The sequence below is a fragment of the Peromyscus maniculatus genome, chromosome 15, assembly GCF_049852395.1.
Source record: "Peromyscus maniculatus bairdii isolate BWxNUB_F1_BW_parent chromosome 15, HU_Pman_BW_mat_3.1, whole genome shotgun sequence".
NCBI lineage: Eukaryota > Metazoa > Chordata > Mammalia > Rodentia > Cricetidae > Peromyscus > Peromyscus maniculatus.
This window is the reverse complement of record NC_134866.1, coordinates 34,481,212-34,769,569: the sequence shown is the minus strand read 5'-3', so window position 1 is coordinate 34,769,569 and position 288,358 is coordinate 34,481,212. Positions and strand designations below refer to the sequence as shown.

Here is a 288,358-nt window from a genome sequence, read left to right as displayed (position 1 = left end):
AAGACAGGGGAGTAAAGTGAGTTTTTGTTTGTTTGGTTTGAATTTAAAAATAATTTTTTGGGGGGAAGGATGCTGCAACATTAAGAGCAGATATGGAGGGGTTGGGAAATGGGCAAAAATGAGGTGCATGATGTAAAATTCCCAAAGAATCAATAAAGAAATTATGTAAAAATAAAAAATAAGAAGTAATTGTTCTAAATAAGTTTGTATTACCTACTATCAGTGAATGTGTGAATTATATACCCCCTTATCTAAGATAGCATAAAAATGTCTTGAACAAAAAGACATTATGAGTATAAAAAGTTTAAAAGGTTCTGATTTGCCTGTTTTAGCCATCTTTCTCATCACTATGACAAAATATCTAAAGAAGCAACTAAACAGAGAAGGGATTTACTCTGGTTCATAGTTCAAAAGGATAAAGTCCATTTCTACGGAGTAACTATACTTTTTAGAGAAGGCATGGCCTGTAGTTGGAGTTTTCTCCAGTCCCACTCAGACCTGCAGCCACTCAGACACAAATAAACACACAAACGCTTATATTATTTAAACTGTTTGGCCTAATGGCTCAGGCTTCTTGTTATCTAGTTCTTATATCTTAAGTTAATCCATTTCTATTAATCTATGAGTTGCCACGTGGATTATAGCTTACTGGTACCTTACATCTTGCTTCTCATGGTGGCAGCTGGCAGTGTCTCCTCACTCAGCCTTCCTGTTCCCAGAATTCTTTTCTCTGTTTGTCCCGCCTATACTTTCTGCCTTGCTACTGGCCAATCAGCATTTTATTTATACAGAGCGATATCCACAGCAATGGCCTATGGCTGGGCCATAGGAGATGGCTTAGCTAACTTAGGTTCAAACTTCTAGAGTCATGTTTGAGTCTATTATTTTCCTCTGATCATTGCAAAGGGGACGTGATGAGGGAGAGGACAACGGAAGATGTGTAGATGGAGGAAGAACCATTCTCATTACAGCAAGCACGTCACAGGAAGTCTTAGAAGGTTATGTTCAGAGGAGACACTTGGGACAGTAGCTGTCTCCCTCCCTGTGCTTTAGGGCACAGCTCCTGAAATTCTGAATGCCTGCTGCTCTTGCAATAAGTGTGGTAGGGGTAGAAAAGCTGGATGAAAGGTACACTCTAAAACAGGTAGCCTCTGTCAGCAAAAGTTAGTGCGAGGCACTTGAGAGAAATTGACTTTGAGAACATGTAAGTATTGGCCACTGTGAGGGACAATGATACCTGGGTCTAAAAAAAAAAAACCTCCAAGAACAAAGCTTTTGATGAAAGGTCCATCCACAGTTTGAAAAACTCAACACCTGGGATTGTTAATCACACTGTTCAGGGAACACAGTGATACGTAATATTTTCCAGAGGAAAAAGAACAAATTATACCCCTCTTAGTTCAATTTGTGGATCAAAATTCAACATCTTTAATGCTGTGCAGGGAAAATAAAACCCAAAGCAAAAGCACAGTCAACTAAGATGAGCAGAGGACGACTGCAATTCTCACTGAATATTTTACTTTAATCCTCCCCTCTCATCTGTCTTTTGTATAGATGCAGTACATTTTGAAAGCTGGTATTTAGCCTACTATGCTCACTCATTGTTTGAGGCATAAAACGATTATTCATTTCCCCTCTCCTGCCAGTGTCCTTATGTAGACATACTATAATCAATAGAACAAAATTGGGATTTTCATTTGTCCTAAGAGTTAGAATTTAAGAATACAAGACATTCCAGAATTGTAGTCAGTCCGAATATCAATATACCTATGGATAAATATCAAGCAAAAGAAGCCAGTACTCAATCTTATGTGGCATTATATTAAGAAGATTAAGTACTTTTTGTATTGTTTCATCATAGTAGACGTGTGACCAAGGTCAGAATTTAAATCCAAGTCTTTTCATTTTGTTTCAAAGCCCTTAGTTATTACTTTCTGTTTCATATGAAGGAAAGAATAAAATCAAGGAGTTTCACAATGAACCATGAAGAAGACAGTTTCTTTCTCTTCCAGAAGGCCTGGTAAGCATCCAGGGTTAGAGCAGATGGATTGAAATGGGCTGAGATGACAAAATGCTGATACACTCTTCACCTCTAACTTAAATGTTTTGTAGGCGTTAGCCATGGCCTTGATTAAAATGATAAAGAGGAAATAGTAAGTAATAGCCCTTAAAAGAAAATCATGCCTATTCTACTGCCCAGGAGAAAAATTTTTGTCATGGCCTTCATGAACAAGGCTGTTTAGTTTCTACCATGCCTACAGACCAGTCGTTAGGACTCCAAGAAGCCATCATGACAAGGATCAGAGAGCATAGTTCGTGGATTTGTAGCTGAGAGGATGTGGACTTTGAGGTCCAGTTAATCTTGCAACAGTCTCAATATTCTGAGTGGAATCCATTTTTGTTCTGTAGTAATTGAGGATCTGACTTCAGGCATTAACTCTCTGTTTTCTGAAGTTTGGTTAGACTGAAAAGGAAGAACATTACCCAAGTTTTGCCATTAATTAACACGACAAAGTACTCTGGGGACTTGTTTCTCTGTTTTTTAAGGTCAAAATTCATTTTGCCTTATTATTGCCCAAAGGATCTATTTGATAAGGAAGAATAACAAAGCTAACAAAAGGTCACTGACATATTACTCATGATTCTCTAGTAATTCATTAAAAATGAAATATAAGTGAATGGTAAAGTAAAAAATGTGTCTCTCTGTCTGTGTGAATAATACATTGTATTGTCTTTGAGCACTCTGAATAAAGAAATAGATAAATGCATTTTCAGTATTAATGCTCAAGGAATTACATAAGAGCCTGGTGCCAGGCTGTAAAAGCTTGGGCCAAAAAGCCCATGTTTAAATTTTATAATGATTAGGAATCATTCATTCAGAACCAGGAGATAGGTAGGCGTTAATATTAGTTTCACTGTCATTTCTCTGGAAATGAAAATTGTTTCTTAAACAAAGAGGCTTATTTCCAGAGACAATGCTGAAGCCATGCACATAAAAGTAAGAAATAAATACTTTAATGGATTTTCTAAAATGGAGATTGTATAAGCTTTCTAGGGCTGTTTTATTATATTACTATAAACTTCGTAGCTTAAATTGCAAATTTATTCTCTGATAGTTTTGAAGACTAAAGGTCTGAAATCAAGAAGTTGACAGAGCCAGGCTTTCTATAGAGATTGTAAAGGAGGATAGTCATTGTCCATGTCTTAGCTAACACCTAACATCGTTGATGTTTCTTGGCTTTTAGGTGTAACACCCATATACTTATTAGCCTTTGTTGTCATGTGGTCATCTCTTCTCTATGTATCTCTGTCTTTATTTCAAAAAATGTCTTTTTCATTTAATGATATTGGTCATTACATCAGAGCCAGCTCTGTCCCAATATGAACTGCAAACACCACATTCCTAAATAGTTTAATAGTCACAGGTATCAAGTGTTTGGGTCAGAACAAATTGGGGAGGGGGATGCTCAATTCATGGTAGAATAGAAATTAGACAGAAATGTTGTACAATTAGTGGCATGAGCAATACTGTGGTCTAGGTCTCAAACTGAGTCTGCTTCTTTATGTATTTCCTTCTCGTCAGTTTCCCTGAGGTACCCTGAAGGTATTATTCATTCAGTTTTTACAAAGAAAAAAAGAAGGAATTAAAAACAAACAAACAAACAAACAAACAAACAAACAAAACCAACAAAGGTATGTTAGCATCCAGAGCCTGGCATCTACTTAGGAAAACAGAAACATGACAAGCTTTCCAATGAGAAACTGGAAACTGAAAAGGCAAGAAAGAACCGAGGTGATACAGATACAGCCAGGAACCCGGTCAAGTGGTTATAGGAACTGCTAACAAATGGCTTCCCAGGCTTTGAACCCAGGCTCTCCTGAGGGTGACACTAAGCATCTAGTGCTGGTATCTCTGGAGGATCCAGTGACAGAGTTCTGTGACTGTGAGAAAAACTAGAAACCAGAACAAGGGTCTCAGCCCAGGAAAAGAGCTGCTGTTGAAATGATGCTGAGAATGTCAAACAGGACATAGCATCTGCCTCTCCCCCCTCCATCTGCCACGAGCACCTTATCAGTGTGCCTCAGCGGAGGACCATGTCCAGCAGCCATCTAGTCCAGCAGGGCGCGTAGTTGAAGAATCCCAACCGTAGGCTCATGAAACAGAGTGTGGGGAAGTGGGGTTGGAACAGAGGGGTGGCTTAATCGGCAGACACAGATTGACAGAGCCAGATTTTCAGGTTTGAAAGATGAATTAACCCTGGAGAGAGGAAGAAGGTAGGGGTGGTGGAGAAGGACATATTGTGAATACTGGGGAGAAATGTATGGAAGAAATGATAGAGGAAGACGACTCCCCCAAACCAGGAAGTGACAGGAGAGGATTAAGTTGGCTGATTACCACTCCCCAACATCAAATATTTTGAGCCTCTGAATTGGAAGCTTTCACCTCCAGGTGAAGACTTGGAAGCAAACAACACCTTCTAATTAAGGAGGAACTAAATGTCTCAGGTGGAAATTTTCATCATAAACTGGAGCTGCCACTGACCTTGTATCACTGTGTAAATTCCAAAATTAGTGTATAACTACTATTATATGCAGTCATGTTATGCAGCGATGAGCACTAAAGGCAAGTATGAACACATGTATATTTAGATGATGCAGCCATCAAAAAATGCATTAGTGACTTCAGAGAGTAAATAAATAGACATTTTGTACTATAGTGTTTAATCACTTTCTTTCTTCAGAAATACATTTTCCTCTGAGTATTTCTTCCTCCCATGAAATACCAACAGCATAGGAATACTGTACATGTTTGTATACTACAACCTTCTGAAAGCCACAGTATAATGTCTAAGGTTTTACCTCCCTTGGCTTTCAAGACCATTTTATTAAGCTTAAGAAACCAGTGAATTTACTAGAGTCACAGGAAGATAGCAGAAAGATTACTTATAGGAACATGGGTGACTCAATAGCACTTGTATAACTGAGAATCCCACTTCTGCATGCGTGACAATTCCCAAAAACTATTCCTGGAGCTTCCTAAGACCAAATGTTTATACTTATTCACAACCCATGCTTTATTGTTGCCTCTGTGGCCTCCTCATTATTAGTGATACAACTCTGGTTCTGAGAATTTCTCTAAGGTAAATCTCTGGAAGATGAGCACAGGTGAGAAGAATCTATCCATAAAGGAGGTTTTATTCCATAATTTCCAACAAAGTCAGTGGCTGACTGATGACTTATTGACAGCCAATTTAAAAGGCTTATCTTCAATCCCTCTCAAGGGACACCAACTTTGTGAGGGAATTCACGCTGTAGAGCGCTCCCCTACACCCCAGACAATGAAGACACTAATCTCTAGCCTAGCTTATGTCTTTACTTACCTTTCCTCTCTGCTTCCCTAACTCCTCTTATTTAGCGAGCACATCCTCAACAGATATTTTAGAGGGCATTCGTGGATGTAGGGTGCTGGTGGTAGTGTTCAAACAAGACTAATGATATATAAAAAAGCATAAGGGAATCTGATCATTGGTAAGCTAATAAAAATGAAATCAAATTAAATTAAAAGAGTTAGAACCAGAGGTACCCTGCATAGAAGAATAAAACTCATCCAATAAACCATGGATTATTAAAAGAATCCTAGTTCCAGGAGTGGGCAGAGGAAAGGGATTAGCTGATGTGAGAGATGGATAAAAGGGTAATGCAGCACTAATATGGTTGAAATCCATTATGTATATGTATGAAAAGGTAAAAATGAAGTCCATTAATATACATAATTAATGTGTACTAATAAAAAAGTTTTAAAGGGGGTTCTTTATCTTAGCTCTTGCTTTTGGAAACCAGACTGCCCTAGACAATCTTGTCATGGCTTGTTGATGATGTTTCTGAACAAGCTCCATTTTGAAAGAGGGACAGAGACTATGGAGGAACAAATGAAGTACATTTGTAGCTATCACACTAGGGAGTGTTGGAGAACGCAAAAAGGCTGGATTGGCTGCAGCAGAAGATTCAAGATAAGAAGTGAATTTCAAATAGGTTAGAGTATCCCTAGGGCTGTTTTGGAGAATGGCTACCCGGCCCACTATAGGAAAAGTTGGGTAATTGGGGAGTTTTCTGAAGAAAACAAAACAATTAAATTTAACTTTATAGGCTAACTATGTACCTTCTTGCTCACTTCAGGGTGGTAATTCAGATAGACATATACATGAAATAGACCAAGGGTGATGGAGGCCAGTGCTGAAGATTGGTTCACCTGTGCTCGTCATGGGACTGTAGTGAGTGGGATGCTTGATGTAGTTGGTGAACTTCATGTAGATCCCACACAATGAAGCAGAGTCAAACTAGTGATATGTTTTGGAATTTTATGTTTTCATTAATTGTAATTGGCCTTATTCCATTAAGGCTGCCACACTGTCCTGGATTACAAGCAGTTGAGGAGGTAGCTTCAGAGGCTAACTTTTTCAAGACTTCTTTCTCTTTAGAGAAATGACATCCCCAGAAAGGCAAGGCCCCGAGTTGGTCACGGGTTCTGTTTTTGGGCAAAGGAGCTTCCTGCTGAGTTTCACTCTCTTTTTCTGCAGAAAAATCAATCTGTAGCCTGCAGATTCAGAAAGGCTGCTACATACTTCTCACTAAGGATCCCTGTGGCTAATAGCCTTAAGCACTTGAGGAATGCATCCATTAAAGTGGAAATAAGAATGACTAAAAAACTGTGAATCAAAGACAATGAACCGTTGGAATGTTGAAGGAACAGAAAGATGGGAATGCAACTATTTAAGAGGCAGAAAATGGCACATAGTCAAGTATTTTAAATTATGCCTAGATGCTGATGCAACCATTGTTGCTGGATTCATTTTTTTAAAAAACTGATTCTAACAGTTGTGCTCACCTCATCAAACTAATTTCCCTTTCCCTTCCTTGGATCAGAGTCATAGCTCATCTGGAATGTGGTAACTCTCTCCAAATGACTCTCAGCTTCATGTCTTACTATTCTAACACTGTCCCAGTTTCTTTTCCATTCCACTGCCAGTGAATTTTCTAACATAGTCACCCACTCATTATATAGATATTTGCAACACCGCCCTTGTGGTGGAACTCTAAAACAGTCACTGGACAAATAATAGCATGGTCTCTATCCTTTGAGAGCTCAGAACCTATGATGAGCAGCTATGATGGATATAAGGAGAGTGAGGAAAGGGTGATGTCATTGCCCTGAGGAGGAGGTGTCAGAAGTCTAATGGAGTAAGGGAAGGACACCACTTTCTCTTAGTCCCGAACCTCTTCTCTATCCACCTAGCTTCTATGGAGTCTATAGGCCTCTTCTAAGAGCCTCGCACTTATCATTTAAATTCTGGAATACTTCATAGCATAAACTTAGCCCAATATCTTGAGAAATGCTTGAGCATAGAGTCTGTATGTGCTTGTGGAAACAAGAATAAAGAGACCTACTTAGTTGAATCAAGCATAGGTAGATATTGATAATCACATGATTATTTTTGTATAGTGTACTTGAGAATTTGAAATTACACAAAACTACACTCTAGAGAATTAAATTATCAGATTAATTGATCTTTGCTAATAAGGCCAGTGCCACATCTCCAATTCCTTTATGGCTCAGATAACTTTACAATACTTGAGGAACAATGTTTGTGGCTAAGAAGAACATTGGAGCTAGAGTGCATAAATTAAAATACTGGCTATGTCACTTGCTACCTTTATGACTTTGAGGAAGTTAAGTTACTTTATATTTTATATACTCAATCTCTCCATCTACAAAATGAGTTACTTTATTCTCAGTGTTGTTATAATGGAATAATACTTCTAAAGGGTCCAAAGGGCTTAGGACTATGCCTGAGACACATTAAAGAATTGACTTCTTTGTTGATTCAAAAAACCACAACTTTGATCGTAAAGGGAATAAAGTAATCTAATTAAAGTGTAACCCAGCACGTGTGAAATATTTATAGAGTAGAGTTAAAGTATAGAGGAGAGCTACTCCAAAGGTATCAAATAAACTTGAATCTTCATGTAGTTAGAATTATTTTTAAACTTTAAAATTGGCAATAAAGTTTGTGCTTTTGACTTGAATTTACTTTTTAAGAAACTCAAAATAGTCTCTTTGGTTCTACAGACTTGAGCTTGCTTATCACTGACTAAATATCTAATATGCACATAAAAGTGAATACACACAATATTTGTTTTCCTGGATCTGGGACACCTCACTCAGGAGGATGGTTTTTGTCTAGTTCCATCCATTTACCTGGAAATTTCATGACTTCATTTTTTTTTAAACAGCTGATTTTGTAAATGTTCCACATTTTCTTTACCCATTCTTCTGTTCAGGGACATCTAGCTTGTTTCTAATTTCTGGCTATCATGAATAGAGCAGCAATAAACATGATTGAGCAAGTGTCTCTGTGGTAGGATGAAGCATCCTTTGGATATATGCCCAAGAACGATATATCTGGATCTTGAGGTAAATCGATCCATTGCTTATGGGACTGCAAACTTGTACATCCACTATGGAAATAAGTGTGGTGGTTCTTCAGGAAGATGGCAATTGATCTACCTCAAGGCAAGCTTAAAATACATCAGAGAAGTGGTTTTAACAAGATTCAGGAAGTTTTTCTATAGACCCAAGATGCCATCTGGTGATATTTTTAGCTTTTGGGCTGGTGGAAGCTAGTGGTCTGCTAAGGTAATAGGTTCCATAAGATGTTAGTTCAGACATAGAGGTGGGCACGAATGGCTGTTTCAGAGGACCAAAACTAGCTCAAGATGAAGTAAATTAGCCTCTAGAAAGGCAACATTCTATTCTCTTCACAGTACTGAAATTCTAATCAGCAAACACTTTCTTTTCAGGAGTTTTTATTCACAACTTATTATATTAAAAAATTAAAAGCAAATTCAGATTTCTTTCATTGTCCTCAGTTAGTGATTTTATATTAGCCAATTGGTGAATGAGGAGAAAAATAACTAACGATATACATCAGTATTTATGTTTCCCATGTCTTCTGGGGCCCATTCAGGATAAAGAAGTGGGGTATGGAGCTGGAGAGATGACTCCATGGGTAGCGACATTTGCTGTATGAGCACGAAGACTTGAGTTGAGATCCAAGCTCAAGTAAAAAAAGCCACATGCAGTTGTACACAGTGCAGCCCTAGTGCTGTGTGGGCCAGAAACAAGATTACGGGACTTATTGGTCACTAGTCTAGCTCTGGATTCAATGACTTAAGTCGTTATCGAATGAAATACATAGTGACATTTCAAAGTTCCCCTGCTATGTTTTTGGGGTTTTGTTTGTCTGTTTGTTTTTTCAGCACTCATTTGGTTGGCTTCTAAAATAGAAGAGAATCTCTGAGGTCTTCTTGAAGTCAAGAGGGAAAGGTAGATATTTAGGAGTATAAGGTAAGGGATCAGCAAACTGGACCCGAAAGATAAAAACAACAACAACACCAAAACAAAACAAAACAAAACAAAACAAAACAAAACAAAACAAAACAAAACAAAACAAAACAAAACAAAACAAAACAAAACAAAACAAAACAGACCCTCTTCAGGCTTTGAAGAAATCATGTTCTCAATGTTGATGTGTTCCCTCCCCCAATTCATATCTTGAATGCTAAGTCCCCAGTCATGGTGCTAAGGGTTGAAGCTTTTGGAAGGCAATTAGATCATGAACCTTCTGATAACTCTGGGATTAGTGATCCTATAGCTGATGTCTGAAAGAGCTTGGCTGTCTGCTTATCTCGTGACAGCACATAGATTGATTGAAAGGGGCATCTATTGGGGCAAGTCCTTACCATATACAGAATCAACTGCTTTTCTGATCTTGGACTTCTTGGCCTTCATAACTATGGACAAATAAAACCTTACTGTTTATGAATCAACCAGTTTATAGTATTTTTGGAACAGTATCCCAGGTCACAAAGCCAATCTTAGTCATAATTCTTCATCTCTTACATTGTAGTATATTATCACTTAGAGACAATATGAACTAATTTCTTTCTATAAGACTATGTACTAATAAGACAGTAGATAGGATTGTCCCATGGCCTTAATTTGCTGATAGATGCCAGATCACAGTTCTCACCTCAAAAAAGATGGAACCAGTCTATCCTTGAACCAAATATGATTTACCCCAAATTCTACTTCCCAATGTGGCAACAGTTTCATGAAGTATTCATAGTGATACAACAAGAAAACCATAAAGGAAGACATGTTTCAAATACATTGTTGAAAATGTCAGGTAGATAGGTTACTAAAAAGCAGGGGATCCCATTATAGGTCTCAGATGCTATCTGATGACATTCTTTTTGTTGTTGTTGTTGTTGTTGTTGTTAGTGTGGGTGTTCAGGGGGAGGTAATGATTTGTTAAGTTAATACAATGCAAAAGGCTTCATCTATTTGCCACAACTATTTTAGAATGGACACAGAGGTAGGCAAGGGATGACTATTAAGGGGGCTAAAGATAGCCCAAGGGACTGGGGAGATGACTCAGAGATTAAGAGTACTTTCAGAGGACCTGGGTTTAGTGTCCAGAACCCACATTGCAGCTTACAATGGTCTTTAACTCTAGTTCCAGGGGATTCAACACCTTTTTCTAGCCTCTGTGGATACTAGGCATGTACACATTCAGACATGCAGGGAAAACACACACACGCACACACACACACACACACACACACACACACACACACACACGCACAAAATAAATAAATGAAAATGCATAACAATGTTAAGAGATAGCCTTATGTAAATTGTAATTTGGCTACAGCCTGAGGTAAATTGTACTTAGGCTATGGACCTGCAACATCCTAATTTCTCAAAAATCATTGGCATTTTCACCAGTTAATTATCATTGTAGAAGTTTCCAGAAAATTTTCATTCAGATGCCTTCGATGCCAACTACATACAAGGGATAACATAAGTATGTATTTAATAGATGAATGAAATAGGCGTGGATTTGGAGGGTTTACACAGTTCCTTTTGGATGATCTCTATTTTCTTTTAACTGTGTGGAGCAGGTGTTGATTTGACTTAGTGCTTGAGATTGTTGATGATGGTTTAATGCCCCTGAGGATTGGGGACAATATCTGAACTCAAGACACAATCCCTATACTTCCTAAGGAATAGTTTACTTGAAAGGGAAATGGAATTCATTAAAAGGAGTAAGTGATTTTTAAGCACATTAACATTTAAGAACCACTGTCTTGTTGGCATGAGAATCTTATATTAAGTACATGAAACAGATATTGATCCCACTTTACTGATGAAGCTATTGGATCTTGAAGAGGTAAGAAGAATTACCCCAAGTCAGTAAGTCATTGAAAGTATGAGATTTCTTAGACAATTTTGTCTGCATTGAAATTCACCTCATCAGTATTCTGTTCCCTTGAACTCAAGAAACAACAGGTGTAAAAGCCATAAATGTTTTAAGTTTTATTAGGTTAATAATTGACACTGTCTGCAAAAAGCTAGAACACCCTTGAAGTACAATGTGAAAATGACAGGTCTGAGGATGGGCTGTTTTGAACCAAGACTTAAGATGTAATATGAACGTTAAGTGGAAGCAGGTCAATATATCTCAACCTGTGAGTGACAGCCCCTTTGGGGGGGGGTGTCGAATGACCCTTTCACAGGGGTCTCATATCAAATATTCTCCATATCAGATTTCTATATTACAATTTGTAATGGTAGTAAAATTGTGGTTATGAAGTAACAACACAATAGGTTTTTTTTATATTTTTATTTTATAATTAACTTAATTTTACATATCAGCCACAGATTCCCCTGTCCTCCCTCCTCTTCTCCCTCCCCCCATTCCCACCAACTGAATCTACCAGGCTGAGCTGAATCCCAGGGGAGATCTTGCCTTGGAACAAAATAGTTTTATGGCTGGGGGTCACTGCAACTTGAAGAACTGTATTAAAGGATTGCAGCATTAAGAAGGTTGAGAATCAATGAGTTAGATGCTATTGAAAGTCACAATACTGGTGGAGGGTTTGGCATAAGAAAGAGCTTCTCTGAAATGTGTTATAGTTTTCTTCTCAGCAGCATACAAAGAAAATAAACCAGCAATACTTTTGGGAGGTCTTTAGTATATTTCACACAATTTCATTCTGATTTATGAATTCAAAATTTAAGTTAGCTTGTATGATGAAAGAGATCCTGATTTTCCTTTTCTTTCTTTTTCCTTTGATTCTTTCTTTGTTTCTTTGTTTGTTTATTTGTTTCTTTCTTTCTTCCCTTCCCTCCTTTCTTCTTTTTGCAGCTGTATTTTATCATATTGTACTTAGCGTATTTAGCTCCATTTTGTATGAAGCTCTATTATTTCACAACATTATGCATTATACCTACCATACTGTAGACCATGTTCCAGGCCAAATGAAGGTCATTTAATTCTGTTTGATTCCAAGTCAGTCATCATCATCAATTTGTACAGGATGGTTGAAGCCATACAAACAAAGCCATGATAACAATCTCCATTTTAAATTCAAGTAATGAGGGCTTAAAGAATGACCCTGGGCTCCTTCTGGAAACTAGACATTTTAGGGATCCTCATCGTCTCCTATTGAGTTGCAAACTTGCTGGCAAACTGGGTCACTTCATGGGCAATGCACAGAAACATAAGGCAACTGTGAGGACTCAAGAGCGGGGGCATGCTAGGGATCATTAGCAGAGTAGTGACCTAGAATAACTTTTCAACACAATGACTCTTTCGAGCTTCTCAAAAAGTAAATAAGTCAAAACCACAAACTTCATTGCCATTTTTTCAAGTTTAAAAATAATTCTAACTACATGCAGATTCAAGTTGATGTGATACCTTTGAAGCAGCCCTCTTCTAGGCTGTTACTCATTCTTTAGAAATATTTGACACATGCTGAATTACACTTTAATTAGATTACTTTATGTGTTCCTGTATCCAAAGCACAATCAGCACTTTATAAGCTATATATGAATTTTTACCACCTAGTTTAAAAATCATGCCCTGGTGTTCTTGCTAGTTTTATGTCAACTTGACCTAGGGTAACATCATTTCGGAAGAGAGGAAGTCAATTTAAAAAATGCCTCTGCCAAATTGGTTTGTGGGCAAGTCTCTGGTACCTTCTTTTAAAATGATGATCTGTGGTGGGAGGGTCCAGCTCACTGTGAGTTTTACCACACCTATGCAGGTGGTCCTGGTTTCTATAAGAAAGCAGGCCAAGGAAGCCACAAGGAGCAAGCCAGTAAGCAGCACCCCTCCATGGCATCTGTATCAGTTCCTGCCTCCCAGTTCCTCCTTTGAGTTTCTGTCCTGACTTCTCTGCATGATGGATTACAAGCTGTAAGAGGAAATAAACTCTTCCCTCACAAATTGATTTGGTCATGGTGTTTTAATCACAGCAATAGAAACCCAACTAAGACACCTGAATTTTGCTCATTGCCTTCTTGTTCTCCATAAAATGGCTTGCAGTGGTTAGGTGTTCATTTAAAACTAGTCAAGAAAACACACAGATGGAAAAATAAACTTATCTATTTAATTTTTTCCTATTGTAATAGATAGGTGCTGTGGGATGTTCTGTATGGCAAATGTGTTGCTCTGATTGGTTAATAAATAAAACACTGATTGGCCAATAGCCAGACAGGAAGTATAGGTGGGACTAAGAGAGAACTGAGGGAACAGGAAGGCAGAAAGAGAGAGACCTGCCAGCCGCCGCCATGACAAGCAAGGTGTAAGATACTGGTAAGCCATGTGGCAACTTATAGATTAATAGAAATGGGTTAATTTAAGATAGAAGAACTAGATAACCAGAACCTGAGCCATTAGGCCAAACAGTTTAAATAATATAGGAGTCTGTGTGTTTATTTTATAAGTGGGCTCCGGGACTGGCGGGATTGGCGGGAGCTGGAGGGAAAACTCTCCAGCTATAGATAGGTTTCCATATTATCTTGCAGATAGTATGCTGAGTACAATGTACACTGAGGTTAATTTCCCTTTTGCATGGAAAATTAAGAATGGACCAGAAACCAAAATTACAGTGTTTATAAAAGGACAACTTTGTGAACCAGAAAGATAATGCCCTCTTTCCTGCCAAGTGCAAGAAAGAATGCTTTCCTCTCAAGTCGTCAGGTTCCATCTGCCAGATGCTACTGCATTACAAGGCACAGATGATTCTACTGTCTTCTCTGCTTCTACTCTACAGGGAATCAAATGTCTGGGATATAACAGGGGGAAAAGCAGAGAGCTCAAATCCTGAGCAAGATCTACCTGTCTGAACACACTGCTTGGCCAATACCCAGCTGATAGGTAAGGGTTAATTACTCTTCTACAAGAGGTAAAAAAAAAAAAAATCTAAAAGCTCCTTAAAGGAACACCTGAAAGTACTACCAGTGTTAGGAGGAAGAGAAAAGCCAGTGGCTGAAAAGTCTCAAGATTCTTTTTGGACTCTGAGGCTGAAGAACATGGATTCTCCCATTCTATAAATATCCAACTTAACATCGGTCTACATACAAGAACAGGCAGCCCATGCTAATGGAGCTGTGAAAATGAGAGGGACTTTTTTGTATGTATATATATATATATACATACATATATATATATTAAGTTAGAAACAAAATGAGACAGATCATAATAAGGGCTTGAAAAGAACAGACCCCACTAAGTTGAAGAAAGGAATGTAGAAGATTTTAACTATGAGAATCGAGCATCTCATCACCTGTGTCTGGAATGGGGCTGCTCTCTAGGGTAACTGCTTCTGGGGTGGGATGCCTGGACTCCTGGTCTCTGGTATGTGCTTCTCTTATTCTCTTTTGCTATAAATTGGTGAGGAAACACAGTAGCACAGACCAAGGCTAGCCCCATTTTATGTGCTCTAATGGAAGTCATTACTGTAGCATAAACCATGAAGGCTGCTCCAGCCTCAAGGTCAATTAATTAGATATGGCTGTGTCTGCTACCAAGCTACCTGCACATGAACACTTTTTTTTGCACCTGCAGTTTTGCCTGTTATCTGTGTCAAAGGGGCTGAACCCTCTGGGAGTGTTAGGAAGAAGTAGCAATGCTAGGAGATGAAACAGTGCTAGGCAGAGCACCATAGAAGAGGAGGATGCCTCTGAGCAAGTGGCTGAGCCTAGAGCACAGGAAGCAAAGGTGAAGAGTAGTGTGGACTGTGCTAAAGAGGATAAAGTCTTACACACTGCTATCTTTTGAATTGGCAACCCTCATCCTGAAAATGATGGCGTTATAAGGTAGAGACTTGGAAGAGTAATGAGGCTCCAACCTTAGTCTTTTATATGGTGGGACCTAAGGAGCACATGCCTCTCTCGCCATGTGAAGTCACAGTGAGATGATACAGTCTATGAATGAAACAGTGGGACTTTCCCAGACATGAGCTCTCAAAATCATGATCTCTGACTTCTTGCCCACTAAAACTATGAGAAGCAAAATTCTATTGTTTATAAGGCAAATAGTCTATGAAATTTTGTAATACCAACTCAAACAAATGAATTAACATAGCCCTATGTCCATTAATAGAGCAGCTCGTTGAAACAGAAACATAAAAATTAAGCATTTAAAATTGGAATGTGGAGGTGAGCTGAGGCGGCTGGTACTACAACTATGTCCTCAATTTGTTCTATGAATTTTAATAACAATATTTTACTGGTAGTGTACCCCAAAGGTAATAGTTATACTTCATCTGAGCTGTTTGTGGACTCAGAAAGGAGAGATCTGTTCTGAAATAAAATATCTGTACATAGAGCTGAATGAATTTTTTCCTGCCAAAAATAGCTAAAGAGGTGATGTTTTTTTGTTTGTTTTGTTTTTTATATTGTGACATAAAGAAGAAACACAATTTGAAATTTCTCCTCCTCTTGGAAGAAATCAATGAAATATTTTGAATCAGTGGTAATAATTTAAAATTATTTTTAAACTTATAAAATAAAATGAACACATTTGGTTTAATTAGGAGTTGGCAAGTTTTAAAATACGGTCATAACAAATAAGGAAAAGATACTGCCATTTTAATAACTTGTAAGACTATATACTTTACTAGATAATTTGCATATTGCATTACTAAATTAATTATCTTGTATGTCCTAGCTTCTCTACTGGTTAAAATATAAGAGTCTTTAATGATTAGAGAATTGATTTTAGGAATCACTCATTAAACTTTAGAATTTATTAGACTGAACTTCAATTTGCAGCAAGTATTTCTTAACTGGTTTACCTTATCTGTTCTTTTCTTTGATTTTGATTCTAAATTGTATAAAAATGGTTGAGATTTGAAATTAAAATAATTTTATTTTAGTGTAGGTATTTTTTTTAATCTTAATAGAAATCAGAAGTTAGAATGGTTAGAAGCTGCCCACAAGAACATGGTGGTGTTGACTGGTGTTGACTGAGTATCCCCATATTTATGAAAAATTGCATTTTCAAAGAAGTTTTGTTCCCTTAAGTGTGCTAGGTTAGAGCATATGTCTGGGCTTAACGTTCAGAAAACACAGGCATTACACAGATAACAAGGGCTATATAGATTTTACCAATTTTCCAATTTTCACTTGGAAAGCTTAGGGCAAATTGACTGAGATGAAAAAACAGTCACACTGTGAAAAGTAACTTAAAGAACACGAGGCACGTGTTTAAAATGGACACAGCAGTGAGTTCCTGGGCCACATCTAGAATTCAGCTTATTAGGATGCAGATTGGACCAAAGAAAAATCATTGCAAAAGGCAGTTCTCAATGTGTGTATGGGGGACTCACAAATCAGTAACCCTGAAGGAGACACAGTTTGAAAAGTAATTTACGACATCCCTGAGTGTGCTGGAGATGCACAACTCTTAAGACAGACTCAGAAATGGCTGTGAAAAAGCAATAAGAAGGCCATTTGTTTGAGCTGCCTCTGAGAGGGCAGCTCTCCCTGGGCTGACAAAGGACAGCAGCTGGTGAGATCTACCTGCTGTGATACAAAGCTGTCTCAGGGGAAAAGCAGACAGGGTAACCAGATCAACCCTTCAGCAAGGTACAAACCGCTTCCATCCTCCTTGGATGTCTTCATCCCTGGTTTCACGATTTAAAGAGCACGGGGATAATGTCTGCCATCACTAGGTTTCATGTCCAACCAGAATCTAAGAATGTCGTTTTACTTAAGAGATAACATCTTGACAGATGTAATCAAAGACTTTGAAACAAAACAAAACAAAACAAAAAAATCCTAAATTACCTGTGGGCTTCAAATGAAATGCTTAGTATCCTGGCTAACAAAACAATAACACACAGATACAGGAAGGATGCCTATATGAAATTCCAGGCAGAGATGGAAGTTAGACTGTCAGAAATCAGTCCTAGGAGTCACTAGAAGAGGCAAGGATGCCCTCTTCCCTAGAGTCTTCAAAACAAGTGTGGTCCTTTTGATACCTTGGGTTCAGACTTCTAGCCTCCAGACTGGAAGACAATGAATTTATGTACTGTTAAGCCATTAAAGTTTTTAGTAATCTGCTACTGCAGATCTAGAAAACTGATATGAGCAACTCCTTGAACTTGCCCATGACAGTGGCAAGTTCCTACTAGCCACAGCACCTGACTGTATGTAGAAAGACTTCCTTGGATTCATTGACAACACCTCATTTGTCAGGGGAGCAAGATCCAGAAGCAGATAGTCACTGCATGAGAGGCATAAACTTAGTCAAGTGAAAAACTCATTATACACTGTCTCATTTTTAGAAATTGTATGTATGTGGAGAATAGCAGATGGGAAAACATTCAAACATGAGTTGAGTGTCAATTTACCAGCAGATAACTGGCTCCCACAGGGATCTGGCATATATTTTTAAAAAATGCAAGTTATCCTTGATTTTCCAAGTACTAAATAAGAGGGAAAACATAATAATATATGTGCTGCTTTTGTAGCCTAACGTGGTATGTCAGAAAGAATTCATGGCACTAGAGGCTCTCAAGAGATGGCCTTTTGAAAGTAAGGTGCAAAAATTCCAACTGGGTTTTTGTAATTAAGTATGTCAGACAAATGGATGAAATATGCTATGATGGATATTTAATGATGTAAATTCACAAGCTGGTTCCGTTCCCCTGTTGCTAAGGATGAGTTGAGTCTGTAGATTTAAGTACTTTATGTACTAAATACTTTCAGAGCAGTGCCATATCTAAATACGTCAAGTTCAAATTCTGATCTTTACCTACTTAAAGAAGATTCAAATATATATTTCATGGCAACTCTTTGAAAATCTCCCAATTCTATTCTTCTGCTCTCCAGGTTGAGAGTCTATCATTCACTCCCTTCAAGGAACCTTGCCATTCATGCAATTGAGTCACCACTGCCTTAGTTCTAAGGCCAACTCTTTGGTCACTGCTATCTAGCTTCATGCACACTTCCAGTATTTCAAGGTCCCCGGTATGGTCATACTCCTGGGCACTGTCCCATTTCCTTTTGTACTCTTTTCTCAAGGAACATGGAGTGTCATCCTTTTAATACTTTCAGAAAAGGAAATAAGATAGAAAGCTCGGGTAAAAAAGGATCAGAGAAAGATACAGATACAAATGTCTCCACATTAAATATTTTTATTCAACTGCATGCCATCTAATAAATCCATACATCATTTAAAGGAAGTGAACCTTCATGTATAATCAATTAGCTCAATTACTTCAGAGTAAATATTAGCTGTTATATGCTACGGATGTGCGAAGAGAACTAAGATAAAAATCACAGAAAGGATATGGAAACATTGTTAGATTTCCCTATGCCCTGAAAATATGGCGTTCTAGTCAAGTCCATGAATTTTCAAACCTCCTCCTTCATCATATCCTTTCTTTCTACCTCCTTTGGGGATAATGCTTTGCCACCATATCCCCAGATTACTTACTACATAATCAATTCTTTACTGACACTTGTAAATTGTATGTGTCTGTGTGTTGGTCTTTTGCTAGTGAGGACTTCTATCATTACGAACTAGAACATGACTAGATATTATTCTCTGAATGTTGAATGCACCTTGACTACTTGTACATTTCAACTAAAATGATCTATCTACACTTTCCATGCATTTCCAGCTGCTTATAACCAAACAATTGGGCAGATGTGGTTCCAATAAGGAAGGGTACTGACCTAATCCAATGATCCATAACTTTTGACTTCAGTGAGTATTGACATGTGCCCTTTGAGTAAAGAAATGATTGAGGAAATGTCCTTTGTGTGGCTATTGGCCATCCTTATTTACTAGGCTGTCCTACCAATTGAGTGGCTCCCTATAAACGAGTTGCTACTTTTTAGAAGGTGGGCTCAGACAAGAGCAGAATGGAAACAGTGCATTCAGCAAGACCAGAAGAATAAACCTGAATGTAGCTCTTAGGGAAAGACACCCACCCCAGTCCCTATCTAGGAAGCATTTACTTTGTTGTTTTCTTAAGGACTCTGCTTGTCTAGGCTTAAAACAGTCTTCTGTGGACCAAGAATTTCTTTTGTTTGGCTTCCAGCGGTTTCTTTCATACATATGTTTTCCTTTTGAAAAGACTATGACAAAATTGGCTGTGTTTTTTTTTCCCTAGAAACTGAGGCACAGGGAAGCTCTGAAACAGAGAGGTAATGGGAATTGAAAAGCTCCTTTTTGTGAATGTGACAAAATGGAAAGTTAAATTAACTTTGAGACTGGAAAATAATCTTTGGGGCACATTAGAAACTGAAAATTTAAACACAAGTACAAGAAGGTTCTGTCTGATTGCTGACCAAATGGCTTCCTGACATTTACACTATGGGTGTGACTAAATGTCTTATTGGAAACTTGTAAGTTTGACTTAAATTCGATTATCTTCTTTAGCAATGCTTCCTAAGTCGCCCGTCACTCTGTTACTGACTTAAATGGTGGTTACCCAGCCAATAGCACAAACTATTGCTTCTGAAGCACAGATTCTGTGAGTCCCCATGACAGCCGAATCTCCAACTGTGTTCTTTCACCTGAAAAAATAGACACTAATAGGTTGCAAAAGTTTTAGTGTTCTCTGGATGACAGCAAAAAATACAGCTGACACATAATGATAATAGAAATTATTGTTTCTGTTTATAGGGACTACAAAAGTCTAGGAGACTGAGGCTGATTTTATTTATAAAAAATAATAATTAGTAACAGCTAAAGTTGCTGGAAGGAAAATTGAGCACACTTATTTGTTTCCTTTTTAGAAGCTAAGGAGCAGAAACTTCAGGGAAAACTTTTTTTTTTTTTTTTTTTTTTTAAATCGGGACCAGTTAAATGACTTCCCTCCTTTTTCTATGAGCCAGAAATCAAGGTGAAGCTATTTTGGATATTTTATCCTTTCAAAGAAGCAGGCATTCCATTCCCGACTAAGAGCCTTCAGACTCCACAGCTTTGCAGAAAGGATTAGCTTAAAAGAAAACACTATTATCTAGCCTTGCAGAGACTTTCTGCTTTGCTTCAAGTTATGTTTTTTTTTTTTAATTTTTTTTCCGTCCCAAAAGTAAACACAAAAGGCATAAAGGCAGATAGTTAGAAGGTCAAATGAATTATTAAAAGTAGAATAGATCAACCTTTTCCATTTGTAGTATAGTTAAGTGATTCGACATTGAATGGGAGTTTTGGCAGAGATGAGTTATCAGGAAGATGGGATGCAATGGGACATGTTATGGAGGAAGCTGTTCTGGTTCAGACAAAACTTCCCTGATGAGACAGAATAAAAGAAGAGAAGAAGGAAGGCGGAAGGAGGAGGAAGAGAAATACACGATGAGCATGAACCAAGGTCTCTAAGAGAGAGAGATCTGTCACTATGCACGCAGACAAACTAATACAGAAAACCTACTTAGGGAGTAAGGGTGAGAGAAATGAGTAAAAGGTTGAGAGGTAAGTTGACTTTGAAGGGACTTTGAAAACATTCTAAGCATCTTAAACCTTGCTTCATTGTAATGGAAAATGGCTGAAGGATTTTGCATGTGAAAATTTTGATCAAATTTGCCTATTGAAAAGATCATTCTAATTTAATAATTGGTACCATCAGTGATCAAAAGTGGATGCTGTGATGGTTTTATTTTTTAATTCAGCTAGATTATGGTCAAACATAAGTGCAGAAATTGAAGAAAATTGAAGATATAATACTTGAAATAGTACAAGTTTACAAGTCCAGGTTGCTTTTTGAATTTGTTAGCACGTTGGCAACTTGATACAAGCCAGGGTCATCTGAAAAGAAGAAACCTAGGCTGAGAAAATGCTCTCTTCTGTAGACTGGCCTATAGGCAAGTCTATGGGACATTCTCTTGATTGACAACTGGTGTAGACCCAGCCCACTGTGTATGGTATCACCTCTGGGCAGGTGTTTTTTGAATTATATAAGAAATTAGGTTGAGCAAGTCACAGAGAGCAAGACAATAAACAGTGTCTCTCTCTACAGTCTTTGTTCCAGTTCCTGGCCTGGCTGAGTTCCTGTCTTGGTTTCCTTCATGAAGAACTATAAGCTGAAAGATAAACTCTTTCTTCCACTTCCCTCCCACAAATAAATAATACAGTTCAGGTAAATTATCTTCCACAATATTAATGAATCTCATTCAGTGCGTTAAAGGGTTTAGGAGCAATGATTGATGTTTCTCAAAGAGGGAATTTTTAAGATTGCAACAGAAAAATGCTTTCGTTCTCAGCATACTGTCTTTCAGAAACTGGAGTCAAGATCACAATATCACCTAAATTTTAAACTGCTGGATAGTCCTACAGCTTTCAAACTTGCTATCATCCATGGACTTGTCAACTATTTCCTTAAAAATTTGTGCACCCACACCCCATCATTTCCTTCAGATACCCAAATCTGCAGAAGCTCAAGTCCCTTATATAAAATAGTTTCTTATTTGCATATATGCCACACACATTCTTCTGTATATTTTTAATTGCTTCTAGATAATTGCTTATAAGTGCTATGTAAATAGTTGCTATATTGTTTAAAGAACAAGAAAAATCTAGACATATTCAGTGCAGATTAAACTTTTCTAAACATTTGTTACCTGAGATAGTTTCAGAATCCATAAATAGAGATGACTGACTGTATACAAACAATTTACTTTCAAATAGAAAAAAATAGAAATATCAGAATATAGAGTATACAAACATTTATGTGTGATGTAGTAAAGCAAATGCCATTCTTATAGGACCTGAGTACAAAGTAAATGCATATACATCATAAAACAATTTTGAAGATTTTCATAATTAAAAGTAATAGAGAAGATGAATACTGTAGAATAAAGAGAAATTATGAAAGCAAGAGTGAAAATGGGTAAGCTGATCACATATTATTGCACGTGTTGCTGGAGAGCTTCTCTCCAGGTTCCACCAAGTTCTGCAGTCCCACAATCCACATATAAAATAATCACTCAGATGCTTATATTACTTATAAAGTGTATGGCCATGGCAGGCTTCTTGCTAACTGTTCTTATATCTTTAATTAACCCATTTCTATAAATCTATACCTTGCCATGTCACTTGTGGCTTACCGGCGTCTTTACATGCTTCTTATCCTGGTGGTGGCTGACAGTGTCTCCCCCTCCTTCTTCCTGTTTCCTCAATTCTCCTCTCTCCTTGTCCCGCCTATACTTCCTGCCTGGTCACTGGCCAGTGTTTTATTTATATAGAGCGATATCCACAGCACACATGATCAGGGAAGACCTAATGATGTACAAACTCTGAGTGTATAGTTAGTGAGTTCAACATTGGACAGGAGTTCTGAGGGTGCTCAGTTATCTTGAGGAATAAAAGTGTGAGCGGATAACCCAATATTAAAGAAGAAAGAAGAGCAAAGATACAGTCAAGATTCTTACTTTAGCATTTAGAATTGTGGTCAGACCATTAATTAAAGCAAAGTAGAACGATCATATTTTAGAAGAAAATGTATATGAATAGGCTGAGGTAGGAGTGTCTTATGAATCATCAAGTCAGAGGCATCAGGTTGGCAGTTACGTAGAGAGCTCAGGTAGAAATGATTTCAGAGCTGGCCAATAAAGTAATTAAAGCTTTCAGAGCATAAAAATGTCAAGAAAGAATTTAATAAGGATAAAGCCCTGCAACACTAATACTTTTGATGCATGGGCAGAACAGGGGAGTTATGTAAGAAGACTTAGCAGAGAGTTGGAGAAGAATGGAGAGAATAGCAATAAGGAAGTCGAAGGGAGGGCATTTTAGAAAATGCAATAGTGAAGAGTTTCATGTGCACTTGAAATACCAAGCATGGTAGAAGTGAAGAAAAGGAAATACAGACCTATAACAACCCCCTTTGGGTGTATTGTGAGATCATCTCCACATATGACTGGGTGATGAGGTTCTGGTATAATGAGTGACTTAATCCTACAATGGAATCAATATTATGGCAGTACTAGGAGGTGGGCTGAATTGGAGCAAGGGAGTTACTGGGAATTAGTTTCTAGGGACTATATCTTGTCCTGGCCTCTTCCTATAGCCTTGTGGTCTGCTTTGTCTTCACTAAGAAGTGAATATGCTTCTCTGTCACTTGTCCCTCCCACCATGATGCTCTATTGGAGCTCATGGGAACAGGTGGCCATGGATGGGACCCTCTGAAATCACAAGTCAAAATAAAGCTTCCCTTCTTAAATTGTTCCTGTCAGGAATGTGACTACAGCAATATAAAAGTAACTGTGTGGATTGGAGAGGCTAAGTGCCTATGTGTAGACACAGAAGGCTGAGAGCAAGTCAGGAACAGGGAACAATGGGTAACTCCTTTAAGGGATAGCACTGTGAGAAAAGAGACACAGGCTGGGACTGGGAAGAAATTATAGACAGGAAGAGATTCATTCTTTAATGTGATAGATATTTGAAATACACACACACACACACACACACACACACACACACACACACACACACACATATATTCATATTATAGGGAGACACAGTTCCAGAGGAGGATAGTATAAGATTTCTAGGCACACTAGTGGTCTTGAGATGTGAAGTAGAGACATGGAAAAGAGACCATTCTCTGTGGCACAGAAGAAGTAGAAAGCAATTACAGAATCATGTTTGTTATGTGAGTCTTAGAGCAGAAAAAGGCTTTTTTTGTTTGTTTGTTCTTTGTTTTTTGAGACAGGGCTTCTCCGTGTAGTTTTGGTTCCTGTCCTGGATCTTGCTCTGCAGACCAGGTTGGCCTCGAACTCACAGAGATTCTCCTAGTTCTGCCTCCCGAGTGCTGGGATTAAAGGCATGCACCACCACCCGGTGAGAAAGGCTTTTGACTGATGATGTGTTGCTCACTTTTCTTGTTGCTGTGATGAATACCTGACAAAATAACTCAGGGAAGAAAAAAATTAGTTTTGCCTCACACTTTTGGGTACAGCCCATAAGCAAAAGGAGGCATGGTGAAAAGTGACTCCAGCTTTGATGGCAGGAGCATGAAGCAGATGGTCATGTTGCATCTGCATTCAGGAATGAGAGACACGGGGAGGGAGATTGGGGATCAGTTCACTTTCTTCCTTTTATTTAGTCCAGGACCCCAGCCCAAGAGACTGCACTGCCTACAGCCATGGTAGGTCTTCCCACCTCAGATAAACCTCTCTGGAAAGGCCCTCACAGACATGCTCAGGTGTATGTCTCTTTGGTGACTCCAAATCCCATCTACTTGGCAATCAACCATCACAAATGGCTTTACTGTCTCTAGCCCACTATAGGAGGCAAGGAAATTTCCTAAGACGAATGGAGAAATTCGAAGAAGTCAGGGTTTATGCTGAGCATGAAAAGTGTGACATAATCAGTGAGTGCAGAAGGGAGAATGAGCTGATTAGAAGAATAGGAGGATTTTTGAACCGTGATAAAAATCTAATGAGATGGGAGACCACAAGTCCCATCACCATTTTGCTCTTGAATGGCTTGATTCCACTTGTGTGGGTGAGGTGCAGAGACAGCAGATGGTAGGGTTCAACCTAGCGTGAGGTTCTTCACAGCAGGGGACATGGTACAGAGTTGAGGGCCTTGGAAAAGGTGGGGAGGTCCAGGATTCTAAGCCTGAAAGGGAAGGGTTTGGGGACAGAAGGAGGCTATTAAATAGTGAGAAAATAGAAGCAGATGGGAAAGTGAGATGCTGAATAATTGTAAAAAGAGAAAATCGGAGCCAAAGAGAGTGACTATGGATAATTAACTATGTTATGCTTCATGTTTTTATTGGTGAAATGGGGTTATGGACTGAAGGATTTCCAAGGTTCCTTCTGGTTCTAGACATTTATATTGCTTAGTGCCTAGAGGCAGTGAACGGGGCTGGAAGAAGGATCCAGGTAGGTGTCAAGAGTATACAAAGACCACAGAGAACAGTAAGTACAAGGTCAGGAATGGTGTCTTTGAGCAGACAGTGCTCCTGGGTCATCACCTACACAGAGCTGAAATGAATGACAGGAACCCAGTGAAAGCTAGCCTAAGCCCCGAGGTGCTGCTAGGTACCAATTGCATCTGAGCATGACAAGAAAATAGAGAAATCACACTTCTTTTGAATTTTTACCAACGGCTGGTCTTTTCAACTGGTCAAAGATTTAGTGACTTTGTAGATTTGTTTCTACTGTTGGTTAAATTAAAAAGTCTTTCCTTTTAGCACTGTACCTATATGAAACTTTAGGAAAAGGCTTTGACACGCTTAGATTTTCATTTCTTATTTCTTTGATGACTTTGCCTAATATAAAGATATTAGAAAGAATACATACATACAAAAAACAGTGAAAACAGATACTAGGGGCTAAGACATGAAAGGAAGCCAATGCAGAGGAAAGGATAAAGAGACTGGGAGAAGATGATTCATATATATATATATATATATATATATATATATATATATATATATATATAATGCATATGTATGTGTATATGCTTAATGTATATGTATATATATCTTGGAATTTTAATCATTTTATGTGCCACCAAGTACTTTGTTATGGTTATCTTTGTAAACTTGACACAACCTAGAACCATCTCCGAGTCTCACAGAGAAATTGTATAGATCATGTTGGTCTGTTAACATGCCTGTGGTGAATTGTCTTGGTTGTTGATTGATGTAGGGAGACCCAGCCCATTGTGGACAGCCCCCTTCCTTAGGCAGGGGTTCCTGAACAGTTTAAGGGAGGAGAAAGCTAGCTGAGAACAATTAATCAGGCAATGAATGATAAACTTATTATGGATTTGATATGACTATTTGCTTGAGATATCACCTTTACCTCCCCCAAACGAAGGGCTCTAACTCTGAATTGTAGCCCAAATGAACCCTTTTCTCTCCCGTTGCTTTCTGTCAGGATATTTTATCACAACGGAAGTAGAACTGGAGAACATATTAACATCATGGTGCAGACATCACCATCACCTTTATAGAACACTTTTATCTTCTTGAAGTGAAAATTTACCTAATAAACAATGATTCCTTTTGTCTCTAATTTAAAGATAAGGCTGATAAGGCTTAAAGAAAGTAGAAGCGTATTTTCCAGGGACAAAGGGAAGTGTTTAACTTGAACTCAATACAGATCTTCAGGCAGGAATTCTACTCTATGCCTTAAGTTACTGGACCCACTGAAGAAGGATTTTACTGGGATTATAAAACAGTCTGTAATGTGGCATCCCTTCTAGAAAGCTGATGTATTATGTTTGCAGGCATGACTAGTGAATTCTCTGTTCTACCGTCTTCCTCACACTGGATCAGTGCTTTGGCATTTATGATTTCTCTTTCATTTGTCAAAGAGTAATCATTGACACTTGAAAACCACTGGAAACTTTGCTAAATTATCTTTGGCCTAGAACTTCTACAGGGCAATCTAATAAAGTGTATCAATAGTATAGTATAGTTAATCCTAACTATAACTACTCCAATTAATTATCATAACATGACTTCAGCATCTTTATCATAATCCTCAACATGATCTTCAGGGCTTAACTACCCTTTTATTTCTGATTGAACAGAGGAAACTTGTGGAAAATTGTCCTTCTCTCCTGTGATTTTATTTTACTTTTGCCTTTTCAGCCTTTCTACGTTCCTTCTCTTAATGCCTTTCTGTAAAGTCAAACTTACCTGCAGACTAAACATTCATCACTTGACACTTTAATATGTTGCTTGGATACAGATGTTAGGAAATATAGGAGCACAATTTATACCTCATTCTGTTGCTAAGGAAACTGGGGAAGCTTTAGGAATTTTCCTTTGGGAATCAGAACCAATAACTGGAAAAAAATGTATTAAGAGTTTTTAGAAGAAGAAAAACTTAAAAGACATGGACTAATTATATTTCTGCAGTGAGATGTTAATATTTATAAGCATCTGTAGTCTCCTGCTTGTGGGATAAATATTGCTTTAGGCGTCTTTTTCAGTAAGTTGATCACATTACAGGGCGCGTGGGGGTGGCCAGCATATTGAAATATAAACACAGGCTACACTTGTAACGCATTTCTTATGGCACGCTATAAATAAATTCTTTAGTGCTTTAAGGGAGAGCACGTAAAAGGATTTAATTCTACAAACCTTCCTTCATTTCATCATCAGAGCATGGGACTTGCGGGGGGGGGGGCGCGGGATCTTTGTTCGTGTGAACTCTACTGGAAAAATCATCTCCGGAAAAACACGGGAAGTGAACTTGCACAATCTATTTTGTTTCTCCAACTACAAGAAAACATTATACCTGTCTGAGATTTCCTTAAAACTACACCCTGACAGGCATATTAACATTATGGAGGCTAACAGGGTGAGTGGCAAGTTTAATTCAGCAAGAAGAACTCTGCCTGCCTAGACTAGCTGACTGAACTTTGTAACAGGAATATATCATTGTGTGCTGAAACATAGGAGTGCAAATGTTCTCTTCAGACGTTGTCTTTAACAAAGCTCAGTGTTCTTGTTATAGCTCATCGTCTTCTAAAAACTGCTGCAGCCTAGCTGTAGGAAGTACCTTGTCTCTTACCTCTGTACACAGAGCCCAAACAGTGCTAAAAAGGGAAATGGAACATATGGTAATAGATTCTCTGAAGCTTTGATGCTGGGTTGTAATCAGCAACCAGAGTGAGAGCGGCAATGGCAACCATGAACTCTCCCCCAAGGGCCTCATTAACTTGGCCAATTGTGCTACTGTAAAGGAAAACAGTACCGCCTACTTGAGAGAGGAAATCAGGGTGAACCCTAGGTTTCCTTAGCTGGAAGAATTTTAAACTGGAAAGAAAAACTGTACAAAAAAAAGCTGGAATGAAAAGAATTGAACAGGGACCCCCATTCCCAAAAGTATCTTTTATAAAAATATATTTTTAAAAAAATTTTATTTGTGGATCTTTGCCTGCATGTATGCCTGTGCACCCTGTGCATGCAGTATCCTTGGAGGCCCTAAGAAGGTGTGAGATCCTCTGGAACTGGAGTTACAGAAGTTTGACACAGTGTGGGTGATGGGAACCAAACCCTGGTCCACTACAAATAGCAATAAGTGGTCTGGAAAGCTGAGCCACCTCTCTAGGGCCACAAAACATCTTTGTTTGTTTGGAAATAATACTGTAGGGTTTTTGAATGTTGATTTAGATTGAATGTTGCAAGTAGAGTATTGGCCATATAGGACCTGAAGATTCTTTGTCTAGTCCTCCCCATGGACAATGAGGTGGTGGGAGGCCATTCTTTGCTCAAGTTTTCCATGATGGGAATGAGGATTACACTTGAATTTTGAAAGTTTGTCTGGATTTCATGTTCTGAAGGATCACCTACAATCCTCCTATTCCTTCATGAAAAGGCAATGGTTTGCAGATATTTTTTTAAATTTATTTCATTTTGTGAGATTATAATATAATTACATCATTTCTCCTTCCCTTTTCTTATTCCTAATTCTCTCATATACTCATCCTTGCTTTCTTTCAAATTCATGGCCTCTTTGGTTTTTTTATTTTTTTATTTTTCCGGTTATTGCTTTACACAGACAGACAGATGGACATACCTACACACACACAAATTATAACCTGCTCAGTTTATATAATGTTAATTGTATGTCTGTTTTCAGTGCTGGTTATTTGCTATTGGACAGCCAATTAGTGTGCTCCTCCCTGAGGAAGACTGTTTCTCCTGCTCTCAGCATTCTTTAGTTGCCTGTAGTTCTTTGTGTTTAAGGACTGAAGCCTTTTGGGCTCCTCCGCTGACATCACATCAATATTATCATGTCTGTTGTCCTTTTTCAACTCAAGTTGAGGTAGTTGTGTTGGTGAGACTTCATGGGTGTAGCTTCTGACGTACTAGGAGACACAGTCTTACAGCAAGCACCTTGTTCCTCTGACTCTCACAATCTCTCTACCTCTGATGAAGCAGCCTGCTTCCATCTTATAGTAAAGACAAACTAGACTCAATCTGTTTCTCAAAGATTGGGCTATGCTCCACCTGTGACCTTAACTTCAAATGGTTTTGTACTTCCTGTTCCAGGAGTCAGCAACCATGTCTTTGTTTCAAAGGGTTGTTATGACTACCTGTTGTTATGATTGTCTTGTTATGACCACTTGCAATCATGTCTTTGTTTCAGGATGTCATTATCACTAACGTGTTATGATTATATTCTGCTCCTATAACCCCACCTATTTTGCCTGTCAAATGCCTCATTTGGAAACTCCTCACCCTTGAGCTATAAAAACATTGTCTTCCTCATATTCAATGCTGACCTCTTGAACTCTGCCTTGGGGCAGTCAGCCTGCACTCACGAATAAAAGAGCCTGCTTTAATTAATTGCTTCCTTTAATTTATTTGGCCATGATGATTTGGGTTGCTGGTCTTCTCAAATCTTTGGGATTAACACTCCCTCTTCCTTCTTAAAGGTCTCTGAACTTTAGGTACAAGAGTTGTATTGTAGATGTATCCTTTGAGACTGGGCTCCACAACTTTACATTTTTATTGGTTGTGGTAATGTAGACTATTCTTTTTTCAAATCCAAGAGTGATTTTATGAACACTACCGAGACAGTGTTCTTCTGTGATACCCTAACTGAAATAAGTTATGAAAATACTGAATATTGTATAGTATTCTCATTTTTGCCAGTTATTTTATACACAAGAGCCTCTATCTACCTGTATTCATTATTATTTATTTATTTGTATTTTCAGCTTAAAAAATCATTTTTATAACTACATCTAATCTCTCTGCCATCTTGAAAGCTGCTTCATTTTACAGTTTTCCTTTGATAATATCAGTTATTATTAATAGGCAGTTGCTATTTATTCTGAACGCACTTTACACTTTAAATATTTCATTGCAATTAGTTACCCAAAGTATTTGACTTGTTCTGACCTTTCCATCCTTTTCCATTGCTCAATATGTTTGTCTTAATGCCACTAATTCATTGCTTTCATTAAAATATCTTTATGGTGTTTTACATTACTGTTTTTGCTATATAAACTTGGGGTATTTGTAGTTTTGGGTCAATTAAAGGGCTGTGTTTTCAATTTCCATTAAAAATAACATTGAAATTTTTAGAGATATACTAAATCTATAGATTGCTTTGGGAATTTTCACAAGATTAAATCTTCTAATCTGTGAACATCAGATATCTATTTGTATTTTAATCTTTTTGTCTATAAGTTTTTAAAAAATCATTTTCAGAGTATGGCTTTTTTAGTCCTTCATATAATTCAATTTTATTTTTGTTGTAACTTGATGACTTTCTTAATTTTCTTTCTGGATAGTTCATTATTAATATAAATGCTATTGAACTTTGTATGTTGATACAGTATCTTGCAACTTTACTGAGTCAACTTATTCATCTTATCATCTTTACAGTGGAATGTTTAAGGTTTTTTGTATATAAGATAATTAATGGTTAACTAGCTTTGACCAAGATATTAAGAGCACATAACAGGGAAAAGAAAGTCTCTTCAACAAATGATGTAGGGAAAATAGGATTTCAACATGCAACAGAATAAAATTCAATTATTATCTCATACCACAGGTAAAAAGAAACTAAAAGTAAATTAAAGATTTACATGTAAACCTTTAAACTGCAACACATCTAAAAGAAGAAAATTGTATACTATTGGTATATAATTGTGCAATGATTTTAAAAAATACAACCCTACCCCTAAAAAGAAGCAAAAATAGACACAGAGGACTTCATCAAACTAACACAAACAAACAAATCCCAAATTAAAATAAGAAATAATTGACAGAGTGAAAAGACAATTCCTAGAATATGAGGAAATGTTTACATACTATGGTAGTTTGAATGTGAAATGTCTCCCATTAGCTCCTGTATTTCAACACTAGGTCCCTAACTGGTGACACTGTTTGGGAAGGCTATAAAACCTTTAGGAGGTGGAGCCTTGATGGAGGAAGTACATCACTGGAGGTGGACCTTGAGGTTTTATAGTCCAGCCCCATGTCCTATTCCTGTTCCCTTTGCTGTGTCTTTACTACTACAACAGACTGTATTCTCCCTAGGAATTGTAACCCAAATAAATATTTTCATCCTTAAGTCACTTTCATTGGGCTATTTTATCAAGCAATAGAAAAGTAACTAAGACACATCTATACATTTCATAAGGAGTTAAAAATCCAAATATGTAAAGAAAACAAATGCATTGATGAAAAAAAAACAAATAAAAATAAAGTAAGTTAATTTAAAAATAAGAAAAGGAACTGTGGTGATATTGTGTTCCTCAAAATATTGTGCACCCTAATAAACTTATCTGAGGTCAGAGAACAGAATAGCTACTAGATATAGAAGCCAGAAAATGGTGGCACACATGCCTTTAATCCTAGCATTACAGAGGCAGAGATCCCTCTGGATCTCTATGAGTTCAGAGCCACACTGGAAGCAGCTAGGCCTGGTAACAAAAGCCTTTAATCCCAAGAAGTGATGGCTGGAAGCAGAAATGTGTTTAAGGCATGATGATGAGGAACTAGATCCTGGTTAAGCTTTTAGGCTTTTGAGCAGCAGTTCAGCTGAGATTCATTCTGGATGAGGATTCAGAGGCTTCCAGTCTGAGGAAACAGGATCAGCTGAGGAACTGGCAAGGTGAGGTGGCTGTGGCTTGTTCTGCTTCTCTGATCTTCCAGCATTCACCCTAATACCTGGCTCCCAGGTTTGATTTTATTAATAAGACCTTTTAAGATTCGTGCTACAAGGAGCCGAACAGATATTTCTTAAATGAAGACATACAAACAGTTAACAATTACTTGAAAATGCTACATGAAAAAAATGCTAAGCTTCCTTAGTCTTTGGGGAAATGAGGATTAAATTCATAATTAGATATCATGTCACACCTATTAGAACAGCTTTCATTAGAAAGGCAAAAGATAAAAGAATATTTACTGACAAATACTCAGAAGGAAAGAAATGCTTGTTTCCTGTTGATGACACTGTAAATCAGCACAACCATTATGAAAACAGTATAGAGGGTTATCAAAAATTATATAGCAAAGCCGGGCAGTGGTGGCACACACCTTTAATCCCAGCACTTGGGAGGCAGAGCCAGGTGGATCTCTGTGAGTTCAAGGCCAGCCTGGAAAACCAAGTGAGTTCCAGGGAAGGCACAAAGCTACACGGAGAAACCCTGTCTCAAAAAACCAAATATATATATATATATATATATATATATATATATATATATATATACCAGTACCATATACTCTAATAATTATATTTCTAATATGCATCTAAAAGTTGTAGTCAATATGTTGAGAGTATGTCTGTGACATGTATATTCATTCCAATATCTTTATAATAGTTAATCAGCATGTGTCCATCATTGAAAGACTATATAAAACAGAATGTAACATGCATCAATAATGTTTTGAACCTAAACAGACAAGAAAATCCTGATATCTACTTGAACAAGAGGATACTGTGTTAAATAATGTAAGCCAGGCACAGAAATCTATATGTGGATTCTAAGAACAATTGGATTCATAGAACTTAGTAGTTCTACTCATGGTTGGCCTCAGTAGAAAACCAGGTACAGTTGTGCTCATCTCTAATAGTATTACCGTGGAGGTTAAAGTGGGAAGAAGGGAGTTCCAGGCCACTTGATTATTACTCAGTGATACTTTCTCAAAAGGATAATGATAAGAAGAAGAAGGAGAAGGAGGAGGAGGAGGAGGGGAAAAGGAAATTGAAGGGGAAGAGGAAGAAGAAGAAGAAGAGGAAGAAGAAGAAGAGGAAGAAGAAGAAGAAGAAGGAGGAGGAGGAGGAGGAGGAGGAGGAGGAGGAGGAGGAGGAGGAGGAGGAGGAGGAGGACAAGGACAAGAAGAACAAGAACAAGAACAAAAAGAAGCAGCCACATCAGCAGCATCACCATCACCTCCACCAGCACCAGCACCATCAGCACCAGAACCACCTGGGAGTGAAAAGTTGGGAGTGTAAAATTTTGGGTTGTATTGTGTGACTCTAGGCAACTGTACCTGCCATTGAAGCTAGCCACCAAACTTTAACATACTCTGGCCTAGAACTGTGGCCTTTGACTTCCCATTGGCCATGTCAGGTTGAAAGAGCCCTGGGTTGGATGAACAATCTCCACCCACAGGGATTATATTTTCATTTAGGATAAATATGTAGAGATTCCGAGACTCCAAATGTCTGAGGACACAGTATTTTTTTTTTCACCTGCACGGTTTCATCATTTATGTCTTCTGTGAACTATGACTCAAACTTCAAAGCAGAAATGCACTAGCACAGTGTCCAGATTTCTATCATTCCACCTCGCCCCCAGTAGGAACTTCAGTTTAGCATAAACCTTGTGTCATTTGCCATTGAATGAGTCCAGATGGACTCCTTTGTCTGTCCTTCCCTACTCCCATTGTCTTTTAGTCACTTTTGTACTTCATGACTTACATGCTGGGTTCAGCCTCTTCTACTTCATAAAAATCGCATCCTTATATCAGGTTCAGCAAAGCCACTAGAGGCCCCATGCCAGTTCAGAGGTCCCTGCTGAATCATGCTTTTTAAAAAATTTCTTGTAAACACATCTGATGAGCGATATCATTCTGTATGCTGTGAATGTGTTGCTCTGATTGGTTGATAAATAAAGCTGTTTGGCCAATGATGAGGCAGGAAAAGGTTAGGTGGAACATTCCAACAAGAGAGAGAAAGGAGAAAGGCAGAACAGAGGAGATGCTGCTAGCCACTGCCATAAGAAGCAAGATGTAAAGTACCAGTAAGCCACAAGCCACATGGCAAAGTATAGATTTATAAGAGTGGTTAATTTAATATATAAGAACTAGCTAGCAAGAAGCCTGCCATGGCCATAGTTTAAATATAATATAACCCTCCGTGTGTTTATTTGGGACCAAGCTGCTGCGGGCTGCAGGTGGGAGAGATCCCGCCGGACTGGAGAAAACTTCTGGCTACACACATCCCTATCTGGACAAGTGACATGGACATCAAACATCACCACTCATCCCCAATTCCTCACACACATAGTCAGGTTCCTACCTCTTTTGTCTTGCAGTTTCTGATATTCATAAGAACCTCAGTCAGTGATGACCAAGGGTCACTAGTGGTTCATATGAGCCAGTCTATCAGAAACTAATTTCCCTCATACTGTCTATGTGGCCTTTGTTTCAAGGAGAGATAGGTAACTATTTAACTTTATCTGTTTCTAGAGCACACAGATTGGTTCTGTTGACTACCATGTTCCACAGTCTCTTGAGCCAGGCTCTTATTTCCTTGTCATAAGGTGAAAGGTTGCTTACAGAAGCATGGGTGACTCAAACATAGGTACACCACTAAAAAGCCCCCCAGAATAAGGAGGTACTAATGAAATTTGCATCAAAGAATATCCTTGTATAACGTGCATGCAACGCAGTGAATGGGAGAGTTCCTTCTCCTAGTATTTATTTATTTATTTATTCCTATGTAGCTTACTGGAGGGACCCTGTGAATCTTTTAAGTTTCAGGAGCTTCCTGAGTTTTGTAAGATTTATTTATTTTCTAAGTTTTATGAACATTGTTCCTACCTTCAAGGGGAAATGTGGATGCTTTAGTTTGGAAAATATAGCCCCACAACAAATAGTCAGTCAGGAATAACTTATTTTTAAAACTTATATACAGTAGAGTAACTATATTGCTATAGTTAATAGCAATGCATTATATATACCCAAATGCATAACAGTGCAACTTTAAAATATTTCAAGGCAAAAATGGTAGGCAAGCAAAGTCATGATGAATTAACTAGTCTAACTCATTCATTCTATATCATATATGTACACATTAAACATGACATTGTTTCCTATAATTGTATTGAACCACTTGCCAACTTAAAATGGCATGAACTGAAATCTAAGTCTTTGGTGCATTGCTATTCACATTTTATAAATGAGGAAACTGGAACTACTTGAAGCTCCAAGTCACAGAACACCCTAGAATAGATTCTTAAGTATCTTTCTAACTTTGAAATTTGTGGTCCCTATATCATATCATGATTATCTGTGTTTGCCTGGCTACCAGACTACTCCAAGATCTTAGAAAACTGTATCATAAATCACCCAGTGATGTTCCTTTCAAAGCTATAAAGCGATAGAGAAAGTATGGCAAATATTGAAAATATTGGCAAGCATAATACTGGCAGCTGATTGGTTAGGACGTACAAAACAGTGGTTGGGAAGCCAAGGGATGTGCATTCTACCCTTATTTCAGTGATTGAAAAGTGTAACATTGTGAGAAAATCATGAACCAGTGTGTTCCCCTAACCCCTGCAAAAATCCATTGAATTTTTTTTTTTTTACAATTTTTCTGACTACTTTTGAGGAGGAGTAAACAGTATATATTTAATTTTATCATGGAAAAGGTGAGGTTTGCATTAGATGCTTGATTTTGCGATGCTACTTGAAGCTTCTTGGCATTCCCTAACCACCCAGGTGTGTGTAATGGATATCCATCTCTAAATGACAATGGAGTTTCTCTGGTAGATTGCAGGCTGAATAGAGGGAGGGCCACAGGAATCAATGATGGAGGCAGATTCGGTACCCTAACCAAGATCCCAAGAACTTTCTATGGCAGTATCATAGAATTAACAGATTGTATGAATCCATAAAAACATATGAAGGGAAATCTGTAAACTAACTAAAATCTTTTTTCCCTTGCAGTTCGTGCTTGAATTCAGCTGCACAACAAAGTCCCATACACATATTCTGCTTTATTCTCTTCCCCACGAGGAGGTGATTATTACTGCTGATTATAGGAACAACCACTCTTGCTGATATAGAGAACTGATGAGCACAGGCCTTCATGTTGATGGCTGCCATTCCTTGAGCTCTGGTCAAACTCAACATAATACACTTTGTCCCAAACTAGTTTCCTCTCCCACATCAGGACTGCTGTGTTCTGTAAAATGCTAAACTATACAATAGATACCCACTTACTGAATAAATAGGCGAATCCTCAGATTGCATCAGGAGCAAGCGTTGTAATGCTGACACTTTTTCTCTGGGATATTTTCCCAAGCTAACCACTTAAACTTATATGCAGGGTTCTGGGGACGGTACAACACAAGCCAGTTTTACAGCAGTACCTGCCAAGGTGAGATGCAGAGCAAGGCTGTTTTTTCTTGTTCAGGCATCTCCAGTAGATGTCTTGATGAAAACCACCTAAAGCTTCACACTTAATGATGTCTGTACCATCTGTCTAGCACATCTAATTCCATATTCTGCACGTCTTGGCTACTGGATATTTATTTTCAATTGCTCTCATCAAAACCTTCTCTCACCCCTGATACTTCCTGCTGCTTTCACATCTCAACACCAACCTGTCAACAAATCAAGGAACTTTACCTTCAAAAACTAACTAGAAATAGCTTGTTATCCTCATTGTCTCTCACCTGGATGATTCCAGTAGGTTTTTAAGATGGACCACTAATTCCCTGGTACTTTACAGTCTGTTTACAGCAGTTTGCAAAAAGGTCTTGTTAAAAATACAAGTCAACTTCTTTGTCAAAAATCAGGTGTTCATAGGTGTTTGGATTAATGTCAGAGTCTTCAATTTGATTTCATTGATTTTTGTGTCTGTTTTTATGCCAATACCAAGCTGTTTTTGTTACTATAGCTCTGTAGTAGAGCTTGGGGTCAGTGATGGTGATGCCTCTGCAATACTCACTCATAAGTGGATACTAGATGTAAAGCAAAGGATAACCAGACCGAAACCCACAGCTCTGGAGAAGCTTGGTAACAAAGAGGACCCTAAGAGGGACCCATGGATTGCCTTGGGAAGGGGAAATAGGTGAGATCTTCGTGAGTAAACTGGGGATAAGAGGGGCAATAGAGGGGAAGAGATGTGGGTTGAGAAAATAAGGGAATGGGATGGTAGAGCTAGGAAAGGGACAGAGTGGGAGAGCAATGAAAGAGGTATCTTGATAGAGGGAGACATTATGGGGTTAGGGAGAAGCCTGGTGCTAGGGAAATTCCCAGGAATCCACAAAGATGACCCCAGATTATACTACTATCAACAGTGGAGAGAGTGCCTGAACTGGCCTACCCCAGTAATCAGATTGGTGAATATCTTGTTATCATAGGACCTTCATCCAGTAACTGATGGAACAGATGCAGAGATCCACAGCCAGGCACCAGGCCAAAGTACCAGACTCCAGTTGAAGAGAGGGAAGAGGGGTTGTTTGATCAGGGTGATCAAGATCATGAAGGGGAAATCTGCAGAGACAACTGAACATAGTTTTCAGGAACTCACGAACTTTAGACCGACAGCTGTGGAACCTGCATGGGATTCGAGTAGACCCTCTGCATATGGGAAGCAGTTCTGTAGCTTGATCTGTTTGAGGGGCCTCTGGCAATGTGATCAGGATTTATTCCTGGTGTATGAGCTGGCTTTCTGAAGCCCATTACCTATGGTGGGACACCTTGCTCACCCTTGATGTGGGGGAGATGGGCTTGGTTCTGCCTCAACTGAATGTGCCAGGCTTTGCTGACTTCCCATGGGAGGCCTTACCCTTTTGGAGGAGGGGATGGTGGGATAGGTCAGGCAGGGGAAGTAGAGGAGGAGTGGGAGGAGGGCTGAGAGAGGGATCTGTGGTTGGTATGTAAAATGAATAAAGATATTTCTTAAATTAAAATAAAATACAAATCAGGTTATGACATCCTCTGAGCAGCACTTCCAAAAGCTTTCCATTTCATATGGAGTAGAAGGCAAACTCTTCATAATCTTGTCCTTCTTTAACTTCTTAGAATTTGTCTCCTGCTACCTCACTCCTTGTTTGCTCTGCCTCTGTCATTGGAATATCTTTGAAGTTCTCTGAATATCTATGGTATGTTCCACAGAGCCTTTGAACCCGCTCTTGTCCTGCATCCACAAGTGGTTTGCTTATATTCAGATCCTAACATGCATGTCTCCTTTTCAATCAGGATTACATGGCTACTTTTATGCCAAATATGACCTCTCCACTTTCTATCTGCATCCATTCTCTGCTTCATTTTCTTGTGGAGTTTGTTATGGGTTGGGTTACTTCCTCATAAAGGGTTGTTGACATCTTAAGCCTGTAGTACCTATAAATGTGATATTATTTGAAAATAGGGGATTTTTTTCTTAGATCTAATCAAGTTGACTTGAGGTTATTATGGTGGGCTCTAATCCAAAATTGCATTTTGAAATAAGAGAAAAATATAAGGTGGAAGCAAAACACATAAAGAGATTATTATATGAAAGCAGAAATCAGGGTTGGAGTATTCTAGTTGCAAAACTATTGCCACTGAGGATTTCATAAACCACTGGAAGCTTTGAGAACAAGAGGTGGATTCCCATTAAGACTTCAAGAGGAAGCAGGAGCCTTTGAAGCTTTATCTTGGACTTCCAGCCTACACATGAAGAAAGAATAACTCTTTGTTATTTTAACCTACCGAGTGTGTAGTGTTTGTTATGGAGACTTATGAGACTAATCTTACTACCTGCTATCCCACGGTATTTTTATTTATTACCTTTATCTATTGTTTGTCTCCCCAACATTGTAATGAAAACCCAAGAGGGTACTCAGTAGTTCTGTTTCTTCATGCCACACTGTTTTGAACTCCACTGTGTTCTATGTATTCTGACTTGTGTCTGCAGGTTAATTGGTCTTAAGTCCTGCAGACTAGTCTCTGGAATATCAGGACTGAACAAAACCAGAAGTGTGAATTTTGCTCTGTTTGTAAATTTATTTTTTATTCTTCTCGCATGCAATACATCCTGACTGCAGTTCCTCCCTCTGCTCCTCCTAGTCCCCCCCCCCACCTTACTGCTCTCCCAGATCAACTCTGTCTCTGCTTCCCTTCAGAGAAGTGCAGCTCTCCCAGGGATATCAACCGAGCATGACATAACAAGTTACAATAAGACCAGGCACAAACCTTCATATCAGAGCTGGGGGAGGCAATCCAATTAGCTCTTTTCCAAAGATAATTGATGAGTATATTGGGATTAGGTCAATCAACAATCCCTGGGGACTGTGTGGACTGTAGTACTATTGAACAAGGCATAGTCACTTGGGCACCATGTAATTCTGATGATACACCATAGCCATGTGGTGAAAATATTAAGAACGAACCTGAATATTATATGAAGAAAATACTGCTGGACCAGTTAGAAAAAGAAGAAATATACTCAGTATAGAGAAATCAGGACTATTATAAAGATATTTCTGTCAAAATTTACTTACTTTTATTTCTTTCCCATACTGTCAACTTAAATAGCTTTTAATTACTTCCCAGCTCTCAAACTGTCTCAATAACACCATGCCCCAAAGATAAAAATGTATTATCTTCGAAACACAATATTCTATGTATTATTGAATTCTGAAGCTAACCATGTTAGAAAAAGCAATGCACATTGCACAAAATGTTCCCTAGAATGCTTTAGAGCATTTGAAATGACACAGAAGGAAATGTCCATCACCCTGGAGATGCTTTCTATCTTGTTTCTAGCCTATAAATGTAAGTGCAAAATGTTGGAGGGATAAAAATGTAGGGAACCAAAACAGTAAGAAAATAAGGACTCCTCAGGCAACATACCGTGTTGGCTGGGGATAGTACATAGTTCCAAGACTCTGCAGGTGTGAATGGTCACTGACCAGAAATCCTGAAGTTTCTAGCAAAATGAATCATCTCTAGCAGAGATTTGCAAATGATTGCCATTATTGATATGTCTCCAGAAGCAATTGTTACCTGTAAGAGAGATGTACTTTGACCTGGTATCAAGAACATCCAGTAAGAGGAAGACTAAGCTCAGGGCTGCTCAGCTGCTCAGTCTCTTTCCCAAAAACATGTGAGTATGCCTGTTGACAGGAGCTATTACTGTGGGAAAGGATTCATTCACAGCCTTCCTGATTAATGGCTGTATCTCTTCTCATTATTATCCTTTCATCTTACACAACTGTATATAATCTAATGATCCTTTCACTGAAATAGCATCTTTGATGATGGGATTTTCAAAGCGCTTCTTAGTCATTCAATAATTAGGCAGATTCACCCATTTTTCTAGAGCCTATCACTGAGATCTTGAAGAGTTGGGGTAAATAAAAAAACCTTCTACTGAAACAGTAATTTTCTAGAGAAGACAGAAGGGTAGCCTCAAAGTTTTGATGGATTTTATGGAGGATGGTAAATGATTTTCTTGGCATTAAACTTATTACTGTTGTTTTATTTAATCTGTTTCTTTGAAAGTTCCCTTTAAAATACTTTCAAGGAATGCTTGAATGGCTAAGTCTCTGGCATGGCAATTGAACCCTCTTAGAAGGTTAATTATCTTCCTCTCTAATGTATCACAAATTCTTTCTCCACAACTATTTTCATTTCATCCTGTCATACCATGGTGCAGCTATCCAGCTGAGCATTTAGTTTTCTTTTTAAGTCTGCAGGGCTGGCTATTAAAACTACCTGTTTAAAGGAAAACACCAACTTGTCAATGAAATAGAAACTTGATTAGATCTAAGAGTTAGTCTCCAGGCTGAACAGGAAGATTGGCTGTTAGCAAACACTAAGGAACTTTTGTGAAGGCATGACAGAGTGTATGACAACATAGCTTTGGAGACTGGGCTAGTAGATGCTGGTGTGAGGCTTAAACCGGATCTTCCTTTGTCATTACAGAAGATGATGAGAAGGAAAATGTACTACTTTGACATGCACAGTAGCTAGCAAAATGAATTCTTTGAAGCTGTGAAAAGTGTGTGTGTGTGTGTGTGTGTGTGTGTGTGTGTGTGTGTGTGTGTGTGTGTTTATTTTCTTCAGAATGTCCATTTCCCTCTGCAGGAAATCTACACCCTATGACAATGTAACATGTCACAAATACATATGTTGCTTTAAATGTCCGTCTTTGTGGTACACACCATAACCTTCTTACCGCATTTTTGTAGCTAGAGTTTTCCTGCCTTGCCCACAGTCAGGACAAATCTTTGTCACCTGCCAGTCCCACAGCCGCTCGGACCCAACCAAGTAAACACAGAGACTTATATTGCTTACAAACTGTATGGCCGTGGCAGGCTTCTTGCTAACTGTTCTTATAGCTTAAATTAATCCATTTCCATAAATCTATACCTTGACATATGGCTGGTGGCTTACCAGTGTCTTCACATGCTGCTGGTCATGGCGGTAGCTGGCAGTGTCTCTCTAAAGCGTCTGAGTGATTATTTTATACGTGGATTGTGGGACTTCGGGGTTTGGTGGAACCTGGAGAGAAGCCCTCCAGCAACACATTTCATATAATTTTAGAGTATTTGTTGTCTGCGTATCTCATTGGGACATGAATTCTATGAGAGGAGACACTTGAAATGGTGACTGCACTATCCCTAGTCCATGGTTATTGAGTAAAAGTTGAATACCTTTGAAGGAGATACTAAGAAGGCGGGATGAATAGCAGATGGTATAAAATAATAAAAAAGTCTAGTCTACTGAGTCTTGGAATGACTGAGCCTAGTTTCAAAGAATTTCAGAAAACTCTGATTCTTAAAAAATTCAGTTTCTTCCATTGTGGTAATGCAAAGCAGGAATAGTTGGTCCTGAGATCTTGAACTTGGCCAACAGTTTAACGTCTCTCCCACAGCAGAGCTACATCCTATTGTCTGCAATGTTTCTGTCTCATGAAGGCATGACAGAGAAGATCCAAGACAGGTGATCATGAGGGAGGAAAGGAATGATGGAGACTGAATATGTTGGGATGCCAGGGGCTTGTGATGAATGGTAAGTGTGGGGACTTTTCTTCCCTTTGGCTACAGCTGGCAACAGCTGCCTGATACATTGGCAAGTGGATTTTCCTCTTGAGTTTTACAATATCTACCCTTCATTCTCACTTCTAAACCTTAATGGAGCATCCTTTTTTCACTGCCACTATTTCTACGCTGCATTCATGAATGAGACAGCAGATATTTCACACTCCTTCTGGCAGAATAGCATTAGGTTAGGAGCCATGGGACAAGGAAGCGAAGATATGATGTTCTTGCAGATATTGACTGAGATGCCCAAGATCATTCACTAAGGGTTTGGCATTTTTGTTTGGTTTTGGGAATAATAGTTAAAGACAGAAGGAGATTTGAATGCATTTTAAAGGTACGTTTTGCTGTCTCTGCTTGCTTTTTCAAAAACAATTGTTTATTATAAGTTCCTGCTTTAAAGTATCACTCTATTCTGATATTTTCATGGTAGCTGCCAGTTTTGATCCTGAATGCTCAAGGCTCAGCTATACATGCTATATATACAATTTATTTAACATTATCAACAGTGAAGGTAAATATTAGTATTAGATCCATTTTACAGGTAAGAAAACTGAAATTAAATGCAAGAAAATTGCCTAACATGAAAATTACCATCACAATATATGCTTTTAGTGGTATAAAGAACAGAAGTATATGATTATCTCAATTGATGCAGAAAAGCATTTGAAAAACTCAGCACTATCCTATGGTTAAAATAAAATTCAACAATCTGGAAACAGGAAGAAACCTCCTCGAAATAAAAAATGCAATTTATTAAAACCCCCAATTATATCACACTCAATAAGAAAGTGTTGAAAGTTTTTCATCCTTTAAGATGAAGACTAAAGTGATAGTCACAGCAACTAGACAATTAAAATATGACAACTGAAAGTGAAACAACAGACCAACCAAGCCGGGAGAGAAGAAACAAAGCGACCTTTGTTCACATATTACATGATCTTCTATGTAAAAAATCCTAAAACACACACAGAGAAACACGCGTGCACAGACACACACACTCTGTCTCTTTTTCTCTCTCATAGACACATACTATGTTATGACCAATGACAAAGTAATTCACTAAAGTTGCAGGTTGCAAACTTAGTTGCATTACCCATATAACTAACAATGGCCAATTAAATATCAATTAAGAGAACTCTTCCATGTATAATTTCAAGTAGAACAAAACATTTAGGACTAGGTTTTGCCAAAGTGACAAAGACTTACATATTGAAAATTATGAAACGTTTCTGGAGTATAATTATATTGAGTATAAATAAAGGAAACCCTATATTTTTGTATTAGGTTAATATTGTTAAAATGTCTACGCAACCCAAAGTGGTACACAGAGTCAGTTCAATCCATATCAAGATCACAATGATGTGTTAGGACTAGGAAAACCAACCTAAACCGTGTATGGAATCTTGAAAGTCTAAATAATCCTAAGAATCTTTTTAAAAGGAGTGTGAAACTTGCTGCGCTCTTCCTGGTTTCAACTGGGACCACAAGAAAATGAAAAATAACAAACACATGGGCACACAGAAAAGCTGGTTTAGGTGGACTGGGCTCTGATGGAGATATTCATATGTAAAAGAATGAAGTTAGACCTTTAATTCATACTACATACAAAAAAATAACACTGGATCTAATAAGATCTAAGTGAAGAGGTAAATGACAAAACTCTTAGTGGAAATAATAGTATTGGGTTTGGTGATGATTTCTTGGTGTCTTAGTCAGTGTCCTGTAGCTGTGAAGAGACACCATGATTACTTAGGGTTTCTATTGCTGTGATGAAACATCATGATCAAAAGCAAGTTGGACAGGAAAGGGTTTGTTCAGCTTACACTTCTACATCACTGCTCATCATTGAAGGAAGTCAGGACAGTAACTCAAGCAGGGTGGGAATCTAGAGACAGGAGCTCATGCAGAGGCCATGGAGGAGTACTGCTTACTACGTTTGCTTATCATGGCTTGCTCACCTTGCTTTCTTATATAGCTCAGGACCACCATCCCAAGGATGGCACACCCACAATGGGCACTTCTGGGCCCTTCCCCATTGATCACTAATTAAGAAAATGCCCTATAGATGGATCTTAGGAAGATATTTTCCTCAATTGAGGTTCTGTTCTTTCATATATTCCTAGCTTGTGTCAAGTTGACACGAAACTATCTAGGACACTTGGATATGATATAAAAAGCATCAGGGTGGCTCTCCATTTCTCTGAAAACAAAAGTCAAAGTCCATAAAGTGGCTTCTGTGATTTTCCTGCTCCTTTGTCACCATCCTCTCTTAGTGTTCTCACTCCCTTCCTTCCCATGGGCAGCACTGTCTTCAGTGTGCCAGAAATTCCCTCCCTGGGACAGTTTTTTACCACAGATCTGCATAGCTCATCCTTTATCACCTTCAAAACTTCAAAGCTTCGAAATCTTATATGCTCCCTAGTGAGGCTTACTCTAAATACCCTTACTGAAATAGAACATGACCTTCTCAGGGCTTAGCATAGTTATTAGTGAATAGTAACTTCTTGAAAGTTAGTAGCAATAGATATTTAATGATACTTACAGAACTAAAGTGATAAAAACGGTAGTGTACTAGCACAAACGCAAACATGTAGACACAAAAACAAACGTGAGTACATGTCGCTGTAGCCATCTTACACTGGACAAAGATGCCCAAAACAAACACTGGAGATCAAATAGCATCTTTAAGAAAGAGTTCTGGGAAAGCAGGATGTCCACATGTAGAAGAATGAAATCAAGCCCACATCTGTCACTTCACACAAAAATGAACTCCAAATGGATCAGAGGCTTCAATGTGAAACCTGAAACATTGAAACTTCTAGGAGAAAGCATACACAGTTCTCTACAAGATACAGGTGTAGGAAAGGATGTTCTGAACAGGACTCCATTTTCCCAGGAATTAAGGCCAATCATTGACAAGTGGGACATCATAATATTAAAATGCTTTTGTACAACTAAGGGAACAACTAAGAAAGGGAGGGAATCTTTGCCAGCCATACATCTGACAGAGCATTAATATCCAGAATATATAAAGAAGTCAAAAAACAAAGAGTCAGGAAGACAAATGACCTAGTTTAAAAATGGGCTATGTGTTAAGAAGCTGTGAGATGCTAATTGGGTTACTTTCTAAACGATTATCAAAGAATGGACGATGGATATGAAAAAAGCATTCTCAAATTAAAAAATAAAAGTAATAAATAAATGAACCATTATCAGTATCAATTATGGAAATGTAAATGAAAACAACTTGGAGATTTCATCTTTCACCAGTTAGAATGGTTAGTAGGCATTTTAAGGACTGTGGAATAGTGTGAATTTGAAGTCAATTTTTGTGCTTGAACTTTTGTCATAATAAATACAAGGAGAGACAATTGCTCAGGCACAACTATAGGCAGAGTCCTCTGATACATAGATGGCAAAAATATTTTGAACTGTTCACATTAGTAGAGTTAAGGGCTAGAGATAAATTTTAAATGCTATTTAAAACAAACAAGGGTCATCATGTGATCAGATTCTTGGAAGGGAAAGTGTATTTTTAGATTAATCTTTTTAAAAGCCATTCTTTGCTAACTCTATGATGTTGAGAAAGTTATTAATGTAAGTGGACATCAGTTTGATTTTATGTAACATGAGCATGTACAAGAGAACTTGGGATTTAGTCCCACCCGAGATACAATTCTGGATGTAGTCTATCCAGGACTAGAAGATATAATATTCCAAATTTTAATGGGCTAAGAGCATGGATTGTTTTCATGTAGAACCATTCTAAATAGGTCCAAATGTGGACCTATGTATCCATGATACGACGAGTATCAGGGAACCTGTGTTTATCAAGTCAACATTTGTTTCAGTAAATGTTTGTTGACCTTCTGTAAAGTTACTACATTCCTTTTCGTGGTTTGCTTTCTGTTAGCTTTTTCTTCCTCTGTGCTGATCATTTTCCTTTGCTGTGGCAAATACCTGAGAAAATAACTTAAGTCAAGAAATATTTGTTTTGGTTCAATTTTTAGTCCACAGTCCCTCTGCTCCATTGCTTCTGGGTTTGTGCACCTAGAGGCAGAGCTGAACTGTGCAGACCCACTCAACTCACAGAGGACAGGAGGCAGAAGGGGAGAGACAAGGGATGTAGAGCCTCCAGGTCAACTCCCATGCAAACCCCCACTCAGGTGAGCCATTTCTTCCAGCTAAGCCCTCTCTCAGGGTTTCCACTACTTCATAAAAGCATCAAATTATGCTGCTACTAAACTTTGCAACCAACTTTATGGTCTATTCACCTCAGGTGGAGACCAAGATTTCAACATACAAACACTGAAGAAGAACATGTAAAAACCAAATCTCAGCACCATCCATCTCTTGTACCATTTTTAGGGAGTTTGACTTGCTTTGAACAACTGGTCTTGTGTAAAGGCTATACCCCCAAAGCAAGGCAAAACCATATTCATATCTAGGCCTGTAGATTTTTTCCTACATACAGAAAGTGATAACAACAATATAATTGTATACAAATAAGAAAACTTAGATAAAAGAGAAAAAAAATAAAACTTACCCAAACTGATACAAAGTAAAGATTGGAATAGGCTTTTTTTTTTTGCCAAAGAAATTGAATCTGTAATAAAACTTCCCATAAAGAAAACTTCAGTTAAACAGCTGTAATGGCTAATTTTTCCAATTTATTTTGTTTCTATGGAGGAAATTTCCTAGCCAAAAAACCAACCAACCAAACAAAAATCCAAATGCTTTGCACTTCACTTTGTGGAATCAGCAGAATTATGATGATAAAAATTATATTATAGCAAAAATACCATTTCTTTATCTTTCATCAATATAGATTCAAAATTCCTAAATATAGTATCATTAGTGTCAGTCAATCTCCCATTGAGTTGTGGATCAAGGGTGTCCAAAAGACTGTAAAACAACATAAGCTATTGTGTTGCCCTTGGTTTCCTTCCAGAACTTGAAAGGACGATCCTACTACTGAAGACATCGCACCTTTTCACACAGGAATTGGAGAAATCAGGTTCAAACTAGTAAGGATACCTCTTCCCTGGAGACTAGCTTTCACAGTATCTGAAGGTACTATGTAAGCTCCCAAAGGAGAAAAGCAAATATAGCCCTATCTAGCTGTAAAGCCTATGGCTCACAAAAAATGGCAGGTCCTGAAAGTTATCCCCAATGGTGTAATAGTGAGAGTTTTCAGTCAGGGATAAGCCAAAGATCTCTAGTTGGACTTAAGGCCTCCTCAATAGGAGGGAATTCATGTCTGGTACTGTAGACCTAGTCAAGTATCCTTGGCTGGAGAGGTAATAGACCCTGACAGAGAAAGAGAACCTAATATTTCCATCTTCCTAAACCAATAAAATTCCTAACTGCATTTCAAAGACTCATCCTTATACTCACAGTTAAGTGAAGCTCTCATCCTTCATCCAACAAGCTTATCTCTGTCATGGATGGAGACTATTACAGAAACCTGTAAGTAGCTAACCTGCAGAGAATAAGTGAATTGGGGTGTTCAAGCCCAGTTTGCACAGGTATGATGTCATTTCCTCCGGCTTTCAATTATGAACGAAAGGGTGTTGGGGGACACAGGAGACGTTGGAGGGGGTGGAGAAGCGAAAATGATGGTAGTACACTGTTGTGTCTGAAATTATCAGGACAGTAAAAAAGTTTAAATCAAAACAGGAAAAAGGAATACAGCAATACAAAAGGAACAATACCTCTTGAGTATCTTTTTTTTCAGAAATGCTTTGACAGCTTAATACTCAAAAAGCAAGTCATCATTATTTATTTAATAATAAAATGTACAGAAGGCATATCATCACATTCGTAGATATAAAAAGGCATTTCACAGAAGTCATGATTTTATAACACACACATACATACACATGTGAGGGAATTAGGAATAGAAGATGGGTTTCATATTGTAATAGATAGCATGTACAAAAGCCTCAATTTGGCATATTCTTAAGAGTATATTATTACCTTAAATATGGGAGCATAAATGTTCACTATTAGTGTTTCTATTCAATATAGTTTCAAAGATTCCACTCAGTAAAAGAAAAAAAAGTATGAAAATGAACAAGACATCAAAGAATGAAGGAAACAAAGCTGATTTTATTTAGAAATGATGTGATTCTGTGCATAAGAACTCTAAAAAGGTTATAAATTATTACAATTAATAAATCAACAGATTTTATGTATTAATATCAGCCCAGAAAAGTACTTTATATGTGTCAACCAAAGTAAAAATGAAACACAGTAAAAAAAATTTTAAAATAAAACATTACCTACACTGAAATCCATGTTCTCATACACTAAACTTAATAAAAGCTGTTTAAGATGTCTGCAATAAAAGTTACAAGGTGTTTCGGTAAGAAGTTAAAATAAAGTAAAGAGGTAGACAGTGGTGCTATATTTGTGATTTGTAAGATACAGTTGATTTGATGCTGTGTCTCATTATTGTAGCCCAATAGGGCCTTATGATCTTCCTTGCTCAATCTCTTGAACACTGAGATTACAGGAATGAGCCACCATGCCTGGATTTGAGGCTTTTGTAAGATATTATTTTACCCAAAATGAGCAATAAACTTAATAAACATCAATCACACTTCTAGCCAGAATTGTTATTAAAATCTATGGAAATGAAAAAATCTAAAATAGCTTATACATTTTGAGGAATAAAGGTATAAGTTCATACTACCAAATATCAAATTAAGCCCCAGTAATTAAGGCAATATGGTATTATGTGTGAAAAGACAGATGGACCAATGGCATAGAATTAAGAGTTCAGGGGTAGACTCATATATATGTGTGTATATATATGTATGTATGTATGTATGTATGTATGTATCTGTGTATGTGTGTGTGTGTGTGTGTGTGTGTGTGTGTGTGTGTATGTACACAGGATGCCACTGCAGATAAGGAGATGAATTGGCAAAGCCGTCATTAAATTGTCATTCAGCCCTATATGTTTACATTGAAGAAATTATCTCTGTCTTATAGAATACATTCATTTGAGACCAACAAGTGAAATACAGTTTTACTGAGAAAAGAGAAAGATATCATCTCAGGGAAGAATCAGAAGTATATCTTATGATCTTAGGGAACAGGGTGTAAATACTGGCATAAAAAACAAAGTCCAGATAAACTAGATAGTGAAATAAGTACTTTTGAGTAACAACAACAGCCAGTCATAAGGAGAACCAAGTGGCATGCACACACCGGAAGGATATTTGTCATTTACATATGTGGTAATAGACTGGGGACTCCAATACATAAGAGCACACATGATGTAATAACAATTCATGAAAAGAGAGGACATGAATTTGAAAGAGAGAAAGAAGGGGTAGATGTAAGGGTTTGCAGGGAGTAATGGGAAAGGGGAAATAATATGTCTATTATAATTTCAAAAATAAAAGAAATAATTTTAATGCTGAATAACAAAGGACAACGTTTTGTGGGTAGGGAAGACAGCAGAGCAAGTCTCAGGGGAGCTGAGTAGGGATGACTGATCAAAAGACAGGGTACAAAATTCTCAAAGAAGAAATAAAGAAGGAAGAAAGAAAAAATTAATATGACCGAAATAAGCCACATGAATTAAACATTTAAATGTTTCATAAATACACCCGAATAACCAATAAGCAAATAAAAAGATAATATTATCAGCCATCAAGAAAATATAAATTAGCACCACAATAAGATAATACACTAACTAAATTGGCAAGAAATGAAAGGATTTGCTGCATCAAAACTTATTTTGATACACTGTTGGTGGGAGTGTAAGCTGTTACAAGCACTTTAGAAAATCCAAAGTATCTGAAAAACTTACATTCCCTGTCATTCAGAACTTTTATTCATGGGCAAGAAGAGTAAAAGAGAAATGTGCAAAGACACATGTCATGTATTCTGTGCCCTAAATCAGATGGTGTCTGCAAAGGAATATACATTTCTAAAACACACCAGCTGCACAGTGAAGACTCAGACATTCTGTGCAGCTTAGTGGATGTGCGTTTCACTTCAGCTAAGGCAGTAAGCCCAATTAACTTTTAAAATGATTGATTTGTTAATTACTTGTGTTACATGCATGTGCAGGTGCCCACAGAGTCCAGAAGAGTCGGGACGGCTGGTTCTGGAGTTTCAGGCCACTGTGAGTCATTCAGTGTGGGGGATGGGAACTAAACTTGGATCCTCTGGATGAACAGCAAGTGCTCATGACTGCTGAGCCATCTTTCTCCTTCATTTTGTGAGCAAGCAAAGTGTGTGTGTGTGTGTGTGTGTGTGTGTGTGTGTGTGTGTGTGTGTGTGTGTGTGTATTTTCAATGAAATCAAATAGTATCAGTTAATAAAATTCCATTATCAGTCAGGGAGAAAGATGATAATGAAGGGATGCAGAGTCTCAGTCCTCACACCCCGTGCAGTAACGGGGTTGCAGAGGTGTGCAGAAGTGACAGGTTATGTGAATATGTACATGGAGGATTTAGGTTCAGCTAAACAGCCTGAGCAGTTGGCACTAGAAGCAATAGCCCTTCAGCTCCCACAGAAGGCTCAGCCGATACCAAAGGGGCATTAATACTTCAAAGGCTAGAGGGGAGAGCAGCCTTGGGCAGTCTATCTGAACTCTGAAGTCCGGTAGCCTCCAGCAAACAGAAACCAGTTCTTGGCACTCAGCTTTCCTTTTGCTCTGCCAGCAGACATCTGGAGGATGATGCCCTTGGCATAGACTGGCACAGGAGGCTAGCATTTTGTCTGTTGTTCACAGAGAAGCATTTCTAGTCAGTGTAGGTTTTCAGGGCATGGCCCACAAACTAACACTAGGTAAAATTCTTTGAAGGACATTGGAAAACTACTTGAAATCTCTTCTGCGGGAAAATCGCATCCTCAATCAATGCTATCTAAAATAGATGAAATTAACAATAAATAAGCCCAGCTCAACTAATTGTTGCTGTTTTCCCTAAGCTGGCTCAGTGTGCGTGCGAGTCCGAAAGTTGAGCTGAATCAAGAACATCATGGTAAACATCTAGTCCTTGGTGTTGTAAACATGGAGGAAGCTCTAGAATGTCGTTATAGAAGGAGGGATGTCAGTGTTTGTGGTCACACATAGACTTGTTAAAATCTCACAGACCGCTTTCAACAGCAGGGCAGAAAGTGATGTTTAGAGTTGACACACTGCAAAAAGCGGCAGGAAGCTCTCACTACACATTCTTTTCTTGGCACACATCCATACTTCGGTGGCAGCATGCTTCTGATGATTTGGTCTCATTTGATATTCAGAAATGTCCAGATAGTGGTTGAAATCCATTCAAGGTCATCCAGAGAATGAAGGAGTGGGGACTAACATTCGGATGTTTTGGTTAGGACACTTTGGTTGCTCTGGCAGTTGGGGCAGGGATTACCCAAGGAAAATCTGCTGTGGCTGAGTTGGCAGATCTGGGACACTGGAACAAGCAAGTGTCCTTTTCCTCTTCTGTCTCATCGAGGTTGGGACTCCTTGCATTTTACAAGAGTGTTTACATATGGCTCCAGGAGGCATGCCATTCAAGGACTGTGGTGCCCTTGGAGCTCTTGCGAGATGGTGATCAAAATCAGGAGCCGGGAGAAAGCAAGGCAAGATGGTTCACATTTCACTTGAGGTTGAGGAAGTGCCAGGAAACCTCATGAAATCATAGCGACCATCTCAAATGCCCAAGGAGTGATGGTAATTTTCTATATAAAATATAAAACACAAGAGCTAATTTTGAGAAAGAAATGATTCAAAACAAATCTTTCTTAAACTATTCAGCATCTGATATGATTCACAATAGATACAATTAATAAACTTTACTGTTTTCTGTACTCATTATTTTTCTCCACTGCCCTATGAAGACACTATTTACATTCAGGGATGGTCCTCTTTCTTTCGGTTCAGTTATGCACATTTTAGACAATACGAACAGTTAAATAACTACCAAAAATAATCAAGAAACAGAATAGTCTTGTCACTGCCCCTATTCTATACCATGTTCATGACTTTACTTTTTACAGATATGTAGTATGTTTACAAATTGCAGCAGCATCAAATACAAGAGACCAGTAATATATATTAACTGTGTGTATTTGTGCATTATTTGCCCTAAAATATCAATTGGAAATTACAGACAGAGAGAGGTTGGTATATTCTGAATGGTGGTGTTCTCTCCAAGCTCACATCTCTAATTCTATGTCATTTGGGAATGGGGCTTTGTGGAATTAAGACACAAGAACAGAGTCCTTATGAATAGGATTAGTGCCCACTAAAAGAGGCTTCTAAGAGTTTCTCCTTTCCTTTTGTCTTATAAGGAAATACCATCATCCTGAGTGAGGTGATAGATCCAGAAAGACAAACACTGTATGTGCCTGCTCATAAGTGGATATTAGATGCAAAGCAAAGGATAATCAGGCTACAATCCACAACCTCAGAAAAGTTAGGTAAAAAAGAAGACCCTAAGAGAGACACAAATGGAGGGTCCCAGGAAGGGGAAATAGTTAAGATCTTCTGGGTAAACTGGGAGAGAGAGTAGAAGGGAGGGGATGGGGGATGGGAACATGAGGGATCAAGATGGCCAAGTTGGGGGAGGGACAGAGAGACAGAGCAATGAAAGAGATATTTTGATAGAGAGAGCCATTATGGGGTTAGGGAGAGATAAATTGCCTACATTTTCCATCTTAGGGTAGAATGTCTGTCAGACTTCCCAGATTTTACCATTGCTTTTTTTTAAAAAAATCTAGTACACACAATGTCGAGATCTGCATATGTACATGATGCCTCATACATGTACATGGAACCAAGGAAGTCTTGTCACTCAGGGAAAAGATCTTCCTGAAAATGGGCCCTGGCTTTTTTTATTATTCAATGAAAGCATTACTCCCCCTTTCCTTTAGCAACAAAACTCTTCATTATCAATCACTTAGCTCAGTGAGAGGCTTTTCTCTCCTATATTAATGTTCCTACTTTACAGCAGAAATTTGTTAAAGAACAAATTTGCAGAACTGAATTGTGCCGTACTTGCTGAAATGATTAATTCTACTATTATATAATTCAAGGCCCAATTTGGTCATAAAGCAAAGGATGCTTAGTTTTATCAATGGGCAAGCGATACTGAATTGAAACCCCACAGAGGAAGACAGGATGTTTAATCAGACGAGGGAAAATTCACTTCTTATAGCATCATCCAGCTGTGTATACAGCAAGCATTATTATATTTTAGCATGCTAGGAAGAGTTATCTTGATTGAATGATAGTCAATAAAATTTTTCTTTTAAAGGATTGCTGCTATGGGGTCTGGTCTGATTTCCAGAAACTGAGGAGACATGCCAAGAAGTCAGAAAAATAGATGGTACAATAAAGTGCTACGAAGTACCAAAAGGTAAGCCCTTCTCCATTAAAAATGCAGAGTTCTTTGAAAATTACATTCACTATCATGTGTTTTCCCCCCACTTGATGCCATACATTATTGAGCGCTTTTCATCAAGTCTGCAGTAGATTGGCATAATAAACATAATTAAGTGAAAAATTATAGTTATACACTCTATGTCAAGAGGAAGAAGAGGTGAGAGATTCATAATAAAAATATAACTCTTAGGAATTAAAATTCATCCCATCAGCAATTAAAGTGAATATTTAAGTTACAAGGTTACCCAGCCTGGGACGACCAGCTGAGTTAATTTATAGTTATTTAATTAACTCCATAGGGTGAGATCTACTGTTGATACTCTGTGAATATCATATTTATATTACTAATTATAAAACTGATTTAAAATATTAAATGTAATATCAGTGAATGTTGTGAAGCCCATTCTTTCTTAGATCCCAAACACAGCCCTATCAGGTTGCAAAACGGACACAACACCCAGAAGTAGCTTTACTCCAGAGTTTCATGGGTGGGGGCCATGGGTGCAGAAGAAGAGGGAGATGAAGCATCTCTCTGGTTTCGTTGGTTGTTGTGGTGCTGGTGCTGGTGCTGGTGACCAGTGGACTGTAATCTAAAGAGTATACCATACCATGCTCGGTTTTCAGTTTTGGCTGAAAGCACCATAGACCTCACAGAGGAAATGCCTTATTCTTTGAAAGAAGCGAACTAGATATTTCCTTAATATATATTAAAAATTTATCTCATTCCCCCCACTAACTACACTGATGCTTTTTTTGAGTTTTTTGTTTGTTTGTTTTTGTTTTTTGAGACAGGGTTTCTCTGTGTAGCTTTGGTGCCTGTCCTGAATCTCACTCTGTAGACCAGGCTAGCTTTGAACTCACAAAGATCCGCTTGGCTCTGCCTCCCGAGTGCTGGGATTAAAGGCGTGCGCCACCATGGCCCAGCTGCTTTTTTGAGTTTTAAAATTCCATTAAGTGTATGAGTGTGTATGTGTGGGGAGGATGTGTGAGTATTCATATGCATGTTTGTGAACATGCAAGTGTCATAACACTGATGTGGTAGTCAGAGGAAGGCTTGCTGGAGTCCATGTTCCTCTTCCACTATGTGTATCATAGGAATCGAGCTCTGGCCATTAGACTTTGTGGAAAGTACCTTTATTCACTAAACCATCTCAGTGCTCCAGTTATTGTTTTTATTGTTTCTTTTAAAATTAAAAACTGTATCAGGTCTTTATCTATACTTATATATAAGAACTCACTCCACTCATGAGTTCACCCAAAAGTCAGCCTATGTTCACCATATAATTAGGGTTATTATTGGAATGCCTATGCAATCTTAACAGCAAACAAACAAACAAACAAACAAACAAACAAACAAAAACCCCACACAGTTGACTTTAAAGGACAAAATACTCTTCATAGAGAATCTAACACAATTGTTACCAAATGATGAATGGCTAAGAAAATTTGGCACACACAGTAAATAGAACACAACTCAGCCATACAAAAGGATGAAGTCATTTGTAACAACACGAATGGAACAGTTGACTAAAACTTAGGAAATAAGCCAGGTAAAGAAGGATAATTAGGTTTCACTAATATATGGAATCTAAAAATATTGACCTCATTGAAGCAGAAAATAGACTGAAGTTTATTAGAGGTCAAGATATGGAAGGAGGGAAAGAATGCTCAATGAGTTCAAAGACACTAAGCAGAGGCAGGAGGTTGTGGTATGCTGTTGCTTAGCAGGATGACTACAGATAGCAGCAATATGATGCCTGTGTTAAAAAGCTAGAACAAGTGATTCTGAATGTTTTCTCCATAGATAAATGTTAAAAATCTGATAAAGCAGGCATGTTTAACATGATATAAACATTATACAATGTGTATGGGATAGCAAAACTTCACACCCCCATTAATACATACAATTTTTCTTTGTGTATATATCACTTAAACATTTTTTTTAAAATAGTACTACCTTCTTCTAGGAATGGAGAAGGAAGTGCTTCCTAGTTGCTGATATTTATTGAGTACTTAATAACAAGAGCATAGTGTCTGTACAATTTGCTCTGCACTTCATTCTTACCTGTCTTTGAAGAACAAAGTGAAAGTGTTCATCTTGGAAATCGTCTTGCATTAAGGCTGTGATGGATAACACAGGCATTAGAGAAATTGTGAGTAGAGTATACATGCCTATAAGAGAATAAAACATTACTACTCAGAAGTGTATACTGAAAATCTAGCACTGTTGCTACCTAGTATTACACTTAATTCTTTGGATAATGTGTAAGGAGACTCTTTTGGTAATTTAAAACTGTTCTTTTAACCAAAAGGAAATTTCCTAGCCTAGGATTTAATAAAATCACAGTGAAATTTCTCAACATCATGGTTTTTTTTTCTGTAAAAATAGAATAATAAAATCCTGTTCCTTGAAAAGGAATTATGGAAACTGAAAGAATGGGATACCACTGGAGAAGAGACTCAATTATAGCTAATGAAGAACTCTGAAACAATCACTTCAAGTTTTGATTATCCAGGTGCAGAAAAGTGAGTTCCAAAGTAGTTACAATCAACGATGGAGGTTGAGCTCAGTAGCTAGATTAATAGGCCAATGTTGTCCTGAAGTGGATCACATTTTTCTATGTTTTTTTTCATAACATGTTATTTCATTGTCAGTGTTTTGTGATATTGATAGTCCAAGGGTAAGCTGCTATAAATAACACTTATATGACAAGATCCTTTGGAATTTTAGGTGCCCAATAAATTGTCTCATTATGCTAATTACTTGGAATATGTAATAAGTCTAGGCTACAATATCAAACTAAATGCAAATTGTTTTCGATCCTAAATTTTATTTAAGCTGGTCACTTACACAACTAGAAGTTTGTGGTTAATAAAGAATCAAAAAATCAAATGATCCATTTAAAAAAAAATGAGCCTAGGACCTGAACAGAGAGTCCACCTCCCCGCCCCCCAAAAAGCAACATGACTAAGAAATATCTTCAAAGACATTTGTTGTCCCTAGAAATGCAAATGGAAACAACTTGGAGATTTTATCCTACCCCAGTCAGAACTGCAGAGATCAACAATACAGCCACCAGCAAACACTGGAGAGAGTGTGGGAGAAAGGGAGCCTCCCTCCACTGTTGGTGGGATGTCAAACTGGAGAGGCTACTATGGAAATCAGTGTGGATAACTCTCAAAATGCTAAAAATGAACACACCATATGACCCAGCTATACTCTTCCTTCACATATGCCCAAAGAACTGGACCCCCTACTCTAGACACCTGGCTAAACACAAGCTGGAAAATGATGCTATCAATAGATATATTAAAGCGGCAGGGGTGGGGGAGCTCATAAGGCCTCAGCCCTACACAGCGGGGAAAAAACTACAGGCAACTAAGGGATGCTGGGATCAGGAGAAATAGTCTCTAGGGAAGAACACGCCCACACTGATGGGTTTTTCCAACACCAAATGGTCAATCCTGAAAATTTATACATACAAGTACATTATATAGACTGAACAGTATGTATTGATACATTTATAACTATGTATATACTATATACATATATATGTAACAATTAAAGAAAAGGAGGCTGTGAATTTGAAACCAAGCAAGGAGAAGTGCATTGGAGGGCTGCAAGGGAAGAAAAGGAAGGGTGGAAATGATGTAATTATAACCTAGTGCATTTTATTTTCTAAGACATTTGGGCTATAATTAGTTATTCAACTTCCGCAATATGTGTACACAAAATTGAAGTGGCAGTAGCTTCAGAAGAGATTGTTGTGAATAGGTTGAAAGAAAAGAAATTATCTCAAACTTGATTGGTAACGATTCTTCTTCAAGAGCCACCATGAGCATTAAATCTAGTATAAGTTGCCAACTTGACAGGACTTGGAACCACAAGTCAGCCTCCAGATATACATGTTAGAGTCTGGGAATGACTGAGAGGAATTGTCTTGATTAGGTTGAGATGGTAATACCCACACTAAAATTGGGTGTACCACTCTCAAGGCTAGGGTCCTGGAGTGGATAAAAAGAAGAAATCTTGCTGAGTAGAAGCATTCATTGCTCTCTGCTTCCTGGCTGTGGATGCAATGTGACAGGATGCTTCAAACTCTTGCTGCCTTTAGTTCTCTGCCATGGCAGAATGTACCCTTGAACTGTGAGCAGCAATGAGCCCTTCTTCCCTCTGAACGAATTTTGTCAGGGTACTTTATCACAGCAACAGGAAAAGAAATTAAAATGATGGAACAGAAAGAGACCTATTTTCCCAGGCAAACTATTTGAAAATATTATGAGGTCACTTTTTTCCTAGTATAGAGCATTCAAAAGGGAAAATCACTCATATTGGTTTTGCTACTCTTTTGAAACAAACAAACAAACAAAAAAACATTTAAAGAAATTACTACATTGATTTTAGAAAATCCAGATCACCTAAAATCTATAATGAAAACCGATTTTGACTGACCAAATTTAATGTTTGTGCTCTTTTAAATATTACTAGCCTATCTCAATGGAGAGCTTACTAAAATTTCATACATGGTTTTTATGTGGAAGGAGAGGGAATGTATAAAAGAAATATTTATTAATTATATAGTTTTGCTGTCAAGTCTTTAAATTTAGTGTAAAAAACCTACCCATTTGAATATCTTGGATGTTTGCTACTGCTTTGTTTTGATATCTCTTGCCAAGAACCAACACACTTGACATAAAACAATCATGCTTCAAGCATGGACGTGGAAAGTTAATTATAATTAGTTCTGTTTTCTATACTTTTGCATTTTTTGGAGGCCAGAGTCTGTGCAGAGGTTTTCATCAGGCAGAAATGATGCTTTTCTAGAGTTATGCTCCTTCCATTGACAGACTTAACAATATTATTTTAAAGTTGGTTTTCATCCTTTACTCTCTCTCAATCTGTAAAACTTCAATGCTAACTTGAGTTCCTTAAGGCCATTCAATTCTGGAAATGAAGGGATGATGCTTTGAAAACATGATACCTTAAAGGTAGAGTGAGAAGTGATTAAAGGTTGTGTGAGAGGTGAGGGCATAGACATCCTGAATTTTACCATGGGTCTAAAGATGAGAAAATAAAAAAAGGGCGATGTAAAGGAAAATACAATCCGCAATAGGAAAAAGAGAAATGTTGAACTACTTTTTTTGTACATGCACATGTATGAATGCTTGTCTAAAAGGTCATGAATGGAATTATCATGTTTCAATCTTAAGTTACTGTAGTGATACAGAACTCAAAATGACACAAGTTCAGGTATGTTGAAAGAACTGGAATGCAACCACACCTTTCCCTATGTGTTGCTTCTCTGTGCCCTGCTCTGCCCATCTGCTTTACCTCTCTCAAAGAGCAGAGACCCAGCCCTTTCATGGGGCTTTCTATACCATGGGGGAGGCTTCTTTACAGAGAATGCGATGGGGCTTATGTTTAATATGTTAACCCACCACAGAAATGGCCTTAACAACCTGCATTTACATAGTTCAAGAAATTCACAATGCTTGTCAGTTTGAAAAGAAACAGCAGGTTCTAGGGAAAAACAAGGCTTATTTGAAAATATAAAGATGAAATTTATATACCCAGGCTATATGCTGGGAATTTAATTACTATAGAAAAATTGTTATCTGAAAAGATATCAAAATTGGAATGAAGAATCAGATTTAATGAAGAGTACATCTTACTATAAGTTAATTTTAATTTTTTTTCATTATTGGGGATTGAACCTAGAATACCCTGCAGTAAACCATGCTGTAAAACTCTGAGAAAATGTCTAACTTGCAGCTTGATGCTATTTCCAGACTCCTACATATCCCTTCTCCCAACATCAAGAGTAGAGACCACAGCAAAAGTTAAATTATTAGAAAACCATGTATTAGAGGCCGCTAATGGGATCTAATTGCATAAGGAAGGGATGAGATTTAGTACAACAGAAGAAATACTTAGAACACAGCTACAGTCAAATAAATGGTAAGTGAATTTGTGTAGGTCTATATTTAATAACTGACCTTTGTATTGCTCTCTGAATTGAACTATATGTTTAAGCTCAGTACAGGTTTACCCCTCAATTGGTTAGTATATCTTAATTCCCCTGTGAAACTATAAAATAATCAATTACACAATATGTTGCATATGTTAGCTCCTGTAGTATATATTACGATCCAGTAACTGTTACACAATTATATTTGTGGGCCAGCAGTCTATGCCACTGAGTGAAATGTGGTTGATAATTTCTACTTTAATTATTATGTCAGTGAAGGTGAATTTTCTTATAATATTTTTTTCAAGCATTTAATTTTCTCAAGAAGAGAAAAGCATTCTTCCACAGTCATTATTTTCTCCATATGCCACTATTACACAGAATGATATTAGACACAGACAAATGAGGAGGATAAAGAAATAAAATGAATGTATAAAAAATAAATGATTTCGAAGAACTTTATAAATTTAAAGTAACAATATTGTAATTTTAAACCTACATATCTCTAACAAACCTTAATTTGTTCAATTATTTCTAACACAAAGATATTAAAACAAGTCCTTTGAGTTTTGAGGAAGAGTTATTTAAAAACTATTTCAGTTGTAGTCATGGGCCTGTGTTCTAGTTTAGATCACTCTATCATCAAGCTTGGATCATATATATTCCTAGCACATTTTAGAAATTTTTTTTTTTTGCTGAAAACATGAGTTGTTTGTGTGTTCTTTATTTTGTAAACTCTGGTATACATAGAATTGTAAAGATTTGTAAGGAGAAAAAAGATTAATATCATGAGGTGTATGACGCTAATAACTTACTATTTCTTTGTTAATTTTCCCAGGCAAATCCCTTAGGTCAAATCTTTAGGAAAACGATCCTTAAATGTACTTTCTGAGGAGAATGAGAGCATTAGCTCACACAAGCTTTAGATTTCACTGTTCTGAATTTCATTACAAAACCCAAAGTGCTTTCAAACCACAAGTGCCATCACCACTTTTTATGCACAGCGGTGTGCAGTTTGCAAAACAGTAGTGCTCCATAGGGCTCTAGTCACCCAGAGCTTACAGGAAGCAGGGTTGGGTCTCACCATTGAAGACAACTCTAGCATAATTTGTCAGTGTGTAGGTTCAATCCAAGCTCTGACAGTGAAATATGTGGGTATATGCCTACATAGCTCATCTTTTTTAAAAAGGTTCTTTGTTCATTTGTCTGTTTTGAGACAAGGTCTTTCTATGTAGTCCAGTCTGGCTTCTAACTTGAGTACCTCTACCTCAGCTACTTGAGTACCAAGGTTACAGGCTTGTGCATTCACACCTGACTCTTTGTACGTTTCTCATTTCCATCTTCAAAGGTCACTGTTGCTAAACGCAAGTCTTAACAACTTTTTAGCCTGATCCATGTCACCAGTGATTTCAATTGGCTTTGAACGCTGCCTGATAGAGGATTCATTTTCCCAGCCACTGCTGACAGTCTGTACAGGCTAGCCGTCATGATTGCTCCATCATGCTTTACATCTGAACTAGGAAGCTTCGAGACCTCATGTTCCCCATCCAGGTGGCTTCTTTTCCCTCAGGGTCATCTGTCACCTTGAAGGAAAAAAAAATCCCAGATTTTCTTCACAAACTGTTCCTCTCATTCTTGAAGGGGTCACCTGCAGACTGGATTGAAGGAGCCTTGCCTCCTTTGGGAACATTCTAAAACGGCAGACATTTTCAGGGGAACTCATTCATCTGGCATTACCAGCACAGCTGCTGAGAGGCCCAAGGGATGCTGGAAAGTTTGCGTCTGGAACCTGCCTCCTTCTGACTTCCCCTCCTAGCTTCTAGCTTAACATTATTTTTAAAGTATTACTCTCCACCCTTTTGTAGCCTGCCATATGGCCCAGGTGACACAAAAATTTACAACTTGTATTTGATTTGAAATGTTACATATGCTCAAAATATCTGAATGAAAGAAGAAAGACTCGGGCCTTACTAACGTGGGAAGAAACATCTGTACAACTGAATGAATCAGGCTGTTGAACTTGAGTGTTTTGTCATTGAGTAACTTTGAATAGTTTCCAAACGACAGAACACGAAGAGGAACAGGCTACTCAGTTGCGCCAAATAAAAGTCTGGACGTGCTAAATTTATCACCCCAAATTAATCAATTTTAAATAATGTTGAGTTAACTGAATAATCTCCAAATTTCTATTTTTTGTTGTTATATTGATTGGTCAAAAAGAAATTCATAATTTATTTAATAGTAATCTTTGTCATATTTCTTTTTTATTTTTAAAAATGATGTAATTATACTATAATCTTAAACAATAAAAATTAAAGTTGAAAATTTGTTTGAGAATCTCATATAATTTATTTTGATAAAAATTTGTCCCCTTTTCCCTCTGTTCCACTTCCTCCCCTGCGCACCCCCCCCCACTTCCTTCTCCCAACTTCTTGTACTCTCTCTCTCTCCTATTTTTAAACCCACTGAGTTCTCATAGTGCTGCTTGTGTTTGCATGGATGGAGAACCATCTACAAGAGCATGGGTAGCCTCTCAGGGGCTGCAATCCATCAGCAGCCATCGATATATAATAGCCCCTCTGATAGGAGTGGGATTTCATGAGATTCTCCCCCATCCAGGCTGGTATTTTGACTGACTTGGTTTTGTGCAGGTCTAGTGCATTCATTCAGTCACAGCCACTATGAATGAGCTGTGCAATGGTCTTGATGTGTCTGACAAATACAGTTTTATTGTAGATGTCTACTACTTCTGACTCTTCTCCAATGATGCCTGAACCCTGTGCAAAAGGAGTGTGATACAGATATTCCACTTGGGGCTGAACTCCATCTCTTATTTTATGAATTTTGACCAGTTTTGTATTAATCAGCATCTTTATTACATATATAGTCCTTTGGTAATATGGTAGGGTGTGGTATAGGTAGATAATATGTTAAGGGTATTTCTAACTTTTTAAAGAACTTCCACACTGATTTTCATAATGGTTGTACCAGTTTTTACTCTTACTAGCAGTGAATAAGTTCCCATTTCCCCACATCCATGCCAACATTTTTGACATAATTTTTATATTAGCTATTTTGATTGGAATATGATGAACTCTCAAAAATGTTTTCATTGGATTTTCCTGATAGCTAAGGGTGTTGAACATTCAAAAAATTCTTGGGCATTTATTTGTATTTCTTCTTTCAAAACTATTTAATTTCATGTTCCTAATTATAACTGGGTTGCTTTCTTGATATTTAGTTTTTCTGTTTGTTTATTTTTGTTTTGTTTAGTTTGGTTATCTTTTTATTCTTTGATTATTCTAGAAGCTAACCCTCTGTCTGATGTATAGCTGGTATCTTAGTTACTTTTCCATTGCTGTAATGTTACACCATGGCCAGGGCAATTCATAGAAGAGTTTATTTGGATCTTATAGTTTCTGATGACTATAGTCTATGACCATTATGGAGGGGACCATGGCGGCAGGCAGGCATAGCTCTGGAGCAGTAGCTAAGAGCTTAATCTCGATCTACAAACATAAGGCAGAGAGAGGCATATACAGAGAGAGATAAATGGAAATGAGTAATGTAGTAGTACTTTCTTATTGGGTCACCAGCCCACAAATGATGACACAGAGACTTACTATTAATTATGAAAGCTTGACCTTAGCTTAGGCCTTTTCCCACCTAGCTCTTATAACTTAAATTAACCTGTCTCTGTTAATTTATATTCTGTCATGTGGCTCAGTTATCTCTGCTCCCTAAACATATGTCCAACTTCTTCAGAGTCCCCTGGCATCCCTGCCTCTCTTCTTCCCAGAGTTCTCTCTCTCTCTCTCTCTCTCTCTCTCTCTCTCTCTCTCTCTCTCTCTCTCTCTCTCTCTCTCTCCCAGGAAGTCCCACCTATATCTCCTACCTAGATATTGGCTGTTCAGCTTTTTATTACACCAGTCACAGCAATACAATACATCTTCACACACTGTACAAATATTCTACAACAGAATGACAAGCCTCCTCCATCACAGCTATATCTTAATCCTTCCCAAACAGTTCTACCAGCTAAGGACCAAGTATTTATATGTATGAGCCTGTGGGGGTCTATTCTCATTCAATTCATTATAGATAGTATTTTTTTTAACCATTCTGTGTATTGCTTCTTCAATCAAATGATGGTGCCCTGTGCTATAAAGAAGATTTTTAGTTTTGTAGGTTCCCTTTGTCCATTGTTGATCTTAATGCCTTTGTTCTGGGGGTCCCATTTAGAAAGTCTTTTATTGTGCCTATTATGTGACCATATTCATTACTCTCTTAACTGTCAAATTCAGACAATCAGATCTTTTGTTAAGGTCCTCAATCCATTTGGAGCTGAGTTTTATTTAGGGTGAGAAACAAGGATCTGGCTTTACTTCTTTTACAAGTAGCTATCCAGTTGGATTAGCACCATTTGTTGAAGATGCTGCCTGCTGGGGTCTGGTTCTGCATGAGGGCAGGGTCTGAAGATGGGTGGATACAAGAGAGGCAACGGGAGGAATCAGATATGGGACACTTCTTAGTTTTGTTTTAGGAGAGATGGACAGAGAGGAAGCGCATCTTGGTACGGCTTGTCCTACTCTGACAGGAGCCGTCCCTGGTGGGACAGGTCCCAGCAGAGGATATAAGGAATCAGCAGGGGAAGCAAGTGAGCCAGGCCATAGTGGTCGGGAGAATCTTGCAGCCTGACTGACTAGCAGTCACAGTGCTTCTTTATTTATACAGAATTTAGTACTCGGGGATACATTCATGATGTTCCAAAACATCGATCATATCATTTTTGTTTTGGGACATGTGTTTTGGGACATGTCACTTCTTGTTGCTTATCTTTTAGTCATCATTAATAAACTATGAAAGAACAGAGCTATCATTTCCAATATTTCTTCCTCAAGTTTTGACATCATTAATAAACAGAGTTATCATTCTTACTCATTAACCCAAAACCCAGTTTTTAAGAATCTAGAGAAATATGACAGCCTGTGCTCAGGCTGGTAGCTTTGGTTGCTTCAAGGACACTAGACCAAAACAAAATCGTCAAGCCACCCTGGGCATTTTGTTGTGTCCCAAGCAGTGTATTATTAACTCTTAATGGTCAGAGTGCACAAGAAAAATCCTCAGGTCAAATTTTTATTCAAATTCTGGCATAATACAATATTTATATTTTATAGCTTTATAGAATTTGCCTATATGTCTAATCTTGGCATTCTGTTGTTCCTTGGTCATATGTCACCATATTGGCTCTACATGAGCTAACTTTTCTAAGAAAGGGAGGTCCTTATGTCTCATATATTTATCATGTTTCCACTCCATACTTTGCTCATCAATATGTCTCTATGTAGGACAGAGTTGTATGCCATGTAATTGTTTGAGTATGCAGTGGGAAGAGGCTTGTAATCTGAACTGTGGCCAACTCCTCTAGCCCACCAAATCTTGTTGATCTTTTTGAGTTTACTTTGTTTTTAATATCTTGTTCCTGTGTAAATACAGGAACAGATGTTTCAAGGATGTCCCATAGCCTCATGAAGAGACCTCTGGCTTCTTTATGTGTCACAACCTCCAAGGCGTAAGGAAGACCTCCAAGTAGATAAGGATATCTCCCTAAAAGTGGGGAATATTATGTTCAGGACTGTCCTGAACGGCAATTGGGGAAGCTTAGAAGAAATAATCCTGGGAGAAGGCATAAATGATTCATATGAAATTTTCCATCAATCCAATATCCCCAAATGTACAAATATTAAAAGTGCCCCAAGAATGTAACAGGTGGAGATGAAAACCAAAGGTGGCATGGCAGCCATCATGTGGCTCAGCTCTGCTGGATCTTTGTCAAGCAGCTGTGCTGGCTTTATGATTTCTGCCATTCCATTTAGATATGGCTTTGCTAGCTGCCTTTTCTCCAACATGTATTTTTGGATTCTTTGTCAAAAATCAGGAGGCTGCAGTGAGTTTACATGTGAACCCTCAACAATTCCATTGATCAATGGGTCTATTTTTATGCCAATATAATACTGCTTCTATTGTCATATCTTTTTCCTTTTCTAGTTCTTGGCTTGTAGTACAGGTTTTAGGACATTGTTTATAAGCTAATTAAAAGAGATTAACTATTGTTAGTGACAGATGCTTAAATTTATCCTTAGTCTCAAACCTAATATTACCTTAATGTTACCTTACAATGTTCATATAAAATCTGTATGTATAACTTTAAATTGGTTATGTATTTATTTCATTTTATAATCATTTTAATGTATCTAGCCATCGAATAATCTCATTAATAATGTTGTCTGTGGAAATGTGCATCCTTAACATCTCATTGTTTATATTTTCAACAGTTATTTAATATAATTTAATTTTAAATAGTTTTTGCCTATGTGAAGGTCAGTCTATCTCCTTTATACCCATAAAAATAAGCTTCAGTCAATTCTGACCCATTAACTTCTTCTCTGAGAGGGAGCTTAGATTTTTTTCATGCTTGTGAATAACACAGAGAGCAGTATGAATACACACAATAGCAGATGTATCTTTTTTCAGCTGCACTAATCAGTTACTAACCAGGTAACAAGAGTAATATCTCTTGGATAATGATAGCATCAGTGATAATGTTAGAAGAATTAAGTCTTGTAATTCTGCACAATTTATGACAACGGTGGGGTACAAGTTTGGGATATAAAAACTTTATGCACATATGTATGTGTTTCAGAGCTAAGGATCAAAATGAGGGCTTGGGGATTCCAGGAAAACACTATGTCATTGAACTGTGTGTGCCATCATGCTTAGCTGCTATAAATTATTTAAAATTTCCTTCTTTGTTAGTTATATACTGACATATGCTGTCTCTTAACAGATGTCTACCTTACTTAACCATAAATTTAAGTATTTCATGGTTAAATTTCTTACAAAATCATTAGTGTTGTGACTTTCATGTTTGCAAATCATCATTACTCGACTGGAGTAATGTTCCAGTCTCATATCCTTCAATATGTGTGTGTTTTCCTGACTAACTTCTTGTCTACATGCTTACTAATTTTGTATGTCAGGGAGGCAACTCCATAACTTCCTCATTTCATAAGAATATGTATGAGAGGAAACGTTTAGATCCATTTTCTCATTTTCCTATTGTCTTCCACTGTGTTTGAATGATTCTAACATCCCAGCCAGGGAAGTGAGGTACTGAGGCATTGCAGTCTGCTTTTGGGCTTTCTGTCGGTGGCTCTGTGACTTATGATAAATTTTGACATTTATCTCCTTTAGAGCTACAATTGTCTTTGCTTCAGCCAGAAAATCAGCTCCTAAGTCACCTTATATCAATAATACTTTCTTCTTTGATATGGTATAAACGTTGTAATAACTTCTCCAGTGTGTCTAAAGGCACATTTCTACACAAGCTCTTCTTTAGATGCTTTAAAAGACACTTTGTTTCCAAATACAGCCATTTAACACTCAGTAAAAATATTAAGATAATTATTCCAACACATACCTAATTTTTAGAAACATGCCATTTGTCTTTAGATATATTTATGAAGACATCTGCAAATGTACTCTTTATGTTTTTATCAGATGTGTTCTACCTGACTTTAATAATTAGATGAAATTATATTATTTCTTACATGGAATATAAAAAGAAATATTACATCATATGGATGTGCTATGTAATAAAATGATATAACAGTCATATTTCTTTGGTGTGTTATATGAAGAAAGAAGTTCACATCTTAGCTTTGCTTATTAGGAACAGGGTGTGGGTTGGGGGAAAGGGCTGGGTGGGAACGGGAGAATGTGAGTGGTATGTAAAATGAATAAAAAATTTCTTAATAAAGAAAGAAAATAGCCAGGCAGTGGTGGCACACGCCTTTAATCCCAGCACTCGGGAGGCAGAGCCAGGTGGATCTCTGTGAGTTCGAGGCCAGCCGGGTCTACAGAGCGAGATTCAGGAAAGGCACCAAAACTACACAGAGAAACCCTGTCTCAAAAATAAAAAAAAAAAAAGTTTTTATATTTAAATAACACTAAATGTGATAAGCATACAGATAATTCAATCATTTTAAAAGAGAATGGTTTTAATGATTCAGAATGCATATGATTATTAGGACTCTTAGATGCACAGAAGATAGTGTGAGTTTTAATAATTCACACCAAAGTGTAACTGAAGGGTGTAAATGTAGGGTAGTCTATATTCGTGAGCTTTAATTTACTATTTATAATTTCCTTACAATACAATTGCATGCATTTAGTCTATATTTAGCCTAAGTTAAGTAAAAATATTTGAAACTTCACACTGATTTTATTTAGGTAATTAATTTTCCATACTAGAAAAATTGGTCAGTTAATTTAATAAATTATTGCTTTATTTATTTTGAAATTCTGAATTGGATTTATTAAATGATAATTAATACAAAAACTTTAGGCATTAATGCTGTACCATATGGATCATAAATAATCTAGTTTGGAAGGCAAGTATGTGAAAATAGAAAACTTGCTCATGAGCTGCTATTTTTGAAACAGAGTGGTAAACTTGTAGTGATATTTTAACTACTATTTCCACTTTGCTGTTTAAAATTTCTGTGATGAAAATATTTAAAAATAACAGTACTAAATGGAACTATAATTTTATTAAGATTTTTTTTATTCATTTTATGTACCAACCACAGATTCCCCTCTCTTCCCTCCTCCTGTCCCCTACTATTCTCCCCCCTAAATCCACCCCCCATTCCCTCCTTTGAAAAATGTAAGGTCTCCCATGGGTAGTCAGCAGAGCCTGGTCCATTCAATTGAGGCAGGTCCAAGCCCCTCCCACTACATCAACGCTGTGCGAGGTGTCTCATCATAGGTAATGGGCTCTAAAAAGTCAGTTTATGCACCAGGGATGGATCCTGATCCTACTGCTGAGGGGCCCCTTAAGCAGATCAAGCTACACAACTGTCTTGCTTATGCAGAGGGCCTAGTCCAGTCCCATGGAGGCTCCACAGCTGTTGATCTAAAGTTCATGAGTTCCTACTAGCTTAGTTTGGTTGTCTCTGTAGGTTTCCCCATGATGATCTTGATGCCTCTTGCTCACAGAATCCTTCTTCTCTCTCTTCGACTGGGATTCCTGGAGCTCAGCCTGGTGCTTGGCTGTGGATCTCTGCATTTGCTTCTATCAGTTACTGGATGAAGGCTTATGGTGGTATTTTATTGGTACTGAAATGTGATTTTATTTGTATGTTAATAAATAAAGTTGCTTGGGGGTCAGAGCTAATAGCAAGCCATAGCAGGGCTGGGCATTCGTGGTGCATGCCTTTAATCCCAGCACTTGGTAGAAGAGCTAGGTAGATCTCTGTGTGGTCAAGGATACAGCCAGCATTAGAAACACACACCTTTAATCTCAATACCATAGAAGACCTGGAGGGCTGTACATACAGGCAGTGACGAGGCAGTCATGTATTTGGGTTTACAACCAATGAAAAGGCAGAACAGATAGACTATATAAAGACAAACACATAGGAAGTAGCTCTCTTTTGGAGAGGTAGGACCACTGCAGGAGGAAGGGTAAGGTTTTAGCTCTGAGCCCTGACCTCTTGGCTTTTTTCTTTACATTGGTTCTGTGTTTCTTATTTAATAAGACGGTTGGTTACATCTACAAAGGCTCTATGATGACAGGTAGGGAATTCACTGATCTGATTACCGGGGTAAGGCAATTCAGGTACCCGCTCCACTATTGCCAGTAGTCTAAGCTGGGGTCATCCTGTGGATTCCGGGGAATTTTCCTAGCACCAGGTTTCTTCCTATCCCCATGATGTCTCCCTCTATCAAGATATCTCTTTCATTGCTTTCCCACACGGTCCCTGTTCCAGCTTGGCATTTTACTCTATTTTATTCTCAATTTTTTGAAACTATAAATAATAGAATGAAGCATTGTTCTCTCTTCTCATTCTTAAAACCTGTTTGTCAGGTATACTATAGTCACCTATTGTAGGTGCTATAAATAGCATAATATTGACTTTCTTAAAGAGCACATAGTAAGATTTCTGTAAAGCATAGTTATGTTTAGTATTTGAGCCCAAGTGTAAGAAGGAATATCTTTAATATTTATATTGTTAATTATATTATGAAAGCAACAGGTTCAAAATCGTATTTGAGGAGTAAGTGCTATGATGGCAATCTTCATTGCCAACTTGACTGGGTTTAGAATCACCCATGAGATACATCTCTGGGAATGTCTTGGAATCAATTCCCAAGAGACTAAATATTGAATAGGGAAGATTTATCCTGAAAATAGGTGGCATCATCCATGGTCTAGGCTCATGTATTAAATCAAAAGGAAATAATGAAGAAAGTTAGCTCTACGTCAGCATATATATCTATGCTTCATAACTACAGATGTGACATTACCATGCCCTCACACTTCCGTCAGCGTGCCTCTCATACCATGTTGGATTGTATTCTTAATTCATGAGCCAAAATAAATCTTCCCTCCCTTCAGTTCCTTCCTGTAGGGTGTCTGTTCACAGCAACAAGAAAAGCAATGAAGAAAAGCGCCACACAGAGTTTTAAAGAAAGGATTATGACCAAATCAAGATGAATATCCAATGTTTAAATAAATCTTTATTAGTCAGTGCTATGGTCTTAGCCATATGGTGGATCATAGCTATAGGATCAGCGCTTGGGAGGCGAAAGTAGTAGGATCAGGAGTTCTGAACTACATGAGATGTTGTCTCCAAAAAAAAAAAATCTAAAACAAAAATAAAACTTTAAAAAAAAAGCTGTGATCATAAGTAATGGAAGAGCAGTAGCTAGAAAAATCAAAGACAAAATGTCCAAGTCTCTAATTCAGCCTTTGCCAACATTGCCCAGAGTTCCCTGAAGAGTTGGCTGCTTATTTCTTCCACATCACATCCAAATTTCTGACATCATCTTCCATGGTCTGATATGTAGTACTGGGACTAGGGCTAAACTGAAATCTATCATCAGACTCGTTTTCTCTCAGTATTTCTCTAAGGTGTGAGTAAGTGTCCCAAAACACAGACTATGTCTGCCAGGCAGCTCTAGACATAGATGACTGCTTTGGAAGTAGGGGTGCCAGAAGAGACTGGAAATGAAAACTGACTGAGTTACTCTGAAGTAGGGATTATCTCCACTTCCTTGTAGCTGTGAGACTGTTTGAGAATGTCAGGAACATACAAAAGGTTTTGCTGTCATACCCGTGCAAGAGCATCCATGACCTACAATAAAAAATTTATTGCATCAACTTCTTCTTTCCATAAAGTGTAAGTGAAAATGTCACTGATAGGAAGTACAGGTCAACCTTAACAGTGAAATTCAGCACTGTCAGTATGGAGGAACCTTGGATAAATTATACTACTCTGTGTGCTACTTATTAAGGAGAAGAGGAAACTATTCCTTGGCATCAGGAATTGTGCCAGTACTATCAGCAAGGCCTTGGAGTTCCTCTGCTGAACACAAACATTTTATGGAACGTATACAGCATGTAGGTGTACTCTGTAGCTTTGTTCTGGGTTATTGTGATGGTATACTGCCTCACTGCAGCGGGTAGTAAATGGGATTTGCTCAACTTTAAGTATGCTCTTTCTAGCTATTTCCTGGAAGATGAACCATCAAGCAATGGAGTCTCTTAGAATCAATTAAATTAGCATATTACTTTGTCCAACAGTCAACAGCATCCTAGGCATTTTAAGTGTACACTTGAATGGCTCCAAATCCATTCACCACAATGTGCTTCCACTGCACTATACATTATCTCCAGAATCTTTTAAGAGCCCTGAAGTGAGGTTCTACCCACCAAGAAATAAATCTTCATTCCTTGTTGCCCCTGCCTTCGATAGCCAATATTCTTATTTCTGTTTCTGTACATTTGACTAATCAGAAACCTCAGATTTGTGGAATCATACAATATTTATTTTTTTGGCATATTTTCTTCAAATTTCCTCTGTTTCATAGCAGATATTCAGACTTTTTAAAGATGAATAATATACCAATTCTCCACATTTGTTAATCTATTTATTGCTATGTGGTTATTTGAGTTGCTCTTGACTTGTGGAAAATACAAATATCATTGATACAGATGTTGTAAGTTTTGGTCAATGACAAGAATAGCTTTTTCTGATTCATGGTGTGCTGATTTAGTTCATTGACCTGAAGCAATTTTTCTTTTTCTTTCCAGGCTATCCCTATCTCCACCAATCTCTGTGCTTTGAGAAACCATGTATTTTGTAATAATCGTCCTTGAGATATCTAGAAGAGTACCAAATGTAATTTCCAAATGCAGCTACTAACTTATTAAGATAACAATGAGGAGAAGAAATAGGGGAAAAGAACATAGAGAGTCAAAGTAACCAAGTGTTTTTCTCTTCCAATCTTTCTTTCAAGATGTATTTTCAACAATAGGGCCTAAACCTTTGATAATATTTATCACTTTGGTGAAGGGATAAAAATAGAGATATTAAAGGAGATTTTCCTTGCAGTGTGAGAGATACATCTACATCACTTATTTATTCATCTATTGAGGTATCATTTAACACCTTTCCCCTTGAACATGTATTCAAAAACTTCAAAGAGTTCAGGGACTTCATGCTCCATTTTCTTTCTCTAGGACAGAGTACATATGAAATAGTCAATAAATATTTATGAAATAAGTGAGTAAAATTAATTATTAGAATGGACTCTTACATCTTAGTCATTGTGATAGGCATTATAGAATACTAAATAACACCATGTCTGCCCTAATCATGCTTTAAGACCAACTAGGGAGTCAGAAAGATGATACATCACAGTCATAAACACACACCAATGGCTGCGAGGAGGAAGGGGAGATTACTTCCACTTATGCATGATAAGGACATTTGCAAAGAGGAGCTGGTTTTGTAGGAAGAATCTTGACAGGTAAAAGCCTGAAGAGCATGTATACCATGAGCAGGAAGAAAAACACAAGGGTGAGAAGCATAACAAGGTACTCCAGTATTCTGAGCTCTCATTCTATTCCAGAAAATTCAAATTTCCTTCCTTAATTTCAACTTCATATAAATCATATTTTCCCATCCCTAGGGACAAATCATCTTCCCTTGTGCTTCACTACAGGAAACCAAGTGGCACACAGCAGCCACGTGTGAAAGCCTAACTAAGAATGCAGGCCTCCAGATCTCATAGCTTATCACTCCAGTCACTAAACTAATCTATGAGATTTAGTTAGATTTTCTGGATAACATATGAACTGTAGATGCAGAAAGAAAGAGAAAACTCTGTAGTATTAAAATAGTGGAGCAAAAACTGTGTTTTAGCTTCAAATATAAACAATTATTTTGTAATTCAGACACAGTAAGTTTCTTCGGATGGAATATTTAGTTAGATGTTATAGAGAATAGAAAGAAAGTCATGTTCATTATTATTAATTTTACAAAGAGTATTGCCTTTGGTGTATGTATTTCTAAAGCTTGACTCTAAAAATATTAATTTGCAAACACTGTCTTAAAAACAGTTTGATTGAATTGCCTGAAGCAGATGTTCTCTTCTGAGGCATTATCTGACCGAAATGTATTGTAGTGTTTCCTGACTTCTAAGAATTCTTATTTTTCCTAACTCAATTCAAAATTGGTTTAGCTAACAAAAAAAAAAAAAAAAACAAATTTACTTTAGCAATTAAGGAAGATTGTGAACTGAATGGACAGATAAGGCAAGTAGCTACTGTATTTTTATGGGTAAAAGGAACAGGAAGTAAGGAGATGGTTGAGAGGAGTAGTGATTTTTAGGTCCTCTGCATAATGTGAGTTTGATGGACAGCTGATTGCATGAAGAAGTTTAAGGGTGCTTTAAGGTGCTACTTCAACTCACTTTATTCTTTTCACCTATGCTTAAAAGACTTTGGTTTTTAGAGGTGGATGTCCTAGGTAGTTTTTAACTGTGAGTTTCATACAGTCCAGGGTCACTGGAGAGGTAAAACCCTGGTTGAGGAATTAGCTAGATCATATAGGCCTGTAGGCATGTCTATGGTGGATTTAAAAAAAAAAAAAAAAAAAACCACATTGATGAAGGAGAGCCCAGCCCACTGTGAGCAGGACCACCCACAGGCCGGTAGTTCTGGTTGTCTAAGAAAGGTGCCTCACCACAGGTCTATAAGGGAAGCAAGCCAGAGAACAAGAAGCAGCCCACATGGTCGTTCCTGTGCGCTCCCTGGTCGGAGGTAATAGTGCCTGCAAGAGCAAGCACTGTGACCTTCAGGTTTCTGCCCCGATTCCCTGCCTTGACTTTCCTCAAAGATAAACATGTCATGGAAGTATAAGATGACATAAACCGTCCCCACCCCAAGTTGTGTTTGGTCATCGTGTTTCATCACAACAACAGAATGGAACTAGACTAATAAATTACTATGAAACTCTACAATGAAACTTCAGTGGCATCCCCCATGTTGTGGGTATAAGAATACAGATACACATACCTTGACTTGCTTGCATGATTAAAAATCCAAGACAAGTATCTATGCTTTTTCTCCTTTTATTTCTAGGTACCATGCCTGTGATAGTTCTTAACAGCAGCAGAATTAGAGAATAATTTGGGAATAGAATCCCAAAGAGGCCTGGGGATTGATAGCAAACTCTGTATTAGTTTTCCAGTGAGTGTGATGGCTTTTTTTGTACATCACAACTTGGCTGAGATATGATGACTAGCTATTTGTTCAAATACTACAGTAGATGTTGAATGTACAGATGTCTGTAGATGAGGTAATGTTTTTAACCATTTGAATGGAGCATATTACCTGCTGTCATATGTATTGACCTCATCCAATCAGTCGAAGGCCTTAAGAGCAAACACTGAAGTTTCCTAAGGAAGAGACAATTCTACATTAGAACAATCATCTCTTTAAAACGGTTTCCTAAAGTTTTTCAGGAACACATCCTCACAACGCATTTGAATAGAGAGTATTTTTCAAATCCATCTTACACAACAATATTTCCCAGGTTGCGTAATTAATCTACCACCCTGGAAAGACTATGATAAAAGGCTAGAACAGCCTCAAAAAGACAAAGAAAAGTGAATACACAGATGCTGCTATTTCAGCCAACATCTACACTGTCTCCTGGAAGTGTCCCCACAAATCTCTCAGTTATCGTGACTGTATAATGGAGGAACCTGGGCTAACAGGGAGTGATGGACTTTTCTCAGAGACAGTGCAGCTATCCCTACGTTCTGAATGTACTTGCTGCCCTGAAGCACTGCCTTGAGAATACTAACATTAGTCAGAAAGCTGGTGCTTAGAGCTCTTTTGGCCAGCAAGTGAGATGTTTCTCATTCTAACTAAAAGGATATGAGGATCTGTTATGTGAGTGAGAACATTAAGAGTCCCCAGAGCAGAAGTTCTAGTACATCTCATTCTCATCCCTAAAGATAGACCTAGCGTGTCCTCATGACACTGGGAACCGTTTCCCTTGGGAGAAAAAGAAAATTTGATCAAAAGAATTGAGCATCATCTCTCCTCTATCTCCCAGGCAGTGATTTCGAATAGATGGGAATTTGCTTTGGTCCCAGCATCCTCGCATAAAATAAAAAGGCTCCCTGGCTTTTAAAATGCTAAATGGGTTTACTGGACTGAAATGGTTATTCTCATGTTTCATAGTATTGTCTCTCCTACCTTGATTCTTATTTCTTCAACTTAATATGGCATTTCCTCTGGGGAAAGAATTTACACACCCCTCCACAGGAAAACAAGCCCCTTTTGGCCCATCTGTAGTTTGAGTGGCAAAGGGCCCACACATGTTCAGTCCGACTCACGTGGTCCTATTCAGGCTAATGCCGGTTTCATGACATCCGTAAGGCTTGATCTCCCCTCTCTTTCTCACTTGGGAGCAGGTGGACCCAGACAGTTCTTTGGAGGCACGTGAGTGATTTCTCTCTGGAGAGACACATCTCTCTAGTCTGCCAAGGAATGAAAATCCAAACAATTACATAGATCACTTCCAATGGTGCCAAATACATTCCACCAAATGCCACTGGCAGTCGTTACAGCACGTCATTGGGAGATGTGGTTTTCTTCCAGCATTAGACTTTCATGATATCTTGAATGCCATGACGCCAAGAAACGAAGGGCATCACTCCACAGAAACAGTGGGTCCTCACAACCTGCAGCCGTGCTTCTTGACCGTGAAATGTCTGGAACCAGGAATTAAGAAGCATACTGTAGAATATGCTGCCCTGCCTGCTCACCACATGTATCAGCTTCTCCAAAAATTAGGCAAAATGTTAAATAAAGACCACCATTTTGTACAAATAGGGCTGAGGGAAGGCATGACCTGTTGTGGCTTAGGAAAAGGAACACTCTTCGGGAAGAATGGAAAGTCCTGACAGCCAAAGATGAGTCTGCTCTTCAGGAGGCAAGAACATCCCAAAGTCTACCAGTATTTTTAGATTCAACTGCAAGACTGCCTTTCATGCAAACAAGACCAGAAAGTCATACCAAAGGACAGAGAAAGACCAGGGACAAAGCAGCGTGGAAAACCAAGTTTTTTCAAAGATGAAAGACTAATAATAAGAAGCCAGCCGTGGGGAGCTGCAGGATGGCAAGGAAAGGCAGAGCCACCTAGGAGGGGTGAGACGGGAGGAGGGAGTCTGCAGGGAGGGGGAGAGAGCAGAGAGCTGAGCACGGACGTCAGGAACAAAAGCCCAGGCAGTGGAGTCTGGCGAAGGCAAGGAGAGAGCATGGGGTGTTTTTGAATAATTATTAAAATGAGCATGTGTCTGCGCCATCCTGTGGGTGTGGCGCAGAGCGGAGTGTAAACTCTAGCGGGGCCGAAGCAAACATTGGCTTAGCGGCAGCAGCTGCCAGTCTGTGCCTAGGAGTGTGGGGACCAGCGCGGCGGCAAGCAGACCGACACCATGGCCTCGTCTCAGGGGAAAAACGAGCTGAAATTCGCCGACTGGATGGCAACTCTGCCTGAGAGCATCCACAGCATCCCCCTCACCAATTTAGCCATCCCAGGTAGGTACCCGCGGCACCTGCCCCGCCCTGCTTCACCTTACACTCAGTGCTAACTTGCTTCGTACCCACAGGAGGGAAGCTCGTCCAGGGAGGTGGGTACCCGGGTTCTCCAAACCTTGGAGGACCCTGGCACCGGGCGTCAAGGTGACTGCTTCTCCTGAGCTTCAGAAGGTTGTATTCGCAGGGCTGGGGCAGGGGAGAAGGTGGTTCCAGCCCCCTTCTGTGGTTTTCCCGGAAGATTTAAGGGATTTGGGGGCCAGGCAGTTCAGGATTCTGAGTCGGTAGCTCCATGGTGCGCTACGGGAAGAAGCTGGCTGTCTTAGGAGTTCGGCTCCTGAACATCACTGAGTCCCTCCTCAGCGTGGACTTAGGAGGATTTTGTAGTTTCACTGTTAGAATCTAGCCGAATCATTAGTATTCGTCCCCAGTCTCCTTTAAAGAGACAAAGCGCTCTCTGAAGAGTGATGAAAGTTCAGGGACCAGTGGCGGCGGCGGCAGCATAATCGCTGTCCTTGACACGGAGCTGAAGGGGGCAAGAAGCAGAAAGCAAGCATTTCCTAATTGGCTTGGGCACGGAGGGAGTCTGGCCACAGAGCTGCTTAAGGTAGAGCTCCTGGGTGAGGAGAGCAAACCCTTGCAGACCACACATTTGCTGCTCCAGACAGAAGCCAGGCGGTGAAATCCACGTGAGCAGCAGCGTAGAGGTAGAGATGGGAATCATGAGCAGATTGCCCCCGAAAAGGTGACTGAGCTGGTGGCCTAGAAAGGAAGCTTCGGACCAGCCAGGTGTAGGTGTGTGGGGCGTCAAGAGGCTTTAGCATGGTATGCATGGTTTGGGCCAGAGCACTGGTCAGCTTTCTGGGTCGGAGCACACAGCAGTCCCCTAACTTAGGTATCTAAGAGGGAAGATTGTTTCTGGACAGTTTACAAGCGCGGCAGCTGGGGAAATGCCTTTATTTCTTTAGCAATTCGGTTATGCACATGAGTTGAGGGTATGCACATCCGATTCTTATAAGACTAGGCTGGAGGGCAAATTACTCATGGATAATCAACCCCCTGCCCAGAGGAGAGCTGAGTTATTAAGTTCAACCTTCTGGTCAGTCTGTTTCCTCCGATCTGCCCTCCCCCGACCCTCAACCCCCAACGGAAGCACAATGAGTTGGGAGGAACGGAGTGGAAGTGAAACCTAAGAAATAAGGAGAGGAGCAAGAAATAAAATGGGTTTCTGGAAAAATACCAAGTGCCCAGCTAACAAGCACTGGGACTCACCAGCAACTTAACTCAATTGAAGTGGATTTTGGTGGCAATGACAGACACAGGCTGAGCAGAGCACTGTCCTCAGAAAAAGGTTGTCTCTCCCTTTGTCCTTCCTCACCAAAGGACTTCCCAGGGGCCTAGGTGTCTCTTTGGGAAAGCACAGCCCAGCTTCCCCTCTGCATCAATTCCATTCTCCTGGTTGAGACAGGGGGTTGCTCTTTTGAAGGAGCAGAAAGCACACCACTTTGTCAGTGAAACTCTACTTTCGCTTCCACCGGCATCCTCATCTTCTCTTGCTTTTTATTGTTTTCTTAGGCAGTTATTTCATGTGGTTCCACCTGCTTCCGGCACTGAGCTGGTAATAAGGGCAAAGACGGAGATGCTAGGTCTCCCGGAAGAGAGTCTCTAGAGATGGAAGGAGGTTAAATGCCTGAGGTAGCACCAGCTCTGAGGGATGGTGTGATGCCACATTTGAGTCTCACCATAAATGTCTGTAACACTTCGATTTTCAAAGCCAATGTATGTCTGCTACCTCAAATTCTTCCAAAAAACTCGGCAAAGTAGGCAGTGCTGGGATTACCACCCCACTTCCTAGACTAAAAACAAGCAACCTCCCCCTCAGAACCAAACAAAACAAGACCCAGAAATTCAGTGCAGGCAAATGACCTAAAACTTGCTTAGTGATCTGATCCCTAACAGAAATGTTACGGACTATTTCTTAGCAATGCAGGGGTAAGGACTTTGCAATGTATGTGAGCATAACTGAGAAGCAACAAGTTCTCAATGAGGCGAGAAGTAAGGCATCTTAGAAACAGGGTGATTTTCCTTTTCTATGTCATGGGACTAAGGGGAACTTTGAAGTCAGAGACTGATTTTTCTGCTGGTCTCTGGTAGAGACATAAAGATGATGAAATTTGGAAGATAACTGTCTTTCTGTTGTATTCCTAAGCCCTTTTAGTATAAGATTTAAAGTAAATGACCCATAAAGCCTTGTACTTTCACACCAACACTTCTGTGAAACACACACACACACACACACACACACACACACACACACACACACACATTCCATGTCACCAAATATATATTCCCCAATACCCATATAGTTGTACAAAAATAGGTTTTTGCAAAATTCTTAACTATAAAACTGGGATTAAAATGAGTCTGGTACCTTTCTGCATCATATAACACGGAATTTCTGGAGAAAAAGAAGACATTCAAATTTTGATAGAGCAGACTAATTGGAGACTATTACACACTAATGGAATAATTGCCTTAAAATCATGCTAATAGCTTCCTGGCTGCTACATGTTTACTTGGCCAGTTGCTCCAGCTTGAATTAAGCAATTATCTCCACCATTTAAAACCACGTCTGGTGCACAACGCAAGTGTTTCTGTGGAGAGGAACTGCTGCTCAGTCGTCCTACAGCCTCAGGTTTTCTTAGGTGAAGCCTATAGAGGGTGAAGAGCCAGCTAATTATGAGGCCACCTACTTGGGGCAGCTGTCTCACTTACCTAAGACCATAGCAAAGAACAGTCTCTCTCTCTCTCTCTCTCTCTCTCTCTCTCTCTCTCTCTCTCTCTCTCTCTCTCTCTCTCTCTCTCTCTCTTTCTCTCTCTCTCGTGTGTGTGTGTGTGTGTGTGTGTGTGTGTGTGTGTGCTCTAGTCCCCACCATGTGTGCGATTCTGGTGTCCTTGAATGTTTCTCAAACAGGTGTATCTTGAGTGCTTTCAGAACCGAGTCTCTCAGTGCTGTTCTGTATTTAAAATTTTCATGACTTGGTGTGGACTGGGATAAATGATTGTTAGTAACTGGCATTAGTGAATTATTTTTAATTTATTATTCAAAGATAAAATACTGGCAGGACACACAATTGTTCAAATTTCAGTCTTCTCATTTCTTTTCTCTCTGATGAAACCAAACTTATGGCATTTGAAATGTGCATGAGGCTGGCTCTCACCACAAGCAGGTCAGAGATGATAAAAAAAAATCAAGGAAGCAGGAAGACAAAGTATAAAATTCAGGTGAAGGTGAATCTGATAATTATTTGGCATCTTTGATGCAGAGTTTTAATTCTAATCACAGTGCCTCTAGAACCATTAAAAAGAGATTTGTCATGGCAGTATGTAGTGTGTTGATAGTCAGGGTCTGTGATAGAGTGCCTTTTTGGTCCAAAGTATAAGATACTGAGAAGGATTTGGCTTATGGGACGGATCTGCTACATAAGTCCGATATATAATGAAAGTCATTTACCCATAGTCAAACTGATCACCCAATAAGGAAGAATTGATCAAAATGTAGGACTGCAGTGTCAGAAAGAATGTATGTACTCTTGAACAGGGAGTAGTTGATTATTTTAGATAAACAAAAGAATGTTTTATAAATCAGTGATTATGTGGATAAATTTTATTTCCTTTAGAAAACTGCAACACCAGCACAAATAAACAGTTTTATGAAAACTAAGCATTTGTACAATTGATTTCTTGTCCAAGAACTTTAGCTTGCATTCATGTTGTTGTTTGTTTTGTTGTGTGTGTGTGTGTGTGTGTGTGTGTGTGTGTGTGTGTGTGTGTGTTCTGAACCTGGTGTCTCACATGTGATAGAAAGTACTCTACCTCTTTAAGGCTTTGTTCAGTTTTAACTTTTTGCCTCATGGTAATCCTTTCATGTTGCCAACACTCTTAGAGTTAACTTACCTCTTCTTTACTTTTTTCAGGCTTTTATTTTGTTTTTAATCACCCATGTGTTTTTCTGGGGGGTATGTGCATGTGAGTACAGATGCCCTTGAAAGCCAGAGTGATGAATTCCCCCAGAACTGGAGTTACAGGCAGTTAGTTGTGAGACTCCTAATATAAGTGCTGGGAACTGAACTTGGGTCCTCTGTAAGAGCAGTACATACTCTTCACCTCAAAGTCCCTTCTCCAGCCCCCTTTCTCCTCCTTGCAATTTTCTACTTCTATTTTAATTGAATGAAACTACTTATAGAGTCAATCAGGCACAGAATCTACTTGAACACATCTCTAAAACCACGTGTATGTTTGGTCAGAATGGTCATATGAAGTAAATCTTTCATCAATCAAAACACAACACGACTGTTCAGAATGAATATCTCTCTGTGTTATCCTACCAATTCCCCATCAGACTTGATTTTTCTAAAAAAGAAAAAATGAAGAGAATCTAGAGGATTGGGCATTTCAAAAGTTAGTTTTGAAATTGACACATAAAAGCTGCACTAATCTGCTCTACTACAACTTTTTCATGATGATTTGAATCGAATTCTCAAATATTGTTAACCAACACAAAGTTTTGTATATTATACTTTACTGTTTACAGTGTTTTCTCATATGCACATACAATTTTAATGTGTTCTATCAATGATCTTTTAGGACCTTGTCACTCAAGGCTGTCCAGGCAGGACCACCGGCATTGTCATACATAGACTCATGGTAGAAATACAGCATCTATATTCCACTATTCCAACTTATTTAATCATAATCTACAATTTAATAAGATAGCCAGCTTATTCATATATACATTTATAGTATAAGAAACACTTTAGTACACCGCTAAAAGGGAACTTTATTCTGTGAGTAGCAGAGTCAAACCTAAGTATACATCTTTCTAGTAGGCTTTTTGTTGAACTATCCATGAGTGTTCAAGTTTTCAATCAAGCTTAAAACCAGAACTCCATATTTGATTCAAGGCTAATTGCTCAGTCTGGGAACACTTCTGATAACTGACATTATAGTTCATCATGAACCTTGAGCAATAAATGTTATTTAATTGCTATTTAAGTGTTCAGATTAGGCCACTGTGATAAATGTAAAACCTTCTCCCTCATTTCTTTAAGCCCTGCTGCTCATTGATATTGGCTATCAACAGCACTTACTATCAGCCCATCTGGGGATGCAGGGGGATGGTAGTGCCAGCTTAAGGAAAGGAACACCCCTACACTGGTTCTGCATCCATTTGTTCTCATTCCTTATTGTTCACAGAAATAAGGACTTGTGTAATATTTATGAGGTGAAGGTTTATTTACTTTATCTACGATGTAGGATTTGCAATATTTCTCTTGAGTAAAATTTACTTTATAAACATAAAATTTCCTAAATGGTCATCATCAGGAAACTATAAAAAGCATGGGTGAATAGTAAATTGATGTATGATAGAAATAAAATAGTCAATTTTGTTTATATTTACAAGGCATACCTCATTTATTTAAAGCACAGTTTCCATGGGATAGAAACATGTATGAATGTGTATATAATTCCCTTGTTTGAATATCAGCTGCTTAACAATTAAAATGTTCTAAAATAGATAACATTTATAATCCACATGCACGTGCACACGCGTGCGTGCACACACACACACACATACACACACTTCTCAAATGCTAAAACCAATATTACAATAAATAAATGTTGAAGGTCATGCACTATATGCATATGAAAATTGCATAATTTCACAACCCTTATTTGCAAAGAAACACAAACACGTGAATACACACTGACACAAAAGAGGGTGCTCTTCAAGTACTGTTAGCTCCAAAGTAAAATCAGAGACATGATAATCCACTTCCATTCATCCTAAGTGGATTTCTGACTAGTTGTAACCATCCTAGGATTGATTCCAAACATGCTGCACGGGAATCACAAAAGTTTGGCTACCATACAGTTGAGGCTTTTCTACTTTCTTCTCTTGAGGAGTAGTTAGGGTGTGGTCATTTTTTGTGTCTTTAGAGGCTGAAATTTGAGAATGTTAATGTCTAACAAGGATCAAACGTTCTGAGAGCTGAGGTCCTTATGTGGAAGCTGCTGATGCTGGCGTCTACCACTGCTGACTCCACATCACTGCTGATGCCACAGGGGCCAGCATTGCCCAAACCCATCCATATTTTGGGCTAACTCATATTTATTGATTTGTAGTTATTAGCATTTGGTCCCATGATTCAAGTATGAGTTTAGGGAGGATGGCAGAGGACGACATGTTGAATAGAATTCTTTCTTTTTCTTTAGTCTTTTTGTTAGCTCAGTTTCTTTCTGTGTGCACATATATACGTAGGCACATTTACATGTGTGTATATGTATATGAGTGTGTATCACTTTTTTTAAAAAAAAAAATACATGATTTTTCAGTAGGGACACCTCTGGATGGTGCTGTGCAATCATTCTTACATATAAGTCCAGAGTAAAGATAAAAGTGTGATCTGAATTTTTCTCACCAAGTAGTCTGAGTGAGTGTAAATAGAACCAAATAATCTGATAGACCTGAAATAATCCCTAAATGTACCACTGTATTGAAATGTAGAGTAATAATGTAGTCTTGCCCATCACAGAAATTACACACACACACACACACACACACACACACAATCAAATTATTGGTACTTAAGAGAGGAAACTGTTTCTTGAAACAAATTTCCCTGCTACTGCTAAAGAGAATGTTTCTTACCAATAAACATTCATTTTTGGAAAGCCAAGAGCTTTCTACCATGTTAGAAATACCACAAAGTCCTTGATATAATTATGCAGGATTTAATGTATTAAAATGCTATATCATCTTATCTTTTCTGGTCTATGTAGGGTTATGATTAGCCTCAGAAGGTTAATGACCAGAAAAGCATCTAAACCACATGCTCCCTAAGAAGGAGAAATAGTGAAAAAGGAAAATAAAACCTAACACATTTCAGATAGAATTCTACTGCCAAAAGCTTTCTATGGCACCATATGCTTTTATTATGCTCTATTAAGAGAGGAAGATAGGCCAGGCAGAGGGGCAGGGGAGGGTGATTAAACCTTCTCAAGAAGCTTCCAGGATTAGTCACCTCCAGAGGTTAGGTTCTGAAACAGATGGCCCATGGATTTTGTTAGATACACTCTTGTTGTTTTCTTGTACTCGTTACAGATTATGGGAGTGGACAAACCTTACAATGCTCTATATAAAATGCTAGCTCTTATTGTGTTTTGCACAGGGTAATTCTTCCTGTGAAATAACTTTTAGGAAGCAATTATGTTTAACATCCTTGGTCATCATGATGATAGTTCAGTTTCTCAATTCAATGGAAGACTTTTTATTTTGAGGAAGAGAGTGAGCTATGATGACTTACTTGTCTACTCAACTTTCCTGGTGGCCTCCATGCTTGCCGGTGAAGGAAAAGTTGTGCATGGTATATCCTTGGTGGGTTAATGGGAACTTACCTCAATGCATGATTCAAGCCATGTTGAGTTGTGTTGCCATATGGAGCGAGAAGGTGGCCAGAACTCTCTCAGTACAAAGTTAGCTTTAAACACAGTCTTTCCATGACCTAGCCTGGGCCTTTCCCAATAAAAATTTAATCAAGGTGATGTCAAGATCATGTTACATTGGAAGGCTTCAGACATTTAAAAAATCCAGTTAAAGAACTGTTTGGAGGAACAGGGAAGATGCAGAGTGGCAGGCCTAGTTCTGTTCTCAGGGATGATTCAAGCTACAGAAGTTGAGGAACATGGAAGATGAGGCACTGTGGTGATATATTGTGTCCCCCAATATATTGTGCATCCTAATAAACTTATCTGGGTCAGAGGACAGAACAGCCACTAGATAGACATAGAGGCCAGAAAATGGTTGCACACACATTCTGCAACAATTTCATTCTGAAGGTAAAGATCCATCTGGATCTCTGTGAGTTCAAAGCCACACTGGAAACAGCCAGGCATGGTGACACACGCCTTTAATCCCAGCAAGTGATGGCAGGAAGAGAAAGGTATATAAGACGTGAAGGCCAGGAACTAGAGCTGGTTAAGCTTTCAGGCTTTTAGCAGCATTTCAGCTGAGATCCATTCAGATGAGGATTCAGAGGCATTCAGTCTGAGGAAACAGGATCGGCCAAGAAGTTGGCAAGGTGAGGTAGCTGTGGTGTGTTCTGTCTCTCCTCTGATCTTTCAGCATTCACCCAATATCTAGCTGAGGGTTTGTTTTTATTAATAAGACCTTCTAACAATTCGTGCTACAAGGCCCGGCATAGGACTGATGGGGACTGAATTGAGTCATGACCAGGGGACAGTTGAACAATTTCTGCCTGCAATTCCTTTGGTGTCCACCCTGGGTGGACCCAGGTTATGGGTCAGTGGGGGAATTGCAATGGTAGTGTCAGTTTTTTCTCCTATTTACGGGGTCAACACGAAGGTTCTGCACCTTTTGTTAGTCTAGTGCATTTAATGAGTTCTCAGACTGATGCTTCTGTTATAGTTTTAGTATGTCCATCTGCTCACAGGTTCCCAGTCTGCTTTAATAAGCTTCTAAGTGGAGCGTTTTCATTTTTGGCGGTAAGTTATTTACCAGTCTGTGTCTCATGGGTGGTGCTGGAAAGGTAGTGGTGTCTATAACACAGTCATCCTTTCTCTGCATTTTCACTCAAAGTGGAGTCAAATGCTACTTTTAAAATGGAGTCCCTTAGGACGAAGCACACCCTAAAAACTGCTTTTTTACACAGTGTGGGGTAGCTGCGAGCAGGCAGGTTGTAGTTCACAATTCCCCTCCTTAGCTCAAAGCATTACATTAGTAACACACCTTTTAGAAAGTCCACTTAACACCACACCTGCCTCTATCTAGCAAATGGTACTCATAGATACACCTTCTTCATACTTAGGTTTTGAAGATTCCTCTAGCCCGTATTTATCTCACTGTCTTCCATCACCACAATAAAATTGTTCCTTTCATGATTGTTCAAAACTTATGTTTTCCCTTTCTGATTGCCCAGTCCCCATAATCTCATTGGATCTTCCGGTAGTGTTTGGTGTGGCCCATGAGATGCCACTTCTTGAAACGTATTTCTAGATGTGTAAGTCACTATTTTTTTTAAATACTGCTGCACTACATAACACAAGACTTACTTCAGCATTTTCCCACTTGTCCTTCTCTATCACCTTGGCAAATACCTTTAGATTATCTGCTTTTAGGGGTCTGGTTATGCATACATCCAATAAGTGGGATCATGTCATTTCTGTCTTTGTGTAACTGGTCAATTTTACTGAATGCAGTGACCTCAAGGTTCACTTACTGAAAACCACATCAGGACTTTCTTATTATTGAGAGTTCAATAAATAGAACACTTATATTGTGGTTCCACTTTTTCTTATGCATTTATCCACTGATGGGCTTTTCGGTTGTAAACAATACTCCAGTAAACACACCTATGTTTCAAGATTTTGATTTCAGTTACTTGGTAGAAAATTTCCAAAGGTGGGTCTTCTGGATCATATGGTGGCTTTTTTCCTCTTAGCCATTTTGTTTTTCTTAGAAAAATGTATATTCTAGCTCCCAGCCTGATTTTTAATTGGCTGCTTCTTTATCTTTGTTATCCATCTGTAGGACTTCATCACATATTCTGGATATTAACAACTCATCAGATACAATATTTATAAGTGTTTTCCTATTCCATAAGCTGCCTATTATTCTTCTGGTCATTTCCTTTGTCACACTGAAGTTTATGTATAGTGCGATTTGAGTATTTCACTTATTATTTGATAATTTAATGTACTTAGTCATCATATTCTCTCTCATCCCCAAACTTCTCCCATATCCTCCTCCCTCCCTCCCTCCCTCCCTCCCTCCCTCCCTCCCTCCCTCCCTCTCTCCCTCCCTCCCTCACTAGCTTCATGTTCTTTTTCTTTCACAACAAATAGAAAACACAAGAGAAAAAGAAAAAAAAACACTAAAAATATGAAGTCTGATTTGTGTTGTTCACAAATTTTGGGACTTCTGAGCAAAGACCCTGCCCTGGTGTATGGATGATATACCCAGTGTCACGTAATTGAAGGAAACTGATTTCCCCTCTCCCAGCAGTTATCATTTGTGAGTAGCTTTCTGGTGGAGTGGTGAGACTTTGCGCTCACTTCGCTTTCCTTCATGCTGGTATTTTTTTCTGCCTTGAGCTCAGGTAGGTCTTGTCCACGCTGTCACAGCCTCTGTCGGTCCAGATGTGCATCTATCCTGTTGTGTACGGAAAATGCTGTTTCCTTAAAATCTCCAACCACCTCTGGATCTTACAACCCTTTTCTGTGTCTTCTACATAGATCCCAGAGCCTTGAGGGGAGAGGTGTGGTAAACACTCCTCATTCAGGGCTGGGCACTCCTGAGTCTCTCTCTAAACACTGTACCATTGTGGGTCTCTGTGTCAAATACCATCTCCTGCAGTAAGAAGCTTCTTTGATGAGGACATATACCATGGGGAGTTGTTTTACTGCTGTATTCAGTTAGAATAAGAGTAGATTTTCACCTGGAACCTGAAGCTAGATATTCCATAGGCCAATTTGGATATTTTTCATTTTAATGCTTGTATTTTTTTTTTTTTGGTGTTGTATCTAAAGATTTATCACCAAGCCCACGAACATGAAAGTTTCCTTTTAGGCTTTATAGTGTTAGCTCTTGTGTTTTCTTTTTCTTTTTATAGTGTTAGCTCTTATGTTAAATCTTTAACCCATTTTGAGTTCATCTTTGTGTTCAGAGTAAAACAAAGCTTTAATTTTGTTTTTCTGCCTGTGGATATCTGTCTTTCCAAATACGATTTGTTGAAGATGCTGTCGTTTCATTGTATTACAGGTACAGTCAGATATTATATTTCTTTACCACTCCATCTTGGCAGATAACATGTTACAACTTTTGTTTATCCTTTTTGTGTTTGTTGGTGTACACATTTCCGTAGTGGTCTCTTATCATCCTTTCTAATTTTGTGGCTTCAGTTGTAATGCCTTTTCTTTCATTTCTAATTGAGTCTTTGTATTTATTCTTGGCTGAGAGAAATGTTTGGCAATTTTATCCTTAAAAAAACAGTTTTGTTGCCTTTTTTTCTACTCTCTCTTTTATTTATTTTTGCTTCATTATTTACTATTTCCTTCCTAATACTAATTTTGGTCTTGTTTTAGTTTCTTGAGGTATATAATTAAGTGACTTAAGTTTTCTTCCTTAAAAAGGTGTTTCAGGCATTACAGTATAGTTCAAATTCATTGTTTGAAAATTCATTTTCTAGTTATTTGACATATTTGCTTTGTGATGTGAAATATGAAATCACTTTTAAAATGAACATTCTTAGTCTGGGAATCTACAATTAGAAATATTATAAAAATATTTGAAACTTTTTGGATGCCAACTTGATGTTCAAAAAGCTGTAATATTTTAGATTTCAGATTATTGATATTCAGCCAGTAAAATATATGCAAATATTTCCAAAAATACTCAAAACCACACAGTTGTAGAGTCTTAGTTTCAAGTATTTTAGAGATATTTAATTGTACTGTTATTATGTATCATATATTATTATCTTAGTTAGGGTTTCTATTGCTGTGGAGAGACACCATGACCACAGCAACTCCTATAAAGGAAAAATATTTAACTCGGATGGCTAACATTTTCAGAGGTTTAATCCATTATCACCATGGTGTGACATGGTGGCGTGCAGGCAGACATGGTGCTGGAGAAGTAGCTGAGTGTCCTACATCTTGGAGTGCAGGCAATAGGAAGTGTTCTGTATTACTGAGCATGGCTTGAGCATATATAAGACCTCAAAGGCCACCTCCACAGTGACACACTTCCTCCAACAAGACCACACCTACTCCAACAAGGCCACACCTCCTAATAGTGCCACTTACTTTGAGGGGTATTTTACTTCAAACCACCACAATTATTTATTTATAACTTTTTATTCTAGACCTGTTCTTTTTTTCCATTCATGTGGACCTTTTCTAGGTACTTTACTTGTTGATAGCAGGAGAATTATGGGAAGCAGTTCACAGTTTTAGCACTCTGTTTTAAGATGATAGTAACTTGCCAGTGGTGGTGGAGCACGCCTTTAATCTTAGCACTTGGGAGGCAGAGGCAGGTGGATCTCTTCGAGTTGAAAGCCAGCCTGGTCTAAAGAAAGAGTTCCAAGACAGTCAAGGTTACATAAAGAAACCGTGTTTCAGATTTAAAACAATAACAAAAAGATGTAAATCCCATGTAAAAACAATTTTTTAATTTTTCTCACTCCACACAATCTCATATTACATCTTCTTATATTTTGTATCCACTAATGTATTTGTCCACTAATGTATTTGATAACTATAATTCTTACATTTTCCCTTTAACTCTCATTACCAACATTAGATTATTATAATCATCTGTGTTTTTTTTTTAATATTTACCACTGAGCTACATGCTTGCACAGTTAATGTTTCTGTGTGGTGGTTTTTATGTGAATTTGAAGAGTGCCTTTCAACATTTCTTGTAAGATAGTGTTGTCAAAACTAGTTTCTAGAGTTTTATTTCAGTTCCTCATGCGACTGTATTCTAGTTTCTTCATATCCCTTGTGCACTGGAGCTGATATCAATGTGTCTGAAAACAAGTATTCCTCACCATCTTCATATACCAGATTTGTACAAGGAAAAGTGCTTACCAGCAAGGTTATGGGTCCTGGGGCCTCTCAAGCCTTGTGTGTTGGTTCTTCTCTGGGCACTTATGTGTAGTGTAGATTTCTAACTAGAAGTCTAGCTGGAATTTTATCTAGAAGCTTGTAATCTCTCTTACCTTCCTCTGGTGTCTCTCTAATATGCCACAGATTCTTTGAAGTAGGATCATGCCCCCTGCATTTTATATATATATATCATGCTATATATATATTAGATAACCCTCTGAGAATATGTTAGGTTGATCGCTTCTACATGCACCTCATACTGGACTCAATAGAAACTAGTTGTTGTTTCTTGCTGGCTGGGATGGCCAATCAAAAGACTGAAACATTGGATGTGTTCTCTTCTCTTTCTGCAAAGACACTGGACATTCTGCAGAAGTTAATGTACAGCTGTAGTCTCAAGGCTGTGAAAGGGGGTTTTAAACCAGATGACTAACTCTTAAGGTTAAAAGTTTACATCAGATATTAATGTAACCATCTCTTTTTAGATACACAAAGCATCAGGATCCTGCTAAATTAAAGCATCTAAATGACAAAGGTTAAAAGAATGAAGATTTTCATAAATCAAAATTAAGAAAAGAAACTTTTATTAATGTGGTTCATAACGAGAAAAGTCATCTTCTGCAGCAGAAATAGCTACAGGGAGACTGGATGCTCACCTTTCAACTCTGAATTCCCATAAGATTTGAACTAGATCCTTTGAGGCTGTTCCTTGGCTCACACATACTGTGTAATCTATGACATGCTACTTAACCCCTTTAAACATCAATTTCTTTATCAAAATTGAGGTAAGAATCTACTTTTAAAAGATTATTTCTGTGAATGACCTGGAGTAATTAGTATGATATATTTAGCCTAGTGCTTGGCACCTAATAAGGCCTCAATGAATGAGTTATGTGTGATGTAAGTTCTTGACAGACTGGATAAATTGAATTTACCCATCACTATTTATAACTTAGGTCTTTTAATTTCTTATGAGGTCTCACTAGTATTTAACTACCTAGAATCATTTAACAATTTCTAAGCAGTCAGAGGTGAACTGAAAATTAAATACAGCAGAAACAAATTTCAGTCTAGGGCCTGAATGTTATTTCCAAAGCTATTTGATTAAGAACAACATTTTGGCATGTTAGTAGCAGGAGTTTTTTGTTCTCTATGCCAATATAATTTTTGAGATTGATCTCCTGGGATAAGAGGTATGTAGACTCCAGGCTACCATCATTCTATTACCCATTCACAGGTTGCCTTGGGCTACTTCTGAAGTTAATATGCCGATGAAGATACTCTTAATGCAAATGCCTTGAGCCAAGTTCTTGAAGGAGAAAACTGACTTTTTGAAGGAGAATTTGAAATTACATGAATAGTGTTTCTTCCCCAAGTCAACTTACCTATCACAAACTTTATGCCAATAAAAATTATGAAGAAATATTTAAACAATTGAGTGACAGGGCATAGTATTTGGCAACAGTATTTGCTTATTATATGCTGATATAATAAAAGATGGGTGAGAGACACTTAAAGGTGTAAGAACAAACATTTTCCAGAGAATTGCTCAAAAATAGAGGCATGTGACTCATGCAGACAGTCACTTAAACATAACTGATTTATTATTCTCTTAACTATTCAATAAATGTGCATGTATGTATCTCAGAACATTGGTCTCGGTGTGTGTGTCTGTGTGTGTGTGTGTGTGTGTGTGTGTGTGTGCATTGACTGTTATGTTAAACAATTTAAAACTATCAAAAATTTATAAGTCAATAAGAATAAATACTGAAAACCACACACACAGAATAAACTCTGAATCTCCTCATTATATATCTTACAATTAGCACTATTATTTTGAGGGGAGGACATGACTTACAGTCTTTTAACACCTGTGTCCTTCTGTTTTTCTTCCTGTTAGAGGATAACATCAGTAATTGTTTTCTTCAAAAGGAATCATGCACTAATGCACTTGGATATTCCAAATACATATTTTGAAATATATAAAATATGTAATGTCGAAACTAGTAAAATAATTTTGTGTGTGCTTTAGTATAGCACTTTTGCACAGGGGAGGTAAAATGGCTATTCAAATATCTGTATAATGATTTTTAATAAAGGGGGGCTGGAGACATAGTTCAGTTAGCAGTGTGCTCACCACAATCATGAATATCCAAGTTAGGGTTTCCATTATTCATGTAAAAGTAGGACACAGCTGCACATATCTGTGACTCTAGCTATAGGGGTTTGGGAGACGCTCAGAGCTCATCTGCTAGTCAGCCTAGTCAAACCAGTATACTCCAGGCTCAGTGAGAGACTGTAGTTGTTTGTTTTATTACTCTTCACTCTTTGGGGGCGCTCACCACCCAGCTCCCAAATAAACACACACAGAGGCTTGTTCTTTCTTATGAATTCCCCGGCCTTAGCTTGGCTTATTTCTGGTCAGTTTTTCTTAACTTAAATTATCCCATCTACCTTTTCCTTCCGGCTTTTTGCTTTTCTTACTCCTGTAATCTTACTTTCACTCTTTTCCATGGCTGGCTGTGTGGCTGGGTAGCTGCTCCCTTCTTTTCTTGCTTCTTGATGTCTCTTGATTTCCTCTTTTTCTCCTTGTATTTATTTTCTCTGCCTGACAGCCCCTCCTGTCATTTCTCTTGCCTTGCTATTGGCTGTTCAGCTCTTTATTAGACCAATCAGGTGTTTTAGACAGTCACAGTAATGCAGCTTCACAGAGTTAAACAAATGCAACATAAAGAAATGCAACACATCTTTGCCTCATTAAAATAAATGTTCCACAGCAAAAACAAATGTAACACATCATAAAATGATATTCCACAACAACTCTGCTTCAAAAAAATAGGAAAAGAGTTGTCAAAGCAAGGAAGATATCCAACATCAACCTATGGCATTTAGATGCACAAACACTTGTGCACATACATGTGCAAAGATATAATCACACATACAAATATAAATATATACACAGTACTATTAATATGAAAGGGAAAATAATGTGAGCTTGCACATCTAAAATCAGCAATCATTTTTCAAGACTTGAATACGGGTTTGTGAATGAATACAGTCCTCTATTTTGATAATTATGGCAAAGTAGAACTATAACCTAAAGTTCTACATTTTTAACCCACTTATTTGTGTAGCTCCATAACATTCTGTTCAGTCACATTTCTGCAAGCATCACTCCATCTATGCACAGAATGTTTTTCCATCTTGCAAAACTGAGGCTCTGTATATTTTAAATAAACCTCTGAAGTTTACCTTAAAATCATCTAGCAGCAGGTGTTTTATTTGTGGGTCAACATTCTTTTATGGAATTTAGAAGCTAAAAGTTCAGAGACGCCCACAAAGTTGTTGACTAGATGAGAGAACCAGCATCCCAAAACACATCAACTGTCACCCTCTGTAGTGACTGTGATCTTTGCTGCTTTTTTCCATAGGTAATGCCACCCTAACCCATTGTCCCTCTCATAGGATCTAAGTGACAGCTTGTTTAACTTTATAATGAACTACTTCAAGGTTTGGAGTTGCTTCATAGGTGTTCTCTTTTAAGCCTAAGTGTTTGAGCTCTGAGTGTATGTGCGGGGGAGGGGTGCAGCGGGATTCTCTGAAATCAAATCCTGTTCACTTAATTGAGATCATTAATGCTTTATATTGTATACTTAGAAACTGACCTTAAAATGAACCTGCCCAATAAATGAACTTTGAGAACATTGTGCTAAGTGACTTCATTTTATCACAAAAATATGCACACTGTCTGCTTCCATAAAAATGAAATAATTAAATTTGTGGAAACAGAAAAATGCTTGCCAAGGTCTGGAAGGTATGGGGTATGGGGAGCTATTTAATGGGTATAGTTTGAGGTGTTTTTGTAATGAAAAAGTTTTGCATTCCATTTATGATAATGTGAATATATTTGACACTTTAAATTTTGTGTCATTGTTAAACACATTTGAAAACCAAAAGAAGAAGACAAAAATGAAGAAGAAGAAGAAGAAGAAGAAGAAGAAGAAGAAGAAGAAGAAGAAGAAGAAGAAGAAGAAGAAGAAGAAGAAGAAGAAGTAAATGAAAGACCCTGCCCAGTTAGATTAAGTTAGGCATTGCTCTAACAACTTAGAGGTTTATCCTGTAGGGTTTTGTTCTGTTTTGTTTCTGGTGTCCATAATTCTTTCAGTATCTAATGCTAGAAAAGCTTTAACTTTGCTTCCAGCTATAAGGATAACAACCTTATTTGTCATCTTAGTTCACTCACAATCTTACTGACTGAACATGGCCAAATCACATTACCTTCTTAGGTGAGTTTCTTTCGTGTGATATTACACTAAAATACTTTGTCATCTTCAAGTGTCTTGCTGCAAAAGGCTGAGGGGAAAATACAGGAAAACTTTTGAACTCTTGTCAAAAACATCTTCTGGAGTCTGTGACTTTCTGAGGATTCCCACTGCATAGACTTCCGTGGGCAATTTATCTACTTGGATAGAGATGGTAACCCCATAATATCTCTTGGACTCAGGATTCATTCATACCATATATTAATAATTAAATATATCTCAGCTGGAGATAAAGGCTGAAAATGGAAGTGAATAAGATAGATTAGGCATTTCCCTTCTACTAACTGGAGGAGATAGTTTAAATATTAGAGAAGGTCAGTATTTTTTTTTCACAGTTCCAAATATCTAGATAAAGCTGGACCATTTTACCTTCGACTTGATAGTTTTATGGGGTCATTTTCTATTTTTATCCCAGAAGGGTAGGGAAAAGGCAGGAACCTGTGGCTGAGGGGTTGACCCCGAATCAGTGCTTTGCTCAGTAGGATCCCCCGCTGCCTTTCACATGTTTTACACAACTTCACTTCCGTTCATGGCTTCCTTCCAGGCCTGATGACCGTTGCTTAGAATTTTATTGTATTTTTTATGTGTCTTCATCTTTAATTTTAGGTTCCCAAGAGGGCAATATTGGAGAAGAACATCTCTGTTTTGTACTGTCCCTTTCAGAAGCTATTGGTGTAGGTGGGAGACCTTGCTAAACTATATAGAGTCACTCTATAGGAGCTGATGGCAGCTGTGAAGGGTTGACCTGGACCCAGGACATTGTTCTTCAGTCACAGGTTCCTGATAGAGCAATGGCCAGGAGACAGCAAGAAAATAGAAAAGTTTGCAGGCAGGAGGTAGACACAAGCTATGTCTATGCAAACAAGTTTATTAAGAAGTACACCATCTTATACAGTTTTTAGGGGAGAAATGGGAACAAAGTCAGCAAAAAGATAATCAAACGGTGTTGTATAAGAGGAACACAGAATATTTCAAGAATGTCAGAGACTAAGCACACGACAGCCTTGGGACCCAGTCTCTTCATGGGGGAAAGCCAAGTTACCAGGAACCAAAACCTTAACTTCTACAAAGCTCTCTCCCCAGCCTGAGACAAGTTCTTACCGAGTCTTGTCTTGGGCTAGGACACAGAACAGGTTCCTCTGGGCCTCTAAGAAAGCCTTGGATGGTTCTGGCTCTCAACAATTAGTTTTGCTCCATTGGTGTGATTACCTGCTGCCATGTCTTCATCTTTGTGTAGATAAAAGCCTTTCAGAGATATTGCTAAAGCATTATAGCACTGTGATCATAAGTCTGTGATACCATTTAACAGAGAACTGTGGTCAGCTCTGAAAACGTATATACACAAATACCTCTATACAGAATGAGCAATTTATATATATATGTGTGTGTGTGTGTGTGTGTATACATATGTGTGTGTGTATATGTATGTACATATGTGTGTGTATGTATATATGTATGTACATATGTGTGTGTGTGTGTGTGTGTGTGTGTGTGTGTGTGTGTGTAACAGTAATTAATAAAACAAGAGGCCATGATTTTGAAAGACAGCAAGGAGAGGTATATGGGAGGGTTTAGAGGGAAGGGGAAAATAATATAATTATAATATGATCTTAACAAATAAGAGAATTAAAAAACAAGGGTCTACATTCCAATAGACATATTTACTTTCATTTTAACAGATGTATTTATTGTCTAGTCTTTATCAGAACCCTGTGAGTCAGTATCATTCTCATTTTGCAGGTGTAAAAACTGAATAAGTGCACAGGCGCATAGACATGTTCTGTGGTGAAAATAGAGAGCTATCAAGTTTCCAAGACCCAATTTTAAAATTTAGGTCCTTGTTAGCTTTTTGTTTTGTTTTCAGAATCCTTTCCACTAATAAGTATAAATTACATTTTTTGCATAGTTCTCATTCAAGTGGATGAAATCTCTTTTAGAAACACTATCACTATACTTTAATGTTTTACTTCACCTTTTAAAATGGACCTAGATATTTCCTTAAATTCTTTTTACAAGGAACAAATCGAACATGACTGCTGAATTCCAGCGAGAGTGAGGTAAAAAATTTGCTTTATATTTTAGGCCAGGAACTGTGTTTTCCTTTGTGTCCCATCACTACTGCAAAGTGGCATTATACCATTTGTTATTAGATGAGAAAAAACAATGTTATAAATGAAGAACAAAACAAAACAAAACAACCCTAAAACTTGGTGTAGCTACTTTAGCCTCACAAGTCCCTCAGTAAAGCACTAAGTCCCATGTTACGATCAAAATGACTCTGCTGTGACGTGAAGCTTGGAGAATCTTCCAATGGGAGACTTATTAGTCCTTGACCCTGGAAGATAGCATTTTCATTTTGATTGCTTTTTTTTGTCTTTAATAAAACTGTGTTGATTTTAGTTTTTTTTAATGTGTTCTTCTCTCATACATTACATACCAACCACAGTTTTCCCTCCCTCTTCTCTTCCTAGTCTCTCCCTCTGCTCTCCCCTCCCCCTCCCCCAGATCTACTCTTCCCCGGTTTCACTTGAGAAAAGAGTAGGGCCTCCCAGGGATATCAACATCACATGGGATACAAAGTTACAGTAAGACTAGGCACAGACCCTCATATCAAGGCTGAATGATGCAAACCAGTAGGAGGAAAAGGGTCCCAAGAGCAGGCAAAAGAGAGGTGGTTCCCCATCCCACTGTTAGGAGTCCCACAAGAACACCGAGCTACACAACTGTAACATATATGCATATATGCAGAGGACCTAGCTCAGACCCATACAGGCTCAGTGATCATCAGTTCAGTCTCTGTGAGTCCCTATGGGCCCTGGTTACTTGATTCTGTGGACTGTTTTCTTGTGGTATCTTTACCTCTCTGGCTCCTCCAATCCTTCCTCGATCCCTTTCATGGGGTTCTCTGAGTTCTGCCTAATGCATGGTTGTGGGTCTGTGTATCTGCTCAGATAAGTTGCTGGAGGAAACCTCTCTGATGATGACTGGGTTAGGCATGGATATAAAAAATATAGCAGAGTATTATTAGGAATCATGTTTTCTTGGTCGGTAGCGTTTGGTTCTGTCATATATATATATATATATATATATATATATATATATATATATATAACAATACTCAGAACAGAGCATGACGAAGCTTCAGCTCAGGTCTCTCTAAACCAGTTTGCTTTCACGATAACACTTGCCAACAATCATAAGAAGCATGGTGTTGCACCTTGTGAGTAAATGCTTTTATAGAAAATGAAGTGCAAGAAATTTCATTAAATTGTTTCCCCCAATTAAAAAAAAGTATCAAACAGAACTAGCATTGAATTTTTATTTTCTATATTCTAGGTAGTGTGCTGTGCCCTTCGGCAAATACTGGCTGGCACTGATGTGCAAGGATCCTATGGGATAATTTTCTTTTTTTTTAAATTTTATAATTAATTTAATTTTACATATCAGCCATGGATTCCCCTGTCCTCCCGCCTCCCGCCCTCCTCCCCTATGCTCCCCCCAATCCACCCCCCATTCCCACCTTTTCCAGGGCAAAGACTCCCCTGGGGATTCAGTTCAGCCTGGTAGATTCAGTCCAGGCAGGTCCAGTCCCCTCCTCCCTTCACTCAGGCTGAGCAAAATGTCCCAGCATAGGCCCTAGGCTCCAAAAAGTCAACTCATGCACTAAGGACAGGTCCCAGTTCCACTGCCTGGGGTCCTCCCAAACAGTTGAAGCTAATCGACTGTCTCACTTATCCAGAGGGCCTGATCCAGTTCTATGGGGGCTTCTCAGCTATTGGTTCATAGTTCATGTGTTTCCACTAGTTTGGCTATTTGTTCCTGTTTTTTTTTTTTTCCAATCATGGTCTCAACATCTCTTGCTCATACAATCCCTCCTCTCTCTCTCCGATTGAACTCCTGGAATTCCACCTGGGGCCTGGCTGTGGATCTCTGCATCTGCTTCCATCAGTCATTGAATGAGAGTTCTATCACAGAATTTGCCTTCTTTAGATGACACCAATATTGATTTCTACTGTTTCACATGATTTTTAAAAGTTACCTTTCACTCTGGTTCTCCCTCTTCTACTCCCATTCTCTCTCTCTCTCTCTCTCTCTCTCTCTCTCTCTCTCTCTCTCTCTCTCTCTCTCTCTCTCTCTCCCTCTCTCTCTCTTCCAGATGGCTAGGACCATCACAACTAAATACCTTTTTGTGATATAGGACTGTTATTTAGACTATTGTATCATATATCATAATGAGGTATTTTGAAGGAGCAATTGGCAAGTGGATTGGAGTTTATGCATGCACTTACTACTGTACATATCAGCATTATTTAAGTGTTATGTGATTTTACTATGGTCAAATAAATCTTACCATTCTAGGACATTTTAAGTGTACTGTTATTTGTCACATTTTCGTGCAGCTATTATCTATCCCAAGCACTTTTTTAATCGTTGCAAATGTGATTTTGTACCCACTGAAAATCAACTGCCCATTGTTCCCTCTATCTCAACCACTATTCTTTCTTCCCGTATGAATGAGCCTGCTTTAGAATCCTCAAACTATTGGAATCGTTGCATTGGCTGTTTTGTGAGGGGCTTGTTTCTCACAACAACATGTCTGGAAGTTTTATCCACACTGAATCCTGTGTCCCAGTTTCTTTCAGCCTACTAGTCCTGCAATGGCCCACTGTAGCCTGCATCTGAGTTTCCTTCAGCACTACCAGTGCTGTGTCGTATGCCCCTGCCACATTTTGTTTATCGGTTCATCTGCCAATAAACACTTTAACCATGTCTATCTTTTGGCTTTTTAAACTAATGCTGCTGTGATCATGATGTACAAATAATATATATGGGCTGAGTCCTTGCTTGCCTTTTGAGCATATTCCTAAGGGCAAAATGACTGAATCACAGGATAATTCTTTATATTTTTTTAAAGTCACCTAATAGTTATAATTTTGGTCTTCCTTTCCTTGTCATTGTTCTTTATTGTTAATGTGTTTAGCATCAGCAATATCTCTTTGTCTAGTTATGCTTTCTTATACATTATTGGTTATATGGAGGAAAATAGGCTCTGAGGGATGTCTAAGTGAAAGATATCTAGCCCCAGTAAATACAGGTTATGATAATCTATCCTAATCAGTGAAGGTCTTCCTATTTTATATGCTTTGAATGTCTTAATTGTGTTTCAAACAGGGAGTACTGTAAGGAGTGGTGACATACAGAAAAGAAGAATACTGTAGGTATTTGTATTAAGAATACATCACCTAGGTGCCAGCTGTGTGACTTCATGTTTTAATGACAGATCAAATGCTAGGTAACATCCATAGCAGTGCTTTCTTCTTTAAAGACTTATAAATTATTTGTTAGGGGCACTTATTGTGTATTTCTGTTGGGCCTTAAGTGCAGGTTTGTATTAGTGTGTGGCAATACAGAGTGGGTCTAAATATAGGTTATTAAATTCACACAGAAGCTCTGTACACCTGACAAGAAACAAAACACAACATAACTTGCTGGTGGCACAACTGTCTTTAGTAATTGCCCAGAATTTTACTAAAAATAAGTTCAAAGCATCAGTAAAGTTATATGGATAAAGAATTTGATAATCAGTTTTCTATGATTATTAAACATTAGGTTTTATCCATAATATTTGCAAATCATCTCCATTATTTGATTTGTCAATTAAGCCGAACACTCAAGCATTGTTTATGATGGGTCATGTCACTCAGTCTTTTTAGCCTTCTAAACCTTAGGAGGATCCTATTGGTCATGGTACATGTGATATAGTATTCAAGCTATTATTTAACTCTTCTGGTACCCAATTTCTTTTCTTTAAAACTTGAGCATTCCCTGGGATATGAAAAAGACTCTGAGTGGCTATCTTGTCTCATGGCTGGGTTGTGGATTGAAATATTGGCCCAAATTATCCACAAGTACACTCACCTGCTCGGCATTGGCTCATTCATTGCACCATGTGGAGTCTAAACATTAAAGATGCCTTTTGTCACTGTTATAGTAGATTTGCTTGGACAGCCTGCCTGTTCCAAGGAGAGGAGAAGGCATGTGCAGTACAAGCCACCTTGAAAATCACCATCTGAAACTGGGTCCTCCCAGTCCCAGCCATGTCAAAACTATAAACGAGGGGACATCAAGACAGCTAATGGGTAAAAGGGCTTGCAAGAAAATCCTGATGATCTGAGTTTACTCTCTAGAACCTGAAGTGGAAGGAATGAACCAAATTCCTAACGTTAACCTCTTATGTCACCACAGACCTGTGTGTGCCCACATGAGATTGTGCGTGTACACTCACAATAACAATAATTCTAAAAGCTGTGATCAATAAGGGAACTTAATGAAGCTTTGAAGTTGGTGCAGAGCATTTTTGTGGGATTATGAAACTGATATAGTCTCTATATATGGTAGGCTTCATAAATTCTGATTAAATGATTCTATTATTGAGAATTGCTTTTATTGTATCTGTTTTTTGAATGAAATCCAGTGGTCAAATAACATATTTCCTGTTTTCAGTTATTATCCATTGGAAGACTAGTGACAGGAGGCTCCCGAAACTGTTTTCTGTGGGAAGCTGGAATAGTAGTCATTACTATATTTTGTCAGGCATTTCCTAGGCCCTTTTATTGCTGCGAGTGCTGCCAACCTCGCCCTTAGGCAGCACATGCCATTGCTTCTGCTCCTCAGCCTTTAAGTGTCTACTCTTTTCAAGCTCTCTCTTCGGAAGGTTTGTGAGTGAGCCTGTAATTTTCCCAGCTATTTGTGTGGGGCCGCACTGACCTAGGTCATGAGGAGGAAGAAAGGCAGGCTGCTAAGAGATAAAAAGGCTTTTAATTAGTGTTTCTTTTGTTGTCATCTTCATAAATTAGATCAGTTGCAGTTTGCTAAAAGCAGAGGATAGGCTACAGTGGATAAGTGAGAACCTGAAGTGAGATACAAGGTAGCCTCTGCAAAAGGACTGCTGATGTGTACATGTGGATGGCTTTACAGCAACTACAATGGGAAAAAAATAAAATAAATAAAAAAAGAAAAGCTCAGAGTACAGGTGGTACAGCAAGGCAGAATCTTGGGAATCATAAAGAGGCATCTTGATCTTTACCCTACAGATGAAGAAACTGAGAAAAACATGTTCCTGAATCTTTGCAGCATCCTGGGAAGTGAAGCCAGGAAAATGTGATTGGCCTATTAGCACAATGAGGACTCTGACTCGCAGAAATGGTTACAGGTGGACCCAAATTCTTTCACCAGGTATAGGAATTGGTTGTAGGTCTACATCCAGAGTCCTGCTTATTTTCTGTAGTACCAGGCTGATGAGTTTGATAGATCCCCTAGCAACTCATGGCATTAAAAATGGTTTGGCCTCTATGGTTGGTGTATTGTATAATGTAGCAAGAGCTGTTCGGGGGTGGAAATTTTCTTTGCTTATAATTATATCCTTTAAGTTGCTCATAAACTTTTCATCTGATAGATCAATTACAGAATGAGTTTGTAGTTATGAAATTTTTATTAAAAAAAAAGCCCTGGTGTTCAGCTGGTCATCTTTTTTGGAAGTGACTGAATCATGAAGGCTCTGACATCATCATCAGTTTATTCCACTGATAGAATAATAATCTGATGGCTTAATTGGGAAGTGGCAGAAACCAACAGGTGTGTGTGTGGGGCTAGCTGGAAGAAATAGTCACTAGGATGGGATATGTTCTGAACGCTCCCTCTTGCTAGTCCTCAAAGGAAACCTCTTGGGTCTTTTCCTCTCTTCTACCTTCTGGCCACCCTGAGTTCAACTGTCCTGTGCCATCACCACACACTTCTCATTATGATGTCCTGTTTCACCTCCGGCTCAGGGCAATAGAGCCAGCCAACCAGGGACTGAAACCTCTGAAGCTGGGGGCCAAAAGAATCCTTCCTTTCTTTAAATTGTCTTTCTCAGACATTTTGTAGCAGTGACAAAAACTGGGTTTTTTTTGTGTGTGTGTTTTTAATTCTTTATTTACTATCTAGATTAAACTCTATTTCATACAAAGAAAAAATTCCTGGATAATACCAGCAGCAACTACCATTTCTGAAATCTTTGCCTTAAACTAAATTATTTAAATCATGTTTCACTTAATTTTAATAATTACAGTATTAAGACAATGCAGGTACCTTTTTCAGATAAGGAACTCGGGTCCTTGAAAATGAAGTGACTTTATCTACAAATTCATGTCAGAAATGCATAATATTGACTCTGGCTTATTGATAACTGAAGAAGAGTGAAAGAAGGTGTTAATACCATGATTCTGCAGAATGATTTTTGATCCTTGTGGAAAGCCTTGATGAGAACTTTTGTGTGCCCTCAACCTCTCTGTACTTCACTTTCCTCCTGTGTAGAATGTGAATAATAAGAACATGTGGTCTTCAGGAACCATATCACTGATGTTCTCGGAAGGACCAGAGGGCTCAACATCAGTCACATAGCTTTGCTTTCCTATCATGAAGGGATACAGAGCAAATTAGACATCCAGGGAAAGTCTGGAGAACCACATGCAAGCCTTCAGTGGGCTGTTCCCAATGGAGTCACACAGGATGTGTTTAATTCTCTCAGCAACAAGTTATGGCAACATAAGTAAGATGTTCCACTGTGGGAAATCCCCTTGGACTCTCAACACTTGGGGAATTTTATTCGGATGTGTGTAGTTGAACTTTGCATATATATAATTCCCAGCATCTAGAAGGTAAGCAGATATTCAACATAAGCTATACCACTATACAAATCATTGGAGCAAAGCAACAATCATTCTAAAATGATGGAAACCTACCTGGATGGAATCCAAGTTCTTAGAAACTAGCCTTGGGGACATTGTGTTGATAGACCTTTCTCAGGATAATGTCCAAAGACGTTATTCAAACTTTTTACTGCACATTTTTTTTTCCTGAAGTGGTAAGAAGTAAATATGATATTTACTTCAGTAATGCTTCCCAAAGAATAACAAACCCTCCATCTCAATGAGAAAAAAATTGTACACTTCAATCTCAGTAAATGAACCAGGAGGCAAGACGAACATAAATAAATATCCGACAGCCTCTAAAATATGACATCCTCCTATGAGGATATGTTGTATTCTATGAATCATTATTCAACATGTGTCACTACATAGAAAATACCATTAATTTTACTTATCAGGCTATAGATAGGTAGATAGATAGATAGATAGATAGATAGATAGATAGATAGATAGATAGATAGATAGACAGATATAAAAGACCTACCTGGTTATCTGTTAAATACTGTGCCTTAATGGCACACACAGAGAAGTCCACACCCAAGTAACAATGTCATCTGGGCTTCACAATTCCCATAAAAGAGGAGTAAAGCTGGACACATTTGTTTAAAATTAACAAGAGAAAGAGAATACTTAAAATACTCCTCTTAAATATAGGAGAAAGACGCAACCCAACTCCTGTAATCATAACTGACAAGGCTATTTCTGTGAATTTGTCTGTAATATCTACTACATAACTTATTTGCTGAATGTTTCTAACAGCTCAGGCATCATATTGTCAGGTTTGTCACCAAGAAAGGAGGGTAAACGTGCTATCAATTTGCATGAGGGAGCTGGTTGTTACTTTATGTTGTGCTTTAAAAATCCCAGCAGTTGTAATTGATTCATTAAAGCCTAAGAAGTCAGGGTCCCTCCTTTATTCTCTTTGAGACACTGCTAATCCTCAATTATCTGGCAATGGATTTTCCTCTTCGTGGATAATTTCCATGCTAATCTTTAATGCCAGACAGGATCTTCCTAGCAATTCAGATTTGGGGTCATGTGTAGATTTCTCTAGGCAATAAAACAAAATGCTTTAGGAATTAAAACATCTAAAAGTAGCTGCATAAAATATCATATGGAATGTTAAGGAGATAGGTAGGGAAGCTCATCATCTCAATAGCCTCTTTATAATATTTACTAACTTGATGTGAATATTTGAGTAAATCCTGAAAGGTTTTCTTTTTTCTTTAAATCAAAAACTGATAGTAGAAATATTCTGTTCTATTTATAGAGAGAAACAATCATCCTTTTGTAGTAGGCATGTAAATAAGATTTATATTAGCTTCTGCAATGGTGGTTTTTCCTTTGCTGGTCAGCTAATGAATCCAAGTACTGACACATGAGACCAAGCTCAAAACAATCAGCTCTCTAGCACCAGCACACTGTCTTACTCAGGGTTTCTATTGCTGTGAAGAGACACCATGACCTTAGCAACTCTTATAAAGGAAAACATTTCATTGGCTTACAGTTTCAGAAGTTCAGTCCATGATCATGATAGCAGGACTTGGCGGCATGCAGACAGACATGGTGCTAGAGAAGGAGCTGAGAGTTCTTCATCTTGATCCATAGGCAACAAGAAGTGAATTATGTCACTGGGTGTAGCTTGAGCATGGGAGACCTCAAAGTCCACCCCCACAGCGACCATACTTCCTCCAATAAGGCCACGCATACTCAAACAAAGCCACACCTCCTGATAGTACCACTCCCTATGGTGCCATTTTCTTTCAAACTACCATACACATCTCTGGCAAATACTATATCTTCTAGAACTATCTTTGATTATTTCAAAGAACATCCTTAAACCACTCAGCATCTCCCCTGAAACAGAATGTGGATAGCTTCAAGTGATATTTCAGGTCCTTTTTTTTTTTTTTTTTTTATAGAGAAACTATTCTAAAACAGTTTTTTTTTTTTTCCAGAGCATGCTTTACTTGTTCAGGGCCTTCAAAGAAAGTTAGTTGAAATAACACAACTGTTTCCCAGTCCATCACATACAATTTAATGTATATGACTCATTATCATCTTAAATTTCCTGAAGAATTTTATTATCAAGAAACCAAACGCCATGGAAAAAACTGTAATCACAGAATGAAGAGAACAATTGTTTGCCAGCTCACAAGCCATGCTTTATGTTTCCCCCTGTGCTCTTTTACAATGCATATTTATATGATCTAGTCACTTGCCTAGGAGGAGCAAATCGATTTGTCATCTGTTCAGATTTTCATGCATTATTCATACTTCTATGGAGACAGTTATCAAACTGTATATGGTTAGGAGTTTTCCATTGACTTACCTCTCTGTTTTGCAAATTTCTTAGGTGTAGGACTATTTTTGCATTTTAACACACTTGGCATCTAACATGTTTGGCACATGATGATGGTTCGGTAATGAGTGCATTTTTATGTACCACAACTCACTTTCATAACTGTGGATTTTTTGTTTTTACTTTATTCATTATAATTAATTTATTTTAAAAAACCATAGCCAGAAACTTTATTGTTCAAAGGCTTGCTGTAGAAAACAGATGTCCCTGTTTCCATTCCTTCCTATAGGGAAACTCTTTGGATATTACTTTTAGCAACTTCTCCTGACATAAATTTCCATGTCTCTAAGTAAAAATCTCATGTTGATGCTTCCTGATTTGTCAGCTTTAGAAAGTGCCTACTGACTGCTTGGCATACAACTTGAAGTCTTAGCTCTCCTTCTTACCCTCCATCATTTCCTTAGCATAATTATATTAATAACTAAATTAAATTAGTCATTGTTTACATTCCTATGATGAGGTCATTATCTTTAATCATTGCACCAACTAATACACTATGATTATATTTATTCAGTTGTGTCTAAAGTTCTAAATCTTAAGAACTGACTCTAAAACAATTAATTTTCTTTATGCATACGGTCATGATGTTCCAAATGTTCACAATAATTTGTCACTCACCTGTTATAATTTATCCAAATGTTCATGGCTTCAAACAGAGCAGCAGGCCCATTTTCTCCGTATGCCTCATTCCTGAACTCTTCAATATACTGTTCTGGTACAGGTTGCTCTCTAGGTCTGAGGCTGTTACCCAGGCGACTTTATCAGATGATGTGTAGAGTTTCTTCCATGCCAGGTAATAAATCTGCAGCTTCTGTTAAATAGCAAAGAAAATGATGGTCTTAATGGACATATTTTGTCGACATTATTCACATGCGTGTATTCAGTGAGCCATTTGGTCCCAAGATAGATTGGTATTCCACAGAACCAATGGGGAAGTCAAGTCACCCAGGTTAAAGCACCTGCAGCAGCACAGAGTCAACTAGATGAGGAATCTGTAATCAAACCCAGTATCCCCATTCTAATATCCCCACCATCCATTCCAATCTATTACTTCTTATTCTCAAAATATGTCAAGGTGAAGATTCATTTGGGATTTAAAATTTTGAAGGTTTGCATATCGAAAAACACTTTCATGTTTAGGATGTTTGCTTTATTAGCTAGAAAAAGATTTCTAAGTTGTAAGTGACCTGACTTTCTAATTTTGAAGGCCTTGAGACATTGTGTTTTATCACTAGTGTTTACCTTTAAGAAATAAAAAAAATGTCATTTTCCCCAGCTCCCAGCATCTGGCTTATTTGTGAATGGCTTCTGTGAAATCTCAAGATCTCCTGTTTATAGCTAGTGTTTTGATCTCTGACAATTTCATTTACTTGCTTTGATGTATAATTGGTGGTTCTTTTAATCTATAAATTTATGCTTTTGACACTCAAATTGTTTTATATTGCTTCCTTGTGAATTTTCTTTGGTCTTTCTGTTTCTTTGTAAAAATTTTATTTATCTGTGTTCTTGGAGATTCTTTTTTTTGCATTCTGTGATCCCTTTCTTTCATGTTGGAGGTTTCATTTATGTGTCCTGTGATTACGGGATGATCATTCCTATTTATTTTGCAGCTTGATTATAATTATGTGTCCATTTGATAGAAATGACAAATAACTCTCTGTTTCTCCTGTATTCAACTCTGGTCAGGTAATTCTGAGGTCTCTAAGCTTTGACCACCAGTGTCCATCGTTGTCAAGCCTACATAGCACAACTTTAGTAAGAATGCCCTTAAGTCAGTTTAGGAAAGACTCTTTCCTTCAATGTCTAATCAGCCCCTCCTACCTCTGCGGTCCCACATACCGAGTCCCTTCTCCTTGACTCTTAAATCCTAACTGCCCTCATTGGAATTGAGTCCAGCTCTGTAGCGAGGTCTCTGTTCCTCAGCTGGAGTGGTTACTTATCAAAATCTGTTTGTTGTTTTAGCTACTGTTCATCTCTGCTTTACCTGAGTAAGGATCCCTTGTGGATGTAGCTTATTAACTCTTGGGGTCAGGTGGCAGATTTGTCTGTTTATACTGAGACATATGCCTCTCCTGGTAAGTAAAAGAATACTCTAGTCTTTTGGTTGTTCAAGTTTTAGAACATGGCCAGGAGAAGAGCATCTTTACTATTTAGTGATATTTATCACCTCCAATTTTCAGATTATATGTGTGCCTCCTGAATCAAGTTTTCAGACAAATCTTGGTTCTGTATTTTTGGTGCAGGAACTCCTTACTGATTATGTGGGATGGAGGGAGAGTCCACTGGGTGTGTCTGCTCCCTGTCAGGTTCAGGCTCCCTGTTCTAGGTCCTAGTTTTAGCTCCCTGTTCTGGGTCACAGTTCTAGCTCTGTGTCCTAGGTCACAGTTTTAGCTCCCTGTTCTGGGTCACAGTTCTAGCTCCCTGTTCTGGGTCATAGTTCTAGCTCCCTGTTCACTTCATTGCATCTTCATACTTCTAAAGCTGGTCTTCATGGTGGGTCCAAATTTGAGACTTTTCTAGGATTCATGAACTGATTGTCATTTTTTTCCACCTGTATATTCAACTTCAGGGTTTTGTTTTCAGTCACTACCACTCTCTTCTTAACCCCTTCCTATTTTCCAAAGCTAAGCCTCCTGGTATCCTTGCACAATTTTTAAAAAATTTTATCACTTCTCCCCCCCTCTCTCTCCTTGGGAAGGAGATAGAGAAAAGCTTGCATTTTAATCTGCCATATTTCTTAAACTTGCACAACAGTATGTGTTGTTACAGGGCACCTGAACCGGCAAAAGCATCAGGACAAAGCTGGCGGTAGTGTCACATATAAAACCAATAAACAGGACCTCACTGATTCTCTACAGTTTTTATTTATTAATTTTGTTCTTTGATAGTTTCACACATGTATGTGTATGTAACATACATTCTGATTACTTTGCCTCTCTTCTTAGGTCTCCCTTCCATTCCTGTCAATCCCACACCCATCCCTACATTTCTTTACCTCAGATTTATGACTTCTGGTTTTGTTTCATGACCCATTTTCTTTAACTAGGTATTTTAGAAAGGAAAGAACGTCCTTGGTTCTTGCTTTTTTCTTTTTATTTCTTTGGGAATTTGAGACAGAGTTTCTCTGTATAGCACTGGCTGTCCTGGAACTTGATCTGTAGACCAGGCTGGCCTCAAACTCACAGAGATCTGTCTGCTTCTGCCTCTGGAGTGCTGGGATTAAAGGCGTGTGCCACCACCATCTGGCTCCTTGGTTCTTTCCAAAGTAATTTTTAATTGGCCCATTTTCACCATTTGTTCTGTTATTCTCAGCTTCCCCTCCCCGCAAAGAAACAAGACATTTAAGCAGGGGATACTGTGAATAAGCTCCGAAGAGCCTAAGATGCCTCATTTGGATAGAAGAATACAGGAGGCAAGTTTGTGACTCATATTACTAAGACAACTAATGAGAATGTCATCAGCACAAATAAGGATGGCATGGATGAAGTCATATACTAATATTTTTTCTCACCTATTATTTCATTGATGGCATTTTAAAACCACTGTTTTATGAAGCAGTAATTATTATACATTTTTGTGTTACATGTGTTTTTTCTTCTAATAATGCTAGAGTCATTCGTTAATTTTCTGCACATTTTAAGTATTTTACCCTCACTTTTCACACATTTAAGCATATTTTATGAAATCTTCCAGAAATAATTTCAGACTTTTACCATGTTTTATGAGACATTTACATAGAATGCTAAGTTCAAAATTTTGGAAGATTTTAATTTATTTGCTGATGATAACATTGCAGGAAGTTGAAAAGGTACATAGGAAAGTCAGCAATACTTTCTTTAGTGTGTTTAATGAGATCTAGGGATAGAGATGAAAGAAGTGGGTTTCCTTTTGTGTTTGCACAAGCATAAGGTGAGAAACGAAGAAAAAAAAAAGCATAATTGGCCAATTCTTTTATTTGAGAGCCTATTGTATAAGTTCAGAATACTTAGGGCTTACGATCTCCTGGCCAATTTCATAACAGAAGTGTATTTCCAAATTGATTTGAAGGGGAAGATTAGTGAGGAGCATCAATAAGCGAGAGGAGATGGCAGCTTTTTCCTCAAGCAATTTCAAAAGTCAGAACAGGGCTAAAAATAGATGTCGGCAATGGTCAGTGCAGGGCTCTTCCCACAGGCACATGCTCCCTGTCCCCATGCCTGCCTGGAACATCATCTCAGAAAATGCAGTGGCTGGCTGTCTCTGTCACTTCCTTACTCAACCATATTATAAAAAAAAAATATTCCTCTGGTTCATCCCTCGATTGAAAACAAGGCCAAGAGAAAGGTCAGGGAGCTGTTTTTTATTCAAGAGAATGGGCTGAAAATTTAACATGTGTTGAGCCTCTGTTTCAAAATCCTGAAAACCCCATGTAATTATTTAAATGGAATCTGAAAATGATTGCCAGTAGAGATGCTAAAAATGAGAGGGGAATCTGAGAAGTGGGAACTGAGCTGTCTTCCGAAGCTGAGTTTCCTTCACAGCTGAGCACTGCACAGCTGGTGCTGAGCCTGCGTGGATTGCTTCAGGTTGGCACAGGAGATGACTCCACGATTTAGAAAAGTTAAAATGGTGAAAAACATGATCCAGATAGATCAAGCTGTGCTACCCATGTCCCACAAAATATGAATAACTGAATAATCAGAACCGCTTTAAACACTTTTAAAATTGTTTCAGAGATAAAGAATGGGACATGGGAACACTAAAACAAATATGGTGGATAATACAATGTAATATAAACATAAAGAATCAAAAGAATTTAAAAATTATCATTACAACTTGTAGGATTTAGTGACATGACTATGGTATTAAAAAGAAAACTAAAGGACACACACACATTGATTAGGAGAAAAAAAACAGCTGAGGAGAGAATGACAAATCAGAATAATGTAATACAAAGATGTGGAAATTCAAACTATGAAGAAAAGACTGGGAGACATGAAAAAAAATGGATCCAGAAAGTCCAACATTCATGTTACTGACTCACAAGGAATAGAGGAATGTAGAGAAATGACATTTAGAGGGATAATATTAGAGAACTCCCCATAGTATAAGATGAAAATCCTCGGGTTTGGAATACTTTCGGACTACTGAGTAAGAAACAATGACCAGTAGAGGCTGAAGCTTTTCAAAGTACAGACTACAAATAAAAACAACTTGTAAATGGTTTCATATTAGTTGTTTGAGAATCTCATACATTATCTTTTGATCATATTCCCTCAACTCATGCCTAATTCACATGTCTATTCCATATCCACCCAACTCCGTGTTCTCATTATTTTAAACCCATTGAATCCAGTTTGTGCTCCTCGTATACTCTTGGGTGTGCAGTCATCCATGGGAGCATGGCCCACCTTCCAGAGGTAACATCAGTAAAGAGAACTAACTCTCCCTCTCCCAGCAGCCATCAGTTACCAATAGCTCCTTAGATAGGGGTGGGATTTCAGACTACCCTCCCCTATCCATGCTTGGATCTTATCTGACTTAATCTTGCACAAGTCTTCATGCTGTTACAACTGCTGTGAGTGCGTATGTGCAACTGGTGTGTCATGTTCAGAAAACAGTATTATAAGTATAATATTCCTTATAATATTAAAAACCTCTCAAGATTATACTCTTATTAAATGAATTCAGTGAGTTCCGAACCTTTTTTAAAGCTGTACACCACTTTCAATAGAAAAACAAATTACATGCACTGCTGCCTTATATATTGTGAACATTATAATATATATACTACATTAGTAGTGATCAATGCCAATGCACAGCACAAGAAAGCATAGAGAAGATATTAGCAAATGAGTCAGACAGTTGCTAGTCAGGAATGCAAGCCTTTTGTGTTACAGTGTTTGGCACCAAGGGAAATGTAGAGTCTTGTGTGTGCAGATGCTTAAGAACACACAAACTGGATTAGAGGTGGAAAGTACAGAGATACCAGAACCTCAAACTGTTTCCAATAGTTACAATAGACTACCACATATTATTTTGACCTCAAACTGTTTCCAGTAGATACAATAGACTACAGCATATTCTTTCGATGTGGTATTATGGATAACATACTTATGTTTCCCCCCATGTAACATGCTGAAACATGAACCCTTGATGTGATGACATCAAGGGAAGAGACCTTTGGGAAAGCCTCAGATCATGAGAGTGAAATCCTTACATGAGATTTGTGTCCTTTTTAAAAGGATCCCAAGAGTTTTCTTGCCTCCTTTAGGCCACACGAACAAGGTAAACTGGTGGTCTGTAAGCAGAAGGACCTCCTAGGAACCTAACCTTGCTGGCACTCTAATCTCAGGCTTCCAGCCTCTGGACTATCAGAAATAACATTTTTGTCATTTGATGTTACTGTGTGGCACTTGGTTATAGCAGCCATAACCGACCAAGATAAGTGAGATGAATGGATGAGTGGATGGATGGTCCTTTACAGCTGGTTATAAAAGATGTTGGATAAGCATTTCTTATAAATGTTTCTCAAAGATAATTTTGCTCAGAGTTTTGATGCATTGTTTTCAATTTAGTTTCCATTAATTTTCCTACTGAAATAAATGTTGTTAGCACTTTCTCATTCTACTAAAAATATTCTTTCAAAGTCACAATAACTCTAGCTTGGCTAAACCAGCAACCACAGAACTGCCCAGCTGCTCATGTTGTGGCTTGTTGTAGCATCCTACAGGTATCACAAGTACATTTCAACTGTTCCTCTGACCATTACCTGTCTTCCTACCTACCTTACAATCTGACTTTTAATTTTTGCTCTCTTTCTGTTTCCCTTGTAACTGGAAAGAGATAAAATGTCAAAGACATCTTTAGACAGAATGGATTATAAGAATGTGATTCTGGACTTTTCGTGTGAACCAGACTGGAAGCAACTCTATCTTGTTGATGAATGTAAACATTTTATTTTGGGCTTTCTTGAGTTTGATGACTCTAGTAGTTGCTGTCTTACCAGGATGTGCCTGAATTGGATATCCTGTGGCAAAGTTAGCCTGAGTGCCTATGTGTTCTTGAGGCTCTCTCAGGCTACAGGAACAGGTTAATGGCATGCATTCCTCAAGACTTTGGATAGAACAAAGTGATCAGTGACAACTCACCTGCTTCTTGAGTAGATTTAATACCTAAATTAAAATTGACTTTGTTACTCAAAAGCATAGATGTCTAGGCTAATCACCACAGCTCAATTTCTAATGAGTCCCCACTGTGAGAGGAACTAAAATGGCTGCACAACATGATGGATTTCCACCTCAGCACTGGACTGACTCATATGATGGGGAATGGGAGAAGCTACTTCTCCTGCCAAAGTTCAAGTCACCCTACTGGCTCTTTTGTAGATGTCACCGTTTCTCTGGGTCTCTCAGGGTTGTCTTCTCACTGAACCATTTGAAAGGTGACCAGAGACCTCTGAAATGTTGCAAAGCCAGGGGAAACTTAGAAATGTCTATGTAGGTTAACAAGTGAAGGAGTTGACGGCAAATGCTTCCACAACCTTGGCTCTGGGAAAGAAAGAAAATCCTGTAGCTTTGTAGCCCACATAATAGAGGAGGAAAAAAGAAAACAAACAAATAACTCCAAATGTGCATGGAACAGCACAGAGACTCGGTGAGGGATTACTAGCTCACAAGTTATTGGTCTTCCTCCCATTTTGCATGTTATTTTGAGTGGGAGAGATAGTTTCCTGACTTTTAATAGGATGTAAGAGAGAGAGAGGAAGAGAGAGGGGAAGAAGAATTATTTCAATTATGTGTTATACTCTTCTTGGTGACTTATTTTTCATTAGCAGATAGTAATAGAACAAACTATAAATTTTGTTAAGACATTTTCATAAATGCAATAATATAATTTGTAGTTCAAGATTCTCCTTCCTCCATCCCCACTGATACTATACTAATATTCACTTTAAATTTTATCTACTAAGTCAGTGTATGAAGTCCATCCCAATATCTAGGGAAAATATTTTAAACTAATGTAATTCCAAAATGTTTTCTATAGTTTTATTATTCATTTCATTCTTGGGAGCTAGGCCAGATAAATTTTAGAAAACAACATATATTATTTATTTTTTATTTTTTTATTTTATAATTTAATTTAATTTTACATATCACCCACAGATTCCCTTGTCCTCCCCCTCCCTGCACCCACCTCCTCCCAGCTCACCCCCCATTCCCATCTCCTCCAGGGCAAAGACTCCCCTGGGGAGTGAGTTCCATCTGGTAGATTCACTTCAGGCAGGTCCAGTCCCCCCCTTCCCAGGCTGAGCCAAGTGTTCCTGTATAAGCTACAGGTTCCTAACAGCCAGCTCATGCACTGAGGACCGGTCCTGGTCCCACTGCCTTGATGCCTCCCATACAGTTCAAGCTAATCAACTGTCTCACTTATCCAGAGTCTCACTGATCCAGTTGGGGGCTCCTCAGCTATTGGTTCATAGTTCATGTGTTTCCATTCGTTTGGCTATTTGTCCCTGTGCTTTTTCCAATCTTGGTCTCAACAATTCTCGTTCATATAAACCCTCCTCTTTCTCGCCAATTGGACTCCTGAAGCTCCACCTGGAACCTGGCTGTGGATCTCTGCATCCAGTCCCCTTAGTTACTGGATGAGATTTGTAGCATGACAATTAGGGTGTTTGGCCATCCTATCACCAGAGTAGGTCAGCTCAGGCTTTCTCTCACCCATTGCCAGTAGTCTATTGTGGAGGTATCTTTGTGAATTTCTGTGGGCCTCTCTAGCACTTTGCTTCTTCCTATTCTCATGTGGTCTTCATTTATCATGGTCTCTTATTCCTCGTTCTCCCTCTCTGTTCTTGATCCAGCTGGGATCTCCCACTCCCCTAAGCTCTCTTTCCCTCGAACCTTGCCCTTCATTACCTCCACTCACGTTCCCGCTGCATGCATGTCTGTGTGCTACATGTGTGTCTACTGCCCAGATAAGCCAGAAGAGGTTGTAAAATTCCCTGAGGCTAGAGTTACAGACAGCTGTGAGCTGTCATGTGGGTGCCGAGAATTGAACCCAGATCCTTTGAAAGAAAAGTCCAAAGTGTTCCTAATCTCTGGTCCATCTCTCCAGCTCCAACAACCTATTTTATAAGACAGAGATTCAACACTACTGACAATATTAGCTTTTCTGATGAATTATACACATAAAACTTACCTTACATTGGTTTGGATAGCAGAACATGCTATAAACTCTTTGATCTGAGACAGGAAATATTTACCAATAACAGCAGCAAGAAGAAAAAGGTGATCCCCAAACAATCAAAACGTGCATGTTAAAAAGAATTAAAAATAAAACACTTAACAAAGGGCAAACTGTAACCCACTTGATAACAATACAGGAAAGCCAATCATTACTACTTCAAATAAAACTATATTTTATAAATATGTTGCAACTCTGTCACAATATGCCAGTGAGTCTCTCCATTCTTTCAGAGTACCAATAGTTTACTAGATACAATTATGTTTGTGGAAAGGCACTATTTTTCTGCTCACCAAAGTCACAATGGTACCAGTGTAGAAGTGATACATTGGTTTTCATCAGTGTCAACACTCGGGTCTAAGCACCAGTGATGGTAATAGAACCTGGGATTTTCATGTTAGCATCTCCCTTTCTCACACTAAAGTTTACTCCGATTTAAAAGCAGTAGATCTAATGATGCTCATATGCCTTCAGGTTAGGAGCACATTTGTAGTGTTACTCATCAAAACCAGCTGAACATCTGAGCACCTGTTCATTTGTGCTTTGAACAGTTTATATACAGTTAAAGCAGAAAAAAGGCTGGACACAAAACTCAGCCAACGCTTTTGAAAATTCACAATGTGGACACCAGTGTGGTAAGTGTTAGAAATTCTTTGTCTCCGGAATGTTTACAATGCAGAGCAGAAACAAGGTGTTCACAGAAGAGCAATCTCAGTGGAGACTGGGGATGATTCTTTTATGTTCTGTATTGCACGTGTTTTTGTTGAAAATGAAATAGGTTTGTTTTCAGTTTGTAATGCGCAGGTAAGCATTTTGTTGCATGTGACCTTGATCTGAGGCTGTTCCTGGTGCAATATGGTGGACTCTGTAATTGGTTCCTTACTGGATTGGTGTTTGTCATGCAGAATTCCTCTTTTTCTTTTCTTTCATGCTACTTGGGCCCAATGGCAGGCACAGAATACATGTTCAGTAAATACATACAGTTTGCTTGGGTACAAAGGAAGCTGGTGGGAAGAAGTGTGACTTTAATAGGTACCTCATCAGTGAGGCAGATAAACTGAGAAATTGTTGTATGGCAGTGTCTCTGATGGAATGGAGTAGCACTTTCTAAAGTGGTTAGAGATAAGGCTAGTTGGCAGTCTTGAAGCCAGGTCTATGAAAACTTGTTATCAGACTCACAAACAGGAAGTTTTAGGAGCATTACCTAGATATTGGTAAACAGATAGGATCTGAGCAGTGTGACACTAGTTGACAAGACCCACACATATTTTCCATATGAATTTAGCATTCTTGCACAGTTAGCAAGATTGGATGGGACTTTTACTGTGGCTTTCACTGTTGTGGCATTATTTGTGGTTCTACGTTTTGTCATTGATCTGCCATCTCTGTTTACAGCAATGGGATCTAAATCTAACCGTAGTGTGACTCCGCCACTTTTCTGTGGATGACATTTCGGTAGCATCTCTGAAATTCTAGAGACTGGTTTGTTTTCACTCTTGTCTGATCTATTGCCATTTACACTGGGAAGAATCAGGACATGAGTCCTTCTAACCTGTTCAAATACCGCAGTTGCTGAACATCCATTGGCTGCAATTTATCCTTCTCTGCCAGGTGCTCAGTGCAGCCTTGGACCTGGGTGAAGAGCCCCCTCAGCCCTCAAAAGTGAAAGGGAAATTTACAGGTTTTTATTCTTCCTCTGGTTAGCCATTTGAAAACATAGTTGCTTTTGCCTTAAGGAAATAAATTATAGGAGTATATGCTCTAAATATTAATATATCTATTAACTTAGAAATATACAGCTAAATTGTAGTGTGTATTACAAGTCTGTAGCTAACTCTATCCAATTTCTATATAAAGTATTTGTCTGATAGGGACAATTTTCTTTTAAACGTGTTTGTAGCTCCTAAAAATAAGTGCCATTTATTTAAAACAGATGCCTTTAGGCTTTCCTTCTGAAATCCTCTCCCCACTTAAAAAAATTCTAGTCTATTCTTTCTGCTTTGGCTTTCCTTCATAGTGTTAACAAAAGATTTCCAGGGGTGTTTACCATTGGTGTGAAATGATACAGCCCTCTCCCTGGCTGCTCACTATAAATCACTGTTTCATCCAGATTTTGATTTCAGCACATGATAGCATTCCTGGTATAGGACTGGCATTCAATTAACATTTGTGGAATGAAAATCATTAAGCTTCTTTATTTTTTAATCCACTTTCTTTGGTACTGACAAATGTCTGGTCATCATTGTAAATGATATATCACTTCTTTTATGCTCTGGTTTTGTTTCTTCTTGCAATTACACTAAAATGGTATTTTCACTGATTCTGATTTTTTTCAACTTTTCTGTTTTTATCTACTTGTTTATTTCTCAAGCTGTTCCTTGTGTCTTTTATTCCATCTATATTTAGTTCTTTAATTATTGAATTGTTGATTCTTCAGGTATTTGAGTCATCTTGATTTGTTTTATTGGCATTATACTGGTCACCTCCTAACTCTCTCTAACCTAACTAATCTTCATCGTTATTGACATTTTCAAGAGGAAGAGGAAAAATGATCTTCGCATGGCAGTTAAACATTACATCAGTGACAACTCCCATGTAGCTTGTTTAAATTGCTGTTGTGTCTCAAAACACATTTTGCACAGTGATAGTTGATTTCCCTGAGCTGGACACGCTGTTTTTGTTGTTGCTGTTTGTTTTTCTTCTTTCCCCACATATCTATGCAGTTTCCCTTTGCACTAACAGCAGCATTGTATTGTTATGGTTTATAACTGTTTTCTCATACCTAAAAAATTTTTTTGGTGGTGGTAGGGAGGATGAGCTGAAACATCTCAGTGTATGAAATGGAAAGACCTAGTCTTGGGTATCTTCAGTGTCCTTCCTCCAGAGCCCTGTTCTAGAATGTGAGATGCTATGTTGGGAGCTTTCCCGCACATTCCAGGCTTAAAAGGCCAGATCTTATAGGAAATTTACAAGTTAAAAACAAGTGAAAAGGAATTCATGAGGAATAATTTAAAGGGCAAAATTTTGGATATTGCTTCGTTTTTCAGAGAATGGAGTTCTAGGACGTGCAACCACCTTGAGTAGGAAGGGTCTCCCAGTAATCAATGTGAGGCACGGCTTCCCGGGAATGCATTCTCTCACAGATTGGCCGTTCCAGGGATGATATGGTTCTAATCAGACACTGGAAACTTTCTTGATCAAGACATATTATTGGTTTCTTTGAGTAACGTGCCATCTCCAAGGTACAGAAGCATCATATTGCGCGCTATACCTATTTCAATCATTGAAACGCATGTTTCCCTCTAATGCGATTAGGTTATTCCCTTGGACAGGAACAGATACCAGGCCATATAGATGTCAACAGTTTGTTCATTTGATTACCTAATACGTTGAATTATAAAGTGTTTACATTGACTTGAAGTTTTTGTTAGTTTTTAAAAATGGTTTAAAATAATCCCCAAATATATAATTTTACAGAACGCACTTATGCCGCATGGATTCATTTGGGCTAAGTAATTGTGTTTTCTCACCAGAGTTAATGTACTATCATGTACCAGCATTTCTCTGAGAAAGAAGACAGTAGGAACGTAATCTTCCTTAACTAACCTTAATCCATTCTGGTATAACAAAATACCATAAACAGAATATCTTATATATGATAAATTTTAGTTCCCTACAGTTCTGGAGGCCCCCAATTTCAAGATTATGGCACTGGTAGATTTGGTGTTTGATAAGAGTCTGCTTCCTAGCTCATGGGCACCTTTTTGCTCTGCCCAGGACAAGCTCACCTTTCCCAAGGATGCAAACCTTGCTCAAGAGGATTCTGATCTCAAACACTAAGCACCAGCCCCAGTGACTTTCCTTCAAATGCTCTCACTTCAAGGATTGGGCTTCCACATATTTTTTGAGGGCACAAGAACATTCAGTTGATAGGATCAAATAAAAAGGCAGTTCCAGAGTTGGAAAATGTGTGTGTGTGTGTGTGTGTGTGTGTGTGTGTGTGTGTGTGTGTGTGTGTGTTTACCAGTGTGTATGGTTATTTTATTATTCATTCATAAATAGTTTTCCATCCTGTTCTTGTCTCTTTTAGAACATTAGCCATTTCACATACATATTTCATAACATAGGATGTTTGGAGCAACAGGATTTAATGGAATCCAGTTAAGAATTATGTTTCCATTTGCCAAGTGGGTTGTACTAAGATTTCCAATAGCTTCCACAGAAGCAGACAGTATTTAAAATACCAGAATTCTATGAGTCTTGAATGTGATAAGCAATTACTCATTACCTATTTACGCAGGCACATGTTACATCCCTTCAGATCTTTGCTTAATGCATCTTTAATTACCATGTCTACCTTGACCATCCAATTTAAAACTGAGCCACTCCCAGTTTTAAATAGCATTTCTGACCACATTTATCCAACGCTACATAACAACAAGTTGGCCCCTGACCACTATGCATGTGCCACAGAACATGCATAATCCTCTCCAAATACATAAATAAATGTTAAATGCTAAGTCTGGGTGCTTGTGACTCCCCCTGTTCTGTTGATATGTGGAAAAATAATCTCCAAGATGACAGTATTAGAAGGTAGGGCATTTGAGAGCTAATTGGGTCACTAAAACTCAGCCCACACAAATGGTAATTGTGCTCTAATAAAGAGACTCTAGAGAGATATATTTCTTTTCATCGTGAGAAGACACAACTGGAAGGTGGAATCTGTGACCAAAAATCAGGACTTTGCTCAGGTCTGTGCTCACTCTTCATTTTTAATGGCTGTCAGAGGAAAGGAGGTCTGTTGGGACTTACAAGAGAACACAAGAAACCTTTGAAGACGATAGCTACGTTCATTATCCTGACTATCTCAATAAGTCCATAAGTATGCATATGTGCACATGTGTATAAGTAAAATTTCACTGAATTCTATACTTTTCCAAATATATGCACTGAATTATATGTTAATTATACTTTAATTAAACATTTAAAAAGCAAAAATAATCAATGTTTTTAATTGATAACATTTTCAACTTAGATTAATTTATCAGTACATAATCCCTTTGTAAAGAGAGGAACACCTACAAAGAAAATGCTTAGACAATAAACTTCAGTTGTTTTCACCATAAAGAAGTGGTAAGTGACATAATGCATGGGTGGTACTTTGCTTGATTTAGATATCCTACAATACATGCAGGCTTTGAAAGGTGCATTGTGCACCATAAATAGACTGTATATGCTTACTTAATGCTAAAGAAAAAGAACACAAAAAGGAAGAGGATTGAATTGTCCCGAGTTTTTGAGTTTGGAGATAGCTATGCATGCTTTAGAACTGTGTTTTTGTTTTACTAGCTTGGTGGTGGTGGTGGTGGTAGTGTGTGTGCTTGTGTGCATGTGTGATTTGTGCATGTGAATGTGTGCAGGCATATGCCATGGCACAATTGTGGATGCCACAGCACAACTTGTAGGCTTTGGTCCTATGCTTTCACTGCGTGTCCTGGTGATCACATTCTGTTCATGAGGGGATATAACACAGAGCTTTGGGCTTCACATGCAGTTCTACCCACTGAGCCATCTCTTCAGAATTTTGTTCCTTTAATTATAAATGCTTTTAAATTCCTGGTAATAGCTGAGATTGCCAGCAATCTTCAAGAAAATCAGTCACCATTGTTCAAATAAATATGTCTCTGCCCACACTGACCTTGAAGTAGACGGTACAGAAGTGTTCTTGAGGCTAGTGGTGGAGAAGCTTGGGTGTGCAACGTTGCCTTTGTGTATGCTTGTATGGTTTTGAAATGTATGGATCGAATCTGAATGTCCATCCCCCCACCCCCACCCCCGGAGGCTGTGGCACATCGCCTTAACAGCAGATTCATAAGCCCTTTACACTATAGCACATGCCTGTGTGTGTTGTGGGGGTTTGTGTGGGGGGTTTTGGTTTGCCTGAGATGAAAGCCCTAATAATATCTATAAAGTCTAGATCATTTCAATGTATCTTCTAAATGTGGCCAAAAGCTAAACAGCTCTCCGTGGTGTATTTTATGTAGACTGCTTGAAAATCACTTCTTTGCACTTCTGTAATATTTAGTAAGGGTTGATGCTTTTGAAATCCTGACACTACTGAACCAAAGAGAAGGAAGGGAAGTGGTACAAAGTTTGTATAAGCTACATAGCAGAAATCAAATCTACCAAAATTTAGGAAGATGGATTGGCAAGGGAAAATCAGAGCTCAGTTGTCCTCCTCTCCCCTCACCACTATCCCCAGCCCCCAGTACCTCTTCCTCCAGCCTCAGGTTTGTTTAGTGTTAATGGTCAGCTTGACAGAATTCTAGAAACATCCACCAAATGGCCTCAGCCATGCCTACAGGTTAAATGTTGGTTAATTGATTTGGGAATGCCCATACTATTTGTGAGTGGTACCATTCCCTAGGCCGGGAGTTCCAGACTATGCAAAATGGAGAACGTGATCTGAGCACTAGCAAGCAAACAACAGCTTCAAGGTCTTCTAGCCTAGACTTCCCTACCATGATGGACTGCTGTGGGATGTTCTGTATGTCCTGTGGGAACCTGTTCTCAGGTTCCTCATGGCTTTACCCAGCAGGTCCGCATAGAGGATGATTAGGACCACGGGCCTGAGTGCAGGTGTCTGAGATGGTCTGCACTTGGCTGTGCTGTGGGATGGTCTGTATGTCAAGTTGCTCTGATTGGTCAATAAATAAAACACTGATTGGCCTGTGGCTAGGCAGGAAGTATAGGCGGGACTAACAGAAAGGAGAAATAAAAGAACAGGAAGGCAGAAGGAGTCACTGCCAGCTGCCACCCTGACAAGCAGCATGAAAAGATGCCGGTAAGCCACAAGACGCGTGGCAGGGTATAGATTTGTGGAAATGGATTAATTTAAGCTATAAGAGCAGTTAGCAAGAAGCCTGCCACAGCCATACAGTTTGTAAGCAATATAAGTCTCTGTGTTTACTTGGTTGGGTCTGAGTGCCTGTGGGACTGGCAGGTGACAATGATTTGTTTTGACTGTGGGCAAGGCAGGAACACTCTAGCTACAATGGACTGCAATGTGAAGTTCAAGCAAGAACTGATAGCTTTCTCTTTTAAGGTGCTGTGTTAGGATATTTTATCATGGCAACAAGAAAATAAATTAAGATAGGGTTCTTGGTTTTGTTTCAATTAGGAAAGTGATTCCCTTGAGAAGCAATACTTGGCTGACAGTATGGCACAAAATCTCAGTGCTTCTCAACACGGTCATGAAATTGGCCTCAACTGAGAGTTGGGTAAATACACTCTGAGGGTCAGGAAAGCCTTTGAGATATATAAGTACCAACAAGAAAAATGGCATTTTATCTTACTGTTGACTGAGCCAGTAGATTATATTAAGGAAAATTGCTACTGGGATGCTCTAGAATAAAGCACCAAGAGCTGCAAGCCAAAGAAGCCCAGGAGAGCTAGTTCTCGAGAATTCCCCACTGTTATGCCCAATTAGGTGAGTTATCAGTTCATCTGCTGATCCCCAAATTAGGGGAAGATTCCCAACGTAAAATAAAAAGATTTCCTCTCTACTAGATGAAACAAGCACCTTACTTATATTTGGAAATGTTCATCAGGTGTCCCTAACAATCACAGGGCTTTTTTCTTTTTGCATAAGTCTTTGAACAGTTTAACTTTGTTATCAGAGTTGTTTGTACCCATCCTTCCTGCTTTGAATGACACTGTGGACATCAGAGACAATTTCATATTTGTTTTGCAATAATAGGAACTTAACCACCTGTCATCACAAATTATGACCTCCCTCCTCAAATAGATAGCTTTGTATCACACTGGCAGGCAATTGTCATGTGATATTTATTTTGCATATTTCTTTTTTTAAGATTTATTTTATTTTGAATTATGGTGTGTGTGTGTGTCTGGGTGTGGGCACAAGTGCCATGGAGGCCAGAAGAGAATGTAGGTCCGTTGGAGCTAGAGTTGCAAGTGCTTGAGAGATGCCTGACAAGTGTTCCAGGAATGGGACTTGGATTCTCCACAAGAGCATTACATGCTCTTAACCTCTAAGGCATCTCTCAAGCCCCTATTCTACACATATATACATTTTCAATCTTTCTATCTTTCCATCCATCCATCTATCTATCTGTCTATCTATCTATCTGTCTGTCTGTCTGTCTGTCTGTCTATGTGTTTATCTGTCTGTTTGTCTATCTGTCTATCTGTATCTATCTATCATCTGTCTGTTTATCTATCTATTCTTTTAACTGAGATGTCACTTGCTATATAATAGTGTGTGAAAGCCTTGGGGGGCCTTTAGTACCTTATGATGAATGTACTCTAGGGTAAAATCATGCATTTGCCATGTACCAAAAGAACATTTTGCTTCTAAACTCCATCTGATGTGAGCACTCTGAGTTCATCTCCAGACTAGAGCTGAAGATGCAGGCTCATACTCTTGGGTCATTAATTCATAATAGAGAGAAGCAAGAGCTCCCCACAGCCCACTTTGTTAGACAGCCTTTCGTTCCTCATGATTCTTTTTCCTGTTTCTATCCTTGTCAATGTCTGTGCCACAACCCAGATCCTCTCTGTTCTTCTCACACCCCTGTTTGTTCATCTCTGTCTGTGGAACTCCTGACTAGAGAGAGGAGAATAGCTGGGTATTTTCAATCCCTCTCTCCCTGTACCTTATGCAGAAGGATCTTCATACAATCATCAGAGACCATCCAAGGACCAGGGAAGCCTGTATCCAGATCGATCAAAATTTCTTACCAATGGCATGTTCTGGAAAACTGACAGAAAAATGGAGAAACAAGAAAATCGTTTCTCTTTTCCACTGGAGACCTGAAGTTAGGTGTGCCTTTGGGAGAAACTTCTAGCCGCTTTTTTCATGGTGGGCTTGCAAAATATATGCAAACTTTGAGCGGCTCCCCTGATAGACACTTTCTTCAGCTTCTACCCGTGGAACTTGAAGTTATTGATGGATGTAAGGTTACATTTTAATTCTCAGGTGATTGAAACTTGCTAATTAAAACTTCAAGTCCTTTGTTTTAGAGACCTTTGAAATACAGAGTGTAGACGCTTGTTTGGAGATGATATAACAGCTGCCCAGCTGGAAGCTCTAGTGTCTGGGATGCTATAAATGTTAATTTGCTACCCATTCTACCTTGTCAGAAACCCAGCAGGTTTTCTGCTCTTTATGTCAGTCTTTTAAAACAGCATCATCTAAGCTTGAACTCCATCCTTACTTTCGCCAGACTTCTCAGGATCTTGGTTCTGGAAAAACTCAAGCTGAAAGCAAGGGCAGGTTTGAAGAATGAAAGAAGTTGATGTTTCACAGTTGTACAGTCATGTTTTTCCCTTCAACATCTATATGTGGAAGTATCTGCATATTTTTGCTCTCATTTTTACTTCTCCCAAGACAATCATGGACCACTTCTTTAGAATTGAAATGATGAAAGGAGTCCATGTAAGCACCCTTCCTCTGGAAGAGGAAGAATTACTCAATGTCCTCAACACTTAACCATGCATGGCCCAGCAGACACAGTTAATGTTCTCCTTTTACTTCTTGTTACTCCAGGAACTTTTTAGTATAAGCCTCTATGATTGAATAGGGATGGGAAGTTAGCCTTAACCAATGACAAAATGAAGCTGAGGTAAATATTACAACCTCTTTAGTTCCCAAATGAGACAGCTGTGGGAATGATCTATTGCACATCCCATGTGTCCTCAGTCTGTCTGGGTCTTAAAATCTGCTCATTAAGGAACCTTGTATTGGTTTCATTTCTCTCCCAGCTTTATTTCCGTACCTCCTTCCTTGTGCTATTGGGATCATCTTTCAAATAAACTACTTGCACAAAATCTCAGTCCCCTCTGGATCTTCAATAGGACCATTGAAAAGCATCACTCAGTAAGAATTTATTTTCACATGAGAACATGAAACTATTTGATAGTACTGATAACAGTAAAAGAATTTGTGATTGGTTTACACACCTGGAAAGTCTCCTAAAACTTTACCAGTATGCCTATCCTCAAAGATTTCTGCTTCTTAATCTCAGTACCATCAGTCTTTAATCATTCATTTAAGTTTTTTCTGATATATGATATAAAAAGCACTTATGAAGATTGCTTGAAGCTATCCATGAATGTAATCTTTTTTCTATTTATAAGAACTAGATTATATTATTGATAGGAGTGAAGTTATTCATAAGGAGTTAAGTGATAATAAATAATGTAATGCATAAAACAATGAGGATACATGAAAAAATGCAGCATGAAAATGAAGACAATATACACAACAAGAGTTTAGAGGGTAAGACATGGATAGGAAAAAAATATGCCCTGAAAATTCCCTGAATGAGGAATTATGATGGTTTTAGTGGAAAGAAAACTACAGGTACAGAAAGTAGGAGTGAATTTGGGTCTAAATGTAATGAAGAATTCTTTCAGGGGAGCAGTGAATTAATAACCATGTATAACAGAATCCCTAGCTTTAGCTCCCTACCTATCATCTGCCAGTCTGTTTCCAACTTGACACAAGACTGGGTCATCCAGGAAGTAATAAACTCATTTTAGAAAACACCTACATCACCATTGACCTGTAGGTAGATCTGTGGGACATTTTTGTATTTAATGATTGAGAGGTCCCAGTACCATGATGATCAGTACATCCTTTGGCAAATAGTCCTAGGTTGTATAAGAAAGCAGGCTGAGCAAGCCATGGATAGCAAGTCAGAGAACAGAATAACTTCATGGCCTCTGCTTCATTTCCTGTCTCCAGGTTTCTGTCATTAGTTCTTGTCTTGGCTTCTCTCAATGAGGGCCAGTTATAGGGACATATAAACTAATAACACCTCCTTCCCATGTTGCTTTTGGTCATAGTCTTTATGAGAGCAATAGAAAACAAACTACTATGCTATTTTGACATATATCTACTCGTTTATTTATTTTTACAGTGCTAGGAAATAAATCCACGACTTTGAGCATGTTGGGCAAGTGCCACACCTTCAGGCATACTCCTAGTTTTTGAAGACTTTCAAACGAAAGTATTTGGAAGGCGGATGTTTTTATTTTTCTTCTTTTCTTCACTCATTGAAAGCAAGATAGAAATATTCATTCACTTTCTTATTCATCCATCCATTACTAACCAGCTCTTTTAAAAGTCATATGCTAGTTTTTGTTTCTTGGCAAATAAAAATGATAAAAACATGACTCCAGACTTGGATGATTGAGAAGTTAAGGAAATAAGGATGGGATTTGGAGAGATATTACACTTACCAACTTGTTAACTTTTCCTGGGAAGCTCAGTGCAGGCTAACCTGAGTCTATATACCAGCTCTGTATAGTTTACAACATGAGAAGTTGAACGTCTTTGTCTGACTCTCAAGCCCTATCTATTTTCTCTATTTTTGGAAGCCTATCATCATCAATTCCCAGGAAATTGTCAAAGAATAATAGCTATTTGTGTGTGTGTGTGTGTGTGTGTGTGTGTGTGTGTGTGTGTGTGTGTGTAGCTTGTTTGGGATATGGAGAATGAGAAGGCTCTACAAAGTCAGTATGCCCCGAGCTTGTCTGTATCCTCAGTCTGTCCAAGGCCAGGTTTTCTCCTTTTTAGCAGTTTCTCTGACTTGAATCTGTGAGGGAAAATGGGCTTTGTGTGCCAGTCAAGAGCACCTTGCTAGACACGTTGATCCCAGAGAATCCTTGATGTCTGTTATGGGCCTGGAACTGTCGAAAAAATGTGATCCATGAACACCATGTTCCACCCTTTATGGCCTTGGTTACAGCTGCACTGGGGCCTGAGGACAAGCATCTCTCTTTCTCCTTCTTTGTCTTCTGCAGTTTGGGTGTATGAATGATTGGTGGCATTTTCACTGGCAGTGTGCACGTCCACCTACAACAGGAAGAACACTTCTGATTCTACACTTAATTTATTCATAGCCCAGCATGTGGCCAGATGATGACTGCAAGTTAATGGGCTTTGCCTTAATGAGATAACTGTTCGCCTCCCAGGTTTGGAGGTCTATGCTAGCTGTATTTGTCAGCCTTACCTCAGCAGATACAAGAAGAAATTACAGCTTTGTGCTGACATATTTTCAGGTCCATTTGCAGAGAAAAATGTTATGGCCTCCTTCTCCTCCTGCTGTGGTCTTTGGGCCATTTAGATACGCCGTCCTCCTTTAGTGGTGGTTTGCAATAATCTCTCAAGCGGGACCACCCATGTGGTTTAGAATAAGAGGCTATTTAAATCATATGTATTCCATGGTTCTGACTCTTAATTCTAATGTGCAGTTATTAAACAAGGTCTCTAAGTGTATTGGCCCTGTTTCTCAATACCATACCTTATGCCCTTCTTTCCTTCCATCCCCTCCCTGAATCCAGCTGGTTTTAGGACCCTGAAAATGATAGAATAGAGGTGGCCAATGCTTCCCAAAGAAAACATTGCCTGGAGGCTTGCCCTTAGCTTTTAAAGACATTTTGTCCTTGTCCTTTTTGCCCAAATTATTTTTCTTCATTCACTTCAATTACCATTGAATCTTTAACACTGGCTAATGACCATCTCTTTCACAGCCTGTTTTTCTGGTAACTTGTAATGCTTAGCAAAGAGAAGAAAAGGGCAACAGCTCTATTAACACAACCAAATTGATTCATAATCAGACATGAACCAGGAACTGGGTAAGAGTTTTACAAGTACTAAAGGTTAATAGAACCATTCTCCAGCCTAATTTTCAAACCACCCTGCATGAAGTTTTCTGACCTCCACCCCCAGATATACAACCATTGCATAAGAACTTTGGGCATGGGTGGCATGTAGGTGGAAGTTACTTCTAAACATTAATGGCTTTTTCAAGTATTGAACAATTATTACAGAACCCCTACAATGTAGCCCCAACTACATTCACAATAAATAAATTATATAGTTAATTTAGCATTTTTACAGAAGATTAGCTACCAAATGAAAAAGCTTATTCAGTTGAAACTAGCGCTTAGTCATTCCACGGGGATTTTTACACAGGCTCCATTTGTCGGTAGGAAACATCCATGTGAAGGTACTTTTTTGGAGGTAAGTAGTTGAGTTACACAACCACCCAATCAATTTTCAAGTGAACATCCAGCTGGGTCAAAGCCATATCTTCCATTACCTGCTAAATACTTTGGTAGGAGTATGATGGACAACCAATCAGTCTTCCAAAGCCAAAGAGACCTTGCAATGGCCTCTAGATGTCTGTTTTCAGATGGGAAGGGACCAAGCAGAGGCACTCCCCATCCAGTCATCAAGACATTAATTCTGGGATTGGTCTGGATTTAATTTCACCTTCTCATTCCTCCTATCCACTATACCTGCCACTACCTGGCACTTTTTTGGTAATTTCACGTCACTGATCTCTCCTTCAGAGAAGACTATGATGGCCCAATTTAGACATTTTAGAATCTGTTTCCAAGTGAGGAGACTGGGTGGCAGATTGCTATATTCCCATAGAAGTCTAGAAGGCATGCATACTCCTTTACCTCTGAATGTTTTGCTTGCTGTCATACCTGTAAGGTGTTGTTGAGTTTTCTTTGTCTCGTCACGTGTGACAGTGGCATACACACATCCCCATCAGTATAATTCCTGTTGTGGGAGCCAAACTGCTCTGACTTATGTGCCTTCCATGATGAGAGAACCTCCACACTGCATACAATAAATTAGTACTTGAAAAGAGTATGTCACCAGGAATTACTCCCTGCAATGCTATAAACAGGCTTTGTTATAAATTCAGTCAGCAGGATCTTCAAAGCCACAAATCAAAATCGACCCTTGTTGACTCTGTTCAACATTTTCATCTAAAAAGCATATTCTGCTCAGGGCAGTGGATTTAGATTCTCATTAGTGAAGAGTTTTTCTGGAGATACTTCCAGAGACCATATTTACATATTTACACATTGTTTCCAGCTGTCTGTGTTGACAGGAGTTCATCAAATAAGCTCTCTCTTTCACCTCGAGAGCATGAGCCAATTATTATTCTTCCTCGGTTTTCCTTCTTTAAAACAGAGCAACACCCTAACATACTCTAAAGTTCGCCAAAATAAAAATTCACACTAAGAGCAAATCCTTCTAAGGAGCTTACTGTATGCCACCCTAATCTAAAAGCTCATAAATAACTTGGGCACAACTTCGCAAGGAGTAATTTGCTTTTACACACAGTTAATGGACCCTGGTAGTTATTTAAAATGGAACGGGCCATTTGATAATTTGCATTATTATCTATAGCTACAGCACTGCTGCCTGAGGTCTGCTTCCCTGTATTAGCGCATGACTTATTAGTTTGCAGCACATGTCATGGCCTCACTGGTATTGCATTACATGGGACAGTTGTAGAAGTAACAAGAACAAAGTAAGAAATGGACTCTCTGTCAGTTGCTTTTCTTTGCCTGTGATTAAATGTCATGACCCAAGAGTAACTTACAGGAGAAAGAGTTTCTTTGGGAATTACAACTCTGGAGGGGTAAGAGTCTACCATGGAGGGAAAGCATGGACACAGGGAACAAGAGCAGGAAGAGCAGAAAGAGTGGTCACATCTTCAAGTACAAATATGAAGTAGCGAGAGTGAACTGGTGAGAGTGAACTGGGTGAGGCTATGGACTCTCAAAGCCCACTTCCAGTGACACACTTCCCCCAGCAAGGCCACACTATCTCCTCAAACAGTGGGACCAACTGGGGACCAAGTATTTAAATACTTGAACCAATGGGGGACATTGTTGTACAATCAACATAGGCTTGCAGTTCACCAATAATTTAATTTAGCTCAGTTACAGATAAACGGGTCATTCTTGGAAGACAAAGTTGATGTACTACCAGCTAGAAAACATGAGCTGGTACTATCCAAGATGCACTAAATGAATCCCTCCAATCTAACCCAAAATTTTGACTCAGTGTCTCTTGATATTCCAAGTTAAGATAAAATTAGAAATTCTTCTTTTGACCTGACTCTTCCATTCTGAGACACAGTTGGCTATCATACCATTGTTCCATTATTCCTAAGAAAGATTAAGGAGTTGGCAATATGGCTGAAGGTGCTTGAGGCCAAGCCTTGGACTGGGCAACAGAGCCCACAGGGTGGAAGGAGAGAATCCACTCCTGCAAATAGTCCTCTGACCTCAATATGGATAGCTATGGCATGTAGGAGTGCCCCTACATGCACATGCACACACACACACACACACACACACACACACACAGAGAGAGAGAGAGAGAGAGAGAGAGAGAGAGATACACACACATATAATATATATACATATATATGTATAGTGTTAAAATTATAAGAAAAACATTTAGTACATTTGGAGACATATGTGAATAAACTCTAATCTGAGGGAGACACCCGTGCTCAGAAAGGAACCACATTTAAAATAAGAAACACTAACCTACTAAATATTATGTAAGAAATACTACACAATTATTGCCATCACTGTTCAACTCCAATTAGAGTCACCATTTATTGGGTAATACTTAAGTACAAAACATGATCTAGGCACAACTAAAATAACTCAAGAAGAAACTATGCCCCCAACCATTTTTTTTATTTTATTGATTTTTTTTTTCATTTCAAGAATATTCCAACTAACGGAATGAAAAGATAAAACGTACTCATGAGATGTCAACATAGTTTGGGAAAAGTAGCCAACCAGAATAGGGTTAAGAGTAAAGCTAAATGATGCTAAATAATAACCATGAGTTCTCAGACAAATGTGGGTTTCTTTTCTAGCACAATTGCAGATTGCCCTGGTACCTCTGTCTGGTTCTGTTCTGTCTTTGAGGAGACCTAGTTCAGATTTCCTCCTCCCTCAGATTGCTCATCCTTTCCAGCTTTCTAGTCAAGTGTCCGCATAGTAGTTCCACCTTCCATGCTGGACAGTGACTACAAATGAACGCCTACTAACTTTCATGTTCTGAGGTAACTGACTGTATACGCCAATTGTATGTTGAGCATCCCTAGTCTGAAGATATGATGCCCAATGTATTATAAAATCTGAAGTGCTTCAAACACCAAGTTGCCATCACAAGTGGGAAATTCCACACCATGAGACATTCCATGCATAAAGTCATTAAAAAATACTTCATGAAATTACTTTCAGACAAATGCATATGAAGCATGTTATCATCTCCAAGATACCTCACTGTAGTCCTGCATCACTAATGATGAGATATTGATACGTTCAGAAAGATGAGTCATTAGTAACTATCATCACTGTGCACATCATAGTGTGCTCACACACCTGCATGGATCTATCACTTGATATGGCCTTTGATGTTTTAGAGATACTCAAGAAACCTATGATGTATGAGACACAACCTATGATGTATGAATTCTTTTCTAGTTTAATAAGTAAGAGTGCTCCTAGAATAATACATTTCAGAATAGCAAATGTCTAATGCAGTAGCATGGTCAATATCATTATCAAATATTAGGTATCATCCATAGTTGTGTGTGCTATTCTGTTTTGGAACTTGCAGTATTGTGTTTGTTTAAACTAGCAACACCACAGCCACAACAGTAACAATTTGTGCTACAGTGATATTTCAAAAGCTCTGTCGTCATGCAGTAAAAGGAGGTTTTCAGTTTCACTGTAGTCTGACAAGGTCACACACTGTGTATCAACTCTATTGTTGACAGATATATTGTCACATAGCCAAAATTTGAAAAATGTCAAACTGGAAATACTTTAACCCCAATCATTTCAGATAATTGCTGAAATAATATTATGTACATTAATATAGTAGGAATATTATTTTTACCAAAATATAAACATAGTACATATACAGCAATATATAATACATGTAGTATAAACAATATGCCTGTATAACTTTAACAGAAGTGAGGCATTTTCTTGTCACAGCTTCCAAGATCATTATTTATAATTATTATATTATTAGGGCCCAATATGTTCTCTGCCCACCAAAATCACAATTATAAGTAAACATATGTTGGTGTGATTTTACTTCAATACACATTCAGTTTTCAGTGAACTGCTCAGTGTGTCAGGAACAACTATGATTTGCTTCATTCATAACATAGGTAATGTGCTCTTTGAAAACCACACATTCCTTGAATCCCTCTCTTTTGCTGGAAGTTCTTACATGGAGTTGGTCCTCTTCATTTACTTGAGTTCAAATTCTTCTTTGTAGGTTGACATAGATTTTGCCTAACTCATTATCAGGATTCATGTCCTCATGTTTTAACATTTATATATTGGAAAACGTTTTAATATCAACACTTTCCAACTTCTCTTTAACACTACAAGATGAGGTGCTTTACTGGAATTTTAAATTTGTAGACATATACTATGCATTGAGCATATCTCCTCAGACTATCCTACCCTCCTTTTCCGGTCCCTCCATTTCTTAGTCCCTTTGTTCTCCTAGACTCTTCTACTTCTACTCACACAGAACTCTGTGTGACTATTTAAAATCTAGGAACCACAAATGAAAGAAGCTGTACTACGGCTTTCTTTCCAAGGCTGGCTTAATATGCTTAGTTTGATTGTCTCCAGCTTCACCCATTTCCATGCAAACTACATGATTCATCCATCTTTATGGCTGAAAAAGCAATCCATTGTTTAAATGGACCACATTTTCTTAACCATTTTTTTCTGCTGTTGGACACCTAGGTTGGTTCCATATCTTAGCAATTGTGAAAAGTGTTCCAATAAACTTTGATTGTAAGTATCTGTTATGTGTTAAACTGGAATCATTTGGATAAATATCCAGGAGTAGTTGTATGTGTTGTGTGTGTGCACATATGTGTACATGTGTGTCTATGTGCACATATTTGCCGTGGAACATGTATGGGGGTCAGATAACAATTTGCAGGGTGTTGTCTTCTTCCAATATGTGAATCCCAGGGATCAAATTCAGGTCATCAAATATTTCTACCCACCGAGCCCTCCTGATATTCTAGTTTTTACATTTTATTTTCCAGATTTTGCCTTCCCAGTTAGCTTGAGTGAATGTATGAAAAGAAATGATCCAATGAGGCTGTTTCTGGAAAAGCTAGTATTTGACAAATAACTAGTGTAGGGGGAAAAAAAACCTAGTAGGATCTTGAGATATTGGTATGAGAGATTGTTGTTTTGGGATTAAGTTTCATAACATACTACCAGGGGCTAAAAATCTGAATTATAATAGCTTAAATAGCATATTTTATTCCTCACACCTAAAAGATGCACAAAGAATAGTCTTGAATGCTATTGCTGTGGTATCTTCAGGTGCTGAAATTCTTTCTTGATAATTTGGAATTGTTAGTGCATGGCATTCACGTCAAAGTCACTTCATCAGACATGACAGTTGCCTTCCAAACAACAAGTAAAGGGAAGGTTTTCTTCCATCAGATAACTTCCTGAGGCATTTAGATTGATGTCTCCTAAAATTCAGACAACACGTAACTTACATCTTATTGGACGGAACTTTTCACACAGAGGTCCCTACCTAAAAAGCAATGCTTTGTCCTTTATCTAGTATAATCCACCTTAAAAAATTGAGGCTCTTGTACTAATTTGAAAAGAAAATTAACATTAGATAAGAAAGTAGTAGCCTTTGCTCCAGAGAAAAATAGGAACAACCTTTGATGAGTTACTCTCTAGCAATGTTTGATTTCTTGTGGGCCAATCTTCACTCCTGATTCATGCAGTAAGAAATGATTCGAGTGTGCTTTGTAGAGCTCACAGGAGGTCCAGAACACCTGTCTCCCTTGTTCAAAAATAGAACATCAGCAAAGTTCTCTAACAACTACTTCACACCACCAACTGTGCTGCTTTCCTCTGCTGAGCTTGCTAAACACAGGCCCTCTCCTGCAATAAAACGTGAAAACTCACAACCTCCCAATTGACCTTAATAAGCAGATTTTGATAAGTGGAGGGATTAATGTCAACCTTTGATTTGAAAGGCAAACATTTGGTTGTCCATACATTCTAACTGTAAATGGTATAGATAAATTGTGATGATTCTGTCTTTATTATAGATTAAATACTAAAAGCCAACTGTGGTAGTTAAAATGAGAATGGCTTCCATAGGCTCATATATTTGAATGCTTAGTCACCATTTAGTAGAACTATTTGGGAAGAATTAGAAGGTTTGGCCTTGTTGGAGGAGGTATGCCACTGGGAGTAGGCATTGAGATTTCAAAAGTCCACGTCAGGCCCAGTCTCTCTGTCTCTCTCTGTGTCTGTCTCTGTCTCTCTGTGTCTCTATCTCTGCCTCTCTGTCTCTGTCTCTCTGTCTCTGTCTCTCTGTCTCTGTCTCTCTCTGTCTCTCTCTCTCTCCTCTCTGCCTGCTATTGTTCAGAATGTAGCTCTCAGTCCCATACCTCCCTACCACCATGCTTCCTACCATGATGATAATGGACTAACATTCTAAAATTGTAAGAAATCCCCCAGTTAAATACTTTATCTCATCAGAAGTTGCCTTGGTCATGGTGTCTCTTCACAGCAGTAGAACAGTGACTAAGACATTGCCTGCGATAACAGCTTCGGGCTTGTCTAGTAGAAATACTGTATTAATATGCTCCTTCCGTTGCATTGTCATAATTAAGATAAACTGACTACATAGCCGAAATAAGAAAATGTCAACCATTCTTAAAAGCAAGCAATTTAATTTCCCCCTAACATAAAAGTGTGATACAAATATTCTAAACTGGAGCAGCTGTGTTCCACAAAAAAACTTGATTTTAGTAACAACTTCTGTAGAGACGACCTTTCCAGCCAACTTCAGGGAAAAAGAAAAAAATCACACATCTGGGTGAGTTATTTCTTTCGAAGAAGAAGAAGAAGAAGAAGAAGAAGAAGAAGAAGAAGAAGAAGAAGAAGAAGAAGAAGAAGAAGAAGAAGAAGAAGAAGAAGAGATCACGTACATTACTTTCCTCACATTCTCATGACAAGCACTATCCATAACTATGAGTGAGGTCAGAAAGTAGACTGGACAGCCTGTGTCCAGGTGGAAGACAAATCTGGATTTGACACAAAGCAAAAGTTAGTCTTCTCATCCGTTTTGTGTACTCCATAATATACCTTCTACCAAATGTAGAAAAGGTATATTTTTGAAAAGACAAACTAGACTATGCCATTCTTTTGATCCAAGATCTCTGATAGTTATCTCCAATTCTTGAATAAACTCCCAAGTCTTGTTGCCTAACTCTCAAATAACGTCACCTTGTTTTAAAAACCAGACAGGACTTCGGTCTGCCCTATGATGACTCTCTTATCATGAGGATTTGGCTACATTGGCTTCCCTTTATTTCTTGGACTTGCTAAACTCCTTCCTATTCCAAGGCCCATGAGTTTGCTGTGTGTGCATTCATGATTTCCTCTCAACATTCCAATTGCTGCTTAAGCATCACCGCTGCATGGATGTCTTCTTCAAATGATTCCACATTACCCCTGAGACTCTATCACATTGGAATTCTCAAATATTTAATATTTTATAACTGAAATTATATCTATAGTGGACTTATTTATTTATAATATTTACTTGCTACACCCCAAACACAACTTAACAGAGATTATTGTAACCATAGCCTCTCTCTGGCTTGTCCATTGGTTTAAGCGAATCTACAACCATTTTAGCAGACCTGATGTCTCAGTATCTCACACTCTATTATTTTATTTTTTATTATTTTTTATTTTTTTATTAAGATATTTTCTATTTATTTTACATACCAACCACAGATTCCCCTCTCCTCCCTCCTCCCACACCCAGTCTTCCCTCCTCGACCCATCCCCCATTCCCACCTCCTCCAAGTCAAGGCCTCCCATGGGGAGTCAGCAGAGCCTGGTACATTCAGTTGAGGCAGGTTCAAGGCCTTTCCCCCTGCACCAAAGCTGTGCAAGGTGTCTCTCCATAGACACTGGGCTTCAATGGTCCACTCATGCACCAAGGATAGATCTTGATCCCACTGCCAGAGGGCCCCCTAAACAGTTCAACTTTTCAAATAGACAGAAACAAGTCTCACCTATCCAGAGGACCTAGTTCAGTCCTATGGTGGCTCCATGGCTATTGGTCCACAGTTCATGAGTTTCCATTAATTTGGCCTGGCCATCTCTGTATGTTTCCTCATCATGATCTTGATGTCTCTTGCTCATAGAATCCCTCCTCTCTCTCATCAACTGGACTCTTGGAGCTTGGCCTGGTGCCCGGCAGTGGATCTCTACATCTGCTTCCATCAATTACTGGATGAAGGTTCTATGATGACAGTTAGGGTATTCACCAATCTGATTATCAGAGTAGGCCAGTTCAGGCACCCTCTCGACTATTGCTAGCAGTCTAAGGTGGGGTTCTTCCTTGTGGATTCCTGGGAACTTTCCTAATATCCTGTTTCTCTCTGTTCCCCAAATGTCTCTGTTTATCATAATATTTCTTTCCTTGCTCTCCCACTCTGAGCTCAAACCGCCCATTCCCTTATGTTCTCATCCCCCATCCCTTATCCTCCATTGCCACCCCTCAGCCTCAGTTTGCTCATGTAGATCTTATCTATTTCTCCTTTGTAGGGCAATCTATGCATCCCTCTTAGGGTCCTTCTTGTTAGCTAGCTTCTCTGGAGCTGTGGGTTTCAGCAGACCTGATGTCTCAGTATCCCATACTCTATATTTTCATGTATAGTAGTCTATCACATGGTATCCAGACTATAAAATTTCTCCCTAAAGTGTGGTGCCTCCCATTTTAATTGTCTTTTAAATTTTCCACTAGTATAAGTTTATGAAGTGAAAGATAAGGGGAGAAACAGAATTTTGAAGATTGGAAAGGGTGAGGGCTAATGTTTAAGACAAGAGTTCAGATTTTGCGTTATTCCCCAGGATCCTGTGAATAGGTGAATCCATATTACACATAAGTAAATAAAATTTTGTAAGTAATTAAGGGGGCATTTTCTGTTGAATCAATACTTTCTTTAGGTTATGTGAAGTATTTGAAAATACAGAATACATGAAATTTAAGCAACAAAAATAGACCTTTAGTGGACTTTCCTTTTTAAACTAAGGCCAGAGAACAACTTTCAGGAGTCCTTTATTGTTCTCCACCCTTGTGAGTCAGGACTTCGGTTGTTTATGCTGCACTGCATACCCCTGGTTAGCTGGCCTTCACTCATCTCCCATCTCACTATCGGGGCTCTAGGATTGCAAGCATGCAACCCAGCTTTTTAAAGCTAGTTTGGGTGATTGAACTCTGGTTGTCAGGCTTGCTGAGCCATCTGCCTGCAGGATTCTTGAAAAATCAGTGCTGAAGAAGTCCGTGGACACACAGAGCTGTTTTAGGATATGTCATTTTTTTTCAAGCTTTGGATCTGGTGCTCAGTGCTCTTCTGCTTTGCACATGCCCAGTATTTAGTGAGTAGTGGTGGTGAAGGATTGCGGTTTTGCATCCTGGCTGGTTATATTGGAAGGGTATAATTGTGGGGTTTATTCTAGTGGAATATCTGCTGATGCCTTCATACAGAAGTGCTAAGAACTTTCCAGACTCTGTAAGGAGAGCAGTAGCAGTAAATGCTGTAAGGACAGCATTTGTGGTGCATATTAAGGAGTAAACCCTGCAGTAACCTTGTGGATGTACTTTATCTCAGAAGTGTCTGCTTTAAGATGAGGTAACCCAAGCATAGACATTAAGTGCCTCAGACATTAACATCACATAATAAGAGGAACAGACAGGTTCTGAACTTAACTGGATTTTATAAAAAAAAAGAATCTATTGCTTTAAACAGTATTACATTGCTTGGCATTAGTGAGTGTTTACAAGGATGGCATTCACTGACACATATCATAGGAACTGCTATGTTAATTGCCAAGGTATCTTTCAGGGTTGACATTTACGAATCTAAGCAAGTGTAGAATTCAAAATATGTGTATGTCATCTATTCAGAATCAATGTTGCCCATGCAGAACAGACATGACACGTTCTCCTCACCTGTATCCACAGGCTGGACAGGTTGTCAGGTGCAGAGACACCATCCAGCAGGGGGCACATGACACTTGAAAGTTCCATTTCACTTTGATGTTGAGTATTGGGTCTTGCTTCTTCATAGGAGAGTTTCCTTTTCTGCCTATTTCTCATCAGAACCCCAGCATCTTTAGTCTTCATGAATCTTAATTTCCAAACTGTATCCAGCATTCTAAAGATTTTCGCAATAGAGCTCATTTTGGCCAATTATTATTTCCTCCTTTCTGAGAATTAGTGCTTTTGGAAGTTCTACCTACTCTAAAATGTCTTTCCCAAATCAGAGTTATAGAGATCAGGGAAGGCTTTTGATGATTATTCAAGTCAATAACAGAGACTTGAACCCAAATCTTTATCCTCAAGCCCAGCAACATTTTCAGCACACCTGTATTTCCACACCACCCCTCTCCAGTGGCTTGAGAGTGGCATGGAATGAATGACAGCCGTCAGCTGGCAAAACCAGGAGCTCATCTTAGGTTTCAAAAGCCTGTTGACTATTTTTCCTTCATACCCTGAATCCCTTTAGAATGTTTAGCATAAGATTTCATGTAACAGCCCTTACTTGAGAAATACCATTTACCAATATATAATTACACAGGCTCATCTATCACCTTCATGGAATGATTGAAGCATTGAACAGCAATTTGGCAAAATTCCAATGGCATATAAAAATTTATGAATGCAGATTAGAAGTATAAACCATATTCTCAGCTTGATACCATTTAATCATTTAAATTAAAAATGATTAAAAATTTAAAATCATTTGCACATTTTTGTCTTCTAGTGATGTAAGTAGATGAATTCTTTGAAGAGTGACAATGAATGTAATTTCCACCCTTTTTTTAATATTTATTTTTTACCTTTTACCTGGGTGTAAAATTTATATGCTCATATGTAGGGGGAACTGTCATGAGATTCCTTTTACCTCTTGCACTGAAACATTAGATCTGTTTTCTTACTTGTAACACCCAGTCTCACCTTGTTTTTACTGCTCTCCTCCTGTTCACGCTAACAGTAGCTCCAGGCGGCAGTCCTCTGGAGCCATTCTGGGAAGCCCATATTTGCACAAGGTTTACTTCTATGCAAGTGCTTATTAACCTATGCCCTGCTTTCCAGTGCAATGCCTGCCCCTTACTTTCCATCATACTATTACCAACTATCAACATTCTCAAGTCCAGATCAAAGATTTCCCTGGAGAACCTCAGATACTTGAGAGCCTGTAAGTCACCACACTGGTCATGTTCATATTCTAAAAATTTCAAACATCAGCATTGGCTGTCTGACCTCTGTGTTTATTGTACTCCGGGCTAAGAAATGCAATTGAGGGAAGAAAATGTAGAGAGAATTCAAGCTGCTGTCTGTCACAAGTCCAGGTCCCTGCCCCTTCCTCAAGCCTTGATTTGATCCTTCTGCTGGGAACAGTTGTCCATAATCAATGCTCATCTTATTTTCCACCAAGAAGGAGCATGTCTTCCTCTGATAGCCATCCTACCACCAACACCTAGTGCAATGTCTGACACATAGGTGATTTAAATCAATATTTGATGAGTAAAGTAATAAATGAATGAGCTGTAAATGGAATTGCTCAAAATCTTATGCAGAACTCAAACCTAGGTTTGAGGTACAGTATCATGAATAAAAGCCAACAAAGGCAAAGGAAATAAGCAAGGAAAGGTCGAGAATCATGAAGTTTCACAACTTTGATCATGAAACCTCCAGGATCTTTATTATCTGCCCTCTGTACATTTCCCAGTTCCCCTGTGCATCCCACTGGTTGTGGCTGTGCTACTGAACACGACTGGGATACCTGCCCACTCCTGCTCAAATGCTCCAATACTTTTGCTCTCATAAGCGCCTATCACATCACAGCTGTACAACCAACCAACCCATTTTTTTTTACTTCCCTCCCTAAAGCATTTGAGAGACAGAGATTAGAAGATGAGGGAAAATAGGATTAGCTCAAGGGAGAAGAGTCATTACATGGTTTTGTTTCTGTGCATTTCAAGAATTGATTCATGAGGTTTTAAAATGTATAACTGGATAGGCAATGCAACAATTTGCTCCCCCAGGTGCTGATTAGATCAGCTGAGACGAGTGGGGTTGGATTCATGCCCCTGTGTTTGTTCTTGGGATTCGTACTTCCTGTCCCGATTTCTAGTGTCATCTTTGTGAGTCAGTAACAGAAGAAAGAGCAAGAGAGCTCAGGTCTTTTTTTTTCCTCCTGTGCCAGTACAAACATGGAAAAATCTATAAAGCTCTCAGAGGTTACTGAGAAACTAATCTGGACATCCTCATATTAGAGACTGGGCTAAGGGATATTTTGGCAATGACTGAGTAGGACACTGAAGGCTTTAGAGAAGCTATTGTCAGTGTTTTTCTGGCTTTTTCTTCAGCAGTATTTGGGTGCCTAATGGTTAGAAGAATGAAGATCTTTAAATTGACACTTAACATATTCCAGGGATGATCATTGGCAACTTAAAGTAAAATGATCCTTGTATAAGGGATGAGGTTCATGTGATTATTTTCACGTGAGATAGAGGCTTTGAGGTTATTAGGAATTAAGATTTGTTCAAGGTTTTCTGGATGACAAATGGTAGAGTCCAGTATGCATCCTGGTCTGATTCCAGTAGAGAAATAGCCATAAAGGCAAAGAAGACACACCTTACATGCCACCTTATAGTACAGAAAACTGGACTCTATGAAGGTTAGTTGACCCCCCAACACACACACACACACACACACACACACACACACACACACACACACACACACACATTCAGCACTAACTCACTGCCCAGGACCTTGAAAATAAGGTCAAGCTCCCTGTGACATTCCTGAATGGTCTGGGCTGAGAACCAAGACGAGTCAGAGTGACAGAGCAGGCAGCCTTGTGTGTCTTCACTGGAAGAGAAAACTCAGTGTTGGTTCAACCTGCAAACAGGTTGGCTGAATCAATTATTAAAAGCAGTAGAGCTTGGCTATTTGTTGAGGTGAAACAATTCATTCAGTATGTCTTTATTCTCATCTGTTGTTTGCATTATCTGAAAAACATTTAGATTCTTCCAGTTCCTTTTCATTTATTTCGCAAATATCTGTTACACACTGAGGGACTTTACTGGGTACCTAGGCATCACAGACTCGGAGCCTTCTCTATTGAGACATGGAGCCTTCCCTCTTAGGACATGACTCCATCCCTTTTGGGACATGGTTCCTTCACTTTTGGGATGTGGAATTTCCTTTTATGATATAGCACCTTCCTTCTTGGGACATGGTACTTTCCCTCTTGGGACATTGCCTTAGTCTAGGGTTTTTATTGCTGTGAAGAAACACCATAACCCCAGCAACTCTTATAGAGGAAACGTTTAGGTGGAGCCAGCTTACAGTTTCAGAGGTTCAGTTCATTATCATCATGACAGGGAGCACAGCGGTGTGCAGGCAGACATAGTGCTGAAGCTGAGAGTCCTCCATCTTGCAGCCAACAGGAAATGGACTGACTGTCACATTGAGGGAAGCTTGAGCAAAAGAGACCTCAAACCTATCCCCACAGTGACACACTTCCTCCAACAAGGCCACACCTCCTAATAGTGCCATTCCCTTTGGAGGCCATTTTCTTTCAAACCACCACAGACAGGGCCCTCTTGACTCGTTCTTCCCTGGGAGATTTGACTTGGGAAAGGGGGAGTTGTTTCTGGAGGATCAGTCTATAACAAAACTTTAGGACTCTATCAAATAAATAAAGAACAACCAGCCTCTACTTGATACATCGTTTCTCTTCCTTTCCTTTCTTGCCCTCTCCTGTCTATTCCCTTCTTGCTTTGTTTGATCTTTTAGAGCAAACCCATGCTGGCCATCAGAACACAGCCTCATCTAAAGAAGTCAGAGCTCCCGAGCTCTGCCCACTTAATAGAATTTCATAACTGACACATTTAGAAAGCAGTCCTCTACTTTTAGCATAAGTATAAGAATGATGATTTATGTTTTAAAACATATTTTATTTTGAATTACATTGTAGGAAGAGGATGTCTATACTATTACTTAGCCTGGAGACCTCCTAAAAAACTTAATCTGCTTTGTACTGTAAGGACAAATAATTTGCCTCAACTAGAGGCAGAGAATCACACAAATCTGGGCTCCTGATCAGTGGACACAATAGTTGAAAAAGACAATGATTTTACAAGACAAGAAGATGCTCACTTCTGTCTGTCTTCTCTCCTTACCTCTCCTCTTGCCCCTTGCCTGGCTTCTGTTGCTCCTCATGGACCAGTTGTGAGAGTATAAGATGAACCTGGATGTAATCACAGTGCTATTGCCTTCCTATATGTCTAAACACAATGCCATCTGCATTCTGAAGTTAAAGGCTTTTTACATTCAAATGTCTCTATTAGAGATTTACAGGGAACAGGACAGCAAGAGAGCATGGTCCATGAGACTTCCCTCTGTGGGTTTCAATATAAAGTAGTCCACATTTGTCCTGGAAAAAAAATGAAACAAAACAAAATGATTTTGTTCTGCTGTTATTCTGTTTGAGTGAAGAACAAAGAGGTATAATATATAGACAGAGAGGAAGCCATTTACTGTAACATCTAGGGAATATTTTTCCTCACAATGCATATTGTGTAATTTCTAGAACTCTATAAAGTGATCCACTGTGGCATGAAATTTAAGATAAATTCATCATGACAGTAACTGTCTAGTTTGAATAAATTTGTAAATTAATGACAAAGTCACAACTATGTACAATATAAGAATTTTAAAGTCTTGTATCAGGAATGTGTGTGTGTGTGTGTGTGTGTGTGTGTGTGTGTGTGTGTGTTCAAAGTATGTGTTTTATCTCTACAAACTTTGAACAGACTCTAACACATACTTAGAGAGGGGTGCATAAATAAACATCAGTTTTCCTCATTACTTTTCAAATCAGAGACCAGGCCAACATTTCTATCTATAACTATTTTACTTTCAATTAAATACAAAGTTTAACAAGCAAACCAAAACTAGTATAAAACATTACCATTAAGGGATGAAACTTCTACATGGATATAGACGGATGGCTGTAACCGAGGAAGTTGGCATTGGTTACCTCCTCTCTAATACTGGAATGCTGTGTACTGGCCACGTGTCTGTTGATCATTTTCTAATGAGCTTCTTAGCAGAGAACAGTCCGTACATGTTAGCAGGAGAAGACCATTTGATTATTTAATGGTCATCATGAAGTTGAGAGAAAAGTTGGTCCTAAAATCAGTTTGATAAGCAGGAAATAGAAGTGTTTTAATGCACTGGGGAAACATATGACTAAAGTATCAATATTTTACCTAGTATTGTAATTCATCTCTTTTTATATGGCAATAATTTCTTAAAGGATTTGTGTGTGTGTGTGTGTGTGTGTGTGTGTGTGTGTGTGTGTATGTGTGTGTGTGTGTGCATTGAATGTGCTGTTGTGTGCATGAAGGCCAAAGAAAGCATTGGATATTTCAGCACTGGGTTACAGGTGTCTGTTTGCCAGATTCCTGATTAACAGATACTAGGGGCAGAATTCCAATTCTTGTGATTGTGGAGCAAGCATTTTAAATAGCTGATCCAAGTCTCCAGACCTGGTAATACATTTGTAAAGATGATTTTATGTTAAATATTTCATTTCTTAAAAATTACTTCAGTAATTTATGTTCTCAATTTGGGAAGTTCTACTCTATTTCTCTTGAAAGTGTCCAGGAGAAAAATGAAGGAACAGCTCAGTTAGTAATCTCCCTCTTCAGTCAGCACACACTGCATCAAGGAGTTCTCTCTTCACCCCTTTTACGTTAAATCTGCACTGGGAAAGACTCAGACAAAGATGCAATTGAAAACTTAACCAGGGGCCGGAGAGATGGCTCAGCAGTTAAGAGCTCTGGCTGCTCTTCCTGAGGGCCTGGCAGTTCCCGGCACCCACATGGCAGCTCTCAACGGTCTGTGCCTTCAGTTCTAGCAGAACCAATGCCTTCTTCTGGTTTCAGGGGACACCAGACACACATGCAGACCAAAAAAAAAAAACCATATATATAAAAAAAAGAAAGAAAAGAAAAGAAAAGCAAAACTCAACCACACAGCGAAGGCTTTGGGTATTTTTTAATCTGAATCTTCTCTCCTATAAGCCAGGAATTCTCAAAATATGCAAGTATATATTTATTTGTTTGTTTATTTATTTTTGATATTTCAACAGCATCTATTTCTAAACGGAATTAGTACTGTTTATATACTTTACCCTGGAAAACTACAGACACAGTAACTATCTCTGATTCTATTTCTTTGGTTTATAATCTCATATTGTCCATGTTTGTGGGATTTTATTTGCCCATGAAAGCAAATTAAGAAGCTTTACTATGTATTTAGATTTATTTAAAAGGCATTTGTTATAAACAAAAAAATTGTGAGCAGTGTCTTAAAAATACAACTCTTTTCTATATTAAGAATTCTGGGAGGTAAGTAGTTGCATGGTCACCATGTAAAGGAAGTAGAGAACAGAGACAGTGGGCAAATTTGCTCAAGCTTGCACATCTAGCAAGTAGAAAAACAGATATTCACATCTATACAGTGTGATTCTGTAGTTTGCCTATATGTTTTAGATCATGAGCAAATGTGTTATCAACTTGACATAAAGAACATCTGTGACATTTGCCTTCCTTTCTTTCTTTCCTTTCATATATTTTTTCCTTTCATATATGTATATATATATATATATATAGATAGATAGATAGATAGATAGATAGATAGATAGATAGATATGAATGTTGTCAAGATCATAAACAATGGTGGGAAGCTAAATACTTTTTCAGTGTTTGCTATTATTTATACTGATGATTAGCTCTTTCTGGATAATAATATCTTCCTAGGTACTTATGGAGTTGAACCCAGAACTTTGCAAATGCCTGGCAAGTGCTCTACCACTGAAATATATGAGAATATGAAAAATAACTTAAAGCTTTAACATCAAAAATCTTCAAATAATTTTATAGGTTTTCGCCTGTTTGGATATGAACAGATGTTCTCTTACAGTCTCGGATATAAAGTCTGTCCATTCACTTCTATCTCATCCTACTTCCTTATATCATTTCCTTGGTCTTTGTTTTTGTTTGTTTTGTTATTGTTGTTGGTAAAAGAACATTTATTCCCCCTGCCCCCCGAATATCCATAGCATCCATTCCCAAACTGACTTATGCCTTCATTTATTACTTGAAGTCATATTAACACATAACTATTGATTTGGCGCCCAAATTATATAACATGGAAATCTAAGCCCTACAAAATACAAAGCCTCAAGGGGGTTCCTTAAGTTGCTTGGTACATACCCTGTTAACAGATCTTTCCAATTCTATCAGGCCCTGCACATTGCAAAAGCAATGTGAGAGAATTTCATTAGTTCCTTCTCTTTTCCTCTTCCCCTTTTCCTCACCCTCCTCCCTTCCCTCTGTCTCTCCTCTCCTCCTTTCCACTCTTCCCTCCCTCCATGCACTCGTCTACAATAAATTACTTCCAAATGCTCAATTAATTATCTCCCTCCTTATAGCAATGCAACTTTTGTCCTCTTCTACTAGTTTTCAGCTTCGTCTCTTTCTGACCTCCTTGAAAGTTCACTTGTCGGGGGACAAAGAGCTCCCCTGAGGGCTGTAAGTTTTTTAAATTAATTAAATTTATTTTTAAACAATTTCACATACATATGCAATGCACACTATCCGCTCTCAGCTACTGTTGTGGGATATTTGTGTACTGTGTAAGATGTACCGCTGTGATTGGTGTAAGAAGAAAAAGGTGAATGGCTATAGCTAGGCAGGAGGTATAGGCAGAGAGGGAACTCTGGGAAGAAGAAAGGTGGAGTCACCAGCCAGACATGGAGGTAGAGAAAGCAGGATGTGCAGTACAGAGATGAGGTAATGAGCCACGTGCCCGAATGTAGATTAAAAAATATGAGCAGATTAAAAATATAAGTCTGAGCATTCATAATTGATAGTAAGTCTCCATGTCCTTATCTGTGGGCCAGCGGCGCCAATAGGAAAGTACTGCCACAGCCTACCACTTTCCTATCATCCTAGTCAATATCCCCACCTTCCCATAAATCTCTCTTTCACTTTCCATGTTATTCTTTTTTAATCAACTGAGATTAAACAAGGCTATTTGTGTGTTCATGGATTTGGTGCTACCTGTTGGAGTCTGGTAGGCTCAGCAGTGGGCTTTACATATGTAAAGGGAATGATTCCCTCGTTCTCAGAGTTTATCAATATCCAATAGTTCTATGGTTAAAGATACAGAAATTTTTTTCTTCTAGAGGCAGAAAAAAATTTGAAAGCCAGAAGAGGCCTCTGCTTAAGCCAGGATATTTTGTGAAATAAGTATAGGGAGAAGGATAAAACTTATGTTTTTAATATAGTCATATTGATAATTTACTAGCTCCCTGATGCAAAGAGGTACTAAGGAAGGTGGGGAAGAAGAATTTAGAACCCCAACCCAACCTTGAATGGATGCTTCCCTAAGAAAAGAGAAGTAATATTGACAATGTAACTTGGGGAAAGGGCAAGATGTTGACGTATGTTTGTTTTGGTGGGGCTTAGGGTTGAAGCTTAACCTTAAGCTGGGCAAATGCTCTACCACTGAGTCACAGATTTAGCTCTTATGTTCTGAGTTTTAATGTACTTCTGTAGTTATTGTTAATGCTTCTCACATGCCTTAAATATACTCAATATGCCACTTCAAGTGGTATGTCAACCCTAGACTGATAAATTAGCAAAACATTTTTTTATTTTGTTTTATTTTACTTTACAATACCATTCAGTTCTACATATCAGCCACAGATTCCCTTATTCTCCCCACTCCTGACCCCCTCCACTTCCCGCCAGCCTACCCCCCATTCCCACCTCCTCCAGGGCAAAGCCTCCCCTGAGGACTGAGATCAACCTGGTAGACTCAGTCCAGGCAGGTCCAGTCCCCTCCTCCCAGGTCCAGGCAAGCAACCCTGCATAAGCCCCAGGTTTCAAACAGCTAACTCATGCAATGAGCCCAGGACCTGGTCCCACTGCCTGGATGCCTCCCAAACAGATCAAGCCAATCAACTGTCTCATCCATTCAGAGGGCCTGATCCAGTTGGGACCTCCTCAGCCATTGGTTCATAGTTCATGTGTTTCCATTCATTTGGCTATTTGTCCCTGTGCTTTATCCAACCTTGGTTTCAACAATTCTCGCTCATATAAACCCTCCTCTTTCTTGCTAATTAGACTCCTGGGGCTCCACCCAGGGCCTAGCTGTGGATCTCTGCATCCATATCCCTCAGTCGTTGGATGGGGCTTCTAGTACGACAATTAGGGTGTTTGGCCATCCTATCACCAGAGTAGGTCAGTTTGGGCTGTCTCTCAACCATTGCCAGCAGTCTATTGTGGGGGTATCTTTGTGGATTTCTGTGGGCCTCTCTAGCACTTTGTTTCTTCCTATTCTCATGTGGTCTTCATTTACTATGGTCTCCTATTCCTTGTTCTCCCTCTTTGTTCTTGATCCAGCTGGAATCTCCCGCTCCCAAAAGCTCTCTTTCTCGCCATTCATTACCCCCACTCATGTCCAGGCTGTTCATGTAGATCTCATCCATTTCTCCATCATTGGGTGATCCCCGTGTCTTTCTTGGAGTCCTGTTTTCCAAAAATATGGAACACTTCATGAATTTGCATGTCATCCTTGTGCAGGGGCCATGCTAATCTTCTCTGCATCAGTCCAATTTTAGTATATGTGCTGCCGAAGCAAGCATGCAAAACATTTTTTAATGTGTATAATGTTATTGGGATGAATGGGCAAATGAAGAAATGCTAAACTATTTCAGAATTTCTTAAAACCCTATATTAGGAAAGGTAGTCAAAGTTTTCTTAGGAAGAATAATGCTTACACAAAATGACTCCCTAATAAAAAGCTCCAAAATCCACCTAAACATCATCTCCCACAATTATGAGATGGCAGAAACAAGTCTGATTACAGAATTATCTTTCATAAATATTGAGTTAGAATACGAATCATCTGAGAGAGAAATTTGCAAAATATAAAATTACTAAATGAAAATAAAGTTTAGATGCTGAAAAGAAAGAGGAAAGTACCAGATGTCAAGGACAACATGGAAAGATATAGACAGACAGACAGACAGATAGATAGATAGATAGATAGATAGATAGATAGATAGATAGATAGATAGATGTATATATATATCAATACTTAGAAGAGTGGTCTTCACAGAACTTAAAATCCAATGACTGGGTAAATAGCAGGTTAGAAACAGCTGAGGAAGTGTTATGGACTAGAAGACAGAGCTGGGAAAAATTAACCAGTTCATAACACAAAGGGAAAGGGACTGATATAGGAAATAAGAGGCCAAACAGCATAGAGATCAGATGAAGAAAGCCCACATTAAAGCTAGTGGAGTTCTAGAAAAAAGTTATACAAGACAGAAAATAAGTGACATACAACAAAATCATCACTGATATTTTACAGATTTGATTAAGGTGAGTCCCCATTTTGAAGAGCTTCTATGAGTCCTAAAAGAAGGAATAAAAATAAATAAATCAACATGGAAATTTATTATAAAAAATTTAGGAAAAAAAGACAATGGTATTAATAACAACACAAAGGAAATGTTGATGTGTTTTACAAAGAATAATATTATTTATCAGAATGCTTAGAGTCGCTAATGACAAGAGTGAAATGTATCTTCAAAATGTGGATGCTAGAAATAGTCATCCTAAAATTCTTCACAAGATGAATTATTATTCAGTGAGGATAAAGCAAGACATTTTTTAGAACAACCACTCAAATACCTTCATCAAATAAACTACCTCTAAAATAGTGAGCAAAGAAGTTAATAAGAATATACATGCATCTAATTGAATATGAACTGTTCACCCTAACAGAAACAATGATTTGGGAAGAGAAGAAAAACTTTAAATAGAGGGCTAAAAACTTCTAGACAAGAATACCCTGTGAGGTAGAAGGAGACATTCTGTGTGTATGTGTGTGTGTGTGTGTGTGTGTGTGTGTGAGAGAGAGAGAGAGAGAGAGAGAGAGAGAGAGAGAGAGAAGAGGAGAGAAGAGACACACAGAGACACACAGAGAAAGAATGATGCCAGGCCTGTATGCAGAACCTAAAGGAAGATGTGATGTCTTTTCCTCCATACTTGTTGACTTTATTTTGTAAGATGCATTGGCTACACTGGTTAGGTGACTGACCAGTGAACTCGCTGAGTAAGCCAGCATAGGACTCAGCCACCCACTTCCCCTCAACACTGTGATTATAAGCACTTGTTGCTCTGACTGAATTCTGGGGATTTGAACTGAGGTCCTCCTTCAACCTTAACATATCTATTGATATCATCAATGTTCTAGTGTTGTTTTTTCAGCCATTTCCAGGAAAGACCATTTCCTAGCATAGTTCCTGTTATTCTCGCTCTTATTATCTTTCCTCACCCTCTTCTGTGATGTTCCTTGAGTCATAGATGTAGGAACTGTGATGCAGAGATATTCCTTAGGGCTCCCCATGATCCATGACCTCTGCATTGTGTCCAGTTGTGGTTTTCTGTGGTGATCTCTGTTTGCTACAAAGAGAAGTTTCTTTGATGATGGTAGACACCTTTATCTATGAGTATAAGAATAAGATTTAGAATGTAGTAAGGAATTATGCTGGTCTATCAAAGTGGTAGTAGTAGATTCTTTTCTAAGGTCCAAGACCCAAGGATCTGGACAGTTTTCTACTACAAGGCATGATTTCTCTTGTGTTGAGAGGATCTTAGATGCAATTAGACAACTATGATTGGCCACTGACATGTGAGTGCTACTTCTTACAACTTTATGCATACCCTACCATGCTGGGAGTTGTGGGTGTATAATAATGTCCCAATGTGGGTTCTTAATTGAGACAATTACTACTCAAGTAAGGAATGTTGATTGGTGTGCCCTGTGTTTGTGTTGTAGCCAGTGATACATGGGAAAACTCTCTACCTTCTTTTGAATGTTTCTATGATCCTAAGAGTTTTATAAAAGTTAAGAAAAAAGGATCAGTAAAAATAAATGTACTTTTGTAACCTTAATGAACTCACCTAAGATATGACAACATATTAAAATTGAAAAGAAAAGATTAAAAACATACTAAGTAAATTCTCACCAAAGAAAGTCATGATGGCTACATTAGCATCACATACTAAACTGCAACATCAGTGGCATTGTTATTAAAAGTTGATGTCATTTAGTGGGTAAATGAACAATTCATCACAAAATTCTTATTACCCCAAAGCTACATGTACCTATCAAAATTGCCCCAAAATATAGAAAATAATGGCTTATTGCATTTTAATATCAGAATTCAAAATTTTAGTTATGATGTATTTCATATTGGTTATCATAATTCTCATGTGTTAGATCATGCAGTTAGGAAATTATAAAACTATAAGAATTTATGACAACAAAAATTTCTGATAGGTATGTCTTTTCCACAACAAAAGGATACCCATTCTTCTCATGCTTACTTGGGATACATTTAAGTATTAATTATTAATATCTATTAATTATATATATTTAGTTTGTATAACTCTTTTGTGAAACTTATTCTCAGTTCCATACTGTTAAATCTTTAATTTCTTTTATAATGTGTTCTGGATTATATTTCTCTGTGTGTCATACATTAAAAAAATCCTATTTACAGCACCAAAAATGGGAATATGGAAATACAGAAAATTAACTAGTAGATTAAGAAATTAAACATCTACAATATTTTCTCAAGAAAACAAAAAGTAATGGTCTGTAAGAGTACACAGATATCAAAACTGATAATATTAAGCAAAATTTATCTTTAAGAATGAAACTCGGTCCCTTATGCACATAATAAACAGGGAAAATAAGAATTTATAGGAAAACCGGTTAACCCACAAAGTTAGAAATATAAAAAGAAAGTAAAGTATGTCTTGGCTATTATGAATTCACTGCTAGAGGACAGGGGAGGAGAAATGGAGGAGGTAGGTAAAGAGAACAAAAATTCTGAGTTTTGCAAGGTGAGTTCTTAGGACCAAATGAAGGGCAAAGTTAGTGTTGTATGAAGGATGTTTGCTAACAGTGTAGATCCCAAGTATTCTCAGCCACATACACAGAGAGAGAGAGAGAGAGAGAGAGAGAGAGAGAGAGAGAGAGAGAAAGAGAGAAGAAAGAAAGAGACAAAGGAAGAGAGGGAGGGAGGGAGGGAGGGAGAGAGGGAGGGAGGGAGGGAGGGAGGGAGGGAGGGAAGGAAGGATAACAAAGAGTGGGAGGGTCTGTGGTGTAAGGTATATGCTAATTACCTTATTATGGTATCATTTCACAATACAGTACATGCATGCCAAAGTATCTGATTGTATATTTGAAATATATGCAATTTTATTTGTTAATAACGCCTTAATAAGTATGGAGAAAAGTAAAATCCAAACAAAGAAGAGCAAAGGAAAATTGGTGAACTATCAACAGAATACAGAAAGCTAAATATTGAAAATCAATTTATTACTAAGCATACTAATATGTAGAGAAATGGAATGAAAAGAGAAATGGTCAAGATAATTCCAGGAATGAAGAATCATAACTACTGATGCAGTAGATTTTTAGAATTCCAAGAACTGCTTTATATCAATATGTTTGAAAAACAGAAATTACTGAAAATGACTCAATTAGAAATAGAAAATCCCAGAAACCTTAATGATTAAACACAAAACCCAAGTCTTTGAAAATCAGCACTAACTGAAAAATCCATTTAAACCAGACTACTTCTAATCATAATCTACCAATCTATCAAGAAACACATAACCCATACTTAATATAAATGTTCTGAGAGAATGTGGAGAAATTAATATGATAAATCAGAATCAGATAGGACTCACCACAAAAATGTGAGAATAATTTAAAATTAGAAATTGTGTTAGTGCCATTCACCACACTAAGATATACAGCAGTAAAAGATGAATTTAATCATTTCCCAGATACAGGAAAACAACTAATAAAATTCAACTCTCATTCATAATTAAAGAAAAACCAATATCTTTTAGCAAACTAAGAAAAGCAGGTAGATTCCTTGAGCAGATAAGATGTATCTATAGCATGCCTAATCCTTGCACCGTATTTAGCAATCAAAAAGGCTTCTATCTAAGCTTAGAAGTAAGACAAAGACATTGCTGTCAGCCGATGTAACAGGATCAGCTAGCACAGTTGGAAAAAGGAGCACACACATTAGAGAGACAGAAATAAAAATGCCATATTTCATAGCAAACAAAGCTAGAAAATATCTGGAAGTATATCCATGAAAAGACCTTTATGAATGAAAGTGTAAACTTTAAAGGACAAAAAAAGGAGGCCTGAAATGAACAAAGAGAACTGAGACATTGGGAGGCAGAAGAGTCAGTGCAGAGAAGTGTAGTTTGCCCCAAATTATTGTATCAGTCAATAAAATCCCTCAAAGAAAACCCTCAACAATATATTGGAAAAATGTATTCTAAGACATACCCTATGGAAGAGAGAATCTCCAGGATTAACCAAGGGCATTTTAACAGAAGGGGAAAGAAGAAAAAGGATCTATCATATAGAGGTATGTAAATGAACTTCCCAAGGCTGAAGAGTGTGGTACACAGGAAAGCTAGGAGTCAGCTGGTTCCTACTGCTGCCAAGTCTACCTCTTCACTACCACGTTCATCATGGAGACGTAAGTCATACTTCAGAGATGTTTCCAGGACTGAGAAAAAGGAGAAGGCACATGGGCAGGAATGGATGGGGAGAAGGAAGTTGTGATAAAGGGGCAGGCTGATCAAATAGCTGTTGATGTTTATTTAGAACTGAAATCCTAAATGCAGCTATGTATATTTTTCTGTTAGCAATAATAGATTAAAAACTACAATATGTATATATCAGCAAGCACATACAGAAGCAACACTAAAATCAAGATTGAAATAGTACCCTTTTATTTATTAGAAATATATCTATATCTGGGAGAAGCTAGATTGTTTATCCTTTTGTAATCAACATCAGAAATAATAGCAAATACTTGAAGAAACAGTATGCTGATATATCAAAGTTGTTTTATTAATGAGTAAATAGAGCACGTGATCGCAATGGTTTACCTCCTAAAAACATTTTTAAAGGCACCTGATTCATTGGAGCTTGAATATTTTATTTGCAGTCAACTGGAACCAGATTGTGAATACATTTAAAATTTCTACTCATCTGTTTCCTATGAAGTAGCTTTTTTTGTTGTTTGTTTTTTTGAGACAGGGTTTCTCTGTGTAGCTTTGCACCTTTCCTGGAACTTGCTTTGTAGACCAGGCTGGTCTCGAACTCACAGAGATCCACCTGCCTCTGCCTCCTGAGTGCTGGGATTAAAGGCATGCGCCACCACCGCCCGGCTATGAAGTAGCATTTTAAAGCAGCTACTAAATATACTACAATATTCTACAGACTACTCAGATTATTGTAACAAATGTAATTAATCGGCCCTATCTATCCTCAAATTCCTTACTTTTTAATTAGTCAGACATGGTCCAGAACACAATTTTTAAAAAGCAATTAAGAACTGAGCAAGATGGGACTGAGAATAAATTGCATAAAAAGAATAAACAAATAACAGTATAAGTGGGAAAGGATTTGACACATTCTGAATAGCATTTGGAGACCTTCAATTAAGCATATTTTTCCATTTATGTGTACCAGGGGGGAAAAATCTTACATATTCAGAGATCAGACACTGTTGCTGGCAGTGTGTTCTGCTCATAGTTGGAGAGCAGACGGGTACCAAAGGTCTGCTGATGGGCTAGATTTGGTAGAAAGAACAGAGGGATCACAGTGGGGTAGAGTCCCAATCTGCCAGCATCATGAACTGTAGGATTCTGTTGCCTTTGGCTTCGTACAATGGAGTGTTCTGGCCATATCTGGTTGCAAAGATAAGCTCCCTGAAAGACATTCTCATGAGGACAATGTAGAAACACTTGGAAGAAAATAAGGAGTGGAAAAAGACTAAAAATGAAGAAATCTTGTCATTTTATATCTGGGTCTGTAGATGTAACCAATCGTATTATTAAAATAAGAAACACAGAGCCAAGGTAAAAGAGAAAAGCCGAGAGGTCAGAGCTCAGAGATAAAATCTTACCTCCTACAGTGCTCCTAGCTTCCCCGAGAGAGGGAGGTACTTCCTGTGTCCCTGTTTAAATAATCTTTCTGTTCTGCCCTCTCATTGGTTGCAAACCCAACCACATGACTGCCTCATCACTGCCTGCAAGTACCGCCCTCCAGGTCTTAAAGGCGTATGTCTCCAATACTAGCTGTATCCCTGAACACACAGAAATCTACCTAGCTCTTCTAACCACCACGCTCTTACTATGGCTCTAATAGCTCTGACCCCAGGGCAACTTTATTTATTAACATAAAATTAAAATAACATTTCAGTACAAATAAAATATCACCACATGGGTCCTATGTCCCTGCTTATTGTTTGCTAATATTATGCTGTCCTAATGATAATTTCTTCTAAGAATTTGAAGTGTGGCCAGTTGCTGATAAGCAGAGGGGTTCATGTACTCATAAGGGCAGATGGGCAGAAGTCTAACATAGAAGGTATACCCTGACTGCTTGCTGCCAGGGCAAGGAGCAGGGAAGGGAACTTAGTTCCTTGGAACCTCCTTTTTACCCTATGCTTTCCTTATTGTTATAATCTTGCGTCCTGTGACATCTGATGGTGGCTGCTTCAGAAGGGTGAGGAACACTGGATTTTCACTGAGGGATCATTTGAATCACTGTCTACATCACACACTAGGATTTTATAATAGATAAGTGACTCTAAAAGATGGGATATGATATTTGGGGATAAGAAAGAGTTAACTAAACCTAATAGATCCAACCTAATAGAATTTTGGGGACATGGACAAGTTCTCTATTCCTTCAGTTCTAGGTCTTGTAATCAATAAACATGAAGATGTTAATTCTTGTAGCATGGCTATAGAAAATAATCCATTTAAAATTCATATTGAAGCCAGGGAGATGCCCTAGCCAATAAAGAGATCAGCCATCAAGCCTGAGTGAGTAAATTTCTTGGGACTCACATAAAGGAAGGAGAAAACGGACTCTCATATGTTGTACATGCACACACACACACACACACACACACACACACACACATAAATAAATGAATATACAAATGTATGTTTTTAAAACGCTCATGTAATACAAGTACAGTTGCAGTCCTTTAAAAATTTATACCTCATATATTTTTAAAGGTTTGAGACATATTGTAGCAATAAAACATATGTGACAGAATAATTAAAATTAAAAAATCAAAGAGTTTATTGTGGAAAAGAAAAAAATGAAACTATCACATAACTGTGACACGTTTATTTGGGAATCTTGGAGCAACAATACAGAGAAAAAAAAACATCCAAGCAGTCATAATCATGACAGTTAATTATTTGGTACTTAAGCACTGTGCTAAGAAACTTCCACGCATTACCTCATCTGATCCTCCTTTAACCCTACTAAGTAGGTAGGGTATACCATTTCCCCTAAAGGAACTAAGGCACTAAGGTTAAGTAATCTACCTTGTCACCCATATTCAGAGTAATGGGAGGAGACAATTAGTTTCTAAATCCCGTGTTATTTTTCCCATATGGTTGTTCTTGCAGAATTATTGATGGATGATAAGATTATGCTATTCTAGGAAATAGGATTTTCACTGCTATATTTGACAGTTTCAGTATTTCTTAAAAATGATTTCATGATAGGCCTGGGAAGATGACAGATCAATGGGTGATGGGCTTGCTGCCCGAGCATGAAGACCTAATTTTGGTTCTCTGGTATCCATGTTAAAGCTGGGGGTGGCAGTACATAGTTGCGACTTCAGCACTGGTGGGGGAGGGGAGTACAGAGGCACATACTAGGACTTGATGGCTAGGAGACCTATCTGAAATGATAAAAGGACGAGCTTTGGGTTGAGCGATTGACCGTCTCAAAAAGTAAGGTGGATAACATAAGAGAAAGATATCTCAACTCAACCTCTAGCCTTCATTTGTGTGTGCACAGGCAAGCATACACACACAAATAAGTAAATAAATATAATTTAAAACTTTTAAAATAAATTTATAATAAACATGGATCAGAAATTCTTTCTTTGTTTTCCTAAAACCTCAACTCTCCTGACATTGTGGAGATTTGCCTGAGAGCATAGCTTGATATGCTATTTCCCAGGAAAGAAAATACTATGCTCTATGAAACCTCTCAAATTATCTATTCAGTTCTTGATTCTGGTATTTCAAGTACTTATGGTTTTAAACCACAATAAATTGTGATTTAAAACCCCATCATTTGAAAGGCATTCTTCTTTAAAAAATGGTTAATTCTTTCTATCCACTGACTCTACAAAAACATCTCAAATTCCATACGTCTAATCTACACCGAATGAAAAGAGAGAATTAAATAACAACAAAAAAAATCCACAGACACCAATCAATAGCTCTGTCCTCCACGACGATCTCTTTATTGGCTGTTACATAGCTGTAGTCTTTCTTTGGCCTCCTACTTCTCACTACATACAAAATACATTGGGCCACCTTGGAGGCGTACTTGATCACAATTTGGTTGTGAGTCATAGGACATGACACAATATTTTGGGTTGCGTGCTTCCAAGACATAATAAACAATTCAGTGTCCCCAATGGGACAGCAAATGATTAGGACAATTCATGAGCAAGTTGAGTTATGAGCCAGGGTGTGGTGTGGAATGCAGTGTGGAAGTCTAAACAGAGAAATCATAGGCCAGATACGACTTCTACTTTATCAACTTTAAACCTAGTTTAATTAGTAATCTGAGAACTTGCAGGGAGATAGGACGCTCTTCGGCTTTATATTGAGCTCAGTACTTACTATGTGGCTGGAAAATTATTCAATATTGAGTAAAGTCTGTCCCCCAAATTAATTTGAGTCTTATATGTTTTCATTTATTTTTGTGTGTGTGATTTCTAAGTTTTTAAAGCACTTTACAGGCTCATTCTACTAACTTTATTTCTGCTAATTGATAAGGTTGATTTCGCCATAATTTCTTAGATTTCTCAACTCAAGTAATTCTAGTGGCTACAATATGAAGATCAGAGCCCAGTGGGTGGGCATGTCATCCATAGCATCTTGTTCTGTTTCATGTTACAAAGAAAAGAAAAAGCAAAATGTGTCCTATTTTCCTCAACGTAACTGCGTTTGTATATGAAAGTACAGTTTCACTATGTCAGACCAAAATGCTGTGCTTTGCTAAATCGTTGTTTTACCAATAAAAACTCCGGAGTCACATATTGGGATGAAAACCTTATAAATCCAAGAGGCAGAGGAGGAGCGACCAGCTGACCTTTCTTTTCTTACCAGAGACTCAGCCAGTGCCTAAGAGAGGATGTGAATTCCAAGTCCCTCCCTTCTTCTTCCTCTTCATCTTCCCTATCCATATTCCAGGCTTCCATGTGCCTAATTCCAGTCAGCTACTAGCTGGCCCTACCCCCAGATCAAAGTTAACTTTATTAGCACTGTCTGGGAGTGTCACAGTACAATCAAATATCCTCCAACAGAAACGAAGGGTTTTAGATAAAAAATAGATTTCCTTCTTTCAAATACTCAATAAAATTAGGATTCCCTAAGGGTATATGCTATGCAACTTGCATTAAATTCTAGAACGTAATGCTGCTACTTTTGGTATTGTGGTTTGAAAGGAATAGATATCCATTACCTTGAACAATTTTTCTCCCTGCTAATAAAGTTACATTTTGCAGAATTTGTTGCTGGATATTGATTTCAAATGCTTCAATATGCCAGCTGAATTATCAGAACAAATACATAGATAATTCTATTCTGTGGGCAGTGAGTGAAATAATACCTGATGTTTCTTTTCCTCTAGCCCACGTTTCTAAGCCGAAGAAATCAAACTTAGTATACTAAGCCAATCCTAAACACATACCACACTGGCCCCCACTGTTGACAATCTTCTTCTCTGAAGACATCCATGGTTTCCTTATTAATGTGGGATGGTTTGAATGGGAATGTCTTCTGTAGGCTCAGGAGTCTGACTAGTTGATCCCCTATTGCTAGTGCTGTTTGGAAGATTTAGGAGGAGCAACCTTCTTGTAGGAATGAGAATTTAAAGATGGGCAGCATTTACAGTTCACTCTCTCTGCTTGTTGCTTGTGGTTCAAGATGTAAATTCTTAGACCCTGACTCCAGCTGTTGTACCTCTGCTCTGCCATCATGGATACAACCCTCTGGAATTATAAGCCTGAATAAACTTTCTTCCATAGGATGCCTAGGTCACGGTGTTTATTACAGGAATAGAAAAGTCACTAATACATCTTGTATCTCAGTTTCCTTGCAAAAGTCCCATACTCACAGGATTGTGCAGGATAGGCCTGTGCCATGGCTTAGCTTTGTCACAGCAATGGCATCTTGACTGTCAAGGAAAAGGTCAACAGACTTATTTGTAACATTGAAGTGTGATCCTAATTAATCTTACCAATAAAAACCAGGAGTCAGATATCTGAGTGAAAGCCGAAAGATCAGAGAAGCAGAAGAGCAGCCACAGTCACTTCCTACCTCTCAGAATCCTCCCACACAAAGGGCGGCGATCCTGTCTCTGCTCTGCCTTGTCACTTCCTGTCTCCTCTCTATACAGACTTCCAGACCTCTATGGTTAACTAGTGGCTCCACCTTCCGATCTCCTGGCAAACTTTATCTGTCAGAACACAAACAAAATATCACACAACACAACAATTACCTGCTAATCAAAGAGCAGTTGATATGAAGGTGTTCTATTCCATGAGTTTATTTTCCTCCTTTGAAAATTCTCCCGTGACTTCTCAGAGGAAGGGTTACCTGACTATTCTTCAGTCACTAATTCTATCTTCCTGCTCAGCTGAGTGGGAAAAAAAAGTCAAGGGAGTTCTTTTCCATTGTCTGATCATATAGAACCCTCTCTGCTCTCTTGGTATGAGTCAATGCTGTTAGCTGTGTCCAGCGTCTAATTCCTGAAGTGGGGAAGAGAAAGCTGATCCAGAAACTATGCAGGGACTTCTCTGAAGTCACAGCTCTTTGCCTTTTCCACCAAGCTACAGTGGAGAAACTGTAATCCTGGCTTCAGTAGGGGACTCCCAGAGAATCACTTTCTTAAGGGCAGACATAGGTGTGCACTCTTGGAACTCTTAGTCCAGAATGGATAAAATAGTACTTGTCACATACAGAAGACATATATTTTTTTAAGGTTAAGTATTTATTTATTCATTAAATTTATTCACTGATTTTACATTACGACCAGCTTCCCCTCCCTCCTCTCCTCTTATTTTCTCCCCCACCTTCCCCACCTACTCCTTCCCTAATCCATTCCTCCTCTGTTTCTTTTCAGAAAGACGCAGGCCTCCCATGGGTGTCAATAAAGTATGGCATATCAAGTTGAGGTAGGACTAAGTTCCTCCCCTTGTATTAAGGCTAGGCAAGGCAACTCAGTATGAGAAATAGGTTCCTGGAAGCCAATTACAGCTCCCATTAGTAGGAGTCCCACAAGTAGATCAAGTTACACAACTATCACAGATATGTAGAGAGCCTAGGTAGGTCTGATGCAGGATCCCTGGCTGTCTGTCAGTCCAGAGTCTGTAAGCTCCTATGAGCCCAGGTTAGTTGTTTCTGTGGATTTCCTTGTGATGACCTTGATCCTCCTGGCTCATATCATCCTTCTTCCCTCTCTTCCACAGGATTCCCTGAGCTCGGCCCAGTGCTTGGCTGTGGATCTCTGTATTTGTTTCCATCATTCACTGAATGAAGGCTCTCTGTTGACAACTGGGGTAGTTATGAATCTGATTACAGGAGATGGCCAGTTCAGGCATCCTCTCCACCATTGCTAGGAGTCTTAGCTGGAGTCATCCTTGTAGATTCATGGGAGTTTTCCTTGCACCCAGGTTCTACCTGACCCCAAAATGCACCCCCATCAAGATGTCTTTCATTACCCTCCCCCTCCACTCACCCACTTCCAACCCAATCCCTCATGTTCCCCATGTCTACCCAGGAAATCTTTTCTATTTCCCCTTCCCAAGGAAATCTATGTGTCCGTTTCCCTCAGGCCATCCCGGCACTGTGGATTGTAGCTTGGTTATCCTTTACTTTACAGCTAATATCTACTTATAAATGAGTACACACCATGTTTGTCTTTCTGGGTCTAGGTTACATCACTTGGGATGATTTCTTTCTAGTTCAGTCTGTTAACCTTCAAATTTCCTGAAGGCATTGTTTTTAAGAGCTGAGTTAAATACTCTATTGTATAAATGTACCACATTTTCTTTTTCCATTCTTCAGGTGAGGGGCATCTAAGTTGTTTCCAGGTTCTGGCTATTATGAATAGCACTGCTATGAACATAGTTGAGCAAGTGTCCTTGTGGAATGATTGAGCATCCTTTGGGTATATGCCAAAGAGTGGAATAGCTGGGTCTTGAGGCAAAATGATTCCCAATTTTCTAAGAAACCTCCATATTGATTTCCAAAGTGGCTGTACAAGTTTGCACTGGAGGAGTATTTCCCAGGAGCTATACATTATTAAAGTGCGATTTTCACTTGATTATCACATCCCACTGAGATACGTTCACCAGAGGAAAAATAATTACATTAGTACTGGCCACAGATTTGGGGTGGGGGAAGCAGATAACATCTGGCAGGTTACAGTGGAATCTACCCACCACTGTTCTTGTCATGTCCATGACTGGTCCTGGGAAGTAAGTATCTTTGTTTATGCTAGATTAATTGATATGGTGTCTCCTCTTTTGTCATGAGATATTCATCCCCACAATAGGAAAACTCCTCACTTTATATATCTTGGGGCTCATAGCAGTGGAGATGTAGGGGATTTACCTCAAGCACAGAAAGTGTTGTGGATCTGCCTCTGCCTTTCAGAGCTCCATTGCACACCTGACAAGACCAGGGATCTTATCCTTTAGGGAAAGGGTAGCTAGGACTCTGTAGCTCTTTCAACCTGCTGAATATCTTCCATGGAAAGATACTTCACAAAGCTACCTCCTAAATTCTTAAAACTAGCCCATTTCTTTTAAACCAGACCAAATCTGTCTTTGGCTATGGTCCTCGACTTCACACAGTGTCCAGCATACCATATGCCGAGTTATGTCACTGTTTAACAAGAGGATACTGAGTGGGTCTGGGTGTTTGGAACATTTCACTTACTTGGCCCTGGGAACGGCGCTGGCTTCCATCTGCTCCTGAGTACAGCTTTTGGACCTGATTCCAATTCTGCAAGTAGAAGGTGGTCCGAGATCCACCCTCACTGGGCTCTGACTCAACAGTAGATGCTGCCCGTGCCTTTATTCTTATTGGGAAGTTTTCATTCAGTCAAGCTTAAGTCATCAGATATCTTTTCTGAGCAGTAGAGGGATTACCTTTGGGTTTAAAGTGGTTGTTGAGTTAGGAAATCCAAATTCCAGCACAAGCTCTTTGTTCTAGCTGTCACCTGCTTTCTGCTCTCCCAACTCTTTTGCTTTCACTTGTCCATTGCTCCCATCAAAGTGTTCTGGAGTTTCCAATGGGCTTCTATTGTTCTAGGTCCGTCAATGGGTTTTTAGTAGTGGAGAGTCCCCAGATGGATACAGTAAAGAGAGGTTGGGTATTAATTCTTTCTGAGCTTTCTCTCTAATATCTCAGTCTCTTCACTGAGTCCTCATTGCCCTCATAGCCCCTCCATGGCAATGTGCTCCTTCCAGTTTCTGGTGATATTCCTTACTTATTCTCATGCTTTGTGATTGGGGAGTGGTTAATGTTTCAACTGTAAGTAGCTTTGAGGTATCCCCACAATCTGGGTTGCTTATACTCCATGCACATGTTTATGTTATAAATATCCTTATTTCATTTACCCTAACTGGGTCAAACAGTCTGCTTTTTGCTGATACTTTGGATACACTTCATAGGACTGGATACTTAAAATTTGAGAAGTGAGATTTCGAGAAGATAACAACATCCTTCCTGGTTCTAAATTTGCTTGGCAGTGACTGAAGATGAATTTCTTCTTTGGGAATGTTGAATATCATTGAGTAAGTAATTTCTGTGACCATGAAATGGAACATGGAACTAAGTATATAATTGATTAAGTTGCTTGATGAGTGCTCTAAGAATCCAGACGTGATCAAAGTCAGTGTAATTAGAATGGTCGAATGAAACTTATCAACAGGCTAGGAAGTCCCATCAACACCAAAAAACCATGTGTGAATTATCTAACCTGGAGCTGTGATAGATGTTATATTAGAAGTTGTACCAAAGCACATGCCCCTACGGTGGTATTCAAAAGAGTTGTCATGGTATTGGTCAATCTCAGTCAAGGTCTTCTGGAAACATACAACGTCTGCAGTCCATGACTGGATTTAACGCATCTCTCCATGAAATATAGAACTTCTTAGATTTCTTAGATTGAAACATTCTTTTTGAAAATCATAGAAAATGCTTGGGGTTGGGGACTTGCATTTTAGTCATGTGTCACCTCTTACCAATATTCCAAATATTTTAAATTTAAAAAGAAATGACCACTTTTGCTTTTGCTTGTTGTAGACTACCTCTCTTCCCTTTGACATGAAGATATTAGAAACATATACAATAATTAAGAATCATGTAATAATCATACTCATCATCACCATTCAAGTTAAGAAATAAAACATCCCCAGTGCAATGCCAGTGAATAGCACACCCTCTGGAGTCAGATCACTTTCCTGTTTTGTTTTGTTTTTTTCACTCTCTTCCTGGCTCACATGAATGCAAAGCCATGACCAAAATAGACAAACAGCTTTTAAAACTCCCTTTGCGATAGGCAAACCACACTGTCACTGAGCTGTAATGAAGCATGGGGCTATTGTCTGGACCTCAGAGGGTCATGACTCCATGTGAATACTGTACTCCATTCAAGGCCTTGCTCCTCTGTGCCTAGAAAAATACAAAGCCCATTGTTCTTAAATCAATAAATGTCCTTAAGACATTCAGCATCAAGAACAGTTACCCTAGCAAATTCTGGATTTGGTTTAACCAAACAAAACATGAGATTTTTCTTTATTTCTTGAGTAGCCCAGCTGTGTATTTCTAAAATAAATACTTTAAAATGTTTTCATGCATTTCTCTTGAAGCAAGAGACTTTTAAAAAATAAATATGACTTCTCATGTTGTAAAGTACAAAAAAATCAATACTTTTCAGCATATGGAGAATTGAAAATTGTACTAGGAGTTTGAAAGCCCTTTCAACACATAGTCATGACAACTATTGCCTGAATTAATTATAGAAATGGGAAAAAAAAATCAGCAAGAAGCTAATCCAGTTAGCTTAAACCTTCAACAGCTGAAATCCATTGACTGTTAGAAAGGAATAATAGAAAAATGAAGTGATTGTCTCCCACCAGAATTTATCATAACTTTTTTTTCTTTTTTCTTTTCTTTTATTTTACAATATAATTTAATTCTACATATCAGCCACGGATTCCCTTATTCTCCCCCCTCCCACCCCACCCCCACCTTCCCCCCAGCCCACCCCCCATTCTCACCTCCTCCAGAGCAAAGACTCCCTCGAGGATCGAGATCAACCTGATATACTCAGTCCAGGCAGGTCCAGTCCCCTCCTCCCAGGCTGAGCCAAGCGTCCCTGCATAAGCCCCAGGTTTCAAACGCCAGCTCATGCACTGAGGACAGGACCCGGTCCCACTGCCTGGATGCCTCCCAAACAGATTCAGAGGGCCTGATCCAGTTGGGGGCTCCTCAGCTATTGGTTCATAGTTCATGTGCTTCCATTCATTTGGCTATTTGTCCCTGTGCTTTATCCAACCTTGGTCTCAACAATTCTCGCTCATATAAACCCTCCTCTTTCTCACCAATTGGACTCCTGGAGCTCCACCCAGGGCCTGGCCATGGATCTCTGCATCTGGTTCCCTCAGTCATTAGATGGGGTTTCTAGCACGACAATTAGGGTGTTTGGCCATCCTATCACCAGAGTAGGTCAGTCCCGGCTGTCTCTCGACCATTGTCAGCAGTCTATTGTGGGGGCATCTTTGTGGATTTCTGTGGGCCTCTCTAGCACTTTGCTTCTTCCTATTCTCACGTGGTCTTCGTTTACCATGGTCTCCTATTCCTTGTTCTCCCTCTCTGTTCTTGATCCAGCTGGGATCTCCCGCTCCCCTAAGCTCTCTTTCCCTCGACCCTTACCTTTCATTACCCCCACTCACGTCCAGGCTGTTCATGTAGATCTTATGCATTTCTCCGTCATTGGGCGATTCCCATGTCTTTCTTGGGGTCCTGTTTTCCAGGTAGCCTCCCTGGTGTTGTGAGTAGCAATCCAGTCATCCTTGTTCCACATCTAGTATCCTCCTATGAGTGAGTACATACCATTTTTGTCTTTCTGAGTCTGGGTTACCTCGCTCAGGATGATTTTTTTCTAGATCCATCCATTTGCCTGCAAACCTCATGATGTCATTGTTTTTCTCTGCTGAGTAGTATTCCATTGTGTATATGTACCACATTTTATTTATCCATTCTTCAGTTGAAGGGCATCTAGGTTGTTTCCAGGTTCTGGCTATTACAAATAGTTATCATAACTTCTTATTTCAAGTTCCTTATAAAGACACATCTATGATTTCAAAAATATTCCAAAGTTTATTGGGCATGAGTTTACTGGGGCCAGAGACTTTCAGTATATCCTTTTAGTGTATCTTTTTTCACACTGAAAGTATTAAATATATATGTAATCACTTTATTTGAACTGATTTGTTGAAGTTCAGTATAAAAACAAAAACATTTGCTGCTATTATTTCCTGGACCAGGCCTGGTGATGAACAGCTGTAATCCAAAAACTCAGTAGGCAGAGGCAGGAGGATGTCTGTGAATTTAAGGTTTAGTCTACATAGTGAGCTCCAGGGCATCCAGGACTACATAGCAGGAATCTGACTCAAGATTTTAAAAAAATGAAAAAAAAAAAAGGAAAGCAAAACAAAACCCCACAAATGTTTCCTGTTACTTTGCTCGCCCTGTGCCTGAAAATGAGCCCACTCACAGCAATGCCTTCCTTATGTCCCACAGGATTTGTGACTTCTGACCTATTCTCAGGCTCATTCACTTGCTATCTGTATTGTGTAAGTATAAAATAAATAACTCATAACCAGGAAACAGGCTTTAATTATTTGCAATATTGTATGACTGAGTGCTAACTCCCAAATTAACCATAAACTCTAACCACTGTGGTCTGACATATTGGCATGGTTCTCTCTTATTATATTTTTATTTTGCTTTGCTTCCATCTGAACCTTGTATCATTAGAAAAAAATACATTTCGTGGGAGATTAATTCAGCACGCATTGTTTCCTTTTTCCTTTTTTTCCTAAATATTCCACAAAAGAGTTAGAACATGCTACATATATTTGACCACATTTTAAAAATCCAGTCTGGATAAACTCTACCAGAGGACAGTATAGAATAGATATTCTTGTAAAATAAAAAGTCTTAGAGAGAGGGAAAAAGAGAACTAAAGAGACAGAAAGACAGAGAGACAGAGGAAGAAAGAGATAACGAGAAAGGGAGGGAGGGGGCACAGGAGAGAGAGACATGGGTGCGCAGACCAGAGAGACACCCCAGTGGGTAAGGTGCTTGGTGCCAAGCTTGAACACTGGAGTTTGAGCGCCAGAACCCTCATGGGACAAGAGGAAAACTGACTCTAGCAAAATCTTCTTTGACCTCCACATGTACATGAAAGTGAATGAATGAGTGTTGAAAGAGAAAGAGAGAGAGGAGAGAGAGAGAGAGAGAGAGAGAGAGAGAGAGAGAGAGAGAGAGAGAGAGAGAAGGAAGGAAGGAGAGAGGGAGGGAGGGAGGAAAGAAGGGAGAGAAGGAGGGAGGAAGGAAGGAAGGAAAAAATTTCCATTATCAGTGTGTGTTACAGAGGGCAGTCATTTAGACTGTTTGAAGATGATGCAACACTATGACAAAGCGTTGAAGAGGTTATCTAATTCATTTGCTGTCTTCCCGTCCATTTACATCCATGATTAATGCTGTACATGAGCAATCCCAGTGCAGTAATCACCCAACGATTTATAACATATATGTTTGAGAGTATTTTGAGAATATATGCATGTTCTATCAGATTGATGAGTCAAAGCATCCTCTAGCATCAAGGCAATGCTGTGCAGAATCAACTTGTGATAGAGCCAGGTGTGGTTCCCATGTTTCGGGATTTAGAAAGCATTCTATATGTGTGCAGTCATCTGACAAATGTAGGTCATTATCCTGCTGCAAAGTTGGAAAGTGAGAGGGGTGTAGGAGAAAAAGACAGTCAAAGACATGATGTTCCCTGCACAGCTACATCTCAAATCTCAAGGACGGGAAGAAAATGGAAGACAGGAAGGAAAGCAAAGGAAAAATCCCCAAACCCCAAACACTTCTTCCATAAGGAAAAAGGCCCAGCTGTTGGCAGGAAGTGGCGTTTTGTGAGCTCATGAGAGAATCAAAGGCTTGTATTTCAAGGAGACTTTCTTCTTTTCTGTAGCACAAACATGATTAAGGGTAATGTATGTTGTTTTAGGGTTTCATTATTCCTAAAAGAAAAGTAAATAGTGCTGTACATGCAAGACAAAAATAAATAAATAGTTGGACTTCAGAGGCCTTCTGGCTCTCAAATCTAAGAATTTAATAACTGGACGTGTTTCCAGGGTTGTTTTCATCTTATGGGGGAAAAGACTCAATAGGATGCTTTGTTTTGCTTCATTTCAGAACAGGTGGTTTTAGTGATATGGGTTTAGCTTTAGTGAACATTTCCCCCTCCTTCCTCTAGAGCATTCATTCTATGCCTAGGCAATCAGAGCTGCTCTTTTAGCCATAGATACCAAGGTTACCCCAAACTCTGTACTAACAGTGAAAGACATGCCTTCTTCTTCTTCTTCTTTTTAATCAGCATCTTATAAAATCAACTACTAAGGAAGAAGGAAGAAGCCTGGGCTGACTGCCTGGCAAGCACACAGCCCTACACCTCTTTCTCTTAGCGTGTGTGTTCACACACACACACACCTTCTGAACCTTCTCTGCTTCTCCTTCAATGGCTGCCGAATGGTGTGCGGTTGGTGCTCCCTGTCACAAGAACGCAGTGATTGGGGAAGAGGTGTTCTGCATTGGGCTGCCCTGTACTTGAGGACCCTTCAGAGTCTTGAGTGGAGGAGAAGCTGTGGGTGACAGCTCTGGACATTAGAGGAGCCAGCACTCCCAGTGAGAACCTGGAGTGCCTGAGCACAGGGAGAGCCTTTCCCAGATAGAGAGGTTTGGCCCTGTGACACCTAGCACAGAAAAAAGCAGCTTGTGCGCTAAGGAATGAAAAGGGAGAAGAGCGTGCAACAAATTATCTGTCCATACTACCCTGGAACCAGCACCAATGTTTTCTTTGCATAATTCTAAAATTTTATCGCAGCCATGGGCATTTACAGCCTTTCAGTGCACTGTGGATGCATTCTTTCCTCCATTTAGCTAATATTTGGTGAATGCCACTTATGTGCCGAGATCTCAGGGCTCCATGGTAAAGGTAGAAACACTGACCCAGAGTGATAGTAAAGCTAATGCTTCTCAATTGTTTTCTTGGGGAATCATCTTTTGTATTTACCAGTTGATTTATTTTATAATCATCGTAAATAGTTTTATCAGTCCCATTGATAGATGATGAAATTGAGATGAACAGAGGTGATACTATTACAGATGATACTATTACAGAGAAAGATACTATTTCATGTAACAGTTATTATGTATCTATTAATAAATAGTCATTAAATGTCTCTCACATGCCAATCACTGGGCTTTGTTGGGAAATACAATAGTAAGTAAGACGGATCCATTCTTATTCTCATGGAATTCAGTATCTATGTGGGTGAGAGAAAACAAGCAATCAAAAATAAACTCCACTTATAGCTTGGAGTTAGCTATAAATGCTGGGAAGAAAACATGACTCAGTCATGTCTTACAGACAAAGAGCAAAGGGTTGGATAAGTTAGACGCTTTGGAGACAGTGGTTTATTTAAAGACACAGGGTCTAAGTTGAGACTTGAATACGAAGGTTAAGAGGCAATGGGGATCCCAAGGGCAAGACTAAGTGGGAATGAACTTAGTGTGTTCAAGATGGAGAAAGAAGTCAAGTGTGGCTGGTGCTGCGGAGAGAGGTCCACCCTGGATAATCACTACCAAAAAGCGACAGAAAATACCCTTTCTTTTAATTTTATCAAACAGTTCTGGGGCAGAACCAGACACCTTCTGTGACAAACAGATTTCTATGGGTTTTATTATAAATAAATCAGGCATTTCTTTTAGGTCCAGACATTCCACCCTTCTTAAGCTGCCCAGGACCTTGGAAGTTGAGGTAGAGCAGAATGCCACAAGGAACCAGGTGGTTCTCTTCCAAATCATTCCCTTGGAGTCAGGTCCTTTTTGAATTCCCCTTTGAGCTATGCCAAAATTGTCAAGACCAATTATTGATAAAATGTGCCATTTCCCTCTCTGTTTGTTACATTTCTTTTGCAGACAAATCTTCACCCTGCACTTTATTATTTAGTCATCATTGATTCATCCTTCTCCCTGACTCACTGCATCTGGAAGGGGGATCATTCTGAATCTGGAAATAAAAATACCTGAAAGATAATGCAGTTTGATGGTCTCAAGAGTGAGAGGGATACACACTATACCTTGTTCTGAGGTTTATGGCCCTGAGTTTAGATGCTCCATTAGGAAATATACAATCCACTATCAGAACTCTTGTGAGTATCAAGAAATGGTTCCATAAAGTTTACCAAAATAAAAGTTGATTATAGAAACATACTAATGTTTCATTAATTGAAAATAATCAGCCCAGTTCTCTGTAGATGTAACCAACCGTCTTATTAAATAAGAAACACAGAACCAATGTAAAAGAGAAAGCCGAGAGGTCAGAGCTCAGAGCTAAAATCTCACCCTTCCTCCTGTGGTGGTCCTAGCTCTCTGAAAGAGAGCTACTTCCTGTGTGTATGTCTTTTCATAGTCTTTTTGTTCTACCTTCTCATTGGTTGTAAACCCAAACATGTAATTACCTCATCACTGCCTGTATGTACAGCCCCCGAGGTCTTAAAGGCGTATGTCTCCAATGCTGGCTGTATCCCTGAACACACAGAGATCTACCTAGCTCTTCTAACAAGTGCTGGGATTAAAGGCGTGTGCCACCACTGCCGCACTCTTGCTATGGCTCTAATAGCTCTGACCCCTGGGCAACTATATTTATTAACATACAATCAAAATCACATTTCAGTACAATTAGAATACCACCACAGTTCTCATTTTTGATACAATATTTAATAAATAACACAAATCATGAACATTATAATACCATCCAAACTTGGAAGTCTCTCATATAGACATAACTCAGGTTACATATGCAAAAATATGTACTTCAACATGTACGCATGTTTGTGTATGCATGCTGGTATCTCTATTCATGTGTGTGTGCGCAAGTATCTGTATACATGTAATTATCTGAATTGATGTGTGTCCATGTATGCTTGCATATATCTGTCCCTGACACTATAGATACTGAAAATTAGAATGCACAAGAGACAGGATTCAGGAGAAAAGACCATTTCACAGGCAGCTAATTTGCAAAGAAATATCTTGATAGCTCACTATTCCAAGAGTGGTGGCTGGGGCATGGTATTCACAATATATGGGAGCTTTTAGAAGTGTAGAATCTCATGCCTCACCCAAGACCAATTAGTCAGATTTTAACAAGCTCCCACGTGAATCAGATGTGCATTAACATTGGTGAAGCATTGTCTAAATGGTTGCACGTATTTGAGGTTTTGTTCTCACCCTTTGCATTTGCTAGTAATTTCCTCTAGAAGGTGACATTCCACTCAGGACTGAACTACTGTTTTATCTGAAGGTGTCATGGGCAGTTTATCATAGTATTTATCATATTTTGTGATAATAATGCTTTCCCTGCCTGTTTCTCCTCACTGTAATATAAACACCATAAGGAAAGATCCAGATAATGCTTGTATACTGTTTTACTTCCTAATGCATGATATATAACAGATGTTCAGTAATTATCTATCAGATGCTCAGTTCTTCAGAGGAGGGAGCAAGTGAGTCATTGGAAACAATTGATAGGATTAACAACCCTTCCCCTCTCTCTTTCTTTCTCTCTCTTTCTTTCTTCCTTTCTTCCTTTCTTCCTTTCTTCCTTTCTTCCTTTCTTCCTTTCTTCCTTCCTTCCTTCCTTCCTTCCTTCCTTCCTTCCTTCCTTCCTTCCTTCCTTCCTTTCTTTCTTTCTTTCTTTCTTTCTTTCTTTCTTTCTTTCTTTCTTTCTTTCTTTTTTTTCAAGACAGGGTTTCTCCATGTAGTTTTGGTGCCTGCCCTGGATCTTGCTCTGCAGACCAGGCTGGCCTGAACTCACAGAGATCCATCTGCCTCTGCCTCCTGAGTGCTGGGATTAAAGGCGTGTGCCACTGCCCCTTCCCCTTCCTACCTTTGTTTTGTTAATCTTTCTCCCAATCCCTGCCTATTCATAGCCACATACACGATCCCACTACAGTATCATGTGTCCACTAGGTGATGAGATTATTTAATGATTTTTAAAAGAGTTAGATAAATATTCTCCAGCAAAACGTGTGCGACACAGGGCTTCTGGAGTAGAAATAGAGATCAATGACTTTATTTTAGCCTGGAAGACTTATTCACTTGGAAATCAGCCAGGCCAATCAAAAGACATTCAGCAGCAGCAACAACAACAAAAACACAAGTAGTTATATGCACTAAGTCCCAAAACTATGGATTCTATTGATTTTCAATCCCAGTCAAAAACGATCCCTCATATGTCAGAGTCCTGTTGTTGTGTGCACATAGAACAGCTTCAGTGTAGAACAGCATGGTGGAAAAGCACGTGTGAGATAGAAAGCTGTGTGGAGGGGAAGGTGGGCATTGCAGGCAGAGAGGACTAATTCAGAGTACTGGTGGACTCTGGAAATTATCCACCTATAAGGTTTTCACTAAGGCAAGCTGTCTCTCCTTGGTTACTACTGATGTCTTAAACCGTATAATTCTTTATTGTAGAGGCTCCTTAGGTATTATGTGATGTCTATTGGCCTCCTTTACTCATCATTTGCTAACAGCAGCCCCTTTGTGTTGTAACAACTAGAATGTCTCCTTAGGTGTTCAAATACCCCTGAATCAAAATCACCCTTGGCTAAATACCACTGCCGCAGGGGGCTCAAGTGTGGAGGTCTGTTCCTACTTCGCACTATCTGGCAAAAGGTGCTATTAGGTCTTTGTAATTCAATATAGATTTTCTCCAAGTCCCAGTATCTTCCCTTTGTAAAAGGTCTTTGTCCCAGTGTTGCGATTCTGGGTTAGAGGGTTGTGATGTGTTATTATTAGGTTAGCAGTGCACTGCAGAGCAAAGCTTCAGGGCGTGAGTCCATTTGAGTTAACGCTGAGCAGCACCAGCAGTGAGCGTGTTGCACTGGAAAGGGAGAGGTCCACGATGGCTGCTTTGCAGGAAGTTGGAAGTAACTTAGCAATGTTCTATTTCTTGGAGTCTTTCTATGGCTTTTCTTATAGATCTGTTGATAATTTTGAGAGAGAAATTCAAATGCATGGGAGAGTTGATAGGTGGCAGCAAGGATGGCAGTTTTCTGCCCCTTGACTGAGAGCCATTGCTCTTAAATGATTCGCCATGAGCTCATCTCTATTGGCTTAGTAAAAGGATCCAGGAAGTGTATCTCCTTCTCGATGAATATTGAGCATCCTTACTCCTGGAAGGCATCAGTGTAAGAGGACTTCCAAATTTAGCATCTGGAACCCTGGACCAAAATACCAAAGTAAGATAATCTACCTCTTTCACTTATGGTCTCTGGGGTGGGCTAAAGAAAGAGGATTCAAACAAATGAACTTACAGACTTGCCCAAAGAAACATTAAAGTTGAAGCATGCTAATGTTGACTTTGCAAAAGGATTCACCTCAGTGCTTTACCAGATATGTCAGGTTTAATATTTAAAAATTCATTTTCCATGCACCTATTCTTTCGGGTGATGTGTGCACATTAAATTACAACTCTGTCATTTAATTATTTGTTTGATTCTACAAGTATTTGATATGTGATACATGTTCATTATCTTTGTTGACAAAAAATATATCTTTTTTTTTAATCCAAGACCCAGTCATAGACTGGAAGATTAAGTCAAGAGCATGTGTCAGAAACGAGAAATAATCCTTCCCATTTAAGGTCTTAGTCACAGTCTTCCAAAAACACAAACAACTGATTGGTTTAATAAGTGCGATAAACAAAAATTAATGAGATTAATTATAGACTGTCAGGTGAGAAAAAAGTGATTACTTTTGAAAGATTTTAATTTTTTTCTTGTGGGGTTGAATACACATAGTCACAAATAGAGAGTCTCAATTACCTTCTACACTGAAGAAAAGTAATTTGAGTATGAATATTATTTTGTAATATGTTTACTTTCTCCCCATCGTTACATTGATAAAAGAAGTAGATTATATAGTGTTTTCAGGCATGTTACCTGTTGAGAGGGCAGTGCATTGAGGTCAGAGTCCTCTGTGATCTCAGTCAGGTGGGCAGCATCAGAGAGGGTGGTTTTTAGGGAATTAGGAGAAGGAATCAGGGACTGAAGCAGCTGTTTAGCACTCCACAGACAGGTATTGAAGGAGCACCAAGGAACAGTAGCTCAACAGACTAGGGTCCAGTGATCAGTCTAGCCTTCAGTGATGGCATATCCGAATCCTCAGGGAGTAGGGCATTATAAAAGCAAACAGTTTCTTTAGGGGAGCTGGATACAAGGTAAATTACTGGGTCACAAAGTCTATTAGTGGAAAGATGGAAAGCAGGGGGAACTTGCTGATGAATGAAGGGCTGGAAGCATATACCTTTTTCTCTCAGATTAAATCCAGTCTGGAGACTGAGGCAGGCTAACATTTGAGGAGGAAGTCTGGACTGTGACAGCAGAGATGATTGGGAACCTGCCAATCTTGGTCAAAGTGGTGCTTGAGAGCTGTTTTACTGATCTACACAAAACACCAGGCTGCTTGTATTGGGATGAAAAGAAAGAAACAGCTCTGAGAGAGGATATTTATTTTAAAACAGTAATTACTTCAACACAACACAACTTGAAGACTGTGTGGCTTGAGAGACAGTAAACAAAAGTTGAAGACAAACTCAAGGAAAAACCAGAAATTGGTGTGATAATTACATATTGCTGGTAGAAACAGGGAAGGACAGGTCTAGAAGTACACTGAGCTCTGTTTGGGACACTTAAATTCAAGATATAAATAAAGCAGTAAAAATTTACTTTCCTTAAAGATGGGGGCTCTGGAATTCAGTCCAAAGCAGATGGTGTTGATTTTTAACTCATCCATAGAAAGACAAAGAAACTAGAAATTGGATGAGATCAACAAAAGGAATTGAGAAACTTAAGGTCATAGCTTAAATACACTTTTAAATTGCATCTGAAAGAACAAGAGAAAATGAGGGAGATTGAGAGGGGACAATGGCAAGGAAAGAAGAAGAAACTAGTTGTTTCTGTGTCCTAACAGCTCTCTCAAGGGAGGGGGTGAGAAGGTGGTGCAGCATCAATGGCACAGACACCAGGAGTCAGGTGAAAGGCAAACAGCAGACTCATTTATTCAGTAATGAGGAAAGCCTTATATACCCTCCTCCCAGCACCCAGGCTATGGCAGATTTGGTGACATTGTGTGGTCATCCCACAGTGGCTGGGCCTGATCAGGACCTCTGACAGCACCTGTTGCTAGGCCCTCAGGCAGACTCCAGGTTGGCCCATAAAGAAGTATGTTATGTGCATGCCTTGGCAACTGGTCTGAACCAATTTCCTCCACCCTATGGGCCTGTATTACTACATATACTAGGGAAAATTCAAATATTCTAAAATGTATACCAGCATCAAGTGCCTCAGAATGGCTGAACAGAATATCCTGATTTTTTAAAAAAAATTTTTGTGACATTAGCCATGTGCCTACCAGGCTTTGTGGCCAGAGGTATGTGACACACACCTCTGTGTGTCACAGAGGTGACAGGCAGGTTGTCCTTCACAGTCATCTGCATGTTCTTAAGGTTCACATAGGCTGCAGCACTCATTAGCCTTATCTCAGTAAGAGAAGGGACCAGAGTTGATGAAGAGAAAGCCACACTAGTCTTCACCAACTGATCACCTGAGATGCTCCAGTCAAATTCAGTAAGAGGAAGAAGGCCTGATGATGCTGTGCAAAGTGGCCCAGCCTGGCCTAACATGTAAAAATGATTATTAATAGATGTAGTCATTTCCCTTCTGTAGTGTTTCCTTTGCAAACCATTTTGACCAATTGATACAGATAAAATACTTTTGTGCTTATATCGCTGGATGCTGGAACGAGCCCAGAGATTTAAAAGGTACCTTTTAAATATGTTTTGTTTTATTTTTGCAAAGCTTTCAGCCTGGTTTAAAATCAAATGTGGAAAGTTTAAGGTGGAGAGTAAGGTACAATGTAGAGGAAAAGGTGATAATCAAGTTCTGGTAGTGACATCCAATACCCAGTGACAATTAGAAACTGTTGTAGACAGATGAGCTGTGAAGCTGAGGGAAGGAAAGTCCACCATGATTGCTAAAAGGGCTTCCTCACACAGGAAGAAATGAAGTTAGGATTTGGACTTACATTTTGGAAAGACAAAAGGGAAAACTTCATTCCAGATTGCCTTTCTCATGGAGCATGGAAGCAATCACCTTTGTTCTGTCCCAGAAAATGATCACAAAAGTCCACCTTTTGATGTCTTCACCCAGGAGTCATGTTTGGATCATAAAGAAAGATGACACTCATGCTTCCCTATCACTGTGATTATATAACAATCAGGTTATCAAGTACCCAGGAAAATTGCTGCCAGAAGCAGGATTCTTGGAAGTGAAGATGGAGTCTTATGTCCTGGGCAGTTGCAAGCAAGCTCAGTGCTCTGCAAGGGTAAAGATGGATGGGATTTTTACTGTGACACTGTCAGAGCCTGGATTTAATGGTAAAGCTGTGGCTGTTGGAACTGAATAGTTACACACCTTTCAGACTTTGACTTGCTGAAGTTGACTTGATACATCTCCAATGCATACTGAACTCATAATTTTGTTTGAAATGAAGCTATGGTCAAATACAGATAGCAACCAAAAGTTCATCTGGAAGATTTTCCATAAATAATACTGGATGTATATTGAAGGAAGAGCACCAGAAATTAGTCTATATCATACACCAATTTTATTAATATAGTGGATGTGAGTCATCAAATGTTCAAAACAACAATAAATGGAGTAATTTTTTCTTTTGTTTTACACTTGTGAATCTTGGACACATGTTGTCTAGGACTCTAATTCCCAATAAATATTTCCAAACTTGAATTCTGAAAATTCAGTATTTCCCATCTTTCCATCCCTATGAGCTTGTACAGCCACCCTGTGTATACTTGTGCAGACAGCATGTGCTTAGTCTTAAGTGGTGGATGTTTCCCTAGTTATAACAATATAAAAACAAGCAGCAATTTAAACTTCAATTACTGTTATCTTTATGGTACAATATAGTATTTATTTATAGTCCTATTATGGTAGTCACCCACTCCTTATAATAATCTTGTGAAGCCAAGTATTGTAATTAATACAGAAAATAAAAGCCATATCAATGACCAATGACCTGATAACTCTCCAGTGTTAAGCCATGAATCTTGGCCCTACTCTTCCAACATCTCCTTCAATGTTGCCTATGGTGCATTACATTGCCTAGTGTATTTTAATCAAAGACTTATGTAAATGAATGAATTTCTTAGAGTATCCAGCTTAGAAACTAGTATATTTTGATGCCAGATTTTACACATCACTTTTATTTGTCAAACAACCACATATAACCCTTGATAATCATCCAGTACAGTTAAACTACAGAAAGCTATTTTACTTAGGCTTATATAATAGTTACTTAGTTTTTTCTTATAATGTTTGTTTCAAATATGAAAAGAACTTTTTTTTTGGCTTTTCAAGATAGGATTTCTTTTTGTAGTTTTGGTCCTCAGGAAGCAGAGCCAGGTGGATCTCTGTGAAAAGAACTTTTTTAGTGATATTTTTAATCATCATATGGATTTGTTGCTTATCATACCAGAAATTAAAAACTTTAATAAATATGAATAGTAAAGTTCAGTAAGCCAGGAGATAAGATGGAATATTAGGAAACTTAATTAATCCAAAGGAAGAAAGGAACAGATTAAAAACAGGGATGAGGAACAGATGGGTCAATAGTAAAATTGTAGAAAAACAGCTCATTTGTCTCACTGAGGCAATCCCATTCAAGAGCAGACATTGTTTGAGTAGATACAGAGCCAACTCCAAGGAATGTGTTATATGCAAGAACCCCCCCTTCCATATAAAGACAGGAGGATGCTAAAAGGAAAAAGCAAAAATGTGATGCGGACCTAACAACTAGCACTAAGGATATAATCAAGGGAGAGGAGGCATGTTGGAAAGATTAATGCATCCAGAAGGAACAATATTTATAAATGCCTATTAACAAAGGTTCAGAACCTAGAAAGAAAAAAAAAAGACTGTCTTAGTCAATATTCTATTGCTGTGAAGAGACACCATGACCATGGCAATTCTTATCAAAGAAAGCATTTAATTGGGGCTGGCTTGCAGTTTCAGAGGTTTAGTCCATTATTGTTATGGTGGGGAACATGGCAACATACAGGCAGACATGCTGCTGGAGGAGCTGAGAGTTCCACATCAGCATCTACAGGCAACAGGAAGGAGAGTGAGCTGCTGTGACTGGCTTGGGCTTCTGAAACTGCAAAGCCCATCCCTAGTGGCACACTACCTCCAACAAGGCCATACCTACTCCAACAAAGTCACACCTCCTAATCCTTCTCAAGTTATGCCACTCCCTGATGTCTAAGTATTCAAATATATGATCCTATGAGGACCATTCTTCTTATTATTATTATTATTAATAATAATAATAATAATAATAAATTGTGATTAATTTTAAAACTCCTTTGTAATTAACAAAATAAAAAATTAATAGGAATATGAAAGATTTGAGCAAAATTATCCACCAAATCTACCTGATGAACATTTTGAGTACACTCAGTAGCAACAGAATAAACATTCTTCCCAACTGTACATGGAAAGTCACCAAATAAAATAAAGGTGACTACATATTAAAAGATGGAGCCAGACAGTGGTGGCGCATGCTTTTAATCCCAGCACTTGGTAGGCAGGGGCAGGCAGATCTCTGTGAGTTCAAGGCCAGCCTGGTCTACAAAACAAGTTTCAGGACAGGCTCTAAAGCTACACAGAGAAACCTTGTCTCAGAAAACCAAATAATAATAATAATAATAATAATAATAATAATAATAATAATAGATGGAAATTATAATATGGGTATAATGGTGAACTCCTGTAATCCCAGAACTCAGGAAGTTGAGTTCAATGTCAGCATGAGAGACATACAGAGCTCCAGGATATCCTGGGTTACATGATCCTGTCTCAAATAAAATAATTATACATGGTATGAATGTTCTCTGATTTAAATTAAGATAAAATAAAAATAAGAATGAACATCTACTTGATGATATATAAGTATTATATATAAGAAAATAAAACATAAAATAAATTACCCAGAATATAGCAAAGAATATACCACAAAGCAAAATTTGGAGGATGTTGCTAAAGCAACACTTCAAGAAAAAGATAGGACATGAAATGGCTACATTCAAAGGTAACAAAGCCTGAAAATTAGGGCATATGCCTTAAGGGCTACCTAAGAAGTGTTACGACCATGCTGCCCGACTGAGGAAAGTAGTTGTCAAATGGAGGAGAAATTAATCAAAGTGTCGATTTTGAAAGATGTGAGAGAATAGCCTCTTAGAGTTGAATTACTAAGGGCCAGAGCAAACCCAGATATGTGGAGAAGTCTGCATTTGTAGAGGGGGTGTCAGCCCTATGCTGAGAAGACAGGACAAAGCCAGCCCCAAACAGCAAGGGTTGCTTTAGGTTCAGGTTGTTAGTCTGAGGTTGAGTATGACAGATGTCAAGAGTCCAGGAACACAAAGACAGCACAGAACAAAAGATTAGATCACAGACTCCAGATGATCAACAAAGGAGGAGAGCTTTTCCTGTTTTAAAGAGACAAGGGTAGGACACCTTTTTTCTGTCTCTTTTTCAGTGGTCATAAAGTATGGCTTCTATTTTTAAGGTCAAACCAATAGAAAAGAGCTCAGTGAAAACATTGTCATTGGGAAAGATCTTTCTAAATAGAATTTAAAGTCATTAAGCTATTGCCTTTGGAGAAAGCCCAGTTTAGGTTATTTACCCCACACCAATGCATGGACTGTCCTTTGTATAAACTGATTTAACTCCCAAATAATACCTACAGAATGAAGCAGTCCAAGTCCACCACCCCCAACAGTTGCTTTTTATATGCCATGGAGCCACCTAGCTTAAAAGGAACATTGGCAAGGACATCAATTGTTTCTTTCAGTGTAATTTGAACTTTTTTTTTAATTGTTAACGTTCTCTTTTTTTGACCTCAATGACATACTTTCCTTGAAGGTCAACAAACAACATACTCTTAAAACCATTTTTTTAAATTTTCACATGATTTTCAAAATTGATTGTTTTCATATTAAAATATATTTACTATGTAGTCCATGATAGAAAGGTGTACCTAAAGTAGTAATGAATGGATGAGATCTACATGAACAACATGGACGTGTGTGGGGGTAATGAAGGGCAAGGTTCGAGGGAAAGAGAGCTTAGGGGAGCAGGAGATCCCAGCTGGATCAAGAACAGAGAGGGAGAACAAGGAATAAAAGACCATGATAAAGGAAGACCACATGAGAATAGGAAGAAGCAAAGTGCTAGAGAGGTCCACAGAAATCCACAAAGATACCCCCAACAATAGACTACTGGCAATGGTTGAGAGACAGCCAGAACTGACCTACTCTGGTGATAGGATGGCCAAAAACCCTAATAGTCATGCCAGAAACCCCATCCAATGACTGAGAAAACCGGATGCAGAGATCCGTGGTCAGGCCCCAGGTGGAGCTCCAGGAGTCCAGTTGGCGAGAAAGAGGAGGGTTTATATGAGCAAGAATTGTTGAGACCAAGGTTGGAAAAAGCACAGGGACAAATAGCCAAATGAAAGGAAACACGTGAACTATGAACCAATAGCTGAGGAGCCCCCAACTGGATCAGGCCCTCTAGATAAGTGAGACAGTTGATTGGCTTGATCTGTCTGGGAGGCATCCAGGCAATGGGAACAGGTCCTGTCCTCAGAGCGTGAGCTGTCTGTTGGCTACCTGGGGCTTATATGGGGGACACTTGGCTCAGCCTGGGAGGAGGGGACTGGACCTGCCTGGACTGAATCTACCAGGTTGAACTCAATCATCAGGGGAGTCTTTGCCCTGGAGGAGATGGGAATGGGGGGTGGGCTAGGGGGAAGAACAAGGGAATCCGTGGCTGATATGTAAAATTAAATTAAATTATAAAAAAAAGAAAAGTCATGAAGAAGAATGAGATAATGGGGCTACCCTTCCCTGAGGATAGAAATGCAGTTAATGGTTGTTGGGGGATATAGAGGCATTTTTTCCATACTGTAGCCTCTAGTTAGGTGTGAATGATATTTATTTATGATGCTATAAGCAGCTGTAATAAATGCAATGGGACACATGTATATTAAAATATATAAAAGAAAGGAAAGAAGGAGGTTATGACATTTGAAGGCTAGTAAGGAAGGAGACATATGCAAGAGTGGGGGGGGCAAGAAGGGAAAATGGATATGATCAAAATACACTATATACATGTACAAAAATGTCAAAATAAAATGAAACTCATTATTATGTATAACTAATATATACTAATGAAAATTTAAAAATAGCAGAAAAAAGAAAAAGAAAAAAAAAACACCCAAAAAGCTCATTTATAGAATAAGAAATCTAGCTATATTGGCTTTTCATTCTTTCTGATTCTAATTAATATCTTTCCTAGTCTTGGAGAAGTATCCATTATTTCCACCTTGTTTCTTGGGGAACCTTTTCTGACTTTTCTAGGATGGACATGATTATTTAACTATTTTGATCTTGCATCATTCAATTATAATTCTTCTTACATTTCTCTGTGTAGATTGATCTATAGTACAGTTTGTTCAGCTTCTTCACTTAGATCAGGAATCAGATAAACAACTACTAATAAATCAATATTCAGAAATTTAAATACCTATTAAAATATGCTAGTGACAGATCCAAACTTCCAATATTATTTACTCAGAAATGGCTGACATTTTCTTCCCATACCATCAACTAAAGATAAATAGATCACACAGCTTGAGATTAAATTCAACATGGCATTTCAGTTTGTTTGGATTACCTTTTATTGTTGAAAAAGTCTAAAAACTCTGAAATGTTCTCTGTTCTAAACCTTAAAGGTCACAATTTTCTGAATATTAAAGTAAATTTACAAATTATTTTATCACAGAATGTTCTACAGTATCCAAAGTTGATACTCTCTGACGTCTGTCTATGTGCAGTTTCAGCTCTGCAAAGATTAATGGTTATACACATGCACGGAGACAGGACACACACAGGTACAGATATAGAATTCAGACAGGATTAATATTGCATCCCTGGAAAAATGTGCCAAGTATATTATTTGACAAATGCCCTGAGATGTTGCCTCCATAAAATTAGATGTGTGTGTGTGTGTGTGTGTGTGTGTGTGTGTGAGAGAGAGAGAGAGAGAGAGAGAGAGAGAGAGAGAGAGAGAGAATGCATACATGCATGCGTGCCTGTGTGTGAGTGTTTAAGTTTTAGGTTGGAGAATTCAAAGATCTACAAAAACAATCAGTACTTTGTGAGGCCTACATCAGACTCAAGGCAACAAAGTGAACTCAAGAGAAAGCTAAGTGACAGATGGGGAACAATGGCTCAGGGACAAGGTGAAAGAAAGCGTGTCACAGTTGGAAGCCCATCTGCCTTTTCTGGTGTGTGAAGTATTCAGGATGCATGAATTCCATTTCAATGATTCAATAACCATGACCAAAATCTACAAGGAAGATGAGAAGGTAAAACCCAACCTTGAGATCATTTTCTTTATAGGTCCTGATCACATGTCAATAGTACTTTGTACTTATAAGCAAATAATAAACACATCATTGCATATGATTGCTTGACACTTATGACTTCCCCAGATAAATAACTAAACAAATACCTCTTGTTTTCTGATGGAAGGAATTCTTAAAAAATTGAAAATCACTTCCATGGAGAGGCTTTTCTGTTGAGAGAAAAGATCTTTGAAGAATGGGTCTATGGGTTAAATTTTAAGCACAGTAAGTTGTATTAATTTACAAGAAGTCCTATTGTTTAGTCAGTATGAAAAAAAAAAAAAACAAAAAAAAAAACAGCCGGGCGGTGGTGGCGTACACCTTTAATCCTAGCATTCAGGAGGCAGAGCCAGGAGGATATCTGTGAGTTCGAGGCCAGCCTGGTCTCCAAAGCGAGTTCCAGGAAAGGCGCAAAGCTACACAGAGAAACCCTGACTCGAAAAACCAAAAAAGAAAGAAAAGAAAAGAAAAAAGCATTTTCTCTCATCTTAGTCCACAACTGGCCAAGTACAAGACCGGGAGTGAAGTTAATGGTACTATCTCCTTACTTCTCCTTCCTTCATCTCCTCACCTCTCCTCTGCTTTCCCAAATGTGTGGGGTGAGAATTCACACTCGGGTTGTCCACCTGTCCACAGGACTCTGTTCAGTGAGACAATCCCTATGGGCTTAGAACAAAAGGAACTGGTGCATTGCTTCTCTTGCTGCAATGACAAAACACTGTATAAAAGCACCTTAAAGAATGGGGAACTTAGCCGGGCGGTGGTGGCGCACGCCTTTAATCCCAGCACTCGGGAGGCAGAGCCAGGCGGATCTCTGTGAGTTCGAAGCCATCCTGGGCTACCAAGTGAGTTCCAGGAAAGGTGAAACCCTGTCTCAGAAAACAAACAAACAAACAAAAGAATGGGGAACTTATTTTGACTCACAGTTTGAGTGACAGTGAAGGACAGCAATGAGCTCTGCCCCTGGTCACAGAGCGTCCAGAGTCAGGAAGCAGAGAGATGAACGGGATAGTCCAATCCCCCCGCCTCTCTCTTTCATTTTTTATTTAGCCTAGAGGCCCCAGACCACAACGTGCTACTGCCCACATTCTGGGCTGATCCTCCCATATCAGTCAACTGTCTTTGCAAACATTCTGGGTGATTCTCAAATCCTGTCCCATTGACAAGATTAACCATCACAGATGGTAAAACTGAAGACAAAGTATTTAGTTCTTGCGAGTACATCACACTTCATGAATCGTTACTTACACTGTTGGTGTAGAAAGCGCATCCTTGTGAGTGTGGCAAGTTTAGTTTGTAGGAGATGATTATATGAATTTTGAAGTAGTGACTTGAAGAATATCATTTACTATTTTATCACCCATTTCATCAACTCAAATGTTCTCTCACCTACACCAGACCATTCAAAGGAGCCCACAAGATATGGGCGTTAAATAAATATTTCACTGTGGTTCTTTTGACTCATTTGAGGAGAAAGCAAGTGCTTTTTAGGAGAGAAAGAAGTGAGTTGTATGAAAGGCTGGAAATTAACCACATTATGTCTTCTTGTTCTCCCAGGGTCCCATGATTCCTTCAGCTTCTACATTGATGAAGCTTCTCCAGTAGGCCCTGAGCAGCCAGAAACTGTCCAGAACTTTGTTTCCGTGTTTGGAACTGTGGCCAAGAAGCTGATGAGGAAATGGTTAGCCACTCAAACAATGAACTTCACTGGTCAGCTAGGAGCTGGAATCCGCTACTTTGACCTGCGAATTTCCACCAAGCCCAGAGACCCAGACAATGAACTGTACTTTGCTCATGGCTTATTCAGTGCCAAAGTCAATGAGGGTCTTGAAGAGATCAACGCATTTCTCACAGATCACCAGAAAGAGGTAATATTCTTGGACTTCAACCATTTTTATGGGATGCAGAAATATCACCATGAAAAACTGGTCCAAATGCTGAAAGACATCTACGGAAACAAAATGTGCCCAGCTATTTTTGCCCAGGAAGTGAGTCTAAAGTACCTATGGGAGAAGGACTATCAAGTATTGGTCTTCTACCACAGTCCAGTGGCATTGGAAGTGCCCTTTCTCTGGCCTGGGCAGATGATGCCAGCACCCTGGGCAAACACGACAGACCCCGAGAAATTGATCCAATTTCTTCAGGCATCCATCACAGAGAGAAGAAAGAAGGGCTCGTTTTTTATATCTCAGGTGGTGCTGACACCCAAAGCAAGCACTGTGGTCAAGGGTGTGGCAAGTGGCCTCAGAGAAACCATCACAGAAAGGTAAGTGCCCTTCAGAAAGTAAGAATTGTCTAGTAGTCTAAACTCAACTTCTGAAAAAACCAAAGTGATGGAGCTAAAATTTTAGCAATGTGTATTAGTTTGCTAGGGTAACACAGTGCTATAACTGAGTGACTTAAGATATAAAGTTCCCAAGGTTCTGGTGATGGCTGACAGTTCTTATCCCACGGTTTATAGATACATCACCAACTGCACCTTCTTCTTTACATGGTCTTTCCCTGTGTGCCTCTTTTTTTATATGGATAAAATGGTACTGAATTAGGGTCTGCCTTGATTAATTCATCTTAACTTGGTAAGTTCAACAAGTACATCTTTCCCAAAGAAGGTCATATCCATAGAACTTTAACATATTATCTGTACTACATATCTATGTATAACAATATATATTCTGAATCCAGCGACAAGTCTAGTCCCTGGTTATAACACTTCTTTATCTGTGTAGCATTCCATTCATTAGAAGGCTCTTGCTTTGCTGTTTGCACTCTTTTTGTATAATGAATGCCATTTGATATATGACAAGTATAAGAAATAGATATTATCTTACAGATTAGGAAAAATAGGTCTAGGAAAATATAACACTTTCCCTTGGGCTTCACCAGTGAATGATGAAACACATACTCAGACCCCATTCCCAAGCCACATCTTGTACCCTATACATTACATATTCTGCCTTTTTAAGAAGGATTGTTCTCCCATGAGAGAACACGCCATTGGTCAAGACTGGCTAACAATGTACACTCATGATCACCGGTAAGGTATAATTTAAGACATCGCCAAAGATCTCTGTAACTTCCTCCAATGAGACTAACATCATCCAGAACCATGCATGTTTTTTTTTTTATTTCAGTTAAAATATTGAATAATGTTAACATAAGAAGAGAGTACCCACATCCTTTTTATACAATGTATTTTAATCTTTTAATTAATAGTTCAAATTGTGCTAATGAGACAGGGGATGGATGATTTGGTTAGAGTCAAAGTCTTGTGTGGGAAAGAAAATGAGGAGAAAAATCTTTCTAGCAATGATAGTGTAGGTGACCCTGTGGAATATCATGCCGTGTGGACAACGACAGTGGGAGAATCTTTAGAAGACACGGAGATAGTTGAAACAGATTTTGTACCTAAGCTGCAGAGAACTGTATCAAGTCAATGGGAGAGAGCTAGCTGTTGGCATCTGACAGTTAAGTGATCAGAAGTGTCATTTAGATAATAATTGATGCAGACTGCAAGATAAGGTAAGTGGTTTAGACCAGTTTTAGTAAGCTAGTCCACACTAAGTGAGGAAGTAAAGAAAATTTGCATGAGGATGATGTGCAATAAAGGATAGAATCATAGAGTGACTGGTTAGCTCTGTGCTAAGAATGAGAGAAGAAAGGATGAGGGTTTTGATTGACAAGCAGAATGGAGGATCATTCACCAAAGCAGAAACTAAAAAGTCTTGGGTAGGAGAAGGAGATTATGCAGTTAGAGTTTAAAAGCCATTTAAAGCATGCAAATAGATGCAGCAATTGAACATTAAAAGTACAAGCCAACTGATTTGGAGCTGTTGGCCCTTACAGATAGTGAGAGCCACAGGTCACCAGAGTGGAAGTAGTCTTCCTTACAGAACCATAACTTTCTTCTGTTGTTCATGTACTAGCTGGGATCTCCACGTACTTTGAGATTTAAATGCAATTGCAAAACTTCCATTTCATACCTACAGCACTGCATGCCCTTTCACGTTGTTTCCTGTATTGTTCTTCTTAAGACTTGAGACCTCACTACTGCTGCATTATTTGATACGTCAGTGATCCCACATGATCTGTCCATGTGTCCCATTGCTCCAGGCTCAGTTTCTACAGAATTTTTGGATATTACTGAAGATCTATGGATATAAGAGAAATCGCATAATCACTGTGATATACATAATTGAAAAAGTGATATTTTGTCATTAATTTTAAGTCTTCCTCTGAGATACCTCCCCTGATGACATGTACATGACTCTGTATCTCAGTCAAACACCCTCTGGTGGGATCTACTCTTCCTCCCCTCCCTCTTGTTCTCACCACTTTCCTTCCCTTATACTCTAACTGGTCGTGAAAGTCTACATTCCTCTCTAGAAGACTAAAGCAAAACTCACTGAGTTCCATCAAAATATCACCAAATCAAGAAAGATTTTTATCTAATAGCCCTACTTTCCACCAACACTAACTGATCTGATAAATGACTACTTGACCTCTCACCAAATTAGCAAGCAAGGGGCTTATATACATATAAGAATGTGCTGTTTTAGTAATTGTATCCTATAAAGTCTCCATGTTTTGAAGAAACCCAAGGGTCCTACTGGAAATGGTGAAGAAACATAGGAATCTCCAGCATGAACTGATCCCATTGATCCCATTTCTTGCCATTCTGCCTCCATCTTGAAAGGAAGAAACTGTATCTTTAACTTTTATATTCTAGGCATGGCACAAGTCTTCCTATGATTTCTTCAAGTTCACAAGAGCATACACATTTCAATATACAACGCTCTATTTACATAAACATTTGCCTATATTACAAGAGTGTTTTGTCTTCTGGCCAGGAGGCATTCCATGGTTTTCCATGTTGAAAAACCTATGAAGAAGAACACACTCACAGAGTGAATGGCTTTCATTTACCTTTTTATAGCATTTTATGTACTTTGGATGCTTCTCAGTCATATTTAAACCGCTTTCTAGCTATTTCTCCTCTAGTATGACACTATAAAAGAGGGCTTAGGGAGGTTAATAAAAAGTTAGGAAAGTACCGAAAATTATATTTTACATAGCTCTCCCCAGAGTCACAATGTATATTACCATATAAAAGACATTTGCAAATGTCTTGAAGAATCCTATTTAAATTTAACCAATAGTGTTTTCTATATACTTTTTTTTGAGATAATACTTGCTAAAAGCTCATGAAATTGATTGTGAAGAACTGTCTTCAGCCATCTGTTCTAACTCAGTCCCTCTCACTTGCTTGAGACATATATCTGGAATAGTAGAGTGATATCCCCCCCCCCTCCTAAAGAGAAAGATAAGCATGGGAAAAGGCAGGAAGCAAGTTTTAAAACTAGATAGGAAGACCCTAGAGTTGTGACTCATTCTTTTTGAGCTCTTTACCCAGCCTTGAGTATCATTTGCTGAAGCCCTTCCCCACCTCTAACACCCTTACTTAAATCGAAATTGTAACCATAGTGAATTCTAATTTCACTTCAAAAAAAAAAGAATGAAATGAAAAAAAAAAGGATTTAAAAAGAGAGGATCCTATAGTAGGACCAAATTTTGGCCCCTAAGATCATTCTAATGACTTGACAATAGTTTGCACATCTATCTACCTTGTAACCTGGCCACCATACTAGCGTTATGAGCAATCTCCAGCAGGGCTTCATCTTCCACACACGAGTCACCTGCATTTTACATTTGCATTGCTGGATTGAATATGGTGTTAATGTGAAATCTGGGTTTCTGCTTTGTTACCTTTGGGCTAGGAGGGCAACATTCTAGCTTTCTGGACAGAGACTGAGAGGAAAAAGTGACTTTCTGGCCTTGACTACTGGCTACCAAAGGCAATTTGCCTCCCTCTAAAAGAGGTAGTGAAGGGACAGCTTTGTTGCCTTTTTTTCAGATCAAGTGAAGAAGCATAAAAATAGACTGATTTTTTTTTCAACTATTCTATTGTGCCAACACTAGTCATCCCAAAAGTTCTACATTAGAACCAAAAGACTCAATGAACATTTACGTGGTCACAGAAAAAGTCACCAGGCAATCATCAGCAGTGGGACTTAAGAATCCACATCTGAAAATTCTGAAGTTTGAACTGAATCCTGCATTTGACTAACTTTTTTTCCCTCTACAGTAATCCTTTCTAATATTTTTGGTTAATGAAACCCCAAGCACCTGAACAGAGAAGCCAGTGGTTGAAATTGTGGTTGGTATTCAGGGAAACTAAACCCAACCTGGACCTAAGGACCTCAACTTTCAATCTAGCCATCAATTCTAAAAACTACAGATGTGTTTTCTGCCACTTCAGCAATGCCAAAAGACACAGGTTTTCATTTCTTAAAGACCTATTTTTAATTTATTTCCCAAACACCAGTTTTTACACCTCACCCCCACGGAATTCACACGTTCTTAAAAAGAAGGTGTGCATCTTGAGTCAATTCCTTTCCTAATATATGGAAGTTTATTAAACTCCTGCTTTTTAAAAAAAAAAAAAAAAGCAAATATCACTTGTCAGATTTTTAGGAGACAATATATCTTTGTAAGTAAATTCATATTGTCCAACACACTGTATGATTATAATAATCATACCATGTTATTGTCAGTTGTCTTAAGGAGGCCTCTATAGGGTGTTATACTAAGCTGTTTCACGTGTATTATTTGATTTGACATTCATAAAATCTCTCAGATGGAGGCACTATTGCTATTCCATCTTTAAAATGCAAGAACTGAGTATTAGAAGTGTTAGACAACTTCCCTTCATAGCACAACTAAGAAAGTGTGGATCCAAGACTTAAGCCCAAGCTGCTGTGTTTACTGATTCCTGTTTGCATTCTTTTTCTGCTCTGCACACTGTAGTTCAAGTATGTGGCAGTAGAGTCTTAAAGTCACCACACTGCATTATCTCCCTGCTATTGTAAAGCTCTAAAACGTGACTGCAATTCTGATCAGATTTCATTAACTGGTAATATCCAAACCAAATTAGGCAGTATATTCAAGTGACCAAGTACAATTTAGTGTTTATTTATTGAAGGCTCTGAGGAATGAAATATATTAAGTAGTGTGAGGTGTATTAAAATCAGTAAGACGCCATTGTTACCATCACATATCAAATAAATTTGAAATAGAAGAATATGCATGACCTAAATACAAATTGCATAATAGTAAGAGAATTAGAGTCAAAACTTATAGATTTATAGGAATAATGCCTAGTGCCTATAAATATTTTGATTGGCTTTAAAGACAGAATGTCATTGTGACAGGCAAAGACATTTAGGGGGTGGTTACCCAGGCTGAGGAAATAGAAAGCACAGAGCACAGACATAGACCATCTTGGGGAAAATAGAGTTGATCACTATAGAGTGATTTCAATGGACCATGAAACATAAGGGAATTAGGTTACCTACTATTATGGGACCATCTAAGTTTGCTAATTGGTGCTTAGAGGAGCTAGATTCTTATACCTACACACAGATGGAGGAGGTAAGGGTGCTTGAGTATTGCATTTCAAGAAGATAGCTCAGGTCCTTGAGAAATGAAGTTTGGGATTATACAACTGATAAGAGACTAAGAGAAAATTACATCTTAAGAATGGAGAGATTTTTTTTCAAATTGCAAATTTTCTACTTCTCTAGGAATTAGGAAGTCAAAGATAAATTGTCAAAAAAACTCTCTAAAATTTAGTCACACTGAGAAGAGCACTAAGGTTGTCTTGGAATAACTTTACAGATAAAATGAAATGTGTTAATTATGGTTTATACATCAATAAAATTTATGAGAAAAATATACCCATAATAAGGTGGAAAACAAAGAACATGAAAGATGGGTCTCAGGAAACTGAAGGGAAGATTTTTTAATTAAGTTTAATCAATGTTGTATTAAAAGGAAATTGAAAGGTCAGATCAGAACTGAACCTTGGGGATGAAAATAACTCAGATATGTAGGTTGTCTGAAAAAGGGAAAAATTGACGCTACACTCATCTCCACTTATTCAAAGGTGGAAACAGCAAGTGCTGGGAAGAGAAATCTGAGTAGGAGATGTTAGCCTAGAGTGACTTCAGTTCTACTGGCCTTGCTGCCCACTGGAATCCTGGGAAACCCTCTAGCATCATTCTAGATGAACAGTATGCCTTAGAAGCATAAAATGGGCATCTCTGTTCACCAAATCCCAGTCGACAGTCATTTCCCTGACTGTGATGTAGAAGATCCAGGTTGCTGTTGTATGTACCACATTACCCAACTGGGCAACATGGGGAAGGCACTCGAAGTTACTGAGCTCTTGTAATGTGCCAGGGACTGTGGATGCTCTGCATCAACTGTGTCCATTCACTCATTGCAGCCTACCAACCCAGGTACTAGTAGCTGGATACCATGATACATATTCATAACCATTTGGAAGGCAGAGGAAGGATGTCATTAATCTGTGACCAACATGGGCTAAATATTGAGAACTCAATCTACCAAAAAACAAAACAAAAAAAAAAAAGAACACAAAGAAAATAAAAGGCAAAAGAAAGAAGAAGGGAGATAAAGGAAATAGAAAGTAGGTAATAGTGGATCTATTAGCGATGAAAAATTTGAGACTAGGTTTCTAGTACTTAACTCAAAAATTTTCATAACAAATTTCCCATAATTAAGGCATGAGAGGGGACTCAGCTGTGAAAAGCACTGGCTGCTCTTTCAGAGCACTTGAGTTTGATACTCAGCACCCACAGCAACTCACAATCATCTGCAACTTCAGTTCCAGAGGATCCTGTTATCATGTCCTGACTTCGAGCACTGCATGCATGTGGTGGTACACATATATACACGCAGGCAGACCACCCCCATAAATACAAAGCAAAAATAAGCAAGTCTTCAGAAAGCCCATAATTAATGAATGAGGATTATTATGTGGGTCTACTTTTTACCCTCATCTCCATCCTTATTCTTGTAAATTTTTACAGCTGAGCACTAGATGTGTGTTAATTCAGTATGTGTTTAGACTGCGAAACAAATGCTGGGGAGGAAAGGGCATTCAAAAGATGGGGTGGGCAAAGCCATGAGGAAAGGAGGTCTGAGGTGAGTGACATAGAACTATGGCACAGGGCCACTGGAAATGACTGATGAAGAACCAAACAGAAAGGGAACTCAGAGATGACTAGTTCAGTCCTCCTTGCCTTGTATCCATTTCCCATTTGGCCTCTTCTGATTTAGTAAGAAAGTTGAGACTGAAATGAATCCTAAAGTGGTTGCTTAAGGTCGTAGAACCACCAGGCAGCAACGGTGAGATTAAAACCCAAGTGTCTAGGTTCTAGAAGAGAGTCTAGAACCCCATGGAAGTACGATGGGCAGAGGAGGAATAAGAAGTCCAGGGAAGGCCAGAAAGCATCATGGTGCAAAACCCACCAGGGATGGATAAGCTGGCCGTCAATCTGCACATAATATAGTGTTCTGGACCAGTGATGCCTGTGCTATTAGACCCAACATGGAGCCTGATGACTCGGACATCAATGTTTGATGAGCTTTTCTTCTCTGAGCTCTCTGGTTCTGTGCTAGGAAGCCAGTCAACTCATCTTTCTTGTCCAGTGGGAATACAAACAAGCTTGTGAGCCTCCTGCTGTTCTATTTACAGTTTATTGTCTGGAAGCTATTCAGCTCCAGTATCAGACATCGTAGCAGCATTCGGGAGCCAAGAAAAGCCTTACCAAGAGGCTGAGTCTGAGAATGTTTCCAAGCTAGCTGCAAAGTAACATGAGGCAGCGTTAACTACATGAAAAGCAGCTTATTGTCTTCCCTTCCCCCAGGACTTGCCATCAGAGAGGTCAGCAGACTAGTAGAGCAACTAGTAATAGATTTTCTATTTAGCAGAAAGACAATGGTGTCTCCTCGGTTACTTATGTCTGAGGAACAAGAACATTAGTGGCATTGTAGAAAGGCATCAAAGATTCATTTCATATATGAAATATGGTTAGTATCACATTATTAGTCCCAAATATATGTTAAGAAATTGAAGGTCAGAAAAATGAGATAATGTACATTGGTACTGAAGCCAGTGCTGTGTTCAGTTCAGATGTTAGCTTTTCTGAACCAGTGAAAGGAGTCTAGTGTAGAAATCAAAAGGAAGTTCCAGAAAGCAATCCTTCCCCAGCTCAGAGCTTGGCAGTCTGGAACATGTTTATAGTGACATTGTTAAAATGCAAATTTCTGGATGCCTCCCTCAGAGACTGATTCAACAGTCTGTGACTCAAAGATTGTCATTTTTAAGACTCCGGTGAGCCCACAAAATGTATTCACTTTGAGTAGTGTTGCTCATGGCTGTACTTTAGCAAGCCACTAATCTGGAAAGAGCCAATCTCTAGATCCACGAGGGCCTTCCTCTGTAGACTCAGGTATTTCTCCCATAAACTGATCATAATCCCTTTACTCAGAAGATCCGAATTTAAGTTCCTGTCTGTTGGGTCTGTCACTCAGATGAAACACCTCTGATTTCCAAAATTTGGCCATTCCTATTGGCACTAGCTCTTTTATGCCACTGAAAAGTGGGACCTTTATACATAAATCCCAGAGTTGTTATGAAGATATAAGCACAAGAAAATTATTCCTCTGAGCTATCCTTGTTCAGCTCTGCTAAAAATCACATTTACGCTCATTCCAGGAGCTTAGTAATTTTCAAGCTCAGTATTTCCACTACATCAATTAATATTATGATTCTTTGCATCCCACTTGTCCCCTAAGATGATTTCAAGCAATATGAAGAGGAGGAAGTGGGAAGAGAAGGAAAAAAGGGAGGAAGAAATTGTTGTTGCTGCTGCTGTTGTTGTTGGAAAACATCTCATCTTAAGACTGTGACATAGAGTGACTTCAGCATGGATCTTGCTGTGGTTTGGAAGGAAGGAAGAGTTATCTCCAAATCTCTTCAATATAACAACTTTAACTGAAGAAATTCTGAAAGCAGAGTATGCATAAAATCTCTTTCTCTTCCATTCAGCCAATGATATGCAAGCAGACATAGAGAACTTTCATTGTCCGTGTCAGCAAAACCAAAGACTGGAAGGGATTCCAAGCTGTTGGGAAGTTGGATCCATTCAATTTATATTAAGTGTATTTGTGGATATGAGAGAAGGAGGTGGAAAGAGAGAGTATGGCATGTGATAGAGAGTTGCTGCATGCTTTAGTAATCCTTGCCAGATCCCATTTTTCTTATGTGGAATTTCTGGAGGGCATTTGAGTTCAACACAGAAAAAGAACTAGCCTAGTATATAACTATAATTCTCTCTGTATATAGATATAGATAGGTTGGCTATAGAGATATATAGATATCACAAAAGACTGAGAGGAAGTAGGTCTATGGGGGTACAGAGAGAATAAAGACGATAAGTGTCCAGGGAGCACAAATATTTCATCAAGTAAGTTTTAATACAGCTGGTATGTACTTCACTCTGAAAGTATGGTATTAAGGAGATTTATTTGGGCTCTTATTTTATTTATTTGTGATTTATTTCTGGTAGAAAAGCAAGATATGTCTGATTCAAGAGAACGAGATCTCTGGCCCTCTCAGGTCATATTCTGAGCCATGAAAAAGAGGCCTTCAGATCTCCAGAACATCTCTTCCTTTCTACTTTATGTAGACAGCGCTCCTAAAGTGGGTCACAAGCCCATTCAATTGAAAATTCATCCAAGGTGTGACAAATTCATTCTAGCAAGAAGTAAAATTTAAGCTGTAGTGTGAAAGGGCCAAAGAGTTCTGTAATTACCCTTTAGAGGAGATTTCTCTGTTTCAATGTATAGTTGGGCACGCTGGCGTTATTACCTGTTGCAGTGAGGGGGAGCATACCACAAGAGGGACCACGAAACATCCACTAAGAGGATGCTGCAAAGCACTTACAGGAGGGGGTGGGCAATGCTGGGGAAAGCTCTGTCTAGATCACTGTTGTTAGAAAGCAAGGTCAGTTCCATAACTGGCCATCTCAATACGCCTTATCTGTAAACCAGAATAACATGAAACTGATTGGTAACAAAAATCAGTCACTCATTTTTGGTCAAGAGAGCTGAATATTTAGTTATTTGCTTATGGCACACAGGCCTTGTTTTTTTCTTACGTGAAATAGGCTTGAAAAGTCTTTCTTTATCATGACCCCAGAGTGACCTTGTCTGAGGATGGTGTTCCGAGAGATTGTTTGTGTACAAGAAGAGAGTAAAGGGACCTATGCGAGCCACCGTCCAGCTGCCAGGGCTGCTGCTTTGTTACTTCTGCCGTTTTCATTTGGCCTGGAAGTTCTATTGGGAGGGAGGTTTCCTGCGAACCTTTGTCTTTGCTACACTTTTTCTTCTTGAAGCAACTGGGGCTATGTCTATCCCAAAGGCCTTGACCACTCTGATAACGAGAGAAATCGGAGTTAATTGTACTGTAGACTGCAGATGACCTACTGAAAATGAAAGCTCTTCCATTTGAGCCACACTGAGGATAATTTCACCTCCTCTGTGATCTAAAGTCTATCCCTACTCATTGGACAACTGTGGGAATTGATTTTGAAGAAGTGTAAAGATTCTTGGCTAGTGGAGATTGGAAGCTGAATATGGGGGAGAAATGTGCAAGCATGACTCTTTGTAAGATGCCTCTCCGACCTTTTGGAGCTCAGAAGTGTTCCAACTTTTTCTTCAAGATTTTCCAACTCTCTCAGGGCACAAAGAGGCAGAAGGTGGAAGGGAAATGTATCAAGTGTTATGAGACTGGGGTGATTTATGCTAATGAGGCACCTACACACTGTCATCATCTAACCCCAATTATTTAGCCACCCTTTGTACCAGAGAGGAGTAAATGTTAGGAGTAAATGGATGCCCTGCTCTACTCAGATACACTGAGTGTTATCACACACAACTCCCAGTGACTGATCTACTTTTGAACGTCTAAGTGTTCAGTTGTGTGAGGTGAAGTGAGCCAAATCCTTGCTGCCAAAAGACGAGACAATTAGGAGTTGCTCCCAGCATCCCCACATGGCGAAGCATCACAGAAGCTTGGAACTTGCTAATAGCACTCCAGGCAAGGACAGCTCAGCTTTTAAGGCACCCATGCAGCTAAGAACATGTTATCTTCTGCAATAACTTCAATATAACACCAGCAATCAAAAGCTGGGAATAGGAACAATTTTCCAACATATCCAAGCTGGGAGGATTTTTAGATGAAAATACCACAGGAGTTGTCTACAGGCTTTAATATTTGGCTTTATTGATCAAAACACAGATTCTCCAGCTTTTGTTCTGTCTGTGACTATATCCTCTTATTGATTAACTTACTTTAAAGTACAAAAAATAATTAGAGAAGAATAGCTGGGGAGTTACTTGTTGTAATTGATTTTTTCTAAAAAAAAAAAATCATAAGCAGAGCTTGAATTTCTGCCTTAAAATTTTTTTTTCCTCCTGCCCCCTCATCACTTACTTCCCTGTGGTCTCAGCTGTTAAAAGCAGAACAGCTTACAGGTTGTCACAGAGGCTGTGACATCCTGTCTGAGAGGAGAGGTGGGTGGCGACAAGACTGTAATGTGTGATTTCATTAGCAAATGCTAAAAGCACGAGCTGCCCTTTGGAAATGAGTGTGAGATCCAGACAGTATGCTTCTGGGTCCACTGTGTGGACTTGTCCAAATGCCAAACAGGAAAGACAATGCCTATATTATTTAACATAGGCTTGACTATAACCCAGGCAAGAAAATAAATGACATATAATACTATCAAGTGCTATTTATGAACACAGATCTTTCCATTTTGTGGTTTGTTTTCTCAGTATTTTCTTCAGGTTGCCTTTTTTATTCAAATAAAACACTTATAATATGTAGCTTATAATGAACAGAATCATAGCAACCTGATGGTAGTTCATAGTTCAATATACATTCACTGTCCGTAGAAACCGTATGAAAATTTAAGATATATGATGGCACTGTTTCTCAGTGGTCTGATGAGTTCATTCTATTCTAGTCCCACACTTACTGGTTGGCCATTAAAGGATGGTGTAAGGAATTTGACTCTGTTGCTATTCAGGAACAACTGACTGCCACAGGCGTTTCTGTCTTGCTGTATTTGACAGGGAGCTTTGATGTGCCGGCACACACACAATTCACTGTAGTTGTATACTTACTCTTCAACACTTCATCCACATTCCCACAGGCAAGTAGCCCCCAAATAAGAGAGAGCCGAGAACTCCTGTCTCTTCTAGCTGAAGAACCATGAGTGGTTCTTTAATGCTGTGAACCATGGCCAGTAACGTTTTGATGTTTCCACTGCACAAGGTTTGTGGAGAGAAAAAAAAAACTGTTTCAATGGTATACCATTCTCTACTTGTACTCATACAGGGTAGTTATCTGGAGACTGAAAATATATATATATATATATATATATATATATATATATATATATATATGTGTGTGTGTGTGTGTGTGTGTGTGTGTGTGTGTGTGTGTATGTGTGTGTGTATATACATATATATATATATATATAGTGTGTGTGTGTGTGTGTGTGTGTGTGTGTGAGAAAGCATACTAGAAGGGGTGAGAGAAGTAATGGAAATAAGCATTAAACTGGCCTTCTTTCAATACATATACAGTTACATTTCTTTCTTGCTGCTCATAAAGAGAAGACTTATTTGCCAGAACTGTGTCCCTGCCTCTCAGGTGAAGACAGAGATAACTAGCTCCTAAAAGTATGCCTGTACTTTCTGTCCTACTATATTCATGCCCTAGAAGATGCATTCATACTCTTTTATCTTGCTCTGGATATTAACTTTTCTTTTAGTAAGTTTCCCAGAGGTATTTCATTGGGAATAGGAGAAAGTAATTATGAAAGTTATATTTCGCTTTCGACACTGTGTAGTTTATCTCTCTGACGCTTTCAGCATCTTATTTGTGCATGACTCCTGTTAAAACTCGAGACAGAACTCATTTATGGGGGACAAGGGGGTGCAGTCACTTGGTGACTAAGATAGCATTCGAGCTACGACGTTGAGAATTCAGATGTCTCTATTTCAGAGTAGACTAGAGTGGTTCCCCTGGATGCCTCAGGATATCTAAGGACAGAAAGGAGAATCTGTTCATGTGTTAAACTGACTACTCAGAAAACGGGACAATGCTGAGGATGTGCTAGGCACTTGTAGTAAGAACAATATAGGAATGATGTATTATCCTTATAAAATTTTGCCTCAGAATCTTTGTCCTTGTTTTATAGGACAATCTCTTCAACATGTGAGTTTATATAAGGTACATAATTATAGAACTGTACAAGACATAGTTTGCAGCTAAGTACTAAAATTGTAACCTGTGGATGAAATATTCTGTAGGACTGAAAGGACAGACGACAAGAGTGTTTTCTCTATATCTTAGGACAATTACATTTTGACCTTTCCTGACATTTTTCTTTCTTTAAAACTTCTTGGTTTTTGCTCTTAAATATTTCAATATTTAGTATGAAGTATTTCTCTTCTTAAATGTTCTTATCCAATTATTGGCCACCAGAAATGGTATTTTAAAATGTCCTTTTATTGGCTGTTGAAATGGTTCATAGGATAGAGTTCTTGAATACAGGTCCCAGAGCCCACGTAAAAACTCAGGTATGGTGTGGTGGCACACAGCTGTACCCCCACTGTTGGGCAGGCAGACCTAGGATGGTACTGGCAAGTTTGCTGACAGGCCAGGCTGGAGGACTAAGCTCCACAATAGACATGATCTCAAAATATACGTTGGAGGGTGATAAAGAAAGACACCCAATGTAAACCTCTGGCCAGCCACATACAGATTCATGTATGTACACACATGTGTACACATATTTGCACAGACACACAAACATGCATCACACGTAAACACACACACACACACACACACACACACACACACACACACACATTTCTCCCTGTGCTTAACACAACAACAACAAAAACAGAGCCTGGTTTTGAAAACATTTCCAGATAAAATGTTTCAAGCTGTACCAATAAGTGGGATGTCCGTGAACGTCTAAAAGCTCCATCCAGCACTTCTTGTGCTTATTGGTGACAGTCTACATAAGGGAGGCAAAAGCAAAGCCATTCTGTAAAAAGGTTTTCAACCACAAAATTCAGTAAATTCCTTGAAAATTTGATAACATTGTGGCGCATATTTTGGTGTAGTAACCTGAGATGGGAAAAAAAGTACACTTTTAGACCTGCCAGTCTTTTTTACGTAGTTTCTCCGCTAAAATGTGTTCTTTGGCTAACAGCACACAGCAAATGGAGTAAATGTTCTTATTGAATTAACTTGACAACAAGGGAGTCACTGTTGGGACCTCTGAAAGACAGATGAGAAACACCTTTTGACAAATGTGGCTGGCCTCTGTACCAGTTTTCTCTCCCCACTTTCCACTTTTGCAGTGAGAAGGCATAATTTTTACAAAAACTTGCCAAAACCAGTAATGCTGGAAGTCCCTGCCCTTCTAGCCCCAGCTGTCTGTGAGATCTAATAACACAGGGTGGGAATACCACCTCTCTCTGAGAAACACACACATTTTAAGTTGCTTTAATTTCCCTGCCAATTAGACATTTAAGATGTCAAGTGCATCTCCAGGCAACCTCTTTGATAATTTAGTATTCTTTGGTAAAGGAGCCTAAGTCAAGGAGACATTCTAAGTGGCCAAAGAGTAACGAGGGGGAAAAAAAGGCTCCTCTTTCAATAAGAGAGAAAAATCTGTATACATATTTATGCATTGACTGTAGTATTGCGAGATTGGGCAGCAGGATTCTCAGCCTAGAACAGTCTCTCAGCTTTAGCAAAATTATTTTGGACATCGTAATTTCTTGTGGGAAGTGTCTTGTGGATGGCAGGAAGTTCTAAAGCATCTGTGGCATCAAAGCAGTAGATTCGAGAAGACTCTTTCCAAATCATGATGGTGGAAAACATCTTCTGAGGTTCCAAATGCCTCCTGCCCAGAGGAAGGCATACTCACGGAGCATTGCCTCTTAGCAAAAGATCAGTCAGCTTCACTTACTCTGTCCCAAAAGTCTACTTCCTTTGCATGTGAAGTAGATGGAGCCAGCAGCTCAGGGGGTAGAGAAACAACAGAATTATCTGTATGGCTTGCTTTCTGCTTAAACAAGTATGACAGAGCTTACACATTTTTAGAGTCTACTGACACCTTTGAATTAGTCATCTTTGGAATTTACTCATCTATATAAGTGGTGCTGTAGCAATTCTGGAATAATTCTTCTGGGGGTGGAGGCCTTCTTTATCTTTTCAAAATGAATTGGTTTTTGAAACAACCTAAACTCATTCAGAGTCAAGTTCAATAAATGAGGTGGGTGAGCAAAGTGTATGAGGGAGATAAAAATCCAAGGGAACAATAATGAGATCAGTTTTTGTTTTTTGTTTTGTTTTTTTTTTCCTTGTGAGACCCATGAACAGACTGTGACGTTGATTTTAGTCGAGGAGTCATGGAAAGAATTTGAGTCATCCTGTCACGGAAGGGATAAATGAGCAATCATCTTCATGAGCAACAGTCTGAATGATAGCTCGCTTTCAGCTTGTAAGTTTGTGGGATAAACTATTTAAAAAAATACTTTAGAGCAATACTTCATAGAATAAAAAAAAACAAGAAAAAAGTCTAGATTCTTAAAAATGTCTCTCTTTGTTTATGCTATTATTTGTATAACTTGAATCAATTTCTCCATTTTTGTATTTAATTCTTTTTCATTTTACATACCAACCACAGTTCTCCCTCCCTCCCCTCCTCCTGCTCCATCCCACCTCCCCCACCCCACCCCCCATCCACTCCTCACAGAGCCACCGAGTTTTACTATACAATGCAATGTTCCTTGCTTGCAAGGGACTAAGACATAGTTGCTGTGTTCTGAGAGCCTTCCCTCTAGTGAGAGCACAGACTCCTGACAGTTCCTTTCAGCCTACTGCAGTTTATGCTATAGTAAAGCACAATCAGTCAGTCGCTGAGGTTTTCAATACAGTGTTGTTATAGACTATGCAGGCTGGAAGAGGCATCTCATCTTATGTGCTCTCGCTTTCTTAATTCATGCACTTAAAGGTATCATCCAAGTGTTGCCTTCTCTTTTCATATCAGTACTCAGAGTCAGTGGTAACAACAGCAATTTTGTTTTAAATTTCATTCTTTAAGTAAAGTCCATTCATTATTTTATTGTTGGAATATGCATCTCTATGACAACATTACATTTTTCATGCATATAAAATACTTTGAACATATTCACTACCCCCTAATTCCCCTCTCTTGTACCAACTCTCAACTCTCTGCCAGTCACTATGGTTCTCTACTTTCAGGTCATTTTTCTGTAAGTCTAGATTCCATATCTGAGAAGCAAACAAACAATATTTTTCTTTATAAAGACTGTCTTATTCCATCAACACAATGGTTTCTAGTCCTATTCATTTTCCTGTACATGGCATAATTTCATTCTTCTTTGTGGAAGAATAACACATCATTGTATGTATTTAGAACATTTTCTTCATCCTTCCTCCATTAGCAGGCCCCTGGGCTGATTCCATAACTTGATTAGAAAATAGTGGTTTATTTGAACATATGAATGACACAGTTTGTAACAGAATTCTACTCACATATCTAAACATTAATCATTACTTTCATTTAAATCTTTACCCAAACAAGAAGATAAAACAATTAAACATGTATGAACAACAACATTTCAGTAGATAGGATATGTTACTGGCATTTCATTACTGATTAATAATGAACAAAAAATAAGTTTTCCTTCTTTCTCTCCTTGAGCTATGAGGGTTATAATGATTAACATGTAGCCTTGGTTGACCAGCAACTTCAGATTCTAGAAAAATGGAGGCAAAAGGGGAAATGAAATACCTTCATTTAAAACCTAACTTAGAAATATTTCTTAATTTAAATTACTGCATTGTTGTAAAAATAAAAAATGACATTCATAAACTCAAGATTATATTAGTACAACTTTCAGAAAATATTCTTAACTGTATGATGAAATGACTGGGATTGAAAATAACACATTTTAAATTAATATAAGTAATACATTACATATTATCCCATCATAGTCCACCAAACAACTCATGATTCAAATACTTTCATTTTTATTTTACATGTGGAAAATGAATTAATCCAACTCACCCAATCTCACACAGCATCTCAGACAGAAGTAGAATCAAACATATGCCCATCTGACTTGACAGCCTGGAGTTTTTGTTGTTGTTTGTTTGTTGTTGTTGTTGTTGTTGTTTTTATTTATGAACTGTATGGCCATTAGCTCAAGCTTATTACTGACTAGCTAGTACATTTAAACTAACTCATAATTCTTATTTATGTTTAGCCACGTGGCTTGGTACCTCTTCACAGTTCTGCCTTCACATCTTGCTTCTCATGGCAGTGGCAGCTGGCAGTGTCTCCTGACTCAGCCTTCCACTTTCCAGAATTCTCCTCTCTCCTTAACCTGCCTATACTATATTTCCTGCCTGATTACTGGCCAATCAGCATTTTATTTATCAATCAATCAGAGCAACACATTCACAGTGTACAGAAAGACATCCCCAGCACTTCCCCTTTTCTTTTTTTCAAACAGGAAGGTTTTACTTTAACATAGTAAAATTATGTATAACAAAACAATTGTCAAGCAAGAATTATAGTTATAATACCTAGTCTATTTGTATTTGGGAAAATTAAAGAAGATATCCTATCTATACTATATTTGTGAGTCTAAGGTTTCATGTCGAACTTATCTTTTATCATAACTAAGGAAATTATAACTACCTAGTCTTCAACTACATCAAAGACCTCAGAAGGATGTAATATTTCCTGAGAAATGGGAGAAGGATGCAAACAACTTTCAGGAGTCTTGTGAGAGTAGACAGAGATAGCTGGCAGCCTGGACAGTCATCCAAAGTTCCCCTGTAAAGTTGGGGCATCTATCTTCAGTCCATAGGCTTAGAGTCTCTCAGTCACTTCTCTCTGTGTCCTGTAGAATGTCTGGCAGTTTCCTCTGTGAAGCAGGAACCTGAAGGACCATTTTGCCTAGCAAAGTTCAGTGGTCACCTTCCTATGGTCCTGCATGTCCAGTCGATCAAGCAGTCCAGGCAAGAACAGTTTTTTTCCCAAATGGCTATTTTTGCCAAGAAGAAGATAAACTCCATATAGAGTGTCTTTGATGCCCATCCTCTTCTCTGAAGTAAATCAATGCTGCCAGGACCAGACATGTCTCACTGTCCTGAAAGTCTAAATTTTTAAAACATCTTAAATGCCATATTCTGTAGCTCTTTGAAGTGTTTGAAGATTACCTATCTATCTGAAATATATCTATGTATACCTAGAAAACTTAACATGACTATAAGTTTGACTATCATAGAAGACTAATTGTTAATCTGTATTTCTTAATTATCCACTACAATCTAAATGAGTTACATAAACATAATACCTCAAACGAGAGTAGAAATATATATACAGTATAACAAAATCAATTCTAAATTTGTATCAATAAACTAAAATCTATAGCAATGTAAAACATTTTTAAACAAGTTGTTGCTCTTTAAAAGTAGGTTCATTAATCTACCCTTTCATCCTATCATATCTATATCATATCCCCTTTGCTTCTTTAAAAGAGATCACATTTATAATTAACCTGCTTTAAATAAAAATATTGGTTTTTCTCTGTCCCACACCAGAGGGCTCTTCTGATATGGGTCAGAAGAATCTCTCAACCTTTTTTTTAAAAAGCAATATGCTTGGGTTTAGAGAAGGAGTGAGCCAATTCCATCCCCAAAGCCAGCTTGATATATTTAGGAATTTGGGCATAGCTTCTCATAATACTTGCTGCTGGATGAGGACACTGTATTTTTATGGGAACACAAAGAAAATTTTAGATTATGGAGTAGTCTGTGAGGTTGTATTGTCTGAGCCAGTTGCCTTGAAACTGTTCTGGATGTTGGATCATCTGGGCCATGGTGTCATAGGAGATCTTTCAGGGGGTCTTGGCTGGTCAAACCTGATATATCTTAACCTGGAACAAATCCATAGCCTCTTGCTTTCTATGGAAACAAAAGCAGAGCCTCCTTTCCAAAGCAACATATCCTTAGATCCAAATTTTGAAGTCAAGGTACCTTTAAAATATACGTATTGGTTTAACTGAGCTGCCTTTACAATCAAATGTCTTTCTGCAGTTAAAAATCCCAAAGATAACACAATCCAGATTTTCTGTGTGATATCCATCTTTACATGGCTTATTTTTTAATATTACTTTTACTTTCTCTTTAAAGACTTTATTTTTTTAAACTATCTATTTCTTTATATAGCTGCGTATATTACTTTTTTTCTCTTCTAAGCCTACATACATTTTTTACACACATTGCAAACTGTTTAAAGGTTTATCCCACCTGAATCTGTCTTATTGTGAATCTATTGCATTAAACTGCAGCACTCTAAGATGAGTTGCTGGCTCCATCCACCTCAGCTTTTCAACATGGTGGAACTACATTACCAGCAGTTTTGGGGGAACCATGCTCACTGCCAGACTCTGGGAGGCAATGGGTATATGCCTCTATCAAAGCAGCATGTAGCCCAGGAAACCCCTCCCCCCCCCCTTTTTTTTTTTGACTAGCAAGAACTATATCTACTAAACAGCATAGTGCACAGCTTGGAGACACCTCTGTGTAATGTGGCGTAGGTCAAGCCTGCATGCCATGAAGCCGTCATAGAGTAGCTCAGGCCCACAGGCTGCCACTAACTTGAGAGAGACAACCAGGAAGCTGTTTTTAGCTCCATTTTAGAATCTTTTTTCTCAGGTTTTAGGTTGAAATTCATGTCCCACGTTCTGGCACCATTTATAGGTGAAGTTTTCCTGGGTCCCAATCTGCCTGTGGTCATGACAAATCTCTCTCACCCACCAGTCCCATAGCTACTCAGACCCAAGTAAACATACAGAGGCTTACATTATTACGAATTGGATGACCATTAACTCAAGCTTATTACTGATTAGCTCTTACATTTAAACTAACCCATAATTCTTATTTATGTTTAGCCAAGTGGCTTGGTACCTTTTCCCATTTCTGCCTTCACATCTTGCTTCTCATGGCAGCGGCTGGCAGTGTCTAGAGCCTGTAGTTTCTTGTCCCCCACAGAACACTCCTGTTTTGTTTTGCTCTTGCATTGTTTTGCTTATGACAAAGATGTGAAATTATATGATTTTTTTCCTAAAGGAAACCAAAGCAGGAATATGAAAGTCTCACATATTTGATAACAAATACAAAATGAAAGAGAGGAACATATTTGCACTTACTTCCAAATTGAGTGTTTTAAACGAAAAACAAACAAACAAAACTATGAAAGTCTTGTCCGATGAATAGCATTCCACAATAGGTGAAACAGCTCTGAGGCTATTCATTGATTTTTACCCAAAATGTTCAGTGTTTCAAAGATAAGGGAAAAGACCATTCAATTTTCAGATTCTCTCCTTCTGTTATCTGTACTAAATGTCGCTGGCATAAAACTACGTGTGATTTGGGTGGCTTGTCCAAATAGCAGCTATCTCCATCTCTACTTTCAGCTTTTGTCTGTGAAAATTCAGGTGATTCAAGTGTAGCCTACTAAATTTATGACAGTTATTTCAATACCAACACAATACATTAAGTGTAATGCCCATTGATGTCATTACTTACATAACATTCAGAATTTTAAACTTTAAGTGAACTACAGAGGTCTATAGTAACTGACAACCCTGAAATGTAGCTTCTGGAAGACAGGGGAAAATATTCCTTTGTTTACCTTCTCCCTGTAAGTGAAGGAGGCCATTTGTCTTGTATTCATCTTGTGTCAAAAGTTTATGTTCCAGTATGGTATAAAGTAGCCCAGAACATTCAGCTATCACAGAGTGTAACCTTAGGAAGATTTCTTGCTCTCCCCAATTCTCAACTCTTCCCCTTTGACCTGGAGATAAAATACACCCAATCACATGACTATTGAGATATACAGAAATGTTCACATAGATGTTTCATTCTGTAACTACAGAGTTAAGACTTGGTAAATATTGACTATTATTACCATTAACAACATATTTCTGGTAGAACACTAAATGGTGCTCTACCAATTAAAGGAAAAAAAATTTGTTTTTGACAACACACTTTCCTAGAAAATGTTTTTATTATTGGGTATAATAAAGTTTACATAGAATAGAACCCTATTTTAATCTAGCATATTTAATATTTTCAATAGATAGCATATAGAACAATTATACTGTCAGATATTATATGGATATAATAACAGTTGTCTCAGGTGTTTCTCTCTAATCCCAATATTACAGATTTTAATTTTATTATTTTTGATTGTTATTATTCTTAGAGATATAAGCAAGTCTATCATAGTGATTCTGTATATTTGAATTGTCAAGGAGACTTTACAATTTACACACATTCAAGCTCCCTCTGTGGGGGTTCTACAGTTGATCTGGAGCCCAATATGAGCTTAATGGCCGGTCAGATCTGAGAACTATGGATGGACTATAGCCTGATACTGGAAAACAAGAGTGGCACCTCAATTTTTGTCCTATATAATGGCTCTAATAGTTATTAAGGCTTTTCTTTTTTAGTGTGCAGACCATCTATTACAGACACTAATAAAAGGAGTAAGTTACAGACTCAAAGAATTAAAGAATTCATATTTGGCTAGTGATCCCCTAAATAATCATACTAATTTTAGTTGAAAATATTTCTTCTAAAATCCACTCTCTAGTGTTTTTCTGATAACTGTATTGCAATATTTTAAGAGGAAAAGACTAACCACAATTTAAAAAATGATTTAGATACTTGTCCTTCAAGAAACTGTTGAGAAGTTGTAACTGGATAATGCTGACAAATAACTTTAATGAGAAATACGCTTTCTTCATTAATTGTTTTTCTAGTGCTTAACTGCATCAACCATAACAGCATCTCAGGGTTAGGGCAAGCTTGTTTGAATAAGCATGGTTGTCATAGCAAAACTGAAAACATGTCATTAAGTCACTAGTAAGATCCCTGTCACCGTGGGTGACAATTTGGTGTGACTGGTGTAATTGTGTAGCTAATTACAGCAGCTAATGGAGGGCTTTGGCATGTGTGACTTTTCCACATCCCTCTGTGGACCCTCCAGATCATGGTTTAGTGAGTCCTTACCACTTCAACACATCAGCAGAGACATAGATAGAAATGTGTCTCCTATCTCTGAGAGTGACTGGTAAGAAGGCTTTGATGTTAAACATGATGCTCTAAGGGTCATTTGCTCTCGTTTTTATAAAATAAATCCACACACATAACTTTTGAAATTAATTTTGATGATAATCTTAATTTTTGTATTAATTAAATAATAAGTAAAAGAAATACCCCCAGAGACAATAATAACTGCACCTGGAAACTAGCAGTATGTATATTTCTCCATCTACACATGCAAAATATTATTCCAAAATCACATTGTAAAATTTTTCCTTGAACCAAAGTGTCCTATGATCACAACCATTTATTGCCCCACTGACATAAAACCACCTGTTAGCAGCAACATCCATTATTGATGTAAATTACTGAGGGACAAGTTTCTCAGGTATTTATCATTATTTAGCATCATCATTGTGGATATATGCTGTATGTGCATATACGGTATGTGTCTAAATGAGAGCACATGGATGCTAGAGTGCCTATATGGCACAGCAGGCATGTGAGGATTAGTGGACAACATTTGTGTGCTGTTTCTCTCTTTCTTTCTTTTTTAATTAATTAATTAATTAAGTATACAGTATGACTTCAGGCCAGAAGAGTGCAGCAGATCTCATTACAGATGGTTGTGAGCCACCATGTGGTTGCTGGGAATTGAACTCAGAACCTTTGGAAGAGCAGCCAGTGCTCTTAACCTCTGAGTCATCTCTCCAGCCCCCTGTTTCTCTCTTTCTAATACAGGTTCTAGGATTCATGCTCAAGATGTTAAGTGTATTTACCTGCTGAGCCATTTCACTGGTCCAAGATGTCCATATTCTTTTGGAGAAGTGATTGAATAGCAAAGACAAATGGTCTGGTTATGTGACAGTGTCATATAAATTAAAATTGAAGCCAAAAAGGACATATGAAATGGAAATAAGCGGTCTCTGATATTTTTTGGGAAATATTTTCTTCTTCTGATGTTACATGGACCAAATCTCAGCGTAAGCAGCATTCTCCAGTGCTCACAGGTTGAACCAGTTTTGTTTTATGTGGAACCCACTGTTGTAACTAAGCCTCTTGGATAGGACAGAAAACAAAACATTATTAGATGAATGAGGCAGTGCTTCTCTCCTTTGAATGTGTTCTAGTTCAATGCACTAGCGGAAAAAAAAAATCCTTAGAACAGTCTTTTAGTTCCCACAGCTAGTACTGAGAGTCTCTTCTGGAAAGGGATTTGAGCAGACTATGATAACCCCAGACAGACAGGGTTCAAGCAAAGGTTGGAACATTAAACAGAAAGCTTGGAGTAGACACGAACTATAATCTCACCATTTCAGAAAAGTCTATAGTTGCAAAGATAATCAAGCAAAGCAGAGGTGTTCTAGAATGTATCATCCCCTTTCTGTTAAAAAAAAAAAAAAGGTGTCATTCCAGGTGGCATGTCATTCTTTGTAACTCTGTTTGTTCATTTTAAAATCTGATGCCTAAGGTCATGAGAATTATTTACATTACATAGTCTGATTTTGGGTTAGGAGAAATGATACATAAGACTCCATGGAGCCGGGCGTTGGTGGCGCACGCCTTTAATCCCAGCACTCGGGAGGCAGAGCCAGGCGGATCTCTGTGAGTTCGAGGCCAGCCTGGGCTACCAAGTGAGCTCCAGGAAAGGTGCAAAGCTACACAGAGAAACCCTGTCTCACAAAACAAAAAAAAAAAAAAAAAAAAAAAGACTCCATGGGCATTCTTTTCTCCCTCTCATAGATCTGAGAGGCTCTCTTAGGAGAATGAAGCCTAGTGGCAGTCCAGTGTGGCAAGAGTGTAGCTAGAGTTTTCCTGTATCCTGGCCTGTGGGAGGTAGGGACAAATCTCTCCCACTTGTGTCCCCCAAGTAAACACACAGAGGCTTATATTAATTATAGCTTCATGGCCATGGCTCAAGCCTTTTGCTAGCTGGCTCTTATATCTCAAATTCAACCCATTTATGTTAATATGTTGCCATGTTTTCTGTGGCTTTACCTGTGTGCCATTACATGTTGCTCCCTGGACAGCTGGCTGGCCTCTCCTGACTCAGGCTTCCTCTTCCCAGAATTCTCCTTGTCTGCTTATCCTGCCTATACTTCCTGCCTCTCCACTGGCCAGTCAGCGTTTTTATTTATCAACCATTAGAGCAACACATTTTCACAGCATACAGAAAGACATCTCCCCCTCCCCCATCACAAGGGGGAAGAAATTATGGTATGGTGAATTTTGTCTAGGACTATTCATGGACATGTTTGGGATATCAGAAGCATGACACATGTTTATATGTATTTTGATGATATTTCTTCAACTCCAGAGAAATTCAAGTGCCTGGAGGTAAGAAGTTACACAGTTTATTCAGAAAATTGTAAGTCTTTCTGCTACTGAAATTTAGCTTTTGAGATTAGAGCAAGAGTTTATTCTAGAAACAGAAAAGGAGTGCATATAATAAAAAAAAAACTCTCCCTTGTATTTCCCATTAAAATAGCAGCAGCATTATTGAGAGGAGTGTCAAATGAATGGAAGGCTAAACTTAAGAATACAATAAATCATATTTGGATTTGGACACATCACCCTGCAGTAGAATGAATAATTTCAAATGGGATTATACCACATGCAAAAAGGCAAGAGAAGATTTTGCAGACCCAGATCTCAGTGAAACAAAAATGTTCTATATCTTTGTCTCAAGGATGCAGATCGATAGCAGGTGGTTCATGCATGATTGCCACTGAAAGACTGTGGTACCCACTGAGAAGTCACAGGATGGTGAACAGAAATGAGTGTTAGTCATAAGGATTTGAAGAGGTAGCTAGAAACTATAAATAGACCAGTGGTGTAGAACATACAGAAATTTAAATCATGTTTTATGGAGTCTATGGAGATAAGTTAAGAGTCAAAATAAATATAGGTTTCTACCTCAGTCACAATGACACCATTCACTGCGATCATAAATACTGGGGGAAGGAGATAATAATACATCAATGGAAACATAAGGATTTTGAGAAGTTAGTGGGACATTCAGGCCAGAGTGATCATAAACCCCCCTGGATATATCGGTCCTGTTCCCTACAGTGCAGAATGGAATAGACTGCAAAGGTGACTTGAAACATCAAAAAGCTGAGGGGAGAAATTAGAATTCAAAAAGAAGTGGATGGATTTGTGACAATAGTCATTTTAAGTTTGCGCAGAAGGAAAGTGGTAAAAAAAAAAAAAACAGAAAGTGCCAAATTTTGAAAGAAAGTAGAAAAAATGGAAGGAGTATGATTTTTCACAAGCCAATGTAGGCTATTTGAAGAAGAAACATATATCATCATCACTGAAGATACAAAGATAAAAGAAATACAATCTGTCTCTAGAGAAATTCAAGTTCTGGGGCAAGGGAAGACAATTCAGTAATAACTCAGATGTAGAGAGACATGAAGTAGTGCTTAGACCCAGAGGAAAGATTTCTCTATCAATCTTTCTACTTGTGAGTCCAAAGCTAGAACAAAGTTAGAAGTAGAAACATATTCAGCCACTGTTGACCCAAAGAGCACTTTTTATAACAAAGCTTTATGTTATCACCTGGCAATTTGTTTATTATTTGTTTTCCTTAAATAAAACTCAACCTCTACCAAAAAACAAACAAAACCAAACCACTGAAGTCAGTGTTATCCCTTTTGCTGACTCATGTATTCCTAAAGCCTACAACAATTCCTGGCATAGAGTCAGTATTCACTAACTATTTGTTGCATGAATAAAAATGCTAATAATAAAACTATTGACCTTACACCATTCTCAGGAAAACTTATTTAGAAATCATGATGGAAATTTTCTTATTTTCTTGTGTTTGTCTTAAAAGCTGAGTGTTCAAGATACTGATTTTTGTCTGAGAGGTTTTTTTAAATGCAAAAATGTAATTAAATAAAAGTTCATTGTATTGTGAGGATTATTCTAAACTTCTCTTATATCTCCTCAGCTGTGATGTGCTTTGTCCCTGAATCATGCTTTCTTTTACTCCAAAGTTTTTCATCTGGGGATTTGACATCAAATAAATCCAATTTTGGGAAACAGTCTATGGCTAGTGATGAGATGCAGGACTTTCTTCTAATTAACTCCATCCATTTAGAACTCTCCTTAAAAAATGCCTGAAACATAAAAAAAGTAATTCTTTACTTCAGAGAGAATGATTTGTTTTAAAAAATTGTTTCAACATCTGTCTCATTTAAATGTCTCTAAACAAGAATCTTGAGCTGCCAATAGTTTACATGCATGCTTTCTTTTGACTTCGATAACCCAGGGGGAATTTGGGCCTGAAAGTATTCAGAATTTATTATGAAGAATTCTGGATAAGGAAAAGTTGCTTGTGTTGTGGCCAGGATGTAATTCAGGGGTGATTCTCTCTCACTCATTTCTCCGTGAGAGCATATGCCCTGTCAGAAGCTGCCACATGTTGCTGAGTGAATTAAGGTTAAGTAAGAAACTGTTCCTGTTCCTGTGAATTAGGACTTTCGGGAACATCTCACAGAGAAGCAGTTCTTAAATTGAGAATTAAAGTGAGTAGAAAATTTCTAGTTGAATGAAAAGAAGCTTTGAGGTAAAAGAAATATTATCTGTAATTTATAGAATATGTGACATAGAAAAGGGTATTTATGCATGTCCAAGGTGTATAATGGATCTTAAACCCAGATTTATGCAGGGAATTTACAAATAAAAGAAAAAGTTTTAATAAAAATCAGATAATATAATCCCTGGCATGCTGAAGCCCATGAAAAGAGATGCAAACCTTTATTTCGTAAATTCAGTAATGCATGGCCACAGGGAAAGAGTGCCAGTAGATATTGTCCATATTATGAGTAGTTTTATTATAAGCAAAGCTCATTAAAACTTTTGGATCTGGCCAGGGTTGGTGTTTCAGTTCTCTGTGAACTGTAATAATATACCTGAGACGATCGATTTATAAGGAAGGTTGGGTCTATTGATCTTGGACTAAAGTTGAAGCAAAACGTTATGGCATAGGGCACATGGTAGAGTAAAGCTGCTCACTTAATGACAGTTAGGAATCACACTCACAGGTGCACATACACATATACTCACACACATGCACACATAGCCACCCTCTACATACATGCATGCATGCACACACATGCTCACGCACATGTTTACACATAAACACACACATGTACATACAGGGGGTCTCAATATGCCCCCAATTGCTTCACTTCCTTTCACAAACCTTACTTTGAATTGTTTTATCACCTTCAATACCTCCTAATGCTGCCAAGCTGGAGAATAGGGTTTGGGGGGATAATTCAGAGCCATGAAAAGCAGCAGGTAACAACAGACCATGTTACCACATATGTTAAAGCTACAGTACATGAGTAAGCTCCAGTGACCTAGATCTTAAATTAAATGATCACCATGAATATTGTAATTAATTTTGTATCTGTTTTCAAACATTTCTTCAAAAAATGAATACACATCATGTATCATATATTTCAAAGCAGAAAAATAAAACATAGAAGTTGGGTGGCATAAATTAATTGACAAAAAATACAAGCTACTACTTAGCATCTTAGTTAAGGCCATTTGTCATCAAAGTATACGGTTGGTACTGTTATTATCATTTAATATTTCTTGCTCATCAGAATAACAAATAAGAAATGTCATGTATTAGGTAGGAAAAGGAACAATCTACAAGTCCAGTACTAGGAGAACCATGGGTCTTAGGAGCTGCAAATGATCATAATCACACTAACAGAATAATTTAATTATGAAATATAAAAGTCAAGGATCAGAAACCAGAAAGTAGTTCTGTAGAACTGGACCTAGAATTGAAGCCCTTTGCTTCTCAGCTCATGGTTCTGTTCACTGCGTGACTCCTCTTGTGACTGAGTCTGAACTCTCTTTATTTTATCAAGTGTCTACAATAGGGCATAGCTGAGACTTGGAAATGCATTGAACCCTACTGTTGCATATAACCTATAATCTGTGAAGCAGGATTTTCTGAAGGGCAAAGTTTGGTGGTCCTTTCTTTTGTGTCCTGCTTGTCCACTTTGGACAGCATACTGTCAGCAGTTGAGGTAAGGATGGTTTCTTGCCCAGTGGCTAACTTTTGCCACAAAGAAAGTAAACTCCATATGGAGTTTCTTCGGTGCCCATCATCTTCTATGAAGTTGATTGGTGCTGCCAGGAGCAGACATGTCTCATTGTCATAAAAAAAAAATCTATGTTATTAAATTCTATAGATCTCTGAAGTGTTTGAAGATAACCTGTCTATCTAAAATATATCTGTTTTACCTTGAAAACATAACTAACATGACCACAAGTTCGACTGTAATAGATGACTAACTAGTAATCTGCATTTTTTTTATCCTAAATAGTTTGTAATAATAACTTTCAAGAACTAGCAATATGTATTACATTGTTAAATGAATTCTATAGGTACAATACCTTGAACAAGAGTAGAAATGTTTATACAGTGTGTTCCAACAAAAATAATCTCAACTTTGTATCAATGTATGCAATTTGTATACAATATACAAAAATCTAATCCAATATAAAATATTTAAAATCAATAGTTGCTTTTTAAAAGTAATTTCAATAATCTGTCTTTTTATCTTATCATATCCATATTCTCCCTTTTTCCTTTTCAGAGTAGATTCAATAATCTACCTTTTATCTTATCATATCTTAGCCCTTTTTTTCTTTATCTTTTTCTTTTTTACAAACAAGAACCCTGACTCTAATCTCCTTTGTTTATTTTTCCTGACCATTACCAATAACAACTTGTAATCAAACACCAAAACAATGACAAATATCTATAACTCATTTAATGACCAAAAACCACCCACCCCACCTCTGGGAATGTGAACGTCATATTTTTAAAATTACTTCCTACTGTCTGGGGGTGACAGCATCTTTAGAGGATCCTGAAAAGAAAAATTTTGGGTTAATTGTCAAGTCCTGGAAGAGAGAGTTGTACCATTTGTTGTTCAGCCTCTGTATAATGGGAAAGTGCAGGGCTTGTCTCAAGTCATGGATAGAGTAGTCTGTGAGGCTAGATCATCTCAGCTAGTCATCTTGAAATTATTCTGAGCAATTTGTAGTTCAATGCTGATCTTTAGGTAGTGTTTGTCAGGTTAGTGACATTATCATAGTCTATGTGGAATCATCATTGTGAGATGCCATTATCTTTTTGGAGACTTCATATATTGCAATGTCAGATATTTCTTATATTGGTAATTATTTCCAGGTAGTTCTCCCTTCTTCTTTGGATGCTTATTTGTTCCAAAGGTCTTTAAATTCCTCAAGATGGTTATTTTTAATTCCCTGAAAAGACAAAAACCTTCCATAACCCTGATTTTAGGGAGTTTTCAAATCTAATCTTTATCAATTTTGATTCATGGTTTCTCCTTATTTTTTTGTTCTCTTCTATAGCTGTTTAATCATCCAGAGCAGTATGGTTTTTTACAATAGGCATTATGTTCTTTAATTTCTCTGGGAAGGGATTTCTTCCATGATGACAGGAAAGGACTGAATGGAATTTGACATGGGGGCCTGTGAGAGGTCTCTCACAGCATTTTCCAAAGGCAAAGGCAAGAGATTACCTTGTCTGTCCCTTGCTGACCTACCTCCATTAGTTCAATGTTTGCCTTTGCTACATCTTCTGCATAGTCCAGAAGGGAGGGGTGTTCTATTCTAATCATTCCTTGAAAAAACATTGTCTCTAGGAATGCCCTGTTTACAGTCCCTTTTTAGGTGACATTGTTTACAAAAATTGAAATGTTTGACATTACTATTTTTCTTCAAGCCTCTGGAAATCACCTCTCCTATCCAAGCATCATCATGATCATGAGATTCAATATTGATTGTATCTCGGATCCATTCCTCCAAGGGTGCTGATCTTGCCTTTAATGGCCTAATTGCCCTTTTGCATTGTGTATTGGCATTTTCAAAAGCCATAGATTCAATTATTATTTGTCTAGCTTCTGAATTTGGTATCATTCGATGCTGAAGTCAGTCTTTGTAAGAAATCAGTGAAGGTTTCTTTGGGGCCCTGAATAACTTTAGTAAATGATTCAATCTTCTTTCCTACTTCTTCAATTCTGTCCCAAGCATTTAATGCTGCTTTGCAACATAAAGCTAGGGTATGGTCATCCCTATAAAGATTGTCTTTGTGTATCAGCATAATCACCCACTCCAAGAAGTTTATCTTGGGAAATTTCCATACCTTTATCCCTACTTTGTTGTTAAATGGTCGAAGACTGCTGTAACCAAATCTCTCCAGTCTTGAGGGATAATTCTATTACAAGTTGATCATGAGTTTAACATCTTCTTTACAAAAGGTGAAATGCACACCATATGAGACTATTGCTTCTTTGAATTTCCTTAGATCTAACATTTGCACAGGGGTCCATTCAGCTCTTACAGTCTTGCAGATATCTATCATTGGCAAGTTCATGTAAGGTTACTGAATAAGTTAAGGTTGACTATTTGAAAGCTTCAGGCTGTTTCTATGTAACCTTATAATACAATGCTGAGATTGGTTCTCCTTGAAATTCCTCTGTCTGGGTCTGAATATTTCCATGATCTATTTTAATAACTTTTTCTAAGACTTGTATGTTCGCACTCATATCAATCAACTTGGCACTCACACAAATCAACTTTTTTTAAAGATACAATAAAAATGATCAAATCAATAATGTTTATAATTGACATTATACCAATTCCATTCAAGTTAATTATCCTTTCATTAATTGTTCCATTTTCAGACCATCAATCGTATTATGAACCAGAGACCAAACTCCCTCCATTGTAATAATGTTTGCCATTATTATTTAATGTAGGGGAAAAAACTCTCTTTTAACTAATTTCTCCCTTTAAGAAATCCCAATTTACTCACCAAATCTGCTGGCAGCAACGATTCAGATGATAGTGTGGCAAAAGCCTGAGGAGGGGCCCAGAGAAAGCCATGACCCACTGGTAGAAGGGAGAAGGCAAAGAGTCAACAGTCTCACAGGGGAATGTGCAAAAGCAGTTAAATCTGGTGTGTTTGGAGCCAGAGCCTGGGCCTGTGCTTGTGCCTGGGCTTGGAAGAAGTTATCTGAGCATTGCACTTTTCACTCTCTGTCTTCTAATTGGACCCAATGTGACAAGTGACCTTCTGCCCCTGTTACCATACCCTCCCAGATGGACTCTACCCCCCTGTAACTGTGAGACAAAACTGAATCTTCTCTCGTTAAGTCGGTTTTGTCGGATGTTTTGTTCCTGCAGTGGGAAGATAAACACTGCCCAGTGGAATGGGCAGTGTGGTGCTAATAAAATCACATGGCTACAGAACAGCAACATGTAGGGAGCAGTAACCAGGAAAGGTGTATGCACCCATGAAACAATGGGTTACAGCATCATAGAAATCCTGTCACCTTTTAGTCTGACATTTAAAGTATATTATTTTATATTATATATAATTAATTATATATAAATATATATTATATATTAAATATATTATATATATATTATATATATATATATATAACTTAAATAGCTACATATATATTTAAAACTACTCTTCTGGAGGAGCCAAGTTTGATCCCCAGCACCCATGTCAAGAGGCACACAGTTACCTGAAATTCCAGCTCCAGGGAGGGGTATCTGACATCTCTGGCCTCAGCAGATACCTGCATTCACATACATATACACATACCCAAACACACACACACACACACACACACACACACACACACACACACACACACACACACATACACACATTTTAAAAAACAAACATATAAATGTGCACACATACACATAATTAAAATTTTAAAAATGCAACCAAGTGTACAAACACACACAAACTTCTTATTGTCATGGTGTTCCAAAGTTGGCCTGTATTCTGTTCTTTAAAAAAAAATTGTCATTGACCTTCACTAAATGATCAAATTTCTTCAAGGCCTGAAACCAGTTCTCCGCATGCTCCATTCCACTGGTGAGAACTTCCACTGAGCTTTGTATTTAGCTCATCGAGTCTTTTATTTCCAGCATCCTTTCAGTTTGGATTTTCTTTTTCAACTCATTGCCTTTATTGAATTCTATTTCATCTCTTGAATTCCATTAGACTCCTTGCTCTTGTACTCTTGTACATCATGACTTCTCTGAGGTGTTTGAGCACAACTAGAACACAAATATATCCAGAATTATTTGTTTGGAAGCTCTTCCAAGTTGTTCTTGTTGACATCTATTACTACAAGATTAGCAATTTTGGGATTAGACATGATGTCCTGGTTTTCTGTGTTGTTTTGTTTCTTTGCTGGGATTTGTGTATACGTAGTTTATTGGCTGAGTTTTCTTTCTTTCTTTTTTTTTTTTAATTTAAGTCACCTTTCTTCTTTTGGTGGAGTTGAAGGTGTTTCCAATGTTTAGGAGAGGATTAAGTTGTTCTAGGGTTGAACTGTCATATGTCCTGTGGGACTTATATTCAATACTGCAAGTTTTATCTCAGGTCTCCCCCCTTCCTTCAAGAGTACCATATATGGTCCAAGGGTCAGCACACTCCTGGCGTTTCCTTACCTGTACTACATGCAGTTGGTGTGGATATCTGTGTCCAAGCACCCTACTGTTTAGCTCTAACCCAATACCTGTTTCCACAGCCTTCTTACCTTGTTCTGGGATTCTGTATGTCTGGACACCTTATCCTGGGTCAGTTCCAGCACCTCCCCTCCTTATGGCTTTCAGATTCTGCTATTTGTGGAAACCATATGCCCCTTAGCCTGCATTAGCACCAAGTCCACAGCTTCATCTGAGTACTGTAGAACTCCTGGCTCCTGGATGCCTTAACCTGTATCAGTTCTGGCTGGCTCTTCAGCTTCTACTGGATTCTGCATCTTCTACTGGCTCTGCGGCGTCTGCCCTGTGTTATGAAATCTGTGCCTCTGACACTGTACCCCAAGTCATCTCCAGAACCTTCCTTGCATTTGCAACTTCCAACATATGTCATGTGATTCCTCATGTTGAGTACCTTCCACTGACTTTTTCTTAGAAAACTTAAAGAAATCTAATGGTTAGAACAAGATTTATTCCAAAAATCTGTTCTAAGGATTTGAGATTTCTTTGATAGTTATAAAACATACCATAAACCCATTTAATGTGTTTCCAAATCCATGGCACAAGTAATATTTTAAAATATAGTTTACTGAATTTTGTTCACTGTAAATTTTTTTCTTTTTAGTAGAGCTTTTCACCTAAACTGATGATAAAGACATCGAGCTGTGAAAAATAGACAAAAAACATTACAATATCAGTCCCAAGTTATGCAAACAACCCAAATGAATAGCAACAAAGCTCTGTAAAGGAATTCACAAAGTGAAAAATTTGGTAGCCTGTTTATAATCATGCAAGATATGCAGATCAGTTTTCTAGGAAGACAAATGTTCTGCTTCACGGAGCTCTCTGGGCCGTTGTTCACACCAACTGTTCCAGGATGAGTAGTACCCCCAGGAAAATGTCCTTAACCCTATTTAAGGATAGAAATAACCTGAGTTCTCTAATTTATGTTATATGCCTGTATCACCCCCCCCCCATTTTATTCTCTAAAGCATGGTTTTACAGTATTTATTTTAGATTGCCGAAATCCTCTATATCCTGGAAACTTCTTTTTTCTGAGAATTCATCTCAAGCTCTAAGAAGAAAGAATCCCATGAAAATGTGTAGAATCCTTAGCAAGATGGAGCTAGGGTTCAATATTTTAAAATTATATCCCCTGCTTTTATATCTTTGTATCATGAAAAAATGAATGAATGAATGAATAAAATGGGAAGAAGTACAGGTGGAGGAAAGACGGTCAAACAAATACCAGAAATGTGCATGACCTTGGGTGAGTGGAGTGATTCCATAAACAGAAGTTGGGGTGTTCCAGTAAACAGAGCTCTCTTTTACATACCTTAATTCGGATAATCACTAGGCTGAAATTAAATACATACCTTTTATTTTCAGTGAATAAGCATAAAGCACAGACTAAAGAAATGAAAGAATCAGGGTCATCAAGACAGGAGAGGAGAGCCAATACCAGGCTGATAGATTTTAAAGCTTGATCAAGAGGAAGCTGTATCCAGGTAATAGTATATTGCAACATAACAGTGACATAACATAATGGTGTAAACTTCTGGTACCTCCTGTTGGCTGGTGGAGCTTGTCAATGGGTAAGTCTCATCATAGCCAGCTGTTAATTTTGATGTAAGTATTTTAGATCCTGAATGAGGAGAGCTAATTTTTGGATACATGGCCATTATCCGATATCCTTAGGTCCTCTAACTTTTCATGACCCTTGGCAGGTTTTCTGTAGCTTGGTATTTCCATGTTTTCTCTAAAAGACATGGCTTGTTCTCATCCATTTCAAGGGAAGACTCTCTTCTTTGCCATTCATAGGTCAACTGTAGATTTCTCTGTGCTTTTTTTCTCAATTCATGTGCATTTTAGAGAATATCAGTCACCTAACATATACAGCATTGCATCGGCTGGGGGTGGTGATACATTTTCCAGAAAATACATGTTGTCATAGCTGAAAACTCCTTTGTCATCATAGGTGCAGAAAGCATGCTACCTCGTAAATTAACTACAGAACCACACATCAGTTCTGTAAACAACTACAAGCATTTATTTTTCCTACTTAAACACATTTTTTTGTCATTTCTGTGACATAAGATATGAAGAAACCAGGGAAGAAAAATGAAACAAAGAAAGGGAAGGGAGAAAGGAAGGAAGGAAAGGAAGGGAAGGAAGGGGAAGGGAAGGGAAGGGAAGGGAAGGGAAGGGAAGGGAAGGGAAGGGAAGGGAAGGGAAGGGAAGGGAAGGGAAGGGAAGGGAAGGGAAGGGAAAGGGAAGGGAAGGGAAGGGAAGGGAAGGGAAGGGAAGGGAAGGGAAGGGAAGGGAAGGGAAGGGAAGGGAAGGGAAGGGAAGGGAAGGGAAGGGAAGGGAAGGGAAGGGAAGGGAAGGGAAGGGAAGGGAAGGGAAGGGAAGGGAAGGAGAGAAGAGGAATACCCAAGGTGGTAGGAGGTTGTAAGACTTTAGACGTTGGAAAAGCTGTCTTTTGCCTGGGAGTCAGAAGTTTCTGCAGAACTATGAACTGATTTAGCCCATTCCCAGAGCAGAACAATTCTAGCCAACAACAAGCATTTTCAGTGATGAGCTGGAGATCATTTTACTAGATGAAAAGGTGTCTTTTTCTAAGCCATTTTTGTTGTTCTATCTCTCCAGCATTTTAATCTGGAGAGTTATAAAATATTTACTAAAACAAGATATACTAGGTCAGAATGGCTAAAGTCCAAAACTTGGACGAAACTGAATGTTCTACCAAAAACCCTTATTCTCTCCTGCCAGAGATATAAAATAGAACAGTCATTTTGATATTAGACTTACAGATACACTTTGAATATTTACCAAAATAAGGGAAAATATAAGTCCATGCAGAATCTATGTGAATTTGCCTAATGGAAGGTTTATTCTTAACTGTCAAAACATAAAAGCAAACAGTTTGACAGGGCATCCTTCTGGGGGTTATGGATAAACTATTACATCCATATAATGGAATGATAAACATTAATGTGTTACAAACAGGCACTAAGAAATTTTAAATGCACATTGATAAGTGAAGCAAGCCATGCTAAAAAGGTTACATAGCATATACTTCTCATTACATCACATTCAAATTTTGTTATTTATTGTTCTTGTGTATGTGTGTGCGTGCATGTGTGTGTGTGTTTTCCATTTGTGGTAAAATGTGCGGAGGATACATGCACATGTATGTGTACATGTGTGGAAGTTGACAGTAGGAGATGTCTTCAATCACTCTCCACCTTACTTATTTAGGCAGGGTCTCCCAAATGAACCCAGAACTCACTGATAGGGTTAGTCCAACCAGTTAGCATGCTCGGAGACTTCCATATCTCCTTCTTCCAAGTGCTGGCATTAGATGTGTGCCACCACAGCCACCCAGAATTTAAAATCAAACTCCAATCTTCATGCTGTGTGATAAACACTTTAATCTTAAGCCATCTCCTCAGTATTATTTCTTAATTTAAAAAAGTTAAAATTTTTAAATATTAAAATAACCAACCAACTGCTATAGACAGTGGTACTAGCCACAGAACAACTTGAATGTACTTAATGCTGCTGGGCTCATCACTTAAGAATAATATGGTAAATTTCATATTATGCACATTATCACATAGAACACATATATAATTTATAGAGGCAGAAAATGACTGATGGTTGGCAGTGGTTTAAGGCATGAGAGATGAACAAGTGGAGCACAAAATATTTTGAGGACAGTGAAACAATGATAAAATACTAACATCCTGGGCACTATGCATTTGACAAAACCCATAGAACTGTTCAACATAGAATGGAATCTGGTGTAAATCACGGACTTTGTGATAATGAATAGTGATGGGCTTATCAAAGTATGAAACATACCATATTAATGGAAGATGGTACTTCTAGAAAAACCAATGAAGAGATACATGGATACTCTCTGTACTATATAATTTTTTTTCTTTACACTTAAAATTACCTTAAAAATAGCTTGTTAAAATATCCATTTTTTATATTGAGTAAAATAAATACAAAGCAACAAATAAATATGGGTATTAGTAGGATTTAAGTAAAAATCTTTAAAAGTTTGTAGCTTTACTAATTTGGGAAAAAAACTATGTGTGTATGTATATATGTAAGTATAAATGTTTGCATAATATAGTGAAAACTCATTTGGCCAAATGCATAATGATGCCAGTGGCCTAAGCAGAAGAAGAGATTGCATTCAGAGTGCAGCTGTGACTGCATGAATATTCTGTAGGACTTCCTATCACGTTCCCCTTTCAGCCACTGCTTTATTGCATTTCAGTAGCTAGCATGAGGCAAAATGGCCCCCGTGTGGTGCAGTCAAGAAGAATGCCTTCTGGGCAGGATTGTAACTCCACTGCTGGGTGAAAACCATATGGAGGGAAGCTTCTAATTCAACCCCGTGATCAGTTTCCACATGTACAAGTCTGGACAGATGCTCTCTAAACAGCCTCGCTCTCAAGTTCCATCATCATACCAATAAACAGTTAGATCTAGTCAATGATGTAAATTAGAGGCTCTCAAGGAAAGCATCCACATGCACAAATCATCTCATTTTGAAAAAAAAAAATCCAGTGTTGACTTGCCTCTGCTCTTCAAACATAGAAAGGAAAATACCCCCAAATCAGTAGCCTTTTTGAACTCACTGGTTTAAAAATCACCAAGATATAAGATCTCACCGAGCTATTTAGCCTTCTTCTGTGACTACCACTGCAATTCGTAATGACTACATTAAGTTTCTGAATATTTTGTGAGTGATGCACACAGAGACCACCAGATTGTGAGTTATGTAAGGACAAACAACAGTCTACTTGAATGCACCATTAACTCCATGTAGTCAATGCCAAAGCAGGTGGGCACTTTGCATGTATGAACCAATGAATTATTTACTATATTAATGTAATGCAGTATAGATACAGTAATTAATTATCTGAAGGAAAAGAGAATTAAGATTTTTAAAAGCACGGCTTACTCTGTATATCTTAGGAAACTTTTTTCTAAAAGGTTGAAGATTTGAATGAAGAAATTTCCAGTAGAAATATATAAATTTTATCTTTTTAGCCATCACTGTTGAATTCCATGTACATAAATGATGTGTTGTCAATTGATGAAAGTCACAGGCATCAGTTGCTTTTTCTTGTTTCATATCTAAAATAATATCTGCTTCCCTGAAGAATGTCTGCTTCCCTAGGTGATAGATGAAAATGAGTTTTCATTCTGGAATCTAATGTTTCTTTAATTGATGACTTGGTCATCTGGAATTTAAATTTTTGCTTTGCTGTAGAAAAGGTGACGGAAACCTGTAAAATGTCTTCCTTTTATTTGAATAAGAGTTGACAAAATCAGAAACTTTAATTATTGAGCATGTTTATTTTTTCTAGAAATATATTGTATTTCTTCTGGTTGACTTGGCATTTAGTCTTTTGATCAACTATGCCAATACAATATTGGGCAGGCTTTCTCTTTCCCTTTTGTGTCTGTCTATAGTTACTAGACAATTTATCATCTATGTGTTAGAAGTCCATCTGAAATCATTCCTTTAAAACATTCCCATTAATTCTGAAGATCAGTTTACGAAGATTATTTCTTAGGTTTAAGATCATGTTTTACACCAAATGGAGAATCACTGTTTGCATTTAAAACCTACAGCAAACACAAGAGGGCAAACTATATTATGTATTATAACCATGGTAATATAGTTTTTCTTGCTTATCTAAAAGTGAAGTAGATGCCTAAGATGGAAAACAAAGTCTTTTCAAACAAACAGATTGTTGAATTCAGCTTAAGTAAATCACACAATTCATGAAAACATTTGCCCTGTGAATAGCAAATATAATGGTTGAGCTTTAGGGAGAAATGTTTTAATATGGCTGTGTCTTGACATAGAAACATAACAACATTTTCATTAGGATCAGAAAAATGTCAGCATTCACCGTTAGCTGGCACCGTGGTTTATTTTCTCCAGGTTAAAGCATATTGAATTTTCATTGCAACTAAAAATGTTCTCAGTCTAGACACTATGTGACAGTTTTAAATTATTTCAATCCAACACTTGGGATGCGGATTCAAACTGAGTTTAGTAATTTTTGTGGTGGTACATCATGAAGCCTCCTGTTGGGACTATAAACCTTGACTTAACTTTAGAATTGAGTTGGCCATTTATTTTACCCCCAAAGAGAGACACTTACTTTGTATATAAACAACTGATTTTCCTTTGGCCATCATTTTCAAAATATTTGTCGGGTACATGGAGATATTTGGTTTGTGCTTGGATTGATTTTTTTTCTGTTTATGTAACAGACATTTTTGAAGCAAAACAACTAGATTTCAAATAATCATAAAATCTTCAAGCTGTCTGAAAAAAGGACAGTGCTTTCATTTAAAGGAAGAGGCATGATTTTAATGTGTCTAGTCCAACTTTCTGTTCTCATTGTGGTATATAGAATTTTCTTCATGTCACTGTATATTTAGCAGCCTAGAAAATGAGTATGGTCCCAAACAAGCAAGAACAAAGGCAGCTAGGTGAGTTCTGGGAATACTGTCGCTCAGGTGACAAGAATGAAGGTAGCTGGGGTGAGCTCTGAGAATACTGTCGCTCATGTGACATTGTAACACCTTTGACAGGCATGGTGTGGTAGTTATCACTAAACTACCACATTCTTCTAGTAAATAGAAAGTGTGGTCATTCTATGCTTATATTCGGGTAAGTACTGAAATTCGAAGTTGCTGGTTTCCCAGCTTTGAGAACATATAGGTTTCCAGGATACTCATTGATTACTGTGGTGATATTTTATTTGTACTGAAATGTTATTTTAATTTTATGTTAATAAATAAAGTTGCCCTGGGGTCAGAGCTATTAGAGCCATAGTAAGAGCATGGTGGTTAGAAGAGCTAGGTAGATTTCTGTGTGTTCAGGGATACAGCCAGTATTGGAGACATACGCCTTTAAGACCTGGAGGGCGGTACTTACAGGCAGTGATGAGGCAGTCATGTGGTTGGGTTTACAACCAATAAGAAGGCAGAACAGAAAGATTATTTAAACAGAGACACAGGAAGTACCTCCCTCTCTCGGGGAAGCTAGGAGCACTGCAGGAGGTAAGATTTTATCTCTGAGCTCTGACCTCTCGGCTTTCTCTTTTACATTGGCTCTGTGTTTCTTATTTTAATAATACGATTGGTTACATGTACAGATTACCTTTGTTTTTGTCTAAACATTATCCTTCCTACATCATTTTAAAAATAAAAATAAAAGAAAATACCATTGGTTAATATTCTTAATATAAGTAAAAATTTTCAGATTATCCAAATAAAAAAGTACATTAAAAATTCTTACATGGTTGTATTTGGAATGAATCATCTTATTGACTTGCATTCATATTTATGCTGCATTTGGGGGTTTTGTTTCTATTTGAAATTTTCTTTCTCTAATAGGTTTATTGATTGAACATATTGCAATAATAAACCAAGATAAATAATGAGATCTTGAAGCTTGCACTAGAGTATCCACATTAAATATACAAAGCATTCTAGACATCTCATTTTAGTCTGAAAGATATTTACTGATTACAAATCCAAGAAAACATAGTTTGTGAACATTCACCTCCATCAACCTACCTTTTTGCTCCAACAGCTTTGGGGCCCAAATTTCCTGTACCTTTTTAGTATGTCTATTAAAGAGAGTTTTTAAAAAGTAGTTTCTTTTTTAATACTGTAACCAACACTACTTTCCTGAGAAGCATTCAGTCTTTCAAACTGAAACTAGAAACATAAGTATGTCATTCCACATTCTCTTCTGGGCTCAGACTTCAGCACCTATCATAGAGTCCCTACTAACTAACATTTCTCTTTTCTCCCACTGGGATTGAATGGCAACTGTGGCATTGGTGGCTAAAAGGATTCTAAAGTGTGCTAATCTACCTGAGCTGTTACGACTGTAGCTCAGTCAGTGGAAGAATACGTGGAATAGCACATGCTGTCCACGCACTCATTCCAGAAGGAAATCCTTATCCAGCTCCCCTGGATTTCTGTTTGAAGAGGCAGATGATATGGCAAATGTGCACTAGACTTACTTCAGTAGCTGAAATAAGGTGTTCTTGCGGATGGCAGGAACTCCACATTGAAGAGCATTTGTGAACCCGTATCTTGAACCAAAACATATGGTAGAGCCAGATTTAGTGGCACAACACATGCCTGTAATCCTGGCACTGGGTACCTGGGCAGGAGCATAGGAGGAATTCTAAAAGTTTGAGGTTTGCCTGATCTACCTGCAGTATCAAGTTCTAGGCCAGCTAGGGCTACATAGTGAGACCCTGTGTCCACAAACAAAAGAGAAACAGCAAAGTAATAAGAGAGAGAGAGAGAGAGAGAGAGAGAGAGAGAGAGAGAGAGAGAGAGAGAATATGACTATACCTAACAATACCTTTGCAACCCAGTAGTTATTTGGCACCTTAGCATGTACTGAACTAGTTTACAGCCTATAGGTGAAATATGAACTAGATGTACCTATCTTCATTTATATTTTTAACAACATGAGGGAGAATCCACCAAATATAAAAAGAACAATGAAAACTTTCTAACTATGCCCTTAACTATGACCTTGACTATTTCCTTTACCATCTTTCATGGCCTCTTAATGCCTAATCAGACAGAGTAAGTGAAATCAATAACAAAATCCAATTGCAATCCAACCCATTTTTAAGTGAAAGAGACAGTTTACAGGCAGAAGCATTTTCCAGTTTTCATAATCCCAGATAATAAAACTATGTGTATCAAATTTGTAGGCGCCTTAAAATTTTCAGGTGAGTTAACCATCACAATTAAGTCTTCACTTCCCTGTAACACTAGGCTAGGGCGAAGAATTTCCATTCTGCATGTTGCACAGAAAGGTTTCCATGAGCTGCAGACACAATTCAAGCAGACTCAGAGTCTCGGTTTCAAATCTGTCTTTGCCTAGTCAAGAACAACCATGTCCCCTTTCAGATATTGGTGGTTTTGTATGACTTGTAATGAACGGCCAAGTTTCAAGTCAAGTATTCAGAATTCTTAAGTCAGTTTTGTATATCCTACTGATGGTGGCTTTTGTTTTTGTTTTTTTCCTAATTTAGCTAGCTCCAAAGGCATTAATGTGACTAAGACAAGTAAATCAGCATTATGAGGCATCATTTGTCATCTGAAACAGTAAGAACCAGCTAGAGGTTTTGTCAGCAACATATTTTATATTTATTTAGAGCACTTTATTTTAGTATAGCATTAATAAAGGTTTCTTGTCTTTTTATTATTGTTTCGAAACCTTTTATCTCTGAAAATGGAACTGAATGTCAGGAATAAGACCAGCTATAAAATACATTCTATAATTAGTATCTAAGAAAGCCACACACTTGATATTTTCAAATGATTTCTACTTAATGGTGTCCAGTGGGATAGGAGTTCCTAATAAAATTAGCAACACAGTTATTTAGGTTCCATCACACTGGTTTCAACTTTTACTTTGAAAGTATTTATTCATCCCTTCCCTTGAAAATAGCAGAATCTCTCTAAAACTGTTTCCCTGTCAGAGAAATGTAATGCCTTGGAAGAAGAGCCCCCTGGTCTGGCCTTTCCCAAGGGCAGATCTAATCAGATAATTAGCAACTGATTCTGAGAAGCCTACAAAGACAGTGGCTGCCACCAGTACTGCTGTCTTACCCACTCCTGTTGCTGAGTGCTTTTCAAAAGTGAACACCGGCTCTTGAAAGAAAATCTTCTAGTCTAAACTGGAGTTTTAAGTGTTTTTTTTTTAAGTCTAAAATAAAACAGGGGAAACGTATTTTTTTTTACAATTCATGTTAATGAATGAAACCAGTATATAGTGATTTTTTTTCCCTAAGGTAGTTTTGCAATTTCATCATAAGTTATTTAACTAGATCCTTTCATAATATCATGTTAACTGGTCTTAGAATGCTAAGTAAACACATGTTTAAAATTTAAAATTTATGTGTTATAAGGTGAATAATGCTGAATGCTATTCTTTCTCCTCATTCCTACAGTAAGAAAGCTCCTGATTGTCTAAGAATGGTATTGCTGGAAGCAGGACCATGAGAATAAAACCAAAAAAAGTGAATGCAGTTGATGCAATTCAGGGTGTGACTCTCAGAATTTTTTAAGTTAAGGCTCCCAAATCTGTACGCCATGTCCGTAATGTACACATACACATAAACACACAACCAGAAATACTTTACTGTATTTTCAACCTAAAAGTTGAAAAAGAGCAGGAGGCCAGAGCCATATCCCCACCCTGCACTGATTGGCAACAGGGACCACCGGAGCTATATGCCCCCTCCTGGACTGACTGGGAAGAAGAGCAACCACAGGAGCCAGAGGCCTCACCTGCACTAATTGGAGGAAGAATGACATGGAGCCCAATGTGTTTGGATTAAAGGAAGAAATGGGTAGATGGCAGTGTAAGAACACATTAAACAACATAAAGAGCAATGTGGTACCACCAGAACCTAGTGATCCAACAATAGCAAGACCTGAACATCACAAAGCAGATGACCAAGAAGAAAATAACCTTAAAAACAACTTTATGAAGATGATAGAAGCCCTAAAAGAGGAAATGAAAATTTTCTTAAAGAAATGAAGGAAAAGACAAACAAAAAATTGGACAAAATCAAGAAATCTCTTAAAGAAAGTCAAGAAACCCAAGGAAAAAAACAATCAAACAGGCGAAGGCAATAGTTCAAGATTTCATAATTGAAATAGAGGCAATAGAGAAAACACAAACTAAGGAAATTCAGGAAAAGGAAAAATCTGAGTAAATGAACAGAAACCACAGAGGCAAGCATAACCAAGAGATACAAGAGATGGAAGAGAGAATCTCAGGCATTGAGGATAAGATAGAGGAAATAGATTCATCAGTCAAAGAAAATATTAAATCCAGCAAATTCTTAACACAAAACATCCAGGAAATCTGGGACACCATGAAAAAACCAAACCTAAGAATAATAGGGATAGAAGAAGAATAATTCCAGCTCAAAGGCACAGAAAATACATTCAACAAAATTATAGAAGAAAACTTTCCTAACCTAAAGCAAGACATGCCTATGAAGGTACAAGAAGCAAACAGAACACCAAATAGACTGAACCACAAAAAAGTCCCCTCGCCACATAATAGTCAAAACACTAAACATACAGAATAAAGAAAGAATATTAAGAGCAGCAAAGGAAAAAGTCCAGTAACATATACAGGCAGACTTATTAGAATCACACCTGGCTTCTCAGTGAAACTCTGAAAGCCCGAAGGTCCTGGACAGATGTGCTGCAGATACTAAGAGACCACGGATCCAGCCCAGACCACTATATCGAGCAAAGCTTTCAATCACCGTAGATGGAGAAAACAAAATATTCCATGACAAAACCAGATTTAAACATCACATATCCACAAATCCAGCCCTACAGGAAGTACTGTAAAGAAAACTCCATCCTGAGGAAGTTAGCTGCATCCACAAAAACACAGCAAAAACCCAAAGAAGGGAACACACACACACACACACACACACACACACACACACACACACACACACACTACTGCCAAAAAAAATGACAGAAATTAATCACTCGTCATTAATATCCCTTATTATCAATGGTCTTGATTTGCCTATAAAAAGACGCAATGGATACCAAAACAGGATCCATCCTTCTGCTACATACAAAAAACACACCTCTACCTCAAAGACAGACACTACCTCAGAGTAAAGGAATGGGAAAAACTTTCCAATCAAATGGACCTAAGAAACAAGCTGGTGTAGCTATCCTAATATCTAACAAAATAGACTTCAAACTAAAATCAATCAAAAGAGATGAAGAAGGGCATTTCATATTCATCACAGGAAAAATCCATCAAGGGGCAATCTCAACTCTGAACATTTATACTCCAAATACAAGGGCACCTACATTTGTAAAAGAATCATTACTAAAGCTCAAATCACACATCAAACCCACACATTTATAGTGGGAGACTTCAACACCCTCTCTCACTACTGGACAAGACTACCAGACAGAAACTTAACAGAGAAATAAAGGAACTAACAGATGTTATGACTGGAATGGACCTAATAGATATCTATAGAATATTTCACCCAAACACAAAAGAATATACATTCTTTTCAGCACTCCATGGAACCTTCTCCACAATTGACCACATACTCAGTAACAAAACAAATCTCAACAGATACAAAAAAAATTAGGAACAACCCTCTGTATCTTATTGGACAGACCACCATGGCTTAAAGTTAGAATTCAACAACAACACAAAATTCAGAAAGCCTACACACTCATGGAAACTGAATAATGCTCAATTGAATCACCACTGGGTCAAAGAAGAAATAAAGAAAGAAATTAAAGACTTCCTAGAGATCAATGAAAATGAATATACCACATACCCAAACTTATGAGATGCTATGAAAGCAGTGTTAAGAGGAAAATTCAAAGCACTAAATGCCCACATAAAGAAATTGGAGAAATCTCACACTAGTGACTTAATAGCACAACTGAAAGCTCTAGAACAAAAAGAAGCAAACTCACCCAAGAGTAGTAGATGTCAGGAAATAATCAAACTGAGGGCTGAAATCAATGAAATAGAAACAAAGAGAATAATACAAAGAATCAATGAAACAAAGAGCTGGTTCTTTAAGAAAATCAACAAGATAGACAAACTCCTATCCAAACTAACCAAAAAGTAGAGAGAGGATATACAAATTAACAAAATCAGAAATGAAAAGGGGGACATAACAACAGACAATGAGGAAATTCAGAGAATCAATAGGTATTACTTCAAAAACCTATATTCCACAAAATTGGAAAATGTAAAAGAAATTGACAATTTTTTGAATAGGTGACACATGTCAAAATTAAACCCAGACAAGATAAACAATTTAAATAGACCTGTAACCCCTAAGGAAATAAAAGCAGTCATCAAAAGTCTCCCAACCAAAAAAAAAAAAAAAAAAAAAAAAAAAAAAGCCCAGGGCCAGATAGTTTCAGCGCAGAATTCTACCAGAATTTAAAAGAAGAGCTAATATTAATACTCCTGAAATTGTTCCAGACAATAGAAACAGAAGGAACATTGCCAAACTCTTTTTTACGTGGCTATAGTTACTGTGATACCCAAACCACATAAAGATGCAACTAGAAAAAGGAATTACAGACCAATTTCCCTCAAGAACATTGATGCAAGAATTCTCAATAAAATACTAGCAAACCGAATCCAAGAATACATCAAAAACGATCATCCACCATTATCAAGAAGGCTTCATCCCAGAGATGCAGGGATGGTTCTTTGACCATATGAACAACATATGAAAATCTTTCAATGTAATCCACCATATAAATAAACTAAAAGAAAAAACATCATTATCTCATTAAATGCTATAAAAGCCTTTAACAAAATCCAGCACCCCTTCATGATAAAGGTCTTGGAGAGATCAGGGATACCTAAACATAATAAAGGTAATATACAGCAAGCCAACAGCCAACATCAAACTAAATGGGGAAAAACTCAAAATGATTCCACTAAAATCAGGAACAAGTCCACTCTCCCCATATATATTCAATATAGTACTTTATAATATAATACAATATAATATAATAAATATAATATCCATCAAGTTCTAGCTAGAGCAATAAGATAACAAAAGGAGATCAAAGGGATACAAATTGGCATGGAAAAAGTCAAACTTTCACTATTTACAGACAATATGATAGTATACATAAGTGACCCCAATAATTCTACCAAGGAACTCCTACAGCTAATAAACACTCTCAGTAATGTGGCATGATACAAGATTAACTAAAAAAAATCAGTAGCCCTCCTATATACAAGTGACAAATAGGCTGAGAAAAAAATCAGAGAAACATCATCCTTTACAATAGCCACAAATAAGTAAAAGTGAAGGACCTGTATGACAAGAATTTTAAGTCTTTGAAGAAAAAAACTGAAGAAGATATCAGAAAATAGAAAGTTCCCCCATATTCTTAGATAGGTAGGATCAACATTGTAAAAATGGCAATCTTACCAAAAGCAATCTACAGGTTCAATGCAATCCCCATCAAAAGCCCAATGCAATTCTTCACAGACCTTGAAAGAACAATACTCAACTTAATATGGAAAAACAAAAGACCCGGGATAGCCAAAATAGTCCTATACAATAAAGGGACTTCCAGATGCATCACCATACCTGACTTCAAGCTCTACTATAGAGCTATAGTAATAAATAAAAAAAGCTTGATATTGGCATAAAAATAGACATGTTGATCATTGCAGTCAAATTGAAGACCCTAGCATTAATCCACACACCTGCAGACACCTGATTTTTGACAAAGAAGCCAAAATTATATAATGGAAAAAAGAAAGCATCTTCAATAAATGGTGCTGGCATAGCTGGATATCTACATGTAGAACAATGGAAAGAGATTGATATTTATCATCATTACTCTGAGATACGATATTTTTGTTTGATTGATTGATTTTTGTTTTTTGTTTTTCGAGACAGGGTTTCTTCTTGAAGTTTTGGTGCCTTTCCTGGATCTCGCTCTACAGACCAGACTGGCCTCAAACTCACAGAGATCTGCCTGCCTGGCTCTGCCTCCCAAGTGCTAGGATTAAAGATGTGTGCCCCACCACTGCCTGCCCTCTGAGATATCATCTTACACCTGTCAGAATGGCTAAGACCAAAAACACTGATGACAGCTTATATTAGAGAGAATGTGGAGAAAGGAGAATACTTCTCCACTGCTGGTGGGAATGCAGTCTTGTACAGCCACTCTGGAAATCAGTATGGCGTTATCTCAGAAAACTGGAAATCAACCCACCTCAAGACCCAGCAGTACTACTCCTGGGCATATATTCAAAAGATGCTCGGCCACACCACAAGGACATTTGCTCAACGACATTCACAGCAGAATTATTCATAATAGCTAGAACGTGAGAACAACCTAGATGCCCTTCAACTGAACAATGAATAAAGAAAATGTGGTACATTTATACAATGAGGTATTACGCAAAAGTAAAAAAAAAAAAAAGTCATCATGAAATTTGTAGGCAAATGGACAGAACTAGAAAAAAATCATCCTGAGTGAGATAACACAGACTCAGAATGACAAAAATGGTTTGTACTCACTCATAAGTGAATATTAGACACAAATCAAATGATAACAAGGCTATAATCCACAACCCCAGAGAAGCTAGGTAAAGAGGAGGACACTAAGAGGGACACACATGGATCGTCCTAGGAAGAAGAAAGGGTTAAGATCTCCTGGGTAAACTGGGAGTGAAGAATAGAGGAGAGGGGATGGGAGGTGGGAACATGAGGGCTCCAGATGGCCAAGTTGGGGAGAGAGATGGAAAGGGAGAGCAATGAAAGAGACATATTGACAGAAAATACCATTAAGGGAATGGGGAGAAATTTGCAGCTAGGTAAAACCCCAGGGAATCACAAGACTGTCCCCAGCTAAGACTCATAGCAATGGTGGAGAGGGTTCTTGAACTAGCCTTCCCCTGCACTGAGATTGGAATCTACCCTAACTGTCATTATAGAACCTACATTCAATGACTGATGGAAACAGATGCAGAGACCCACAACCAAACACTTGGCCAAGATCCTGGAGTTCAGTTGAAGTGAGGGAAGAAGGATTATAGGAGCAAGGAAGTCAGAATCATGATGGAAAAAAAACACAGAAATAGCTGACCCATGCTAGTGGGAGCTCACGGGCTCTGGACTGACAGCTGTGGAGCCTTCATGGGACCGTACTAAGCCCTCTGAAAATGGGTGAAAGCTGTATGGTTTGATGTGTTTGTGGGTCCCCTGGCAATAGAATCACAACTTATCCTGTGTACACAAACTGGCTTTTTAGAGCCTATTCCCTATGGTACTATGCCTTACTCAGCCTTGATGCAGTGGAGAGGGGGTAGGTCTGTCCCCAACTTGGTATGCCAGCCTGTGTTGACTACCCAAGGGAGGCCTCACCCTCTATGCAAAGGAGATGGGGGTGGGATAGTAGGAGGTAGAGGGGGAAAGGAAGAAGGGGGAGGGAGGAGAACAGGGGTTGGTATGTAAAAGGAAAGAAAATATTTTTTTAAATAAAAAATTATTTGAGAAAAAGAGCAGGAGAAACCTAAATAACTATGTTGTTAGAATTGTTAGGAATGTGTGTCCTGGAATTGCCATGGACTCCTCCTAAGTTCCTCTGGTTCTATCTGTAGCCAGTGATTTCCTTCTCTTCTGTCCACAATCAATCCAACAATGTCTAAAGAACTTTCCCTGAAAATCTTCTCTGAAATTACCTAGGATTGAGTATGGTTTGTTATGCAACATAATTTATTTTACCTTTTACAGTCATTTCCATAGCATTATACATCAGTTTTGGGGGGAAAGACTTAATTTAGGAAGTAAAATTAAATGAAATTAATTAATCAAAAGTTCTTTTAGGACCACAATGTCAAACACTTCCCTGAAATACACTCACATTGTGCAAATGTTTCCATTTCATAGCATAATCTATGTAGAAAGAAATGGAATCAATAGATTCTTAATTAACGATTTCATTAAGGCTGAAGTGAGCAGCAGCCTGAAGAAAAACAATATTATGGTCTTTACACCACCTTGTAAACCCGGTTTCTGTATTTGATAAGTATAGACTCAACCAAACAACTGGATAGTTCCATAACCAAATATTCAAATAAACATGTGATTCCAGTTTTTGTAGGAAAAATGATAATTACACCATTTCTCTTTGTTCACTGGCATCAACACTCAAAAGCCGCCAAGGGATGCTTAGCTGGGTGACTGTCACCCTCTGACACACCATCACTACTAACAGCTGGAAACGCTGTCCATGGGTTCCCATTTCTGTATTCCTAATCCATTACTGTTCTCCAGTTTTTAAGCACTCATAGCCTTAGGCTCCCACTGATGGCTTTTCTTACAGTTCTGCTTGGATGAGCTACAAGAAGTCATAAGGTAGAAGGCTTATGTTGACTCTCCAAAGAGTGGAGTTGCTTAGTTTCTATGCTTCCCTTTCATTGCAGCTAAAACCAGCCTTAGGTACTCATGAGAAATTATACTGACAGGAGAAACATAGCAGTGGAATGAATGAAAAATGTTGAGAGTTAAATGAAGGTAATGGGGGGGCTCAAATCTTTATTTATAGGACATTGAGAACCGTGCAACACTACAGAGAAATAAGAAACTTGGGTAATCATCATCTAGAATGTACACTACGGAACTGTTCAAGTGTAACTTTAATGTTAAAAAAAGTGCGACAAGCCATGTTTCAAAAGGGTAAGACTAATTTATACTGAACAGAGTACATACCAAACAACCTTCTGCCTCAGGTGTATATTTGGAAGTTAAATGTCCCATTGTGAGTAATAAGAGGACAGAGTGAAGATGGAAGCACTTTGCTGTTTTCTACATCCCTAGGAGACAACTGCATCAGCTTATATATCATTTTGAGGAACTATAGAAAAAGTGGAATAGTCAGAGGGATGGACAGAGCACGTTCTCAGATTTACTTACGGAAAGGACATTGGGGTGTTTTAGGACAGTATAGGGAAGTTATATTTGATGGAAATAAGCGATACTAAATTTCAGAATTTAAAAGAATACCATGTTAAAGAAGAAGAGACTTGTTCTTGTAAGCCCACATTGGATTATTTAATTGTCAAAAAGAACCTTCCAAGAGTAGAAGTGATCCAAAGGTAGGAAGGCCAGATTCAATCAGCTGTACAGATCCAAAGATCCTGAAATATATGGTGATCTCAAGCCCTTGAAAATAATGCTGATCAGGAATACAAAAATACAGTTTTGTGTAGGTGCCTAGTGCTGGCTTATGAGTGTGTGTGTGTGTGTGTGTGTGTGTGTGTGGGTGTGTGTGTGTGTGTGTACATATGTACAAGCGTGTTAGTGATGGAAGATGGAGGAATGCTCTTGGATCATGTAAGTTTGGGGAACACTATATGAAGACATGACAATAAGATCTACAGAATATCTAAATATTTCTAATACAATAATAGGCTTCATGCATTGTTGTGTGTGTTTCAAATATTAAAGGGGCTTCAACACTTCCTAAACTAATGAAAATTTGACCAGTGAAACTTTTTGTCTTGGGAATATCTTCTCATTTCTCATGAGGCATTTCCCCCACAGAGGTAAGCTTAGGAAAAAATTTTGTAGAGATTGTATTCAGCGATTATAACTGCATTAAGGCACTTTTAAATGTGGCAGTCTTTATCACATTTCCGAATGTGGTAATGAGGTAATATACAGGAAGAAGGGGAATGTGTTACCAAGTAAGGCACAAATATGGCACCTCTATGGTTTGACATACTTGTCGCATATTATAGACCTTAAGAATGTCTGTATTGCTGAAAACAAAAAATTGGTCAATTTAAGAACTGTCTGGCAGCATAATTTCCTAATATATAGACAACAAATCACACAATACAATATAGTCTTCTAACTTAAACTGAGTTAAAATTTTATCTCCTGGACTGTTTTCTAAGGGCAATTTTCTAAGACTGTTGTCAAGAGGAAATTATAAATAATCACTTGGTGAATATTATTTTCTTGCGGAAAAGATGACATCATTCAATCCTTTTCATCTGCAGGTGTCACTTATTAGAAGAGAGAAGGCTAAGGAAATCACCTTTAGGATCTTCCATGACTGCATGGGCCCCCAGACACACTAACTCATTAGCACCTGGGTTATTATGATCAAATTAAATTTTGCTTGTGTTTATTTCTGCCTGTTAGCATTTTCTCTGAGGAATGTGAAATTTTAGAAAGTTGATTTTTTTTGTTACTTTTTAATTTTTTGAGACAATATAATTACATCATTTTCCCTTCCCCCTGCCTCCTTCCCAACCCTCCCACAAGTCCCTCTTGGCTCTCTTCCAAATTCATGGCCTCGTTTTCCATCATTTGTTGTTACATGCATGTATGTATATGTATATACTTGTAAATTCTTGTATATTACCTGTCCAGTCTCTAGAATGTCACTTGTAGGTGTGTTCTCAGGACGGTCCATTTGGTATCGAACAAGCCTTTGGTGCCCTCCTCCCTAAGGAAGACTTTTTCCTCCCACTCTCAGCATCTGTTACCTGTAGTTCTTTGTCTAGGGTTGAGCCATCCTGGGCTTTACTCCATCCACATTAGTGTGTCTACTGTTGTCATACTTGTTCACCTCCTGTTTAACAGTCAAGTTGATTACTAGAACACAGTCTCACAGCAAACTCCACTGATCCTCTGGCTCTTACATGTTTTTCTGCACTCTCTTCTGCAATGATCCCTGAACCTGAAGGACAGAAGTTGTCTCATAGATGTATACACTGGGACTGGGCTCCTCAACAGTTCATTTTGATTTGTTGTGGATTTGCAAAGAAAAGTTTCCTTGATGAGGGGATGAGGACTACAGACATCTGTGGGTATGAGGACAAATATTTAGAGTGTATGGATTCTGCTGACTTAGCAAAGTGGCAGTTACAGGTGCTCCTTCAAGATCCATGACTTCAGCAGCCATGGGTAGTTGGCTGGGTTTCAAGTAATAGGTACAATTAAGGGATATGTATGGCTTTTTTTCAGGTGAATACCTGATGCGGATTTAGTAATCATGCTCATCTTTAAAAGGGTATGCCAGGAACACTGAGATGTACAGAGTATGATACACAAAACACTGTGATAAGGTAATCATTTCCACTCACTACCTCTGGGCAGACTGGACTGGAGTGTTTAGAAACAGACTGAGAGTACAAATTCCCGGTGCAGCGCAGTAACATTGAGTTGGGGGCTGTTGGTATCGAAGAAGAGGGTGTGAACTGAGAACACTCGATCCCACGCAGAACTGTTCGTTATATTGAGATTCTACAATTGAAAGAAAAACCATTGTCTGTCTTCTGGCCATCTAATCTTACTAATACATTGAAAGGGCTCTTTGTTTAGAATTGGTAAAGCTTTTTTGCCTTCTTCATTCCCTTGAAAAATTAACAGACAGAAGAGTTCTTGCACACCAGGAGGCCCCATCAGAGGGCTGGCTGTGCTCACATTCTATCTCCTCTCCGGGCTGTGACTCATTCTGAAACGCTGCCTGGGAGCGAGCAATGAGCCTGAGGACACAGTACATTTTCTGAACTCTCATTTTTCTTGTACTTCATGTGATCTTATTTTAATTGAAAATGGATTTTTAACAGTCTTCCTAGCTACAACAAAATGGGCTGCTGTTGCCATCGTCAAGGGAAATGGATGGCGTATCTTACGTTGCTTCGATTTCATTGCTTTCTGTTAAACAAACAACACAAACACAGAACTAAGCTAGCTATTCTCTGAGCATGGGAATGAGTTTAGAAATAGCTCTTAAACTTCCGAAGACTCGGAGACGTCCCCTTGGATATCTTAAGCTGCTCATACCTTTTGGAGAAGGTTGACACCTGGTTAATCCCTGTGCCCCCACCTCCAGTGTGGCTGCAGCTTTTTGCCTGTATCTTGCAGGGTTCAGAACACATCTGTTGTGGCTAAGCAGTGTTAACAACCCTGAACTGCATCTGAGGTGCCCTGTCAAGGGCCTCATCCCCTGAGGGTATGAGTGTATGCAAAACTCAGGGTACTGTCACTTCTATTTTACAACTGAGGTTAATTGGGACCCGAAATACAATTGTAGTACTACCCCTTTCTCCCCTGTCTCTCCTTTCTCTAACTCTCCAGTTGAGATGATAGTCTTTAACAGGACAAGGATCAAACTTAGGTCATCAGACATGGCCATAAGCACTTGTAACTGTGCAGTCCACTAGCTGACACTTGTTCTCGTCAATGTTTCATGTACTTACTTACCCTGGGAACTTGTAAGTACTAGGTGCTCAGTGAATGGATTGGAAGGAAAGAGTCATGCTTATACTATACAATTTTTCTCAGAGTGCAATTTTAGGCAAATAATTTAAATCAGTTATTTTTATCAAGCTTTAACCAGATATGCTGCTTCTGGTCGTCTGTGTGCGTGTGTGTGAGTCTGTGTGTGTGTGTGTGTGTGTGTGTGTGTGTGTGTGTGTGTGTGCGTGTTCACACGCATCAGGCTGAGTTTGTAGATTTTATGATTTATGAGATTCACCTGTTTACCTGGAGTTATTTTGAAGGCCCACCATTGTGTAACCTGAGACATAAAGCCCCTGTGGGGACGACCATGTGCTTCCATGCACAAAGTGCCAGCCTTCAGGCCAAGAGTCTCTTTTGCTTTATCTTTTTGTTCTTTATGTTTGAAATGAAATCGTGAAACCTTTAGAACTGGCCAAATTGACAGGAAATCCCATTTAAAAAATTTTAGACTTAATTTTAATTAAGAGAAGGAAACCTGGCATTGTGTTGAACTCTGCTAGCTGGCAAGGTCTCCAGCTATAAGGAGAGGCTGATGCCAGCAGATAGCAACAAGTCCCTGACATGTTCAGTGCTCTTGGCAAATTGTTTCTCAAGTGCACTGAAGATTCCTATAAAAATCAGTGCATTATATTGGGGAATTCTTGTCATCCAGTAAAGGAAACATTGCTGAAACATTCAAATAAAATTTACAAAAGGCACAATTGCTTTATTAGCTATAATTATATCGTTATTTATTCATAGCCATAAAATGCAGTAGTTTAGAGGAATAATGGAAGTACCATGAATAAAATAGAGTTGTGAAAGTGTACCATACACACATGCATGCATCCTTGAATATGAGTTCAATGTGGACTCCTACCTAGTATATTTCTAATGAACTAAATTCTAGTTAAATAGAAAGGCTGATAACTAGTAAGTATAATGAATATGTTAAATAAATTTGAAAAATTGGCAGGTACAATTAATATGCATCATTCTTAAAGGGAAGGTGATAATTACAACCTTCACTGTCACCCAGAATCGCTTGGCACCTCCTGTAGGTGGGGGAAGGCACTTAAAGTTGATTGGTCAGTTAGAAAATCCACGTGCAAGACTTGATAAGAAGAGAAACTGCAAAATTATTCAATAATTTTCTCAGCAGTACTTTTATTCCCACAAAAAAGCAATGAATCAGAACTAGTACTCGTGACAGTAGCCACTAGGGAAATGAACAGTGGCTTCATGGGCTGTGTTCTGCCTATACTTCAGAAGCAGATCTCTTGTTTTTTTTTTTTTTTTTTTTTTTTTGGTTTTTCGAGACAGGGTTTCTCTGTGTAGCTTTGCGCCTTTCCTGGAACTCACTTGGTAGCCCAGGCTGGCCTCGAACTCACAAAGGTCCGCCTGCCTCTCTGCCTCCCGAGGGCTGGGATTAAAGGCGTGCACCACCACCGCCCGGCAAGATCTCTTGTTCTTAAAACCAAAGCCTGTTTGTGAGTTTATCAAATACTTATTGACTGCCCAGCTCATGCCAGACCCTATGCCAGGTGCCAGGAATGCTACAATGTGAAAACAGTCCTCATGGCTCAGAATGCTTGCAGTTTCGTTATGGGGGCGGGCATTTGTTGCCGATTAGATGTGTAAACACATTCACTTCTGACTACTGTTTTTGAAGAAATGTCATCTAAACTTTCATCTAAAAGATGAGTGAATTGACTTAAGTAATGAGGCAGAGAATGTAAGAATTCTTCGTAACAAAAAAATAAATAATAATTTTAAACAAAAGCCAGAAAGTTCTCTGAAGGAATGAGTCCCTGCTAGCCACCAAAACTGCCAGCACCTTGATTTTAGCCCTTCCAGACCCCAGACTATGAAAAATAAATTTCAGTTGTTTAGGAGCCTGGACTGACTTCTTACTACATCCCTTAACTAACAAAACCCAATGCTATTCAACTGTTGCTATTTTATTTCTGTCAGAAGAGACTTGTTGGTTCATTCTAATTATCTCTTTGATGCTAAGTAAACTTATCTACTTATCACTTAGCTGTACATTGTACATTTTCTACGGCAATATTACCTCCAAGGGGCAAAAATTGATTCCTGATAAAGCAAATTACAACTTTTTTTTTTACTTTTATATGTTTATATATCGTTAACATATAAATAGTATGAACAGACAGATAAATAAATTGACATTCTTTCTGTGGCATTAAAATGTCACCAAGTGGGAAGGAAACAGGGAAAGTTAATCAATTAGGACCTAGAAGAGCAATCATAAGAGAAACACCAGTCCATATAAATGTTCAGTGCTATTTGCCAGTTTAATCAAGTGTACTGGGCCTTAACATAACTACTCACAACTGTCTAAGTATTTAAGAGTCAACTTGGCATAATTGTTTGTTTTGGCTTTGGTATCATATTGACTGTTAGAAAGTATGTATACATAGAAAACAGAAATATGCCCAAAACTTGGCAAAATAATATTTCCAATGTAATATTTGTATTTCATTTGAGGACTACAAGCTATTCCAAAAAAAATGTTCCATCAATCCACAAAGCGATCTATTATACATTTACAAAAAAGGAAAAGAGCTGTCTTGTGTTCTTCTGGCCTCTCTCCATAGGGGTAACAATTAGGTCTAAATTCAGGCACTAAGAAGTTAATCACAGAGTAGTGAGGGCATCTGAGGCTGTCTGCAATGGTCATGGTTCCCAGATGGATAGTTGGGTGCTCATTAGCCTCCGGTGACCTGGTACCTAAGACATCTGGGGAACAATCTCCACGGTTAGATGAATACAGTCAACACTGGCTTTGGCATTGGTTGTTTACTCTTCCTTTCTCCTCTGTAGGTGAGTTAGCTGTTGAGAAAGAATTCTCCTGAGAAATAGACTCTGCTCATGCCATCCTTCCCCAGATATATACGTGTGTGTGTGTGTGTGTGTGTGTGTGTGTGTGTGTGTGTGTGTGTGTGTGTGTGTGTTTGCCTTTTGTAAAATGCAAGGGTGATGCTGTATTTGCAGCAGGGATATTTCATCTGCTTCAGGAATTCCAAAAGAGACTGATGGGGTTCAAATCTGAGGGGCCACACACACATCAGCACAGTGCCTTTCTAATGAGCAAAAATGCTCATGTGTCTTTGTTCCAGAGATCCAGAGTGGTTAAGATGAAAATCTTTTGTAACTGTTACTGTGAGAACCAAATTTCCCCACCTACTGGTCTGTTTTTGGAGGCAGTGAGCCTCTGAGAGCCTTTGAGAAGCAACTGTATCTATCTTGATGGGTTTCTAATGGGATAATGCAGAGATAAAGGAATATGGATCAGAATTTTAAGGTATGGTCCAAAGCCTTAGTGTAGCCAAAGGCTATTTGTTAAAGTTTGCTCCAATGGATTCAGTTGTATGGATATGTTTTCCAGTATCTGGAGAAGTATCAACACATGGCATCCTCACCAAATGATGCTCAATGTGGTGTCCATGCCCATTAATGAACACTTGAGGTCTCAATTCATGCATTCTGCAGTCACATTGGTATCTGACTCTGAACTTACCTCTTGTGACAGAAAGACATCATCCTGATCTTTCCAAGATAGTAAATAGCATGTACATATCCAAATTTTGTTAGGAATCTAGTATAATCCATGACCTCTTTCTCCTGTCTACAACTAATTCCACTCAAACTGTCATTTGTCACTAGTTCAAAGACACATTGCTGCTATTCCAAAGCAGGATACATTGTTTCTGTCTTGATTATCCTAAGAGCTCATCTTTTTTTTTTTTCCTTACTGATGCATGCTTATACATAATTATGGACCTACCAGCTGATATTTCATTACAGGCATAGTGTGTAATGTTCAAACCAGGGCAAATACATTGATCTCCTCAAACACTGATCCTTCTTTTGTAGGGAACACATTCAACATCATTTATTCTAGCTTATTCTATAAATACATAGCATGTTATCATCACCACTTTGTTGAAGACAAGTTTTTGTCTTTCTTTTCTCTGTGTGTGGGAACACAGGACTTCTATCTCACTATCAACCTGCTTACTAACCCTTCTTCATAACCTCAGTTTTGAATTTTCCCTAGGCATTGTAACCACCAGTCTACTCCCAACTTCTAAGAGGCAAACCTTTTTAGATTCCACATGTAAGTGAATTCACATGATATTTGTCTTTTTTGCTGTTGGTGTTTCTGGGTTGTTTAATGTAGTGACATCCAGTTCCATCCATGTTGTTGCAGATATCAGCACTCTATTCATTTTACAGCTGGATAGTATTCCTTTAAGTACATCTATTCATCTGTTGATGGACATTAGGTTGTTACCATTTGTTGGCTTTTCTTAATAGTGGAGTATTAACATGTAAGTACAGATGTTATTTTGACACACTTATTTTATTGCCTTGGCTATACAACCATATATATTTTTTATTCTATTTCTAAATTTTTTAGGAAAATATCTGTTTTCTACAATGGCTCTGTTAATTTATGATCCAAAATGTGCAAGGATTTCCTTGTACCTGTATCCTCACAATAATTTGTTATCTTTGTGTGTGTGTGTGTGTGTGTGTGTGTGTGTGTGTGTGTGTGTGTACACTGATCACAGGGTTTCACATATTCTAAACATACTACCACAGAGATCCATTTTGATAACAGCTAATCTAACTAAAGTGATTTTATTTTTGTTATGACCTGCTTCTTATATATGAAAACTTCATATATAAGCCAGCTAATTACATTTTGTTTTGAGAAAATATCCACTTTTAGATCAGATTATTTGTTGAGTGATACTTTATTTGCTTTTTCTACTGAGTAGTCTCAGTTCTTTATGTAATTTGGATATTAATCAACCATTAATTATACACTGCACAAGCATATTCTCCTGTTCTGTAGGTTGTCTTTGCTCTGTTGACTGTTTTCTTAGCTGTGAAGAGCTTTTAAGTTTTGTTTAGTCTCATTTTTCTATTTTCACTTGTAAAAAAGGAAAGATATGATCTCATTTCTGAAAGCCCTGTTTTCTAATGTCTTGATGTGCTCCAACTATATTTTGTTCTAGTAGTATCATAGTTACAAGTTATATTTGCATTTTTAATCCAGCTCATCCTAATTTTTATATAACTGTGGAGAGATAGAGATCTGACTTCATTCTTCTGTTAATAAAGACCCAGTTTCTAGAACCACTTATTTTAAAGTCCATCCTTTCTCCAACTCATGTTCTTCATGCCATTTTTGAAGGTCAGTTGCTGCAGATGTACAAGTTGACTTCTGGTATGTGCATCTATGTGCTTTTCGTTTTACCAACACCAAGGTAGATGTTTCCTAACAACATGGCTTTCAGGCTGTGGTGTGGCTATTGCTCACTGAGCTTATCGAGTTTTACAGTAAGAAGGGAAGCAATTAAAGAGAAAACTTGAGTTTTAAATAGGAGAATGGAGAGTTGCCTTGAGAGCAAGATACCAACCAACAAAGGCCTCAGATTTCAAACAAACAAATATAAGAAAGAAAAGAAACTTCATTTGTGAGGAGAGAGACTCAATTAGCTACACCAACAAAAGGGATTCTCTGCTCCAAAACAACCATTTAGGAATTTTTTTCCCCAAAGTTCAGCCACTAAGGTGTCCAGAGACCATTACAGCTATGGTAAAAGGGCCAGACTACATCTTGACCTGGCAGTAGAATCTGGCAGCATCATTCATGGATTGACGATTTTACAAGCATTCAAAATGCAAAAAGTATGAGTAATGGAGGTTTGAAAGGAAGCTCCAGAAAGCTGCTAAGGCTCCAAAAATTTGTGACAAAATTAGATTTTCTACAAAGAGGGCTTGAGAGTTAGTTGGAAGAAGCTGCTTTGAAGTCTAAGTCACAATGGATAACTGCTGATATTGGAGATGCCAGGACTGTTGGATATCTGCCAAGGAGATCATGGAGTGGAACAGGGTTCAGGGAAGGCTACATGTATTCCAGGTGCCAGACAGGTTAGTCTGCAAGACCTTTGGTGACACCGCACACTTGAGATGTTTGACAAAGTAGCTAGATTTGGTGTTTGCTCTGTTGGATTTTGGGTTTGCTTTGGGCAGGTCTTTCTTTGTTATTCTCCTGTCCATCCATTTTTAATAGTAATGCTTACTTTGTGATATTGAATATTGGAAGAATATAACTTACTTGTTTACATTTTTTCCAGAGTGCTCAGTTAAGAGATGGTTTTGAATCCCAGAAGAGACATTTGGTTTTGAGTGTGGTATTGATCCTGTCTGTTAAAAATATGGGAATTTTGAAGTTAGATTGAACATGTTTAAAATTATGAAATGTCTCTGAGCCCATAGAGAAGAGGGGTAGAATGTAGTGATTTAAAAATGATGTAGTTCTTAGTGTAGTGCTGAGGCCTTGTGGGCTTTCTCCCATCTACTTTAGCATGCCTATTATCCTTGTTCAGCTCATGTTTAGGCAGTCATGTTGGTGAGACTTTATGGGTGTGCTTTCTGACAGTCCTAAGATGAACAGTCTCACAGCTAACCCACTGATCTTCAGCCTTTTACAGTCTTCCTGCCTGCCCCTACTTCCACAAAGATTCCTGAGCCTTGGGTACCAGAGTTGTTTTATAGATGGATCCACTGGGACTGAGCTCCAATGTCAAATTTTGATTGGTTGTAGTTGTTGTAACTATATTATAATCTCAAAAAATAAAAAAATAATAATTTTAAGAAAATATTGTATTTTGGTATCAGGTTGACAAGGGTGGACTTTTGATAGTTATTCCTCATTGTCAATTTGACTGGATTTTAGAATAACCTAGGAGTCAAACCTTTGGGAATTTCTGTGTGACTTTTTCCAGAGAAGTTTAACTGAGGAAGAAAGACTCACCCCAAATATGTTCCAGGTATCTAGCAGGGACAAAAAGGATGAAACGAGCAGGATATCCTGATGAGCGCCAGCACTTACCTGTCTCTGCTTCCTGACTGCAGACCCGACGTGACCAGCTTTCCACTCTCCCACTGTCTTGTCTTCTCCACTAGGAAAGAACACCTCCTGTTGCTTTTGCCATTATTTTGTCCCAGTGTTATGTGAAGTAACTGATACACATTCCTTGCAGGAAACACCACTCTTCTCTCACAATCCTTACTTTATCTTTAACCGTTCTCCTATTTCCTTTTCCAAGTTTAGTTAACCTACTCTTTTAGGGCCAGGTCAGTAGCTAGGATGCTTTTTCTATATATCCATGTGACTAACTTTTGTTTAAAGAAATTCTTTTCACAAATATCCCCTCACCAGGGAGGTCTAATAAATTGCCCTTTCTCAGCTTTATACTGTATCTTCATTTCTTTTTTATTTTATAGCATCTGTTTCCTCTCATCAAACTATGTAATAATTTACTTAAGTTTATCATTTATTGTATGTCTTTGTTTATTAGAATATAAGCTTACATTTTCCTACATTAATTTGTTTATTTGTTACATATGTGTTCAAGAGATATGTACACCACAGTGCACATATCAGAGAACAATATTCAGGAGTCAGTTCTTGCCTTCCCCCATGTGGGTCCCAAGGACCAAACCCAGCTCATCAATCTTGGCTACAAGCACTCTTAACTGCTAAGCCAACTAGTTGACCCTATCTAAGCTAAGATTTTTCTCTTTCATTCTCTTGAATGTTTCAAGCGCTTACAATGGGAACTTGTAAGTACTAGGTGCTCAGTGAATGGTTTGGAAGGGCAATGATTATACTATATATTGATTGTACTATATACTGTATATTGGAACTTTCTTCTTGCTCACCTGCTTATCACTACACCATGAACTTTTTAAAGGCAGAGACATTTGTTTTGTGAATATTTACAACTTAATGCATTTTCCAAAAACAACAGATATATAATAAATATTTGCTAAGTACAAGTGTTCATTTCTCACCTCATCATCCCACAGCTTTGTAAGGTAGGAAATTATAGCATGTAAAACCAGAGGAGAAATTCAAGATCCATTGTAAACTAGAACAGTTTCTTAGAGCTCCAAAGCTGAAGAGTCCAATATAGACCAATATGGTAAAAATCTCTTATTCAAATTATATACACAAGTTAAGAACTCAGGTGGTGTTGCTAGGTGGTGGTGGCACACACCTTGAATCTTAGCACTCAGGAGGCAGAGCTAGGCAGATCTCTGCGAATTAGAGGCCATCCTGGTCTACAGAGCGAGATCCAGGACAGGCACCAAAACTACACAGAGAAACCCTGTCTGGAAAAAACAAAAACAACAACAACAACAAAAAAGAACTCATGGTCAGGAAAATGGCACAGCAGGTAAAAGCACTTGCTATCAAGCAACCTGTGTCTCATCCTTGGCACTTACACTGTGGAAGGAGGGAGCTAATTCCTACAAGTTATCCTCTGACCTCCACAAGTATACTGTGATGTATGCATATGCAAACACACACACACACACACACACACACACACACACACACACACACACACACGAATAAAATTTTAAAGGACTCAAGAATTCACTGGAGTTGATTTGATCATTTTCTACCACCTGTGCTAGTGTTTGAGATATTTAATTAGTAAATTGGACAGCCATCAACTGTGAATGATGCACCAGCCATCAACTGTGAATGATGCACCATGCCTTCTTTAACTTCTCTTTTTGTTTCCTTTCTCAGAGCGCTTCCTGCCATGATGCAGTGGGTCCGTACCCAGAAGCCAGGAGAGAGTGGCATCAATATTGTCACTGCTGATTTTGTAGAACTTGGCGATTTTATCAGCACTGTCATAAAACTCAACTATGTCTTTGATGAAGGGGAAGCCAACACTTGATATTCCTCTTTGGTGTGTCCATGAGTAAGATAGAGAAGCCTCATTGTATTAGACGTATTATCAAATACACCCTCTGATTTTCCTATTCTGCTGAGCCTCTGAAGGAATTAAGGCTGTCGGTGAGTGGGAAAAGAGGGTAAACCATGTCTTCAGTGATTGTAACCATATTCTGCATTACTATAAATATGTCATTTCCCATTTGGTGAGCAAAATCTACTACTAGTGTTAGGAATAGAAAAGAACAGTGAATTTTGTTTTTCAGAATTAATGTTTGTGATATGTGACTCATGAGTGTTTACTTGATTGCATTTTCTAGTTTCAACCTCGGGCTCCTGTACTATTTATACCCTCTACCCTTTCCACTCCCTCTCTCTTGCTCGCTCTTTCTAATTAGATGCTATATGGGTCTCAAAGCAATTGAATGCCCGGCATAATGTGTGTTACATTGTTGTACTGAAATGTGTTTGTTTTGTGAGACTTGATAAAATATTCCATAGTCATCTGCAATTGAGCGGTCATAGCTAATTCTTGGTCGTAGAAAATATGCATCAAATCAATTTCCTTGTATCAGTAATATTGACAGTCATTAGTGATTTTTGTGTTCTATGGAAACAATGATGTTTCAGAGTATTTCTGTGTGAGGCAGCTAGGACTATCATGCAAAAAGATTTTTGGGAGGACTATGAGCATCAACTCTGTATTTTAAAAAGAAGAAGAAAAGAAGAAGAAGACTGTATTCATAGACAGCTACTATTTTAATTCAACAGTCTGGAGTAATAATGCCCTGCAAATGTCAAGCTACAGTTGTGTGTTAATCTGAAAAAAAATTTAAATCTATAAAAACTTCTCTTAATAATTTTAATTTTTCTTAAAAAAATCAAAAGAAAGAACATGAGACTCTCCTATAAAATTGGGATTCCAATGCAAAATTCTAAAACCCAGATTATGAAAAAGTTTTAAGGAAGTTTTATTTGTATTTATACCTTAGAAGAAAATGAAGGAATGCAGAGGGAGTCCAAATAATGTTTTTGAGGTTTATCCATAATCCCTAAAGTTCCTTTACAAATTCTTTCAATATGTATGATCTCTACAGACTCATCTACAGTTAGCAGTCCAAGGTCCATCCTGCTTGAGGTGAGAAAAAGGCCAATGGGCTGAAGTCTCGTACAAAGTTTCTGTGGTATCACTTTTGGTAATAACAGTGTTAACACACTTGTTATATCCTCCTGTGTCCAGTAGTATTTGACAACTCCAAAAACAATCTTCAAAGGGCACAATTCCCCCTTCTCTTTGTTTCACAGGAATAATGTGAGGGATTTGCAAAAATCTGTACAATTTCTGAAGTTCCTAAAATTATAAATTATATTATCTTCACATATAGAAATAATCAAACCTTAATAGTTTCCTGGGACAATGCATTTCCATGCATATCAAACTCCTGGAGAAATGAAAGCACTCCCTTGGCTTTTAATTAATTTGAACAGAAGACAAATGAGTTAGTCTCTTTGACATAATTAAGGAGTTGATTTAAAGTTATTTCTCAATATTGTAAATAACCAAGAGTTGATTTAGAGAACAATTACTCTTCATCAGAAAACAGCACTTTCTAAAAACTACAGAGTGAAAAAAAAGTTTACACTCAATAGAATGTTTGTGAAAAATGTGGTCTCCTTTTAGAATAAGTAACATGCCTATGTATACAGCAGATATGTTTATAATTCCAGTTGTGTGTGTATTTTGTCACACATACTCTTGTTCAAGCAAGCTGATACTGATATACACAAATACACAAATTATATGAAAAAATAAGATAATTGTCTTCAAATAAAAGCACTGATATTAGTAAATAATTTAATTTAAAAATGAATCCAAGAGCCAGGTATGGTAGTACATGCCCATAATCCCAGAACTTGAGAAGCAGGAGAATCAATACTTCTTCAAGAGTAGCCTGGGCTATACTTTGAGCTCAAGGTTATCTTGGGCTACATAGTGAGATCCTATCTCAAAAGTTGGAAAAAATAAAATGAAAATAACATCCTTTAGCAATGTATGGGACATGTTACAAAACATTTGAAAATGAAGTAGTTCATCATATAAAATATTTTTATAAAAACATTACAGCTTAGGACTTAATATTCACAGAGTATACTTCCCCCTTTGTTTATCTATCCTTTGCAAATCTATTATCTATTTCACTTGATCTTCTTGTGCAGATAAATAGGAACTCTTTTTAGTTGATTGTTGACATTGTACTCTATAAAACTGCTTATGGAGTCAGTTCATTCTCTGACTCCCCAATTTTGATGCCTCATGAGCATCTATAACCAAGCACAGTTGCGTTGACACAATTATTTAGCTTATAATATGACAAAAAGAGAATCTTAATCTGTTAACAAAAAAAATAGATGCAATGTAGAACTTACTGTATTGTATTTTCTTAAATTTGGATGCTTTCCTGCAGTGTATGCACATAGCCAACTTTGTGATATTTGTTATTTGAGTACTGGGAAGAATTAACATAATGAAGCATTAGACTGAAATTTCTTAACTAGGAAAGAGGGGTTTGTTTGTTTGTTTGTTTGTTTTGTGGATTTTGCCATTAATGATATCAACACAGAACTTTGTTAGAAAAAAGGTACTTTCAATCTGAACTTAGGATTTCCATGTAGATACACAGTTGGTTCCTAGGTAGTAGGCGCTGAGATAAATGGGCTTGCCTTAACTTCTAAAGAAGGACTAAGATAGAAACAAGCCATGAGGGAGCTCACTAGAAGGGGTTTCTGGGAAAGAGGAGTAGAGATAAGGTGCCTTTGGCTGTCTTCTGGTCCTTGGCCCCGCTATTGAGCACATTCATGGAGCAGACTGTGGGCCTTTCATAGATAAGTGATGGTATGCAGTCCATTCGGGCTTTTAGTTCTGCTTTGTCTTTCTAGAGACCAGGGAGCACAAGGGCTACACACAGGCTTCCAGTGTAGCTATGTCTTGCTGTACATTTTGTTTCACTGGCACTTTAAGACAACTTTATGTTACAAGTCCCACAAAGCAAAAAAAAAAAAAAAAAAAAAAAAAAAAAACCTAAGATCCAAGTCTTACTCAATCCATGGCAGTAAATCCAAGGAGTGAGAGGAATGAGAGAAAATTCTCAATAAAATCATTTTTACATTTGCTTTCCTGTAAGTTACTCTGAGGGACCAATATAGCAAATACTTCTGCCATTACCAGCTATGTCTCCTTCTTACTACACAGTCATGGGAGCACAGAGAATGAGGAGGCATCCTTTAAAAGCCTTAGGAAATTCTATATGGTAACCTCAATGTTACCATATAGGGAAAACACACCACCTAACAGAGAATGTATCCGAGCGTAAAATATGTGGCAAGACGCATACACACAGTCACTCTCTCTCTCTTCTCTCTCTCTCTCTCTCTCTCTCTCTCTCTCTCTCTCTCTCTCTCTCTCTCTCTCTCTCTCTCTCTCACACACACACACACACACACACACACACACTGTTGAAGTTACAACTAATCAGCCAAACTGGTTTTATTGCAATTTTAAACTCTTGAAATCAATCTTTCCTCTGTTATTAGGTTTGAATATAGATCAAGTATTTGAATGTTTAAGGAGAGAAAAATCATTATAAAACCAATAAAAAAGTGAGACCAGCAGAAACTAGAACCACCCAGCAGTAGTGCTCTCTATTTATACTGTCAGTTACCCTCAAGAGACATGATCAAATACGAATTTGAATATAGATGTTTGACCGCATACACATCTTCACTCAAAGCTGTTTGAGTCTTCTAAAGTTCTGAGGTGTTTTTTGGCGATACCACCTGTCCATGTTCCTATCTGTTAGAATTACAGACTAGAGAATTGGAAGTCTCAGGAAATGCATGTTTTTGTTAGTTTTTAGTTCCATTTTACAAATATTTAGCAACACAATCTTCAAACTTTTCTTTGGTTGGTGAACCGAAGAGGAGATGAGAAGGTCAAGTGCTCGCATCCTTAACAGCTAAGAGAAAATAACACACAGTGTCTGTCCCCCAGGAGACACTAATAAGATCTCTAAAGCATTTTATTTTGCTATATTTCAGTCTTTTACACTAGTTTTCAGTGAAACCATGGTGTGAATGCTCTATTTGCCATAACTTATTGGTGGCTCCTGTGTAATGTATAGTTTAAAATAACGTTCCAAATTGTTTGTTTTCCCAATGACGATAATAAAATATTCTATAGAGTTTGTAACAGGTGTTAATTGCAAATTGTGTAACTTTTATTTTAATTGTGATACAATTTTGTAGTTCTTAGTTCTGATCCTACATCTGTATGAGTCAAAATTGTCAGTGGTACGTGTAATTATATTGTATCTTCTTAAACATCAAACTTATCCTAAAGAAAAAGGGCACGTCATGACTAGCCTTAACTCATTGTCATTTTTTTTTTGCTTTGTTTTGTTTTAGCATGATTCAGTTGCTGCAATTTGGATTTAAATTTTTAGCGGAAATCATATTTCTTCTAAAAATGTCACTTAAGCAATCTTATGGAGTATATGCTTTAGAACGTCACTGAGTTCTCACAACTCTACTTCCCAGCTTGTTCATCGGTTATGCTATTTGAAAGTATCAGATACCACCTAGTTTACCAACTCCATTATTCACTGGAAGACTAAATTCACATTTATTATTTCCATTCATTATTTTCAGCGCTGAAATTCCAACACAGTATTTTGTAATGGTGGGTCATTTCTACTTTAATGGTAAGATTTCTATGGGAAGTTATTTCTCTAACCCACTGTTTTTGAAGTTATTTCTCTAACCCACTGCATATGAAATAAGATGGACTGCCTGCATCTATGAGAATCACAGAAGCTCCATTGACATGAGGTGATCCCAATATGGTTTGCTTCTCAGCAAAACCAGTAACAACACTCATCTTTCTCTCTTCCCCACGGGCAACAGGAAACTCCCAACCAGTCTACAAAGGTGGTCAGATCAGAAGCAAAACTATAATCTACTTTAGGATTAGACTCTATTTATGAACATTGTTTCCCAATTTCTTCCATTCTTAATTATTTCTTTTTAATGATTACAGCTGCCAAGTAAAATATATAACAGCAGTGAAATTCGTATCTCAGATACGGAATATGTTATTGAGTTTCCTATATAGTTCATCAGAACTGCTTACACTAAAATTTTTATTTACCTAAGGATTTTAAATTTTAAATGGATATGTTCTACATTGCTTCATTTATTCTGGCAACATTATACGTAGTTCCTCCCAATCTTTTTCAGTTGGGCTGCTGTGACCTCTGAGATCACTGTCCTATACTAAGACTACTCATAAAATCTGTAGTTTAGGTCCCTTTATGAAGAAAATACAGTTTCACACTAAGTCTACAGATGCTTTTCAAGAAGCATCCCAAAAGTCACTTGAAAAATCAAACAAATATCTTCATTAGGTGAATGCTACAAAATTCAATTTTTTCCTATAATAGCATGCTGGAGGACTGGATTCTACTGATTATTTCTGGAAATAGTATCACCCAGTTATCGAGACAACCAAAAACATGGCACACTTTAAAAACTTCTCTTGGAAAGTGGGAGTGCCTCTCAAGACCAGAGCTGTTCTAAAATTCAGTGTGTTTTCTTTTGAAAGAGGAATCAAATAAACCCATCATTCCACTCCCTATCATTAACACCTTAAAATTATTTTGTGAATTACAAGTAGTCATCTATGTAACTGTAGAACATTTGACGAAAGGAACTCTTTAGTGAGGGAGAGAAGAATCTAAGGTAAATACTGTCTGGTCCTGAGGGCTTCTTCCCATATTGGACGATGATGCTGGGGACAGAAAGTGGTCTCTGGGGTAAAGCCCATGCCAGAGACAGTTGCTGAAGCAGGTTGTATTGAGAAGTTGGTTTTCGGGAACTGAAACTGAAAAACCCAGAATATGAGCTATGAGATCTAAGTGTGGTTCCTAAATCAGCTTTCAAAGACTACAACCATTCCGGTATTCCTAAATAAATATCCAGTGTTTCCAACACAGAGTCCGTCATAGTCTGAGCACGGATGGAGTTCTGGAAAATTCCTGATAGCTACCTCCTCTCTTGAAATTCTGATGAGAAAAATGGGAAAATCGAGTTCCATAATGTTTCCATCTCATGATTGCTGCCTGTATGTATTTATGTTGATTTGCTTCATTTTTGGAGAAAGAGAATGTGTAGAGCTGGTGATGTTTCCTTCATGGATCCCAGGTATTCACCAGAGGGAGTCAGACCTGTGCCTTCTCTTTTTAGGATCTGTTCATTGATACTTTAGTAAATGTGCTGTTATAAAAATCCATGCCTATAGTCTGTATAGAAGATGTGATTTTTATATATAAAATTGTGTTCTTAATGTAAAAAAAAAAGTTTATTTGTAGCTAGTGAAGTTGCTTAATAAAGTCCTGGTACCAGTTTCATTTATTTTTTCCCAATTTATATTCATCCATGCTTCATTATAAGCAACCAAATAGATCTCTCAAGTTAAATATGATTCAGAACATCTTAAAAAAAACCAAGCATCATCACAATAGGATCTCCTTAACCAAAAAATTGTTTCTGTGCCAATAAAGGAAAAGCATCGCATGCTTTGATTATGTTAAAGGTCTTAATGTTGAATGTAGCTATCTTTGATACCATCCCTCGTACAGTAAGTATCAACACATAATATATTAATGTAACTTGTTGATATTACAAAGCATCTCAAACTAAAAACTTAAGGTGAGGGAAATAACCTGATGAGCTCCCACTCCATATGACACATGAGACATTCGTTTGAGAAATGGAGCTACTTTTGTGTTTCACCAAATATTCCTAATTATTGGGAGGTTCAAATCATGCTTTACCAAGAAAAATCTGAATACTATTAGAGTTCTATAAAGGCATCTGACAAACAAATGTAGTTGAAAATTAACTTTATAAATCCACTGGTTTTAGTTTGATTTCTGTTGGTGTGAAAAGCACCATGACCAAAAGGAACTTGGAGAGGAAAAGTTTACTTCGTCTTATAACTCCCAGGTCACAATCCACAGCTGAATGAAGTCAGGGCAGGAACTCAAGATAGGAACCTGAAAGCAGAAATTGGACGTCAAGGCTGAAACCATGGAGAAAAGATACTTTCTCTCCATGGCTTGCTCAGCTTGCTTTTTTATACCACCTAGGAGCTTGGTCAAAGGTGTCACCTAATATAGTGAGATGGGTTTTTCCATGTCAGTCATTAATCAAAGAAATGCCCCACAGATATGACTACAAACAAATTTGATGGAGGCATTTTCTTGTGTTTGTTTGCTTTCTTGTTGTGGTTGTTATCTTTGAGACAAGGTCTCACTATGTAGGCGTGGCTGGCCTGCAACTCACTATGAAGACCAGATTAACCTCAAACTCATAGAGGTCTGCTGGTCTCTGCCTCCCAGAGGGCTGATATTAAAGGTGTGTGCCACCACACTAGATTCTAGAGACAGGTTCTTAATTAATGTTTCTCTTCTCAGATAACTCTGGTTTATGTCAAGTTAACAAAACCCACCCAGGACAGCAGCCACGACTGTATCTTATATATGTCACAGGTTCATGACATCAGAAGATCTCTACTTATGAAGTTGTAACGATCTCTGTATTTAGGAAGTATCAGTGTTCTATAAATAGTCTTTGACCATGATTACAGCTATACTTCCTTGGCAGAACATTTCAACAGCTTTGTTTAGCGCATATTTATCCTACTATGTGACAGGCTCCCATTAAGCATAGCAAAAACATTTCTAAAATGTTCCTTAGAGAACTTGATAAAGTACATGTTTGATAGATTCTCACAAGATCTAACAAGTGACATGATTTTGCTCCCTAAAGAAGCAAATAAACAGACATACTCAATGACCTTTTCTAAGTAGTATTTCTAAAGAGTAAAATGTTAAACATAGGTTTATATTCCTGAGAACCCAGAAACAAGCTATCTTTCTTGATTCTTAATTTTTATTATTCATTTCAAAAATAAAGTCAGCTGTGGCAACAGGATATAGGAGCAGCTCCTGATCACAATGGTACAAGCTCAGTCACTGTGACAGCCAGGGTCAAGAACTCTAAAGGAGAAGCAGAATGTGCCCCACACCTTGCCCTCAATAACCCTTTGTCCTCTACTCTGCCCTCTTGTATCTTTGCCTTCCTCTGGTTGTCATCCTTCCTCTATTCCTTTTCCTTCCAATAACCTGGGTTCTCCCTTATCCCTTCTCCTTCCTCTGCACTGCTTCCTTCCCCTAGCCTAGTGCATCCCCTCCCCCTGGCCCCCCTCTACAACTTTCCTTTCTCTATCCGTTCCCCTCATCTGCCTTGTCCTCCTCTGCCTTGTCCTCCTCTACCTTGTCTTCCTCTACCCCTTACACTCTTCTACCCTTGTCCTCCTCTACCTTGTCCTACTCTATCCTTGTCCTCCTCTACCCTTGTCCTCCTCTACCCTTGTCCTCCTCTACCCTTGTCCTCCCTCTATCCTTGTCCTCCTCTACCTTGTCCTCCTCTACCTTGTCCTCCTCTACCCTTGTCCTCCTCTACCCTTGTCCTCCCTCTATCCTTGTCCTCCTCTACCTTGTCCTCCTCTACCTTGTCCTCCTCTATCCTTGTCCTCCCTCTACCTTGTCCTCCCTCTATCCTTGTCCTCCTCTATCCTTGTCCTCCTCTACCTTGTCCTCCTCTATCCTTGTCCTCTCTCTACCTTGTCCTCCCTCTATCCTTGTCCTCCTCTACCCCTTACACTCCTTTTCCCCTTACTCTCCTCTACCCCTGTCCTCCCTCTACACTTGGCCCTTCCTTTCCTCCCCACTTTTCAACTTCAAGTGAAGCCGCTTTCAATGCACAGGACCTGATACATCACCAATACGATACCAATTGGACTTCTATATTTTTGTCAACAGACCCATCAAATAAGAACCATACCTACTTCTTCTCAAGGCTCAAAATAAGGTGCTGACTGGGGTCAAAGCAATAAAAACATCATCTGGAGTCAGGGCTGGTACTTTCTTTTAGGTGGAAAGATGTGTTATAGAATGGTGGCAGATTTTAACATTAGCTTTGAACTTGAAGTTCAAGTATGCCCTTTGTAAGGATCCCTAATAATAGCCACAGGAGAATTAGATAACAAGAAATGCCTAGTGCAATGGGATATCTGCTATGACTTCTGGTTTTCAATCCCATGGTTAAAAGTTTTCCTGGAAATATATGGATTTATTAGGCAAAAGCGGCTCACAGTAAAATGATTGAATTCCAGAAAGTATGACTTAGTGCTTTAAGGCACTAAGAGGCAGAGAGAGGTGGTTAAGAACCCTAATGTTGAATTTTTTTTATGAACCCCTGTAGAATTCTTGGACTCTATAAAATAAAGAAATTTTACTCACTGGAACATGGAGTCTGAGCACCCGGAGTTTCACTAAGAAACAATTTACAAAACCTTTGCTTCAACGTAACTGTTTAAAAATTATTAAATAATGATCTTTCATGTTAAGCAAGAACAACAAAAAAATCCTTGATGTAAGCATTGCAAATTAAAATCACAACTTCACTATGTTTATATTCCCAGGACACAAAGGCATTAAATACCTTTGATAACAATTAAAATGAAATTGTTTAGTTGTGACTTAATCAAAGCCGGACAAGTGCCATATAAAGACCACACATGAGCTAAGAGCTCTGAGGTGGCAGTGGGGGTTGAAAAAGAGGAAGGCAGTTGCCTTCTTGTCTTGTTCCTTTGTAGGAATACTGAGAATTTAGGGGCAATTTCAGATGAAATATATTTATTGAATGGTACTGTTCAAAGTGTACAAAAACCTCATTTCTTAAATGTAACATTCGTTATAAACCTTTGTGAAGATTACCCATCCAAGTTTACTTGACTTAGAGTGCATCTATATTGGAAACAGTAAGAAAGAATGGGAAGGAGATCATAATTTTGAATTACAAGAAAATTTCCTGTTAAAAATTCTCTGTCCCTCACTTTCCTGTGGATACAGAGGAGGCTGCATTGATATGTTAACTACAATCCTACCGACTCCACTCCTGCTTCCACACCTCCTGTTCTTACCATAGGAGTTCATGGTATTTCCTTTGTGTTTAACAGAAGCCTCATGGCCACTCTAGGCTACTGGTTGCTGATGACTTTTATGTCTTGATGACCTCTCAAGTCTCCTGTCTCCACTCCTTCACACCAAGGCCCAGAAACTTGTTAGTGGACATTACCTATACCTAGCTAGGCATCAACAGGAAGGTACAGGAGAACATTTGTCACATGGATGGGTAGTCTGTGGCCAGGTGAGACTCTTCCCCTCTTATATGATACCATAATGAAGGGGCTTTGGGATCTTTCCATCTTAATAATTATCTAAGACTAGAGAGACAGCACATTTTGTTTTTAGATAGTTATTTCTTTATGTTTTTGTCCTTCTCTCTACAGGACATGGGCAAGTGAGATAGCTAACAAAGAAAAGGTGAATGTCACCAAGGTGGGGGACATGCATTTGATCTCCCTGACCCAAATGGTAGAGGGAAAAGGGAGAGACAGATCCCCCAAGTCATCCTCTGATTTCCACATATACATCATGGCACCCCTGTGCCCACATAGAAACACACACACACACACACACACACACACACACACACACACACACACACACACACACCAATGTTGTAAAAAAGAATTCTAACTGCTGCCACCATGTTGTTCTATTGCCACCACCCTTTGTACACCAAAACACTATTTTTTTTGTGTGTGAAAACATTATTTTCTTCGTGAAAATTATCAGCTTGGCCTTTCCTCCTCTCAAGGCATTACTTTTTTGAGTCCCTTGGGAACTCTGTTCCAGTTCCTATCTTTTCCTTAGTGAGATTCTTCTTTGCTCAGTCTCCCTCAAAAACAACTCAAAATCCTATGCAAAGTTTGATAAGCTCATTCACAGTGAAGTATTGTTTTATTTAATATAGCAGTTTTTTGCGTGGTATATTTTACTTTAAAGGGAGATTTACAGGAAAGTGGAATAAAACACAGTATACTGAGCCAGCCAGTGGTAGTGCACGCCTTTAATTCCAGCACTCGGGAGGCAGAGTCAGGCAGATCTCTGTGAGTTTGAGGCCAGCCTGGTCTCCAAAGCAAGTTCCAGGAAAGGCACAAAGCTATACAGAGAAACCCTGTCTCGAAAAACAAAACAAAACAAAAACACAGTGCACTGAAGGCTGGCTTTCATAAGAGAAGGGCTAATGGGACTGCCCTCTAAGTTCTCCAAGAAGCCCCATGGAAACTTCTGGGATGAGCCAGAAAATGCAGCTCAAATTTTGTTGTACATGTGCTTCCCTAGTGATCTTAATTAAATGTAAGTTTCAATTAGCCAAGCTAGTAATCCATTCTTAGACTCCAGTTCTAAGAAGCTCCCACCCATACAGAAGGTACCAGCTGTGGCAACCAATTTTCCCAGACATCCATCTCTGGGTAACTATGGTGTGGAGCCCAGCTTTACAACACTTGCTTTAAAGTTCAAATTCCCCATCAAATAAACTTTGAGATGAATAAATGGCCAGACCACTAATTATGAAATGAATTTGAATAAAGAAATTAAAATGGGGAAGAGGGATATCATCATTATACCCCTTTGGTTTCCCATGCTAGTCAACCAGATACAACTAGCAACAACTTGAACTTGGGTGAAATCAAATGCACCCATTCCATAGAGAGAGAGAACACAGGAAGTGAAGCCTGAGTCATCTCATCAAATGAAAAGAGAAGCTGTTATGAGGGAGATTGCAGAAGAAATGAAACAAAGTAGACTCAAAGCAAAGGAGGACCAGGTCGAGGGGGCCAACACCTGCTTCCGGCCACATCACAAAGAAGGCAGCTGTGGGATGTTGCATGCAGAATGTCTACATTGCAAGCTTGGCTCCTGGGCTGTGAATTGAGCTGCTTTGCTAGGTCAAAGTGACTTAAATCCTCCTGTAAGAAGAGGAGCTGTTTATTCCTGCTGATAGGATTTCAGACAGCCACTCTCACAAAAAGAAGGGGTTACTATGACACATTGATGCCACAGTGTGCCCTGTGGTTATATTCTCCCGACTTTCCAGAGCTGGCTTTATCTGCATCTGTTTGCTAGTCCAGCCCCATGAATGGCCATTCAGATTTTATTTTCTCAGTCTGAGCTGATTTTAACCTGTTCTGTTTCCAAGTAAGGCAAATCAATTCAAACTAATTTAGGCTAGAGAGAGTGAGGGGTTGCTTTTCAAGCTAATTGGAACTAAAAAGAGAGGCCGTTTTGGCTGTACCTGCAGCTGAAGCCTCAGATAGTATCATGGAGACTTGATTTTTTTTTTCCTGTCCATTTTTTCCTCAACCCCGGCTGTACGGATAGAAAATCGTTTCATACGGAGTCATCATGAATGACAAAATTTCCCTCTAATGGTTTCCTCTTAAAAACAGAATGGAGTATCATTGGTCTCGTTGGGGCCCAAATCTAGTTTTCCAAACTTGTACAGTGTATAAGAACAGCCAGCCTGCCACAGCTGCTGGATCCGGTACCCATAGTTCTGCCATCAGTGGGTCCAGGCATTCAGGCACTCTTGGGTTAAAACACCCACAGAATAAAAAAAAAAAATTGAAAAAAATTACATCCAGGCAGACTTTTTTCTCTTGTAGTAATTCTCTAGACAGAATTATGTAATACTTATTGGTGTGGATTTTACATTGTATTAGGCACAAGGCAGAGACAGCGTAAGGGAGAGCAGTCCCCCAGGAGTTGGTACAGGATGTATTCAGACACCAAATTCTCAGTGTGAGATGAAAATGAGCCATCTTAGAAATAAGACCAAAATGCTTTCACCCTAAAACTAAGGCCTAAGTTTTCTCTTTTTAGATACAGGCCATGAGTTACTGAAACAGGCCATGAGTTACTGGAATAGGCCATGAGTTACTGAAACCAGTCAGTCTAGATTCCAGAAACCAGGAAGTGTAAAAGTACAGAGTCACAAAAGTAGTCACAAGGTAATGACTGCTGGACTACGAAATGTCCTCTCCCTGGTTCCCTAGGTAACTGTTTGACCAAAGAATGTTCCAACCCTGGTTTCCAGGGTAACTGACCATAGAAATGTCCCCACCTGGGGGCAGCCAATGAGAAATGGTGGTGGGCAACCACCCCCTTAGAAGTAAGATTAAGCCATGATTTTGAGGAAGTCCCTAGAAGTGAGGCAATCAGAATTATACCCATACTAGCACCCCTAAATGATGTAACCTTGTGGGTTTTGCCTTTAAAAACTGAGCTTGCAGAGAGGCAGGTACTTCCTCCAGCCTCCACTGCATTGGATCTGTTGGACGAAGTCCCTGCTTAGGCTTGTATTGTTTTGGATATCCTGTATTAAACCTTGCTTTTGCATTCCAGCATGCTCATCTTCGGTGGTCTCTCTGGGGGTCACGATCTGGGCACAACATCAGCACAAGGGAGATTTATTACCCCAAAGAGGTAAACATGCAAGGAGAGAGGGGAGCATGTTAAAAGGCGGACAGCAAGCAGCAAGCATGTGTTTTTTTGCAAGAGTGGGTTTTTAAGAAGAAAAAAGGGGAGTCTGTGCTAGGGTGAGTTGATAAATCCTGATTGGACATGTTAGCCAAATGAATTTTGATTGTTGGACCTTGGTATTTTGTCCCAAGAATGAGTCTGTGGCCAAATAAGGGAATGGACCTTAGGGGCTAACTTTAGGAATGTAATCTCCTGATTTTTAGTAATTGAGAAGGAAGGGGATAAAGGCACAAAACCTGTCAGCACCGTGTTTGCCATGCTGAGACCTGCTGGAGAGCCCTTCAGATGGAATTTTATAGTATAGATTTTTTTACTATGAGTGAAGGTATAGACAATTCAGAAAAACTATTTCCAGAAGAGGCTAATAATGCCAAATTAATGGTTTTACACAAGGAAAATCGTAAAGCTGTGATAGCAGCAAATCATGTCTCCTTCATCAATGGTAATAGCAAAACATCCCAACGTTACTGGCCAACTTCTTGGGTCATTGTTGAAATCATTAACTGAGCCAAATATAGTTGTTACCTGATATGAAGTGTATCTAACTTACAAGGTGGATAAAGTGGGGTGTGAGTATTAATGTTCAGGGATGCTCTAAGATTTTCTGTAGGATATCTTCTTTAAAATATTTTTTAAAACATAAGTTAGGTGTTATCAATTTAAAAGGTCCTCCCCGACTACATTTCCATTCCACTTCAGCAAGTGCAATTTATAAAATAATACAGAAAGGGTCTTTCAAATGAGATTGTAGCACCCAAAAATGAGTTTTAAAACTAATCCTAAAAAACATAAGATATAACAGTAGATAATGAACATAGGAGTGATTTGTGTGCTATTAACCATGAGATTCTTGGATGTGGTTCAGCAACTGCTCATTGACTTCCTGGACTTCTGCAACTAGCTAAGCAGCTGAAAGCCATCCATCCACCGTCTCACAGATCTGGATACTGTAAGTCTGAAATCCAGACCTTATAGCTTGTGCAGAAGTGTCCTCCATGGGTTCATGTGCAAAAGCCTTGTTTCCAAGTTATTGGCACAATTTGAGGGAAAGAAATGTGAAATTTAGAATCTGAGCCTATTTGGAGGAAATATGTCATTAAAAATATTATGGAAGGGTAAATCTTATACCTCTCTGTGTGCCTGTCTCTCTTTCCCTCTGCCCTCTTCCCTCCCTCCCTTCCCTCTCTTCCCTCTCCCTCACTCCTAACCTTCCCCTTTCTCCATCAGACCTCCATGAGGTAAGTAGTTATCTTGTGCAACTCCCTCCTCTGTGATTCTCTCCCTTATCACAAGTGCCCAGTGAACTGTCTGACTGTGGACTGACTAACTTCTGAACCAGTTATCCAAAACAAGCCTCTCTCTTCTAAATTGATTTTCATAGGTGTTTGTCCCATGATAAAATATGATGAATATGCAAGGTTTTGGCAGGGTTGGTTCCCTGAGTAGGCTCTGAGGAAGAACCTGTCCCGTGCAATTCCCAGCATTCCATGGCTTCTTGACATAACAGTGGTCCTCTGCCTGCATCTTTAACTCATCTTTCTCCGTGTTTATACCTGTGTCCTCTCTCTTTCAATAGACATCATTGGTCTATTCTTATGGAGGATGACTTCATCTTAACTAACTACACCTGCCAAGACCCTGCTTGAACACTAGGTCACACTCTGAGACTCAAGGTAGACATGGATTAGGAAAGACAAAAGTGTAAAAAATCAAAAAAATAATATAATCTCATTCATCCTTTTTGATGAGTACATCTACCATTCAGTGTGCTAGTTGTTCTATGACTTAAAGCTAGAACAATGAAAACTGTATTTCAAATTCCCACTGTGCAAGCGCCCATTTGGAGCATACTGCTCTCATAATACTGACAATGTAACAAATACAAGAACTAAACAAAATAAAAAACATTCATAGTTTTGTGCAACTATTAGACAATGTGATTAGCTTACTCTTCTCAAACAGCCTTTTCTTTGCAACTTCTTTACTATGCTTCTGTATAGACTTCTCAATTAGAATGGGTATGCAATTGATATCCCTTTCTCTTTTTTGCCACTTTCTCAAATGTTATACTTTAAGAGATACAAAAGATGAGCTCTGTGTTACAATACACCTAGACAGAACCACTTTATGTGTCTCATTGACCCACCTGAGCAATAATGATGATGTTCAGTGTTTATCCTACTTAAAAATTTTTTAATCTTTAAATAGGATTGAAAATATCACTATATAAAATTATTTTAATCAAAACCTTATTCATAATATGTTTACTTAAAATATCTTTCTCTAATAATATGCTTGTTTGCCATTTATTTTTATGTCTTCTGTTTCTGATAAATAATAAGACAAGAAGAATCTAACCTACAGTGAATACCTTTTATGTTCTGTTTTCTTTATGTCATAGTCATTTGTCAAATATTTATATATAAAATTTTTTATTTGTTTATATAATTTTTTTCCTCACACCTGTTTCCGCATTCCATTTCACTGTGAACCTTGTGTCAGGAGCTTTTTCTTTTGTCACTGTCTAACTCACAGCAGCCCTACTGTCAACATCTGGAAGAGATCAGAACCAAGTGTAAGCTTGTTGACAGTCCTTGTAATTATTTCCATTAAGATTTAGTGAGCCAGATCAATAAAGTAAATTACAAAAATGAAAATTTATTTATCTAAAATGCTTTTCTCTCTTAGAAGAAACTTTACACATGCATTACCTCATTTGAATAAAAATATCTGGCTTGACATGTATCCAATAGTATAAGTCGAAAAATTGAGGATCAGGAATTATAAGTTATAGACCTTACATATAACTAATCAGAAAAGTGTTATTCACCCAGGATCTTTGAGTACACATCTTCTCATTAGATTACATTATCAATGGCTTTATTATCTTTGCCATTTACCTCCTTTCCAACCACAATTACATCTCTATTTTGGCTCAGCATAATTCTAGATGAACTCTGCTAAGTTAAGACCACAATATCTAACTAGAAAAGAATTAGCTGTACACATATGACATAGTAAAGAAAGATTCTAAACTCCGGTCAATGGAAATAGACTCTTCATAATAAAATTAGAAACATTGGTATTTTACTAATCACTAAGATATTTAGGAAATATTTACATTTACCTGAGTGATATAATTCTGGATAATATGCAATTTAATATTCTGTTTGATAAACTAGAAATTAAAGTAAGCCTCTACAGGTCTTATAGATCAGAAAACCAGGACAAAAGAATCCAGGAGGTAGGTAAAAGGAACATGATGGTATGACACATAAGAAAGATACTAATACTCATCCAACTTGACAGCATTGCAGGAGACTGAGCAAGCCCTGCCAAGACATGATGAAAGCCTAGTGATTTTATCAATACATTGTATGTAAGACTAAAACCCAGGACCAACCACGTGACTTCAAAGCTCATGGTCTTTGCATTAAAATAAAAAGTTAAAGGGAGGAACGAAATAAGAAAGGAAAGGAAGGAGGGAAAGGATGGATGGAGCACAGAAAGCTATTCTATTTACAGGAGTCCCAAAGTACCAATGACAGCATGGTTATAGCAAATATATTTAAACCAAAGATACAGTGGCCTGAAACAGGTCACGCAACATAAAGTCAATGTCACCTCTTCCTGCAGTTGCTCTTAGTCATCCTTATTGATTTAATCTGATTACTCTGTTTTCCATTGCCAGTTGCTTGATGATAGCTTTCGGTGATTAACTACAAATGTGTATCTTCACCACAGTGTAAACAAATCTATTGAATCACTTAAACAAAAGAACAAAGTCCAACTTCTCCTGGGCAATTAACTAACACAAGTTCAGCATCACAAGATCTCCTCTTATCTTAAGTGGCCAGCAGCAGAGTTTATCTTGCCGTATACACATGGCTTCCTACTGTGAAGAGAAGTTTAAAAAAAAAAAAGAAATTTTACTAAAAAGAGCGATGTGCTCCCCAATGCTTCACTTGCTGTCAGCATTAGGCATGAAGATTTTCATTATTCTCTCGTGCCTAAAAAAAAATCAGTCTCAATTAATAATTAGACTATCATTCATTTGTTGAATTAATATTTAATTTAGTGCCACTATTTATCAGATTCTGTACTGTAACCTGTAAATGCAGATATAAACAAGATATGCATACTTGACAATTGGCCTCTTGCTAGGATATAGATGAGCTACCCTGGTTAAGGAACATGGGATGGGAGACTTCTTGCATAGCAAGACAATGGTGATTGTCAGGCAAGAGGCTCACACAACCAGATTTTTATTTTATTAGGATTAAAACCAGGTATAATGAAATATGGAGTGGACACTTGTGAACAACAGTCAAGATGGCATTATTTTGTTAAGGTGAAAAAAACCTATAGTCTGAATAGAAAGGAAAGGAGTCTGATACCAAAGTGATGTGGTAAGATTCCTTCAAAGTCATGGGCAGAATGGCAAAGCTCAGTATGATCCCAAGGAATGGAAATGATACTCTATCTGGAGGAAAGGGCCAGGAACGTTTTATAAAAATGTGATAGTAGACTTTGAAGACTTGCAATTCAGGCCTTGAATGACTTCTAAAATACAGATAGATATATAGATAGATGATAGATAGATAGATAGATAGATAGATAGATAGATAGATAGATAGATAGAGCATAGAGTATAGAGAAATAGAAGATAGATTGATAGATGATGGAGAAATAGAAGATAGATAGATAGATAGATAGATAGATAGATAGATAGATAGATAGATAGATAGATAGATAGATAGATGAAAGATAGATTGATAGATTATGGAGAAATAGAAGATAGATTGATTATAGAGAATAGATAGATGATAGAAGATAGATAGATGATAGATAGAAAGATAGATAGATAGATAGACAGACAGACAGACAGACAGACAGACAGATAGATAGATAGATAGATAGATGACCATGTTTCATATAGTCTAACCTGAGCTGTAACTTGTCATGTGCTAAGGATTACCTTGAGTTTCCTGATCATCTTGTCTCTGCCTCACCAATCCTAGAATTACTGGTATTTACCACTATGCTCTGTTTTATGTGGTCCTAGGGATTGAACCCAGGATTTTGCACATGCTAGGTGTGGTGATTTGAGAGAAAATGGCCCACAAGGGAGTAGCACTACTAGAAAGTGTGGCCTTGTTGGAGTAGGTGTGGTCTTGGAGAAAGTGTTCCACTGTGGAGGTGAGCTTTGATGTCTCATATATTCTCAAGCCATGCTCAGTGAGACAGTTCACTTCTTGTTGCCTTAGGATCAAGATGTAAGGACTTTCAGCTCCAGCACCATGTTTGCCTACATGCTGCCTTGCTTCCCGCCATGACAATAATAGACTAAAGCTCTGAACTGTAGGCAAGCCACCACAATTAGATGTTTTTCTTTATAAGAGCTGCCAAGATCATAGTGTCTCTTCCTAGCAATAGAAATCCTAAGTAGGACACTATGTAAACACTCTGTCAACTGAACTGTACCCTCAAGTCCTCCATCTGATAGTTTAATGTTCATATCTGCCTCTATAAATGAGCTCCAATTTCTTCAACAAATTTTAAAGATTCAGCCTCATGTTGCTTACTATTCAGTCTTGTAACTTCCTGCATCAATCATTTCTAGAAGTTTCAAGGCAAAAGCCTATCATTGGAAACAAATAGAGTAAGAGCTAGTCTGTGGGTTGGGAAATTCTATAAGATTCTCCTGAGAATCTTCATGAGGTCTTCAAAAGTCTTTATCTACCAGAGCCACAGAAGAGGAACCCTTTTTAAAAGATAACTAGTCTCCTGCACAGAATTATTTTTCAGTGATTAGTCAGAAGAATTTAAACATTGGCCACATTCATGACTGTTGACAATTACTGCCCAATAGGGAATGATGATAGTTTCTGAAAAGGAAGGAAGGAAGGAGGAAGGAATTAAGAATTTATGTATCTGTACATTGAGGTGAAATGGCTTCAACCTAGTAGACTGGTCACTGATTATTGATGATTCCACTGATGTCAGATGGTGTCTACTGCAATCAGCTATTTTTTATAAATCAATTGAAATACAGCAGCTGTTTCTGTTCTGAATTAGATCACAGAGTAGCAGATAAATCCATGCCCTGACCATAAGGCAGGTGAACAACCACTTCTGGATTATGTTAAGGAGAGAACAAGAGGATTATTTTTTCTTTCTTCATATTTTTTTTCAGTCTGCCCAGAGCAATGGTTGCAGTTGCCAATCGTACAAATCACTGGGTGCTTTTTCTTGCAGCATTTGTAAAGAAGGAAGAAAGAATATTTTGCTTTGTTCATCTGAGAGTAACTACAAGAAAGCTGAACAAAGAGCACAGTGCAATCCAATCTTTCACAAAAGACTAGAATTGTCAATTTGTCAAATCCAGACCAGGAAAGACATAAACCCAACACTGCTGATTGTAGTGGGTAGCTGTTCCAGCTTTGACCTGGAAATACTACCCCGAGTGAGGCTTCTGGTTACTGCCACACCTATGACCTCCCCTGAGGTGGGAGGCAGAGACAGGAGCCTTAAAACCCGAGATCTGGATGTGCCGGCTCTCTTGGTTCCTGGTAATCCTGGATGCTAGATGGTAAACCGAGCAGAGTTATCCAGAGAACACCACTGGACTGCACTTCACCTCTCCCGGATCCTGTAATCTATCCCCTTACTTGTAAGTTACCCCAAAATAAAACTCCCTTTTAACTGCATGGAGTTGTCTTAATAAATCCCCCAATAACTGATGCCTATTCCTGGAATCCTGGATTCCTTCACAAAAAGTGAAGAGAATGATCAGAAGTAGGCAGAGGGTTTATTTATGAAGAAATAAAACTGGGTATATTCTGATAAGATTTTACTGAAAACATCTCTTGGCATCACCAGATAGGGTCCCTTTCCAGAAGACTTATTTATAACCACATAGCATGAGATGTTTACTGACCCACAGCAGAATCCCCAGTATATACTGAGTGTGTTTTCATTTACTTTCATGTGATTAATGTTATACTTTTAAAATTTTATTTCCCCCTTTTATTGAAAATAGATTCTTCTCTCATAATATATACTGATTAGTTTTATCTCTCTCTGATCCTCCCATATCCTCTCCAACTTCCCTCCCATCCAGATCCACTCTTTCTATCTTCTATTAGAAAAGAGCAGGCTTCTAATAGATAACAAAACAAGTGTAATAATGTAAAACAAAAATCATCACATTGATGTTAGACAAGGCAAACAAACAGAAGGAAAAGAGCCTAAGAGAAAGAATAAGAATCAGAGACCAACTCATTCACACACTCAGGAGCTCCATTAAAAACACTAAGCTGAAAGTCATAATGTATACACAGAAGACCTGGTGCAGTGTGCAGGCCCTGTCCTTGTTGCTTCAGTCTCTGAAAGTTCATGCTGCTCTATTCACTATAGCCAGAAATCGGAACAACCTAGATGTCCCTCAACAAAAGAATGAATAAAGAAAGTGTGGTCCATTTACACAATGGAGTATTACTCAACTGTTCAAATGACGTCATGAAATTTGCAGTGAAATGGATGGGACTAGGAAAAAAATCATCCCGAATGAGGTAACCCAAAAGCATGAAGATAAATAACGTATGTATTCACTTATAGGTGGGCATTAGTCATTAAGCAAATGATAACCAAACAATAATTCATAGATCTCGAGAGGTTAGGTACAGAGGAAGGAAATAAGGCAGCAGTTCTCAAGCTGTGCATTCCTATCCCTTTGTCAAACTTCGATCTCAAAAAATATTTACATTGTTATTCATAATTATCTTAGTTAGGATTTTATTGCTGTGAAGAGACATCATGACCATGGCAACTCTTATAATGGAAAAACATTTCATTAGGGCTGGCTTACAATTTCAGAAGTTTAGCCCGTTTTCATCATGGCAAGAAGCATGACAGCATGCAGACAGGGAGGGTGCTGGAGAAGGAGCTGAGAGTGCTACATCGTGAACCACAGGCAGCAGGAGACCGCAACACTAGGCCTGGCTTGAGCATATAAGAACTCAAAGCCCACCCCTACAGTGACATGCTTCCGCCAACAAGGCCACACCTACTCCAACAAGGCCACACCTTATAGTACCATTCCCTAGGGGCTAAGCATTCAAGCACATGAGTCTAATGCAGCCATACCTTTTAAAACCACCACATTAACAAGAGCAAAATTGCAGTTATGAAGGAGCAACAAAAATAATTTTATGGTTGGGGGATCACCATAGCATGAGAACTGTATTAAAAGGCCTCAGCATTAGGAAGGTTGAGAAACACTGGACTAGGGGGTCACACGGATCTCTGTGGAAGGGGAAAATAGATATTATAGGTGGATTGGAGTGGAGGGGACTGGAATGTGGGTAGAGACAGCTAGAATAGAAGGACATTTGAGAGGTGGTATGGAAATCTAGTGCAGTGAAAACTTCTTAAAAAAATATAAAAATTATCCTAATTGCCGGGCGGTGGTGGCGCACGCCTTTAGTCCCAGCACTAGGGAGGCAGAGGCAGGTGGATCTCTGTGAGTTCGAGGCCAGCCTGGTCTCCAAAGCGAGTTCCAGGAACGGCGCAAAACTGCACAGAGAAACCCTGTCTCGAAAAACCAAAAAAAAAAAATTATCCTAATGAAGTCACCAAATAATGGGGGAGTTGGAGTCCCAAGTGGCCATCTCTTGTCACCAAACCAAGTTTCCAGTACTGGTACTGGGTTATATCCAATTGAGTTGTTGACAAAAGGGGTCCCATGGAAATTCACAAACAGCCCAGGATGTTGCCAAGACAATACATTGCTCTCTAAAAATTGACAGTGGTGCCCCATGGCTGAAGACAACATCTACACAATTCATTGAACATGGGTAGGTCGAGCTTCTGCCTACATAGAACATTCACCTCTGTGTTCTAGTCTCTTTGGTTTTGAAAAATACTCTGAAGGCTACAATAAGAGAAACATAAACATCAATCCAGCTACAAAACCTTTAATTTACACTGGTGTTCTGCCTGCAAGATATGCTAGGACAAAGGCGGCATGAAATTTGTGGGAGTGACCAACCAATAGCTGATTAGACTTAAGGCCCATGCCACGAAATGTAACTCATAACCAATACTGCTTAGGTGACCAAGAACCTGAGACTGTGTATCCCAGGGACCTAGGGTAAACCTAAATACTATTGTTCTATAAAACAAAACCAAAAACAGTACAGCAATAAAAGGATGTCTAATGACATTCTGCTGTACTCATTGATCAGTACCTTGCTCAGCCATCATCAGGCAGCTTCCTCCTGCAGCAGATGGAAACAAATACAGAGACCCACAGCCAGACATGATGTCTCCATAAAATCCCTCCCTTCAGAGCTCAGGGAGCCCACAAGAAGGGGAGGCAGACACATTATAAGAGCCAGAAGGGATGGAGGACACCAGAAGAACAAGGCCCTCTGATCTGCTTTTTATTTAATTTTTGATGTTATTTTGATTTTTAGCTGATGGGTTAAAACAAAATTATATATATTAATGGGCAACATCTTGTATTTAAATAAGTGTACATGTTGTGTAATGGTCACATCAGAGTAAACAGCCATATCTATCACTATTTCATGGTGACAATATCAAATATGCTTTTGTCTAGCTTTTTTAAGTACAATACTTATTAAAAAGTTATTCTACTAGGCAATAGCACATTAGCACTTAGTGTCCATTGGTCAACTTCTTCCCTCTTTCACTTTTCTCAGTTTTTAATTAGAAATAGAGCAAACAAATAACCAACAGAGAGAATCACATGATGCATGCTCAAGAAATCTCAACCATGGTAGAAAGGTCAGAAAATGGCTTTGATACTTTCTTGAACCATCCTGACCAACGACTCAAAAGAATTCTCATGCCTGCTGTTTGGGTTCTTATTAGATGGTCTTTGACTCTTAGTGAGAACACTGTCACCCTGTTAGGAAATTATCATTTAATATATGTATATTAATATACATATTTCATTTACTATGTATACTATATAGCATGTATGCATATAATATGTATATTAATAGATGTACATACATTATAGGTGTTTTTAGGTAGTTAGTTAATAGTGTGATTCCTTAGAACTGTTTCAGACATCCTTGTTATCTTACTCACTTTGTTGTTACTCTACCCAATACAGTTTAAGGTCTAGAATGGCAATCCCTCCAACACTGTTTCTTTCTCCCAGGACTGTTTGTTATATCTGGAACCTTTTGTGTTTCTACATGAATACTAGAATAGGTTTTTTTTTCTATTTTTGTGAAGAATGAGATGGGGAATTTATTGGGATTGCATTGAATCTATAAATCGCTTTCAGTAAAATAATTATTTTCACAATATTAATTCCATCAACATTAAGCATGGGATGCCATTCCATTTTCTAGTATCTTTCTCCATTTCCTTAGAAGTTTAAAGTTTCATTGTAGAGGTCATTCACTTCCTTGTTTAACTTTATTCCTAGAGATTTTATTTTCTTTGAGGACACTGAATAAAGAAAGTGTGTCCATGTCCTCCTTCTCTGTATGTTTGTTGTTGATGTGTAGAAGACCTATTGATTTTTGATAGCTGATATTTTATCCTTCCATGTTGCTAAAATTGTTCATCATTTCTAGATGTTTTCTGGTGGAATTTTGGGGATCTCTGTATAGTTATGTCGTCTGAAAAGAAGGGTAGTGTGATTTCTTCCTCCTTCTTTGTATCCTTTTAATCTTCTCTTGCTTTACTGCTGTAGCTAGTGCTTTGAGCGCAGTATTGGAAATGGGTGAGATTAATAGATTTTTCTGCCTCATTCCTGACTTCAGGGGAATTGCTTCAAGTTTTTCTATAGGATGATGTTAGCTGTGGGTTTCTCATTTATAGCTTTTATTACGTTGAAGCGTGTTTCCTCTAATCTCACTTTCTCTAGAACTGTTATCATGAAGACATTGGTTTTTCCCCCAAAAGGCTTTTTTTGATATCTATTGAAATGATCGTGTAATTTTTGTCTTTAAGTCCATTTTGTGGTTTATTGAGTTTTTTGACTGGTGTATGTTGAACCATCCCTGCATTTTAGGGACAAAGCCAACTTAACTTGGTCGTGGTGTAAATCTTTTTTATATATGTCTGTATTCTGTTTGCAAGTATTTTCTTGAGCATTTAAAAATCTATATTCATCAAGGTTATTGGCCTATAGTTTTCTTTTCTGTGTATCTTTACCTTGTTTTGGTATTACAGTGATACTGGCTTCATAGAAAGGGCTTTAGGGTGCTTCTCTCCCTCCCTCCTTTCCCCCTCTCCCTCCTCCCCTCCCTCCCTCCCTCCTTCCTTCCTCCTTTCCTCCCTTCCTCCCTTCCTTCTTTCCTTTCTTTCTTCTGAATAGTTAAAGAAGGACTGGCTGTAGATCTTCTTTAAAAGTGGTAGAATTCTGTTGTCAATCCATTTGGTCCTGAATTTTTTTTTAGCTAGAAGACTTTATATTACTATTTCAATTTATTATGGGTCTCTTTAGTTGTTAATACTTTCTTCGTTTAATTTTGGTGGCTTGGCTGAATCTAGAAAGTCATCTACTTCTTTCACATTTTCCACCTTAATGGAATACATGTTTTTTAGAGAATTCATTACAGTATTCTGATCTTTTTTTGGTATCTTTTGTAATGTTTCCTGTTTGCTTCTGATTTTGTTAATTTGGGCCCCCTCTCCCTTTTGTTTGGGTGGGCTAGAGGTGTGCAATCTTGTTTATATTCTTAAAGTGGACATACATTTTGTGTGTGCAGAATATAGAAACATTTTATAAAATATGAGTCGAAATGGGTAGGAATAAACTCTCAAATTCAAAGCCCTCTGTCTAGTTTTCCCAGATAAATGCATACATTTCAATAAGACCCTTTGATTGTGCTTTATCATTTCTGAATTTTAAATTGCAAATGATAACATCGGCTTCCAAATGTCATCCATCATGGTAAATTGGCTTTCCACCCTTTTAAGCCATTTGCTTCTCTTGCTTCATAATGTCAAATATAAAAGTCTCCTGATAACAAAGCAAGGCACGTTGTTCTCCTTTCCCTAACCCAGAAACCATAGTGCTTAAGGAACAAGTCTTCAGAAGCTTGTTTTAATTTGTAAATGCTCACATTGTTTTGTTTGCTTAGTATGTGAGCTATGCCTATTGACTTGTCGTTTAAGTTCAATTAATTAATACATCTCAAACCCTGTAATACAAGCACATTGGAGATGGTTTATTTTGCTGCCTCTATGGAGCTAAAGCATTGTGTCTTTTTTGTTGTTGTTGTTCGTTTTTGTTGTTGTTGTTTTGTTTTTTGTTTTTCGAGACAGGGTTTCTCTGGATAGCTTTGTGCCTTTCCTAGAATTCACTTGGTAGCCCAGGCTGGCCTCAAACTCACAAAGATCCACCTGCCTCTGCCTCCCGAGTGCTGGGATTAAAGGCGTGCGCCACCACTGACCGGCTGCATTGCGTCTTAAAATGGCTTAAATTGGTGAATCTCTTGTTTCATTTTTTTTCTTTTCTAGATATGTAGATGTTTGTTTTGTAAAATGAAGGTAGGGCAATTAAAAGTAGAAAAAAACTTTAGGCTCATGACTTGTTTGCATTAAACTTTAGCCTAACAAAACCCACCTAAGACTGCCACCTCAGAGTCATGCACTGTTGAGACAACAATTCTAAGACCTGAATTATTATGCCAGCTCTTTATTTTAATCAGAGCTCAAATGGAAATAGTTACTGTTGTGAGATATGAGAATTAAATGAATAATTGATGAGCTGGGTGATTTATTTATAAAAGAATTCATTTGTTCAGCACATATCTATAGAGTATTATATTATATAAGCATTAAACAGATAAATAAGCAGTTTTTCACCTTAACACATTATAATGTAAATGAGGGACAGGATATGCCATAGACTTAGTAACAATAAATCAATAGTTAAAAGCTTCTTGTTTATTTTTCAACTCAACTTTGAAAATAATTTCCTGAAAGTTCAAAATTGAATATCATCCAAAAATGCAACAATTCTATGTAATAAACTGTAAAACTAATGTATCTCTAAGGGATATTCTTTACTGAGATCATATGACTACTGAATTTTTACCCTCTTATTCAGTATGCCTCCATTATTTTAATGTATGACCAGTAATTTGAGATGGGGGCAATTGTGAGACATTTATACAATACAAATAGCAGTAATGACCTTTATCTGAGCAACTGCATGCATTGATCTATTTTCCTTTTCCATCTTTCAGAAAAGGACATTGACATTTTGACCAACTCTGATGGTCTGAGCTACCTGCACTGGGAAAGCGTGGCATTGTCGGTTGGCTTAATGATAAACATGTTAACACAGGCTTGAGAACTCCTCCATATAGTTAAAGAAAGAGAACAGTCGTAGACATATTATATGCTTAAAATATATCTGGAAGAATACATAAGAACTTGTGACATCAGCTGTTCCTGGGATTGTGGTTAAGTGGCTGAGAACAGTGATGGAAGGAACATTTTCATGCTGTCTTTATGAGTCTTTTAAACAGTTGAAACACAAATATATTATTGACTTAAACACATACATTAAAGACCAGAAATATCTTTTAAAAACAAACCTAAGAGGTCTATTAAATTTCAAGCATTTTCATTGACCTAGCTCTCTTCTACAACATGGGTCTCTAGTTTCTCAGTCATTTCCCATCCTGTCAAGTCTGTATTCTCTTCTACAGGCCATTTCACCTCACCACCCCATTATTATCAACATGGCAAAGGCTCGTAGTCCTCTGATTGCTACACATCACGTCCCCACTTTGCTTGCTCTTTTCTTATGCTCAAAATTGTTCACAGGCTCTGGGAAGCTGCTTTTGTCAACAAGTCAGAGAAGCACAGTTTCGGAGACCCTGCAGGTCATATATGAACAATAACTTTCCCCCCTATATTCTGCTCTTGCATCTGCTTTTCCACGTAGAAGGAAATTGATATTTCTGAATAAGTTAAAATGCAAATAGATATAAAAATAATATGAAACTTTTTTCAATCCTTACATGCTTTCTCCACACTAACATGTGATCTTAGCTGAGGTTACAGGATATGTGAATATTTCAAGTACAGAGATAGATATTCATGAGGGTAAAGGAGGTCACCTTATTTCACATGTTCCCAAGGTTACAATAATAAAGGGTGTTTTATTCTTCTGGGGAAGGACTAAAGACCTCTCAAGGCCATATAATCTATTTCTCTTGCCAGGCTACCAGTGAGAAACCCAATAAATTGTCTCCTCCTTCATAGGAAAAAACAAAAAACAAAAAGGGGGGGGGATTCTCATTTTTCTGCACGCATGTGCTTTTACAGAAAGCCCTGTTACCTTTGCCTCTTTGAGTCCAGGAATTTGACTCTTACATCTGAAATGACATTTTAAATGAAACATTAGTCATCATTATCAGGGAAGGAGTGCTTTGCTTCAAAGTGATACTACTCTATTTTTGAATAAGTGCCATATAGTGAATCTAGAATATGGGACAAAAATGCACTATAATAATATTCAAAACATAGAAAATACTGATTTTTGATGGGATTCAGAGAAGTATCACCGATGATTTTACTGCTGCCTTTCTTCTGAAAAGCATTATGAGATGTCTTTCCCTAGAATTTAGACAGCTATTCAGAAATCGGGGCAATTTACTTATATCTCTTACCTGTGCCTGAGCATGTAACTTTCAAACCCTTTAAGAGAACAGGCCACAGGGAATTTGTATATGTTTTGGACCATTATTTCCATTGTATCTTGTGAGTTTTATGGGCTGCTTCTTCAGATGTACTACGTGTTCCTTAAGGGAGGGAACTGAGTCTTATTTAATCGGAGGCATCTGTTGCAGTGTCTGGCATACAGTAAATCTTTGAGGGGTAGTTATTAAACTAACTTGAAAAGTTATATGGAGGCAACCAGAGATGGCCTGGTGGGCAAAATATTCAGGCTTGTATGCATAATTTACGAAGGATGGTATTCTTAAAATGAAAAATCCATTGAGGACAACAAAATATGAAGGTCCAGACAAATATTGCTCTTAAAGCTGAAAATGATCATCTATCCAATGCAAGTAATAGTTTCTAAGGAACAGGTAATAACTACAGTTCTCCAATCATGATCAATTAATATAAAAGGTTTAAACAGGTTTACAGTTTCTAAAGGGAGAAAAGAAGGTCTGGATAAGGAAAAAAATGATGAAGACAGTAAGGTGAAGAACAAAAGGACAGATGGATACAGGATATGGGGCGTGCCCACAGTTTTACTGTTCAGATGGACTGTGAAACTCTGTAAACTGTCACCAATCAGCTCGGTGAGGGTTTGACATTGGAGAAGAGAAGATGCCATCTTTCTTCTGCAGGATTCACTGACCACTGTTAGGCACTCAGCACTCACCTGCTTGACTCTTGCATGACCAGCCTCAGCCATCCACTTCACAGTTACAAGTACTGACCTACCTCCAAAAAGAACCCGATTGCCTATCCTTATCTTAACCTCATCCCCTAAATTTCTATTCTGGATGCTTCTGTATTTAAATTAAAACCATTCTACTCTGGAGTAGTATTTTTCGCAATGAGAAAAAGTATATCAGTCAAAGATTGTGTAATGCTAATGCCTAACCATTATTAAAGACTGCCATTCACAGATTTTGCAGACATGATATTTTGGTTTTTTTATATTTATCATTTCATTTCATCTTGCCAAACTCTCTGGCTTTCACTGTTACAATCGTAAAAGCAAACCATAGACCAGAGACAACCAAATGCAGCAACAGTATGCACATGAGATCATAACAGTGAGCCTACTGTGCGGTTATTACATTATGAGTATATCAAGGAGGTTAGGAACAAGGAGAGCCTCATCACACTATATTCAAATTCAGAGAAGCTAGCAAGGTTGTTTTGTGGCTTGTAAGGATTAGTGTGAGCATAAATGGGAATGATATTCTCAAGAAAACATACTCAGAAGTTTGGTGGCAATGTGACTTTTCATCCTAACACTATCAACTCTTAAAATCTGCTCATATGTATGTGATATAGTTCATTTACACTAATATAAAAGTATTCAAAATGGTATTGTAAAATAAAATAAAAGGAAAAAAAATTAAAAAAGGATTCAAGCCTTATCTCAGGATCCATATTGTATGGACAAAGAACAAGATGTATAAAAATCCAACTGGTAGAAGCAGGTGCCCAAAGACAAAGGTGAACATGAAAATGAATACAAGGTCCCCCCGGAAACCTTGGAAATAACTATGGTCTTCCAGTTCAAGTAACAGGGCTCAAATCAATCTGTGTTAGACCTAAAACAACTTCTGGTGTCTACGTTAAATATTTGCAAAGCCTTTTTCCATAACTAAGTTATTAGAGAAACAAATAACCATTATGTGTAGTTATTGTCTGTTGGGTGGTCAAAGAAAGATAATATTATGCATCATTTAAGTCAACCAAATTAAAAAAAACAAAAAAGTTAATTTAATCAAAAATACTTTTATAGTTTCTTAATTAGAAATTTAACATATTTAAAAAATAGGTTGATCCCTGCTATGAAATACCTATTGAATTCTCTGCAGCTACAACTTTTACTCTCTTGAAGAAATCCTGAGACCTAGGCTAATGTAATGAACATTTGCCAATATTTTATGAGCACAACACGTCCTTTTCTTGCTTATAATAATGTATTTCTGCAAAAGCCATACTGAATTATCTGTAAAATTGTCAGCAAAGACATTGTCCATTTCTTTATTCCCTGTCTAAAACAGAGACTATCAGTTTTTGTCAAATATTTTTAGAGGTGTAAATTGCTACCCAGAAAAGCACTATGTTTCTTTGTCATCAACCCTACATCCTTATGTGATATAGTCATATGACTTAGTCCCAACCAAAAATAAAAGACAGATGCGCATGCGTGAGTGTTGCATGAGACTTCTGAAAAGTTTGTTCAGCTAGAAAGGACAAGTAACTTTTATACTTTCCCTCTTCTTACTCAGAGCCTAAAACTCGGATGTGGTGCCTGCCACTCAGTAGGCACCCTGGAAAACAAGGTAGCTCAGACTGGATCTAGTCTTTACAAGTCTTGAAGACCGGGCATGAGACTATAGGATCCTGGGACTCTGATAACACATTAAATATTTGCCCAAACAAATGAGAAATTCTCTAATTGAACCTTCTTTGTTATGAGAGAGAGCTTGCTTCTTCTTCTTCGCTTAAATCATTTATTTGGGGTTTGCCCATACAGCAGCAGTTTCTGCCTTTTAAAGATACACATCTTAAGTTGTTTGGCATTTGTGTTCTTTTGTTTTAATAGAGTTTGTAGCAGGAGAGAACTTACATATGTATACACACATACACAGAGAAAGAGAAAGGGAGTGAGGGAAGGAAGACAGGAAGAGGGAGAGAGGGAGGGAGGGAGGAAGAAAGAGAGAGAGAGAGAGAGAGAGAGAGAGAGAGAGAGAGAGAGAGAGAGAGAGAGAGAGAGGTGCCTGTAGCTAGAGTTTTCCTGCCTTGCCCACAGTCAGGACAAATCTTTGTCACCCGCCAGTCCCACAGCTGCTCAGACCCAACCAAGTAAACACAGAGACTTATATTGCTTACAAACTGTATGGCCGTGGCAGGCTTCTTGCTAACTGTTCTTATAGCTTAAATTAATCCATTTCCATACATCTATACCTTGCCACGTGGCTGGTGGCTTACCGGCGTCTTCACATGCTGCTGGTCATGGCGGAGGCTGGTGGTGTCTCTCCACCTCAGCCTTCCGCTTCCCAGAATTCTCCTCTCTCCTTGTCCCACCTACTTCCTGCCTGGCCACTGGCCAATCAGTGTTTTATTTATTGACCAATCAGAGCAATTTGACATACAGACCATCCCACAGCAGGTGCCCTTTGCTGATCTGGTTTTGTCTTCCATGAAAACCAAGGTGAAATTTTGCCCCTGAAGCTGCCCTGGCCTGCCAATACAGTGACTTCCACTCCCAGCACAGCACCCCTGTACTTTCTGACAGCTTATTTACATTAAAGTAGTTCAGTTACTTGATTTGTGATACCCTTCAAAATGCTTTTTGCAATATAGTCACTGGATCTTATGTGATCTATTGTTTTTGTGGTATTGCATTTTTACATATGAATGATACAAGGCAGATCTGTGGCTTTCATCGCTCACATTGAAATCCTAAATCAACTTTGTCTTCCTTGGTTGAAGGACTTTTCTCTCTGTCCAACAAAAATACCAAAGCCCAATGAAATCTATGTGTGTTTACAAAAACAATTTCACTTGTAAATAAATCAATATAGTTCCATGGTTGCTTCTTTCAAAGGTAAAGAACTCAGGAAGCTGGGACATGGTCACATATGTGTTAAGTTAATTGGTATAAAATCATGGATTTCTATCATATCTAACAAATGGCAGAACTGGATGCATCCAAACTGTGTTCCCTAGGTGCATAAAATAATTACTGGTAAGGCATATTTTCAAACCATCGCAATCTGTTGCCAGTCAGCACTTCCTTCAAACAGCATTTTTTAATTTAAAAACCTGATAAATGAATGTATAGCTGTACTGGCTCCACAGCCCCCTAATCTAGGCAGAGGACCTGGCCTCTTGATACCACCGACCACCCACCCACTCATTGCCTCCGCCTCCTGGTCTCCCAGTCCTTCCTGTGAGATGCAGTGGGGATAGCCCAGCTGTGCGGAGCCTTGCCTCAGGGGGAAGTACACAGGGGAGACATGTATGGTCTTCATTGCATTATATAAATGAATACAGAAAAACAGAAGTCTGGTCATTCACAACAGTTTGGGTATGGCGCTGATCTTTTGGGAGGATGAGTAAAGTTCCATTCCCCACAGACAATTCTGCTAAACCTGCTATCAACAGGAGCATAGAGTTACATTCCTTCAGGCAATCTCTTATTTAAATGCCAAGATTTTCTTGGGCAGATTGTTTGGCAAACATAACTCAGTGAGGCAGCATTCGAGCGTTCGCACTCCCAATATATTGAAATAATCGTTTAAAATCCAAGCGAGAAAACCGGCTTAGCTTGCCGCAGGCGCAGGTACTGGGACTGCACTGACTTTCTCCCATCTACTCCTCCGCCAGCACCAGCCTTAGGCCAGCGATGGTCAGTTTCCATGAGAGTCTCCAGTGTTGACTACAGGGGGCCGCAGGGACAGCACCCTGCCGCAAGTGCAGCGTGGGTGCTCAGTAAATGTGCAAGGGAAACAAGTTTCTAATTAGGTCCCTCCTGGCCGCAACCTGTTCCGCACAGAATGAGAAACTTGTTCATGTCCGTTCTTTAATTTTTTTTTTTTGCTTATTTATTTGTGTGTGTATGTACATGTACATGTGTGTGCACAAGTGTGTGTGCGTGTGAGTGTGAGTGTGTGTGTGTGTGTGTGTGTGTGTGTGTGTCCTGCAAATCCTGCATGGGTGTGGACATCAGAGGACAAGAGAACAAACTGCAGATGTCAGCTCTCGCCTTCCACCCTGTGGTCGCCAGATCAAACTGAGGTCATCAGGCGGTGGCGGCGGCGGCGGCAGCAACTGCCTTTCTCCATTGAGTGGACTCACCAGCCTCCCTATCCGCTCGCAATCTAGACTCTTATTTGAATGTTTGTAGCCACTCTATGCCTCCTCTTCTCCAAGTAACTAGGGTATGTTTAGTTATTCCGCCCTACTTCCATGTGTTTCTTGGTTCTTTGAGCTTCTCTCCTCCTATCGAGTGAGTGGGAAGCAAACTCACTGTGCCACTGACCAACTAAAGCAATTCCAACGGCAACAGAAATGGGCCATGGTCGTAAATTGTCTAGGAAGGCTCAGTGGGCTGGCATGAGTGACCGCATCCCATAAGATTTTACTGTTAAGCACTTTCAGACTAAATACGACTATAGCGCTCTAGGTTTCCTGTTACATGGTGAGTATAAATATGAGTTTTTGTTATTAATCAAGTATTCTAATTAAGAAACATTAGTCTAATTAGCTCCTAAATTGACTGCCAATTTGTAAAGGATGTAAACACAATAAAACATAACAAAGAGCAAAAGCGCACTGGTAGACTTGTTTCCAGTAACGACAATATTTCAAACTCCTGCCGTCTGGTCGCCCTTGGGACATACTAGGCTTTGTGCACTTGCTTTCTGAATCACAATGGGTTTACTAAGTGCAAATGCACAGCTAAGTAAAAATATGATATAGAAAATACAGGGATTATATATCTACCCAGACTTTAAAGTGTTTTTAATAACATCTCAATATCAGATTTGATTTTTTTAAAAAGTTGTAACATAGAAGAGCCAGGCTGAGGGATAAATTTGAAGGCGTGCACAGGCAGAAGCCTATTTTTTTTAAAAAAAAAAACCAACTTTATTTTGTTTATCAATATTAAATTATTATCAATTAAAACTTATCAGCAAACTCTCAGGATGCCCTAGACGTTAAGCAGAGAGTAAAGATTTTGTGGTAATTAGTGAGAACCAATGTCTTCCCCCCTCTCTGAAAAAGCCTTGAATGGCAAAGTACTTATGAAAAAAGTGGTAAACTATTAGAAGGCAAAGCAGAGCTTTTTCCTCATAGGACCCACAGGTCATCCAAGTGAGTTAAACATTTCCACTGAGGGAAAGCTAAACTTTCTGAGTCAATCTATCTCCTCTCGCACATTCCAGTGCTCACCTCCATCCCTAACATTACTTCCTCCCCCATGGCACTGAATAAGCCATATTTCATCTCTCAGATTTACCATCTAGAACTTTGGATTCCAGTTACAGAAACTGAAATGAAGATTAGTGTACATGAAGTATAAGGTGCTCCTAGCACTTAAGCCTGCTGAATGGGAGGAGCAAGCCAGGATGGACAGAGGAAGAATATATCTGCTGGTGTGTTCAAGCAAGACCTCAGCCAAGGCTATGAACATCTTCTAATTTTACTAGACACCTATAAGAATTGGGTCAAGTGGCCCAGACACTGACAACCTCAAGTCAGCCAGTCAGTTGAGCAAGATGCTCTGATAAATGTGTGACCTTGGCCAAAGCTGGCTGCCATTAGGTAAGCAATGTTAAAAGACGATAGTCAGCACAACACAGCTGGGCAAACCAATCTGTCTCTGCTGAAAGATGTCAGAGAGGCACTATGACTTTTGTTTTTTCAAGGAAGCTTTCTAATATAATCTGTATTTTTAAAATCATCACTACTCTTTTTGCAGATATGATCAGTATATTGGTGTCTCCTGATTGGTATTACAATTACTAATTCTAGATCATAAAAGGCACTGTGGTTTTATAATAATAAAATTAGAAAGCATCAAATTGGCCTTTGTGTTCATCTCTGTCTTCTCAGAATGGCTGTCTTGTCCCTCTTGCCCGACTGTTTGTCAAGTACATATTAGCTAATGGACGGGTAATAGAGGTCTAACCAATGCACACACCCTTCAGATTTCCATTATTATATCCCTTTGGGAGACATTATGGAAATCACTTCTTGGTTTTGACAGAGTTTGTTGTAGACTCTGTCTTAGTTAGGGTTTCTATTGCTGTGAAGAGACACCATGACCAAGAACACTCTTATAAAGGAAAACATTTAATTGGGACTGGCTTACGGTTTCAGAGGTTCAAAATCCATTATCATCACTGGTGGAAGCATGGTGGCACACAGGCAGACAGGGGGCTGAAAAGGCAGCTGAACGTTCTACATCTTGATCTGTAGACCGCAGAAGGAGACTGTGTGCCACACTAGGAGTATGGTGATATTTTATTTGTACTGAAATGTGATTTTAATTTTATATTAATAAATAAAGTTGCCCTGGGGTCAGAGCTATTAGAGCCATAGCAAGAGCGTGGTGGTTAGAAGAGCTAGGTAGATTTCTGTGTGTTCAGGGATACAGCCAGTATTGGAGACATATGCCTTTAAGACCTGGAGGGCGGTACTTACAGGCAGTGATGAGGCAGTCATGTGGTTGAGTTTACAACCAATGAGAAGGCAGAACAGAAAGAATATTTAAACACGGACAAACAGGAAGTAACTCTCTCTCCGGGAAGCTAGGAGCACTGCAGGAGGTAAGATTTTATCTCTGAGCTCTGACCTCTCGGCTTTCTCTTTTACATTGGCTCTGTGTTTCTTATTTTAAAAAGACGATTGGTTACATCTACATTAGGAGTCACTTGAACATATAAGATCTCAAAGCCCACCCCCACAGTGACACACTTCCTCCAACAAGGCCACATCTCCTAATAGTGCCACTCCCTATGGGTCAAGCATTCAAACACATGAGTCTATGGGGGCCATACCTAAGGTATTTCTTGGGCCTTAACACCAGTCAGTATTACAACTTTTGGCCTGGCATCTGAGACCCTTGGCTAGAAAGACTTGACAGCTTTCTGGAACTCTTTTGGAGACCAGAGCCTGAGGAGTATTTTCTCAGGCTCCTTCCTTTTAGCTTTCTTCAGCTCCAGCTCTCTTTTTTTGCTTGCCATCCATTTATTTCTTTCTCCCCAGGGTATTCTCAAGGTGTCCTTCTGCTTCTTCTCCAGCTGCCTAACATCTGGCTGCCTTCCTCCTTTCATATCTCTGCCTGCCTTCTGCTGCTAAGCCATCAATCACTCTTCCTACCACGGACCTTCTGCTGCCCCTGAAACTGCTGCTGCTTCTTCCTTCGTGTTACTAGCTCAAAGCCACACGTATTAAAGCAAGAAAAGTCCACTTGGAAAAAGCCATTTATAGACTGGTTTTACAACACCAGGAGAGACAGTATGCCTCTTCTCCCAGATAACTCAAGAGTGAGCCTGAACAATCGGCTTATGTAGCGCAAGAAGCAGCAGCATGGCTTTGCCTCTTAGCATGGGTCACAGACAATGAGATCTGTGTTCTAGACCAATTGGATCCTTGCCTTTTAGCACCTGTCAGAGCAGTCCCTCTGGAGACCACAGAGGAAAATTCTGCCTCTTCTAGCTTTGGAGGAAATGGTTCAGGGTCAGGGAACAGTCACTGAGACTTGTACGAGCAAAAAGCCCTCATGAAGTGTCGCAAGCAGCCCCGGCTGAGGCTGTGCATTGAGCATCAGGGACGATCAGCAGTGACTGTCATGTTGTTTCCTCAACGTATCTGAGGATGATACCAGTTAGTATTGCATCAGGGTAGTCCAACTGGTCACTTGACTGTAGCGCTTTTTGTGGGCAAGAGAGCCAGAGCAGCAAGGGAGACTCCAACAGCTTCTAAAATTGGGGAGTCAGATTGCCCCATTACCCAGAATCTTTGCTTATTTACACACAATGAACAGCTGATGGAGTGTTTTTGATGACAACCTAAGACGATTATCATTTACACTAATGGTGCATTCGCCGGGTTCTAACAGTGCTTTAACAGGACCCCGTGCTCAAGCAACAAAGGGGCCCTTCTCATCTGACCTGAGGCCATTAAATCATGGAGAAAGAGCACAAACCATGTTACAGTGGTGGACTTCATTACAATGATATAGGAAAGTCATTGAAAGCTTTTTTAAAAAAAACACAAGATATGATTTGATGCCATACATAGTTGAATCACGGAGAGTACATTGGAGCAGGAATTCCAGGGAACACTCTTTCTGAATCTTTTATTGGGATCATTTGATGATAATCAGTGGCATGTTCTGTGTCTGGGAAGACTAGAGGTTGAGAAGACATGGGGCAGAACAGGAAGAGCTTGCTTTTGCACACTGAAGGTGGCTGTCTTTTAGACAATGAGGGGTAGATCCTCTGTTCAATTGAATTTAGCTTTTGTGCTTACAGGAACCAGAGATGTTCATTAAAGCCATTCAAACGAGTAAGATTGCCTCAGGAGCATTTGAAGACCAAAGACAGTAAGAGACTAAGAACAGAGTCATGAGGAAAATCAATATTTTAGGGTTGGGTTGAGAACAAAAACATCACAAACATCTGGAAAAAGAGAGAGGATTTATGTAATAGAGGGCTAGTCAAGCAACAGCCTGCTGGAACTTATTTCAGCCTCTGAGACATTAGGCTTCACCTTCTGACCAAGGTATAGCTACCAGGATGGGATAAAGTCTTGGGGATAAAGGCTACTGTAGCAGGTCCTCTCATAACAAGCTGTCTTTTTCATGTAGTGGTTCAGCTATCTGGAAGTCTTCTTTCCTCACTAGAGGAGAACAGTTTTGGGTTTCACACGCAAGCAGAATAATCTTCTCCACCCTTGGTCCACCAAGAGTCAGGTTTCTGAATTCCAACAGAAACATTACCTTCTTCTATATAGTGCGGTTCACAGAAGCCAAAAGTGGGATTCCTGCAAAAAGAAGCATCCTGCATTCCTTTTCATGATAGACTTGGGCATATCTGTGATCTATCTATGTGGGCTTCTGTGAAGGCTGTTTCTGCAATCACAAATCAATTTGATGATCATGACAAACTTTATCTATAGATATTTAAGATGTCCTTTTTCAGTCAAAAACTTCTGATTAGATTTTCATTTTTAGACTGGGTTCTGAAATATTTCCTGGAGCTTTGAGTCTCACTTGATTTGTATAGAGAGACACTTATCTAATCTGTCAGAGAAAACTTGTTACCTACAGAATCAATCAACCAATGGCTGTTTTAGCTGATTACTATGCCTACTGTGAATTCTCTGAGCTTTCTATATCAGTATGTCTTCCATACATAGTAAACCTTCATATGTATATATTTTATTTTAAATTTTAGTATATATAAATTATTTAAAATGTGAAAGCCCAGAATCTCATATCCAAATGTCCTAATTTGGTAAATGAACCCCAGTCTTACTAAATTGCACTTGCTAAAAACTGATCTGCATCTAATAGAAAGCATTGAAATCCAATTTTGCTCTAAAATAAGGGCTATTACTTTCAGCACTAAGCATCAAAAAATTTACAAGAATCAGAAAAGCGTTTTTGTTATAAATGAAAAAAGGGAGAATTATAAAAAGCAATGAGATTTTTCTTCCATTATAAACTCTCAAGTATTATTTTCCAGTATTTCAGACATGCTCTCTTCATTATGAGATTTCAAATAAAATGCTAACTCAATGCTGAAGTCTCCTTCCAGAGCCCCAGTATACAATAAGAGGGTGAGGGGTGGCATGGTAAGCTCCTAGATTGCTTTGCTGCATTATGAACTCATTATGAAGGCAAGAATAGTTTCCACTAGTCTTTAGATTCACACAAAGGCAGCCGAGGATAATGCCACCTGCTGCATTCTTTTGGTGGCTGGGGTCTGTGCTGGAGACAGCTCACAAGCAATGCCTCTTCACATGAAAATTCCATCTGCTCCCATTTTTCTATATGAAATGATTTCACCAATAGAGAAGTAAACAATTAAGCCTTTCCAAAATGTTCATGAGAGGTACATGAGGTCTTCATATCTTCATTCTTGGCCTGGACTTGGTGAACAACTAATCTTAATAGGCAATCTAATCTAGGAAAAGAAAGGGGAGAGAAGAAGGGAGAGGGTAAAAACTGGTTACCAGCAACCAACTCCAAGTGAGCAGAATAATCAGGTTAGTGACATGAATCTATGCAGACACTATAGACCATCACACCCGGAATTGCTTCAAATGGAAAATCTATTAATGACTTAATTAAAAGCTTGAAAAGAGGAAAAAGTATCCAAATGAGTTGAAAAGTAAATTGGTTAGACATATGAACATACATGGCAAAGTTTAAGTAGCAGTTCTTACCAGGAAGGTTGTGTGCTATTGTCTGCACGGTGGCCTCATTCTAATAAGATTCGGTTTCTCAGTAGACTCTCAAGTTTTCTCTTCTCTGGACATAAATTAAGAGAGAGGACCTCCTTCCAGCACCCAGTTGCCCAGTTCACGTCCTCTCAAAGTATTAATCTACTGTTTACTTATTCTGTTAGGACCTCCATTTCCTTACTTACAAACACAAAATAGATGGTAGCAGAACCCACCTCACTGTTGTCCTGAGGACTCAATAAATTAATGTGCAGAAAATGTTCAGGAGAAAGTGTGTGGCACTTACTGTCATCCAGATGTTCAAGGACAGTACTAGGCAGGGATATTTCTGCCATATCATAGCAGATAGATGGAGTTTCATATTTTGCCAAATCATACACTAAACCCAAAATCATTGTCCCTCTTTTTGACCAAGGCAGTAAGAAAACAAACAACAATCCCAAGCCCAGAGTAGCAGATTTCAATCCGCATTGACCCTAGAATCTGAACACATCTGAGTTCTGGAACCCTGAATTAAAGCTTTCATTTTGGCATTGTAGACCTAAAACAGCCTTCTTCAGGCCAGTTATATCCAAAGTAGAAATATGACTGGAGTTGGATTTTTTTTAATTGTTATTTTTTTCAGTGTAGAGAAATGTCTTTGCAGGCCCTAACCTTCACTTTGGGTTTCTTTAGGTAAGGTAGCACACTAAGTGCCATTTGATGGCTCATGAGGCCATTTACCAAGTCTTGAGTAGACTTCCTATTTTCTTAAAAATATTACTGAAAATATCACTAAAGTTTTGTTTTTTTAATTACAGAAACTTAGCCAATAAGAATAATTGTGTTTGTTCAACCTGTCTCATAGGTTATGCTAACATCATCCCCCTAACTACCAGCTTACAAGAGGTGATTTTCATTAAAATATGTATTACAGAAGAATAGACTAAAAATAGTGAAAACTTCAGGGCATCTGAGAACTGTGTTATAAATTTTTTCCTTATAGGTATAGCATCCCTAGGTAGTCTTTTCAATTGGGTTAAAGGTAGTAAGAACTAAATTGCTAGGGACTAACCATCACTGAAGTTTGGAACATGGGGTGTATAGACCTCTGCCACATAGTGAAGGGCAGTCAGACAGGTTGTATCTAGCTAACGTCTTAACCAGAGAAGGTACCCATGCTGTTTTCAGCGCCTTTATATCGCATCCACCACAAGAGAAAGAAATAAAACTTTGCTCTGAGCCTCAGATGATAAAGCCTAGTTGTCATTGTGGTTTTCCTTCATTTAGTTATTATTCATTGCTCATTTTATCCATTTTTATTAAACTGTGGCAGAAAACGAAAAAGAGCTTCTAGTATTATTCTAAAGACATAATTGTAGGTCTCAGATCTTTGGAGGGGAACAAATGGGACAATGCTGCTACATCCACCATCATAGAGGCCCTCACAAACACAGCTGGACCTCTACAGACTTTTGGCCATGCCCACTCTTCCTGCCCTTCAGTGTACCAGGGCAAGTAGAAGCAAAGAACAGTATGAGTGAAGCATCAGACACTGTACTGCAAGCAAGAAAACAAGTGTTGTGATGTTTTATTCATCTTTTCTAGTACATGTACAGCCACAACTTATGTGGAAGAACCCAGCAAGCACATTCTGAGTATCCTAAGGGGGTAAATATCACATTGCAGCACGTACCTTACTCCTCTCCATCTTTCCATAGCCCTCTGCGATGCACACTTCTTTGAAAACTTAAGTTAACATTTGTGCTAAGCTGTTATTTGTCCTTGTTATGGCTTGCCTTAAAGCCAGAAGTAACTGTGTGTCCACATGATCTCTTGATCCAGGGTACAGTACTGCATTGGAAAGCAAGAGTATATCCCAAAAGACAAACGTCTGGGTGGAGAATCTGCTTGGCCATAATCAAGTCAAATGATGAACAGAGAATGGAGAGATGGGTGGTTCAGTTGATAAAGGAGTAAGGACCTTAGTTTGAATCAGCAGAGCCCATGGACAAGATGGGTAAGCAGCCAAGTGTCTGTAATTCCAGTACTCCGAAGAAGAGAAGGGAGGCAGACAAGAATTATATAAAAAATATAAAATTCTATACAACATGATGCTTTCTACAAGAACTACAGACAAACAAACCACCTGAACCACAAGCTTACAAAATCACCAGTACCAGGCACGAGAAAACTCCTTTCAAATGGCTGATCAGGATAATACAAACATTCCCCTCAAACAAAACAGACTTTTTTTTCTTTTTTCTTTTTTCTTTTTTTTTTAGATGCCTATTTGTTTTCTGAGAAAGACCAAAAAAGCGTGTGGATTTGGGTGAGTATGGGGTGGGAGAAGCTGTGAACAAGGAAGCTATAATCAGAATATATACTATAAAAAAAAGATCTATATATGTTTCTCTTCACAGCAAATGGGGACCATCAGAAAAAGCAAGAACTTGACACAATACAGAGATCAATGGATTGTGGGGAGTTCAGCCTCAATGAATGTACCTCTATCACAGCTCCTAATCTACGGCTCAGGGAACATGACAGAAGGCCCAGAAGAGTAAGACCCAGAATACCAGAAAGTCAGCTCCAAAACAGTCTGTCCTAGAAATAGCTGAATTAACAAGGCCAGAACTATGGTGTTAACAATGGACATGCTAACAAGGAAGGGAGAAAATTTCATGGTGTTTCACCACTGGACAGAGAACTACAGGCAAATAATGACTCCTGGGAAAGGGAGAATTAGCTTCTCCTAGGCATGAAGCCCATAGTTGGTTATCCAATACAAGGTGGTCATCCCTGAAACAAGATATATTCAAGTAACAAAAACAATGTCAGCAGGTTGTACTTATGTATTTGTGCGTGCTTACACACATATGCACACATACATACATACACACATATACATACATACACACACACAACAGCGATAAAGGAAAAGAGGTTATCGATGTAAGATTGAAAAGGGGACATGGAAGGAGTTGGAAGAGGGGTCTTTGGAGGGGTTGTGGAGAGGAAAGGGAATGGGGAAGTGATATAACTATATTTTAATTTAAAATGCGTTTTAAAAGAATTGGAGAAAGGGGATGGAGAGGTGGCTCAGTGGTTAGGAGCACTGATATACAACCTAGAAAGGTCCTAATGGTCTGTTCCTTATATGACTCCTATTGGTTCCTGTGACCTGGTGGTCTCCTGGCTGACTCAGAGAAGCTGAGAATACCTCATTTTAGCTCTTCTTCTCTTCACTGCGCATTCGTGGTAGAGACAGATGATGGGGAAAGCTCCACACTCTCTCTGCTCTCTATTATCTGGGCCCTAGCACAGCTGTGGCACCTCATTGGACTCTGGCCTAATGGATTTTATGGAGTCAGATAATTATTCACAGGACTTATCTTCGTTGAACATACAGTGCAGAGGAAAAAAATAGCTGGTTTTAGGATACATTATCTGCCTCAGATTCAAAATAAGCTTCCAGCTATTTGGTTCTGGTTCATGTTATGAAAGAGAAATGAATACTCTGCTTTTTGTTGCTCTGAATGCTTTTCCTTAACCCCTCCTCTATAACTTCAAATTCAAACAGCGTAAAAGAAAACCAGTGTTTTGTATTATTTCCTGGTGATGTATTGGATAAGAAAATAGAAATATCTGAGTTGCCTCTAGAGTAGATGATATCTGTATCTGAGCTTAGCTTACATGCCCTGACTCAAGGTAGCCTCTATGAAAACACATGAATGTACCCAGAAGAGTGATTTGCTAATTCATTGAACCCCCCAAAGAATATTTTCACAAGTTTAGGATTATGTCATCTTAATTCAATTAATTCACAAAAAGAGGCAAACATTTGTTACCAAAGAATAAATTAATGAATATTTGCTAGCATTTCATATTTCATGTCCTAAAATATGCACAAATATGTATGTAACAGTTAATGAAAAAATATGTCATGAATCTGAAAAAGAACAAGGAGGGGTGTAGGAGAGGTTTGGAAGGAGGAAAGGGAGCAGAATATGATGTAATCATATTATAATCTCAAAAAAATAAAGGAAATTTTTAAGTAAGGATGTTTTCACTTATGAACAGACCCTGAGCATCTCACTAGTGTTTAGAAAGACCCAATCCAGAAGACAGAAGGAGGAGAACCATGCTAGTGACTCGAAGAGCTCATCACAGTAAGATAGTTCCAAAAGCAAGCCCTGCCTGAAATTCCCTTCAGTTTAAACTTTAAGAAAGTCAAGTAACCTCAAAAAAAGTAAACTTTATATCTATGCCATTTAAAATGTGGATTTGGGTTTGCTTGTTTGTTTGTTTTTTTTTATGAGTTAGATAACCTTCAAATCAACAATGGCAATCAACTTCACTGGAAGTTTTGACTTATCCTTGTCAATGGAGACAGTGGGACTCTCAGACCAGAAGTCCCCAGTACATGGTCACTTATTCCGTTGGTCACTTTGAGACTTGTCATTTCCTCCTATGGGAAGCCAGTACCATGAAATACCCTCCTACCCCACCCCTTGGTTTCCATTTGAGACATTTGCCAGTCTCATTGATGACTTCATAGTCTTGAGTCTTCATATATCTTGCCACAACTATAAATCACAGTGAGCTATGTGTTCCAGTACATGATATCACAGTAACGGTTTTAAGTTTTCATTGGAAATTGATTCTTCTCTCATACAATATATCCTGGCCACAGTTTACCCTCCCTCCCCTCATCCCAGAATTTC

At 38.4% G+C, this 288,358-nt stretch overlaps 1 protein-coding gene, 1 long non-coding RNA gene and 1 other non-coding gene across 3 annotated transcripts; 2 read left to right on the top strand and 1 right to left on the bottom strand.

The window, feature by feature from the left end:
- The first annotated feature begins 75,876 nt into the window (after positions 1 to 75,876).
- Plcxd3 (phosphatidylinositol specific phospholipase C X domain containing 3) lies at positions 75,877 to 250,862 on the top strand. The gene is made up of 3 exons (XM_006988928.4): positions 75,877 to 76,461; positions 181,509 to 182,217; positions 244,237 to 250,862. The coding sequence occupies exons 1-3, from the start codon at positions 76,359 to 76,361 to the stop codon at positions 244,388 to 244,390; spliced, it is 966 nt and encodes a 321-aa protein (XP_006988990.1). The 5' UTR covers positions 75,877 to 76,358; the 3' UTR covers positions 244,391 to 250,862.
- On the bottom strand, positions 146,406 to 146,512 carry LOC121822998 (U6 spliceosomal RNA). The gene has a single exon (XR_006064295.2). It is a non-coding gene; the product is annotated as a U6 spliceosomal RNA (small nuclear RNA).
- Positions 188,440 to 191,540, top strand: LOC143268664 (uncharacterized). Its single transcript, XR_013044722.1, has 2 exons — positions 188,440 to 189,905; positions 190,674 to 191,540. It is a non-coding gene; the product is annotated as an uncharacterized LOC143268664 (long non-coding RNA).
- Positions 250,863 to 288,358: the final 37,496 nt, after the last annotated feature.

What these genes read in the sequence shown, in the direction of transcription:
- Plcxd3 (XM_006988928.4), top strand. Translation starts at nt 76,359, where the DNA reads ATGGCCTCGTCTCAGGGGAAAAACGAGCTGAAATTCGCCGACTGGATG. An exon ending in CACCAATTTAGCCATCCCAG is followed by an intron (nt 76,462 to 181,508) that starts GTAGGTACCCGC and finishes TTGTTCTCCCAG; the next exon opens with GGTCCCATGATTCCTTCAGC. An exon ending in AGAGAAACCATCACAGAAAG is followed by an intron (nt 182,218 to 244,236) that starts GTAAGTGCCCTT and finishes TTCCTTTCTCAG; the next exon opens with AGCGCTTCCTGCCATGATGC.